The sequence below is a fragment of the Elephas maximus genome, chromosome X (assembly GCF_024166365.1).
Source record: "Elephas maximus indicus isolate mEleMax1 chromosome X, mEleMax1 primary haplotype, whole genome shotgun sequence".
Classification (NCBI taxonomy): Eukaryota; Metazoa; Chordata; class Mammalia; order Proboscidea; family Elephantidae; genus Elephas; species Elephas maximus.
Window position 1 is genome coordinate 137,710,245 of NC_064846.1, and position 288,358 is coordinate 137,998,602.

The window sequence follows — 288,358 nt, forward strand, 5'->3', positions numbered from 1 at the left end:
AAGGGAGCTTTCACATTCTTCCTCAATTCATTAGCTTAGCTGGGTCTTTATTTTTTTCAAAATGAAAGTGGGAGACACTATAGGTTGCTCAGCACAGGGCTATCTCCTCCACTCTGTTTTTGGTGGGACCCTAATTTTGTGAGAGTTCTTTTTCCCATATACTCAGAGATAGTGGCCCCTTTGCCAACCCAAAGGGATGAATGTTGTGTAGTCAAAGCAAACCATGGCAATTCCATTCTCCTTACTGGATATATGTTTAAATGTGGATATGTGACTGACTCCTGGCCAACAAGAAACTAGAGAAGCTCTGCTGGGGGTGGGTGGCTTCTAGGAAAGATTGCCCTCTGAAATAAGAGAAATTCCCAAAAAGAAATTCCCCCTTTGGATTTAGTTGGGTAAATGTGATGCTTGGAGTTCAAGTTGCCATTTTGCAATTATAAGAAGAAGCAACAGGTTGAGGATGGCAGAAAGGAAAGATGGAAATTTTCTGGGGCCTGCGGATACCCCTCGCCCCCAATCTAGAATCTCCTGTCTCCAGCTCTTGTTAGGTTGGATAACAAAGCCCTTTGTTTAAGCCACTTTTAATCAGCTGTTCTACAAATTGTAGCTGATAGCGCCCTGATATAATTTCTAATAAGGACAAGGAGGTGAATTGAAGAATGGGTAGAATTCATGTCATTATCTTGATAATTATCGTGATAATAATATACATTTATTAGTGCTTTGAAATTGTAAAAGCATTTCATCTTGATGGTATGCTTTTTTTTTTAAGGTACTTTACTTTTTGAAATAACACCTTTAAAATAAAATGTTCTCATCTCTTGGATCAAGCTGGAAATGAGGGAAGCCAAGTGATTTGTGTGTGAACCATCCTCGTTTAGAATGGAAAAGAGTATATGTACACATCAGAATATATTCCAGCAGAGAAAAAAACCTTCCAGGGTAGTAGTTCCCCAAAATTTCAACTACAAAGGACCTCTTTTAAGGTCACCCCCCTATGATGGTGGTTTAATTTTTTTTTAATATAATTTTTATTGTGCTTAAAGTGAAAGTTTACAAATCAAGTCAGTTGCTCACACAAAAACCCATATACACCTTGCTACACACTCTTAATGAGACAGCCCGCTCTCTCCCTCCACTCTCTCTTTTCATGTCCATTTCCTCAGCTTCTAACCCCCTCCGCCCTCTCATCTCCCCTCCAGGCAGGAGATGCCAACATAGTCTCAAGTGTCCACCTGATCCAAGAAGCTCACTCCTCACCAGCATCCCTCTCCAACCCATTGTCCAGTCCAATCCATGTCTGAGGAGTTGGCTTCAGGGATGGTTCCTGTCCGGGGCCAACAGGAGGTCTAGGGGCCATGACCACCGGGGTCCTTCTAGTCTCAGTCAGACCATTAAGTCTGGTCTTATGAGAATTTGGGGTCTGCAACCCACCACTCTCCTGCTCCCTCAGAGGTTCTCTGTGGTGTTCCCTGTCAGGGCAGTCATCAGTTGTAGCCAGGCACCATCTAGTTCTTCTGGTCTCAGGATGATGTAGACTCTGGTTCATGTGGCCCTGTCTGTCCCTTGGGCTCGTAATGGCCTTGTGTCCTCGGTGTTCTTCATTCTCCTTTGATCCAGGTGGGTTGAGACCTATTGATGCATCTTAGATTGCTGCTTGCTAACGTTTAAGACCCCAGATGCCACTCTTCAAAGTGGGATGCAGAATGTTTTTTTTAATAATTTTTATTGTGCTTCAAGCAAAACTTTACAAATCAAGTCAGTCTCTCACACAAAAACCCATATACACCTTGCTACACACTCCCAATTACTCTCCCCCTATAATGAGACAGCCCGCTCTCTCCCTCCACTCTTTCTTTTTGTGTCCATTTCGCCAGCTTCTAACCCCCTCGGCCCTCTCATTTCCCCTCCAGGCAGGAGATGCCAACATACTCTCAAGTGTCCACCTGATCCAAGAAGCTCACTCCTCACCAGCATCCCTCTCCAACCCATTATCCAGTCCAATCCATGTCGGAAGAGTTGGCTTCGGGAATGATTCCTGTCCTGGGGCATCAAAAGGCCTGGAGGCCATGACCACCGGGGTCCCTCCAGTCTCAGTCAGACCATTGAGTCTGGTCTTATGAGAATTTGGGGTCTGCATCCCACTGCTCTCTTGCTCCCTCAGGGGTTCTCTGTTGTGTTCCCTGTCAGGGCAGTCATAGGTTGTAGCCGGGCACCATCTAGTTCTTTTGGTCTCAGGATGATGTTCTCACTGGTTCATGTAGCCCTTTCTGTCTCTTGGGCTCGTAATCACCTTGTGTCCTCGGCATTCTTCATTCTCCTTTGATCCAGATGGGTTGAGACCAATTGATGCATCTTAGATGGCTGCTTGCTAGCAATAAGACCCCAGATGCCACTCTTCAAAGTGGGATGCAGAATGTTTTCTTAATAGATTTGATAATGCCAATTGACTTAGATGTCCCCTGAAACCATGGTCCCCAGACCCCTGCCCCTGCTATGCTGGCCTTCGAAGCATTCAGTTTATTCAGGAAACTGCTTTTGGTTTAGTCCAATTGTGCTGACCTCCCCTATATTGTGTGCTGTTTTTCCCTTCGCCTAAAGTAGTTCTTATCTACTATCTAAGTAGTGAATGTCCCTCTCCCACCTTCCCTCCCTCCCTCCCCCGTCTCGTAACCACAAAAGAATGTTTTCTTCTCAGTTTAAACTATTTTCAAGTTCTTATAATAGCGGTCTTATGCAATATTTGTCCTTTTGCAACTGACTAATTTCACTCAGCATAATGCCTTCCAGGTTCCTCCATGTTAGGAAATGTTTCACAGATTCCTCACTGTTCTTTATCGATGCATAGTATTCCATTGTGTGAATATACCATAATTTATTTATCCATTCATCCGTTGATGGGCACCTTGGTTGCTTCCATCTTTTTGCTATTGTAAACAGTGCTGCAAAAACATGGGTGTGCATATATCTGTTGGTGTAAAGGCTCTTATTTCTCTAGGATATATTCCAAAGAATGGGATTGCTGGACCGTATGGTAGTTCTATTTCTAGCTTTTTAAGGAAGCACCAAATCGATTTCCAAAGTGGTTGTACCATTCATTCCCACCAGCAGTGTATAAGTGTTCCAATCTCTCCACAGCCTCTCCAACATTTATTATTTTGTGTTTTTTGGATTAATGCCAGCCTTGTTGGAGTGAGATGAAATCTCATGGTAGTTTTGATCTGCATTTGTCTAATGGCTAATGATCGTGAACATTTCCTCATATATCTGTTAGCTGCCTGAATGTCTTCTTTAGTGAAGTGTTTATTCATATCTTTTGCCCATTTTTTAATTGGATTATTTGACTTTTTGCAGTTGAGTTTTTGCAGTATCATGTAGGTGGCTTAATTTTTAATGCTTGTTCATGGGGTGGGGGGGTGGTGATGACAAAGTTACTTTGAATACAGTCATACTTCCAGTCCAAGTACTGTTTTATCACACACAACAGCATCCCCATTGGTTTGAAAATTAATTATATGAGTGTGTGCCAAGCATTGCTAATTAGTGTGCAGACATCTCTAGTTAATGGAATGTAATACTGCTCCAATTTTTGGAGCCCTACAGTCAGACACTGTTGTTCTAGAAAATTCTGCCACTCCATGTAAGAAGGTCATTTTGCTAGAAGAAAGTGACACGAGGGAACCATTCTTTCCACTGGGGTGGCAGTGGGGATGGTCTTGCAGGAACACTCCAAAATAGAATTTCTAAATCCTGTTTTGTCCCTTGAGTGCTATGGCTCCAGAAAACCTGACTCATTAACTATAGAGTTTAGGTAATGAAGATAGGAAGCAGAGTGATAAGAAATTAAACCAGTATGCATAATGCAGATGTCTATGGAGGATGGTATTCCCAGGGCTCTAGGAAGCAGGCTAATTAGGTTTCAATCAGTAACTCAGCATTCAGAGAGATAATAATTCAGGATGGGAGGTAGGGAGGAAAGGAAAGCCTAGGGCAGACTTAAAATCTGTCAGGATAAATCTATCCTTCTTGGAAGGAGGAAAACCCTGAAACTCCCTCACACAGGGGGGATATACCACAGCAGTGTCTGGGTGGGCAGTTTTCTGGTAATCTGCTGCAGAGAGAGGCTGCTACACACTGCCTGCCGTTCACTCCCTGAAGATGCTGTGGGTTCCCAAACCTGCTTAAACCAACACTGTTACAGACCTCCTTGGCCTAGTAATGTTCAGAGAAACAACCATACAGAGGGTGACAAGGAGGAGTGCAGGCATTCCCTAGAGTGGGCCTCTGCAGCAGACATACCTTCTTAGCATGTTAGGGGCCTAGTCTGATAGGGTGTGCTGTGAACGGAGAGAGTGAGGAATTTCCAGATCTATAAAAGCTCTGCTGCTATTAAGTCCCCTCAGAAAAAAGACTCAAAATGTTATTCATTTAATTGCAATGAATTTGCTGAGTTTTCTGAGCTCTTTCCTAGTTGGAAAGATGTTCACAGAATATATAGTCTGCTGGGAGGGGGGCACCCAGATAAGTATGGTCATAGTAGAATCATATCTACTTCCTTGTCCCCTTCCTAATCTTTACAAGCTTGGTCCCAGGCACTATAAAACAGAGCCATCATGGGGACAGGGGGTAAACTATAGGCTCACATGTTGTTGTTAGGTGCTATTGATTTTTGACTCATGGTGACATCATGTGACAGAGAAGAACTGCTCCTTAGGATTTCTAGGCTATAATCTTCATGGAGCAGACCTACAGGTCTTTCTAGCATGGAGCCACTAGGTGGGTTCGAACCGCCAACCTTTTGGTTAGCAGCCAGGAGCTTAACGCTTTCACCACTGGGTCTCTTTAATAAAAAACAACAAATATTGGAAGCCTAAAATGGATATCCATGGAAAAGAACTACCTATTGTCTGTCAATAAGCATTTCAAACGTATGATTTTAAGCCGTTAGTCAGTACTGATAACATGTATGTGGTTTCTTCAAATAACTTTACAGTCTTCTGTAGTTTTCCCAGCATTCATAGAGAAGTTAGAACTTATTTTTAAATAGTGTTAAATAGAACACAGTAGATTAACATAGTTGGAGGAAGCTTTGTGAAAACAAATGTAGTGACTGGCACAATTGTTGACATGGAATATGGATTTTACATTAATAATAGTAGTGTATCAATGTTAAATTTCCTAAATTTGATCATTGTACTATTGTTATGTAAGAGAATGCCTTCATTCTTAGGAAACACACACTGAAGTATTTAGGAGTATAAAGATGTAATGTCTGCAGGTTAATCTCAAATGGTTCATAAGAGAGGGAGAAGGAGAGAATAACACAAACATGACAAAATAGTAATAACAGGTGAATCTGGGTGAAGGACATAAAGGAATTCCTTGAACTATTCTTATGGCTCTTCTATTAGTTTGAAATCATTTCAAAAGAAAGTTATAAATATCAGATGAAGTTATTTTAGATTGACCTACTAGAATACTATAAGTTGCAGACATTCAGTTTTCTCAAGGGGTCGATTTAACATCAAGAGATCTCTGTCAAAGTCTCATTATATAGCTAAGTCTTTGCAAATTGGAAGGCCACCTTCAGAAGAAAAGGATTTATTGAAACTGCCCATCACGTGCCCTGAAATAATGTCTTTAATAACTTTTTTTTTTCACCATGAACAGACTTTACATTCGATTATTTGTTTATATTAGTATCAAGTTACGCCTTTGGTGTTTCGTATTTCTGAATCGGTATAACATTTATGTTTGTGTAGAAGAGTTGTATCTCTCTTCTTTGTATCACACATGGTATTTGACAAGCATCTGGACAGAATTTCAGTACTGAGCAGTGCTTTAATGAGCGGAATAAATGCTTATTAAACAAACAAACTGGAGGAGGTTCCATGAGCTATTGGTGTCTTGCAGGGCAGAATCCTAGCACTCTCAAGATTTTTCATTCTACAGAAGGAATTTCCAGGTGAGTTTACTAAGCCATAATTAACCACAGTGAAACTATTTTCAACTTTGTTTTTAGAATTATCCCTGAGGTCAAAAAGCCATGTGAGGGCTGTATAAAAAATGAAAAGCAAGGAGAAGTTGAAAAAACAAACAATTTATCATATGAAGAAACATAAACAATATTTATTAGAGACAATGACTGCAGAGAAACAGCCAGTAAAAGCTCACATTCACAATTTACTGGCTGTGAAGAAGTGCAGGCACATATACTCATAACCATAGCACTAATATCCTAAGGTGGTTTCCAAGGAAATGCTGCATTTGACAATCAGTTGCAACTTTTATTTTCCCATTTACAAGGCTGAAAAGTTTAAAACTACATTTAATGAAAGTCTAGCAGTATTTATTAGGCATTCAAGTTGTAAAGCACAATTATCAATAGGTGCTGCTGTGTACTTTATGAAAGACAACACAAAAATGATACACTCATTTGCCATCAGAAGCCCTTTCTCAAATTTCAGTGGATATTTTTCCTTCAGGGACCAAGTGTTTGGCTACTAATTTTTGTAAATAACTGGTGGTAAGAGAATGGGCTAGCGCAGAGTTTTCTCCAAGAATAAACCCCATTTACTTCTGCCCTTCCATAAGGCCAAAGGCCCACTTATCCACTAAAGACACTCATGTGGATGACACTACTTGTTTCTTTTATAACAATAAAAAAATAATAACCTGCTTATGAATCTGAAGAACTATAATAACTCCTTAAATAAGCATGGTACTTTAAAAATATTATCAAGCACTTTCACACCAATTATTTAATTTGATCTTTCCAAAAACCTTGTGAGGTAGGTTGGACAAGTATATCATCCAAATTTGGTGGATGAGGAAACTGAGGCATAGAGCCATTTAAGTAACTTGTAGGGTTGGGCAGGGAGATGCCAATCTCTATAGTGGGCTGTCTTCTTCAGCAATGAAGAAAGTCTAAAAAACTTCATGGTTTTATTTCAATATATTTTGAGGAAATACTTCACCCCCATCCAGCCAAGTGATAGCAATTCAGGTGGCACAGCTGTCATGACAAGTTTGAGCATGTAATTAATTAGACGAAGCACTGAGATTTTTCAAAACTGGTATTGTAACTGAAATACACATTTTAACTTCCAACATGTGAGGGAATTTGCTGGTTTGTTTTAGGACAACCCAGCTCTGCTGTCTGAACTCTGAGTTTGCTATTTGAGAAGTATAGTATACTTTTAAGGAGACCTGGTGGTGCAATGGTTAAAGCGCTCGGCTGCTAACTGAAAGGTTGTTGGTTCAAATCCACCAACTGCCCTGGGAGAAAAGATCTGGCAATCTGCTCCCGTAAAGATTTATAGCCTAGGGAACCTTATGGGGCAGTTTTATTGTCCTAGCAGGGTCACTCTGAGTTGGAATTGATTCGACAGCACACAACAACAATAATATACTTTTAAAACAAAAATGCTCAGTTCACCATGGCTTTTGACAGGAAAAAAGTAGTAATTTCTTTCTTCCAAAGGGAATGAGACTACATTTCTCCAAAGCTGGAGTATCTGTATATCAATACTTAAAATTGAGAAAATGTCCAATTTAATCACCAAACCTTTCTGTCCTTATACATGTGTAAGTTGGGCTTTGGGAATCTTACAGACCATCACTGTTAGTTTGGTTTGGGGCTGCTCAAGATGATTACCTGTCTTCTACATTAAAGTAATTAAAAATGTTATTTGGGGGTTCAGATTTTGTAATGGTTCTTGAGCTAGTCTTCCAAACCAAGTCTGGGATGTACAACTGTCCTTCTGCCTGTGTAATTCTGACCACAACTCCTGCTCAAAAAAAAAAAAAAAAAAACCATTGCCATCAAGCTACCATTTTTAACCCGTCCTATGAAAGACTGGCTATGAGAGCACTGGATGGATTGGGCCAGAAAGTTCAGTGATTAGGAGTCCTTAGGCCATCAACCTTGATTGATCTGCAATATTCAACCTGGTCAGTGACCAGCTGGTAGCTGCTCCCATTCCTTACACCCGCTGCATGACCTGAGGCCACTGTAAAGCTTCAAGGATGTCTTTCTCACAAAACAGCTTGAAAATACTTGGTGTCAATGAACACAGCTAACTGGTTTGATGTAAAGAAATACTTGAGATGGCTTAGGAATGGCCTTATACTCTCTTAATCATCATCAAGCCCTTTTGCTAATTAGGAAATAACCACAAAAATATGATTCAACATCTTAGCTTTATTTTACTCACAGTCGTTACGTATTTTCAAGGGTGCTTTTATGTATTACAAGCGCATATCTATGCACATATGTGAATATACATACATACATATATATATGTCTACATTGGGAGTGTATGTTGTATGAAGTATCCTTTTGATTATGTAGGTTCACTACTTAATTTAGGCCTATTAAAATAGGGCAAGTGACAGATCATGTTCTAACAGGGAGAACATAGATGATTTGTAGTTTTATTCTTATTTGGTTAAAAAATTAAAAAAAAATTATCTGCTGCCTAGATGTCCCCATAAAATTAAACCACAAATATCAATTAAACCAAGAGAATTTCAAAAGAGAAAAAAAATAACTCATAAAAATAAAATGGAGGCTCTGCGGTTTAGGAGCTTACAGATATATTTTTATGGGATTGTATAAAAATATTACGCAATATGTATGCCCTGTTAAAGAATAGTTACTGTTTCATTGATCTCTGAATGTACTGGGAATTGATCGTCAAATTGTGTTTTGTTTTGGTTGTGTATGAAATTACTTATAAATTCAACACCAACAGGAATTTTTTAAGAATTAGCAGAAGTGAGATGGCCAGATAAATGTTTTGTACTTTAATAGAGTCAGAGAAGTGGATCCCTATTCATCCTGGTAAAAATAGAGTCCATAAGTAGGTGCTCAGATTTTCCTCTAATCCTTATCCTAAATCAGTATGATCTTAACCTGTTTCTAGGCATTTCACTGTCACCGTTTTAATGGTAGAAATGATGGCCCTACATCCAGGCATTTTTCCAAAACAATTGAGGATATCGTACAAATCCCTTTTTGTGAAACAAATAAAGTACCAGATTAAAGGAGAAATTACAGAGGATATGAGGGTGTAAGAGAATAAAATTGGAGATCTTGTCCAAATGAATTCACTGTTATGTCAAATGAAAATGCATTCAATGAAAGACAAAAATCTTCTGATCATTTCATCTCTTTTTATAATTTAAAAGTTTCTGAAGTCAATCTCTCAAATAATGAAAATCAAAATGCCCTATGTATGTGCACTAGGTGAGAGATTTCTGTGGGGTTTTCTAGAAATTTTTAAGTTAAACAAGGTAACTTTTCTAAAACATTCCTGGCAGGCAAGGAAGGGGGCAGTGAAGACTGTGAGCTTTCTTTTCTTTTCTTTTTTAAGAAGACAAATCCTAGAAAATTCTACCAGAAATTTCCCAGAATTGTAGGACAGGCTTGAACCTTGAAACCTTGAGAAGGTTTAAATCTACCTTCTAGGAGATTCATATCTTCAACCATCCTGAGATGGTAAGAACTCTTTGAGAAGTTTCCATAATTATGATGTTTTAACAACCCTCCTCGTCATGGATTGAATCATGCCCCCCCCCGCCGCCGCCCAAATATGTGTCAACTTGGTTAGGCCATGATTTCCAGTACTGTGTGGTTGTCCTCAATTCTGTGATTGTAATTTTATGTTAAAGAGGGTTAGGGTGGGATCGTAACACCACCCTTACCTGGGTCATATTCTTGATCCAATGTAAAGGGAGTTTCCCTGGGGTGTGGTCTGCACCACCTTTTAATGCTCAAGTGATAAAAAGGGAAGGGAAGCGAACAGAGAAGGGGGACCTCCTACCACCAAGAAAGCAGCACCAGGAGCAGAACGCATCCTTTGGACTCAGGGTCCTGCGCAGAGAAGCTCCTAGTCTGGGGGAAGATTGATGAGAAGGCTGACAGAGAGAGAAAGCCTTCCCCTGGAGCCGACACCCTGAATTTGGACTTTTAGCCCTTATAGGGTTGCTATGAATCGGAATGGACTTGACGGCAATGTTTTTTGTTTTTTTTTTTTTACTGCGAGGATATAAACTCTTTGTTAAAGCCATCCACTTGTGGTATTTCTGTTATAGCAGCACTAGATGACTAAGACACTCCTGATCTAGAATTTCTTCAGCATATCTAAGGAATATAACTTGCCTAAAATCCCACCACTTTCATAACCAAATTTAGAATTCAGTTTTGCATTGATGGATCCTTGGGAATAAAATCTCCAAATCTAGGCTCTTTAATCAACTGGAACTCAGAGATGGCATGCCAAGGTGGTTATAGCTGTTTATATACAAAAGGGCCTGATGAAATGAAAATGGGGCATCTGTCCATTAAAAAATAAATAAATAAAAACTTGAACAGCCCTCCTGTTAAACTCCAACAGAAATGATGTTGCTGATGGCAAAACCCCAGTAACCTTCTCTGATCAGCAGGAGAGCTCTTGGGCAAAAACTATGCTCAGGATAATAAATCATCAGGCTACGCAGGTCTGCAGTCCAGAAGACTTGAAAACAAGAAAGCGCCTCTCCTCATCCGACCTGATGGATCGAACCAGTCCAATTCAGATTTCATGGGTTAATGTTCTGCAGTGTGACAACAGTCTATGGTACCTTGTCAGTGAAAAGGCCAGTAATGCCTGGAAAAACATGGTCACTTGTGAATTGTGGTGCTTTGGCCAGCTTCCTCCAACACACAGAGGTTTTCTTGGCTTCTCTTTGTGGTTTCCACGCACCCAAGAGCTCTATAAAGGAGAGAAGCCCACAGGCCCATGAGAGTTAAGAACTAGCTTCCTGCTTTGTTATCTATGCAGAGCTCACTGCTTCTATGAAGAACAGGGATCAAGCCAGAAAACAAGACGCCTGTATCCCAGGAGACCCCAGGTCCTGTTAAACAGAGCAGAACTCGTCGGTGTTCAAGATCTGGCTGGGCACAGAACTGATTTTACTGCTAGAAGGTGTCTCATCTCTGTCTTCGGATGACCTTTGGTCTGTCTTTCCTGCTAACTGGCAGGATCTCTGATGCCTGCAGGCACAGAAGACACACTTAAACCATGCCCGAAAGCCTTCAGAAACACTGGTGGAAAAGAGCTTTTTGCAAGGGTGGAAGAACTGATAGAACACAAGCATGAAGAGAATGGCTGTACAGTACCCAATGAGCAGCTGCAGAATCAAGAGAGGTGCACACACATACATGTAGATGTCGGTCTTGTGAAGGTACCACATGAGGAGGAGGAAGGCATTCTCAATGAATCGCAACATGTAGTACACCAGCAGCCGGTACCAGTTCTGGGACTTGCTAATGAGGTCTGGGCTGTTGATTTTCAGCTGCACAGCCGACCAGCAGAACATGTTGATGCCAGCATACAGCAAGGTAAGGAAGCATAGCACGATGGTGGTGCCCACCCGACTAAGTGCTTTCTCGATGTTCTCAGGGAACGGGGAGCCACTGCACCAGAAGAGGACCCAGGGGTACAAGAAGAAGCTCAAGAAGTTGACAAATACATCGGCCACCACCCAGGTCTTCAGAACAGAGGTAAAGAGTACCAGGACCACAACTCGAGTGGCAATCTCAAAGCTCCTCCAGAGGAAGATGCAGACGTAGGCGAGAGGCTTCACTTTGACCTCGTATTCATCATACTTGATCTTGATGGCTAGGATGTTACAGCGCAAGGCTCCATACACAATGGACAACAGGGACAGAGTCATGAAGAGGCCTGGAGAGAAAAGAAAAAAGAGCACTTTCAAGTCTCGCCTCCACCAAGAATCTTATTGTGGCAGTCATGCTGTCAGCTCTCTGCCCATATTCCTTGGACCCTTTTGTTTTATGTGCACGAGCTGACTTTCAGCTGTCAGTATATGCATCACTGTGTGCCTGAGGGATTTTTCTAGAACTGTGGAAGGCTGCTTTGCCCAGGTGCCCGGTAGGCTGAAGTACTGGGGAATTAATACCCCTGGGACAGCCCTCAAATAATGACTGATGAAAGCTGTAGTATAACTACCTTAGTTCCCCCACCTCTTGGGTAGAATAACTCCAAGGTATGTGTTCTATACCACTTCCCAGTGTTTCCTCATATGATTAATTTCTATGTGATAGATTAATTTCTATGTGATAGCTGTCTTAAGGAGTCCCTGGGTGGGACAAATGGTTAAGCGTCTGACTACAAGCCAAAAGACTGGCAGTTCCAACCTACCCAGAGGCACCTTGGAAGGCAGGCCTGGTGATCTGCTTACAAAAGGTCACAACCTTAGAAACCCTATGAAGCAGTTATACTCTGCACAAGTGGGATTGTCATGAGTTGGAATCAACTTGACATCAGGTAACAACAACAAAGTTGTCTTAATAATGTAACCTTTATTAGCTGCCTTCTTTTCCCTGCTTCACTTCCCTTCTCTCACGTTGGTGTTCCCTTCACCTCCCAAAATAACTACATGTCCTCAAATTCTTGTCTCATGGTATGCTTCAGGAGCAACTTAAACTAAGACAACTTCCTGATCAGATCTCAATCTGTCTGACTATGTAGAGTCCTTCACATGGTATGCTTTGTTTCCTCAATCGGCTGATAAGCTCCTGGGGAGCCAAGACCGTGTCTGATATTTCTTCTTGATGCCCCTCAACACATACAGTAATAATAGGTACCTTAACAGATGGGACTCAGTAACAAATTGCCTAGTGAGCTCCTCTCTATCTGCAGAACTTTTGTTACTTATATGTTGACTACAGAATGTTCACTTTCCTTACTCTTCTGTTGTATTCTTAAATTCTGCACAGAGCTGATGAAATAAGAACGCTACTGTTACTGAGAGTCAATATGTCTTGGGCTGAAAGGCCTTAATGTCTCAAGAAGTCTCAATTCTAGCTGTTTATTTCTTAAAATGACTTATGGATAATGAGTTTTTCCAGTTTATAAGAAGGAGCAGTTTGCAGGGACAAGATGTGGTTCATTTAAATGAAGCATGGCACCATGTTCAAGACCACAACATTGCTAGTCTTGAATTCTAATATGTAAGAAATGTACTACCAATCCATGAGCACAGACTGTGTGATAAAAAGGAAGTATCACTTAATACAGGGTTCCAGCAACTTCAAATATTGGAGCAAGGAGGTAAGGGAGGCAAGGTTTTGAGCTGAGAACCAAGAGCCTACCTCAGGTTCTACTCTTATCTCACTAGCTTACACTGGGAAAATTACAACCTCTCTGGGCTGTTTCCTCACACATAAAATTGGGATGATAATGCCTTCCATGTCTACTTCTTAAAATGCAATGTCTGTGTAACATCATCCTTGTAACATAGTTTTCTCTACCTAAATGTATAATGTTAAATATATGGGAATAAAATGATTTTTTTCTTATTTAAGTTCTGAAACAATGGAAAAACATCTACATTTCATGGTCACAAAAACTCTGAAGCTTTGGTATTTATTTGCCTGGGAGAAGCTCAGTTTTACTCAAAGCATCAAGTTTTCGCATACCCTTTTGGTGCTGATTTAAATGACATCATTCACTACAAAGACTGGCATCTACTAATCAAATTTAAGATAAAAAAAAAAAAGCACCATCACAGGAGTAGAATGAAAAGTAATTGGACTGATTTCTTTTTTTTTTTCTGAGATGTTAATTTACCAGAACATTTTAAAGCAATACATATTAGGGATATATTTTTATATTTGTGGTCACAAATTTCTATACTGAAAGGATACAGTAGTCAATCTTTTTTAGCCCTTATGTTTTCTCCACTATAAGAAACTTTAAGTGCAGAAGATACACTAAGCATAAAGAATTAAAATACACAATTATATATTCATGCACATGCACTATTTATATTGTTATATTTATGGTATTTTAACTCCAAATTATTTATTTCTTTTCACAATACAAGGACCCAAATAATTTTTTAAACATCTAGCCATTTTTCTCTTGTTAGGTCAGTTATTTCCAAATTACATCTTTTTTCTCTATCAAGAGAATTAGTCAATTGGTGCTTAGTAGCAATCAACTGCTGAAGTCTTCAGGGAGTACAGAGAAATTATCTAGAAATCACTGACTTCAATCATCACTTCTACATTGGGTGCTCACTGCATAATGTCACAGATAGAAAGGGTGCCAGAAAGGGAGATACATTTGGAGGACAAGAAGCTTTTACAAAATTCTCGGCATGTACATTTTTCCCTCTAGGATTAAGCTGTTATATAATGAATGACTAGGCTGATGCTCATGCAGATACTCACTTATTCTGATTTATATGGAGGAAAGTTGCTTGACACAATCTCCTAACCTTATCCTCCCAAAGTCAATACGAAGGGGATCAGTTGGCAGTCCCACCCATTTAAGAGGCACTTTTTTTTTTTCATAGAAGTCTAACGTTCACTACTAACCCTATTCTCAATTCCTAGGTGTGTGTGTGGCGGGGTGCTGTTTTTATTATTTTTTTAGAAGGCAAGACATCACTTTAGGCAAAGCTTAAAGGTTTTAGCAATATTCCAAACCCTTGCCACACTCTAAAAGCCTTCTCCTGCACAAATCCAGCCAAATGAACTCTTTCCAAACAAAAAACTCTCTCCCTACTTCACAGAGAAAATAGTTACCATTAAGCATAAATTTGCTCATTTCCTGACTTGACACTATAAGCATAATCTTTATGCAAAGTCACAGAGAACATTTTATTTCCCAGGATTCCTCCTAGAAAGGGAATTCTATCTGTAAGACAAAGGGAACAATTTCTCTATTGCTTTGGAGTGGTAAGGGAGGCTGCCCTCAAGATGGAGGAGGGTAGAAGGTTGTTCTCTGTAATGCAACTACCCTCTATATACCTCAGATCTTTAGTTGCACAGTAAGAATCAACATGAATCCAACCCCCATAATGTGGAGATTGATCCGGTCCTCACATTCCCACTTCTGTATCCTTGTTGCCAGCCTCCTCCATGGCACTCTCTCTCTGACCCTAGCCACCCAGAGCTAGGTCTGAGCTCACAAGTTAAAAGAATACCATCCTTCAGACTGCCAAATAGGCAGACACCAGCCTCAAGTTTGGGAAATCTGCATGACACCCCAACCTTCTGGCCTGTGGCCACCAATCTGGAGCTGGTTTCCCACTACTCCTTCAGGATGCCAGCTGCAAGCTGAGGAGTCCGCACAGCACCCTTACTTTTTTTTTTTTTATAGGTGCCCTATATTTATTTATTTATTTTATTGAACTTTAGATGAAGGTTTACCGAAGAAACTAGTTTCTCATCAAACAGTCAGTACACACATTGTTGTATGACATTGGTGAACAACCCCACGACATGTCAACACTCTGCCTTCTCAACCCTGGGTTCCTATTACCAGCTTCCCTGTTCCCTCCTGCCCTCCAGACCCCGCCTCAGGGCTGGTGCGCCCCTCCAGTCTTGCTTTGTTCCATGGGCCTGTTCACTCTTTGGCTGGAGGGACAACACCCTTACTTTTTGACCTCCTGGCTCCCACTGCCCCTTTGGGTTCAATAATTCACTGAAAGGACTCACAGAATTCACAGAGAATATACCATATTTATGACTACAGGTTTATTATAACCAAAAAGGATACAAATGAAGAAATACATAGGGCAAGGTTTGGTAGGGTTACGAACCACAAAACTTCCATATCCCAAAGGACATGCTATGTTCCCGAGAACAGATGTTCTTGCCATCTAGGAAGCTCTCTAAGCCTTAGCATTCTGGGATTTCATAGGTCAGGCCTACATGACAAGCTAACTCATGCGTCCTGAGGCTAGCTGATGTCAGCCTCTCAGGTGAGTCTTTTCTGGTCTGGCCAGATCCTACTTGCCAGCACAAATTCTCAGGTACAGCTTGAAAGTCCCTGACCAACGTACCCCAATTATTCCAAGGGTCATTTCTACAGAGCCAAGGACAAAGGCCACCTTACTTAGGTTAAAACTAAGTCCTTTACCCAACATTACTAAAGTGACTGGACTCACAAAATGCTTGAGTGAAACAGATTTTTCATAAAAATTAGTGAATGACTTCAAGGGGGACCTGCAGCAGCCTGATATGGACTGCAGTGGCAGAGGGAAACTAGAGGAAGTAAGCCCAGTAAACTTCTGGAAACTGGAATTTTAACCAGATTTCAGAGGGACAGTGATTCTTACCTCTTTTCCTCTCAACTCAGTAAACAAAGTGTCTTTCTTACTGTCTAAAGCCTGGCTCTCCACCTGTACCACATTCCATCACTTACCTCCTTCTCAAGAACCTTGCTCCATCACCTGTCATCATCTTTGTCTTCTAAATCTTCAACTGCTCCCTCCCTGCTTTTTTTTTTTCCTGAGTGTATGAATGTGCCTAAGTCTGCTGAAAAGAAAAAGACCCTCAACGAGATGGACTGACACAGTTGCTGCAACAATGGGCTCAAGCATAACGATTGTGAGGATGGCGCAGGACCAGGCAGTGTTTTGTTCTGTGGTACATAGGGTCTCTATGAGTCAGAACTGACTCAACTGCACCTAACAACTACAAGTATGCATCCAAAAAAACCATCCTTCATTGGCAAAAAAGTACATATTCGTTGAAGCTGTGTGATGAATACATGGGGGTTCATTATAACATCCTCTCGGTCGTTTTGCATGTTGGGAACTTTTGATGATAATGAATCTAAAAGGAAGGAAAGGTGGAAGGGAGGGAGGGAGGAAGGAGCCCTTCCTTTACACTGCACTTCTTTCTGTCTACTACTGGGCCCTCTTTGACACTTTTCAGCCAGCCCTCTTGCATTGTCTCTAACCAAAACACTCAGTTCCTGATATTCAACTCCTTGCAGTCTGGATTCTGGTCTTGCCACTGTACTGAAACTGTTCTCTGGGTTACAATGGCATCCTAATGTCCAAATCCCATGAATTCCTTTAAGTTCTCTTCCCTGACCTCTTTGCAACATTTGATATTATTCACCCTCACTTTCTTGAAACTCTTGCTAGGGTAATGATCACAGCATTTTCTTGTAATCCTCTTCTCAGTTTCCTTGTGGCCCCTTCTCAGTCTCCTTCATAGGCACATATTTCTCTTCCCACTCAAGAACTATGGTTTTATTTTCTCCTTCTATGCAGTCTTCAGTATCCGAGGGCCTACCATATTTCTCTTCCTATACATCTCATAGATGCATTTAAAACAAAAACGGAGCAAAGCTTATCTTGCCTTAGAAATCTCCTCTTACGTTTCCTCTAGCAGTCAATGACACTGTCACCTCTAGACCGTCCTATCTAGAAATCTGTATGTTAGCTAGGACTCTTCACCTTCCTCTCTCATCCCATCCAATAGATCCCTAAGTCCTTGCTACTCAGTGTGACCCATAGACCAGCAGCTTCACCACTGAAGTACCCTCACCTCAGACCCACTGAGTCAGACTGTATTTTGACAAGATTCTCCAGATGACCTGTAACGCTCATTAACATTTGAGAAGCACTACTCTAAGTTACCCCCCACCAACACCACTTCTGTTTTTAACTGTCACTTGTTAACTCTCAAATGGCTTTTGCCCCAGGATCCTAACTGATTTGTTTCCCTGCCACCAGCCTTCCTATTTCTACTATTTGTCTGTCCAGCTAACCCCTATTTGTTCTTCAAGTTTCAGTTAAAGTGTCACCTCATTAATGATGGCTTCCCTGAGCCTTTATTCAATTACATTCACTCAGTTGTACTAGCTGCTTTCAATACTCTTCCAAGCTCAGTTAACTGCTACTCTATTGAGACCTCAAGCCACCTCCGTATACCTTTATCTTATCACTTGGTACCTTTGGTTTACTTGCCTGTTTCTATTTTTACCACCAGTACCATTCACAGTGCCTAGTACAAAGCAGGTAATCAAGATATGTATGCTGAATGAATGAATACATGAAAAGTGCACAAGCTATTAACTGCCCTTTTTTTCAACAATGAATGAAGAACTTAAGCTCCAAATTCTCCACAGACATAACTGTAGTGAACGATGTGAACTCTCAAAGCCCCTTATCAGAAGATGACTTCTGAAGTTACAGACTTCTTATGCAAATACATCTGCCTCCATGTGCCTTTCTCAATCAAGATATTGCACCTGTCTCCTCTACTACTAGAAAACCAAAAAACAAAAAAAAACCATTGCTGTTGAGTTGATTTCAACTCATAGCAACCCTATAGGATAGAGTAGAACCGCCCCACAGGGTTTCCAAGGAGTGGCTGGTGGATTCAAACTGCTGACATTTTTGGTTAGCAGCCACAGCTCTTAACCACTGTGCCGCCAGGGCCCCATTACTTGAAAAGTAGGATCAAACTTAGGAAAGGTCTTTGAGATTTAAGTCTACACTCTACAAATTCTCTTTTTAGAGTAAATGAGAGGCCCACAAAACAGGGAGATGTAGGACCATTCAAGTGACTAAGGAAGCTAAGTGTGGCTTCAGAATGTGGGTCCCAACCAGGAATTAACACATATCTAGATTATCTTAGAAGTGTTGTGTCTGCCTGGCTAGTTACTCAGATCAATGTTCTTGATAGATTCCATGGCCTATTCCCTGGGGTTAGCATCAGACATTTATTCTAGAATCCCTTGTTCTGCTTTTTCTATCTCAGGCCCTGAAAACTGGTCAGCAAGCTGTTGATAAAGAGGTTAAGAATGAGAGAGACCATTATTACTGTCATGAATTGAATTATGTCCCCCCAAAAATGTGTGTATCAACTTGAATATACCATGATTCCCAGTATTCTGTGGTTGTCCTGCATTTTGTGATTGTAATTTTATGTTAAAGAGGATTAGGGTAGGATTGTAACACCCTTACCAGGTCACCTCCCTGATCCAGTGTAAAGGGAGTTTCCCCGGGGTGTGGCCTGCACCACCTTTTATCTCTCAAGAGATAAAAGGAAAGGGAAGCTAGCAGAGAAGGGGAACATCATACCACCAAGAAAGCAGTGCCAGGAGAAGAGCACGTCCTTTGGACCCAGGGTCCCTGCGTGGAGAAGCTCCTAGACTGGGGGAAGATTGACAAGAAGGCCGACAAAGAGAGAAACCCTTCCCCTGGAGCTGACACCCTGAATTTGGACTTTCAGCCTACTTTACGGTGAGCAAATAAATTTCTCTTTGTGGTACTTCTATTATAGCAGCACTAGATGACTGAGACAATTATGATCAGCTCCTCTGCCCCTAGTTGCTGCCACAGATTCTGTTTTTGGTTCTCAACTATGGTTCAAACTTATAATAGATTATACATTGTCACACATGTGCCCCCAAAAGGTCTTCCATAATTCAAAGGCCTGATCTGCATAGACTAATTTAGGCATAGAAAGAGTAGCCTTGCCCACAGTCATCAACATGCATTTAAATTGAGAAAAAAATTAGTATAATTCCATCTTCTCACACTTGTTGATTCCCTAAAAAATGAGGGCACTGAAAAGCAAAATGAGGATTTCCATGCCCAGCAATGGCAGATTAGCTTGTTTTGAACCAATACTCCTGCCAAGAACAACTAGACAAACATCTGTTTGAAGGCGTCAGAGACCTACCAAAGCAGTGAGGATTTGCGGGGATAAGATCTCAGAGAGAAGAAAAGTTCCAAAAGAGGATTCAATATCTGAGGCTGCTTTCTGCTTAAGGCATTTGCCCATAAGAATTCAGGTACTGAGAGACAAAGAAACTGAACACAGCTTTTAGAAGTCTCTTAAAGCTGGTGGGGAGGGGGCAAATATTGACATTCGGGCTGTAAAATGGCTCTGGTATACACCCAATGCTTTTGAGTGTAAACTTGAAGCGCTAGACCCTAGGAGTAAGGATGGACCGAAATAGATAAGCCCATACAAAATACTTAAGTATAGTTACCGATTGACTCAAGATTTGATTGAATCGAGCTGATCTGCATCTAGTTCAACTTCCTGCCAGAAACAAAAGTAAAATCTCTCTGAAGAAATATAACTCATCCAGAACCTCAAATTATCTCAGTTTTTTGGGTTTATAAATATATGACATTGAATTACAAATAACAAATCATACCACCAACAGCAAAAAAAAAAAAAAAAAAAAAGTCAAAATCCAAGCATGAAAACATACCCATAGGAAATACGGATATTGGAATTATCTGATATGGTATTAAAAATAACTATAATTAATATGCTCAATAAATTATATGACAAGAAGGGGAATTAGAAGAGACTGAAAACTATTTAAAAACTCAAACAAAAACTTTAGAACTGAAAAATACAATATTTGCATTTAGGAAATCAACCAGTTTACCAGTTGTCAGCGAGTCGAATCTGACTCATGGCGACCCCATGTGTGTCAGAGTAGTGGGTTTTCAATGGCTGATTTTTTAGAAGTAGATCACCAGGCCTTTCTTTTGAAATGACTCTGGGTGGACTTGAACCTCTAATCTTTCAGTTAGTAGCAGAGCATGTTAACCATTTGCACCACCTAGGGACTCTGTTGTTTGTTGTTAAAAAAAAAAATTTTTTGTTGTTGTTAGTTGCTGTCAAATAGGCCCCTGACTCATGGCAACCCCGTACACAATGGAACCATGTACAACCTGGTCCTGAACTATCCCCGTGGTCAGTTGTAGATTAGATAACAGTGATCCATAGGGTGTTCACTGGCTGATTTTTGGAAATAGGTTGCCAGGCCTTTCTCCCTAGTTCAACTTAATCTGGAAGCTCCACTGAAACCGGTTCAGCATTACAGTAACATGAAAGCCTCCACTGATGGACAGGTCATGCCTGTACATGAGGTGTACTGGCTGAGACTCAAATCTGGGTCTCCTGCAAAGAAGGTGAGAATTCTACCACTAAGCCACCAATGCCCTCATAGGACATCAACAGATAGGTTTAAGAGCAGATTAGACACACTGTAAAGACACTTAGTAAACTAGAAGGAAAGTAAAAAACAAAAACAAACAAAACTTTCCAGATGGAGATGCAAAAAACATGAGAAACTTATAGAAAAGTAAAAACATTCCAAAAAGAGAGGAAATAGAATGGGTCAGAAGCAATATTTGAAGAAATAAAAGCTGAGAATTTTCCAAAACTGACAAAGCTATCAAGCCACAGATTCAAGAAATGCCACAAACCCTGAGAAAGATAAATAAAAAGAAAAACACAATTAAGCACATCATGGCAAAATTGCTGCCCACCAAAGTCAAAGAGAAAATCTTAAAAGTGGTCAGAAATGAATAAACAAAAAATGGATTAACTTCAAAGAAGCAACAATAACAATGGCAAGTGACTTCTCAACAGAAATAATGAAAACCAGAAGACAAAGGAATGACAACCTCGAAGTGGGAAGAAAATAATCACTAAAACAGACTTCTATACCCAACGATAAAGATAAAAGAAAGACATTCCATTAAAAAATGAGAGAATCTGTCACAGCAGAACTGCTCTAAAGGAAAGAGTAAACTTAGCATTTTAATTCCAAGGAAAATGATCCCACATGGAAGCATGGAGAGATAAGAAAGTATGAACAGTGACCAAAATGATAAACACAACTTAGTTTTTAAGATGGGCAAGAAGATTTGAACAGGCACTTGTACACATACACCAATATCAAAATAGACCTTAAACACATGAAAAGACACTCAACCTCATTAGTCATCAGGAAATACACATTCAAACTACAAAGAGATACTACTACACACCCACTAAATTACTAAAAGTAAAACCAAACTGTTGGCAAAGATGTGGAACAACTGGAACTGTCATGCATTCCTGGTGGGAGTATAAAATGGTATAACCACTTCGGCAGTTTCTACTAAAGCTGAACACATATGCGCATATGTGTGTGTGTGTGTGTGTGTGTATGAGCAAAAAAAAAACCCATCATAGTCTAGTCAATTTTGTTTCATAGCGACCCTACGGGACAGAGTAGACCCACCCTATAGGGTTTCCAAGGAGCAGCTAATGGATTTGAACTGCCAACCTTTTGGTTAGCAGCTGAGCTCTTAACTGCCTACACACACACACACACACTAAATAGTATGTACAAGATTGTTTACAGCACTATTATTTTAATTGTCCCAATCCGGACATAACCTAAATATCAATCAACAGTAAAATGGATCAATTAGTTGTGATACATTCATACAATGGAATACAACACAGCAACGATAAAGAACAAACTTTGGCTACAAGCCACAACATGGATAAATATAACAAAGATAGTGTTGAGCAAAAGAAGCCAGACTTCTAAAAATAAATATGGTAGATTGCATTTATATATATATTTTTAAAAAATTAAATAGGCAAAACTAACCTATGGCACGAAGTTGGCTTTGTACTTTAAAAAGGAGGGTAGCAAAAGTGACTAAGAAGGGGCATGTCTTAGTTATCTAGTGCTGCTTTAACAAATTTCACAAGTGGGTGGCTTTAAGAAACAGAAATTTATTCTCTCATAGTCTAGGAGGCTAGAAGTCCTAATTCAGGGCACCAACTCCAGGGGAAGGCTTTCTCTCTCTCTGTCAGCTCTGGGTAAAATTCCTTGTCATCAATCTTCCCCTGGGTCTAGGAGTTTCTCAGTGCAGGGACCTCAGGTCCAAAGGACGTGCTCCACTCCTGGCTCTTCTTTCGTGGTTGTAGGAGGTCTCCCTGTCTCTCTGCTTGCTTCTCTCTTACATCTCAAAAGAGATTGACTCAAGATTGTAACACTGCCCTTACTCAGGTCACCTCCCTGATCCAAGGTAAAGGGAGTTTCCCTGGGCTGTGGCCTGCACCACCTTTTATCTCTCAAGAGATAAAAGGAAAGGGAAGCAAGCAGAGGATTGGGGACTTCATGCCACCAAGAAAGCAGCACCGCAAGCAAAGCGTGTCCTTTGGACCTGGGGTCCCTGTGCCTGAGTAGCTCCTCAGCCATGGGAAGACTGAGGTCAAGGACCTTCCTCTGGAGCCAACAGAGAGAGAAAGCCTTCCCCTAGAGCTGACACCTTGAATTTGGACTTTTAGCCTACTTCGCTGTGAGGAAATAAATTTCTCTTTGTTAAAGGCATCCACTTGTGGTATTTCTGTTACGGCAGCACTAGATGACTAAGACATCAAACCAGTTTCCTGGTTTTAGTGCTGCCTTTTCTCTGTTGCTGCTTATCGCCATCTGTGCCATCTCTGATGTTACAACTCTCCTCACTTCCTTCTAAGCCCTCACCAGAATTGCCTTTCATGTCCATAATTCCACCAACAGTCTCTTCAAGGCAAGCTAGGCTTTTACTGTTAGGCACTTTAAAACTCTTCCAGCCTCTATCCATTCATAGTTTCAAAATCACTTCTACATTTTAGGTATCTGTTAGAGCAGTACCCCGCTCCTGGTACCAAATTTCTGTCTTAGTTAACTAGGGCTGCTACCACAGAAATACCACAAGTGGATGGCTTTAACAAACAAGAATTTATTCTCTCACAGTCTAGGAGGCTAGGTGTCCGAATTCAGGGTGCCAGCTCCAGGGGAAGGCTTTCTCTCTCTCTTGGCTCTGGGGGATGGTCTTTGTCATTAGTCTTCCCCTGGGCCTAGGTGTTTCTCAGCACAGGGACCCTGGGTCCCAAGGACATGCTCTGCTCCTGGCTCTTCTTTCTTGGTGGTAGGAGGTTGACTCCAGATACAGCTTAATCCTGTAGATTGTGTCCTGCTTTGTTAACATAACTGCCTCTAATCCTGCTTCATTAACACCATAGAGGTTAGGATTTACAACACATAGGTAATTACATCAGATTGCAAAATGGAGGACCACCACATAGTATTGGGAATCATGGCCTAGCCAAGTTGACATACATTTGGGGGTGGGGCACAATTCAATCCATAACATGGCACAAGCGAGGTTTCTGGGGTGCTGGTACTCTTCTGTGTCTTGACCTGGATAGACAGTACATGGGCACATTCACTTTTTGATAATTCATCAAGTTTCATACTTATGATGAATATGCTTTTCTGTATACATTTTATATTTCAGTAAAAATGTTTACTTAAAAAATCTAAATGCACTACTAGTCTACCTAATAGGCAATCAATAAATGTTTTTTTCAGATGGAATTTTTTAAGGCAGAAGACTACCCTTTCATTATTATCACAAATTTGTTTCATAGCTATTGTCCTTCTTTATCCTGGCAAAATGCCAAGTAAAAAGCAAACATAGTATATAATCCTACATAGAGCACTATAGCAAAACTAATTCTACAGGTATATCCAGCATGACCTACTAATACTGTAAAGTACACCTTAGTGACTAAGATCTTACTGTTACCAAAGTCCATCTTGAACACCTGCCAATTTATCAGATATTTAGCCAGAAATTGACGACTTTTCCTTCAATACATATTTACATCTCGTTTAGTAGTAGTGTTCAGAAGTGTCAAAACAAATATTATGGCCCATGATTCATAGCCCACATAATGTGATTATTACTATATACTTCACAATCCACAGAGATCCTGAATTCTTTTGCTATTTCTCTCCCAGACATCTTTTGATTTCTTGCCGAAGGAAACTGAGTAAGACCTCTTCCAGAACTAAAATCCCACCAGTTTCTTACGCTCAAAAGAATTACTACACTGTTACTCTGTGCCAGGGACTGTTGTAAGAAACTTTACAGGTACTAATCAATTCCAACGACAGTTCTATACAGTAAACACTGTTATCGGGGTCATTATACAGATGGCACAAAGATGTTAAATAACTGTCGAGGGATCACTCAGCTAGCAGGTAGTCTTACTCTAGAATATTTGTCTTAACTAGGAGGCTCTTCTGCCTAATAAATATAATTAAGTCTTGACGGTTAAGTGCTCAGCTGCTAACTGAAAGGTTGGCAGTTTGAACCTACCCAGCTGGTCTATGGAAGAAAGACCTGGCGATCTGCTTCTGTGAAGATTACAGCCAAGAAAACCTTATATGGCAATTTTCCTCTCTCACACAGGGTCACTGTGTGTCAGAATCCACTCGACGACACTCAACAACATTTTCCTAACAGTGGTCGCAGCTCCAATTTTTTTCTCTTTTATCAACAGGAATCAAGAAGCAGAGGTCTGCTACCCTTAAAACTGCCCAAGGCCTTAAGGAGTCTGGAGAATCTCCCCAGTGTACTTTCTGGAGTTGCTCAATTCTTCCTTGCTTCCACTGAGCCCAAATTTCATATCTACTCTTTATTATATGAGTATTTTATATGTAAAGACCTCCTGAAATCATGTTCTCCAGGCCCCTTGGAATGGGTGAGCCTTACTGTGTTAAGCTGGTTTCTGGGAATCTCCTCCCAAGTCAGAACCAATGATCAGAAAGAAGCAGGGCAGACCCCTCTATCTGCCCTGGCAACTTGTTCTCCTCCTTCCTTATCATCCTGCCTCAGGCAAAAAGAGGGGGCATCAGTGAGTTGAGTTAGAAAAAAGAAAACCCTTGCCCTTGATAGCCAGACCAAGGAAATAAGTACCTGGACCCGTGTGTGGGGCTCTCTATCAGGTTATCTAACAGATAATGGTAACAGGACCACTCAGAACCCAAAGACAGAGGTTCTCCATTCTGCTGCAGATTCTTAGCTAGGTAAGGCGTGGTAGACTCTCTTAAAATAAAATTACTGATACACAATGAACTTTGTAAATAATCCACATGGTCACTTGACCCTCCATGACTGAAATAACCTCTTGCATTTTCTGCCTTGCCTTCAACACTCAAACCACAGACACTCACAAACATTTGCACACACATGCTTGCCTCCACTAATCTGTTAACTCCCACAATAATCCTCAGTATAACTTTTTCCTCAAATCTGTCTTCCCTTCCCTCTTTTCAAATGCTTTGTTCTGCTCTCCTTATTTAATGGTCAATTTTTACATGTTTCCATAGTTACAAGCAGCATGAGAATCTTTTGAAAATAGGTAAGACGTAATTAATTAATTAAATGCATGAATGAGTGAATGGCTTGGACCTACAGAAAAGACCCCAGTTCTTCTGTGTGTGCTTCTAACTGCTCAGTGTCTCCAATTCTAAGCTGCACTATGTGGGTGAGGAATCAAAGAGGGTCCTATGCTGGATTCTTCAACCGTAGTCTCTAGAAGGAAACCTGCAAAGGTATATAAACAGCATTGCATGCTCCAATGAACTCAAGCACAGCCCTGACAACGCATTCCTGTGTGTGGAGGTGGGTGGGAAGTTTGTGTCTTCCCAGTGAGTAGCCCTAAGAAACTTCTATTGACTTGTGGCCACATGGCAAAAAAGAAAACCGGAGTCTACACCTGGCAAAAGCCAAGCCTGAATGAAAGCTCTTGGAGGTGACATGGCAAAAGCCAAGCCTGAATGAAAGCTCTTGGAGGTGACATGAAAGCATTTTTCCAGTACATTTGGAGGAGAGCTGATTTTAGGAGGAATGGATATGAACTCGTTCTGAAGTCTTATAGGCTTCACACTGTCTTACACGTTGACATACTATTGCACAATAGTGCAGACCATTATTTAGATTGCTATAAACCCACTACTGTCGAGTCAGTTCTGACCTATAGGTGACACTATAGGACACAGTAGAACTGCCCCATTGGGTTTCCAAGGCTGTGATCTTTACAGAAACAGACTGCCACATCTTTCTCCTCCAGAGCGGCTGGTGGGTTCAGACCACTGACCCTTTCAGTTAGCAGCCAAGCACTTAACCACTGCACCACCAGGGCTCCCTGGATTGCTATCAAAGATTTTATATATATATATATATACACACACACACACACACATACATATACATAAAAATACTGAGTATAGCTGAAAATGCTTGCTCTTTGGTGCCGAAAATCACTCAACGCCATCTTTCTTAGGAGTTCTAATAAAGAAAAGTACCAGATCTTCTAGTCAACTATCAGATATACACAAGTCACTTCTTTCTTGGATTTGCAATAGTCAAATAAATTCATATGGGTATAGGTTGATGAGAGCAGTATAGGATCTAAATCACAGGCATCTAACATGGAGCAGAGGTTTGAGAAACATTCACACTGGAGCAAATTCAAATACAATACACCTAAACCAACCTTAGGGTAAGAAGAAAACAAGCTACAATGACATTTTTGTAACTAAAACTTTTAAAATAACCTCAAACTTCAAATAATCCACATTTAGCCAATCTGCCAATCAACCAATGCTCTGCTTTAGATAAAAGAAACATAGATTAAATTCATATCCCTGATAGAACACAAGCTTGACAAAGACAGAGATTTCTGTTCTGTTCACTGATGCCTTGCATCAAGTATAGTGCCTGGCACATGCAAAAAAAAAAAAAAAACCCAAACCCATTGCCACTGAGTCGATTCCAACTCACAGAGACCTATAGGACAGAGCACAGCTGCCGCATAGGGTTTCCAAGGCTGTAAATCTTTATGGAAGCAGACTGCCACATCTTTCTTCCACAGAGTGGCTGGTGGGTTCAAACCTCTGACCTTTCGGTTAGCAGCTAAGCACTTAACCACTGCACCAACAGGGATCCTCTGCCTGGCACACACAAAAACCCAAACCAAATCCACTGCCGTCAAGTTGATTCCAATTCATAGCGACCCCAAAGAGGTTCCAAAAGCTGTAAATTTCTACAGAAGCAGAGCGGAGCTGCTGGTGGTTTCAAACTGCCAACCTTTTGGTTAGCAATCACTCTACCCACTGTGCCACCAGGGCACAGGTATTAAATATTTGCTGAATAAATTAATTGATAACAGAATGTACTATTTTTTTTTAAACCACTGTATCGAAATCAGTTTTACATATCTTCTTCATTTACAGAACCATATGCTACAAACATATTCCAAATGGATACTGGCTTTAAAGCTTGTTTCTAATATGTATGCGATCTTCTTCAAAGAAGGGTGGAAAGATAACAAATGCACTTAAAAAAAGATTTTCAATAGTAAGGATGAAATATACACAAGCAAAATAGTATTTCTGGCTGGCCTATGTCTAACCAGAAAATTAAATACCCAGAAATTTTCATTCCCTTTGTAGTTTCACGGCACATGTGTTCTGCTATTCACTCCTACTTTCAAATAGATGAAACCAGTTAACCAACTCTCTGCTCAATATATTATCATCCTTTTTAATAAGCATTAACTAAAATAGTTCAAACATCCTTTGAAAAATGAACAAGAAAACTTTGAAATTAAAAAAAATAGCAAGTTTTCTAGATCCTTTCTAGATATTCATCACTGTGTACACATCCTTTAATTATCCTTGATATTTGGATCCTGGTCCACGTACACAGTAAGAACACAGAAAATGTTCACAGAGTAGATACTAACAACTGAATGTCCTTAAGTCCAACTCAAAGTAGCCAGTTCTCAGAGGTTCTAATGTCATGAATTTAGTGTCTTACTTTTTCCTAAACATAATGAACAATATGTGACATCATAATAACCTTGTCATAAGATGCTTTGAATTTTATTTAATATTATTTTCCGCAGAGAAAATTCAATTTCATTCTGTACACTGAGTCCAGATTACTTCTAGGTCTCTCGAAGCACAATTAGAAACACCAGAAATAGCTTCCAATCTGAAGCAAACATTAAAAACTATACTCATCTCTAGAAATGTAAGAATTGGCTCTCTAAATCTTCTTTCTCAGTCTAGTATGTGCTGAAAAACTGAAGACTCAGCCTTAACGAGGAAAGGCCAGCAATACCAATGACTATTATCCACATTAACATAGCTATGTGAGCCAGTTTGGCCCTTTCCATGTGTTCCCCTTGCCCATCTGCAAATCTCTAGCCCTAAGCCAACCTTTCGTTCCTCTACGCTGCAGCCTGGGTTATCTGTGACTGCAGTGGATGCAGAAAGATTGAGTATGTCACCACTGAGAAATAAAAATGTTAATTCAGTTCAATTTCTTAAAAAGTCTTTAATTTGTCCACATGCCAGTCACCAGTAGTCACTAGGTACTACTAGACACATGCTTAAGGCATTAAAAAACAAAGGTGCTTGCAGTAACATATGAGGGGCACTAATTTTTTCTCCAATTCAGGTGCTTACTTTGGGAAAGTTTGAAAAGTAGACACACAAAAATTGGGTTTGGGTTTGTTGAAAAGATCAACAAAATTGATAACCCCCTAGGTTAGACTGATCAAAACGAAAGAGAATGGTCTTTACTCATGCGGAGCAAAAGAAAAAGAAGGAACCCAAAGACTCAAAGAAGAAATTAGTCGACAAGGCGAACAGTCTACACGAACCATGGCCTCATCTACCCTGAGACCAGAAGAATTAGATGGTGTCCGGCTACCACTACCGACCGTTCTTCTAATCAGGGCCACAATAGATGAGCCCTGATTAAATGGGAGGAAAATGTAGAACAGAACTTCGAATTCCTTAAAAAAAAAGAGAGAGAGAGACCTACCAGACTAGTTGAGACTGGAGAACTCCCTGAGACTACTGCCCTAAGATACTCTTCGAACTTTGAACCAAAAATAACCCCTGAGGTCACCTTGTAGTTAAATATCAAAATGACTGAAAAAATAATGAATATCACCTGTAAGAACTGTGTTCCTTTAAAAAATCGCCTATATGAGACCAAACAGTGAACAATTACTTTAAAACAAGAGAATGTAAGTGGGCAGGGAAACTAGATTAATGGAAATGAAACAACCAGAACGGAAATTCACACACTATGAAGAATGTAACCAATGTCACTAAACAACTCATGTAGAAAATTGTTGGATGGGAAGCTAAACTGCTGTGTAAACCTTTACTGAAAATGCAATAAACCATTATTTAAAAAAAAAAGAAGAGAGAGAGCATGAATTACCATTATTAGAAATTAGGGATATCCTACAGTCCTACAGGCAGTAAATACATAAGGCAATAGTCCATTAACAACTTTTTGCCAGTAAATTCAATAAACTTAGTTCTACTGGGCAAATTCTTTGAAAAATACAATTTACCAAACTTGACACAAGATTAAAGTAAAAATATTTATAGCTGTATATCTATTAAAGAAATTAAATTTATTACCAAAAATCTTTGCATAAAGAAAAAATAATGCACTGCTGTTTGTTTTACATTAAGATCAGAGAAGGAGCCAAAAACAGAATAAATTTCATCAAAATTCATTGAAGTTATCAGTGCTGTGTACACACAAAAATAATACAGGCACATGTCCCTTGCAGACTTGCTGTCTAGTCCAGTGACCCTTAAAGGGGACTCTCCATAATAAATACATGATTAATAATACAGCAAATTAACCTCTACTGAGCATCTCAGATTCAACCAATGCTCGCCAAGGGCCTACACCACATACCAATGTTTTCAGCATATCTCATTTAATTTCATAACAATCCTATAAAAGCTGTGTTGATATATGCAGTTTATAGATGAAGAAACAAATACTGTGACATCAGCTCGGTCACACAGCTATTTGGTGGCAGAGCAGGCCACCAGCTCAAGATCCTGACCCAGAGCCTTTAAACAAAGTAGCAGCTGTGTTCCAGCTAAGAAGATAACTAGAATGAGGGTGTGCCTCCTGAATGTCACATCTAGTGATGTCCCAGAGCTGTGGAGAAACCTCCAGGTAAGAATGTAACACTACACTCTTTGGGCTCAGGCCTCCCCAGTCCTCAATTACCGAACAGTATTTTCCCATGTGTCTGGACCGTCTAGATTTCTCAGTAAGTTCCCGTATTTTTTCATGAAAATTCAATTCAGAACCTACTTAGGCCAGAAAAAGGAAAGGAAAAGGGAGAGAAAGGAGGGAAAAGTGAGCTGAGATGGAAGGGAAAGAATAGAACAGCCCTTCTAACATTTTAATGGTCCATAGGTGGTACAAAAGGTTAAGAAAGACTGGTGGTTCCAACCTACCCAAGAGGCTCCTAGGAAAACAGGCCCAGGTATCTGCTTCCAAAAGGTCACAGCCTTGAAAACCCTATCGAGCAGTTCTGCTCTGCACACAAAGGTCACTATGAGTCAGAATCAACTTGCTGGCAACTAGCAACAACAACAACAACTAATCAAAAGGTTGGTTGGAACCCACCCAGCAGCACTGTGGAAGAAAAGCCTAGCAATCTGCTTGTATAAAGATAAACCAAAAAAAAAAAAAAAACAAACCCAGTGCCATCGAGTCGATTCCGACTCCTAACAACCCTATAGGATTGAGTAGAACTGCCCCATAGAGTTTTCAAGGAGCGCCTGGCAGATTTGAACTGCCGACCCTTTGGTTAGCAGCCGTAGCACTTAACCACTACGCCACCAGGGTTCCCATAAAGATTACAGCCAAGAAAATCCTATGGAGCTCAGTTTTACTCTGTAACACATGGGGTTACTGTCTTAGTTATCTAGTGCTGCTGTAACAGAAATACCATAAGCGCATGGCTTTAATAAAGAAAAATTTATTCTCTCACAGTCTAGAAGGCTAGAAGTCCAAATTCAGGGTGCCAGCTCCAGGGAAAGGAAGGCTTTCTCTGTCGCTTCTGGGGAAAGGTTCTTGATATCAATCTTCCTCTGGTTTAGGAGCTTCTCAGCACAGGGACCACAGGTCCAAAGGACATGCCCCCTCCTGCTTCTTCATTCTTGGTGGTATGAGGTCCCCCTGTCTCTCTGCTCGCTTCTCTTTTTTATATCTCAAAAGAGATTGATTCAAAATACAACCTAATCCTGTAGATTGAGTCCTGCCTCGTTAACATAACTGCCTCTAATCCCCCCTCATTAACGTCACAGGGGATTTATAACACATAAGATAAATACAGAAACCTGGTGGGTGTAGTGGTTAAGTGCTATGGCTGCTAACCAAAGGGTTGGCAGTTCAAATCCACCAGGCGCTCCTTGGAAACTCTAAGGGGCAGTTCTACTGTTTTACACCTTTGCTATGAGTCAGAATCGACTCGACGGCAATAGGTTTGGTTTTTTTTGGTTAGGATAAATACATCATATCACAAAATGGAAAACAGCCACACAATACTGGGAATCATGGCCAAGCCAAGAAGACATATTCTGGGGAGACACAATTCAAACCATAATAGTCACCATGAGTCGGAATCGACTGGATAGCAACAGGTTTGGTTGTTTTGTTTGTTTTTAACATATCAAGGCACTTTCATATCCATTATCTGCCTTACCCTCCTAAGGAGGTAAGCAAGGCAAATATTGTCACTTCTACTTCATAGAAGAAGAACCTGAGACCCAGGAAGACACATAAATAAAAAAAAAAGAATGGATAAATAGTGTTATAGTCATATAGCAGGACAGTGATAGGCAAATAATGTCCTGTTTTTGTATTGTCTTTTACATTTTTAAAGAGTTGTTAAAAAAACAAAAAAAAATTTAAAAAAAAAAAGAATATGTGACACAGACCTACATAAAAAAAAAGACCTGTAAAATCTAAAATATTTACCTTCTGGCCCTTTGCAGAAAAGGTTTCCCACTCTGCAACAGGACACTTTGCAGTTACACACACACACACACACACACACACACACACACACACACACCCCCCCCACTATATTAATCAGCATGTATCATTCTCAAAAATGCAAGTTGCAGAATATCTGCAGTATGATAAAGTTTAAAGACCTAAAAAAGCAATATATAATGTTTATGGACACACTACATATGCATCAAAATTATGAATTCTGCAGGAGAATGATAAACTCTGAATTCATGACAAGGAAGGGTTACACGCTGCCCCAACTATGCTGGTGATGTTTTATTTCTTAAAAAGAAAAAAAGACAATTCTGAAGCAAACATGTCACGTTAAGATTTGATAAAGCAGGCAAAGAGGTACACTGGTGTTTGTTATATTATCCTCCACTCCTGTCTATATGCTTTAGTATTTTACCTTTTACAATTTTAAAATACAATAGTATTTTAGTATTTTACAATAGCAACATTTTGAATTAATACACAAAGAAAAAATATTTGGGGTTTATAAGTGAGTGAGTATTACAGACATTGGTGTGTAGTTTTCAGAAAAGCTTCCAGAAAAACAAAACAAAAAACTCATAATATTCTTGTGGACAAGTCAGAGAAATCAAGGCGACATGCTAATGAGAGTATAGTTTGATGGATTTGCAAGCAGATAAGCAATTTGTACTCATATTCTTCACTACTTCATTTCAGGTTAAAGGGCATTTTTCAAGGCTTGCACAGCTTTAGGGCTATTGTACTCTCACATGCTTGTCAACAATTGGAATGAAGACAGAAATTTATAGCTGGGACAAAACTGAAAGTATAAATAAGAGAATCAGGACTCAAAATTATCCTAGGCTTGAATCTAAGAAAAGAAAATGTAACATGAAGAAAAATCAAACCCTACATTTTCATATTTTAAAAATATAATAATATACAAAAATAGTATATATATATATATATATTTTTAAACAGTTGCCATTGAATCAAACTGTGTACCATAGGGTTTTCAATGGCTGATCTTTTTTGGAAGTAGAGCACCAGGCCTTTCTTCCAAGGTGACTCTGGGTAGACTTGAACCTCTAACCTTTTAGTTAGCAGCCAAGCATGTTAACCATTTGCACCACCCAGGGACATGTAATATACAATATTACATTATGTGATGATAAATATAAATATGTAAAAATATGCACAGGTATAAGATGGGAAGTCTTGGCTCAGCCACTGTCGGCATAAAAAAAGGCCTGGAAAAATTTACTGGACTATCCTTCAATGTAAACGAACTATGTAATTCAGCTCCTCTAAAAGCTACAACCTTTCGGCACATAAGTAAAACCACAGGGTTCTAATTAAAGGAAAAAAAAATAGTCCTGCTGTTTTCTGCTTTTGTCAAGATAAGTCTGCAATATTACATTCAATTACAGATTCTATGTTTTCAGAAAAAAAAGTGACAAGCCAGATTGTATCTCAAGGACAGTGACCTTGATGGAAAAGTCGACAAAGCATGCCCTAAAAGAAATGATTGGAGGATCTGGAAAATTGCAAAGCAAAAGGAGACAGGGGAGTTGTTTGTGAACAGTTGGCGATCTGCCATGTGGTAAAAGGGAGTAGATGTGTTACTATTGGTTTAGTGGGAAAAATCAATTTTAACCATCAGGCTAAAGATTGAAGGGGGTGATTTCTGTGCAATGTAATTGAAAATGCTCTGGTTAGTATCAACTCGGTAGGATATTATCATGAAAGGGTTTCATTATTTTTCCTCAGTCTCCTCTCATCTATGGAAACCCTCTTCCCTGGGCCAACACCTAACATAAGACCCACTGCTTGCTGGCCACTGTCTGCTATAAAAAGTCCAGTCCTAACTGTACACTTAAAATCTGTGCATTTGTTGAAGGTATATTGCACCTCAAAATGAACAAAGCCCACTCTGACAGTAAGAAAACAACTTTTAGTGAACACTAAACGTGCAATAAATGGCAAAGTCAATGTTTAAGGGGAAAAATGTCCAGTCCAGTTCAGTTTAAAACCCTATTCTCTTTACCTGATTGAAATGTCATCTTCTCCCCTCCCCTCAAGCAGGCCTGGGAATACAGAGCAGGCGGGTCTCCACTTTCGCTCTTCCTTCCCCTCCCATATCTTGGAAGGGAGGCACGGAAACAGCAAGATCCATATTGGTTCTGGGACACCTCCACCCCTTCCCTTCTCTGAGTCTAACTCCTTTGAAGAGACAGAGCTCTTCTCCAGCCATATCGACGGTACTGGTGAGGCCTCTATGTCCCTCTTTTTTTTTATTTGTGGTTTTCTTGGAACCGGTGCCCAGCTTTCTGACTCCCTCCATCACTGAGGATCCCCTCAGAGATAGATGGCTATATTTCCCTTTGGCCTGCCCCCACTCTCTCTCTGGTCATTCCAATATCTTGCTAGGTCCAGTGGTCCCTTGGCAGAGCCCATGGCTTCTGCCCCGACCTCTAACCTACTAGTTCCCTCACACAGACGCATCACAACTGTTAAGGTCATCTTCCAGGAAACTAGGGTGGGTGTAACAGATGGATTAGAGAAAGAGGCTGCAAATTTTCCTCCCTTTCTCATGGACATCCTCTGCAATGTGACTTGAAAATTCCTCCCATCAAGAGGTGGAATCTATTTCCCTTCCCCTTGAATGGCACTGTGACTTGCTTTGGCAATGGAATGTGGCAGAAATGACAACGTCCCAGTTTTGAGCCTAGACCACAAAAGACATTGCATGCTTTGACTCTCTAAAACCCTGCCAGGACCAGTCTAGCCTGCTGGAGAAGCAGAGACCACATGGAAGAGAGCCATTCCAGGTGCAGCCTCTAGACCAGGTGTTCCCACCTGACCTGCAGGCTGACTATATACTTATGAGTAAGCTCAGCCAAGATCAGCCTTGCCTTGTCCAGACCAGAACTGCCCAGTTGACTCACAGACTATTGAGCAATAACAAATGTGTATTATTTAAATCACCAAGTCTTAGGAGATTTGTTACTCAGCAATAGCTAGCTGGTACAGTGGAAGCCTCTTAGCCCCTTGACATGTATATGATATCACAGTCTCTAATCACTCCAGGTTCCTCTCTCAAGTATCCCTGCTTTGATATTTTCAAATGAGAAGCCAGCCTCAGACTCTAGCTCATGAATATTCTAAAACTAAAGGGGACACACAACACGCTATCTCAGAGGGCAGCAGCAGTGGGGCAGGCCTGTGGGTTTCCAAATCAGCAAACAAGAGAGTGACGTTCTTGGCTTCCCTTGCTGCAAGCACCCTTCTTCTTGAAACCCTAAGGCTTCTGCGAGGGGAGAAAGTAACCTCTTACCATAAACAATATATTACAGAAGCTCCTATCCTTTCCTACCCTTTCCCCCAGGTGTTTCCTTATAGAGTCTAAAAGAGGGGGGTGGGTGGAGTTGGTTATGGTAGGGCTAATTTTTCACTCATGAAAAGTCCTGAAAGAAGGAATCTGGCCAATCCTTGGAGGCTTTTTTTTTCCTGAATGTAGTATACCCAACACATGGGACTGATGTCATTTCTGGTTGAAAAAGAAAAGTCTCCCTTTACTTCTCATAATACAAGGAAGAGCTTTTTAACATCAAGAGTGCTTTACCAATGGAACACTTATACACTGCTGGTGGGAAAGTAAAATGGTACCACCACTTTGGAAATCGATGTGATGCTTCCTTAAAAAGCTAGAAATAGAACTACCATACGATCTAGCAATCCCACTCCTCGGAATATATCCTAGAGAAATAAGAGCTGTCACACGAATAGATATATGCACACCCATATTCACTGCAGCACTGTTCACAATAGCAAAAAGATGGACACAACCTAGGTGTGGATAAACAAATTATGGTATATTCACACAATAGAATACTATGCAATGATAAAGAACAACGATGGATCTGCGAAACGTAGCATGGAGGAATCTGGAAGGCATTATGGTGAGTGAAATTAGTCAGTCACAAAAAGACAAATATTGTATGAGACCATTATTATAAGAACTCAAGAAAAGGTTTAAACAAAGAAGAAAACATTCTTTGATGGTTACAAGGGTGGGGAGGGAGGGAGAGGGGTATTCACCAAATAGACAGTAGATAAGAATTATCTTAGGTGAAGGGAAGGACAACACACAATACAGAGGAAGTCAGCACAACTGGAATAAACCAAAAGCTAAGAAGTTTCCTGAATACAACCAAACACTTTGAGGGACAGAGTAGCAGAGGCAGGGGTCTGGAGACCATGGTTTTTGGGGACATCTAGGTCAATTGGCATAACAAAGTTTATTAAGAAAATGTTCTGCATTCCACTTTGGTGAGTGGCATCTGGGGTCTTAAAAGCTAGTGAGTGGCCATCTAAGATGCATCAATTGGTCCCAACCCATCTGGGGCAAAGGAGAATGAAGAACACCAGAGAGTCAAGGAAAACATGAGCCTAAGAGACAGAAAGGGCCACATAAACCAAGACTCCATCAGCCTGTTACCAGAAGAACTAGATGGTGCCTGGCTACCACCAATGACCACCCTGACAGGGAACACAACAGAGACCCTGATGGAGTAGGAAAAAGTGCGATGTAGAACTCAAATTCTAGTAAGAAGACCAAACTTAATGGTCTGACTGAGACTGGAGGAACCCTGGAAGACATGGATGCCAGACACTCTGTTAACCCAGAACTAAAACCATGCCCGAAGCCAACTCTTCAAACAAAGATTAGACTGGACTGTAAGACATAAAATGATACCGGTGGGGAGTGTGCTTCTTAGTTCAAGTAGATACATGAGACTAAACGGGCAGCTCCTGCCTGGAGGCCAGATGAGAAGGCAGAAAAGGACAGGAGCTGGTTGAATGGACATGGGAAATCCGGGGTGGAAAGGAGGAGTATGCTGTCACATTATAGAGAGAGCAACTAGGGTCACATAACAATGTGTGTATAAAGTTTTGTGAAAAGAGGAAGACCCTCAACAAGGTGGATTGACACAGTGGCTGCAACAATGAGCTCAAGCATAACGACTGTGAGGATGGCGAAGGACCGAGCAGTGTTTCCTTCTGTTGTGCATAGGGTCGCTGTGAGTCGGAACCGACTCGACGGCACCTAACAACAACAACAACACCATAAAGTTTTGTATGAGAGACTAACTTGAGCTGTAAACTTTCACTTACAGCACAATTAAAAAAAAGTTTTTCACCAATGGAACAGTATCTTTTGAGTACTGAGAGCTGCATCACTGAACATAATCAAGCAGAGACTGATGGACTGCCTTTAAGGGATGACAAAAAGTGGCTATCTACAAAGAGTGCAAAGTCAGGCATGATGACCTCTTAGGTCCCTTGCACCTTTAACATTCCACAACTTCATGAGAAGCTGTGTTGGCTTAAAAAATAAAACAAAAAAACTAGCAATGGATTAAGTGTTCAAAAATCTGGGTCTTGGTCTTGGCTTTGGGCCCTTATTTTTTTTTTCCTTTCATTCACTCATTTATTCATTCAACAATATACATTGAGGGCCCATGATGGTCAAGACATCACATTAGGCCCTGGTGATGACTTTAAGTAAAAATATACAAGGTCTTTATTCTCATGAAATGTACAATCAAATGGGAGTGGCAAGGGCAGACAGTCAAATAATCATAAAGATGACTGGTTAATTAAAACCAAGACAGGGGCTTTGAAGGAAATGAAAGCAAGTCTAAGGGAGTAATCCTAAGAGGACCTCATCTGGATGATGGGCCAGAGAAGGCTTCCTGGAAGATGTAATACTTGAGGTGGGCTCTATAGGGTGAGTTCATTAGACAAAGGGTGGAGAAGGGAAAGTGTGGGTGAAGGTCCTCCTCAGCGAGGGAGGAAGAGACAGTAGAGGGATTGGAAAAAAGAGCAGTGGGATGCGGCTGGGATGGCAGATTGGGAAGAGCACATGCGGCTCCTTTTATGTCAAGAAATTAAGGAATATAAGCTTTACTGTTGGAGAAATGGTAAGTCATCGAAGGGTTTAAAGCAGAGTGATGACATGATTTGTGCTTTGAACACTCACTCTGGCTGCCAAAAAAAAGTCTGAGGTAGCACTGGTGGATTCGAGCTGCAGAGAATGGCAGTGGAGCTGGTAGAGAGAGCAGAAAGAGGGAAGAGGAGGATAGAAGACAGAAACTTAGTATGGGTAGGGGGCGGGGAGGCAATTGGCCCAAAGGAAATCAAAGTTGTATTGGGGAGGGAGGAGAGATGCTGGGGCCCTTAAACTTTCTGAGCCTCAATATTACAGAACCGTTTTAAGAATTTAAATTCATGTAATTTCTGTAAGTCTTTGACAAACTAGTTTAATATTTTGAGTTTAATGAAAACAACTATGACTTCTCTGATTTATCCATGTGAAGTATAACACAAGTACACATTTTTATGCTACTTTGTTAAGTTTTTCCTAAAGTTTTAAAAGTTTACTGATCACATAAACCAGCATTACATTTACTTAATGTTTAAGATTGTGTAAAGCATAAAGTTATGTTTAACTAAACAGCGTTCTGACCAATTTTGTTTCTCCACTAATAAGTTTTTTTTGTTTTTAGCATTTCAGCTTGAAAAGCATTTCCAAAATCTTTAGATAACTTAAAATTTTAGAGATAATTAATGAACATTCATTAGACGCCTAGATTATTTCTAAGTAAGATAAAATACTGAAGTTTTGATCACTATGCATACTTTTAGCTTATGTATTTTTTAATCTTATTTGTACATACTACAAAGAGGCTGTATCTTTGGATCTGCTAATGAACATATTCATTTTCACCATGTTATAAAATTATATAAGAGTTGTGCACAGCTGAGTAAAGCTGGGTTAAGTGTATTTATGAGATCAGCGAGTCTACTAAAGTGACAGAAATTCACAATTATCCACCTGCCTAGTTTTCTCCCTGAAATATAAGAAACTTTGCTTAAAATTATAATTAATGTATGTGAATGAGACCCTACTAGGAGCTCAACATAATGAGTTATGATTTTTTATTAAGAGCAAATAAAAGAGAGAGAGAGAATATTAATATCCTGAAATGACTTTTTCTTCCAGAATGGGAAAGAGGATGGTGAAGACAAAAGCTGATTGGATATAGAAAGCTGTAGAAAGGTCCAGAAAAGAGAATCTGGAAAGGAACACAAATTTGTGTTCAAACTGCCAAATCCAGCTCAGTATTGATGGGTGTATTCATAAGATTTTGTGGCCCTTTAGAATAAGTTACACAGAAGAGCTTGTGGCCCTGTAGAATAAGTTACATAGAAGCAAACCTAGAATTTAATTTCTTCACTGTGAAAATGGCAAAACTTCCTTGGATTATTGGTCTGCTCTTAATAAGAGGCTGTAAAAGGTTATTCTTTACCTGTATTAATTCCTATGGCTTCTGTAACAAATATCCACAAACTTGGTGGGCTAAAATCAAGCTGTCAACAGAGACATGCTCTCTCTGGAGGCTCTAGGGGAGAATCCACTTCCTTGCCTACCTTGTCTCCTGAACCCTCCTTCCATCCTCAAATCCAACAGTGCTGCATCTTGCTTCTGCCATCACATTGCTGCCTTCTACCATAGTTAAATCTCCACCTGCCTCGCTCTTATGAGGACATCTGTGATCACATTTAGGATGAATCGGATAATCCCCCGTTTCAAGATCTTTAATCACACCTGCAAAGTTCCTTTTGATTTATAAGGTAATATTCATAGGCTCCAGGGATTAGGATCTAAATATCTTTGGGGGCCATTACTCAGCCTACCACATCATCTTATATAAAAAAAACAAAAAAAATATTATCAGCTAAATAGCAGTGATTCCATATTCCACCGGAAAAAAAAAATTTTGTTCTGACCTTATAATACCTTTGATCATTCTCTTTAGAATAAAAGAAACAAAATTACACATTTCTGAATGTGTTACCAATTTCTGAATGTTTATTTAAATACTGTATAGTCACTTTAATTAACAGTAAGCTTCAACTACTAACCTACCCCCATGGGATCAGGCTCCCACAATGCTGCCTTAAGTGCTCAAATCTCCTGGTAATTTTTTATTTTTTCTGCCCAAAGTTGAATCCTCAATAAAAAAGGACATAAAATGATTGCAATATATCTTTTGTACCTAAAAATGTCTTGGAGGTTTCCCAGAGGATCCCTGGAAAGTCACAAAGATTTGTTCTTTCACCTTATAAAAAGAAAGGTTAGGAACAAAAAAATAGGTTTATTTGGTATGTTACTATCAATGAGTTGCGTGGGAAAAAACTGTCACATCAAAGAAAGTGCTCAGTCTTCCCTAGGTTAAATTTGAGCAGGGAGAATGTTATGAACATAGTTCCTTCAGAAATCCTGTGCTGCATGGGCAGTTCCTAGGGCTCTGTCAGCACCTGTGCTGTCCACGCTTGTCCTCCTGTTTGGCAGAGTCCTGGTGGTGCTTCCCTGACCATGGAGGCAACACTACCTATGGCGTTATGGATCATAATTCTAAGGATTTTTTTTTTTTAATGTGTGGTTGCAAACTGGAAACCCTGGTGGCACAGTGGTTAACAGCTACGGCTGCTAACTAAAAGGTCAGCAGTTCGAATTCACCAGGTGCTCCTTGGAAACCCTATGGGGCAGCTCTACTCTGTCCTATAGGGTCGCTGTGAGTCAGAATCGACTCGAAGGCAACGGGTTTGGTTTTTTGGGTTTGGTTGCAAACTTATTCAATTTTAATCTAGCGTCTTCTAATCCAGTGCTTTTCAACTGAGAATACTCATCAAACTTATCTATAGAGTTTTATTTAAAATACAAACGTTTAGGATCTACTCAAGCCTTCTCTGAAAATTGGCACAACCATTATGTTTATAGACATTTTGTCCAAAACTTTTTTTCATTGGCTTTATTATTTCGTTTTGCATGCCACAAACAACCAAATTTCCTTTTCACTTGCATTATTCTCATTATACATTCCCACCAGACTTTTCATTTGCAAAAGATTATTAATCATAAGTAAGCAACAGCATTTTAAGCCTCTGTCATCTCCAGATAGGTTTTGGTTTTACTCTGATAGCTCCCCAGAAAGCTCGGAAACCAGCTACGAGCCAGAGTTCTTGTCTTCATCAAACAAGGGCAATCTCAGAGCCCTGTGGAAAGGACAAGACCTCAGGAACTTCAAACAACAGGCTCTTGCACCCAGGCCTCTGAAGTCATTGCATAACCACCTTTAAGACCACGCCAGCGGAGAGTCAGCATTACCAGAAGGCCTTAGTTGAGAAGTAGATGAGTTTGTGACACAGTATCACAACATGCAGTGAAACATGACCAAGGTCAACAAACTCTAAAGACCTGTATTGGGAAATCAGTCCAGTGAATGCCCATCTATCTGGCTTTCCCCAAATACAGCAGAAGTGAGCGCTACTGAGAGGGACTTGTTAAGAGTGCTTTCCTAGGTATCCAGGAGACGGTAACACCTCCATATTGAAGAGTTCAGCTTCTTTGTCCCAGAGAACACTGAACACTTCCCACCTCGAGGCCCTTGCTCAGATTTCAGGGGAGGGAAGAGCCTTAACAGCAGCAGGGAGAGCTGGGCTCTCTTCCCCCTCACTGGCTGTGGGACCTGGGAGAGGAGTGACCATCTCTGGGCCACAGTGGTCTCGGCTATAAAGTGGGGACATAAAAGACCCCAATCACCTCAGTAGAGATCATTTCTTAAGAAAAGGTGATAGTCTAGGAATTCTATATCTGAGCAGACCTTGGAAGTAACTTCAAGGCCCTCATTTTACAGCCATGGGAACTGATGTGCCCCCAAGTTACACTGGTTCTCTTCCCTCTTTTTCACTATTTTGCCCCACTGTGTTATAAAGTCTCTTTTCATGCCTACACCAAGCCAATTTTACCCTCCAAGTGTCCCAGAGGCTCCACTCCTGGTCTCATGTCTTTTCACAGGTGATGATTTGTGCTGTATTGACCCAGATCCGACCCGACCTACCCTGACTTCTGTTGCTCACAGACCTGGCCTGGCAGCCACACCCTCCCCAGCATCCATCCATGCTCACTCGGGATTCGGCGTCCCTCTCCCAACAGGGCCCTGGCTGCCAAAGGTGTCCTCTCCATGTGGCCCACACTACAGAAAATCCTTCCTTGCTGTCTCGCCTCCCACCTTTCAGAAATGTACAAAAGAGTCTAAACTGGAGTCATTGAGCTGTCCCATGGGCAGCAATTCTCTCTGTCTCCCTTTCTGCCCTGAGTGCAGGTGTCTTGGTCATCTAATGCTGCCATGACAGAAATACCACAAGGGGATGGCTTTAACAAAGAGAAATTTATTCTCTCACAGTCTAGTAGGTTACAAGTCCAAATTCAGGGTGTCAGCTCCAGGGGAAGGCTTTCTCTCTCTGTCAGCTCTGGAGGAAGGTCCTCGACCTCAATCTTCCCCTGGTTGAGGAGCTTCTCAGGGACAGGGACTCTGGGCCCAAAGGACGCACTCTGCTCCTGGGGCTGCTTTCTTGGTGGTATGAGGTCTCCAACTCTCTGCTTGCTTTCCTTTCATCTCTTGATAAAAGGTGGTGCAGACCACACCCCAGGGAAACTCCCTTTACCTTGGATCAGGGAGGTGACCTGAGTGAGGGTGGTGTTGCAATTCCACCCTAATCCTCTCAACATAAAATTACAATCCCAAAATGGAGGACAACCATACAATACTGGGAATCATGGCCTAACCAAGCTGATACACACATTTTTTGGGGGGGACATAATTCAATCCATGACAGCAGGATTCCTGTGCACGTGTAGGAGGGGATTCTTAAGGGTGCGGAATGTAGACTGATGCCATGCTTGTCATGGGCACCACATATCCTGTGAAACCCACAAGCACAGCTAAAGCACAATTCCTAAAAGAGGTGGCAGGCAGTATGGCTCTGCCCAATTCTTCCACGCCCGTGTGAGCCTGCAGAGGGCTTGTCAACAGGGCTCCTGAACGCTCACCTTCCGAACTTCTCCTCAGAGAAGAAACAGGGTCTGACAGAGCCTAGGAAGCCTGTTCTTTACAAGAGTCATAGGGACCATTCCCTGCGAGCCACTGCATGGACTGTGAGGGCTGAAGACCTGGCCACACAGCATCGCTGCCTCCGATACAGTTCACCACCTGCTGTTGCTTCTCAGGCTATATCCTAGAGATTATGTTTTGTCTACAACCATCCACAGCCATAAGCCAACATAAACAGTTCTACAAACACTGGACAGGGATTTAGCCAATATGTCAAGGTCTTAGTATAATGATTAATTCCCTGTCATTACCCACCCTAGAGGCACTCTCTGTAGGCTGAAGGACACTGAAATATGAGAAATTGATGCTCTGGACACAAAGGTAGCTCACTTCTGGGATGGGTGTGGTAACGTTGGTGCTATTGTGTTACCAGCTGAAGGTGAGTCTCCACCTGTGGTTGTTGGGGAGAGGACCACTTGCCAACCCAAACGAACAGAAGAGTTGAGCTTGGCTAGTGCTAGGCATAATGAATGGCTCTATAATGAGTCACAAATTTGTGGGGTGAACATCAGACAATGACACTGTTTCCTCCCTTTTTAGGACATTCCCGTGAAGTAGGCAAAGGCCCAGCTGGGTCCTTCTGCACTGACAGATGGTGGAAAGAGACAGAGCCAGGTAGAGTCACCAGGCTGCGGGGGGCAGAGGAACCCAGGTTGGGGCTGTCTGGTCCATGATCTAACTCTGTCTCCTCCCTCGGCACGGCTCTCTCCTGCCTCTCCACAAGGCTCCATAGGGGTGGTTTTCCCAGACATGGGCCCAGGCATCCAGCAATCACATGAGAACCAGGCCCAGCTCACCTCGGGGAGGCATGCCTAAGCGTGCAGTGTAGACAGAAGAAATGTAGCTGCTTATTGAGGGCGTACTGTGTGCCAGGTATGGTGCTAAGCCCCAGTTTACAGGCACAAGCTGACTTAATGCTTATGAAAGCCCCAACATTCCCCATACATTGAGGAAACTGCTGCTCAGAGGGAATAAATGAATGCCCAAGATCACATGTCCAGTGAGTGGGGACTGAGATCCCTAACCCAGACCATGTGATCCCATTGTTCAAGCCAGCTGGGCAACCTCTGACCAGCCCTCCATGAAAAGGCAGGAGGCAGGAGAGGATGGCCCTCGAGCATGTGATGAACAGGTGAAAACCTCGATGCTGACACTCACAGAGGAGGGGTCAGATCGCTACAACACTTGATGTGACACTTTTTTTTTAACTTAACACAACCCACGAGAGTGTTTATAATTGTATGTGCTTTTGAGTCAATCAATTATGACAGAATTCAAATAGAACATACTTTTACCTCTCCAAACATGTATTCAGCCACTGATAACTCTGTTTCTCTATTAAATATATGATCATTAGACAGATTAGGAGTTTCATCTTGGAATGAGATTGACAACTGTATTTGCAATGAAATACATTTGTAACTAAGTTTAGGGATATTTAAGAACGGTTGTTAACTGCCTGAATTGCACACCTTAGGCCATATAGTAGCTTATATATAATATTACTATTTAATTTACCAGTGTCCTCAAGAGAGGACAGAACAGTATATTCCATGGAAAGAATTTAAGCACTCCCTAATAAGTTTTTTTTTTTTAATAAGTGTTCCCTCAAGTCTTTTAGAATGAAGCAGGGTATAAATGATATCAGCGTGACCATAATTCTTTTTATGTGTATTTCTTGTTTCCTCCATCACTTCTCAATCTTCATGTAAAAGCCCCATTAAGTTCATCGCAAATTCTATGCCACTCTCTCCACCCCTGCTGTCAGCCACTTCACCCCACCCAGGGCCACTTCCTGCACTGTCGCCTTTAGAAACTGCCCCTCTCTGAAATCACTGATTCAAACAGCCCATGCTGACTACCACCTTCTATCAATTGGTGTCTCCCCTTGGATGTCCCATGGACATCTCCAACTCAAATGACAGAAAGAGAGGAGTCAGAAGTTCATGGATGTAAACAGCTGCATGGGACACCTTCACTGTGAGTGAGTTTTGTGGTGGTTGAGGCTGTAAGGACTCTCGCCCAGCTCTGGGTTGCAGACATCATCAGGTCCTTCTAGATGGGACATCTCATCAACCTGTGAGCTGGCCACATCACCTAAGAGGCAGCTGGGGTGTGCGTCGTTGTCCGCTGTGCTCTCTACATGTTCTGGGGTGATAAACAGATCCTGTGGTTGATGTGAGCCTTGTTGCCCACCAGCTTCAGGATCTTGGTCATCAGGTGATCAAGCACAGCAACTAGGGAAACCTGTGTGGATGAGCTCAGGTGCTGGGAATAGTGGTTCTCCTACAGGAGACGGTACACGCGGCTCATAGGGAATTGCAGCTCGACTTTCACAGCACCGGAGAGAGATGGCGTTCTACATCTGTAGGAGCTCTGATAGCTTCTTCTCTCAGATATGACGTTTGCTGTATTTGGCTCCAATCACCCCAGCTTGATTGTCCCACTGGTCTGGGCCTATCAAGACACCGGGGTTCATCCTTCCCCACCGTACCCATGCGCTCCAGCCCCTCATTGGTCTAGGAGCTGCCTTCGTAACATCTGGACTTTGTGATGTCATTGCTGTCCACTGGCCCTGATCAGGCCTGGGCCTAGAAATGTCCGTGGTAGGAGCCTGGACACATGAATGACTGGACCCTCTTTTGGAGAGAACTCTTTCTACTTGTCTTTAACACTGTATTAAGAAATGTGGGTTTCAATGGAAACTTTGCCTTGTCTAGAGGACACCACTCTAGGTTACCTGATTATAGCCTTGCATTGTCGCTGGACTCTTTCACAGCCCTTTGTAAGCTGTAGGTCACTGACGGACATGCACAATGGCTTATCCAGTGGAGGTTTAATCATCTCTCTTCTCATTCTGTAATAAAACCAGTTTTGCCCCATTTACATATTTACTTCAATATCCTTGATTGATATTTCTGTATCTGTTCTTTTTATTCTTTGTTGAATTATAACATCTGCTCGTTCCCAAATGAGTTAAATAAACTCTTTAAAATGTATTCATTTAAAAATATGACTGAAACTGAAAGTAAAAACACACCCTACAAGCCTGCTCCTTCTCCAAGGTTCCCTAAATCATACAAATGGGATTATATAGCCCCAACTGCCCATGCTGAAAACCTAGGAACTATCTAGACACCACCCTAAGCCTCGCCTCCATGTCCAATCAATCTTGTACCACTTCTATATCCTTAATATGGCTCTAATAATCCACTCCTACTATGCCAGCTCCAGCCATCATCATCACTCACATTGACCACTATAGCAGCCCATTTTACTGGCCCCCTTGGCTCTCCCCTCACGCCTCTCCAACCCATTTTTTCCAGAGTAATCAGTTTCAAAAGCAAAATATGACCATATCACTATATTGTTTAAAACTTATCAATTGCTTCCCACGGTCTCTGGATAAAGTTAAAAATATTGGGGATGTTCTTTCCTGCTTTCCTTACACCTGCCTCCTCCTCCTCATCTACCAGGTCTCAGGTGAAACATACACAGCTCTGAGGGCCTTTGCCTCACCTCTCAGACTCCCTTAGATTCTCCCAGTGCATTCTCATGTGGGCTCCTTAACGTTCAGTTTACAGAATTTACTTGAAATACAACAACCATATGACTATTTGTTTCATATATGTTCCAAGAGGATATGGGCTTGTCCACCTTATCCACCATTGTATCCTCAGAGCTCAGCAGAGTCTGGAACACAGAATATACTCAATAAATATGCACTCAATCTATGCCTGGATGAATGAATGAAGTCAGACAAATTAAACCCCAAGTCCTGACTCTTCTAGTAGACTGTGAGCACAGTTTCCCTCTTTAGTATGATGGTAATAACATTATCTACTTCACTGGAACACTGTGAAAATTAAGTGCAATGATGCCCTAAAGAGTTCAGCACAGTGCACAAAGCAAGGATTTATGAATCAGTCATTATTATTTTCAATATTGCCGCCTGGAGTGGAAGAGAGAAGGGCACTGTGAGTCCAGGCAAGCTAAATGCCCAGCTGCAGGGGCTTTCATGGAACAGAGCAACCTTGGGGCTCTCACCTGGGCCTCAGCCTGACCCATCGTCCAAAGTCCAGAGACTTGACCAAGCCTTGCTGAAAGATTACTAGGCTTAGAGAGCGTCAGGATGGCCAAACTCACCCGAGACTGAGGTTCACTGATAAAGTGTCTATTACTCATTGACAATGAGAAATAAAACTCTCCCATGGTGAGTTTCATTTACAGTAAATATACACAATAGGTAAATCCATAGGGACAGAAAATAGATAAATAGATTAGCCTGGGGCTAAAAAAAAGTGGAGGGGAAAAGGCAAATGACTACTCATGGTACAGGGTTTCCTTTTAGGGTGATGAAAATGTTCCAGAATTAGACAGTGGTGATAGTTGTGCAACATTGTGAATATACTAAAAATTGTACACTTTAACATGGTGAGTTTTTTTTTTTAATATCTTGATTTAAAAAACAACTCTTTAGAGTGGAACATGTGGTCCACCTTCTCTCACTGAGGCCAAGCTCTACCAAGGCCAAAGTCATCAGTGTTTGCTAGGTGAGCCCAAGACATGATTATAGGATTGGAATGTTTAATGGGGTCAGGTTCTGACAGAATCTTTGTCCTTCCTCTGTTAAGAGGATGGACATTTCTCCTAGTCTGGGCCACACTTAGATGGTCTGTTAGATACTGTTAGCTGCCTACCCAACAGTCCTGTAGAGACACTTTACAATACAGATTTTATTTTCCTGAAAGGAATTCTGTCTGAAAAACTATAACAAAGGTCAGCAAACTTTTTCTCCAAAGAGCCAGAGAGTAAATATTTTAGTCTTTGGGGGCTGTCTTAGTTATCTAGAGCTGCTGTAACAGATATACCACAAGTGGGTGGCATTAACAAGTTTAGGAGCCTAGAAGTTGGAATTCAGGGAGCCAGCTCCAAGGGAAGGTTTTCTTTCTCTGTCGGCTCTGGAGAAGGTCCCTGTCATCAATCTTCCCCTCATCTAGGGGCCTCTGAGCACAGGTATCCCGGGCCCCAAGGATGTGCTCTGTTCCCGATTCTACTTTTATGGCAGTAGGAGGTCCCTTGCATTTGGGCAGCCCCATTTTCCTAGTCCATCTGAGCAGTGACCCTAACCCCTAGGCCCTAGTAAGCCCCATTCTTCTGCCCCTTGGGCATGGCAGCTCTGCCCCCTCAGCTTTGGGCAGCTGATCTGGCCCCATCCCACTGGCACCCTGAAAGGCAGCCTCACACTCCAGAACTGAGTTGGTGAAGGTTTGACTCTTTGAAACCTAGGAGGCCATGCCCCCACCTTTTGAAATCCCAGAGGCCAGGACTTCACCCTTTGAGACCCCAGAGGTCGTGGCCCTACCCTTCGAAACTCTGCTTCCTCTGTTCCTTGTCTCTTCTGCTTCTGCTTCTTGTTTCCTTGGCCTCTCGGCCCCTCAAGCCCTCGGCCCCTCAGGCCTCTTGGGCCCACCCAGCATCTGCCCTGCTTGGGCAAGTGTTTCAAAGCTCTTTAGCTCTATCAATAAATACCTGGAGGTACCCTACTCTACCAGTGAACCTCAGCTGGAAGGCACTCAGCTCTCTTGCTCCATGGGTCCGCTTCTGCACCATCTCACACAGGTTTTCTGGTTCTGCTGCCACCATTTCTCTGCTGCTACTTTGCCTTGTCTGTGCTCTCACTTCCTTCTGAGACCTTGCCAGAATTGTCTTTGATGTCCATAATTCCACCAACAGTCTCTTTAAGGTAATCTAGGCTTTTACTATTAGTCACCTCAAAACTCTTCCAGCTTCTACTCATTCACAGGTTTAAAATTGCTTCCACATTTTAGGTATCTGTTAGAGCAGCACCCTACTCTCAGTACCAAATTCTGTCTCAGTTATCTAGTGCTGCTATAACAGAAATACCACAAGTGGATGGCATGCAGAGGACTCACCTTGGTCAATGCTCAGTCCTGTTATGAGTCTTTTGAGAACAAGAATGGCTACGACATTTATTGAGTGCCTACTATTTGCTTGGGGCTGTGGGAGACATTTTCACATAAATGTTAATCCACCAAGGGCCAAGACCTTAGCTTAAGGTCCTAACATCATATCTTTAAGAATTATAGTCACTTCCAGGTAACCTAGATAAGAGAGAGAGCTCTGATGTGCAAGTACTCTGTAACCCACCCATAAATTAAGACCTTTTACCATCCAGACTAAAACATAGAAAGAGGATAAAATTCAGGGGAGTGAGATTAATAACAGTGATTTTTTTTTCAAAATTCCAATTTCTGTGTGTTTTTATATATATATTTTTTACAACTTAGGCTTTTACCTCATTTTTGCTTATCTATACTAAAACTTATCAGAATGTCTAGTTTTCATTTACCCATATTTTAATATTTGGTAGGGGTTATTTTCCCTTCTCACTTGAAGACTTTTCACTTATTTCCATTGCGAGTAGGGGTTTTTTTGAAAGCTGGCTTAACCAAAACCTGCCCCTAACTTGTTGATGTAAGACTAGCCCTAAGGTTAGAAAACTGTGTTCATTTAAAAGCTGATCAACCTATTGATTTCTCAAAAAGTTGAACATAAAACTACCGTGTTAGCCAGCAATTCCAATCCTACGTATATACTCAGAAGAAATGAAAGCAAGAGCACAGACAGACACTTGTACACCAAAGTTCATTACACTACTTTTCACAATAGCCAAAATGCGGAAACAATTAAAATGCCTATCAACAGATGAATGGATAAATACCATATATACATACAATGGAATTTACTTAGTCATAAGGAGAAATGAAGTCTTGACGCATGCCACTACATGAATGAACTTTGAAAACATCATGCCCAGCGAAGGAAGTCAGGTGCAAAAGGACAAATACTGTATGATCTTACTTACATGAAATAAGCCAATATATAGAAACCAGAGATTATTAGTGGTTACCAAAGATAGGAAGAAGGGGGAGAGAGGGAGTTTTTGCTTAGGGGAACACTGAATTTATGTTAACAGTGGTGGAATAATTTAGAAAAGGATAGCAAGAACAATTGCGCAACATGAAGAATGCAAGCAATGTCACTGAATTATATATGTAGAAATCGGTGAATGTCTTGTTGTGTACATTTTCACCACAAAACAAAACAAAAAACCTGATTAGAACTTCAAGAAGACAGAGAGTAGCCTTGATTCCATCATTCACCACAAAGAAGTTGTTAAAACCAACTGTCTCAGCTGGTTTAGAAATGTCACTGAAAGATAGAGGTGAAATCCAAACAGATCTGAAAGTACCTTTAGCCCACGGCAAGCTGTGTTTCCCCAAAATAGTTACAGCGGTTATTTGAATCTCACGCGATCTTCCAGAATCCTGCCATTCCTCAGCAAGAAGCAGAGTCTATTTCCCTCCCCTTGAACATGTACAGAACTTTGTCACTGCTTCGACAACTAGAATGCAGCAGAAGTGATGTTGGGTGACTTCCAAGGCTGGGTCAAAAAGGTGACATGGCTTCTGCCTGACCCTCTCTCGCTCTTGGGACACTCATCCTTGGAAGCCCAAACTAACTCACATGGAGAGACCAAATGGAGAATAACTGAGGCACCCAGCAACAACCAACATCAACCACAAGACAAGTGAGTGAATGACCCTTCAGAGGATTCTGGTTGTTCTGTGCCGTCGAGTCAATTCCGACTCATAGTGACCCTATAGGACGGACCCTATAGGACTGCCCCATAGGGTTTCCTAGGCTATAATCTTCATGGGAACAGATCTGTAGGTCTTTTCTCCTAGGGAGCCACTGGGGGTGGGGTTGGAACAGCCAATCTTTCAGTTAGCAGCCAAGAGCTTAACCATTGCACCACCAGGGCTCCTTCACAGGATTCTTCCATTAAAAACTCACTGCTGTTGAGTTGATTCTGATTCATAGCAAACCTATAGGACAGAGTAGAACTGCCCCGTTTCCAAGGAGTGGCTGGTGGATTCAAACTGCTGACCTTTTGGTTAGCAGTTGAGCTCTTAACCACTGCGCCACCAGGGCTACTGAGAAGATTCTAGCTCCCCATATTTGAGCCACCCCAACTGATGCTGAGTACAGCATAGTAAGCTATCCTTTCAGAGTCCTGCCCAAATTATAGATTCACAAGTAAAATAAAAGTTGTTATTTTAATTCACAAAGTTTTGGGCACTAAGCTGAACACAGACTCAGGATGGAATGGATTTATAAATAGGTTTCACCTGAAACAGAATGAACTGCATGCTTTGCTTCCCATTTTGATCCCCAAACCCAGGCAGAAATGAAAAACCGTACATACTTCTTCCGACAGTGACATCCTGCTGCACAACGCTTATATACAGCTGCAGAGTCAGCTGGGGGGCTGAGCCGAGGAAAGCCTGGATCACAGATGCCCGGCTAAATGCAGATCGGTGGGTGAATAGCTTGCCCTCTGCTTGGCCCACCTCCTTCTCAATCTCTTCCGAGAAGCCATTTTTGGGCATCTGCCGCTTCTTGGTGATGCTGACATAAGGCTCTTCGACGTGGCCTGACTGACAGTAGATGCAGAACACTTCAAAACACCTGGAAACAAATCAGGAAGTGATGCTATTCAGAGGCAGACAGGACTGTCTTTTCTTAGTCACCCTGCTTACAGAGCCTGATTCTCAAGGCCTTGACTTAATTACTCTGGACTTTAGCCACGCCTCTAAAATCATCCACTCCAAGAACCAGTTCTTAGCAGGGAGGCCTCTTGAGGCCTGCAGGCCAGTGGCAACTAAGTGAGAAGCAAACTGAGAAGTGACACTAAAAGCCACTGAGGCAAGGGAGCCAAATCGTGAAACGGATGTGGCTCAGGCTCTAGAGCCACAGAAAAATGTTAAATTCCCCTTCATGACACTGATTAGCTGTGCAGCCTTGGGCAAGTCACTTAACCCCTGAGTCCTTTCCCTCAATTATAAAACAGAGATAATACCTACCTTACCACGTTGTTGCAAAGGGCGGGTAGAATACATATAAATACTCCACATCCAATAGATGTCCCCAAATCACCCCAGTTAAAGCGGAAGCTATGGTTGGGGATCCTTCAGCACAGGGCAGCTTGCCATCTAGCATTCCCCTGGAAGATCACACACATTACCTATCTCTCTGTTCCCATAAGCCCTTAGGGGGCAGGGCTAGAGTCAATCACACCTGGAGGCCTGCCACTTATGTCTTATTTATGAAATTTCAAGCCTGCCCTAGGGACAAAGCCTAAGCCAATGACCTCTTCTAGACTGACAAAATACCTGCCTTTTAAAATTGGACATAACTGTCTAGGTAATGCTTTAGATGCTAAAGAACTGATGTCCATAATATTATTCAAATTGCATAATATTTATGGATGAATAGAAGAGGTATGAATAACCAAAACTAAACCCGTTGCCACTGAGTTGATTCCGACTCACAGCGACCCTATAGGACAGAGTAGAAACTGCCCATAGGATTTGCAAGGCTGTAATCTTAACAGGAGCAGACTCCCACATCTTTCTCCCGAAGAGTGGCTGATGGGTTCAATCTAGCCACCTTTTGGTTAGCAGCCCAGCACTTTAACAACTGTGCCACCAGGGTTCCTGAACAGATGTGTGAAAAGGGAATATAACAAAATGTTGTATTGTAGAACCTACTGCACAACTCTTTCAACTTCTGTATGTTTGAAATTTTTCATAATAAAATGCTGGGGGAAAAATGGGTTTTCTCTAGAAGTAAAAAGAAATGCTCATAGCCTTAGGCTTACAAATTGTTAAAGGACTTTCCTCCCCCAAATATGCATTTTTGTAACAAACTTACAATGCTGCTGGAAGATTGTATGGCTTCTTCTATTTTATTGAATGTTGTTAACTTTGTACTCTTGCCCTGAGGTGACTATGGCAACGAGAACACATTTATAATTTGAAATAATAAAATAAAGCTTGAAGTAAGAAAGAAAATGTAGGAACCTCTCTGATGAGTACAAAGTAGACATATTTTGTGACTGTTACCTTTCTTCATTTGTTCCTGGGAGAAAGGAGGCCCATAGCAGTGTGCGTGTGTGCATGCGTGTGTGTGTGTACGTGCGTGCGTGCGTGTGTGTGGTTTATATGCTACATTTTGTCCAGTTGAGTCATGGATACTTTATTACACAAAAATATGTAAAGCAGCCCAGACCAGTTTGTGCAGCTGAAAATAATGTTTATGAAGTTCAGGTTATGAGTTCAAGCCCAATTGGTTCAAGTGAATTTACTCTGAGGGAAAACTCAAATCTATGACTGAGGACTATATGAGGCCTGGCTACTTCACACTGTTGGACCACTGACCGAAACAAAGGCCAGAAGACAGAACAGGCTGATGATTGTCTTTATCTCTCAAATGTTTGCTGAATGCAGACTTATTTTGCTAAGTGCTGCGGAGAATGCAAAGACAGCTGGATATCCCTGCCTCACTTGGAGGTGTTCACAATTTAAAGGGAAAAATGAGACACATATATAATGAATATAAATAATAGAAACAATTAATATTTACATGCCACTTTTAGTTTATAAAATATTTTCTCACTTACAAACCCTACTACCCACCCACTGCTACTACAAGAAATACAAATTCTTGTATCACAGCATTATTTATAATAGCAAAATTCTGGGAATACTCTTAAGGTTTCAAAAAGAAAAGAATGATTAAATAAATCATAATATATCTGATGAAATACTATGCAGTCCTTAGAAGCGATGGTGTAAACACACATTATACATAAAAAAATACATACATATACACATATATAATGGTATCTGTCATATTTCCTAAGTGAAAGAAACAAATTAGAACAGAATATACCTAATTCCACTTTTTGTAAAATTACATATATAAATACACACAAATTACATATACTATATGAATATATATGCAAACAGTAGAGTGCTTCAGCTGGCTCATACCCACAAGAGTATACTGTTAAATAGTCTGAAATTTTGCAAGTCAATAAGTCAATTAAGTCAACTGAGTTAAACCATTGTGGCTTGAAGCTGGCTGTGATGGGAGTATTTACATCACAGAAATCAGTAAATGCTGCAAACCAAGGTGTACCAGTACAATACTGTAAAAATATTAGTAAGGCTATACAAAAAAAATTAAGAATTATTCTCTTTAGGCAATTGAATTAGAGGTTTTGTTTTCTTCTTTGTGCTTATCTGTTTTCTGTTGCGCTTTCATTTCAACAAATATATTTTACATGCATAATAAAATCAAGCTTAGAATTTTTAAAGAATAAAAGAAAACAAAGAAACACCAGCATATGCTAAGAGCTGAATCAATAAAACAAAGGTTCACAGGAACAAGCAAGTGCCCCAGGTGCTGAGGAAAGGGGCGTGTAGAAGAGGAAGCATTTGCAGAATTGTAGATGAAATGGAACTTCAGTGATCAACCAGTGGGGGCCCATTTCACCTCAGATGTGAATATGGAAGAAGGTCCCAGGATGAGTTAATGGCAGTGGTGACCCAAAGTTCCAGGTAGTCCCCCTCCCAATCCACTGTTTTTCCCAGCTAATTAATACATTTGTCCTTGAATACTTACATTCAGTAAATTCGTGAAATAAGGCCTAAGACCTCCCAATGCCACTAGTTAAGATAAGTGATAACAAACTACTATTCTTAGAATTCCGAAAGACTTATCCAATTACCCCAACTCTGTTTTTTGTTTGGGAGGTTAAAGGCCATAAATTAGATACTTTCATCAAAATAATTCAAGGTTGCTTTTCAGTATCACGTAGACCAGAGGCTGGCAATCTTTTTCTGTAAAGGGCCAGAGAATAAATGTTTTAGGCTTTGTGGGGCACGGTCTCTGTTGCAACTACTCAACTCTGTCACTGTAGCACAAAAGCAGCCATATACAATACTAAATAAATGAGTATCGCTGTGTTCCAATAAAACTTTATTTACAAATCAGGCGGTAGAATAGATTTGGCCTGTGGGGCTTAGTCTGCTGATGCTTGATGTAGATAATCAACAGGCTGATCTTTTTTTTTTCCTCACTTTATCCCATTTTTCAAGCATCACACAGCTATAGCTGAAGGAATCTATTCCTTAGCTGAAACCATGCATGTTGGTACCAGCACAAATAAGTTGTGGTACCAGAGCCCCCTAAGGTGATTAATAAAAATACTTTTTTTCAAAAGAAATACTGATTATGATTTCCTATACGCCCTGTTATCTGTACATGACAGACGCCCTCTGCAAGGCCACACAAAAACCAAACTGGTTAAACAGAAAGCACCACATGACCTTTGAAAAACCACTTGTGGAATTTCACTGAGTCTCAATTCCTCAAGTGTTAAAAAAAAAAAAAAGATAATGACCGTTTTACAGCGGATGAAATTAAATTCTGTATGTAAAACCATTTTTCAAATGAAAAAAATTCCTCATATGTAGGCTATTATTATTTAAATTCTATTGAAAGAGAGAAATGCTATGATGAATTGTTTTGCAATGTTCTATAAAGTATAACTTCTTAGCCTTTATTTTATAAACCCAGGTTTTTCACATACCATTTTCCTCATAAAAAGTAAGGAAAAATTCCTTGAACTTGTAACATATTTATTCCTTCTCCAATTAATTTATAAAAGTTAACATAATTACAGAAGAATGATGAATAGAAACATTTTTTTTAATGTTCTTTTGGTAACAGATTTTTTTGTTTGTTTTGTTTTCCAGAATACCTATTATTCACAATAGAATTTTTCTTTAAAAAAAAAAACATCAGTTCAAGGCATTATCTAATGTTCATATCATTCAAACCTAAAAATGGGATCCCAGCCTTAAGGAGGAAACAATCATACAATCTGCAACTACAATTTTAAATAGAAGACTGATATAAATAAAATAGGGTCCTCTCCCAGCACCTCCCCAAAGGGAAGGAGGAATAGGGGCCTAGTTTGTAGTATTGAGCCCAAAATCATTACAGTATATTAATATATTGCACCTTAAATGAATGAACTCAAAAAGAGTATCTCACCTAAAAAAAGTATGGGTTTTGCTAGTAGTTCCCACTCAAAGGTAAATCGAGCTAAACTTTCCAAAAAACAGTTTCGAAATACTACGACGTCCAATTGGTAAGGGGGAAAAGAAACACACCATGACTCTCCTTTGTTTGGGTAAAATAATTTTGATGTGTGTTTAATATCGATGTCTTAAGAGTTAAAAGAGAATCAAATAGTCAGCAGGAAGAACTTCCAGTAAGACTTAAGTCATGCTAATATACATCAAATTGCTTTTCTTTTTATCTGGGAGCTAAGAAGCTTAAAACCGCATTTTGTATATGTCGGCTCTATGACCATGAGCCCAATATTTCCTTGAAATAAACCAGCTGTATTAAAATGACTCTTTGTTAATGGAAGGGGGTTATTTGTTGCTTTGTTTTTTTATGATTTGTTTTGTTTTGTTTTTCCCCCCGGGACAGCCAATGAGCCATTCAGAACCTTCTGGAAATAGGTCTTTTTATAGTGTTGAAACTTTCTATATAGCTGAGAAATTGTCTCTTAAAAGCACCAATATTTTTCTTTCTTTAATAAAGTTAAAGTGAAAAATAACAGAAAAAATATGGCTAAAGAAAAATTATATACTTCCATATTTTTAGGTGAAACTTAAAATAATACGTAACCTCACCATCCAGAAATAACTGCTTATAACATCTTAGTATATTTCTTTGAGATCAGGTTTATATTTTCCATCTCATTTTTATACACAATGTTATATTGTCAGCTTTGTCTCTGGTTACTCTTAGTATTGCTATATATTTTAAATGGCAACAATGATAGGGTATTATAATTTACTTGGATGACCATTTAAACAAGACCATTTAGGTTGTGTTTATTCTATTTTATTTTCTAATTTTTCTGAGATGATCCAACTTCTTCTTAATTTAACGTGGAACTATTGATAAAATGTACTGCACTCTCCTCTGCCTTCTTACACAGAGCACAAGAAGCATAATTAACCCGACTCCATTTCTAAGAAGCTGTGTGAATGTGATCTGAGGCCTCATTTTCCTCATCTATAATATGGGGACAATTACATCTACCTCATGGTGAGGATTCAGTGAACTGGGCCATATAAGTACCTGCCAAACCACCTAGTGCAAGAAGCACTTGAGAAATGTCAGTTCCGTTTTTACTGTAACCTCACTTAAACATCATGAACATCGGTGTTTGTGTTCACAGATGAGGAAATTGAGATTAAGAAATGATAAGTGTCTTTCTGAAAGTCAGATCACAGTTATTTTACTGAGCTGGAATATAATCAGGACCAGAGGGCTTACTCAGCTAGGGAGCGTTAGCTCTTCTGGCACTAAATGGTTTTGGGTTGCATGGCTTTTTAACCTCTATACTCTCCCTTTCCTCCCTCTCCACCCCCATTACTCTTCCCTGGCTATCAAGACTCCAGTGTCAACTTCTCACTCCTGCCAATGTACTGGTTTCTCTGTCTTTCCAGGATTCTGTGGCTTCTGGAGGCTGAGAAACTTGTTCACCAAGTTTGTCATGACTATATATAAACTGGAAAGCCTGGTGGTGTAGTGGCTAAGTGCTATGGCTGCTAAACAAAAGGTCAGCAGTTCAAATCCACCAGGCGCTCCTTGGAAACTCTATGGGGCACTTCTACTCTGTCCTATAGGTTCACTATGAGTCGGAATCGACTCTATGGCAAAGGGTTTGGTTTGGTTTTGTGTGTAAACTACAAGTCTATATATTCTGAGTGCCAGCAGGGATGGCTGTCTTTAATAATTAAGTGTGAAATTTTTGTGATAGGGCTTTGTAAAATCTATCTTGCTGCTAGACTTTGCATATTTGTGTGTGTGTATGTGTGAGAGAGAGAGGGATTTCCTTGTAGTAAAAATTCCTGGCTAGCTGAATTTTCTGACAGCTGAGGTGTGTCTCTGCCCTTTCTATCTCTTCAAATTCCTCTGTCACCCATGGCTAAAGTTCAGTATTATAAAATTATTTCTGATCTAGACACATATCCTTTGTTTTGCTTTTCCCATAGAAAGATACAAAAACACATTTTAAACTCTCTTCAAGGTCCTTAGATAAACAAAAGCCCACTTCATTACCATATATTTGTACTTGCTTTCTAATGTAAATTAATTTCCAGAGATGTCAAGAGTAGTTTTTCTTTACTCAACACACAGCAGATTTTTGTCTTCATGGCACGTCGTGTAGGACCTTTAATGACCATGTTTATAAGCCAAGCAGGGCCAGACGACATTTCTACCAGCCCATGTGGTTCCCCATCCCATAATATTCATTAAAAACACCAGAAGACAAGAATGATGCGTTGATTTCTAGAGTTCTGTATGAGAACTAAATAAATTAAGGAACTAGAACAGTGCCTGGCACACGGTAAGTGCCATGTGTTTGATAAAGAAAATAATCAAATAACCTGTACACTTTGGCTGTAGCGGTGACTCAAAACACACTTCCCAAGGGTTTGTGACGACATAAACAAATCCTGCCAGAGCCCACCTGACTGCAGAGAAAGCGTGTGGCAGCACATGAAATTGCCGTTTGGGTTGGTAAAATTCAGTTGAAGATTGGCAGTTTCATATGGTGCAGTATGCCTCAGCTATCTTACCATTATCCCAGGACTCTGCCTCTTTCTCGGGCCGGCATGGCGGGGCTGGGGAGCGCGGCGGGCCGGCCATGGGCCCAGACCCTCGTCCAGCCACCTGTCCCTACCAGAGGCCGAGTTCCTCCCCCCATACACAGGCGCTCCCACCCCCCATACCCTCCCACCCCCGGGAGCGCAGGTGGAAGGCAGAGGCTGGGGTTCCGCACACACCTGAAGAGGGGCCCGAGTTGCAGCAGGTGCAGCAGCAGCACGAGCGGCCTGTCGCGGCTGAGGTCGCGGTGCACGAAGAGGAGCGTGAGCTGCACGAGCGCACAGGGCAGCAGCGAGAAAAGCAGCGTCAGCGCCTGCCACATGCGGTCCCCGGCCGAGCGGTAAGTGCTGCTCAGGTACAGTGCCACCGTCGTCTCGGCCACGAACAGGAACACAGACGCCAGTACCGAGCCCGGGAATTTCATCTCCGCTCGTCAGCGGCGCGCACCAGCGGCGGACGCAGCGGCGGCGGCGGCGGCCCGAGGGGCCCCCCGGCATGCCCGTCCCCGACCTGCGTCGCCCGCCGAGGGCACGGGGGCCCGCCGGCGGGCCTGGACGCTGCAGCTGGGCCCGGGGCGAGCGACTGGGCTGGGGTGGGGCGAGAGCGCGGCTCCGCCGGGACACGCCCACGCGCTCAGTGCACCGCCCGCGCGTTGGAGCGCCCGCAGCGTCTCTGTGGCGACAGTCCCCGGTCAGGCCGCGAACCCGCGCCCCGCGACAGCTCGCGTTTGGAGCCCAAAATTATCCAGTGGGCCCTGCTGGCTCCCCGAGCAGCCTCTGGGTCCTAGAGTCCCATGGTCCGCTCTTTGAAAAAAACGTTCACATCCCGTTGTAAACCTGCACCAAACAAGGCCCAGAATTGCGGTCTGGATGCCTTTTCAGTCCAGTCTCTATTTTCTGGGCCTGGGAAAAGCCTGATTTTTCAGAGGACCAGCGTTTCCAGTCCTTTCAAAACAACCAGACCACACAGATGCTTTTCAAAGTGCTGGTGCATTGGCAGGCACCCGCCACAAAGATGGGAAGGATTTAACTTTTTCACTGTGTCATACAAGCATGCCCTTTCATTTTCCAAATACAGTTGTCTGAATTGTTGCTTCCAGTAGTGAAAGACCATCAGAGGTAATCTCTAGGAGCCAACGCCTTCCTACTAGAAAAACTGCCTACAAAATGTGTAACTGTGAGTAACTCAGACAGGGCAAAGACCAGAGCCTTATAAGGAAGCAGTTGTCTAGCCCAAGGCATACCTCTGCTTGCTAGTGTGTGCCAACCCCAATAACACAACCCATTTTCACCCACTGAAGTGGTGACCACCTTATGGACCCACCCCTGCCCTTCAGAACTTGATCAAGACACTAAATCTCTCTAAAACTCAGGTTCTAACCTGTTCCATAAAGGAATTAGACTTCACAAGATCCCCTTCCCTGCTGAAATTGGGTGAATCCATCAATCTTTAGCCATCTCTGGCATTTTTCTATTTAGGAAAATGATGTAAACACAAGTAGATTGTGAAGATTCAGTAGGAATCAAGACAAAAAAATGTAGAGGGAAAGAACATAAAGGGTTTTTGGGGGGCGGGGTTCTTGTGTGGCATGGGAAAATCTATTTATAAGGATTTCGGGAGGATTCAGCTGACAGCTGAGAGATACCAGGCCTTTTCTCTAAAAGGATTACTAATGCCTATTTATAGAACCCAGCAGGCCACCATGTCCTGGATCAGGATACACACAGGGTCACAAATACAGAATCAGCAGCAACGCTCCACAGAACATTTTGTGTAATATTTTATTTGACTCTGCAGTAAGCTTCAAAGGGGAAATTAATTAGGATCTTAGAATTATTCATTAGAACACATTCAATATTTAGCATTAGGTTTTATTTTAAGGCAAAGGATTATCACAGGTTTTATATTAATAAGTGGACTGTCCTTAAATGTGTGTGGGGGGGGTAAGCCAATAAATAACATCGTATTAAGTACTGTAAAGTCCAGTTTATGGGGAATCATTTTCTACAGTACAAAACTAATACAGAAAGCACATTTGGAAAGATCACAGTGTTTAGAACATTGTAACAGCAGTTTTAAAAACAGTAAGGTGCATCTCCAAGCTTCTCAGTCTTGCTTCTAAATAAATTTCATTATGCCATACAGCAAACCCCCTACGTGAAGGGGAACCAACATGATTGACTCTAGTACTTCCCCCTGCAGGAACGATCAATAATAAAAGCTAAAATCTGAAGAGCATTTGCAAGTTTATCCTTCTGCACACCAGCTACATTGCCCCCAGTGAACATCCTCTACGTATTATCATTTGTCATTTTGTCCTTGAGACTACATATGTTAGAGCTTATGATTGCTAGTTTCCCTGTCAAACACCTAAATGGATTTTGACTAAAGATCAATTTAATATCCTATATTGTATTACACTTTTCTGCTAAGACTGAAATATCCATTATTTTTTAAAATATTATATATATAATAATAGACTTATAGAGAGCTTTTTTTAGTATAATAACATGTAACATACCAGAAGACTTGAGAATTTGATTTTACTATAAATATAGTACTACAACATTTTGTGATATAGTAATATATCTGACAGAATGCTGTGCTCTAGATTTAGACCTAACTGCTACAGATATGTCCTTGAAGGTGCCTCAACCAAACCTGCTGCCATGGAGTTGATTCCAACTTATAGCAACCCTAGAGGACAGAGTAGAACTGCCCCATAGGATTTCCCAGGAATGGCTGGTGGATTTGAACTGCTGACCTTTTGGTCAGCAGCCTAACACACCTAACCACTGCACCACCAGGACCCCAAAGAAAGATAATAATTAGCAAAAAGGCATAGAACCTGTTTTGGTAAATAGGCATTTTTTTAAAGCCTCTAATTTTATATACAAGTCTTTAAAATTTTTAGTTTATACAATAAATAGCTGATGCTGTATTTAATAGTAATAATGGATATTAGGATTTTAAGGTGATAATACCTAATCTCTATTATTTGCTGTATTGTTTGCTTTTTATAGTTTTATGTTTTTAAATCTGCATTTGTGCTGAGGCAAATGTATTGCAAAGAGTACAATTTTATTAATAGCACTAATTTATTGAGCAGTTCTTCAAAATTCAATAGTACTTTAAATAAGAGTACTTATTCATTCCTAGGTACGATTAGGAATAAGTAGGTATAGTATATTGACAGATTATTTGTTTTTACCCCCCAAAATAGTTAAAGTCTTGCACTAATTTGTTGCTTGTGAAGTGTATCATTAGGAAGGTGAGCTTTTTTTTCTCTAATGATACAGACATATTTATAAGTATTATGTATTGTGCAAAAACATCTTTGTGGTGAAGCAAATTCTGTTTACTTGGAAAATGCACATTTCAAAACTAACATGTGGGGCTTGACTATCCCTCAGTATATGGCTTTGCAAAGTGTTTCCCCTAAGAATAAGATTCTACAAAATCCATTTTTTTAATTGCTATTAATTTAGTGCCATTAAAATCCAGACTTTCCTTCTGAGCAGAGCTCCCCAGATGTTTCAGTGTGGGAAAGCTGTTAGTCTTCCAGAGAATGGGTTGCTCTTCCTTGTCAGACAGATTCTAAAACCAAACTCAGAGTATTCCACTTCTACTCCTGGAGAGCCTACATAAAACTACTGTTATACTTCACAGTTTTAAGAGCAAAGGGATTCTACAGCTGCTGCAGTCTTCAGAAGACATCTGTAATATTGAAATACTAAAGTCCTAAAAAACACAGAGACAAAACATCATTTAAAGCAATCTGCTTATTTGAATACATCTGCAGTGAACTTGGACCAAATTCAGCCACAGAATTGCTTTTATTGGTAATTGCCACTTATGCACAGATCTTAAAACAAAACTTATAGGGGCAGCATCACAGGCCCTACTAAAACCAAGTTGCAGAAAGATAATTTGCTAGAGGTTGACAGTAGTCAAGTATAGTCTATATCTTTTTTTAAACTGAACACTATATCATGGTTACTTTATACACACTACAAAAACAGTACATGTAAAGCACGTAAATTAACACCACACAACATCTAAAAAGAAAGCATCAGCAGGGACTGTATTACTCTAGTTAAGAAACTGTAGGTGTTCTGTGTTTACATCTGTACACATTCAGATATTTCTTCCCCATGGGTTTAGAGTGCTCATAATTTCTGAAAAAATAAGAGGAAGATGTGTATTTGGGTACTTTCTGAAGATCTACATCCAAGTGCAAGACATGAAAGCCATCTGCTGGTTTCAATTTAGTAGGTGGTTGTTCTAAAACAAAAAATGTATATCTTGACTCTTGGGTGGTTCCCAATATCAAGAATAAATAGAGACAGACTCCAAAAAGAGTGGAGAAGGAGGGTGAAACACGAAGTTTTTCTTATTACATAGAGATACTTGTGACAATTTCTAGAATTCTTGTCCCCAAAAATGCAGTAGAGAGTGATCTCAGGATCTTTGTGAGGTCAAGAAAAATTAATGGGGATTGATACTCTGGAAAAAAAGAACCATTGTTCTGGCATCTTTAATTGAAAGGGAGTGTTAAAAACTGCTCTGCAGAAAAAGCCAATATTATAAGTGTATCATAAATGTATCATGCCAGACTAACTCTGTTTTTTCTTGTGGTAGCTGGACAACAGTGACAATCAGGAGGCTAAACTTTATAGACACAAAACTCAAACAACTTCAAACAGGTGTTTTTTTTTTAATACCCAGGATAGATTTCTAAGAGACTCGAGCATGTTAATGCGCCATGTACATCTCTAAAAGGGGCTAGAAGAATGGAACTTTCCTAACCTATTTAATCACAGATCTTTTTTTCCACAGGGCAGCTCTTGGTACTTCTGTTTGGCATTTTGGGAAACACCACAGTACTCATACAACATGCAGTGTGTCAGTTTCCATTTGCTTTCATAACAAAAAAATTATATATATGTACACACACATATATGTATACTCTTACCCATTGCCATCGAGCCAATTCCAACTCATAGAACTGCCCCATAGGCTTTGGAAGGCTGTCATCTTTTAGGGAGCAGACTATTACATCTTTCTCCGGCAAAATGACCAGTGGGTTTGAACTGTTAACGTTTTGGTTAGCAGCCAAGCTGCTTTAACCACTGTGCCATCAGAGCTCCTATATGTATGTGTGCTGTAGGAAGACCTTATCAATGCTATGAAACAAGAGTGGGCTGTCCCTGTGCTGTTCAATATAGTACTAAACCTGCATGTGGCTATTGCATACTTGAAATGTGGCTAGTCCGACTTGAAATGTGCAGTAAGTGTAAAATACACACGGGGTTTTGAAGCCTCAGTACAAAAAAATGCAAACTATGTCATTAATATTTTTATATTAATTACAGATTGAAATGATAATTTTGGATATATTGCTTTCAACAAAATAAAATTTTAAAATGAATTTCATTTTTTATTTTGCCTTTTTTAATGTGGCTCCTGGAAAATTGAAAACTTACGTATGTGGCTTGCATTTGTGGCTTGCATTGTATTTCCATTGGATGTTGCTGTTCTATTTGTGCAACTCACTGCTGTTATCTTCTACAGATGGCTGCTAAAGGCTTTAATTGGGCAGAAGTTTTAATGAAAACAAATGCTTAAGATAGACAACTGGAGGTGTAACTAGGGCCCTCAATTATGTGCTAGTTTATTGGACACCAATGAGCACACAATTAAGACCCATTCATTAATCAATTCATTCTTGTATATATCCTGTCACTCAGCTATATCTCATAAAAATATATTGGATTTTATTTCATATATGATGCTGGCTCTCCCTCTTAGTTTCTCTGTCTCTGTCTCTCACATACACACATACCCACACACACCCACACACACCAGCTGTATACAGACTGTTTCTTATAGGAACTAAGAAAAACTAAAGAGGATATAAGCAGGAAGTCCTCTCAAATTGTTTATTTACAGCCCTCCACAGCTAATCCTCTCCCTGTTCTTCCTCGGTGTTGTGCACAGAGCACAAGGGAGAGAGAAGAGAGGATGATCTTCTCTTTTAATCCATACTATTCAACTCACCAACAAACCCCCCAAGAGCAAGAATATGGATGATCTGGTTTTCATTTTAAATATTGTTTTCAAATTTAGTGCAGAGGGGTAAAAAAATAGGAGCACAAAGGTAAAAGAAGTTGCAGGATATTCTGCAGAGAACAGACTTTGCCATTTGTGGAGAAGACTAGGTGGAAATGACACAGTTAAATACTTCAGGGAAATAACAACGAATAAATAATTTGTAAGAATCCTAAATGCATCCATCAGGTCTCAATTCGTTAGCACTTAAAAACACACACACACAAAAAAAAAAAAAAAACAAGGAGAGCAACCACACTCCCAGTATGAGATTAATGATAATGGAAGAGGCTCAAATATTTAATGCAGTATCAAGTTTGTTTTTTACAACAGTAAAAATGGCACCCTGGTGGTGTAGTGGTTAAGAGCTTGGATGCTAACCAAAGGGTCGGCAGTTCAAAACCCCCAGAGCTAAAATAGAATGCCCAGCTTTCTTTATGGAGGGGAAGTAGGATCAATGCCTACATTGCATTCTCATGCGCAGCTGCACTCCTTGCAGACTGTCCTGGATGTGCAATCTGACTGCAGAATAGGCCCCCCCATGGGCTGCTGCTGACCTTGGGGGCCGCCCTTCTGTCTTGAGGGGAGTCCAGCCTTATTGAGGCTGGAACTCTTAGCTAAAAACCAACTTGGATGGAAGAGGTAAGGAGAAAACCCACTCCCCCAGGTGAAAAAGAGGTCACATGATTTAGCAGACACAGGAGAAAACATATCAGAATGCACAATTTAAAGAGGAGAAAGAGGACAAGAAGTTGGTGAATTAAGGATGATTCAGCATCAGAGATCCCAGGAAGCAGTAAAACACATTGATAAGACTGGGCTGGTTCTTAGCAATAGTAAATGTACATCCACAACTCACACTGGGATGCTGAGCTTCAGCAAGCCTCCTACCCTCCTTTTCCTGCTTTCCTTGCCAAGTTGATGCTAAAATCATGTGCCCTTGATGAATATGAGGCTGAGACATTTAGCTATTAGTTTGGAGCAATGTTTAATAAATTACCCAGGTCCCCAAAAGATGGCCTTATATGCGACAGAGTATTTTCTATTATTAAATGTCATGCAGTTCCGAGGCCTGAATTAAAGTTCAGACCAAACTCAGCCAAAAATTATTTGATTTCCCAATTTATTTTTGCTCTGCAGACCTGGTCTGTTTGTCACATTTCTCACACTACTAACACTGTAATCCTTTATTTCCAGCAACCAAAATAAATAGTTGCATTAAACAGAGCTCTTAAGCTGAACCAGCCTATTCATATATAATAAGCTCTGGCCAGCCAGAACCGTCTGAGGTACAGATGCTATAGTCAGGATTGGTACAAGAATGTAAAAACTGTACACTTGGTTTTTACCCCAAACACTGCATCCACATATGAAAATTCTATTTGGCTGAAATGATTATTTGAAGTCATAACTGATCACAACTTTCTGTGCACATAGTAACCACTTAAATATAGTATTCCTTGTAAAAATAGAGGACTTGCACATTACAAAGTTCTTTTATGTCCATTTTATCACTAAACCCTCATGACAATGCTGTGAGGTGGGCAAAGTGAATAATATGAAGACAGTGGCCCAGGGAATTGGCAGAGTAAGGTTTTGAGACAGCCAACACAGGACTCTTTGCACTACTAATGGTTTTCCTTTTGATAGTGTGTTTTCCTAACATAGTTATAAATCACAAGCTTATATTTCTTGTATTAAAATTATCAAGATTAGATAAAATACATAGCAATAAACCTAACTAGGGACATAAAGGACATATACAAAGAAAGCTACAAAACACTACTGCAAGAAACCAAAAGAGAGCTTCATAAATGGAAAAACATACCATGCTCATGAATAGGAAGACTTAACATTGCGAAAATGTCAGAACTACCCAAAACAATCTACAGAGAAAATGCAATCCCAATTCAAATTCCAACAACCTTCTTTAACAAAATGGAAAAACTAATCACAAACTTTATATGGAAAGGAAAGGACCCCCAGATAAATAAAGCATTATTGAAAGAAAAAAGAACAAATTACGAGGTCTCATACTTTCCAAACTCAGAACCTACTATACAGTCACGGTAGTCAAAATAGCCTGGTACTGGGACAACAACAGACACATAGACCAATGGAACATAATTTAGAACCCAGAAGTAAATCCATCCCACTATGGACAGCTGATCTTTGACAAAGGGTCAAACTCCATTAATTGGGAAAGAGATAATCCCTTCAATAAATCGTTCTGGAAAAACTGGATATCCACTTGCAGAAAAATGAAACAGGATTCATACCTCACACCAAACACAAAAGCCAATTCAAAATGGATCAAAGACCTTAATGTAAAACATAAAACTATAAAGATCATGAAAGAAAATAGAGGGAAAACGTTAGGGACCCTAATCTGTGGCATAAAAGGATATCAAGCATAACTAAAAATGCACAAACTCCAGAATATAAGCTAGATAACTGGGACCTCCTAAAAATTAAACACTTATGCTCACTAAAAAGAGTTTGCCAAGAGAGTAATAAGAGAACCTACAGGCTGAGAAAAAAAATCTTTGCAATGACATATCTGATAAATGTTTAATCTCTAAAATATACAGAAAATATCAATAACTCAACAATAAAAAGATAAGCAACCATATCACAAAATGGGCAAAAGACATGAACAGACACTTCCCCAAAGAAGACATCCAGGCAGCCAACAAATACATGAAAAGGTCCTCTCGATCATTAGCCGTTCCAAAAAAACCAAACCAAACCCATTGCCACGAGTCAATTCCAACTCATAGCTACCCTATATGACACAGTAGAACTGCCCCATAAGGTTTCCAAGGAGTGCTGGTGGATTCCAACTGCTGAAGTTTTGGTTAGCAGCTGTAGGTCTTAACCACTGTGCCACCAGGGCCCCCATTAGCTATTAAAGAAAAAAACAGAATTTTTTTTCACCCCTACAAAAATGGCAATGATCAAAAAAAAAAAATGATAAATGCAGGCTAGGTTGTGGGGAGATTAGAATTCTCATACACTGCTGATGGGAACGCAAAACGGTATAACCACTGTGGAAAACGATATGGGGCTTCTTTAAAAAGCTGGAAATAGAAATATCATTTGATCCTGCAATCTCTCACTCCTAGGAATATATCCTAGAGAAATAAGAGCGATCACACAAATAGGCATATGAACACCCATGTTCACTGCAGCATTGTTCACAATAGCAAAAACATGGAAACAACCTAAGTGCCCATCAGCAGATGAATGGATAAACAAACTATGGTACATACACACAATGGAATACTTCACAACAATAAAGAATAATGGGAATCCATGAAATATGTAACAACATGGATGAATCTGGAGGGCATTGTGCTGAGTGAAATAAGTCAGTCACAAAAGTACAAATACTGTATGAGACCACTATTATAAAAAATCAAGAAAAGGTTTACACACAGAAAGAAACAATCTTTGATGGTTACGAGGTGGAGAGGGGATGGAGAGAAAATCACTAACTAAATAGTAGACACGCGTTAACTTTGGTGAGCAGAAAGGTAATACACAACATAGGGGAAGTCAGTACATCTTGACCAAAGCAAAGGAAGACACTGAGAGCAATGCAAAAAAAAAAAAAAAAAAAAAACAACAACAGTAAAAACAAACAATAATTCTACGAGTAGATACATAGGTAGGTAGGTATGCTGAATAGGGGTAGGAAGGAGTGTACGGATACATCCATGTACATATATTGGTTTGGCTGCGGATATTTTCACATACATATTTGTATGTGGAGCATGTATATTCATATATATATATATGCATATATATGCATGAATAAAGAAGACCGAAGAATTGATGCCTTTGAATTGTGATGTTGGAGAAGAATATTGAATATACCATGAACTAACAAAAGAACAGACAAGTCTGTCTTGGAAGAAGTACAACCTAAGTGCTCCTTAGAAGCAAGGATGGCAGGACTATGTCTCACATACCTTGGACATGGTAGCAGGAGGGACCAGTCCCTGGAGAAGGACATCATGCTTGGTAAAGTACAGGGTCAGCAAAAAAGAGGAAGACCTTCAATGAGATGGATTGACACAGTGGCTGCAACAATGGGCTCAAGCATAACGACGATTGTGAGGATGGTGAAGAACAGGGCAGTGTTTCATTCTATTGTACATAGGGTCGCTATGAGTTGGAACCGACCTGATGGTACCCAACAACATATGTTGGTGAAAAATATTGAATATACCGTGGACTGCTAGAAAAACTAATAATTCTGTCTTGGAAGAAGTACAGCCAGAGTGCTCCTTGGATGTGAGGATGGCAAGGGGGACACATTGTGAGGATCGCAATCAATGTCACAAAACAATTTGTGTATAAATTATTGAATGGGAAACTAATTTTTCTGTAAACTTTTTTTTTCACCTAAAGTACAATAAAGTGTTCAAAAAAAATTTACCAAGATTTGCTCTCTACAAAAATCGAAACAATCTGAATACCAACTTGATTAAAATCTTAGCATGCTAAAGAAAGTTAAAAAAAATAAGTTGTCAGTGGAAGAGTTCCAATTTAGCATAGGCCAAGAAACGGTTCTATTTGTTATTTGTTTCTCAAGAGAAACAAATTCTTAAGTGAATACTATTATCTTAATAGTGTAGTCAATTACCTGAAGAAACACAGAGGAAGAGATGCTGTCAAACCTCTCTTTTCTTCAGTTATCAGGTTACAAATGGAACAACTACAAAGCAAAAACTGCTGCTTGCAATCACGACTGGGCAAAATATAGGTGTGTAACTTTGGGGAGGGGAGTGTAGAAGAGAAGTATGTAATTACATTAATGAAACAAAATTGTATAGAGTTCTAATGATTTACAAAACTCCCTGCTCTCAAAATATAATGCAATCTCCCCATTATTGAGAGACTCTGAATGTAGTCTCAAACCCTTCAACTTTCCTTCAGGTTTTATAATTGATTGTGGCACATATAGTAAACAATATTAAAGTTACACTAACCCGTTGCCATGAAGGAGTCAACTCTGACTCATGGCGACCCCATGTGTGCCAGAGTAGAACTGTGCTCAATAGGATTTTCAATGGCTTATTTTTTGGAAGTAGATTGCCAGGACTTTCTTCCTAGGTGCCTCTGGGTGGACTCATAGGACCCTCCAACTTTTTGGTTAGAAGCTCCAACCTTTTGGTTAGAAGCTAAGCACATTAACCATTTGTACCTCCCAGGAAACCCAAGGTTATACTAGTGGTGGTGAAAATGCCCCCCAAGGCCTTTAAGAGGCAATAAGCTGAAGTACTATTCAAAAATGAATGTTACTACATAGAAGGGAATAAGTTGGTTAATTAAATAAGAAGTGACATGCCATGATTTTCTATAGTAAAACTTAAGGGTTTTTTTTGTCCCCCCTTCTTGGGAAAACAATACGGAAGAGGATCTTGCCCCACCTATAATCTTACTCTTTTAGGAAGATGAAAACTTTCAACATGTTTCAGAGTTAAACAAGCTTATTTTTGTTTATAATTTATTGAGGTGTCATTTCATAACAACAACACTCAAACATGGTCTTCGCTTGGATTTGACGCAAAAAAGGGCTGCATTTTCACAATATTCAGCACAACATCATGGTCACCCAACTAGAACTTAAAAGGGTGGGTGATCAGGAAGGAGATTCAGTCTTTCTGCAGTTCCTAGAAATGAAACTGTGATATGATGAGAGCTGTATTATCATTTCCTTTTGCTTTGTTGTTATTGTCGTCGTTAGGTGTCGTTAGTCAATTTCAACTCATAGCGGCTCCATGTGACAGAGTAGAACTGCTCCATAGGGTTTCTTTGGCTGTAATCTTTACAGAAGCAGATCCCCAGGTCTTTCTCCAATGGAGCAACTGAGTAGGTTCAGAAGCCAACGTTTCAGTTAGCAGCTGAGCATTTAACCATTTGTACCACTTTTTTTTTTACCACTAGGGCTCCTTCCTGGTGCTTTAGGGTGTAAATATCAAGGGTAAATGATGGAAGGATCAGGAAACAGAAACAGAAGGTATCTGGTTTCCTGGTTTATTACTGTATCATCAGATTCTAGTTTAGAATACTAAATAGATATACTTGGAAAGTGAAACACTGAGTTTAAATCTTAGTTCTGCTCCTTAATAGCTGTGAAACTTTGGACCATTTACCTAACATACCTCAAATGGTTGTTGGATGATAAAAAAAAAAAAAGCATGTGTTCCATAAAGCTCTGTATATTGTCTGGTTACTATCTTCATTTTACAGGGATCAAACGAGATGAATTTGAAACTAGATGGTGAAAAGCAGGTATCACCAGCATTTCAACAGGAGACTACTTTGTAGAAGGCATTTCACTTAAAGACTTTCTAAGAGGGCATTTGACTATTCATGAAAGAACTTCTGAAATCCAATTTTGGGAGTTATCTGAAAGCTGCTATTTATGTACTGTTGCCCCAAATGGAATATTCTCGAAAATAAATGATTGAGGCCAATTTTATATGTTTATGTCTGAGTATATGAAAACGGAAAGGGAACAATAATCTGAAAAGGTGTGTGCTTTTCAAAATCATTTTGTCCTGGTTTTTCTGATGAATGCGAACATACATTCATAAAGTATGCAAAGGTAGTTCTTACCTTCCCTGGGTCATGGAATTCTTTGAGAATTTGATGAATGCTAGAAGATCTTCTTCCCAGAAAAAATGAGTATGTGCTCATACATACCCACACCAACACACACACAAAGACATTTCCAGGCAACATAGTATTTCCCAAGTCATTCCAAAGTCCATCTATGGTTTGAGTTAGGAACCACTGAACTAAAGAATAAATGCATGGTTTTACATGGGGATACATTTATATCTATTATCTATCTCATTCTGATATATGAAATTGCCAGTGCCTGAATACTAGGAAAGGGATGAAGTTATGTTCTGAGTATCGAAGTGATGGATGCTCCTAGAGTGTTCTGCAAACCACTGTTTACTTGAAGCAGTTTTACAGCTTCCATATGTTTACAGCAGAGTTGAATTTGATGTGACAACTTGGCTCAATGGGTGTTGTAGTCAATTTCCAGTGGACCCTGTGTCTTGTAAGGTAAGGTGATCAGCCAGGGAGCTCACTTGTCTCAATCTAATAGTATAAAATTGAGCAATATTCTTTCCACAAACACCAGTCCCTTTCTCTGCCTGTCCCAGGGGTCACAGTATTCCATCAAAGACAAAAACGAGAGGCCTTTGTAGTGGTTACCCCGATCTTTGAGATGAGTGACTTTTACCAAGAGCATGTTTATAGTTCAGTAAATAGCTTCATAGGGACTTCATACATAAAGGCAATTTAAAAACGACTAACAATAGACAATGCACAGCTCATACTTCAAATTGAGAAAAACACTCAACAACATTTTCTACAGTATTTGCTACTTTATGAATTTTACTATTCTGATTGAGCTGTATGAAAGAAAAAGGAACCAGGAAAAGAGATGGTCTAAGGCCTAAGGAAACTTTCAATTGCAGGGTTTAAACCAAGTTAGAATTTCTTCAAAGTGCTCAGGATAATGATGAAAAATAGATATTCATATGCAAATATCTCCATGAATCAGTAAAAACCATGAATTTCCATAAGTAACTGTTTAGGACAACCAAGAGTTTCTTTTTACTTCCTTCAGCAACCTGACACTTCATCCCTCCTGGCAGTTTTTAGTTGGGCAATCGCTTTTTAGTTTTCAATTTACTTTTGTTTCTGAATTTAGGGGTGGAGGGCACCCATAAATGGTCATATTCTCTCTCCAACTGCAAAGGGATTGGCATTTTATTGCCACAGTCCACATTTCAGATTTGTTTTGTTTTTTTATCGTAACTGAAAAACAGATCAGTTCTTTTTCCCTTTTTCCTCTGACCTGTGGTTTCACATTCATTCCCTGAAACGTTAAATTTCTATGGTCTTCAGAAAAGTGGTGTTGTCTTTATCTTTCAGGTTCTCAGATCATGCTTTCTCAAGTCTGGTAACAAGTTGCCACCACCTGCCTGCTCCCTTCCTCCTGGCAGCAATGTTAAGGCTCATGGCTGTGATCCCATTGAATGTGGCTTATGTGGAAACTGCCTCGGGGTAGGCTCAGGAAATCTCAGGGGCCTTCTGCAGAGCCACAGTGGAAGGTGGAGCATTCTAAACAAACACACTGAAGAGTGGGAATTCAGCCTGATTAGGCTGCAGCAGATCAATCAGAAAGCACACCGTCCCGGAGAAGCCTTCATACAAGCTGTAAATACTTTCAAGGACTCTCGAACCGGCCTTGAATTCCTCGGTAAACAAGAATTCAGCAAACCTAAGAGAGCAAGAAGAAAATATGTACAGTTTTAACATGAGTGTTTTCATATGATTGGCCTTGGGTTGCTTCTTCTGCTTTTCTGCTAAGTTTCAGCATTATTTTCTTTTCAGAATTATATAACTATTTTAAGAAAGTCTTTTTCTCTATTAACAAAAGAGGATTAGTTATATAATTCTCTATGTTTCTCAACAAATTATGTTGGCAAGCAAATCCAACTAGTTTCAGAGTTTGCAAAGCAAAGCAGTTGGACATTGCTTGAATATTTTATTCCTCCTGTCCTCCAATAATTAAAAGTAAAAATGACAGATAAACAACCATACTTCTATTTATCTTGAATAGAAGCAAGCTGATATATAAAAAAGTAAATATGCTGTGTCTCTATGGGTATATTATTTCTGAAGTAGATTTCATTTATATGTGACAGAGAGCAGAGATTGAAAATAAATGGGCAAATTTTGTAGAATCTGTGGTTTGGGCCAAACAAAGGGATAGGACGAATAGGAAAAGACAAGCAACGTTTTATAATCATGACATCAAATACTAATTTAGCTATAAGATAGGACAATTCACCTCAAAATAAATCACTATAGTATTAACAAATAATAATCCACAAATAGATACATAGGTAGACAGGTACGTTAAAGAGGTGTGGGGAGGTGTGACAGATAACTAATTGGTTGTGGATATTTCTACATACATAATTGTAGGCACCATGTTTATATTGATATAGACAATAGAGCACACACAAAGGGCACAGTTGGGGAAATTTCTTAGAAATAACCAAGCTCCTCGTGGAATGACTTTCCTAGGCTCAAAGTCAAAGAACCGTAGACTCAGAGGACATCATGTCAATTGGCACAACATAGTTCATAAAGACAATGTTCTGCATCCTACTTTGGTGAGTAGCATCTGGGGTCTTAAAAGATTGTGAGCAGCAATCTAAGATACAACTATAGGTCTCTTCCCATCCAGAGAAAAGGAGAGGGAAGAAAACCAAAGACTCAGGGAAGCAGCTAGTCCAAAGGACTAATGGACCACATGAACCACCGCCTACATGACCTCGAGACCAGAAGAACTATATGGTACCCAGCTACCACTATTGATCACTCTGACTGGAATCACAACAGAGGGTCCCAGACAGAGCGGGAGAAAAATGTGGAACAAAAAATCAAATTCACAAAAAAGACTATACTTACTGGTCTGACAGAGACTGGAGGAAACCTCAAGAATATGGCCCTAAGACACCCTTCTGATCTGAAACTGAAGCTATTCCTGGAGGCCACCTTTCAGCCAAACAATAGACAGGGCCATTAAGTAAATAATAACAACCGAGAAGAACGTGACCCTTAGAACAATCAATTTTACAAGATCAAAATGACAGCATTTGCCCAAAAGCAAAGATCAGAGGGCAGGAAGGGGTAAAAAATCCAGACGAAATGGGGAATCCAGAGTGGAAATAAGGAGAGTGCTGACACATTGTGGGGAATGCAACCAATGTCATGGAACACTTTCTGTACAAACTATCAAATGGGAAACTAATTAGCTCTGTAAATTTTCACCTAAAGCACAATAAAAAAAAATTTTAAATCACTGGAAAAACGTTTTGTACTTACTCTATGTTTGCCACAACTCCTACTCAGATTATTTATAATGAGTAACATTTTATAGTAGTTTACAGTTTTTAAAGTGCTGTCACCTATGTCATCTCTTTACTGACTTGCTCCACATGTTCCCATCAACGACGAAAATAATCACCAATTCAGAGGCTAGAGCTCACAGCTTGGTAAAGCCTGGGCGCTGATCCGGCCATAAATTTAGAGTATTGCTACTACACAGGGGGTCCTATGAAGAGTAATTACTTATTTGATCTTTTTTAGAGCTCTTGGAATTACTTGAAGGCAGCTTAAAATAAATCAGCAGGAAACATACTGCAATTCTGTTTGGTAGAATTTTCAATCAACTGTTTTCCTGAATATGCTACAATTTTAAAATTTAAACAGTAGAATAATGATTCATCTTAAGAATTAATTCAAAATTTGTAATTGTAAAATGAAGGCAGCATCATGGTATAGCTTCAGGAAGTCAAACTTTTTGGTGTTATAGATCACTTAGCAGTCTGGATCCCTTCTCAGAATAAAGGTTTCCAATGCATAAAATAATATGCAAAGGATCCCAAAGGAAACTGATTATATTAAAGCACAAAAACCAGCAACAACAACAATAACCCATTGCCTTTGAGTCCTTTCAACTCATAGCAACCCTATAGGATGGATTAGAACTGCCCCATAGGGTTTTCAAGGAGTGGCTGGTGGATTCTAACTGCCGATCTTTCTGTTAGCAGACGAGTTCTTAACCACTGCACCACCAGAACTCCATATTAAGCGGTTGCCAAAAATTAAAAAAAAAAGAACTAGTAATATAGCAATATATGTAGTCTTTATTAACACATTAAATAGCAAAATCTAGTAGTGGGTTCAATAACCAGTAGCATTTCTAAGTAGTGGTGGGAGTGGAATATACTTCACAATACCTGCAACAACAGTAATGTGACATGAGAATATCTGTCACTTTTATTGGTGACAGAGTCACAGCTACTGTTAATACTATCGTGGCTTGTTATCTACATTCATAATGGAAGGAAATGCCCCATTTTAGTTTGATGTTAATGGAAAAACAATGTAATCTTTTTTTTTTTTCAAGCAAGTTCAGGTACCCTAGATTAAGAATCCCTGGTGTAGAGACTACATCAGCCTGAGACCAGAAGAACTAGATGGTGCCTGGCTACAACTGATGACTGTCTTGACAGGGAACACAACAGAGAACCCCTGAGGGAGCAGGAGAGTAGGGGGATACAGACCCCAAATTCTCGTAAAAAGACCAGACTTAATGGTCTGACTGAGACTAGAAGGACCCCGGAGGTCACGGTCCCCAGACTTTCTGTTAGCCCAAGACAGGAACCATTTCCAAAGGCAACTCTTCAGACAGGGATTGGACTGGACTATGGGATAGAAAATGATACTGGTGAAGAGTGAGCTTTTTGGATCAAGTAGACACATGAGACTATGTTGGCATCTCTCGTCTGGAAGGGAGATGAGAGGGCTGAAGGGGTCAGAAGCTGGCCGAATGGCCACGAAAATAGAGAGTGGAGGGAAGGAGTGTGCTGTCTCATTAGCGGGAAAGCAATTAGAAGTATATAGCAAGGTGTATACAGATTTTTGTATGAGAGACTGTCTTGATTTGTAAACTTTCACTTAAAGCACAATTAAAAAAAAAAAGAACCCCTGGTGTAGTAGAGGAGTTCTCATGGAGCAGTGGTTAAAAGACCAGCTGCTAATCAAAAGGTCGGCAGTTCAAATCCACCAGCTGCTCCCTGGAAACCCTATGGGGCAATCTATTCTGTCCTATAGGGTCACTACGAGCCCGAATCGACTCAACAGCAACGGGTGGTCGTGTAATGTAGTAGAAAGAAGAATGGCTTTGAATTTGAGATACTCAACTCTGGTAATTTCCTGGTATACAGCCTTTGGTGGAATCCTGGTGGGGCAGTGGTTAAGAGATCGGCTGCTAACCAAAAGGTCGGCAGTTCGATCTACCAGCCGCTTCTTGAAAACCCTATGGGAGCCATTCTACTCTGTCCTATTGGGTCGCTATGAGTCAGAATCAACTCGACAGCAATGGGTTGGATTGGGTTGGGTTATGGCCTTTGGTAATTTTTTTAATCTTACTATACCAAATCAAAACCTGTTGCCACAGAGACGATTTCAACTCAAAATGACCCTATAGGACAGAGCAGACTGCTTCATAGGGTTCCCAAGGAGCAGCTGGTGGGCAATTGCAGAATTGCATAGGACTACCTATAAAGATTAAAGGTACCATATATTAAGCTCTGAAAGAAAAAAAAAAAACCCACTGCCAACGAGTCGATTCCAACTCATAGCACCCTATAGGAGAGAGTAGAACTCCCCGATAGAGTTTCCAAGAAGCGCCTGGTGGATTAAGCTCTGAGCATATAAAAAAGCATTCGGTAAATGGTAAATATTATTTTTTCACATAAGCATATTGTAGTAGAATATTTGTGAAGCAGAGAAAACCACCAGACTTTAAAAGAAACTCACAGTTAATTTTGTTCTTTCTTCTTCTGACTTTTTGTCCCTAAACTTTGATTTATTTATTACATTGCATTTATAGTGCATGTACCATTTGGTATTCTGAATTTTTTCACCTAAAATAATATTAAAAATATTATGTGCTTTTCAAAAGAATTTCTAAATGATATGTAGCAATTTACAACAGTACTGGAAGTGGATGAGAGTAGCAGTTTTATTGCTTTCTGACCTGCACTGTGTTATTGTTTCTGAAAAATGGTGTTGATCCAAAAAGTAAAAATGATTGTTTCAAAAATCTACCCAATAGTGCAAAAACCAAACCAATAAATACACTTTTCTAAAAAATTCTCCTCAAAATGGAAATCAGAATGGCAATTACAGAAGTTTAAAAAACTAAAAGATACTGAGAACATTACATATCAAAACTTGATTGGTTATAGTCAAAACTGAACTCAGAAATTAACAGATACATAACTTTTTGTTAATAATCATACTGACGATGATGATGACTATGATAATAATAAAAGAAAAACGGAAGATATTCTAGTTAACCGTTTTTACCAACAATAGAAAATAACAAAATAAAGTAACAGTGAAAAGTAAAAATAAAGGCAGAAAATAATAAATTAGGAAGCAAAAGAGAAAAACAAAATAAAAGCAAAACATAATCAAGAGCCAATTCTTTATAGAACAATACTATTAGAGCTTTATGTCAAAAATTTGAAAATCCATATGAACTAGAGTCTTTTATAGAAATATATTCACTACCAAAATTAATGGAAGAAGTGGTAGAAAACCTGAATAACTGAGTAGTCATAGAAGAAATTTAAAAAGGTATCAAATATTTGTCTACAGCTATGAATTCCAAATGTCTGTTAAAAGAGTAATACATGATGATCAAGCAATGTTTATTCCAGGGAGGTATATATTGTTGACATTACTGTTTCAGAAGCTGCCAAAATTAGGGAAGCCTCTTCTCTTTGGGCCATGCCCTATTTTAACTTTTGAATTATAATGAAGTGGAAATTTCAGTCCCTAAGCAATTAAGTGCAATGGCCAAACAATATTCAGATATCAACTGTGCATTTTCATTCTTCTAACTGTAAGTGAAATTTCAGCTGTCTGAAAGCCTCATGCCCCAGAATCTTATAACCAAAACTTTGTAAGCTAGGATACACCTTGCAGAAAAAGGAAGGTTGTTCTGTCCCTTTTTAATAAACTTTTACAAGACATAAGTAATCCTGATGAAATTTATCCCAAAGTAAAATCCCATTACCCTAGATGAGACCCAAAATGACTTTCTTTTGCTACATACAGAAACTGAAGGGTCAGGTTCCCACCTAAATAGGTTAGGTAGCCAGCAAGTGAACAGGATTCCTAAACATAGGATACAGGTGGGTGGAACAGTGACTTCGCAGGCCTTGAAGAAGGGTGTGCCTGGCATCTTAATGGGATCCCAAGAAACCCACAGTGGTGGAAACAATCAGGAGAAAGAAGAGTAGGGGATGAGATCAGATATGTAATGGGAGGCTAGATCATGTAGAGCCTGTTGTTCATAGTCCAGACTTTGGCCTTTACTCTGAGTCATATGGGAAGCCATTCCAATGGATTTGGAACAGAGGGGTGTCATGATCTAACATGATATAGATTATCAGAAGCCAGTTTAAAAGATCATGATGAAATGTAGAAGCACTCCTAGTAAAATCAGGTAAAAGGCAAGGATATTGACTATTTCTTTTATTATTCAACATTGTTATGGGTATTCCAGTCCATGGTGAATAAAAGGAAGTATACATAGGAGAAAAAAAATAACAAAACTATAAGTATGTTCAGATAACATGTATGTGTATCTAAAAAACCCAATGGAATCTAATAAAAACTAATAGAAACCTTAAAGGAGTTCAGTAAGGTGGCCAAATATATCATTATGATACTTATCAAAACTAATATGTAAGATACAATGCTGGTTTATATGAAAAAGTGCATCTTAGAATTGATATACTGCAGTTATATATGTGTGTGTGTGTACCTGTTGCCATCGAGTCAATTCCAACTCATAGCGACTGTATAGAACAGAGTAGAACTGCCCCATAGGATTTTCAAGGAGCAGCTGCTGATTCAAACTGCCAGCCTTTTGGTTAGAAGCCAAACAATTAATCACTGTGCCACGGGGATCCTTATATTTAAAATCTTTCATAAATACCAGTGATAAAAACCTTGAAAATACAAAGGAGTAAAAGATTCCATTCACAATAAATCTGGAAACATAAAACAACTAGGAATAAAATTAACAAGAAACATATAAGACTTTCTTCATAAGATCAAAACTTTACCAAATGTCAATTTTAGACATAAATAAATGGAAAAGTGTACCATGTTCATGGACAAAAATCACAATATCTTAAATATATTATTTATCACTGAAGTAACCCATAATCAATGGAATACCAATCAAATTTCCTTAGGATTTTTTTTTATTTGACAAATTGATTCTAAAATTCAACTGGAAGAATAGATGAAAGAGAATACCTAAGAAAAATTAGAAATAAATGAATAATGATATAGAACTGGATAAATGGAACAGAAGGAAGCTCAGAAACAAAGCCACAAATTTACATAAATTGAGTTTATGATAAAGCTGGAATTTTTAATTACTAGGGACAGTGGTCAGTAAATGCCATTGTAAAATTTTGTTTTTCATTTAAAAAAAGGTAGATCCCTGCCTGGAACTATTAATGAAAGTAAATTCCGGATGAATTAAAGAGTTAAATGTTAAAATAAAATAATAAAAAGTACTGTCTTAGTTATCTAGTGCTGCTATAACAGAAATACCACAAGTGGATGGCTTTAACAAACAAATTCTTTTTCTCACAGTTTAGGAGGCTAGAAGTCTGAATTCAGTGTGCTGGCTCTAGAGGAAGTCTTTTTCTGTCTGTCAGCTCTGGAGGAAAGTCCTTGTCTCTTCTGAGTTTCTGCTCCTGAGCCATCTTCATGTGGCTTGGCATGTTTCTTCCACTGTCTCTGCTTCTCTCCCTCTCCCTCGCTTGTTTAATCACTTTTATATTTCAAAAGAGATTAACTCAAGATACATCCTAATCCTGCCTCATTAACATAATAAACATAACCTAATCCACCACGTGTCTGTCAGTTTGTCGTACTGTGGGGGATTGTGTGTTGCTATGATATTGGGAGCTTTGCCACTGGTATTTCAAATACCAGCAGGGTCACCCTCGGTGGACAGGTTTCAGCAGAGCTTCCAGACTAAGACAGATTATGAAGAAGGACCTGTCAGTCTATTTCTGAAAAAAAAAATTGGCCAATGAAAACCTTATGAATAGCAGTGGAACATTGTCTGATATAATGATGGAAGATGAGCCCCTCAGGTTGGAAGGCACTCAAAATACGACTGGGGAAGAGCTGCCACCTCAAAGTGGAGTCAACCTTAATGATATGGATGAAGTCAAGCTTTCGGGACCTACATTTGCTGATGTGGCAGAACTCAAAATGAAAAGAAACAGCTACAAACATCCATTAACAACCAGAACATGAAATGTACAAAGTATGAATTTAGGAAAATTGGAAGTCATCAAAAATGAAATGCAACACATAAACATCAATATCCTAGGCATTAGTGAGCTGAAATGGACTGGAATTGGCCATTTTGAATCAGACAATCATATGGCATAATATGCCAGGAATGACAAATTGAAGATGAATGGTGTTGCATTCATTATCAAAAGGGACATTTCAAGATCTATCCTGAAGTGCAACACTGTCAGTAATAGGATAATATCCATACACCTAAAAGGAAGACCAGTTCATACGACTATTATTCAAATTTACGCACCAACCACTAAGGTCAAAGATGAAGAAACTGAAGTTTTTACCAACTTCTGCAGTTTGAAATTGATCAAACATGCAATCAAGATGCACTGATAATTTTTGGTAACTGGAATGTGAAAGCTAGAAACAAAGAAGAAGGATTGGTAGTTGGAAAATATGGCCTTGGTAATAGAGATGACATCAGAGATCGCATGATAGAATTTTGCAAGACCAATGACTTCTTTATTGCAAATGCCTTTTTTCATGCACATGAACAGCAACCATACACGTGGGCCTTACCAGATGGAATACACAGGAATCAAACCGACTACATCTGTGGAAAGAGATGATGGAAAAGCTCAATAACATCAATCAGAACAAGGCCAGGGGCTGACAGCTAAACAGACCATCAATTATTCGCATGCAAGTTCAAACTGAAACTTGAAGAAAATTAGAACAAGTCCAGGAGAGTCAGAGTACGACCTTGAGAATATCCCACTTGAATTTAGAGACCACCTCAACAGTAGATTTGATGCATTGAACACTAATGACGGAAGACCAGATGAGCTGCGGAAGGCCATCAAGGATATCATACATGAATAAAGCAAGGGGTCATTAAAAAGACAGGAAAGAAAGACCAAAATTGATGTCAAAAGAGACTCTGAAAGTTGCTTTTGAACTTAGAGTAGCTAAAGTGAAAGAAAGAAATGATAAAGAGAGCTGAACAGAAGATTTCAAAGAGCAGCTCTAGAAGACAAAGTATTAAAATGAAACGTGCAAAGACCTGGAGATAGAAAACCGAAAGGCAAGAACATGCTTGGCATTTATGAAGCTGAAAGAACTGAAGAAAAAATTCAAATCTCAAGTTGCAATACTGAAGGATTCTACGGGGAAAACATTAAACGACACAGGAAGCATAAAAAGAAGATGGAAGAAATACACTGAGTCACTCTTCCAAAAAGAATTGGTCGACGTCCAACCATCTCAGGAAGTAACATATGATCAAGAACTGATGGCACTGAAGGAAGACTGGAAGAGACCCATATTTATACCCATTCCAGAGAAAGGTGATGCTTCAAAATGCAGAATTTTCAAAAGATATTATTAATATCACACACAAGGAAAATTTCGCCGAAGACCATTCAAAAGTGATTACAGCAGTACACTGACAGGGAATTGCCAAAAATTCAAGCCAGATTCAGAAAAGGACGTGGAACGAGTGATACCATTGCCGATATCAGATAGAGCATGGCTGAAAGCAGAGAATACCAGAAAGATGTCTTAGTCATCTAATGCTACCGTAACAGAAGTTTCACAAGTGGATGGCTTTAACCAACAGAAATTTATTCTCTCACAGTTTAGTAGGCTAGGAGTCTGAATTCAGGGTGCTAACTCCAGGGGAAGGCTCTCTCTTTCTCTGTTGGCTCTGGAGGAAGGTCCTTTGTCATCAATCTTCCCTGGTTGAGGACCTTCTCAGCCCAGGGACCCCAGGTCCAAAGGATGCGCTATTCTATTAGCTCTCATTCTTGGTGGTATAAGGTTCCCATGTCTCTCTGCTCCCTTCTCTCTTTTATATCTCAAAAGAGATCAGCTTAAGACACAACCTAATCTTGTAGATTGAGTCCTGCCTCATCAACCTATCTGCCACTAATTCCATCTCATTAACATCATAGAGACAGGATTTATAATACATAGAAAAATCACATCAGATGACAAAATGGTGGACAATCACACAATACTGGGAATCATGGCCTAGCCAAATTGATACACATATTTTGGGGGGACACAATTCAGTCCATGACAGATATTTACCTCTGTTTTATTGACTAGGCACAGAATGAATGTATTGAATATTTTAGATATTTTGGGGAAGTTTTATTTGTATTAGTGAAAAGCATACATATACCAAATGCCCATTAATTAGAGATTGGTTAAATTCATGATGGTACATTCATAGTGAATAACTCTATAGCCATTAAAAATGATCTATACAAACTAAAAAGGAAGGATGCCCTTTAAAAATTGGTCTTTTAAAATTATAACCTGCACAAAGTATATATTAAAAAAATTTTTTTTTATAGCAGGAGCCTATTAAAATACACATATAGAACACATACGTATAATATATATATGAACCTACATTTATACTTAGAAAAATGTTGTAATGATACAACTAAAATTTTTAGTAATAACAAATACTTACATTGTAGTTATTACATGCCAGGTGTTTTTCTAAGTAATCTGCATATATTTAACTCATTTAAACTACACAATACCCCTATGAGGTACGCATTATTTTTCACATTTTACAGATGAGGACATTGAGGCACAGAACAAGTTGAGTAACTTGTTCAAGGTCATACAACCAATTAGATAATTATCAGGTGTATTCCTTCAGGCAGGATAAAGATATGGCAGTCTGTTTCTGCAGAGATTTACGGCCTTTGAAACCCTATGGGGGCAGTTCTACCCTGTCCTGTAGAGTAGCTATGAGTTGGAATTTACTCGATGGCAATGAGTTTTCTTTTTCCCTTCAGTGGAACTCTTCACAACAGCTCAGTGGCTATTTTTTTTTTCTGGGGTTGGGCCCCAAGTGATTGCTCAGATGCACGGGAACAAGACCACACGGTTTGTGTGTGAGAGGGCCCCTGGCTTAGAAGGCCTAAGTGCCACGTAGAAAACCAATATCTCTTGTGACAACCTATGAACATAGCTTCCAAGTTCCCTCAAATCGAATGCCAGTCTCATGCCACTGTGCATTCAGGGAAGCTCCCAACTGTGCATCCCATGGGGTTATTAAGTTATTGAGTTATTTTTAGTTCATTTATAGTCCCTCCAGTTCAGGTTACTCAATTTACAAACCAGCGTTTATTTCCACCAAAAGCAATGTTGTCTGGTACACAGTTGATGTTCCATTTTCATCAGGTTTCCAGGGAATAAACTACAGAGGGCAATTTGGCCCTATCAATCAAAATTACAAATATATATACCCTTGGCCCAGCAATTCCATTTTTAGGAATTTATCTCTCAGAGACATGTGTACATGTGTAAAATTATATATATACACATATATGTATAATTTTATACATATATAAAGTTATTCATCATAGTATTATTTGTTATTACAAAATATTGGAAATAATCCAAACACCCCTCAATATGGGACTGGTTTAATTATGGTTTATTCATACAGTAGAATACTACGCAACAATAAAAATGACTGAAGCAGTCTTTTATGTACTGAGTTAGGGTGATCCCTAAGATAGCAAGGTGCTACCACTTGAATAAAAAGAGGGACAAGTGTATGTACACCTATTTGTATATACACAGACTGTCTCTGGAAAGCTATCCAAGAAACTGGTAAGGCTGATTACCCCCAGGTGAACTAAATGCCTACAGGGAATAGTTGATATATTCCTTTTTTGCATTTTTGAACCATGTGAATGTATTCCCAATGGAACAAAATTAATTAGATTAAAATTAGCAAAACATGTGAAAAGCAGCTGACCTTTGGGCTCGGTAGATGTACTTAGAGTTTCCTGTGAGCCGGTATAGCAGCAGGAAGACATAGGCACTGCCAGCTACACCATGGCAAATCCCTGGCCCCTTCTTTAGCAGGCCCTTCTGCCATGTGAGTTCTCCACACCGGATACACGTGTCCAGGTACTGTGGTTTTTTGGAGACCAGATAAGCTTTGGCAAACAGATAGGCAATTCCTGTGAAAATATAAGGACATTAGAGGTGACTTACAGGACTTAATACTGTAAAGTAGAACTTCTCACACTGTAAAATACTTACCAATCACCTGGAGTATTGGGAAAATGGAGATTCTGATCCAGTAGGTCTGAGCTGGGGCCTGAGATTCTGCAGTTCTAAAAAAGCACCCTTCCAGGGACCACACTTTGAACAGCAAGGGGATAGAATATTCTAAAAGGGAGTCCTATATTTTCCCTGCGAGACTCAGTTTTAGGTAGTTATTTTAATTGTATCATGGGGTTGGCCCCTGGAGAAAGAGCAATATTTAAATTGAGTACATAAATTGACAAAATCCATAATTTACAAATGGGTTAATATTTAATGAGGCATACTCTGGTAAGTAATATGCATGTCTGGCCCTTTGGAATGGCTGAATGTTTATATAGCTTGCCCATTCCCCCACAGAGTTTCAGAATTCATAATGTTTAAGTACTTGTAACTATCTACCTTTTCTTAAGAGCAAAACTGGGAGTCCTTCCAAGAACAACAAGGCTCCCAAACGACCTTGCCAAGACTCCTACTCTAGCTGTGAAGTCCTTCCCAACTTGACTATTCCAAGGAAAGAAATTTTCCATCAAAACCCGTCAACAAAGGTAATATCAATTGCAAAGCCAGGAACGGAAACAAGAGAAGCTATAGCTATTAATAGAAACAATTTTCCACAAGTTCCAGGTGCTCATATTCAGGGAAGAGGTTATTAACTTAAGATCACTTGCTCTCCTGCATAGCCTTTCTCTTGTGAGTAAAAATTGGAAAAGCCTGAAATTTCATGGGTGTCCTGACTTGCTCATCCATTTGAGTTATCTCTGCCTGTCATTGTCTTTGACTAGGCTATTTTACAATTCTGTAGGAATAGAAATTGCTTTATAGAAAACTGATTGTCATAGAAATAATTCCTGTAAATAGGAATACACATCCCATCTGGCAGAGGTTGGATTGGCTCCTTTTGTTTCTGTAGAAGCAGCCAGTTCTGCATCTATTAGGCAAATTCATTTCAGCTTTTCCTAACCAGTTGCCATGGTGGAGTTGATTCTGACTCATAGCAACCCCATGTGTTTCAGAATATAACTGCTCTATAGGGTTTTGAAGGTTGTGACCTTTCAGAAGTAGATCACCAGGCCTTTCTTCTGAGGTGCCTCAGGGTGGACTCAAACCACCAATCTTTTAGTTAGTAGCCAAGCACTTCACCATATATACCACCCAGGGACTCCTCAGCATTCCTAATGGTGTATACATAAGCATGCTCATTGGATTCACCTTTGAACTGGTTATAACACCTTTCTGGTTCCCTCATTAATTATTGAGTTAAAGAAAATAATTGACATGTGTTCATTTAAATAAATAAATATTTGAGAGTCATGATCTTATCCTTTTAAAGTCTATCCTTCACCACTCCCTATGATTAATATACACATTAACAACAGGCTCTTTCCTGAGCCAATGGATTCCAGTCAACCACTACCTTTACCTATAGCATTTCCTCCTTTAATTTTAGGAACAAAATATCTCCCACAAACTAAAGGATGAGTTAAAAAGAACTGAACTGATTTATTTACACTTTCACTCTTCCACTGCATCCATTCATTTGAAAGAGTTCATCAATTGGATGCACAGCCCTGGGCAGGGCAGGGCTCATGGGTATGTGACCTGTGCAGTTCCATAGGGCCTTGCCATCAGAAGGGCCCACACCGGGCCCTACTCGGCTGTTGCCACCTTGAATTCTTTTTTTTTTTTTAATTGTGTTTTAGGAAAGGTTTACAGCACAAATTAGTTTTTCATTCAAAAATTTATACACAAATTGTTTTGTGACATTAGTTGCAATTCCCCAAATATGTCAGCACTCTCCCCCTTCCTTTTCCCCCTGTGTTCTTTGTGTACATTCCTCCAGTTTTCCTGTCCCTTCTTGCCTTCTTTACATCCCTGGTGACACATTGGTTAAGACAGCAGCTGCTAACCAAAAGACCAGCAGTTTGAATTCACCAACCACTCCTTGGAAACCCTATGGGGCAGTTCTACTCTGTCCTATAGAGTCACTATGAGTTGGAATCAGCTTGACAGCAACAGGTATACCTGCCTTCTTGTCTTTGCTCTTGGGCTGGTGTTGTCCATTTGGTCTCCTATACCTGATTGAACTAAGAAGCATGTTCCTCATGTGTGTTATCGTCTGTTTTATAGGCCTGTCTAATCTTTGGTTGAAAGGTGGACTTCAGGAGTGGCTTCAGTTCTGAGTTAGCATGGTGCCCAGGGGCCATAGTCCTGGGGGATTCCTCCAGTCTCTGTCAGACCAATAAGCCTATCCTTTTATTTTAAATTTGAATTTCATTCTACGTTTTTCTCCTGCTCTGTCTAGGACCCTCTATTGTGGTCCATGTCAGAGCAGTCAGTGGTGGTAGCACGGCACCATTTAGTTCTTTTCGGCTCAGGCTGGTAGAGGCTGTGGTTCATGCAGTCCATTAGTCCTTTGGACTAATATTTTCCTTGTGTCTTTGGTTTTCTTCACTCTTCTTTGCTCCAAACATGATGGGACCAATAGATGTATCTTAGCTGGCTGCTCATAAGCTTTTAAGGCCCCAGACTCTACTCACCAAAGTACGATGTAGAACATTTTCTTATGAACTATGTTATGCCAATTGACCTAGATGTCCCTCAAGACCAAGCTCCCCAGCCCTCAGCCCCAGTAACTTGGTCCCTCAAGGTGTTCGGATGTGCCTAGCAAGCTTCTATGACTTTGCCTTGGTGAAGTTGTGCTGACTTCCCCTATATTGTGAGTTGCCTTTCCCTTGACCAAAGTTCACTTGTCTACTATTTAGTCAGTGATTTCCCCTCCGACCCCTCTCCTACTTCATAACCATCTTTTTTTGTTCTGTGTGTAAACCTTTTCTTGGGTTTTTATAATATAAATATAATATAAATCCTTTTGTGATTGTTTTATTTCACTCAGCATAATGCCCTCTAGATTCATCTATGTTGTGGGATGTTTTGCAGATTCATCATTGTTTTTTATCGTTGCCTAGTATTTCGTTGTGTGTATGTACCATAATTTATCCGTTCATCTATTGATGGGCACTTGGGTTGTTTCCATCTTTTTGCTGTCACGAATAATGCTGCAATGAAGATGGGTGTGCCTGTGTCTATTCGTGTGAGGGCTGTTATTTCTCTAGGATGTGTTCTTGGGATAGCTGGATCATATGGTATTTCTATTTCTAGCTTTTTAAGGAGATGCCATATAGTTTTCATTTTGGTTGCACCATTTTACATTCCCACCAGCAGTGCATAAGAGTTCCAATCTCCCCGCAACCTCTCTGACATTTTTTACTTTCTGTTTTTTTTTTATTATTAGTACCAGTAATGTCAGGGTGAGATTGTATCTCATTGTAGTTCTGATTTGCACTTCTCTAATAGCTAATGATCTTGAGCATTTCCTCATGTGTCTGTTAGACACCTGGATGTTTTCTTTGGCAAAGTGTCTTTTCATATCTTTTGTCCATTTTTTACTTGGGTTGTCTTTTTGTTGTTGAGGTGTTGAAGTATTCCACAGATTTTAGAGATTAGGTCTTTGTTGGATATGTCACTGTCAAAAAAATTTTTTCCCAGTCTGTAGGTCCTTTTTTACTCTTTTAGTGCAGTCTTTTGATGAGTATGAGTGTTTAATTTTTAGGAGCTCCTAGTTATCTAATTTATCTTCTGGTGTTTGTACATTGTTAGTTATGGTTTGTATTGTATTTATGCCCCTAGTATTGTCCCTATTTTTTCTTCCATGATCTTTATCATTTTAGTTTTTATTTTTAGGTATTTCTTTGATCCATTTTGAGTTAATTTTTGTGTATGGTGTGAGGTATGGGTTCTGCTTTATTTTTTTTTAACAGATGGACATCCAGTTTTGCCAGCACCATTTGTTAAAAAGGCTCTCTTTTCCCCATTTAATGGACTTTGGTCCTTTGTCAAAAATCAGCTGACCATAGATAGATAGATTTACATCTGGATTCTCAATTCTGTTCCATTGGTCTATATGTCTGTTGTCGTACCAGTACCAGGCTGTTTTGATGACCGTAACTGTATAGTAGGTTCTGAGACCAGGAAGTGTGAGGCCTCCTACCTTGTTCTTTTTCTTCAGTAATACTTTGCTTATCCAGGGCCTATTTCCTTTCAATATAAGGTTGGTGATTAGTTTTTCCATCTCATTAAATAATGCTGTTGACATTGGATTGGGATTGCGTTATATCTGTAGATTGCTTTGGGTAGGATTGACATTTTCACAGTGTTGAGTCTTCCTATCTATAAGCGTGGTATGTTTTTCCATTTATGTAGGTCTCTTAGTTTCTTGCAATAATATTTTATTGTTTTCTTTGTGTAGGTCTTTTACATCCCTAATTAGATTTATTCCTAAGTATTTTGTCTTTTTAGGGGCTATTATAAATGGTATTGTTTTCCTGATTTCCTTTTTGAAGATCTTTTTGTTGGTGTATAGGAATCCAACTGATTTTTGTATGTTGATCTTGTAATCCTACTACTCTGCCGAATCTATTAGTTCCAGTAGTTTTCTTGTGGAATCTTTGGGGTTCTCTATGTATAGTATTATATCACCTGTGAATAGGGATAGTTTTACTTCTTCCTTTCCAATTTGGATGCTCTTGATTTCTTTTTCCTGCCTTACTGCTCTAGCTAGGACTTCTAAGACAATGTTAAACAGGAGTGGTGATAAAGGGCATCCTTGTCTTGTTCCCATTCTCAGGAGGAGTGCTTTCAGCCTCTCTCCATTGGGAATTATGTTGACCATTGGTTTTGTACAGATGCTCTTTATTACATTGAGGAGTTTCCCTTCCATTCCTATTTTATTGAGAGTTTTTATCAAGAATGGGTGATGAACTTTATTAAATGCCTTTTCTACATCGATTGAGATGATCATGTGATTCTTTTCTTTTCTTCTATTTATGGTGTGGATTATGTTCATTGATTTTCTAATGTTGAGCATTCCTTGCATACCTGGTATGAATCCCACTTGGTTGTGATGTATTATTTTTTGGTATGATGCTGAATTTTTTGCACCTATGTTCATGAGGGATATTGGTCTATAATTTTCTTTTTTTGTGGTGTCTTTACCTGGTTTTGGTATCAGGGTTATGATGGTTTCATAGAATGAATTCAAGAGTATTCCTTCCTTTTCCATGTTCTGAAATAGTTTTAGTAGTACTGGTATGAGCTCTTCTTTGAATGTTTGGTAGAATTCTCCAGTGAAGCCATCTGGGCCAAGGCTAATTTTTTTTTTTTTTGGTAATTTTGTTTTTTATTATTACCTCTTCAATCTCTTCTCTTGTTATGTGTCTGTTCAGATTTTCTATCTCAGCTTGTGTTAGTTTAGGTAGGTAGTGTGTTTCTAGAAATTTGTCCATTTCCTCTAGGTTCTCAAATTTGTTAGAGTACAATTTTTCATAGCATTCTGTTATTATCCTTTTTATTTCAGTTGGGTCTGTTGTAATGCCCCACATCTCATTTCTTATTTGGGTTATTTGCCTCCTCTCCTGCTTTTCTTTTGTCAGTTTGGCCAATGGTTTATTGATTTTGTTGGTGTTTTCAAACAACCAAATTTTGGCCTTTTCGAATTCTTAATTTTTTAGCAAGGGACCTATATTTTAATTTTTCCCTGGGCCTCCCAAATTGTGTAGCCAGTCCTAGCCCTGGGTGACATAAAATATCACTTGCTCTTCAGGAAGGTACTGTTTAGAAAGAGAGAGAAAAATATGCACATGTGGCTGATATATAATAGGACATACAGTTCATGACACTGCTGAGGCATAAAATGAGTGGTGCTGTCAATAATACTAGATGGATCAAAAAGGAGGAAGACAGAGGAAGCCTTAGATGGAAGTGAGGCTTGTTCCAGACTTCGTAGGATGCATGGGAAACACCAGGCCCAAGATGAGGCAGGGAGGGCATTCTAGGTGCCAAGATCAGTAAGGACAAGATTTGGAGCCAAGAAGGACAAGCCAAGTGGATGCCATGGGGCAGTGTTCTAACCAACAGGCTAGTGGGTTGGAAGCATATGTTTGGTTCAGATTAGGGATGGTTTTACAAATGCAGTTCAGCAGCTTGGACTTCATTCTGGAAGCGAAAGTGTTTTGTTGTGGACTGGTTTGCTTTTATTTTTGTTTAAAGATGTGATTGCTATTATAGTCAAAATGCCCTACAGAGGGTTTGGGAGAGACCTAAAAGGGGGCAATAAAATAGCCATGAGCTGATCATATTGGCAGAAAGATAGCAAAGAGGCTAATGAAAGAGACATTTCACAGGACTTGGTGACTATTTAGATATGAACTGAGCGTTTACTATATTTTAGCACAGTAATAGTCCCTGCGTTCATGAACTTACAGCCTAACTGGGGGTATAATTAGGCTATGTGAGGGGTAATAGAGGTGTATAGAGGTGCATGAGAGCACAAAGGAGAGCCCCTAACCCACACTTGTTGGTAGAGAAGGCCTACTAGAGGGAGTGGCACCATCTAACCTGAGTGCTGAAGGATAAGGAAGAGTTAGTCAGGTGTAGTGAATGCTGTTGTATCCTGTCCAGATCCCTTTTTACCAGCAGTTGCCCCATTTTCCAGTTGTTTTCTAATAGTTAGCTGCTAACAAACATCCAGCTCACAGCTACCCCCTTCTTGGGAATCTTGCCCTCAGTCAGACAGGAGACTATGCTATGCAACCCCTAGCAGATTTCTGTCAATGACTAATTGACTCACTTCAGTAAACCAAACACTCACAGTTGCCTTTCCTTTGCCATGTGGTATCATGCCTCTGACTGCCCATGCTGGAACAACCTTCTGTCTATCTTGGCCTGGCTGACTTATCTCAAGCATCACCTCCTCCAGGAAGCCCTCCCTGAACTCATATGCAGCACCAAGAACCCCTCCTCTGGGTTCCCATCACTCTGTATACAAATCTTAGCACTCATACAGTATCTAATAAAAATTATATGTTTAAATGCTTGTCTCCTTTAGTATAGTGCAAATTACCCAAGGGTAGGGGCTGTATCTTGTTAATTTTGCTTCCTCTAGTTTGTAGCATGGTGTTTGGCACAAGGCAAGGGCTCCATAAATCTATGTTGGCCCTAAAAGTCCTCACTTCTCACGCCAGTACAGGTTGACACTGAGGTGAGGATGAGAGAGATGGAAGGAAGAAGGGATGAGATGGTATAATTGCTGTACCAGGCCATTAGCCCCAAACAGCTTAATAGGTATTGATCCTGTGATTTCAGCCAGAGAAAAAGGGCCTCTGCCTGCAGCCTGAATCACAGAATGGTACATGAAAGGAACTTTGAGAAACTTCTAATCCTGTTGGTTCCTAACCTGGCGTAATGAAATCCACACTAAGGCTGCTTAATCTAAACAAAAGAAATACTGGATTCCTTTCCTCTTTTTTATGAGTTCCTTTGCTTTTGATGTTAACTATGCTGTTGCGTCATGGGAACACTGAATATTGTACATTGATAAGAAACTTGAGTCAGCAATGATATGTGTCTTTGCCAAATGCAACTGGGGAAGGAAATTAATTATTACTTAATAAGTATGGTTTGAGAAACAAAATCTTTCAAAATACTGAATCTAGCAGAACCTGGTGGAAGCCAGACTTAATAGGTGTGGTTTCAACATACTGGAAAATCACCACGCATGTCCATTCTGGGACTGGCAATTTCACTGAGGCATGCATTGCACAGTGTGCACTACAAAGCCTGGGGACCAGTGACACCTTCACTCCACAAGCCCTTGTTGTTCTCTATTCAAAGTCCCTTACGCAAGAGCCCTTGTGAAATGATTAAACACACCCAAACACACACAGAGGCACCTGTGTTCCTTGCAGAGTAAAGGAAATGCACTGTCATTGTTACCACAGTAATGATGTAATACAATGCTGTCTAGAGTTTATTTTAGCCACAGCATTTATTTTAATGGTTTTGCAAATGACTTTAGTCCTATATTTCAGAATCACTAAGGCTATGAAGAGATATCTGCTTATTATACTTCATTGCATTTAATGAGAGAAGCTATATGCCACACTGGGTATTTATAAATGTAGGTGTTTGCAAAGCTTTTGAGGCATATCCCTCAGGAATGTCAAGGGTCTACAGCATTAAAGGGTCTCTGGTAATAGAAAGATTAAGTTCCACTATTCCATCTCAATGTGCTCATTTCACAGATGAAGAGACAAAGGCATAAAAGCAGCAAAATGATTTTCACAAGGTCACTTAGCTGGTTAGTGTTGAAGCTACAATTAGAACCCAGTGTTATTAATTTAGAGTCAAAAACTACTTCTACACTGTGTGAATGATAACTAGGGCTGTCACCTGTAGAGATGGGTTGAAGGAAAGTCAATAGGAAATAATTGTAGGGGGAGACAAAATATCATTCATGAAGTTCCACCTTGTGGATTATCTGTGGCAGGTTTTTAATCACATAATTGGTCTGCTGCCCCAAACAGTCTATGCTGTTCACAAATTTACTCTCCAAAAACATTTTTCTCAAACAAATGAAAATTATTTTTCTGGGCCATCTCCTGTTTTACATTGTTTGAAGAGTTTACTGTTGCTGACTTCAAAGAGATCCTGACGGTCTTTAACCTACCCTTATCAGACTTACTATAACCACTCTTGATGCTGTTTTTAGCATGTGGGGCTTAGCAGAAATGATGGGTCCCATTTAGTTCATTATTCACTTGTGAATTGGTTTATTTTTGGTAGTCCAGTGATTTGTGATTGAATGGTTTTGCTTTGGAACCTATGTTTAATCTCACCAAGATACTGAACATGAATGATAAAGGAGGATAAATAAAGTCCCCAAAGTGATGAAGCCTATGCCGTACTGTTATGGTACATAATTTACAAAGACAGATGGTATTTGATGTATAAAAAGGATGGAATAACTGCCCTTCAAGGCAACCATAACAATTAACTGACCCAGTCACTCATTTTAGCAGATTATCTTCCTACTCTTTTCAGGGCTTTTATTAGCACATTGAGTTCTTTTAAAATGTTCTGTATTTGGTTTGGGACATCTCCAAAATTCAAGGACCCTGAAGTACTTGGAGGATATCCAGAGACCATCATTGACAATGATTAGAGGGAATGGGAAATGGGAGTGTTGAGCGTAACATGAAGAGATATTATTTCCAGGATGGTAAATAACTGCTGTTTTTCTCCATAAAGGTCAAAACAACAAGAAATGGGCTCAAATTACAACCAGTAGCATCTAGCCTGGACATAATGCACAATGCCCTGGGACTGGTACAAGCATACATAGGTGCCTTTGAAGTCCCTTCCTTAAGTAAATGTGGTGGACAGAGGAAATATGGCCAAGGGACTAAGGCCTGTATTATCCATCAACTCAAACTGTATCAAGGAAAAATGAAATTACAGTTGGAATAAAGAACATTAATTAGGTAAGAGGGAAAAGGAGGCAATGGCAATCAGGCATCAAATTTAAGAGAAGTCAAATACGTTTTGAAGCTGTGCTCATGGGATTGAAGCATTAAAGCCTTGAAGATTAAATCCACTCAGAATCCAACAATCTTGTGTTATTTGCTATTTTAAATCTCTGCCCTGGCCAACTAACCAAGATTAATTTATTGAAATTTAACTTCTTTCAAATTGTCCCTTCTCAGAAGGTCTGATTAACAGTGTAATGGGATTTAAAAAAAGGGGGGGAGGGGAGAGAGGGAAAGATGGGGTCTGACATCTTTTCTAGGCTCAATTCCAGAGACTTCACTGGGAATGGCTTCTCTTTTCTGTAGACTTTTTTATTAGATTCTAATGGAAATCTTCACTTGAATTATAGAACAGTGGGTCTCAAGCTTTAATGTGCATACAAATTACCTGGAGCTCTTGTTAAAATGAAGATTCTGATTCAGTGGGTCTGGGATAGGGCCTGGCATTCTACATTTCTAACAAGCTCCCAGGTTGCCCCTGCTGTTAGTCTAGGGACCACATTTTGAGTTGCCAGGCTCCAGATCGGCACTGTCCAATGTGGACAAACTTTCAATGTGGCTAGTCTGAATTGAGAAGTGAGATAAGTGTAAAAGAGACACTGGATTTTAAAAATTGCATGAAAACGATAATGTGAAATATCTCAGTAATGTTTAAATTAGTTGCATGTGGAAATGATACTTTTTTGGGTATTGGGTTGTATAATATAAATTATTAAAATTAATTTCACCTGTTTCATTCTACTTTTTTTAAGAGGCTACCAGACAATTTTAAATTGCATATGTGGTTCATATTCTGTTTCTATTGGACAGTGCTGTTTTAACTTCATATACAAATAGATATAGATGATATATTTAAAGCTACACAGGATCATTTCTGGAAGTCCTTTAAAGATCAAGACATTTTTGGCTTTGGAAAACTTAACTTTTTTTTTTTTTTATCTCACATGGTAATGACATAAGATGAGAAATACCCCCCATTATCAGAAATGGAACCTCCCTTGGCTAAGCTGGATGAAAAGCAATGTTTTCAGGTAATAGAATGTGTGAGACCTGGGGCGCCATGGCACCAGTGGACCAGCTCGTTCTCTCTCTCAATGGTCTCGCCAAGCTCAGGCGGCCAGTTGCAGTTCTGTTCTTGCTCCATGAGGAAGTCCACGCTCTGCCACACCAACTCCTGATCTGAGGGCTTGAGGTGTTCATGGTAAGAAAGAAGCATCTGGAGAATGGATGACAGACCATGAGCTGCCCCTATATTAACACACAAAGCATAATTAATTCATACAATTAGAAGGAGAGCCAGTTTGATTTAGTGAAAAAACAATCATAGGATAAAAAAAAAATCAACGGTAATATTATTTGAAAGCACATATGTTGTTAAGTGCTGTCGAGTCGATTTTCAACTCACAGTGACCTGATGTGACAGAGTAGAACTGCCTCATAGGGTTTTCCAGGCTGTAATCTTTTTGGGAGTAGATTGCCAGTTCTTTCTTCTGTGGAGGCACCAACCTTTTGGTTAGCAGCTGAGCACTTTACTGTTGTGCGACCAGGCCTCCTTGAAAGCACGTATAGTGATATAGTAATTGTGTTGCTGAAAAAAGACTTCTCAGGAACATACTTTAGAGCAAGAGTCGGCAAGCTACAACCTAAAGGCCAAATCAGGCCCACCTCCTGTTTTGTAAATAAAATTTTATTGGAACACAGCCACACTCATTCATTTATGCATTATCCATGGCTGCTTTCACATTATAATATGGCAGAGTTGAGTATTTGCAACAAAGACTGTATGGTCTGCAGGGTCTAAAATATTTGCTATCTGGCCCTTTACAGGAGAAATTTGCTGACTGACCCCTGCTTTAGAGAAGAGCTAAAAGAAAGAAATTTCTGTAATTATGTTTTTATGAAAACAAGTCGAAAGTGCCAGAAAATAATTCATTGTAGGTATCCTAAATATTCATTCATTCAACTGATAAGTATTGTTTTAGGTGTTGAAAATAAAGCAGTGAACAAAACAAACTAAATCCCTTTTTCTGTAATGTTAGACAGTAGTAATTGGAGTTAATTTGCTTAGTCCTTCGTATTTAGCATGTCTTTGTTGGGCATTGTCTAAGCCCTGGGGATATACATAATGATGAATATGGCTCAGCCTATACCTTGAAGGGGACCCCGGTGGCACAGTGGTTAAGAGCTATGCTGCTAACCAAAAGGTCAGCTGTTGAAATTCACCAGCTGGTCTTTGGAAACCCTATGGGGCAGTTCTACTCTGTCTTATAGGGTCGCTATGAGTTGGAATCGACCTGAAAGCAAAGGGTTTTATATATGTATGTATATATATATGTGTGTGTGTGTGTGGGTGTGTATAGATATATAGACAGATAGATATGGAAACCCTGGTGGTGTAGTGGTTAAGTGCTACGGCTGCTAACCAAAAGGTTGGCAGTTCAGATCCACCAGGCACTGCTTGGAAACTCTTTGGGGCAGTTCTACTCTGACCTATAGGGTTGCTATGAGTCAGAATCGACTCAATGGTAATGGGTATATATATACATATATATAGAAGACCTCTCCATCCAGTCCATTGTAGAGAGCCAGACATGAGGTGATAAGTGGTCTATGAGAGATGTGTACCAGGAGCTAAAAGCAAAATGAGATTGGAAAATTTAACTTGGCCTAGGGGGGTGTGGGAGTGGAGGGGAGAGGGTCACTGAAGGTTCATCTTAGCAAAGTTTTGAAGAATTCCTAGGAGTTCTAGCAGAGGGTCCCGTCAAATACATTCCAACTCATAGTGACCCTATAGGGCAGAGTAGAATTGCCCCCATAGGGTTTCCAAGGCTGTTATCTTTACAGAAACAGACTGCCACATCTTTCTCCCGTGGAGAGGGTACTGAACTGGTAAAGGCCTGAGCCTGCCTTAGTAAAAGGAGTTAGCTTAACAACGGGAAAATCGCCCCAACTTCTGTAAGAGTCGTCACTCATTCCCAATTAGTAGAATCCTGATTAGTGGGTGGTGCTGGGGTCAATATCATCTGACTGTTTGCCCTTTAAACTCAACTCTATTGTATTTGTTAAGCTTTCTCTTTGCACTCTGGCACCTTTTACTTTGCCATACTTGGAGCTCTTGACCCCTTCAGAAACCTCATAGTTGCATCCAGTCAAAAATTCTATTCTCCTTAAAAACATTAAACTTTCTTTCACTGTGTGGAAATTGTTGGAAAAAAAGTTTGCTTTCTAGGAAAATATTTATGCATTAGATAGGAATCTGCTTGGTGCTGTCTATGTAAAGGGCTAGAATGTTAATTTCCCTAAAGAACTTGAAAAATGCAAGGCATAGCTCTACCAGGGGCAATAGCAGACACTGTCAGTGCCTAGTCTACCACTTCATTCACACTCACCATTCCTGTCCGCCTCCTACCCCAAACACCTAAGACTCTGCCTGAGGCTTTCTCTGGCCACAAGAGTGTACCCAGCCCACAGGGGGAGGGCCCAAGTGCTAGGGGATTAACACCTCTGGGAGCAGGTCTCCACCAATAAAGCAGGAAGTTGGTGGATGAATATCCCAGCTTCCTCATCCCTTAGATGGGGACCATTCTGAGGCACGTTCTATACAGTCTCCCAGAGTTCCCAGTGGGACTGAGCCTCAGTTGCCCACAGTTGCTCATTAGTACACCTTCCCTGCCCAGTTTCCTCTCTCCTCTATTAACATTCTGAAGTCATCCTTGTCTCAGAGTCTGCTTCTAGGGAAACTTAGACAGGAACTTAATGGTTCTTGGAGAAAACACTCAGGGAATTGCTAGCCTGTAAGCTCACTGCTGAAGTTATTCATTGGTCATTCATTCATTCATTTGGGCACTCCAGTATGTGCAAGCTCTATGGTAAAGATCTAGGGATTTCAAGGATAAATGAGACAAAGTCCCTAACCTAAAGGTGCACAAAGCCTACTAAGGCAGTTGGACAAGTAAGCCACTAATTACAGTGTGATGTGACAAGGACTACAATAGAAGTGTGGGCGGGACAGCATGTTGCCCAATTTTGCTTCAGGGGAAAAACTGTAAAGTATGAGTATTTCTCCAGAGAGGGCTTGACAAATCCTTTTTCCAAAAGCACAGAAAGTTTCTCTGCAGATCTGATATTTGAGCAGAGTCTTGAAGTCTAGGTATAAGTATTATAGATGGATGAAGGGGTGGGGTGCGGGACACTTAACAGAAGGAACGTGCACAAAGATAAAAAAGGTATGGGAACACAGTGCTTCTTGGACACTGGGCTGGACAGTTTCAGGAAGGAGAGAGATGAAACCTGAGTCTGGAGCAGGAGGTAGGTCTCTGATCACAAAAGGCCTTGTAAGCCTTGCTCAGGAATGATGGGGACCCACTGAAGGACTTAAAAAAGGAGTGACTAACTTACCCTCTATGTGACTCATATCTTAAAATTAGCCATCGTGATTCAGTTGTTAATCCATTAATATTGTTAATCCATTAATATTAACTATTTGAAAATTGTTAGTGGCTGAATCCTGTCTACCTATGCAGAGGCACTAGTCCCAATGAGTGTGAAAACTGCTCTCAGTTTTTCAACAAATTTAGGTCAATGAACTCACAATCCAGAAAAAGGATTTTAGCCTTTAGTGAAAGTTAGTAAGTGTTAAAAATAGCTACATTTCTGTCAGGTAGACGATGAAAACAGATATCAAATTGTGATTTGTATTATTTATCCAAAAGGTTGGCGGTTTGAACCCACCCAGTGGCTCCACAGAACAAAGGCCCAGCAATCTGCCTCTGTAAAGATTACAGCCTAGAAAACCCTGCGGGGCAGTTTTACTCCGTCACATGGGTCGCCGTGAGTTGTAATTGACTCGATGGCACGTAACAGCAACAACTACCTATCAATATTTGTTTTTAAGGTATTTCTAGTGAAATGAATAGTGATGACCTATGTCGAAACCGAAACCTCAATCTTCACTCAACATTAATATTATCCATCTTGTAGGTCTTTTCCAAAACTTTCACTCACCCAAGTATTCGGTTCCATAATAAGAGTACATCAGGGGAAATGGTTTCCTCTTTTTTATGGCATATTGCTTCCCAGAGTCCAGAATCGCCTGGCAAATTGATTTGATCTGCGTTGGGGTCAGCACCTGAGTGAGGAAATCAAGAAGCAGAAGTCAAAGCAGCATATTTTTCCCCCTCGGCTACTGGATTTTCTTGCTTCAAAAGTCAGCATATCCCCAGGATCCTTTTCCTATGTGATAATGCATTCCGTACATAAGCTTAGCTGACCATATATATTTTTTAAACACTGATCCTCCTTTTGTTGTTCCATTTATCTACCCACTTCAGAAAGTGTGCTGTTTTGATGGAAAACACACACCTTTACTGCTATAGACTGTTAAAAAATGCAAAGACAACCTTTCGGCTGGTATATCATTAATCCTTGTCACAGGACCAAGAAATTGCTCCAAAAAGAACCAATGGCGCTCCTAACTGACCATGTTTAACTAAGCTGTTACTCACGGGGTATGATGCAGGTCTGGCCTAGACAACAGGCCTTCGATTTGAGTCATTTAGGCCTGCACTTATCAAGTCACAGTTCTTATGACAAGCTGCTGCATGACAGTCTCACTCTAGCCTTTTGCATTCCTTGAATGAAATCAAAGTCCAATAATACCAAGGCAAAATAACATCTAGCGTCAAAAAGACACTGAAGAGATAATGGCTAAAATGCAATGATTTGCAGTCTTCCATGTTTTATTCAATCTAGCCACAGTCAGCCATGTCACTGTAGAGATTAAAATGGTCTCGAGCCTGTAAAGCATCATTGCTTTTATTAGGCTTCTGCTCAGGTTTGCCACGTGTTCTGCCTCCCACCCTTCCTCAGGGCAGATTACATGCTCTTTGGCAAGCTCCCCATATCACCATGCCTATTTGTCTGGTGTAACACTTACCACTGGTGTACTGTGTCTATCTATCAGTTCTTTGAGGGCAAGGACTGTGGCACCTCATCATTTTGGTATGCTTGACTAACACAGAACTTGAAAGGGCCTTTGGTAACTGATGTATGAGTAAATAAGCTCCAGATTAACTGGTATGACAAGTCCATGGTGGCACAAACAGTTAACTTGCTCGGCTGCTAACCAAAAGGTTGGAGGCTCAAGTCCACCCAGAAAGGTGCCTTAGAAAAAAGCCTGACGATCTACTTCTGAAAATTCAGCTATTGAAAACGTTATGGAGTGCAGTTCTCCTCTGACACACATGGAGTCGTCATGAGTTGAAGTCAACTCTAGGCAACTGGTTTGGTTTTAACTGGTATGAAAAGCAGAACCCCCCCCTTCCCTCTTTCTTTTATTCCCTCCCTGCCCCCCTCCTTCCTTCCTTTCACAGTTCTTTCTTTTTTTTCACAATTATTTCTTAAGTCCCTATTATATGCCAGGCAATCAGGTTCTAAGTGCTGTAGATAGTACGATGAACAACAGAGATAAGACCTCTGCTCTCAGGGAGCCAAGCTTCCAAAAAAGCAGACCTGCTCAGGAAAAGTACTGGTCAGGTTAAAAAGAGAGAGAAAGAGAAAAGGCACCTGAAGTTCAGCCTTGGTTTGGATGAATGAATCTGGGATCAGAGAAAAGTCCATTTGATTTTGGCTTCTTTCCTAAGACTCACACATCTAATCTTCCTGCCAGTTAGCTGGCATCAGACCCACCAATTCCTTTTGAAATAAGACTTTACTTTCTCCTCGTTTTCCAACTTTGTTTGCTCAGAACCAATTATGCCATGGCTTTCAACTTAAATTTGCCTTTTTTTTTTTTTTAGCTATCTATATTTGTCTCTTGAACTTATTCTTCCTTTCTGCATAAAATTCCAGAAGACCCAATCTTTCCATGTATTTCCATTGCCATTTCAGGGCTCTGCCTCAGGTCTTTTTTTAGCTTAATAGCAAGTTTCTCCTAAATGATTTCCTAGTCTGCATCTATTCAAATTGCTACCAAAAATTTCATCCATTACTGAAAACTCTGTGCTCTTTGTGCTTTTATCAGTACCAATTGATCTTAAATTTAGTCTTACGCTACTTAAAATCTTGCATCATTAGTCTCATATCAACCCTTCCATCCTAGCCCACTCACAGCAACCTGCCAAGAACCTTGAAGAGCATGCATTTACTAGGACTCCAACCTAGTTCCATCCCATATTTTTCTGGGATTGTATCTTGCTCTTTGACTGTACTTAGGTCCTGTCTGCCCAATACTCATCATGAATCCATGTAATAGAGACAGTTTTTGTGGTATGAAAAGGCCACTGAATTTTCAGGGTTATGTATTCATTTGAATTACTAAAATTCCCTATGTGGCTTTGGTGTCTGCAACTGAAAATTGGCTCATTCTTTTCTCAGTTGAACATTTATTCTTTCATTTTCTTTATGTCTGTGTATTATGTATGTTTGCATGCTTGTTTTTGACCCCCCCCAAATCAACTTATATGTGGTTCCCACCCCCTTTCTTCCCATCTCTAACCCACAGCTTAGAATAGGGAATATGCTTATAAAATATTATTTCAAAACATCCCCTGGTCATGCATCATGTCTGGGTGGTTTCCTCTTATCTCTCAGAAACACCGTGAAAAACAAAGAGAAACTGGTGCTTGTTCAACTGGATAGAGACCAGTTATGCATGCAATTCTTTATCGCTGGGAACAGACAAGACCTACCCTTGGGTTTATTGATCAGCAAATAAAAACTGAAAATAGTGTTCATTACAAGTACGCGTGGGGAGGGGGGTGAGTGAGGAGGAGTGTGCTTTCTTCCCCTGAACAAAAAATAGAGAAAGGAGAAAGGAGATGAGATATGGGAGGTTGGGGCTTGTTCTTGTTCTCTGGTTTGTCATCTCTCTCAGACATCCCTCCATTCCCCACCCCTAGCACATGGGAACATGCACATGAGGACACACACACCTTTAACGAGATGGCAGGGCAAACATATGCCTTTGAACATCTTGTTTTTTAAATACTCTGAGAGGCCTGAGAAGTGAGGAAGTGGTATTTCAGTAGGATGGCAGAGGGGAGCTCCTTGCTCATTAGGCCTTCACCAAAACATACCCAAATTCCCTATCCTGTATCTGTATCGCCTAAGGCCTATGCAAGGAGCCCTGGTGGTGCAATGGTTAAGCACTAAGCTGCTAACCAAAAGGTTGGCTGTTTGAACTCACCAACAGTTCTGCTGGAGAAAGACCTGGCAATCTGCTCCCCTAATGATTACAGTCTAGAAAACCCTATAGGGCAGTTCAACTTTGTCACATGAGGTTGCTATGAGTCGACATTTTGGATGCATTAGGTTCTTTAAAAAACTTTTTCTCCATCGAATTAAATAAATGAAGATATCTCTAAAATACAAAGGCAAGTCTGTGGTGGTTTGGTTTAAACAAAGTTTTTTTTAGTTGAATTGATTCCTTTCACTGATCTTCAACAAGGGGTGTTTGTTGTGAAATATTCCTACCGGGCTGGCTTCTCTGTATGAAGAGATTAGAAAACAGTAAAGCAAGTGCTCTGTTTCTTGGTCCTTCTTGAAGGTTGTGCTGTGTCTAAACCACTCCATACAGACGAGAGATGAACTTCATTAAGGAAATGAATGAAATGGACCAAGCCAAAGAATACTTGGCTCCCCACAGACCTCTACCCAGGGCTGTCCTGCCCACAGCCCCTCTGAAGTGGCAGTCATTGCTACCTATATTTCTTTTTCTAGGCATCACTCAAACCTGCCCCTCCCCCATTAACATTGATTGAATCCAAAAGCCATGCTTTTCCCAGTATCCTAAAGTATGCTATGCCAATCAAATTCCCCTTCTCAAGAATTTGAAATGTATGTTCAGAAAAAAGACGAGCTGTTGGTAATAATGGCTGATGCTAAAAGTTGGTTGGGAGTAGCACCCACACACAAGCTGAGTGTAAGAGGTACTGAAACTGGGAGTAAGTGGGACCTGTTAGGGAGGACAGAATAAACTACTCAATAGTGAGAGGAGGATGGAGCAGATATGCAATGAGAAGCAATGACAGAAAGTTAGAGAAAGGTAGCTGGTTCTTTGTTGTTGTTGTTAGCTGCCATGGAGTGGACTCCAACTCATGGAGACTATATACAACAGAATGAAACATTGCCTGATCCTGCATCATCCTCACAATTGCCAGCATGTTCAAGTTCATTGTTGCAGCTATTGTGCCAATCACTTCCTCTCACTGAGGATCTCTGTCTACTTCACCGAACATGTGTTCCTCTAGCAACTAATTCCTCCTGACGATGTGACCAAGGCATGCAAGTCAGACAATGTTCTGTTATGATCCATAAGTTTCCACTGGCTAATTTTCAGTAGATCACCAGGCCTTTCTCCTTAGTCTGAAACTTTGCTGAAACCTCTCCAGCATGAGTGACACTGCTGGTATTAGAAATACTAGTGACAAAACTTCCCAGCATCAAAGCAGTAAACAAGCCACCACAGTAGACAGATGGACAGATGGGTGGTAGAGCTAGTCCTTATAGCTCCCTTAGTTCTTAACAGCTTTAGGGCTACCACTTCAATTCCTGGCCTCATTTCCATACAATCACCACCATTTCCATACAATCATCACCACCATACAATACCTACCACCATTTCCCTGTTCTCATCCTATTCTTAGTCACTTAAAGTTTCAGTTTCCCATAAAAAGAGCCTAACTAGAATAGGCAACAATATAAAGTCAATCCTTTCATTTTTTTTTACCTCTCTCACCCCTCAAATAAACACATTTGCTATTTACCGTGATAGATCATAGGTTTTCCTTTCCACCAGTAACAAAGATGCCGGCACCTAAGATACGTGATAGGGACTGTCTTAGTCATCGAGTGCTGCTATAACAGAAATACCAGAAGTGGATGGCTTTAACAAAGGGAAATTTAGTTCCTCACAGTCTGGGTGTAAGCTCCAGGGGAAGGTTTTCTTTCTCTGTTGGCTCTGGAGAAAGGTCCTTGTCATCAGTCTTCCAATGGACTAGGGGCTTCTCTGAGCAGGAACCCCAGGTCCAAAGGACATGCTCTGCTCCCAGCACTGCTTTCTTGGTGGTACGAGGTACCTTCTCTCTGTTTGCTTCCCTTTCCTTTTATCTCTTGTAAGATAAAAGGTGGTGCAGGCCACATTCCAGGCCAACTCCCTTGACATTAGATCAGGGATGTGACCTTAGTAAGGATGTTAACAATCCCACCCTAAACCTCTTTAGGATAAAATTATGATCACAAAATGGAGGACAACCACACAATACTGGGAATCATGGCCTAACCAAGTTATTTACACATTTTGGGGGGGGGGTGAAATTCAATCCATGATAGTGACCCTAATCTTGAGTTTTCTGTCCTCTACCTCTATAATAAGCCCTTTTGTGACATCTGGTATTTGAGACATGGCTGCTCCTCAAAGTGTAGTCTGTGGACCAGCAGCATCAGCATCGCCTGGAGCTTGTTAGAAATGCAGATTCCCAGGCCCCACCCCAGACCTACCGAATCATGATCTACATCTTAACAAGATCACCAGCTGGCTTGCACTCATGTGAAAGTTGAGAAGCACTGGTTTAGAAAAGTCACCCATGGATTTTTAAAATTCTTCATGCATTGTCCAATATTAGGTTCAAAAATCCAAAAACCAAACCCATTGCTGTTGATTCCAACTCATAGCAACCCTATAGGACAGAGTAGAACTGCCCCCATAAGGTTTCCAAAGCTATAAATCTTTGTGGAAGCAGACTGCCGTACCTTTCTGCCACAGAGCAACTGGTGGGTTCGAGCCACCAACCTTTGGTTAGCAGTTGAGCGCTTTAACCCCTGTGCCACCAGAGCTCCAAACAACACTGATTTTCCACAGATTTGTTTTGTTTTCCAACTATGATTATATCATTCCCTTGGCTTCTATATGAAGAAAAGATCGATAGAAGAAACAGACAAGTTTTTGCAAAACTGCTATTGAAGATACCGCTCACAGTTTTCCAGTGCCTCTTCAATATAAAGGTACAATTGATAAGTTCCTTTTATAGCTCACCTAACAAATTGATAAGCTTTGTTTTATTATATAGAGAGAAGAGAGGGTTTCATCTCAGTCCTGAGGGTAAGGAAAAAACCAAAAACAAACTCATTGCTGTCGAGTTGATTCCGACTCATAGCAACGCTATAAGACAGAGTAGAACTGTCCCACAGTTTCTAAGAAGTGGCTGGTGGATTCGAATTGCTGACCTTTTGGTTAGCAGCCAAGCTCTTAACCACTACATTGCCAGGACTCCTGAGGGCCAAGAAGCAGAGTTAATTCCTGCGTTTAGTGCAAATAACTTTATTTAGCCTAGGGGTTTTGCTGTATGTAACCATTTTTCTTTCTATGCCTTAATCACTGGTTGAGTTGGTTAATAGTTTTACTATAGTCATGCATTTTAATGGTAAATCACCCCAAGTACTTTTTTGGAGGTAGGTAGAGCATAAGTAAAGATTTTTAAATTATAGGGAATAGGCATCTTGAGGTGGCAATTTAGCGAATATGAATTTTTGGTGTCAAACTACAGTTTTCAAGCTGACCTGACAGCTAATCCTTGAGGAGTCTGAAACAACTGCCAGGAGATTCCAGACTTCCCACCCCAGGTCTGGCTCAACCACCACCAGCACTATCAAGCAGTAGTCCAAAATGTCCTGAGTACGTGACTGTTCATCTGCACAGAGAACACAAATTCACTCCAATATTACTAAACACGTACATAACAGAGTAAGAATTGATACTAACTTAGATGTTTTCCCTCAGCAATTCATTTCACCTCAATCCTTTGTCCCACCATTCTGGTGGTAGCAGAAGCCTCTGCTTAGCAAAAGAAATAAGCTATTTGACTACCCAAGAATTGAAAGCCAATTGAAAATTGACTTTTGATACCCATCAACAGTATCTTTGAGGGAAAAAGAATTTGAGTTGTTAGGGCCTGGGTATTTTTGGTACTCGAGGTTGATACCAAACAAATAGATTTGGAGGATACGTGGAGTCAGAATGGAGAGAAAAGCTGGTCATGATGGGAGAAGAAACAGTTGACTTGGAAAAGAAACCAGGAAGTCTGAAAGCGGGTGTGGTGTTCCAATTCTGAAGGGAGATAGTATAATCTCCCAGAAAGATTTGGGGATCTAAGGGTAAGGATTTGTGCCCCTCATGCCTAGAACCCAAGAAGATTACACACTCAGCAATGTGTTCCTTGCCTTAGGACTTGAAATCAGTAAAAGAGAAATGGCCACATGAGCATATTCCACAAGAGAGAGCCGGAGACAATCCTGAGTTTCCTGTGGGAACAAGGATGGAGCAGAAAAGCATCCCATGCCCCAAAACAATTTTTAAAAATTGGTACCAGTCCAAATTATTTCAAATAAAAAATTTAGAGGTTTTTTTGTTTGTTTTGGTACAAAGCCAATGTTTACAGTGGGTTAGATTTTTACTTTTGATTTCTTTGGGGTCGTGGTCCAATTGGAAACCACTTTCCATCTTGAGTGAAGTGGCCAGATGGGGTCCAAAAAGAGAAGCTCACAGGGAAGAGGCAGGCCTTTCAGGAAATCTCTGAAGTAGGTGGGGATTTTCTTAAGGGCTGAGAAGAAAGTCAAAGGAGCTGCTTTGAGGCAGAACATTATGACAAGAGAAAGCAATGAGGAGGCCTGGACAATGAATAAGGAGAAGAATTGATGCCTTTGAATTATGGTATTGGCAAAGAATATTGAATATACCATGGATTGCTAGAAGAAGGAACAAATCTGTCTTGGAGGTATAGCCGGAATGCTCCTTAGAAGTGAGGATGGTGAGACTTCGTCTCACATACTTTAGACATGGTAACAGGAGGGACCAGTCCCTGGAGAAGGACATCATGCTTAGTAGAGGGTCAGTGAAAAAGAGGAAGACCCTCAACAAGATGGATTGACACAGTGGGGCTGCAACAATGGGCTTAAATGTAGCAACAATTGTGAGGATGGCACAGGACTGGGTAGTGTTTCATTCAGTTGTACACAGGTTCACTATGAGTTGGAACCAACTCAATGGCACCTAACAACAACAAGGTAGCATTAAGGGAAAATTTTCAAGTATGAAACAGATCTTGTTAAATTGAACAATTCAGTCAGTTAATGTTTCGTGAGTATTATGTGCAAAGCCTGTGCTAGGCATTTTGAGGGACATGTAATCTTACTAATGAGATTAAATAAATGTGTGAATTATCTAAATAATGAAACATTCAACATATGCTTGAATTATAAAAGTAGTGACCTAAAGCAGTTAGGTGGAGGGGGTAAATATTGGAGGCTTCACACAGGATGTAGGATATTAGCTGAGCTTTGAAGAACAAGTAGGGAGTAGATAACTTAAAGTAGGGAGAATGGGGCATTTTAAGTTGTGGAATGGTGGGGAAAGCCCTGTGTATTAGGATGGTACTTGTCAAACTGCAGTGTACACATGAATCACTTGGGGATCTTGTTAAAACGCAGATTCTGATTCTGTAGGTCTAGGGTGTATGGGGAGGGAGGGAAGAGAAGTCTACCTTTCTAACCAGCTCCCTTGTGATGCTGATGTTCCTGGTCTATGGATCACAGTTCGAATAGCAAGGGATTATGGGAACAGAGAAGCTAGTTGCAGCAGAGAATTTCTCTTGGGAAGGGTGAGAAATTAGGCTGAAGGAATTATAGGAAGCTCTCAAAGACTTTCCAGGAAGCAAGAGGAGGAACCAGGCAAGAATGTCACACCAAAAAAAAAAACAAACCCACTGCCATTGAGTTGATTCTGATGCATAGCGACCCTATAGGACAGAGTAGAACTGCCCCATAGAGTTTCCAAGGAGTGCCTAGTGGATTCGAACTGCCGACCTCTTGGTTAGCAGCCGTAGTACTTACCACTACGCCACCAGGTTTTCCAGAATGTTACACATCATGATGTAAATGATCAGATTATCCAGAAAAGAGAAGCAGCAACAATAAGAAATTCTCCTTCAGTGTACTCCATGCAGGAGAAATGTGTCCAGAGTTAGAAATTCCGGTGGGAAGCTCTCATAGCTAATGAAGCCAGGTTTGTTATTTTTTTTTTAGTTAGTCTCCAAATGTGGCACGTGTGCTGGTACAGAAAGAGCAAGTCCCTTCCATTTGGTTTTCCTGATGCTCCCTGACCATTATTGGGTCTGGCTATGGAGAATGGGAGTTAGATTACTCTAGTTGATGATTATCTTCCAGTCATTAAAGTAACTCTACAGGTAATTTCAGTTCTAAACATTTGGTCCCAGATACCATTTTACAGTTTTTCCTTTTTCTGTTTCATGTCAAGAAACACAAGCCAAGAAAACACTGAAAACCAGAAAAGACAAACAGGTTTTACCCCATTCTTCCGGACTGACTGCTGGCTTTAAAGACTTATTAAAAGTACTCTTATAAACCAGTCTGAGCCAAGCATCACTAGATGATTTCATTCTGTGTTTTCCTGTAAGACACTAAATGCCTTAGAGCCTGAGCTTCTTTATCTACAAAATAGAAATTATAATACCTGCTCAACCTATCTTCCCAGGTGATGGTGAAAGTCTAAATGAAAAACCGGTTCCCAACTTTGGGCTGCACACTGCAATCACCTGCGGAGCTTTAAATCTCAATACCCTGACCACACCCCAATCCAATTACATCATACTCCCTGGACTTGGGACCCAGGCATCAGTATTTTTTAAAGCTCCCCGGATGACTCCATAACACGTCTAAGGTGAGAACCACTGCCATGAAATATTGAATTAATGTGAACATAATTTTAAAAAGAAAGTAATAATAATATGATGATGATGAAGGAGGAGAAGGAAGAGGAGGAGGAGAAGGAGGAAGAGGAGGAGGAGGAGAAGAGAGCTAAAAGGAAGACAAGCACAGGATCTTCTAGGTGTAGAGAAATGCCTTTGGTCTGAGTCATGAGGGAGAGGAAGGGAGAAACCTGATTTGCACATGAATGGACATGCTGGGTCAGGCCAGTAGTCCATTGAACCCCATCCAGTATTTCCAACATAGGCACCAACACATATTTTGTGAGAAGGTGATGCAGAAGCCACAGAACACAGCAGACAGTGCACTGGACTAAGAATGAATATATCTGGGCTTAAGACTCAACTTCACCAGAACTCAGTTTCCTCATCTGTAAAATAAAGGGGCTGGACTAAAATCTACCCACTAAGTCAGTTCTTCAACTTTAGTGTGTCTAAAAATCACCTAGCAATCTTGTTAAAACACAGATCCCTGGGCCATGTCCTCAGAGATTCTGATTCAGTAGTTGTGGCATGAGGTCTGAGATCTTAAATTTCTAACAAGCTCTCAGGTGATGGTGATGCCACTGGTCTGGTACCACCCATTGAGTACCCCTGTACTAGATGAACTCTGAGGTCCCTCTCGGATCCAAACTCTATGGTTCGCTAAAGCATTGGATGACTCCGGCTCTTGAACACAAAAAGGAGGCATATGATGGTGATCAAAAACATGGGCTTTGGGGTCAGATGGACCTGAGTTCCAAACTTCACGACTTTCTAGCAGTGTGAGTTTTGGCAAATTACTTATCTTTTTCAAGCCTCCATCTGCTCATTTGTAAAAAGTAGCAATAGTAAGATCTGCCTCACTGGGTAGCTGTAAGGATTGCATTTAAAGTACCTACCACAGTTCCTGGTGAAAAGCACAAGCTGAATGCGTGTAAGTTATTGTTAAAAGGGGCATCTGAAGCCCAATTATGGCTCCACCCCCGCCATTCAGCACCATAGGCCTTAGAGGTCTGTGCTCAGGATGTCTCTCATAAAATAATCCTGCTGTTGCCCACCTCTTACCCCTCATCTTCATCTTCCCACCCAAGGATCAGCTCAGGTCAACCTGCATTGCAACACATGGCCCTTCCTGCCTGCCTATTTACTTTTCTTTTTTTGTTACCACGTTTGTAGTCTTCACTGTCCTACTTTCCCTCCCCAAAACCACATTCCTTTGCTCTTTCAAAATGCTTCTCAAGTTTATCTGATTTCTAGACAAGGCTCTGTCGCTAACTTGCTATGTAACTTCAGACAAATCGAGTAACCTCTCTGGACCTGTTTCCTTATCTGAAAAAGCACGAAGTTTGACCAAGATGGTCTTTAAAGTGCCTTTCAGCTACGATATTTTGTTATTTTGTGATTCAACACTTAATGACAACTATTTACAGAATATTCATATTTGGAGGAGCCCTGATGGCACAGTGGTTGTGCATTTGGCTGCTAACCGAAAGGTTGGTGGTTCGAACCCACCAACGCTCTGTGGGAGAAACACGTGGCACTCTGTTTCCATAAGGATTTATAGCCTTGGAAACTGTGTGGGGCAGCTCTACTCTATCCTATAGGGTCATAAAGAGTCGGAATTGACTCGATGGCAGTGGGTTGGGTTTTTTTTTTTTTGTTATACACATATTTAGGCTATAATTCTGGAATGCAAATGTGACGTGTGTTTCAGTGGTTTCATTTCTTATAGGGTAGGCAAAACGTCTCTTTGCAATGAAATTGTAGCACACGTTTAAATTGGCCTCTAGTCTTGACATTTTATTTTATCTGGATGCAGATTCTCTTGTGTACTTTCTTCCCGGTAGAAAGCTTAAAGAACTAGGATGTCTTTTTAGCCTCTTGGCATTGGTTACTTGAAAATCAGGAGCAGAGGCCCTGGGAGCTTCTTGAGGCGGGGCGCCAATTAGCAGTTTCTACTGGCCATAACAGTTTCCATCGACAGCTGTGAGAGATCATTCAGTGATATAACACTAATTGCCCTAGGCACTATTTTCTGTAGTTAGGCCCCTGATCAGGAATCTTAGGTCTCCTGATGCTTCAAAGTGAATTACTACATATTTTTAAGACTGGATGCATAGGTGACCATTTTACATCGAACCCTCCTCTAAGCTACTGTCGAATGAATATGTGACTGGAGTATTCTCAAACTATGATTAAACAGGCATTTTTCAAGTGCCTGCTGGGTCCCTGGCACGCGCGCTAGAGAGTATAAAAATACAGAGATGTGTACTATGTAACCCTACCCTTTAGGTACACAGTAAATGTCTTTCTTATTTGGAAAGGCCAATTCCAAAAAAAAAAAAAATTTTTTTTTATTTGTAGCTTACTCTATTAGTTACCTACTCAACATTGATTCTCCTCCTATTCCTTGCTTTTGTTGTTGTATACCGTCGAATTGATTCCAACTCATAATAACTATATAGGACAGAGTTGAACTGCCCCATAGGATTTCCGAGGTTGTAATCTTTATGAAAGCAGAAAGACAGGTCTTTCCTCCCACGGAGCTGCTTGTAGGTTGAACTGCTGACCTTTCAGTTAGCAGTCAAGCACTTAACCATTGCACCACCAGGGCTCCTTATATTCCTTGCTAACCTGTACCCGTTGTTGTGGAGTCAATTCCAACTCATATGGTGACAAGTGTGTCCGGCCCTAGGTGATAAATCGCTATTAGCCTCAGCTAATCATGATAATTTTATTGCCCCTTGCCAGATACTCAGTTCTCAGCTTTCCTTGTAGGGGTTAGCCATGTAGCCTCGTTCTGATTAATGGGGAAATCTTCTAGGGTGAGGGAAGCTTCTTGGAAAGCTTTTTGTTTCCAAGATAAAAAAGAAATAAAATGGATGAATATGACTATTACAGTCCTCTTTTTGCTGCTTTGAATGCAGATGTGAAGTCTGGGGCTGTAGAAGCCATCATGCATCCTGAGGCAATGGGCATGTGGATGAGAGGCCAACATTCAAAGAATGATGGAGTAAAAAGATAGAAAGATTCTCGTCTTCGTGGACATCGCTGAGCATCTGTACAATATAAGAAATCGCCTATCTCCAAACTTCTGTTATGAGAGAAAAATCAACCCCTATTTTTTTAAGTCACTCTTGATTCAGTTACTTACAGTCAAACTTACATGGGGGGAGGGCAGTCATAAAGTGCCAACATAATCACATTGCTAACATTCATTTCCCTGTAAAGCAATTTTGTGGCCACCTGCACTCCTATTTCCACGGCAAACTCTAGCTACAGAGCTCTTTAAAATGGGGCTGATGGCCTGAGTGGGCAAATTCAAATGCAGTTTCCAGTTCTGGCAGCAGTCACAAGGTTGCGATTGATTTTTCTTGTTAAGTGCTATCCCAGAGCCCACGGACAACACATTGTCACCTTGGCTGCCTTTGCCCTGTGTGACTTCCTTACCTCCTCCTCTTATCCTGCTCCAGGTCAAGGATAATGGACTCTCTCAAATCTGCCACCATGACAATGGATCCTTAAAGTATATTTGGAAAGAAAGAGAGGGGGTCCGTGGGTGCCTCACCAACAAGCAATGTGAAACAATTACCTTCTTTTCCAGGAATCACCATCCCCTCAACTTAAGTGATTGTATTATGTACTGTTTACCCTGTGACCTTAGAGAGCTAGTCACAAAAATGGTCCTGGAAGAACAAAATCTGAACAATTTGGACACTTCAAAGCTCTGTAACTCTTTCATATAGATGCTTTAGACAGAACAGGCTGAAAGGGTTTCTTTTGTCATGCTCTTTGACAGGGCACTGAAGGATGAAGGCTCTTCTAGAACAGGTAGTACACGTAGGAGGGAAGGCAGAAATTCTTTAAAATCCCTTATATCTTCTTTTTTCCTCAGTGCCTCAAAATATATTTTAATAAATAAATGTGTTCCTTGGGCTAGGAGAGGCAATGTGGTGTAGTGCTGGGTTGGCCATGAATGGCACCTTCTCTGTGTGTAAAACGAAACTCTAAGGCAGTGGAGCAGGGAGAAGGGGTGGTAACAATGGTTGGAAAATTCAGAACTTCTGGCTTTGTCATTATATGGCACTGGGCAAGTGATTCAACCTCTTTAGTCTACTGTCTGCATCTGTATAATGAGGTGGCTGACCCAGGTAACTTCTCAGGTTCTTTCTGGTTCATGACGTATATGATTTATTAATTGTCTATCTTTTTTTTTTTTCCTGGAAATCCTTGGGGCATAGCGGTTAAGAGTTACGGCTGCTAACCAAAAGGTTGGCAGTTCTAATCTACCAGGCGCTCCTTGGGAACCCTATGGGGCAGTTCTACCCTGTCCTATAGGGTCACTATGAGTCGGAATCGGCTCAACAGCAACAGGTATCATTTTTCCATTCCTCTCCTCTTACTCAATTTAAGCATTGAAAGGAATACTCTGTGTGATTGTGTCCAAAGCAGTTTTGTTGCATTGACATTATGTTTTCAGATATTTAAAAGGGAAAATGATTCTGATTTGTTCTTTTAACTTTTTTTCCTGGTTTCTTTTAAGAGACAGTTTTGGTCAGGGATCCTTAGGAGAGCTAGATTATAAAATACAGATAGAATCAATTTTATATAAATGACAAATTGAAAAGATTTGAGGTGATCTAAGGATTATGGCATGATGAAAAGACTGCTACCACCATTCCCTGATTGGGACCAGGCAGTCATGAGAAGCACAAGTGCTTCTGTGGCTGCTTTAATTTTTCATTGTATGCCTAGGGAAAGGAGTAGAGAACCTCAATTGCTATGGCTAAAGAGAAGAGAAGAATGAAGTACATTAACACTTTCATTCTGTTAAAGGCAAGAAGTCCCCCAAAGGCCCTTCCTCAGGTTTGAGCCTTGACAGGTTCCAAGTGGTTTTTACCAAATGAACAAGGCTGGGAAGGTTTCTGGTCCTTAGAAAGGGAAGCTGGGATGAGTTACTGGGATATATAATCACTACTAAGTGAAGCAGGATTTATTACCTCGTAAGTTATTCTGTAAATATTTACTGAGCCCTAAGATGAAAAAAAAATTTTTTTTTAAGATGAGCCCTTATGGTGCAAATGGTTAAGTGCTCAGCTGCTAATCCAAAGGGTGGTTTGAATCCACCCAGCAGCTCCATGGAAGAAGGGCCTGGTGATCTGTTTCCATAAAGATTATAGCCAAGAAAACACTATGAGACAGTTCTACTCTCATATGGTGTTGCTATGAGTTGAAAGTTGACTTGACGGCACCCGACAACAACAACTATGGGTCACTAGAAGGCAGTTCAGTGGTAGAATTCTTGCCCTCCTTGTAGGAGACCCTGGTTTGATTCTGGCCCAATGCACCTCAAGCACAGCCACCACCTGCCTGACAGTGGGGGCTTGTGTGTTGCTATGATGCTGAACAGGTTTCAGTGAAGCTTCCAGACTCAGACAGACTAGGCAGAAAGGCATGACAATTTACTTCTGAAAAATCAGCCAGTGAAAACCCTATGGATCACAATGGTTCGGGACACAACCAATAATGGGGATGGCTCATGGCCAGGCAATGTTTTGTTCCACTGTGCATGGGGTCACTATAAGTCAGGGCTACTCAACAGCAGTTAACAACAACACTATAGTCACAGGAGACCGCCAGTGAACAAAAGAGGGAAAATATCCTGCCATCGTAGAGATTACATTCTAATATCATAGTCTGAGTGGATTTGTATCATGCTCTATATTTTATTTCTCTAAATTGATTTTATTCAGCCACTTTCCATAATTTGCTATTATTTTAATGGGATTTTTTTTTTTTTGTCAGTAGTCCCATTAAAAGTTCGAATCTGCCAGGTGCTCCCTGGAAACTCTATGGGGCAGTTCTACTCTGTCCTATAGGGTCGCTATGAATCTGAATCGACTCGACAGCACTGGGTTACTGGGTTGGGTATCAGTATAAAAGAGCCCTGGTGGTGCAGTGGTTAAGAGCTTGACTGCTAACCAAAAGATAGGCAGGTTGAATCCACCAGCTGCTCCTTGAAAACCCAATGGGGAAGCTCTACTCTGTCCTATAGTGTTGCTATGAGTTGGAATCGACTCAATGGCAATGGGTACAGTTTTTGTTTTGGTCAGTATAAATGAATCAATACTAAGTGAATCCTGGGCTCACATGTTGTCTAAGGATGAAATCCACTCACAGGCTCCAGTGTTGAACTGAAAGCAATCACCAAAATTGTAAGGATAGCCATCAGAAAGAAATGGCCAGTAGCCATAGCACAGAATTAGTTTTAAAACACAGTAGCCTCGATCTAGACCAAAATTTATGGGGGGTAGGACCAGACACTCATATTAAAAAAAAAAACAACTCTATTTATGGTGCTGAGACACACCCAAGGGCAGATTATCCAATAGGCAAAGTAAGCACGGTGCCTTGCTTACCAGATCATCTGTAGTGAATAATTTTACACGGGTTTCATCACATCGTTGGTGATCAAGAATGTGGTGAAACCCATGTGAAATTGTTGACTACAGATTAGGAAGTAAGCACAAGTAAGCCCATACTTACCTTGTGCCATGGATAGAATTGTGTCCCCCTAAAATATGTGTCAACTTGGTTAGAGCATGATTCCCAGTATTGTGTGGTTGTCTTCCATTTTGTGATTTTCCTATGTGTTATAAATCATAATCTCCGCCTGTAGTTAAAGAGGATTAGGGTGGGACATAACACCTTTGCTCAGGTCACGTCCCTAATCCAATGAAAAGGGAGTTTCCCTGGGGTGTGGCCTGTACCACCTTCTATCTTACAAGAGATAAAAGGAAAGGGAAGCAAGCAGAGAGTTGGAGATCTCACACCACCAAGAAAGCAGCACCAGGAGCAGAGCACGTTCTTTGGACCTGAGGTTCCTGAGCTGAAATGCTCCAAGACCAAGGGAAGACTGATGACAAGGACCTTCCTCCAGAGCCAACAGAGACAGAAAGCCTTCCCCCGGACTCAGTGCCCTGAATTCGGACTTCTAGCCTACTGGACTGTGAGAGAACAAACTTCTCTTTGTTAAAGTCATCCACTTGTGGTATTTCTGTTATAGCAGCACTAAATGACTAAGACACCTTGCTTACTGGGTCATCCACCCCTGTCAGGGATTGTAAATTTGAAAGAGTCTTTGATTCTGTGGGAGGGTCTCATGGGGTTGGGAGAGAGACACATGCCAGCCATACCTAGAAGCAGAATCTTTGATGTGGTGAAAAAATGTAAAATTGTTCATTACAATCTGTCCCTGGCACACCACTGCTTTATATTGCTTTGCATTGCAGCAAATACAGCACTATTTAGTACTGCAAATTGCACAGGTGGTTGAACAAGGAACTCAGCTTAATGCTATATGGTCAAAGTAGCTTTGTTGTATTTATTCCTGGTAACAAACTAGGCTCTTAACCACAAGCTTAATGCCAGGTACCTTCCCTATAAATTTGCTTTATTAGTTGAAACACAAAATACTACTAACTGTTAACTACTTTTTAAATAAACAAATGCATGCATCCCCATGATACTGAGGGAGTAGTTTTGTCTTTAATGTGTAAAAGGGATATGTATATCAAATATGTAATTAATTATGAAGAGGTACTTACAAAATAAAGTCTGTCAATTACACTATGATGGAACAACTCAAGACAATTTATCTAGATGAATGCATGTGATTAATAGAATATATATTTAAAGATACATGCACACGCATATAATGCAGAAGTATAATTTTAACTTGTACTACAGTACATCAGGGTCCAAGGGAAATAAGTCCCTAGGTTCACTTGTATAAGAATGTCCATAGCAGCTTTATTCATAATAGTTAAAACTGGGAAACATCTTAAATGTCCATCAACAGGAGAATGGGTTAATAAATTGTGGTATATTCACAAAATGAAATACTACTCTGCAATAAAAAGAGAGTAAATTACTGATACATGCAACAACATGGACGGATCTTGTGTTGGTTAGGGTTGTGTGCAAACTTGGTTGGGCCATGATTCTCAGTGGTTTGGCAGTTATGATGTAGTCTGGCAGTCGTATGAAGTTGTGATCACTTCCATGACAAGATTTGATATAACGTGATCACCTCCATGATGGGATCTGGTGTGAGTAGCCAAACAGTTGAAAGGATGTTTCCTTGGGCTTATGGCCTGCATCAAATATAAATAGGCATACTGGCAAGGCTTGTGGGCTTTTACTTGCTCTGGATCCTACAGCTGGCTTCTGTTCATCTGACGTCTGGTTCTTGGGACTTGAGCTAACAGCTTACCTGTGGCCTTGCCTGCTGATCTTGGGATTCGTCCATCTTTCACAGACTGTGAGCAAGAGCCCTGCTGTCTGGCCTGCTGACCTTCAGTTCACCAGCCCCTGTGGCTATGTGCATCAGGAGAAGCCTCTATCCTGACCCATAGACTTGGCATGTTCCTGCCTCTACAACCATGTGAGCCACTTCCTTGATATAAATCTCTCTCTCTATATATATGTGTGTGTATATATATTTATATGCTTTACTGGTTTTGCTTCTCTAGAGAACCCAGACTAAGGGATTTGGTACCCAGAGCGGGGTGCTGCTCTAACAGATACCTAAAGTGTGGAAGCATTTTGAAACTGTGAATGGATATAGGCTGGAAGAGTTTTAAAGAGCCTGGTAGTAAAAGCTTAGATTGCCCTGAAGAGACTGTTGGCAGAATTATGGATGTCAGAGACAATTCTGGTGAGAACTCAGAAGGAAGTGAGGTAAGCTGTTACACTGGAGACGGCACAGACAGCAAGAAGCAGCAGCAGAGGACTGGCAGCAGCAGGACCAGGAGACCAGCTCAAGACGGCGCTGGAACAGACCCACAGAGCGAGAGACAGCCTTTGCACAGGAGGCTTCCTAGTGGAATGGGGTGCCCCCGAGCACCTATCAGCGGAGTTAAGCGTGCTGACCCATGGAGCAAGAGAGCTGAGTGCCTTCCAGCCAAAGTTCACTGATGGAGTAGGGTGCCTCTAGGCACTTATCAGTTGAGCTGAATAGCTTTGGAACACTTGCCCCAGCAGGGTCCCTGTGCTGAGAAACTCCTCAGCTGGGGAAGATTGATGGCAAGGACCTTCTCCCAGAACCAACAGAGAGAGAAAGCCTTTCCCTGGAGTTGGCACCCTGAGTTCAGATTTCTAGCCTCCTAGACAGTGAGAGAATAAATTTCTCTTTGTTAAAGCCATCCACTTGTGTTATTTCTGTTATAGCAGCACTGGATAACCAAGACAGATCTCATGAACAGGTTGAGCAAAAGGAGCCAGATACAAAAGAATACTTACTGTGTATGATTCTATTTATATGAAGTTCAAATGGCAAAACCAATCTATGATAATAAAGGTCAAAAGAGTGCTTACCACTGAGGGTCCATTTGTATGTATGTGTGTGACTGTATGTGTGTGGGGCTGGGAGTGGTCGTGGTACTGATTGGGATACAAGGCACTTTCTGGGATTATGGAAACGTCCTGTATCTTGATCTGGGTAGATACATGAGTTACACAGTTAAATCATTGATCTATACACTTAAGATTTGCACATTTTACTGTATGTAAACTAGACTTCAATAAAAAAGTAAAAAATATTAGGGTGTTGAGCAGGCAGCATATCTATCGAATAGTAGATCAAATGCTTTAGCAGTTTATTTTTTCATACATTTTGTCTGAATGTCAAGGTCCTTTTGGTTGCAAGTAACAAACCAATTTGACTAACCACACTGAAGAAAGGCCTTCCTATGCCCTTGTGTGAAATAGAAAAAGACGTCCCTTCTGGGCAAATGAATTACATAAAGGAGAGCATTACATCCGGACTGATGCAGGCAAGGCTGGGACTTGGAGACCAGAATGCAGAGTTTGGATTTCACTTTCTTCGTCCTCTTGGCCAGGAGCCCTTGTGCAGGGCACAACCTTGACAAGCACCCAGGGCTGCTCCACTCTGTGGAAAGAAGCTGGAGCAGCTCCTAGAAACTGAAGGCATCCAAGCCCAAGACGGGACTAACTAATACTTGGACCTAGAAAGCTGTCAGGCACCAGGCAATGCTCTCTCTCTTGGTGACACTGGTCTCTGCCATTCTCTTTCACTTTCTACGCAGCCTGTTTTACCCACTTCTCTGAGGCTGAATGTGACGGTGACACCTCCCTCCATCATACCTAACACACACACACAGCTTCCAGTCTTTGCATGTTCCTTAGTTTCAGCCACATTACAGCATTAACCAGAATCACTGACACCAACTTTGAATTCCTGAGCGAGAATATGATTGGCTCAGCCTCAATCAGGTGTGTTTACTCCAACTGTAACAACACCAGCTGAAGGGACATAGACAAGTAGTTCAACATATCTGCAAAGATCTGCCTAGAAGGGAAGTGGGGCAATATTTCACAGAAAAATGGGGTTGTTTTGACTTTATCAGACAACTCCAAAGGGTCTATTACATTTGTATTAGGAATGTGCTTAACTCCATTTAAGGGTAAATCTGACTTCCTAGTGGCTTAATCAAACGAAGTGTTATTTTTCTCATATGACAAGAAGTCTGGAAGTGGCCAACTGCTGGTATTATTAAGTGGCTTCCAATGTCACAGCCAGGATCTCTGTGATTCTCTTTCCCTCATGTTGGTCCACGGGCACAAAATGGCTGCCTCAACTCCAGATATCATGTTCGCATTCAAGGCAGGAAGAAATGGGGAAGCGTCGCACCAGCCATATTCATTCCCAGAAGCAAAGGTTTCCCAGAAACCTCCAGCAGATTTACATTGACATGTAATTAGCTAGTATGTGTGACAAAGCCACTCTCACAAAAAGAGAGGCTGAAAATCAAGTAATTATTTGAGAACATTGCTACACCAAACAAGATTAGGATTCTGTTAGTAAGGACAAAGTGAAAAATGGATAATTGGTGGATAACAGACAGTGTCTGCCAGTACACGGAACCACAGGCATCTATATTCTCTGAGAATTTTGCTAGTCATTCATGATCAGTGTTTGAACACAGCTGATGGAAGGCACACTTGAGTTTTTTTTTAATTCATTGCTTCTCACTCCACACTAAGCCGCTAAATTGTTAATTTTGCGCTCCACCACCTAGAATCCTTAGGCTAGGATTTGCATTCTATTTCCAAAGCTGTTGTGGAGGTGATTGGTCAAGGTAGGTTTCTCAGCTTCCAGTGTAACTTTCCAACCATTACACAAATGCTTTTCTATACCAAAAGATATAGGATTGTGGGAAGCATGCTTAAATGATGCTCAGCTTTCTCTATACATACGGCTGTTTCATAAATGATCTCAATGATAATTATTTCAGTAAATGCAAATAGATAATATTCCACTTTAAATCCATTCCATATTGTGAAACAGGTGCAGGTGATGGAAGGGGAGTGTCTAAGTAACTGCTGCAGGCAGTCCTCACCTTTAAAAGGAACGGGTTGGACTAGATGGCTTCTAAGCAACCCTCCACGCCTGATGTTATGCGCTTTAAATGGACTGCAATCACAGTCTCTGCAGATCACAAGGAACATTTCCGAGAATTGAGTCTAGATTAGCATGACTTTTTAACCAATAGTCGATGCCATCAACGGGGTAAGAAAAATGCCATGGAAAGGGACAGAATGTACCCACCCACATGATAAATGGAGAAATAAAAATCTTCTAGATGATTTCCATTATATAAATAAGATTATGTTGAAAGACAATCACCAATGCTTTTTATGTTTAAATATTTCATTTATCATATTTGGGAGGGGCATGTTAACCATGCAGGAGGAGATCTTGCTTAGATACTTGTGCATAAAATATATATTTACGTAACTGCGTATTTGTCATTTATGATCATCTTTTGTCCTTACTTCAGCTCATGGTCTAACTTAAAAGTATAAGAAAAAGAGCAAACTTTAGGGATTCGTTTATAACCAATATAAAAAAAGAGTCCTAAATGTCTGCATTTGGAAGCTGCATTCATTATTGGTGAGTCCTTGGGCAAGCCACTTTTGCTGTTTGGATCTCAGTTTTCTCATCCCTAAGAAAGAGACATAGAGTTCAAGATCATGGAAGTCTTTTTCTTGCCCTAAAGTTCCAGGTTTCTATTGTTGTGCCGTTGAGTCAATTCTCAACTCATAGTGACTCCATCTGTCAGAGTAGAGCCCCATAGGGTTTTCTAGGCTGTAATTTTTATGGAAGCATATCACCAGGTCTTTCTCTCACAGAGCCACTGGATGGGTGGGTTTGAATGGACAATCTTTCGGTTAGCAGCTGAGCGCTTAACCATTGTACCAACAGGGCTTCTTAGGTTTCTATTACTGCCTGTCAAAGTTTATCCAGACCAGAAAGAGTCGGTTGGTTCTGGTGGCATCAAGTCTTTACTTCCAGTTCTCGAAGTCCCCATGCTGCTCTGATTCTTACATGTTTTCCTTTAACTCTTCTATGAGGTTCCCCAGTACACTGTGAATAAATCCCACCTTTTAAAATTTTTTTGCAATTTTTTAATATGTATTTCCGAAGAGTTATAAGAATAGTACAAAAATTCCCATATACCCTTTACATATAGTCAGTCATCTTTTGTTAATGTGTTACCCCATTTGGTTTATCATTCTGTCTATTTGGGATGGGGGCATTTTAGAGTAAGTTGCAGACATGATGCACCTTTGCCCCAAAATACTTCAGTGTATATTTCCTATAAACAAGGACACTATCCTACCTAACTACAACACAATTATCAAAATGAGGAAATTTACATTGATACAATACTATTAAATTTTTCCAATAATCAAATAATATCCCTTAAAGCTTTTTTTTCCCTGATACAGAAGAAAATGTAGAATCATACATGGCATGTTATCGTCACATCCCTTTAGTCTTAATTAATCTAAAACAGATCCACAGCCCTTCTTTGTCTTTCATGACTTTGACATTTTTAAGAGTACAGGCAGTTTATTATACAGGATGTCCCTCTTTTGGGTTGGTCTGATGCTTCCTCATGATTAGATTCAGATTGGAGTCCCTGAGTGATACAAATGGTTAAAGCTCTCAGCTGTTAACCAAAAGGTTGATGGTTTGAGTCTACCTAGAGGCATCTCAGAAAAAAGTCCTGGTGATCTTCTTCCAAAAAATCAGCCATTGAAAACCCTAAAATCCTATGGAGCAAAGTTCTATTCTGATACACATAGGGTTGCCATGATTCAGAATCAACTAGATGGCCAACTGGTTAGATTCAGGTTATGCATTTTGGGCAGGCATATCCCAAAATATGGCACTGTGTGTGCCCTTCGCAGAACATGCTATTGAGAGTGACATAATATTTGACATAATATTGGTGCACTCTTCCCTCCTTATACAGTTAAGCTACTTCAAGTTGGATTTCTATCATCCGAGATTTACAAAAGTTCTAATTTAGGGCTTTAGTTGCTGAAGGCCCACAGGCTTTTAATAACACTGCCTCTACCACAAGGTGCGTCATCACTCAGGCCTGGCTACATCCCAACTAGGAAGGACTAGAACTTAGGAGTTTGACTGGGCCAAAGATGTCCAGCTGATAAGTTATATTTACTACTGTGGAAGTCAGCTAAGTAGGTGGAGGGGTAGGCGGGTAGTTCCAGGAAGTCAGAGTCCGGGAAGTCCAAGTCAGCAAGCACCAGTCAACAAAGCTAGTAAATAGTGATTGCAGGGCTGGGGCTGTTGACTCACTTCTCAGTGTTATAAAGCTAATAGGTGGAGTTGGCCCTGGGCCCAAGGGTGTTAGTCACAGACCTCAGTGGCATGCAGGAGTAAGGTGTTTCTAGTGATGACACCCTCATAGGTGCCAGCACCATGTCATGTACTTTAGTGTTGGTATTACTGTGAGATTTTCCTTTACTTTAAACCAGAGCTTCTCAAACTTTAATGTGTGTAGGAATCCCCTGAGGATCTTGTTGAAGAGCAGAGTCAGATTCAGTAGGTCTGGGCTGAGACTTGTGATTCTGCATTTCTAACAAGCTTCCAGGTGATGCCGGCGCTGCTGGTCCACAGTCCAGATTTTGAATTGCAAAGCTGTAGGAGAACTGCTTTTGGCTATGGCAGAAGCAGAGGTGCCAACGCCACTTCTCATGCACTGGAGTCAGCACTACTGTGAGATTCCTGTTTATACAATCACACAGAAGCTCCTTTTAATGAATCAATGCAGGCTCACTGGATGCCTCACTAAGCCATTTAAATCCAAAACCAAACCCGTTGCTGTCGAGTTGATTCCAACTCAAAGTGACCATATAGGACAGAATAGAACTGCCCCATGGGGTTTCCAAGGAGCAGCTGGTGGATTCAAATGGCTGACCTTTTGGTTAGCAGCCCAGCTCTTAACCACTGTGCCACCAGGGCTCATTACATCCAAAAAGTGACTCCAAAAAGATGGAGGGGTGGGAAAGGGGAAGGAGACTTATGTGACCTGCTGCAAAGCCAGAAATAAAGTAAATTCCGTGAACATTAAGCAATGAACAATAGCTATGTAAAAAAAGTTTACATAAAACCTTCCCATTTCGACAGCCCTGCAAAAGTGTTTGTACCAAGAAAAAGCGACTCCCCCGGCAGGGGGGGAAGCATTGGGTTTGCATTAATCCTCGGTTTTTCTAGAGAAAATTATAGTCTCCCTACATAACATAACAAACCTGGTGACTCAGGATAATTTCCTTTTAGTAAGCACCTCTAAAGAGGACCGTCGCAGGCTTCCCATAATACTCCCAGATGTTCTAAAGCTGAGAAGGTTAGAATTCAGGTAACATGGGCATTACTCACAGGATACAAGAACCTGCTTATTATTAACAATTCACATTTCTAACAAATTCTTTAAAATCAGTGCCTTTTGTAAAGGCAAAAAGTACCAATTGCTATTACAGCTCTGTGGCAGGTAAATTTAGGACACAGGAGCAGAAACACTATATGAAAAGCCAGTCTAGCAATGCAGCAAATTGGTTAGGACATTTGCTTTGGATTAAAGGGAAAGGATCTTCATGTCTTGCGAAAGAAGATGTCATTTTATTCCAGCAGAGGGAGCCTTTGAAACAGCCGAGATCAACCCTAAAATACTAGTGTTCCTATGATCTTGTCAGAGTGAATTAAGGGTCATTTACCCCTCCCCACCCCCCCAAAAACAAAAACAAAAGAAATCACAGTTTACTGAAACCTGAAAGCTTGACGATGATCTTGAAACAATGATTTCAGGTGTTCGGTCGATACTTGCTTAGTGAATAAATGGTCTGCCTCCTCCCTCAGGGAGCCGTCTTGGTGGCCTCTCATCCACTCAGCAACTTTGTGGAAAGCAATTATTAAATCATAAACCTTTCTTCTGGGACAAACTCATTGAGTAAACAATCAGAGTTGAGTGGTGGGGGTGGAGGGATAACTTTTTTTAAGGATCTCCTATGGCAGATGGTTCATATTTAATCTTCACACCAACACAGAGAAGAGGGCTCAGTGACATCTTGAAGATGAGGAAACAGGTTTTGAGAAGATAAGTGACTTGCTTATGTTCACACACCTAGGAAGTGTGAGAACGGATCATTGTCCCAAGCCTTCACTACCCTGTAATAGAAATACACATCCACACTTTTGCCATGTAACTTTACAATGCCTCCCACTTTAGGAGGAGCTTATTTCCCTGCCCCATATGTGTCTTGACCAGGTGTCTTGCTTTGACCAAAGGAATGTTAGTGATATAAGCAGAAGCTGGCATTATTTGTCTTGTCCTAAAACACATGAAGTTGAGCTGAACTCTACCAGTAACCTGAAACAGAGCCATCTCAGATGACCTGCAGACCTATTAGCAAGAAAAATAAATGTTTGTATTGTAAGCCACTGAGATTTGGGATCGTTTGTTACAAAACAAAAACCGACTAACACAACAGCTTTTTAAATTATACCTAGCCCCAAGTTGCAGATGAGAACATTGAGGTATTAAGAAGTTAAGTGGCTTGTTCAGACAGGAAAAATTTTCCCAGAGGAACCTAGCAGAATTCTCATTACGTTTCATTATGTGGCATGGCTATGTGTAGCTGCAAGGGAGGCTGGAAAAATATCTGCCATTATCAACCTCTACTATGAGAATCAGAATCCAACACCATGGAAGAAAGGGGAGATAAATGGTTTTTAAGTGGGTATTCAGCAGTGTTTGCCATCCCATTGTTGTTAGGCTCCAAAGTCAATTATCTTTACTAATGCCTTATGTTATATTCCACCATAGGTAGGCAGAAGCTACTTGGTGATCCCTTCAACCTGGCCTTGATGAGTTCAGGCTTGCCCTTTTCCGCTGCATGGTTTGGCTTGTCCTTGCACACGTCTCCACTTACTATGCGAAGAACATGTTCCAGGTAGCTGGTGGTTCAAGGAGAATGAGGATACACATGAAGCCAGCCTGAACCCACACAGAGCTGCCCCATGAGTCAAGAAAAATAGATGTTTGTTGTTGTAAACTACCATGATTAAAAGGTGTTTGTTATGCATTAAAAAATAACTGACAAATCTTTGAAGCTCACCCAGCACTACCTGGTTATCAATTACAGACTTTAAACTAATACGAGAGGTGAACCTCAATTTGCAACCACCCAGGAGTGTCTGTACCTGGTACCACATGGCCACTATCACAGTCATATAGCTCTCCAAGAGTTTTCTATGACATCTGCTTATCCCTAGAGCTCTCAGCTGGAGTGGTATACAAAGGTGTGGGTTTTTCTCTAATTTAGGCAGTTGAAAGGTGACCAAATTTCAGGAAAGTGGTGAATGCGAGCTGTTGCAATTGTTGGGGCTTCCCAAAGTCCTGGATATTTTAAGGAGGAAGCAATGGAAGCCAGGGTCAAGGGTACACCCTTGACCATCGCCATCACCTTTACCACCACTATCCAACTGCTGATGGTTAAGTAAAGTGTGGTATGACTGCCTATTCCTTACAAATTTCAGGTCAGACAATCCATTGAGAGAAAGCTGGTAAGAAAAACAAAGAAATGGCAGACATGAACTACCCATAATACTTTATCCACAGCTGGTTCTAAATAAATGTGTCAGAAACGAGGTATAGAGTGGCTAAGAAGAGACTTGGCCTATGCACTCATGAAATTCACAGTGATTTAAATATTCCTTTTATAATAATTTAGTATAATAAGATAATTTTCAGATGAATAAAATATTTAAACATTAAAAAATATAACCATAAAAGTTGTAAAAGAAAACACAGGGGGATGATTTATAATCTTGGAGAAGGAAAAGCCTTTCTAAGCAAGACACAAAATCTGGAAACTTTAAAAAAAAAAAAAAAAAGTATATATTTGACTATACTCAAAAGCAAAGTTTTCTACACAGCAAAAACAACAAAAAGATCAATGATAAGTTGGGGAAAATATATCGGCGAAACATATAGCAGATGTTATTGATATTTTAAATTTTACAAACCAATCAGAAGAAGTGCTGCAATTTAATGGAAAAATAGAAAAGGACATGAACGAGGAAGTTGCCTATCGTTGTTGGTTGCTGTAGGGTCAGTCCTGACTAATGGCGAGCCCGAATGTGCAGAGTAGAACTGCTCCACAGGGCTTTCAGGGAGGTGACCTTTTGGAAGCAGATCACTAGGCCTGTCTTCCAAGAAGCCTCTGGGTGGGTTCAAAGTGCCAACCTTTTAGTTAGTAGTTGGCTAGTCTGGTCTTGGAGCTGGTAACAGTTTGTACCACCCAAGGACTCTGAATTTGCACATAATGTGTACAAAAGACTTAAAACATATGCAAAGAGAATCAACTTCATTCATAATTGTTGTTGTTAGGTGCCCTCGAGTGGACTCCGACTCACAGTAGCCCCCTGTGACAGAGGAGAACTGCCCTATAAGGTTTTCTTGGCTGCAATCTTTACAGAAGTAGATTGCCAGTTCTTTCTCCCATGGAGCCGGAGCCGCTGGGTGGGTCAACTTTTCAGCAAGCAGCCAAATGCTTAACTGTTTCACCACCAGGGATCCTTAAGAGGCATGGAAATTAAAACAAGATGCCATTTTTAACCTAGTAGAATGGCAGAGATTGTAAACATAATTTACAGCACGGGCAACTCACGAGGAAACAGGCACTCCCATACACTGTTGAGAAAGTAAATAGGTGCTGCCTCTTTGTAAAGGAATTTGATAACATCAGTCAAAGGTTGTCTTAGTAATTCTGACAAAGATTTTTGCACAGCTGTAAAAAGATGGGTGTATAAGGATGTGCCCCGCAGAGTTATATACAACAGCAAAAGACTAGCGATGGTCAAAATGCCCATTGATAGGATACTAGGAGCCCTGGTAGTGCAGTGATTAAGAGGTTGGCTGCTAACCAAAAGGTCGGCAGTTTGAATCCACCAGCCACTCCTTGGAAACGCAATGGGGCAGTTCTACTCTGTCCTATAGGGTCGCTTTGAGTCAGAACCAACTCCATGGCAACGGGTTAGGTTAGGTTAGTTAAATGAAATACTATGCAGCCATGAAAGGAACAGAGTAGGTTTATATGTATTGATTTGAAAAGTTCTCCAAGACACATAGTCGAATTAAAAAAAAAACCAGTGTGCATAACAGTCCACGTAACGTACTCCAATCACACCTGCATGTACCTGGATATGTTTGGAATATTCCTGGGAGGATTCACAGAAAACCAGTAAAATTAGTTGCCTCTGGGGTCGAGGACTGGGATTGGAAGTCTGAGGTGACTCCCATTTTATATACTTTTTTGCACACTTTGATGTTTCTCTTTGAGCAAGTGTATCCTTCGTTTTTTTTAAAAATAAAAACCTAGTTAATAAAAAGAAATCATATAATAAACATAACTGAATAGTCCCTAAAGGTGTATGAAAAAACAAACAAAAATAAAACCTACTAATTTTTTAGTTACTCTAGAAAAATCGATGCTTTTGAAAGAATACTCTTTTTTTTTAAACAATGATCTAGTGATTAGACTGTGCAAGGTTAAATTTTCAAGGACTATTGAATTTCATTCAGTAGACAAAGAATGACCTGAAAAGGTAACTAATGACAGCTTTTCAGCTAGCAAGGGAGGTATCTGAGGAGACAGGAAAGATAAGGTCTGCATTATCTTCATGCCTCATCTATTGCAGAGAGAAGGGAGAGACAAGATCCTCAAGTTATGCCTATGGTATGACTCGTCCAGGAGAATTATAGCATTTCTCCGGTACTGAGCCATATGAAACTTCAAAGGAGTCACTTCTGTTGAATTAGGGAAAAACTAAACAAAACAAAGAAAACATTCTTTCCTTAAAATAAATGCAAATGAGTACATTGGAGGTTCACGGGGTGAGCGCAGAATAGCTGTACTCTCAGGAACAACTGAACTGTACCTGGTTAAGAAAACTATACTCAATGCAGAAAAACTGTATCAAAAGATGCTACTTCTAAAACATTACACCTGTAAGAATAAAGGCAAAAAAAAAAAAAGTGCCACTTGTATGGTCAGATGAACGTCCTTGTTATCTATCAATCAATGAATAGGTGTTTAGTAAATTTCTATTATGTCCTCAAAAGGAGCTAAGGAGAAACAGTACAGTTGGATGTGATATGGCCATACCTTGTGAGACCATACAGTTTTGTCGTGGGGGCAAAATTAGGTCTTAAACAATTCAGTCCTGAAGACAAAGAATATAGGCAGCCAGAGAAGAGAGCAGCTAGAAAAGGCTTCACGCCAGAGTTGGAACATGAGCTGTGCCTAAAAGGTAAAGACATTCAGGTTTGGAAACTGGCATGAGCAAAGGCCTAGAGGTGGACCATCAGCAAACTCAGAAAACAGACACCAGTGGAACAGCATATCATGTTGTGGAGGTGAGAGAGAGGTAACGTTCAGGTTGATCAGGGAAGCTAGGTCCAGTTTGCAGCAGGCTTACAAATCATGCAGGGTTGTGCAATTCATGTGTTACCTTTGGGTTTACAAAACTCTTTCTACCAGATGGTAACAGATAATCAGTAGGCAGGGGGAGGAAAGGAGGAACTTCTTGTGGTTAAATATTTGAGAAATGTTAGGTTAAAAAAGTTTTTTTCTTTTTTTTAAATGTAGAATTTCTCAGCGTAGTATGAATCTCTAAGAGAGGACTAGAGTTTGCAAAAACAAAATTATTTGACAGAAAGTCCTTCTTTTTGCATAACCTCCATTAACATCACCACACGTTTGGGAAATGCCAGAGGAAATAGGGATCTGATGTTGATCCCAGAAGAAAGGAGTGACCCAATGGCTTGTACAAGATCTATAAACTGTGGTTACCAGTTAAAGCAGTGACATGAAAATACTGGAAACTCTAGTTTATGAGTACACTAGCTTCTCCCCAACCTGAGCTCCTCTCCTGTACTTGTAATTTTGACACATTTTTACCTCTATAAGAAATGCCAAGTGTATGTGTGTCTGTGGGGGTGGGGGGAGGCAGTCCTGTAGGGAATTCTTAGAATAAAGAGAGTTGAGAATGAGGAGACAATAAATATGGCAAAGAGGAGCAGAGACTTCAGCAGTGTCGTCTTGGGAAAGAAAAAGGAAGATGAGGGTTTGCCTTGGCCTCAGAACTGTCAACTATCCCCAGAGATCACCTGAGAGACTTGCGTGAGAGGAGCTGACAGCAGGTACTTTGGCCTGAAGCCACGGGGCAGGTCTAAGGGGATACTGCCAGTAAAAGGAGGTGGGGACAGGGACTGTGACAGTTAATTTTATGTGTCAGTTTGGCTCAGCTATGATTCTCAGTGGTTTGGCAGACACTGACTGGTTGCTGTTCCATAACGTAATGTAATGTTGTTAGGTGCCGTTGAGTTGATTTCAACTCATAGTGACTCCATGTGACAAAGCAGTACTGCCCCATAGGGTTCTCTAGGTTGTAATCTTTATGGGAGGAAGCAGATGGAAAGGTCTTTCTCCTGCAGAGCTGCTGGATGGGTTTGAACTGACAACATTTTGGTTAGCAGCTGAGCATTTAACCATTGCACCACCAGGGCTCAGTGATGAAATATAATCTCCTTACATAATTTGATCTGATGTGATCAACCAATTAGTTTAAAGAGGAATTTCCTTGGCAGGTATGGCCTGCCTTCAGAATATAAATGGATATTCTGGCAGAGCTCTCTCTCTCTTTCTGGGCTCTGCACTCTTCTTTTCGTCTAACCTATAGATCTTGGGACATAAGCCTGCAGAAATCACTGGCCTGTGCCACCTGATATACGGATTTGGGTCTTGCCAGTCCCCAAAATTGTGTGAGCCACTTTTTTTTTATTGTGCTCTAAGTGAAAATTTACAAATCAAGTTGGTCTCTCATTAAAAATTTATATACACCTTGCTATGTACTCCTAGTTGCTCTCCCCCTAATGAGACAGCATACTCCTCTCCACCCTGTATTCCCCGTGTCCATTCAGCCAGCCTCTGTCCTCCTCTGCCTTCTCATCTCCCCTCCACATAGTCTCCTGTGACTACTTGAGCCAAGAAGCCCACTCCTCACCAGTATCATTTTCTATGTCCAATCCCTGTCCGAAGAGTTAGCTTTGGGAATGGTTCCAGTCTTGGGCTAACAGAAGGTCTGGAGACCATGACCTCTGGGGTCATTCTAGTCTCAGTCAGACCATTAAGTCAGGTCTTTTTATGAGAATTTGAGGTCTGCATCCCACTGCTCTCCTGCTCCATCAGGGATTCTAGAGCCACTTTCTTGGTAAATAGCTACAGACACAGATATACATCTCACTGCTTTTGCTTCTCTAGAGAACTCAAACTAAGACAGGGGCTGAGCAGCTTTTCCATTTCAAGCATCCGATGCTTCCACATTCCTGGGATACTGTGGATCACTTAGAGATCAAGATCAACAATTTCGAGTCAAAAAAATAGAAAAATTCTGAATATTTTATACAGAGGACCAGACACAGGCCCAAACGGTTTTATAGCAAATGCATATTTTCTTCAACAGACCAAAACAAAACATTTCATTGAAATTGCAGGGAAAAAAGACTGAGGGAAGTGAGAAAAATGGAAAACAAAAAAATAATAACCAAATATTATTAATTTAAGGTGATAAAATGTTGATGTTCTCTTTATTTAGAAGGCCATTTTTAATATTTTATTTCAGTGAATGTGAAAATATTTGTCATGGGTTGTCATTGATCCTTCAATACTTATTTTCACTATAAAGACAGATCTTCAACCAGGATTTCCTGTAATAGAGGGGTTTTCTGGAATGTAATGTCTGCAGTTAGAGAGGACTACAGAATTGAGGTCCTTTAGAATCAACCAAATATCCTGAATTTACTTGTCAAGCAATAGTATCTATGTGTTATGTAAATGCTGTGTCAAGCTCTGTCAAGAGTCTAAGACAGTAATAATAGACACAGTGCATAGCCTCAAGGTATGTATAATTGGATGAGGGGCAGGGCCACACAAATACTGTACTACCCATCAAAGCTCTAAAGATTGAGGAGCAAAATAATGGAGAGAAAAGGACAAGGGAGCTTGCTACTGAAATATCCAAATCCAGTGTGGTCCTATCTGAGAAGGATGAAGTCTCGTATCAAGATTTTATTATATAAACAGTTTATATTTAAATAAGATGGGGAGCTGTTGGCGTGAAAGAAACAAGGCTGTGATCTGTGGGGATCAGTGTTGAGAAGTTGTGAACTTAGAGTCCAAGAGCTAGAGAATAAGGGGTGATGGCACCTGCTGCTTCCCCAGATCTTCAGATCAAAGACACACCTATAAGTCAGGCATGTGGGGTTCACTTTTAAAGAATAATAAAAAAAAAAAAGATGATCGTTCTGGAGTAAGATCTCTTTTATCAGTTCTCAAGGGCCATTACCTCTGGCCTGAAGGTATTAGGGAAAATACTGAGCCTCTCAGCCCTGGCCATGGTCTCATGGTCAGTCCAACAGTACTGGACCCATTTCCAAGTTTCCAGAGGCACTGGGAAGTAATGCAGTCATAGGAATGCTGGGATTTCTGGTTCTGGAAGTGGGGCACTAGCAATTAAGAATTGTATAGGGCTGGAGTGGTGTCCCAAATCCAGGCTACATTAGACATAAAAGTCTTTGGAACTTTTCTGCAACTTGTCCCAGCTTCTATCAGACTATGTAGACTCTGGAGCTGGCGCCCATTTCCCCAGACCTGATGGAGACTGAGTAGATAAAATGCATTGACTCTATCACAAACCTGAGTATCTGCCATCTTTTCTTTTTAGGAGAGGTTTCATGCTCCAGTAGCCAAGTGGTAACCAAAGCTACACCTGTGCCCTGTTGGTTGCAGTTGTGTTCCCATGGATGAGACTCCAAGAGTCATCTTCTTTCCTGCCTTGGGCATTCTTTCTCTGGAGACTCCCACACTCTGTATTTCACCCTGGAAGTCAACTTGGTCTTAGGAGAGTAGAGTTCTAGAAATCTCCAAATTGTCAATAATGATGAGCATCTCAGATATGGCGGACTAGGAGGACTACAGAGATGGAGGAAAGGACCTGCCTTTCTTGGAGGCTTCCCCATTTTGTGCCTTCCCATCTGTGTTCCAGAGCTCTCTCCTTGGCTATGTCTTGAAGAAAAAAGGGATACAGTTTGGCGGAAAATTAAAAAGGAAAGGCATTCTAGGTAGGAGTGATGTGTGAACAATCGCTAAGTGTCATGCTTCTATAGGGAGTCCACACTGAGGTATGGCTGATATGTGAAATTAAGAGACAAAACATTAAATAATAAATAATCTTGAAGCCCACAAACCTGGATAAAACTGGGAACATAGGTCTTTAAACAGGAGCATGAGAATGCATGTGAATGTGAGCAAAATCCTGAAAACCGGTTATTCTTACTATAACAGCACTTCTCAAAGCTTAAGGTGCACACAAATCACCAAAGAGAGTCTTGTTAAAACACAAATTCTGATCCAGCAGGTTTCGGATGGTACCTGAGATTCCGCATCCCTAATAAGCTCCCGGGTGATGCTGATGCTGCTGGTCTATGAGCCATACTTGTAGTAGTGAGGTACATATGATGCCGAAGGTCCTAAGACTGATCAGAAGGCTAGTCCAGCACTTAGGAGGTATGCAGGGGACCCAGAAGAGAAATGAACAGAGCTTGTTGACAGACTGGGATAAAAGAGAAGAGTTGATGATGCAAATAATAGTCTTTGAGAACAGGGAGGGTTGAATAGAGGTTTTGTGCAGCTGTTTTCCATCTCCAGGGGAAAAAGGGATAAGAGGAAATTTCCACTGAGTAAGAGGAAAAGGTCTTCAAATCTGACAACTGAATTGAATACGAGAAATCGGAGAGACTACAGCCTGCAGAATAACTTTCTCTTTCTGCCTCCTTGATCAAGGGCAGACTTTGTCAGTAAGAACTACTATTTAGTGAACAAGTTTCCAACTTTAATAATAAAGTATGTCACGAAATTAGGACCATACGATCTAAAAATAACTTTGCTCAACCAAATTATAACCCCACCTTAGTCTGTGCCCTTAAAAAAAAAATTACAATTTTAAATTAATTATATATTTCTTCAGTGTCTCATTTACTCTCTCTCTCCATTTCCCCTTGCTTGGATTTCAGCTCAGTGTTGCAGGAACTCTCCTAAATTTAGGAAGATTCCAGTTACATTTCTAAGTAAAGGCTTTCTGCAGACAATCGTGTCAGGAAACATCTTCAGGAAAAATTTATTAAGAAGAAAAAGTAGATGTGAAAAATGGGTCTTGATCACTGGCTGAAAGGAATGTACTTCCCAGTGAGAATCTGTGTGAAAGTGCTATATAAATGGTAATTATTGGTAATAATTACAGTGATTATTATTCAGTCTTTTGATTCTGCTCTTTTTTATTCAAACTTTAGGATCCCATGCACGAGAGTGAATATAGGTATATAATTGAATTCCAGTGTTTCCTTTCACATACTGTTCTAGATGATTACCTCTTCAAAACACGACAGTGAAGATGAAATATTCCTTGAAATAACCCACTTTTCCCACTAGATCCCACTAGTGTCAGAGTTAAATGGCTGGACCATGGCCATTGGGATCAAGACTGGAATGGGGAGGCCCCAGAGAAAGGAGGTTTGGAGTCTGGGGTGGTAGGGGCAAAGCACTTCTCACCAAAGACACTCCCCTTCCTCTGGTTGTTTTCCTTTGATGCCCTCCTCAACTCCTGTTTTAGTGATTCAGTGTCAGCAGTAGGATTAAGAAGCACTGGGTCACATGTAGTATTTGCACGGGGTAACACCATAAAAACAAACAAATCTACCAAGCCTGGGTCATTATATTTTTCCATACATACATGTGAAATTCCAGTTTGGGCCATATGAGGGACCTTACCAAATGCCCATGGTCTCCTGCATGGAGAGGGCCAGGGTCAAAAGTTTTCTGGGGTACTGTTTATGCTAACCAAAGGGTTGGCAGTTCGAATCCACCAGGCACTCCTTGGAAACTCTACGGGGCAGTTCTACTCTGTCCTATAGGGTCGCTATGAGTCAGAATCGACTCGACAGCACTGGGTTTGGTTTTGGTTTATAGCAGTGGATTTGGGTTCTTCAATTTGGCCTTCAAGGAGCCCTTTCAGCTAGAGTGAATCAGGGGCTGAGCAAGCTGGCTCCAGACCTCTCAACCTAGTGGATATGATTTCTTCTTTGTGAATTGGATTTTCATATATGATTCCAACTGAACAAAGAGTTCCACAGCTTTTTTTTTTTTAAGGCTGAAAACGCCTTTATATGACCCTTATGCTTCAGTCAAGCTCATCTAGTAACCATTCTCCAAACACACATCACCCTGCAAGCTTTTGTTCATACCTTTCCCTTTCCTGAGAAAGCCCTTACCCCTGATTACCAGTACCAGTTGCCTTCTAGTCGATTCCAACTCATGGCGGCCCCATGTGTGTCAGAGTAGAACTGTTGTCCATAGGGTTGTCATGGCTGACTTTTTGGAGATAGATTGCCAGGTCTTTCTTCAGACGCCCCTCTGGGTGGACTTGAACCTCCAAACTTTCAGTTAGCAGTGAGCATGTTAAATGTTTGCACCACCCAGGGACTCCTTATCCCTGATTCTACTACTGATACCCTCCTGTAGCATACAGTGTTTGAGGCCTACCCAAAAGCTTTGTCTTTTAAAGTATTTGTTCCCGGCTAACAGAAGCCCAATTCTACTTGGATATTGGATCAAGATTCCTAGAACTCATGGAAGATAGACCAGCCCCTGATCTACAGTTGGTCATATACCCCAGTTCCAATCAATGAGGCATAGGGCAGATTTCCTGGGAGGCCTCTAGGAAAGATTTGTCTCCTTGATAAGAAAGCAGGAGAAGTCTTTGGGCCATGCCCCATGACACTCTGTTCCTTGCAGTTGAATATGGTTGGATGAGGATGTGATTCTCACAGCAGCATCTTGTGATTATACAAAGGAGGCTTCAGAGGTACTGACCCAGAACCCTGATATCCTCGAATACCTGAATTAGTGCTAGAGACTGCCTACCTGCAGACTACTTCTTGTGTGAGAATGAGCAACCTCTCTTTTTTAAGCCACTCGCAAATATGTTCCTAAATGATACATCTCCCCAACCTTCAAGGCCCCCTCCAGGAAACATTAATAGATCTTTTCACCTATACCCAGGCAAAATTTCTCTTTTTTTCCCTCCCTCTTCTTTGTTCCTACAGTCACATCTGTTAATGTTCCCCACCATATATTCAAATTTCATTTTTCTTTTGAATTATAAGTTCTTGAGGACAAGACCTTAATGTGTTCATCCTTTGAGAGAAGAAACCTTTTAAAACAGTGCCTCTAAAACTTTAATGTGCATACAAATCACCTTAGGATCTTGTTAAAATGCAGATTCCTGGGCCCCATCCCCAAAGCTTCTAGTTCACTGTATCTGGGGTGGAGCCCAAGAACCTGCATTTCAAACAAGCTCCCAGATGATGATGGTGCACTGGTCCAGGGACCACTCTTTGAGAAACACCGCTCTAAGACACTGTGTATCATTTTTGTCATTCTTGTCACACATCATTTCTTACTGATAACCTCTTTCCTATTTGTAACGTATCCCCAATATTTTTGTGAACTCCTTGAGGGCAGGGACCATATATGATGCTCCATGGTACCTCTCCCAAGTACCTAGCACGGTGACACTCAATAACCTTTACTGAGTAACTGAATGAATTAATAAATGAAAGAGTAGAGTGAATGCAGCTGCTAATCTTCAGGTCTGGTTTCTTATTTCCAGCAGTGATAAATAGGAGACAAGCCCAGTATCTCACTGACATTTCTGGGGAGAAACTAGTCAATAAAATCTAACCAAAAATCCTTTTCTAAACATTAGACCCCATGTCAATGTAGAAACGCTAAGATTTTACCCCTGATTTCTGTTGCACAGTCACATATTTTTATGAGTCATGTATTTTACATTACACACTTTGTTTCCTCTGGTTCTCTGAGCCAAGAAATGCCTCTTAAAATAATCTAATAAGTAAATAAATTTTCTGCCAGGCCAAGCCTCTTTGTCACATATATGCATTATCTGGTTGGAAAACATTATCCAGAGTGGTGGGGGTGGGTAGAGCCCTTCCTGGAATCTGTAATAGTTGCACTGTGGCAGGGAATATGAAATGTGATGCTTGTCTTGCTCTCTGATGGGCCTTGTTCTCAGGAGGCCCCTCACAGAGATTTACAGAGTGGGGATGGGAGCCTGAATCTCGGCGAACAAATTTCTGCATTGCATGTGGCTCAAGAATACTGATGGAAATATTTCCTGTCATTCAATGAGAAAAATTAATCTCTTTGTTGATGACAAAACCTTAAACAATGCATTATTTTTAAATGTATGTTGTCTCTATACCTACCGGTGTTGCTGTTCAGACAGTTTAACAAAAAATGTTCGTATCAGCAGGACACCAGGTTTGTGCCACTTTTTCAAAAGCAGAGGCAATGGCAAACAGACACACAGAAAGATATCCCCAACAAAAACTTGCCGAGCTGCTTCCTTTTTGTTCCCTGCTAACAGCAAGGGTTTGGGTAACAGCAAGGGTGGAGCAACCTGATTAGGCTGTAAGAAGAAAACGAGGTAAAGATAAAGGCTGATGTTAGATTCATTTTTAAGATGTAAAAAGTACAGATGAAAGATACACACACACATTTACTCGAATCCTAAGGTGTCCCTGGGTGGTGCAAATGGTTAAGCACTCAGTTACTAACTGAAAGGCTGACGGTTTGAATTCACCCAGGAGCACATCGGAAAAAAGGCCTGGTGATCTGCTTTTGAAGGGTCACAGCCTTGAAAACCCCATGAAGCACAGTTCTACTCTGCAACACACGGGGTCGCCATGACTGGGAATCTACTTGATGGCAGCTGGTAAACTGGGTTCTATTCATTACATTCCAGCTTTTGACTATACCCAGCACCTAAATGTCAGTTTACTTATTCATTCAATAGCCATTCAGTAAGCCATTCCCCCAAAGTGATTAAGCACTCATCTTTGAGACCTCCCATTGTGTGACTTCTAATTTCAGTTTCACTGTGTTGAGAAGCTGGCCAAATCACTATCCTCTCAGCTGTAGCGTTCCAAACCCAAAACCAAACCCAGAATGAGTCAATTCTGACTCATAGCAACCCTAGAGGACAAAGTAGAACTCCCCCATAGGGTTTCCAAGGAGTGGCTGGTGGATTCAAACTGCCAGCTTTTTGGTTAGCAGCCAAGCTCTTAACTACTACGCCAGAGCCTCAGAGCACTCACCTGAAAATGGAGATAATAATAAAAACAATCTTATAGGGTACATTCTTGCTACTCCGAAGGTGGTCCATGAACTTGCAGCATCAATATGACCTGGGAGCTTGCTAGAAATGCAGAATCTCAGGGCCCATCCTAAACCCATAGAATCATAATCTGCATTTGAACAAGATCCCCAGGGGATTCATAAGTTTGAGGAGCACAGGGTAGATGACAAGGAGACAGGCTCCGAGGCCAAACTGCTTGAATCCTAGCTCAACCGGTTAGTTACTATCTGTGAGTCTTGTCATAGTACTTTACCAATTTGTGCCTCAGTTTCTTAACCCATAAAAATAAGAAAAATAGTAAAAACTCAACTCATAGGCTTATGAGAGGATTTAATGAATGAATACATGTAAAGAGTTTAGAATAGGGCATAGGCTACCATTGTTAATAGTAAGGATTTGTTGAGTTGTAAATGCTAATTAAAAGCGCTTAAGGGTTGCACCAGCAGGGCTCCTTGTGGATGGGGGAGAAGGCCATTTTTTTTGTTCTTGTTGTGGATGTCTGACAAATAGAAAGTATTCAGGAAGTGTTAACTGCAGGGGACAAAACACTGTTGCGTGTTATGTGGAAACTGATGATTAAAAAATGGGCCTCAACCTCGTAATGCTTGTAACATAGTGGGGCTATTTCTGCTTATATGCGGTATCCATAAAAAAAATAAAGAAGAAGAAGAAGAATCTTAAGTGACAATCTTTCAGAAGGACCCATTCCATGGTAGTCAAAGGATCCCTGCCACACAGCCTGAAGCTTAAATAATGATAGATCTAAATTGTAATTCATGAGCCAGACGTGAACTAATACTGCTCTAGACTCCATAGAGTGACTAATATGGTGGAAGAAAAAGCCACATTCCTTGACTTCCTGATTTTCAAGCAGTTCTCATATAAATTGCTTCATGAAATTTATAAAGCTGATGGTATTCAAAACAGCCCCATCAGATTAAGTTATATGGAAACAAATGGATTCTGCCTGATGGGAAAAAGGGGATTTAGCTGATTCTACTCATCTGCACTATTTCCTAGGACAAGCTGCATCCTTCAATAACCCTCAAACTTCGCTTCTCATTAGAATCACTTGGGGAGTTTTTCAAAAATACTAATACCCAGGCCCTACCCCCAGAGACTCTGATTTAATTGCTTTGGAGTGAGGCCCAGGCATGGGTATTTTTTTTTAAGTTCCCCAAGTGATTAAAATGTGCAGCCATGGTTGAAAACCACTGCTATAAAACATGCTAGGACCAAAGGTGCCCCCAGTCTGTAGAGGGAATTAGCAGAACGTGAACAAGGACAAAAGAGGAAGAGACAGAAAGGATATCAGAAGGGATAGATAATCAGAATTCTGCTTCTATGTCTTCAGATGAACCAGCAGGAATGGTTTTATCCCATCAGGCCAACCAGGAGTTTTGCAAATTTGATTTTGTTCCAGACAGACATCACAGGTCCAAGCATAAGTCAGACCCCTGAAGTAGAAGGAAGAGGGTGTACAGTTCCAGAAATATAGGATTAAGAAAATGGAGTAATGAAGTAAAACATCCAAAATACGAAAAGAACAAATCAGTTGTTGTCGAGCCGATTCCAACTAATGGTGACCCCACGTGTATCAGAGTAAAACTGTGCTCCATGGGGTTTAAAATGGCTGCTTTTTTTGGAAGTAGGTGGCCAAGCCTTTCTTCCAAGTCACCTCTGGGTGGACTCAAACCTCCAACCTTTCAGTTAGCAGCCAAGCATATTGACAGTTTGCACCACCCAGGGAATCTAAACATCCAAAATAGTTGCCATAAAATCCATTCCGTTTACTCACAGAGACTTGCAGGACCTTCCTTAAAACTCATTGCTATAACAGCCAGAACCTGGAAACAACCAACATGTGAGTAGAATGTGTTAATATGCTACAGTGTATTCAATGAATACTACAAGCAATGATGAAGCGTAAACTGCTGCTACCTACACCAAAATGGATGAATCCCAACAGACATGATGTTAAGCAAAACAAGTGTTAGGGAATGGTCTGCCTCTATGCCTCCCATTCAGGCTGCCCAAGTAAAGGCCTTGGGCCCAGATCGTTCTCTGTTAAGGAGGCTGGGAATTGGGTCACCTTCTCTCTCCCAGTTTCTTCTCCTTATCAGAGAACCCATCCCCCTGTTCTGAGCACACAGTAACTTTCTCTGTCTCTTGCATTTATGTGGGCATCATACAGCACCTGGCCAAGCCCGCTTCTATATCTGTTCCCAGCAGGGAGAGAATGGGGTCTCTTGTACTATGGCACAAGAGGGCGGACGTGCTCTCAAGGGGTGGGCTGAAGGGGAAACAGGGTTTGCGAGGCCAAATATAAGCATCCTCATGTGGTCTGCTGGTTCACTACAGTTTGCTAAGTCATCCTTATATAAATCCCCAGCACGTAGCCATTATTGTCCGATACCCCTATAAAACCTCTGCCCTTCCACTGTGGGGTGTGGAGATCTGCTTTTGGTCCTGCTGTCGTCCAGGACTTGGCCTCACATGTAAGTCTCCTTAATAAATTCCTTTGCAACCACACTGGAGTTGCCCACCTCTTTCTTCAGTTTCTCAGCACCCTCCATTTTTGGAGGCAAATTTCACATTACTGGTCCATGTCCAGACACATAAAAGCACATACTACATGATTCCGTTTATATAAAATTCAAGAGTAGGCTAAACTAATCGATGGTCATAGAAGTCAGAAGAGCAGTTACCTTTTGGAGGAGGTATTGACTGAGAGGGGGCCCACAGGAGCCTTTTGGGTGGGTGCTTTAAATGTTCTACAGTGAAACCTGTGAGAGCCAGAACTCAATGAGACTGCCTGGGTCTCGAAAGTTTTCCACCTTTGACAGGGTGCAGTCTTACCACTGTTCTAGCACTTGTTTTAGTGGAAAATATTTGTGTTTTCCTTCTCTGACAAGTTTCCACTTTACACAGGTTCTGGTTTTCACTGGTTTTACTGTACATCTTGGTCTGGTTGCACATATGTAAACTATAGACTGACGTGAACACTTGAGATGGGTGCACTTTACTGTACACAGTTATACCTCAAAAAATAAACAGAAGCCTATTTCCTATTATTATCACTCATTTGATAAATGTTTCTTAAAAGCCTACTCTGAGCCAGATCCTGTTCTAGGTGCTGGATACTGAGGTGAACTAAACTGACAGAGCCCTTGCCCTCCTGGCAATGAAGGAGGAAGACCATAAAACATGAACAAATGTATATGACATATAATTTTAAGTAGTGCTGAGTACAATAAAGAAAAATTAATCAGGGTAAGGGGCTGGTGAACGTATATGTGGATGGGGGGGTTGTTGTTGTTGTGTGCCATTGATTCAATTCCAACTCATAACGACACTATAGGACAGAGTAGAACTGCCCCGTAGGGTTTCTTAGGCTGTAATCTTTATGGGAGCAGATAGCCGTGGAGCCGCTTGGTGGCTTTGAATTGCTGACCTTTCAGTTAGCAGATGAGCGCTTAACCATTGCACCACGAGAGCTCCTTTTGGATGGGGGGAGGGTGGTATTTTAGATAGCAAGGTCAGAGAAGGTCTTTCTGAGAAGACAACATTCCAGCAAGTTCCGGTATCTAGTTTCCAGCCCGCAGTAGATTAGAAAAAAAAAAAGCTGTGCATTATTAGATGGGGATGGGAATTTTATTTGGAGGCAAATTGACAGAGGCAAGGAGTGTCAAATGACAGCAAGGGAGGGACACAGGCTTTATAAACTAGCGGGCCCAATCACTCAGAGGGTCCAGTATGAGGGCCACATCCCTTCCCACTTTTGATAAAGCTCAAAGCAGCCTTCTGTTCTCTTGCTTCTCTCACTGCTTGATCACCATCTCCTGTCCTCTCTACCACTAGACAGTGAGCCTCTTGGAGGCAGGGATTTGGCCCTCTTCTTTTTTGTATTCCCAACACCTACCACCATGAGGGGACATAGCAAGGCAGAAGATAAATATTTACCATCTGGCTGGCTGTCTGATGATGCTGAGTCACCCCGAAAATATTGCTACAACACTACTATTTCCAGAATTCTCCATGTAAGCATGTACTGCCATTTAGCATTAAGAATGAATAAATCCATAAAGTTGTAACTTTTAAGATTAAGTGTTTAAAACAAGAAGAAAGTCTCAGCCATCTGGAGAACTCACAGGAACCCCTCATTTTCCAAAGTTGCTGGGGGAAATCAGGTGTTACTGTGCTAATCAATCTTGTTTTGACATCATCTGATCTCTCTCTCCTGGCTTCTCAGCCTAGAGCAGTGGTGTTCAAACTTCAAGGCATATAAGAATCACAAGAGGGGCTAGTTATAAATGCAGATTTCCAGGCCTCATCCTCGGAAATTGTTATTCACTACATCTAGGATGTGGACTAGGAATAATAATAATTAACATTACTGAACACTTACTACGTGCTGGGCATCATTTTAAATCCATTTCATGTTCTATCTCATCTAGTCCACAAAGTTATCCTACGATGGAAGTATCTTTTACAGATGAGGAAAATGAGGCACAGAAGGCCCAGGTAACTTGCACAACTAGTAAGTAACACCGGAATTCAGACTCAGGCACTGTGGCTCTAAAGCCTGTGCTCCGAAGCCCCTCAGTCTGTTGCTTCCTGGTAGGTATTTGCATCAGGTAATCTAGTTATGCTGGTGATCTGGGAGATTCACTTCAAAAACATTGGCCTGTATCAGTCCTTTCCTTTGTGTCCTACATCCCCTATCTGTAACTACTGCTACCTTGGCTCTGGGCATTCAGGGAACCTCTAGACTTCCCACATCAGAAGGGAACCAGAGGCCCTATGTCCATGGGAGGGGTGGAATATGTAACAAATTATGGTAAGATAGGTAAGCAAAGGTAGTTCAAACCATAGTTTGGGATGGGAGCCAAGAAAAGAAATCACCAGTTATGGTGCAGAGGAGATGGACAAGGAATGGGGCTGCCTATGGGAGAAGAGAAGAGAAAACCAACCTGCATTCTGCTTTTCTGTCTTGGGCTGAAACAGCAGGAATGTGGTTTATCATTTGGGAGATAATGTAAAAGATTGGGTCCCTCTGCCTGAAGCCTTTCTATGGTTGTATGAGCATGGCATGGGGCAGGCTGGATGTGTCAGAGTTAACGCCTCCAACCAACGAAGGACAGGAATTGGAAGATAAATACCTCGCTTTCCTCACTCCTCCAGGGGACAACTCTGAGGTGTATTCTATACCATCTATCAGAGGTTCCCACCAGAACTGAGCCCCAGTTGCTCATAGCAGGATCCTGCTCAGTAACACACCCTTTATTGGCTTTCCTCCATTCCCTATCTCACTTTCTACTTCCTCACTGTGCTTCTTAGAATCACTTCCCAAATAAACTACCTGCTCCCAAATCCTTGTCTAGGGTGTACTTTGGGGGATTTCATACCAAGACTAAGGAATATATATAATAAATAGAGTGGTTACTACAGGTGAAGCTCTAAAATTGGTGAGTTTCTTGGTGTGTCAGGAAAGGCCTCTCTGCTGGTTGGAAAGGGCACTGATTAACACTTGCAACTTCTACCTTTTGTTTAATTTTTCTTGACTCTTCCCTTTAAAGCTCTGTACTCTGAAATGTTTAAAAATGGCCAAAACTGGCCTCTAACACAAAGATGCAGGTTGGACTATGGCTGCGTGTGGGATTGGATTTTTAGTAAGAGGACAGTTGTTCTGTCTACAAGGATAAAAGGAGTGAGGTGAGAAACACTGAGACATCTGTCTGACTATTGCAAACACTAGTTTAAAACCTGACTCACGGCTCGGGTTCCCCTGTGTGGAAGATTGTATTTTCTTTGCCACTCCCCTTCCCTTTGAACCTTGAAGGCCACTGTGAGTACTTTGACCACCAGAGTACAGCAGAAGTAACAGTATATGATATCTGAGGCTAGGCCATGACATGTCATGCACTTTTGCCTTATTGTCTTAGAATGCTCACTTCATCCAGCCACTATGCTGTGAGAAAGTCCAAGCAGTTGCTCAGGAGAAGGCCAACGTGGAGAGGAACCAAGGTCCCCCGCACCACCTCGGGTCCAAGTACCCACCCAGCACCAACTTGCCAACTACATGAGTGAGCCATCTTGAAGGGTTAGTTTCTTTAGCCCTAAGCTAAGTCTCCCCAGCTAACACCAGAAGGGGCAGAGACAAACTATCCTTGCTAAATCCTGCCCAAATTGCAGATATTTGAGCAAAAAAATGACTGCTTTTATTTAAAGCAACTAAATTTTGGAGTGGTTTTTTTGTTGTTGTTGTTATTCAGCAATAGATAACTGATACACACAGTTTTCTAAGAATGGAAACTTGACTCAGATTTTACCAAAATCTTTTTTATATAATTTTTATTGTGCTTTAAGTGAAAATTTACAAATCAAGTCAGTCTCTCACAAAAAACCCATATACACCTTGCTACACACTGCCAATTGCTCTCCCCCTAATGAGACAGCCCGCTCTCTCCCTCCACTCTCTCTTTTCTTGTCCATTTTGCCAGCTTCTAACGCCCTCCACCCTCTCATCCCCCCTCGAGGAAGGAGATGCCAACATAGTCTCAAGTGTCCACCTGATCCAAGAAGCTCACTCGTTATCAGCATCCCTCTCCAACCCAGTGTCCAGTCCAGTCCATGTCTGAAGAGTTGGCTTCGGGAATGGTTCTTGTCCTGGGCCAACAGAAGGTCTGGGGGCCATGACCACTGGGGTCCTTCCAGTCTCAGTCAGACCATTAAGTCTGGTCTTATAAGAATTTGGGGTCTGCATCCCACTGCTCTCCTGCTCCCTCAGGGGTTCTCTGTTGTGTTCTCCGTGAGGACAGCCATCGACCATAGCCAGGAACCATCCAGTTCCCCTGGCCTCAGGATGATGTAGTCTCTGGTTCATGTGGCCCTTTCTGTCTCTTGGGCTCGTAATCGCCTTGCGTCCTTGGTGTTCATCATTCTCCTTTGATCCAGGTGAGTTGAGACCAATCGATGAATCTTACATGTCTGCTTGCTAGTGTTTAAGACCCCAGACGCCACTCTTCAAAGTGGGATGCAGAATGTTTTCTTAATACATTTGATTATGCCAATTGACTTAGATGTCCCCTGAAACTATGATCCCCAGACCCCTGCCCCTGCTACGCTAGCCTTCGAAGCATTCGGTTTATTCAGGAAACTTCTTTGCTTTTGGTTTAGTCCACTTGTGTTGTGTGCTGTCTTTCCCTTCACCTAAAGTAGTTCTTATCTACTACGTAATTAGTGAATTCCCCTCTCCCACCCTCCCTCCCTCCCCCGTCTCATAACCACAAAAGAATGTTTTCTTCTGAGCTTACACTATTTCTCAAGTTCTTACGATAGTTGTCTTATACAATATTTGTCCTTTTGCAACTGACTCATTTCACTCAGCATAATGCGTTCCAGGTTCCTCCATGTTAGGAAATGTTTCACAGATTCCTCACTGTTCTTTATGGATGCGTAGAATTCCATTGTGTGAATATACTATAATTTATTTATACATTCATCCATTGATGGGCACCTTGGTTGCTTCCATCTTTTTGCTATTGTAAACAGTGCTGCAATAAACATGGGTGTGCATATATCTGTTCGTGTAAAGGCTCTTATTTCTCTAGGATATATTCCAAGGAGTGGGATTGCTGGATCGTATGGTAGTTCTATTTCTAGCTTTTAAGGAAGTGCCAAATCGATTTCCAAAGTGTTTATACCATTTGACATTCCCACCAGCAGTGTATAAGTGTTCCAATCTCTCCATAGCCTCTCCAACATTTATTATTTTGTGTTTTTTGGATTAATGCCAGCCTTGTTGGAGTGAGATGAAATCTCATGGTAGTTTTGATCTGCATTTGTCTAATGGCTAATGATCGTGAACATTTCCTCATGTATCTGTTAGCTACCTGAATGTCTTTTTTAGTGAAGTGTCTATTCATATCTTTTGCCCATTTTTTAATTGGGTTATTTGTCTTTTTGTACTTGAGTTTTTGCAGTAACATGTAGATTTTAGAGATCAGGCACTGATCAGAAATCTCATAGCTAAAAACTTTTTCGCAGTCTGTAGGTAATCTTGTTACTCTTTTGGTGAAGTCTTTGGATGAGAATAGGTGTTCGATTTTTAGGAGCTCCCAGTTATCTGTTTTTTCTTCTGCATCCTTAATAATGTTTTGTATACTGTTTATGCCATGTATTAGGGCTCCTAACGTTGTCCCTATTTTTTCTTCCATGATCTTTATCGTTTTAGATTTTATATTTAGGTCTTTGATCCATTTTGAGTTAGTTTTTGTGCATGGAGTGAGGTAGGGGTCTTCTTTCATTTTTTTTTGCAGATGGATACCAGTTATGCCAGCACCATTTGTTAAAAAGACTGTCTTTTCCCCATTTAACTGTTTTGGGGCCCTTGTCAAATATCAACTGCTCATATGTGGATGGATTTATGTCTGGATTCTCATTTCTATTCCACTGGTCCATGTATCTGTTGTTGTACCAGTACCAGGCTGTTTTGACTACTGTGGCGGTATAATAGGTTCTAAAATCAGGTAAAGTAAGGCCTCCCACTTTGTTCTTTTTTAGTAATACGTTATTTATCCGGGGCCTCTGTCCCTTCCATATGAAGTTGGTGATTTGTTTCTCCATCTCATTAAAGAATGTCCTTGGGATTTGGATCAGAATTGCATTAAATGTATAGATCGCTTTTGGTAGAATAGACATTGTTATAATGTTAAGTCTTCCTATCCATGAGCAAGGTATGTTTTTCCACTTATGTAAGTCTCTTTTGTTTTTTTGCAGAAGCGTATTGTAGTTTTCTTTGTATAAGTCTTTTACATCTCTGGTAAGACTTATTCCTAAGTATTTTATCTTCTTGGGGGCTACTGTGAAAACCCTGGTGCGTAGTAGTTAAGTACTAAGGCTGCTAACTAAGAGGTCGGCAGTTCGAATCTGTCAGGCGCTCCTTGGAAACTCTATCTGGCAGTTCTACTCTGTCCTATAGGGTCGCTATGAGTCGGAATCGACTCGACGGCAGTGGGTTTGGTTTTTTGGTTCCAGGGCTACTGTAGATGGCATTGATTTGGTGATTTCCTCTTCGATGTTCTTTTCTTTGGTGTAGAGGAATCCAACTGGTTTTTGTTTGTTTATCTTGTATCCCAATACTCTGCTGAACTCTTCTATTAGTTTCAGTAGTTTTCTTGAGGATTCCTTAGGGTTTTCTGTGTATAAGATCATGTCATCTGCAAACAGAGATACTTTTACTTCTTCCTTGCAAATCTGGATGCCCTTTATTTCTTCATCTAGCCTAACTGCTCTGGCTAGGACCTCCAACACAATGTTGAATAAGAGTGGTGATAAAGGGCATCCTTGTCTTGTTCCCGATCTCACTGGGAATGCTTTCAGGCTCTCTCCATTTAGGGTGATGTTGGCTGTTGGCTTTGTATAAATGCCCTTTATTATGTTGAGGAATTTTCCTTCTATTCCTATTTTGCTGAGGGTTTTTATCATGAATGAGTGTTGAACTTTGTGAAATGCCTTTTCTGCATCAATTGATAAAATCATGTGATTCTTGTCTTTTGTTTTATTTATGTGGTGGGTTACATTAATTGTTTTTCTAATGTTGAAGCATCCCTGCATACCAGGCATGAATCCCACTTGGTCATGGTGAATTTTTTTTTTTGATGTGTTGTTGAATTCTATTGGCTAGAATTTTGTGGAGGATTTTTGCATCTATGTTCATAAGGGATATTAAAAAAATGGTCTATAATATTCTTTTCTTGTGGTGTCTTTACCTGGTTTTGGTATCAGGGATATGGTGGCTTCATAGAATGAGTTTGGTAGTATTCCGTCATTTTCTATGCTCTGAAATACCTTTAGTAGTAGTGGTGTTAACTCTTCTCTGAAAGTTTGGTAGAACTCTGCAGTGAAGCTGTCCGGACCAGGACTTTTTTTTATTGGGAGTTTTTTTTATTACCTTTTCAATCTCTTCTTTTGTTATGGGTCTATTTAGTTGTTCTACCTCTGTTTGTGTTAGTTTAGGTAGGTAGTGTGTTTCTAGGAATTCATCCATTTCTTCTAGGTTTTCAAATTTGTTTGAGTATAGTTTTTCATAGTAATCTGATACGATTCTTTTAATTTCATTTGGGTCTGTTGTAATATCGCCCGTCTCATTTCTTATTCAGGCTATTTGCTTCCTCTCCTGTTTTTCTTTTGTCAGTTTGGCCAGTGGTTTATCAATTTTGTTGATTTTTTCAAAAAAAACAGCTCTTGGTCTTGGTAATTCTTTCAATTGTTTTTCTGTTTTCTATTTCATTTAGTTCAGCTCTAATTTTTATTACTTTCTTCTGGTACCTGTGGGTTTCTTTTGTTGCTCTCTTTCCATTTGCTCAAGTTTTAGGCATAATTCTTTGATTTTGGCCCTTTCTTCTTTTTGGATGTGTGCATTTATTGATATAAATTGGCCTCTGAGCACCGCTTTTGCTGTGTCCCAAAGGTTCTGATAGGAAGTATTTTCATTCTCATTGGATTCTATGAATTTCTTTATTCCATCCTTCGTGTCTTCTATAATCCAGTCTTTTTTGAGCAGGGTATTGTTCGGTTTCCAAGTGTTTGATTTCTTTTCCCTGCTTTTCCTGTTATTGATTTCCACTTTTATGGCCTTATGGTCAGAGAAGATGCTTTGTAATATTTCAATGTTTTGGATTCTGCTAAGGCTTGCTTTATGACCTAATATGTGGTCTATTCTAGAGAATGTTCCATGTGCAGTAGAAAAGAAAGTATATTTGGTTGCTGTTGGGTGGAGTGTTCTGTATATGTCTGGGAGGTCAAGTTGGTTGATTGTGGCATTTAGATCTTCTGTGTCTTTATTGAGCTTCTTTCTGGATGTCCTGTCCTTCACCGAAAGTGGTGTGTTGACGTCTCCTACTATTATTGTGGAGCTGTCTATCTCACTTTTCAATGCTGACAGAGTTTGCTTTATGTATCTTGCAGCCCTGTCATTGGGTGCATAAATATTTAATATGGGTATATCTTCTTGGTGTATTGTCCCTTTAATCATTATACAGTGTCCTTCCTTATCCTTTATGATGGATTTAACATTAAAGTCTATTCTGTCAGAAATTAATATTGCCACTCCTGCTCTTTTTTTTTTTACAATTTTTATTGTGCTTTAAGTGAAAGTTTACAAATCAAGTCAGTCTCTCACACAAAAACCCATATACACCTTGCTACACACTCCCAATTACTCTCCCCCTAATTAGACAGTCCACTCTCTCCCTCCATTCTTTCTTTTCATGTGCATTTTGCCAGCTTCAACTCCCTCCACCCTCTCATTTCCCCTCCAGGCAGGAGATGCCAACATAGTCTCAAGTGTGCACCTGATCCAAGAAGCTCACTCCTCACCAGCATCCCTCTCCAACCCAGTGTCCAGTCCATGTCTGAAGAGCTGGCTTTGGGAATGGTTCCTGTCCTGGGCCAACAGAAGGTCTGGGGGCCATGACCACCGGGGTCCTTCCAGTCTCAGTCAGACCATTAAGTCTGGTCTTATGAGAATTTGGGGTGTGCATCCCACTGCTCTCCTGCTCCCTCAGGGGTTCCCTGTTGTGTTCCCTGTCAGGGCAGTCATCGGTCATAGCTGGGCACCATCCAGTTTCCCCTGGTCTCAGGATGATGTAGTCTCTAGTTCACGTGGCCCTTTCTGTCTCTTGGGCTCGTGATCACCTTGTGTCCTTGGTATTCTTCATTCTACCTTGATCCAGGTGGGCTGAGACCAACTAATGCATCCCAGATGGCTGCTTGCTAGCATTTCAGACCCCAGACACCACTCTTCAAAGCGGGATGCAGAATGTTTTCTTAATACATTTGATTATGCCAGTTGACTTAGATGTCCCCTGAAACCGTGGTCCCCAGACCGCTGCCCCTGCTACGCTGGCCTTCGAAGCATTCAGTTTATTCAGGGAACTTCTTTGCTTTTGGTTTAGTCCACTTGTGCTGACCTCCTCTGTATTGTGTGCTTTTTCCCTTCACCTAAAGTAGCTCTTATCTACTACCTAATTAGTGAATTCCCCTCTCCCACCCTCCCTCCCTCCCCCATCTGGTAACCACAAAAGAATGTTTTCTTCTGAGGTTAAACTGTCTCTCACATTCTTATAGTAGTGTTCTTACACAATATTCGTCCTTTTGCAACTGACTCATTTCACTCAGCATAATGTCCTGCTCTTTTTTGATTGTTGTTTGCTTGATATACTTTTTTCCATCCTTTGAGTTTTAGTTTGTTTGTGTCTGTAAGTCTAAGGTGTGTCTCTTGTAGGCAGCATAGAGACAGATCTTGTTTTTTAATCCATTCTGCCACTCTCTGTCTCTTTATTGGTGTATTTAGTCCATTGACATTCAGGGTAATTATGGATATGTATAAGTTTAGTGCTATCATTTTGATGTCTTTTTTTTTGTGTGTTGTGGACAGTTTCTTTTTCCCACTTAATTTTATGTGCTGAGTAGATTTTCTTTATATATTGTCCTTTCCTCATATTTGTTGTTGTTGATTTTGTTTCTGCTGAGTCTGTATTTTTCCCCTGTATTTTAGTTTGATGAGTAGCATAGTTTGTCTCCTTTGTGGTTACCTTATTATTTACCCCTATTTTTCTAAATTTAAAACTAACTTTTATTTCTTTGTATCACTGTATCTTGTTCTCCGTATGGAAGGTGTATGATTACATTTCTCAGTCCCTCTTTATTATTTTAACGTTGCCTTCTTTTATGTAATAACATCGCTGTTACCCTGTTTTGAGCTTTTTTTTTTTTAATAATCTTGCTTTGTTTTTTTTGGATTTCCCTATCTGGGTTGATTTCTGGTTGCTCTGCTCAGTGTTCTAGTCTTGGGTTGATACCTGATATTATTGATTTTCTAAGTGAAGAACTCCCTTTAGTATTTCTTGTAGTTTTGGCTTGGTGTTTACAAATTCCCTCATCTTGTGTTTGTTTGGAAATGTCTTAATTTCTTTCACCTTCATATTTAAGAGAGAGTTTTGCTGGATATATGATTTTTGCCTGGCAATTTTTTTCCTTCAATTTTTTAAAATATGTCATCCTATTGCCTTCTTCCCTGCATGGTTTCTGCCGAGTAGTCTGAGCTTATTCTTATTGGCTCTCCTTTGTAGGTGACTTTTCGTTTCCCCCTCGCTGCTCTTAAAATTCTCTCTTTATCTTTGGTTTTGGCAATTTTGGTTGTAATATGTCTCGGTGACTTTCTTTTCAGATCTACATTACGTGGAGTTCGATGAGCATCTTGGATAGGTATCTTCTCATCTTTCAAAATATCAGGGAAGTTTTCTGCCAACAAATCCTCAACAGTTTTCTCTGTATTTTCTGTTATCCCTCCCTGTTCTGGTACTCCAATCACTCATAGGTTATTTCTCTTGATAGACTCCCACATGATTCTTAAGGTTTCTTCATTTTTTTAAATTCTTTTATCAGATTTTTCTTCAAATATATTAGTGCCAAGTGATTTATCTTCGAGTTCAGGAATTCTAGCTTCTACTTGCTCAATTCTGCTCCTCTGACTTTCTATTGAGTTGTCTAATTCTGTAATTTTATTGTTAATCTTCTGAATTTCTGATTGCTGTCTGTCTATGGAGTTTTCCAGCTTATTAAACTTTTCATTATGTTCCTGAATAATCTTTCTAATTTCTTCAGTTGCTTTATCTGTGTGTTCCTTGGCTTGATCTGCGTATTGCCTCATTTCCTTCCTGATGTCTTGAAGGGTTCTGTATGTTAAACTTTTGTATTCTGCATCTGGTAATTCCAGAAATGTACTTTCATCTAGAAGATCCCTGGATTCTTTGTTCTGAGAGCCTGTTGAGGTGATCATGGTCTGTTTCTTTATGTGACTTGATATTGACTGTTGTCTCTGAGCCATCTATACGTTATTGTATTAGTTTATGCTTGCTTACTGTGTCGTAGCTGCTTGCTTTGTTTTGTTTTGTTATACCCCTATAGGTTGCTTGAGTAAGCTAGCTTGATTATTTTCGCCTTTAAAGCTCTGGTGTCCTGTCCCCAGCTGGCTAAAGCTGTTATCAGGCATATCAGTCTAGGAGTCCATTCAGTTTTCTTGTATGAATTCAGCTCAGGTTTCCAGGTAGCTGATCATCAAGTGTGTGGTACAGGCTCTGTCCTACAGTCTTAGAGGGGCAGGGGTGATTGGCGTATATACCAGTAGCTGATTGCAGCAGGGGGTCACGTTCTGAACAAGGCAGGGGGCTGAGAACTGACCCCTGAGTGTCTCTGAGGAAAACGTGTCTCTGTTCCCTAGAGCGTGCTGGGGGGTGGGTTCTGCAGACAGACCATGGGCACCCAAAGTTTTTGATTGTAAGGACTGGGAGGTACCAGTTATCTTTGGACCCCTGTCATGGGTGGCTAGGTGACCCGAGCAGAGCTATCAGTCCTTAGGTCCCTGACGTGGGTAGGTGAGGACCTTGTGTAATAGGCAGAGCAATGTCAAATGTCAAACACTCACCTCTCCACCGCACAGCTGAAATGGTTGGAGTTTGCCAGCAAGGGCCTATCCTCCTGAAATAGGCCCACACAGGTCCATGCAGAAGGGAAAGGTACTCAAGGTCCATGGACGGTTTATGCCTGGACAGGAGCCGCTTCTGTCCTGAGCTCCCCCGGTTAATGGAGCTAGCAAATTACCTTTTTCCCCTAGTTTCAAATTTTTTCCTTCCCCAAGGCCGGGAGGATGGCTCTAGGTGGTCACCAGGGTCTATCTCAGGCCCAGGGATTCAGCTGCTGAAGCCGGTTTGCAGGTGCGGGGGAGGGGGCACGGTAAAATATACACAAGTCCTTAGCTTTTGCCGAGAGCACCGTTCTGCTCAGGTTCCGGAGGTGTGAGTAGGCTGTGTGGCTGGCTGCTTCTCCCTGAGGAAACTGCGGCCGAACGCTAGTAGTAGCCCACCGCCGCTGCTGCCACTGCCGTCACAGCTCCAGGAATGGTGCCTGAGGGCTCCCCACAATTCAGGTCCAGTAACTCCTCTCCACTTCTGAACGGTCTCTTCCTCCCCCTGCCCCTCAGTTCGTTGTCTAAGCTTGCCTTTGATGCTCAGGGCTCCCAGTTTGTCACAAGTATAGTCGTTTCATTTGTTTTCTCAGGTCTTTGTTGTAAAGCGGGCTCCCCAGAAGCGTCTGTCTATTCTGCCATCTTGGCCCTGCCCCTCCAAAATATTTTTTTTTTTAAGCCACAGTTTACTTTCCCCTTTGTGAAGCCAATCTTGGAACAGTGTCTTCAACAACAGCTACAGATAATAAAAAAACAGTTCCTTTATTTACTCAAGTCTCTTAAAGTATAATAATATAAATCTGTTCATACCCCACAATAATACTTCCTCATACTCCTTCTTATTCTCCAATTCTTTTGTCCCTCACAGCCACTCCAGAACTTTTTACATACCAACACTTTCTCAAGCTTCAGAATCCATCTGGGCTCTTTTTTTCTCTCCCCTTCTCCCAAAAACTTTGATTTTGCCCCTAAATCAGCAAGGAATACTTTTTCTCTCTCTAGGAAGATGAAACATACAAGAAAGAGGGATTCTGAGCAGACAAATATGCATTTCTTTTTGGTAATTGGAGGTTGCTGAAAGGCATGTGAAGGAAGGTTGCTACCAACAATTTACCTACAGATTTTGTCTCAATACATTGTAAAGCATGAATTTAAATGTAAGTAGTTAATGGACACCAGCAGAAAGATATAACTAGAAATAAGTGAAAGTAAACTTAATGAAAACATATGCTTAGAATCTATCTGTGAGAATTGGTTTTTAGATGTTATCTTAATAACAAGAAACCTTCCCATTTTGTATATCAAAGGAAAACTTAAAGCAAATTTCTGGCAACGAATTTGTTAATGGGCCCAGGCAAACAAAATTTGGGAGGATTAATTTCCTGTTTTAAGTTCAGGTCTCTTTGTCAACTCAATTAACTGAATTTTTTTTTTTTGGCTTTGGTCATCATTTCTGGCCCTCTTTTTTCCTATGTTAATATAAATATTTAAGATGGCTAAAGGCAAGTTGATTATTTCTTTGTGAGGATTTGGATTCGGAAGAGGTATTTACAATTAACCATTATTCTATATCTTAAAATATCTCTTAGTCAGGGATTTGCTTTTCCTTTGCATTAGTTTACTGTGCCCATTCTCCAGGCCCCCAGTAAGTCATACTTCTGAGTCAGGTAGGAAATTTGCAAGGCATTTGTGCTGAACCCCAAATAATTTAACAGAAATCTTATCGAGGAGATGGCTCAAGATGGCAGCTTAGTCAGACATATCATGCCATTCCCCTACAGCAAAGACCTGAGAAACCTAGTAAAACAGATACAGATGACAATCTTGGAACACTAAGCAGCAAACGGAAGGATGAAGAATTAGATCGAACACCGAACGGAAAGAGAAACTGAATGAAAACAGTGAACAAGGAGATTTATAGATCACAGGTGTGCTGCCAGCTGGCTCAGTGCAGCATGACCATCTTGAGACAAAGTGATCAACATTCCAGGTGAGGAGCACAGGAAGGCAAATTCACAGAATTCTCAATAGGGGACAGAGACACTGTGTAGACAAGCCCAGAGTGAAGCAAGTTGAGCAGATAATGAACCAAATCTAAGGGGGGAATGTGCACGAAGGTGGGCGAGAGCTCCAGGGATCCAGGCAACCACAAAGCTGGGAGGGGGAGCCAGAAATAGGGACATAACTACTCACCCATCCTTTGGGTGGGTGGTACCCACGGAGATGAGTGTCTGTGGAGAAGTGGCTAGAAATCTCCTACCTGACAGGAATGCGGACAGCACCCTGCCCTCACATTTGGTTGGGGCCAGTCCTTATAACTGGCTGCACTCTGCATAGAGAGTGCCCCGGCGCCCATGCAGGTGACTGGAGGAACATGATCCCCCTTCTCTCCCCTCATTCTCCCAGTGACCAGCAGTGTGCTCCCCACCCCCACCCATCCAGTGACTGGTGGCACAAGCTCCCCTTTCCCCTCCACCCAGCTAGCAACTGACAGCACCCCCCTAGGAACCCCCTCCCCAGCGATCTGCAGCACACTGTCCTGCACCACCAGACCAGCAACTGGCAGCACACACCCCCCACTGCCCCAAAAGCTTGACGATCCCCAGTGCACCCTCCTGCACTGCTGGACTGGCAACCAGTGACCTGTGCACCCTGACCTGACCAGCTAGCAACTGGCAGTGTCCACGCGTGGAGCCCATAACCCAGTGACTGGCGAGAATGCTCCGTGCACCTATGTCCAGTGACTGTCTGGAGAAGCACATCACCTCATCAGCAATGCCCATCACATCCCAACAACCACCATCTGCACTTCTGCCAAATGGCGAGCAGGAGATCCTAGTGTCCTCATCCAATATCCGTGCAGCTGCAACATCACACATCCCACACCCAGACTGTTCCAGCAGGCCAACTGAACATGTACTGAAATGCCTTGATCCCCCACCACCTATTGTGGTGCCAATTCGTGCACATGCAGAGGGTCTATCTCATCCATTTGGGTAACACTCCCTCACAGCAACTATGGAGACATCCTGCCCTGACTCAGTAAACACAAAAACAATAACAACTTAGACTAGGAAAAGAAAACCCATATACAAAAAGAAAGCACAGAAAATTAAGCAGAACAAGGAAATGGTTAACACCACAAATAAAAAACATAACAAAAGGGCAGCAGTGAATTCATACCTATCAATAATCACACTGAATGTAAATGGATTAAATGCACCAGTTAAGAGACAGAGAGTGGCAGAAAGGATAAAAGAAAACATGACCCATCAACATGTTGCCTACAAGAGACACACCTTAGACACAAAGACATAAATAGGTTAAAAATCAAAGGATGGAAAAAATATATCAAGCAAACAGTAACCAAAAGAGAGCAGGAGTGGCAACAATAATCTCTGGTTAAATAGATTTTCAGCCAAAATTCACTATTAAAAACAAAGAGGGCATTATATAATGATTAAAGGGTCAGTTCAACTAGAAGACATAATGTTAATAAATATTTATGCACCCAATGACAGAGCTCAAAAAAAAAATCCTAACAGAATTGGAAAGAGAAATAGACAGTTCTACAATAATAGTAGGAGGCTTTAACATACAACTTTTGATGATGGACAGAACAATTAGAAAGAAACTCATCAAAGATACAGAAGATCTAAATAACACAATCAACCAACTCAACCTCATAGACATATACAGAACACAACACCCAATGGCAGCACAGTACACATTCTTCGCCAATGCACATGGATCATCCTCCAGAATAGACCACATTTTAGGCCACAAAGAAAGCCTCAATAAATTCAAAACCATTAAAATAATACAAAGTATCTTTTCTGATCATAGCAGTATAAAACTAGAAATCAATAATAGAACAAGAAAAAAATTAAATACATGGTGTTGTGGATTGAACTGAGTTACCAAAAATATTTGTCAGCTTGGCTAGGCCATGATTCCCAATATTGTGTGATTGTCCATCTTGTCATCTGATATGATTTTCCTATGTGTTGTGAATCTTACCTCTATGATGTTACTGAGGCAGAACTCAATCTACAAGATTAGATGGTGTCTTAAGTCAATGTCTTTTGAGATACAAAAGAGAGAAGTGAGCAGAGACACAGGAGGACCTCATTACCACCAAGCAAATAAGAGCCAGGAGTGCATGTACTTTGGACTCAGGGTCCTTGCACTGAGAAGCTCTGAGACCAGGAAAAGATTGATAACAAGGAGATTCCCCCAGAGTTGATAGAGAGTGAAAGACTTCCCCTGGAGCTGGCACCCTGAATTCGGACTTCTAGCCCCCTAGACTATAAGAATAAATCTCTGTTTATTAAAACCATCCACTTGTGGTATTCCCATTATAGCAGCACTTTTTTTTAGATAACTAACATACATGGAAACTGAACAACACCTTCCTTAAAAACTATTGGGTAATAAAAGAAGTTGAAAGTGAAATTTAAAAAGTTCTTAGATTGAAATAAGCGTAAAAACACAACATACCAAAACCTTTGAGATATAACAAAAGTAGTGCTCAGATGAAAATTTATAGTAATAAATACACACATCAAAAAAGAAGAAAGGTCCAAAAGCAATAACTTAACCTGAGAACTCGAACAAATAGAAAAGGAACGGCAAAAGAAGACCACAGTTACCAGAAGAAAGGAAGTAATAAAGATTAGAGCAGAAACAAATGAAATAGAAAAACATTAGAGAGAGTCGCCAAGACTAGAAATTGGTTCTTCAAGAGGATCAATAAAATTGACAAACCACTGGCCAAATTGACAAAGGAAAAAAAAATGAGAAGATGCAATAACCAAAATAAGAAATGAAATGGTGACATTACAACAGAACCAACAGAGATAAAGAGGACCATAACAGAATATTATGAAAAATTATACTCCTACAAATTCAAAAACCTAGAAGACATGGACAAATTTCTACCTACCTAAACTAACATAAATAGAGGTAGAAAATCTGAACAGACTCCAGACTCATAACAAATTAAGGAATTGAAAATGTCATTTAAAAACTCCCACCAAAAAAGAAAAAAGCCCTGGTCCAGACAGTTTCGCTGGAAAAATCTACCAATCATTCAGAGAAGAGTTGATGCCAATTCTACTCAAACTCTTCCAGAATGTAGAAAAGGAAGGAATGCTCCCTAATTCATTCTATGAATCTAGCATAATCCTGATATCAAAGCCAGGGAAAGACACCACACACGCGCACAAAAAAATCACAGACAAATGTCCCTCATGAATATAGACACGAAAATTATCAACAAAATTTTAACCAACAGAAATCAACCGTATGTCAAAAAATAACACATCATGTTTAAGTGGGATTCATACCAAGGGTGCAAGGATGGTTTAACGTTAGAAAATCAAAGTAATTCAACACATAAATAAAACAAAGGAAAAGAGTCACATGATTATCTCAATTGATACAGAAAAGACATTTGATAAAATCCAACACTCTTTCCTGATTAAAACTCTCAGCAAAATAGGAATAGAAGGGAAATTCCTCAACATAATTAAGGGCATATATATGCAAAGCCAACAGCCAACATCATTCTCAACACAGAAAGATTGAGAGTGGGAACAAGACAAGGATGCTCTTTACAAAAAAAGAAAATAAAGGGTATCCAAATTGGAAAAGAAGAAGTTAAATTATCCTTATTCACAGCTGACATGATCCCATACACAGAAAATCCCAGCGACTCCAAAAGAGAGTTACTGGAACTAATGAAAGGATTCAGCAAAGTGGCGGGGTACAAGACCAACATGCAAATATCAGTTGGGTTCCTCCACACTAACAAGGAGAATTCTGAAAAGGAAATCAAGAAATCAGTACCACTTACAATAGCTCCAGAATGATTAAAAAAAAAAATACATAGGAATATACCTAAGCAGGGATGTAAAAGACTTATACAAGGAAAACTATAAAACACTACTGCAAGAAACCAAAAGAGGCCTACATAAATGGAAAAACATTCCATGCTCATGGATTGGAAAACTTAACATTGTGAAAATGTCAATACTACCCAAAGTGATCTACAGGTATAACGCAATTCCGATCCAAACCCTAACAACATTCTTTAATGAAATGGAAAAACTAATCTCCAACTTTATATGGAAAGGAAAGTGGCCCCAAATAGCTAAAGCAATATTGAAGAAGAACAAAGCAGTAGGCCTCACACTTCCCATTCTCAAAACTTAATACAACAGTCACAGTAATCAAAGCAGTATGGTACTAGGTCAATGACAGACACACAGACCAATGGAATAGAATTGAGAACCCAGAAGTAAATTTATCCATATACAGGCAGCTGATCTTCGACAAAGGCTTAAAGTCCATTCAGTGGGGAAGAAACAGTCTCTTTAACAAATGGTGCTGGCAAAACTGATTATCCATTTGTAGAAAAATTAAACAGGATACACACTTCATAGCATGCGCAAAAACTAACTCAAAATGGATCGAAGACCTAGACATTAAAGCTAAGACTATAAAGTTCCTGGAAGATAATATAGGGGCAAAACTATGGGACCCAGTTTTCAGAATAAATAGCCTATCAAACACAACTAAAAACGCACAAACAGCGGAAGATATATTGGATAACTGGGATCACCTAAAAATTAAATGTGGTCATCAAAAGACTTTACCAAAAGAATAAAAATGGAACCTACAGACAGGGTAAAAACCTTTGTCAATAACATATCTGACAAGGGTCTAATGTCTAAAATATATAGAAAACTTCAACAACAAAAAGACAAACAATCCAAGGATTATTAGACATTAAAAAAAACATTAGAGAGATGCAAATCAAAACTACTATGAGATACCATCTCACCACTGCATCTTGCCTAAATGGCAATGATCAAAAAAACAGAAAACAACAAATGCTAGTGAGGTTGTGGGGAGATTGGAACTGTCATACACTACTGGTAGGAATGTAAAATGGTATAACCACTATGGAAAACAGTATGGCATTTCCTCAAAAAGCTGGAAATAGAAATACGGTATGATTCAGGAACCCCACTTTTAGATATATATCCTAGAGATATAAGAACAGTGACACAAATAGACATATGCACACCCGTGTTCATTGAGGCATTATTCACAATAGCAAAAAGATGAAAACGATCTAAGTGTCCATCAATGGGAGAATGAATAAATAAATTGTGGTACATACATACAATAGAATACTATGCAGCTATAAAGAGTAATGAGGAGCCTTTGAAACATCTTATAACATGGATGAATCTGGAGAACATTATGCTGAGTGAAATGAGTCAATCACAAAAGGAAAAGTATTGCATGGTCCCACTATTAGAAAAAGTCAGTAATAGACATACACACAGAAAGCAACGTTCTTTGATGGTTGCCAGGGATGGGAAGGGGAGGGGGGGAGTCACTTTCTAGATAGTAGGCACTTGTTATTTTTTGTGATGGGAAAGGCAATACCAAATATGGGTAAAGTCTGCACAACTTGACCAAGGTAAATGAAGACAGTAAGAAGTACACAAGAAAAGGGGACAATTTTGATAAATGCTATAATATATATACAATTTTGCAACAACAGTAATAACAACCAAAAATATGTGTGTGGTTACATAGGTAGATATGTATCCATATATGTATATAGGAAGGCATATGCAAGTACATGCATATTCATCTGGTGTATCTGTAGGCATATGTATGTACATGTTTGTATGTGCTGCACATATATCCATATGTATAATAAAGCACATAGGCGGCACAGTTACAGACACTTCTGAGACATATCCAAACAACCCTCAGGATTGGTTTACTGGGTTAAGAGGCTTAGGACCATAGTCTCATGGGACAACTTAGTCAGTTGGCATAACATAGTTCAGAAAGATAATGTTCCATACCCCAGTTTGCTGAGTAGAGTCTGGGGTCTTAAAAGCTTGCAAGCACCCATCGAAGATACAACTATTGGTCTCTACTTGTCAGGAGCAAAAGGGGATGAAGGATACCAAAGACTCAAAGAAGAAACTAGTCCACAGTAGTAATAGCCCACACAAACCATGGCCTCTTTTAATTTGAAACCAGAATTAGATGGTGCCTGGCTACCACTACCTTTCGATCTGACCAGGGACACAATATAAGGTCCCAGATAGAATGGGAGAAAAATGTAGAACAGAATCCAAATTCCGAAAAAAGGCCAAATCTACTGGACCAACAGAGACTAGAAGAACCCCTGAGACTATCACCCTAAGATACTCTTTGAACTTGGCACTGATGCAACTCCTGGAGGTCACCTTTCATCTGAATAATAAAATAATATCACCCGTGAGTAATGTGCTCCCTTAAATAATCAACTATATCAGATTAAACGGTCAACATTTACCCAAAAGCAAAGATGAGAAGGCAAGGAGGAGAAGGGAAGCTAGATCAACGGAAACAGACCAAACAGAATGGAAATAATGAGAATGCTGACACTCTGTGAAAATTGTAACCAGTGTCAAGGTACTATTTATATAAAAGCTGTTAAATAGGAACCCAGTTTACTGTGTAAACTTTCACCAAAAACACAGTAAAATATTTTAAAAGAAGAAAGAAATCTTATCAAGCAATAACTAACAAACGCGTTGTCCATTCCCCGGGTACACATATACGCAGGACCAGCTCCAATCAATTAATCTCCACCCGCGCCCTTGAGGTTCCACATTTATTCGTAGTTTCCTGACTATCTCCTCCACCCCTTACATCAGTGGTTCTCATAGTGTGGTCCCTGGACAACCAGTACCATCAGCATCACCTGGGAACTTGCCAGAAATGAAAATTATTTGCCCTATCCAAGACCTATGGAATCAGAAACACTGGGATAGAGCCCAGCAATCTGTGTCCTAACAAATCCTCCAGGTGATTCTGACTGCAATGTAAGAACCACTGCCTTTGAACATAAAATTGGATCCAAATGGTACTCAAGAACCCAGTGCCGTCGAGTCGATTTCGACTCAATGGTACAGTGACCTGAAAGTCAAAAGTCCTGAGTTCTGTTCTGTGCTCTGCTATTAGTTTACTGTGTGACCTTCATCAAATCACCACACCTATCTGGACCTCAGCTGCTCATCTATAAAATTCTTTAAGGTTCTTACCAGCTGTAGAAAGTAACAGTCACTGTCCTCAAGAGCACTAGTCAGGTTCTGTAATATCATGGCATATGATTCCATTTTTTTTCCATGTCAAATTCTTTAAAGTCTCAGGAAAGGCTAACCCAGTCTTGTCAAAATGACTAAATACCTAAACAGCTAGGAGCTGTATTTAAAACATTTTTGACAAGATCGAGTAATTTGTTAAAGTTGCTGGTAAATATTCCCTGACAGTTTATCTCCCTCAGAATTTATCATTTCTCAGATAGAAATATTAATTCATCCAATCAGTCCAGGAATCTGACGTGCAATTATTTTTTATTTGCCCTAAGAATGGATTCATTATTCTTCTTCCATTCAGAAAAAATGCTTTCCCTGTACAAAAGTGACTCTGCATTAGTTAGAATTGTTACTAAGATGCCAATTTACCACATTCTATTGGTAGTGAAGATATTTCAATACATTCTTGCAATGACATTAAAACTTCATTTTGATAATAAATCTTGTATATAAGATTTATATTCTCAGATGGTACTTTAACATTCATTTTGAAAACCTTTCATTTTTTCCTGCTGATAAATTCAATTCAATATTTTTGAACTGGTACCAATCTTAATTTTATTTTTTTTCAGAAGTAGATAGCTAAGTCCTTCTTCCTAGTCTGTCTTAGTCTGGAAGTGCCAATGAAACCTATCCACCATGGGATTTCAAATACCGGTGGCATAGCTTCCAACATCACAGCAACACACAAGTCACCACAGTATGACAAACTGACAGACATGTGGTGATCATGTTATCAGACAGGACCAGTTCCTGGAGAAGGACATCATGCTTGGTAAAGGAGAGGGTCAACGAAAAAGAGGAAGACCCTCAACAAGACAGATTGTCTCAGTGGCTTAAACAATGGGCTCAAACATAGCAACAATTTTGAGGATGGCGCAGGACCAGGAAGTGTTTTGTTCTGTCGTACACAGGGGTTGCTATGAGTTGGAACCCACTCGATGGCACCTAGCAACAAAAAACGAATCTTAAGCAGAGACACAGAACATGGGCCAGGTGCTTTTTGTTGAACAGCAGATGATTTCATTCATTTTTCAAACTTCAGAATGTGACAACCAGACCCTTGAAGAAACAGACATTCCAGATGGGATGAAATCCTTACACAAGTAGTTTTGAAATTAGCTTAATCATTCTATTACTGAGGGAGCAGGGAATGAAAAATGAGGTTTTTACTTAAAGAGTAACTTGATAATAGGCAAATTGAAGAGCTTACGTAGTCACAAAGAAAAATGGTTCAGGATCTGCAAAGAGAGAAAATTAGGAAATGCACATGGCTGCCAGAAAAAAAAAATTCCTTCAGTATGGCACATTTCCCTTTTAAAATAAACATTCAAAGAAACTAAGACATTGCTGGCATTACTGTCACAACCAGCCATGCTGGTAAAGACAAACCATCTATCCAGATCAGTTTTTAGTCCAAACCAGCTAATGCATGTTTAAAGTCAATATAATATATATTTTTTTTTTTTTAGCACTGTGCTCAACACTATGGCATGGCAAAAACCAAATGCGATGAAGAGGAAAACCAGGATTAAGAGACTAGATCCTCACCAGGGAATTAACTACGTTACTCTGGACACGTTACTCCTGGGCAAATGGCCTCTTAAGGCAGAAGGTTCTTCCCAGCTCCTATGCTAAATGATTCCACAGTAGGAATTTGACACTTCATTCAGGAGACAGGCTGAGATGTGAAATGATCACAGAATCAGATGAGGGTATGGTGGCTGGACCTGTTTCAGGGCCCCTGGACAGGGAGACACCAGGGTAGAAGTATATGGGCCTGTTGGTTCAAGTGAAGACCCATGAGGGTAAATCGGGAGATTGCTCTTCTTTTGCATGGTATTTCTGCTACAGAAACAGTCCCCTCAAGGGCCCAGGTTCCACCTATTCAAACAAACAAATATTTATTGAGCACCTTCTATATGACAGACACTGTTCTACATTCAGGCAATGTGTCATGGAACAAAACAAAGATGCCTATCCTCAAGGCTCAAGGATCTTATATTCTGGCAGGGTGTGCAGAGAAGTTAACATAGCAGCCCTGAGACTGCTATCCTTAGAAAGCAGCTTGCAAGGTTGACACTTGGCTAAAGTCTGGAAACTTTAATTTTGGGAGCGTTGCTCCCACTGAAGAAAGACCTGGCAATCTATTTCTCAAAGATCATAAGTGAGCTGTATACTTGTACTGCTCTGAGGGGGAAACCTCAGGTGTTGAGTCATGGTATTTCAATCTTAGGGAAGGAAGTATATAAAAAGCAACAATATAATAGCTTTGTAATGGGGTTGAATAATTGCTCTCCATTTTCTGCTTTTTAAATTAACAATAAATAGCAAAAGCACATTACTGAACATCAGCGCACCCATTCTGGCATCACTCTGTAGTTGTACACATTTAATACCTAGCTTTGACCTTATGGAGGGGCAGAGCTAAATAGTCCGTGATACCTGTGAGGTAAAGAAAAGAGTTTGGGATTATGTATGACAGCCCTGGTGAGAGATGTTGGAGGCAAAGGTGATGTTAGAGTGTGGAAAACTCCACAGTATCTGCCTCACCCCTTCTTCAGCACACACATCTTCCCACACTTCCCTGAAGTCTGGAAACTGAGAACACACATCTACACATCCATGCCCAACACACAACTTTACATGCTGTGACAGACTGCAAAACCTGCCACAAAGTGTTTCCCTCTCTCCATCCATGCCCTTGCAATTTTACTTTGTATCTCCTTTCATCAAGAGTTGGAGTCTAGTTCTCTACCCTTTGAAACTGGGCTGGCCATGTGACTTTCTTTGGTCAACAGAATGCAGTGGAGGTGATGATGTGCTATTTCAAAACCTAAGTCTCAAGAGGCCTTGCATGCTTCCATTCCTGCAGTTTGAATCCAGTCACCCCCATGACCCCAGTCGGCCAACTGTAAGACATATGAGTGAGGCCATCCCAGTCTAGCCAGTTTCAGCAGATACATGAGCAAGCCCAGCCAAGATCAGTGAAGCCTGGCCCAGATCGGTAGAACTACCAGATGACCTGTAGACTTGTCAACAATAATAATACACAAAGACAACTGACATATGTGCCCAAGCTTGGGTGTCTCTGAGAAAGTTATCCAGATGACTCATAACAGGAGATTCAGAGCTGGAATCATTGTGGAATCTCTCACAGCATTGCTCAGGACAAAAGCAGAACTACCACTTCAAAATCAAAAGGACTTGGAGGGAGGCCCACTCCCTTCAGAGATGGAATGCTTAACTTCAGAACAGCCCTTACATCTTGGCTTGAGAGTTCCACAGTTGCCACGCTGCTTCTCTCTCTGTCTCCGGCTCACCAGGAGAAGAGCAATTGAAACGCTGGAAACATTGTCTGCTCAAGTACAACAAAGGGCAGATTCTCATATGGCTCTGGGAGGCTGAGCCATTGGCAAAGTGGGGAACAGCAGGAAGGGCACAGACGCCAGAGCAGCTGAGGAAGAACTCAGTGCCTGGGTGAAATGTCGGCAGGCTGCCCAGCTGGGAAGCTGGCATCATTTCAATATTACAGTCTCATTTTGTAGAGCTGAGAGAATATTTTCATTTCTCAAGAAGAGCAGAGCTGCCCATTTTATTGTCTTTCTTAAGTAGCAACGTGTGACGTTCATTTAAAACCTGAGTATGCCCATGTCTGTCAATCCCAAAATATTTTTCTTTCTCTCAATCCCGTACTTTTTTTTTTTCGCTTTACTGCTGCACAAGGTATTCATTTAATCATTGTGCTCTGAAAAGAAAAGGTCATGATATTTCAAGTACCTTTCAAAGTCACACCAAGAACTATCTCAACACAAATAAGTATAGAAAAGCAAGTATAAGTTTCCAGTGAGAATCTTCAATTTAGAGGAATGTGGATCTTAAAATGAGATACAAACTCAAATGTAAGAATCTCAGTGGGGTTATTCATTTGTTCATGAATGTATTGGGCACCAAGTGTGGCGGTGAACAAGATAGAAAACACGCTTTGCCCCTGGAGTTCGAGGTCTCAGGTTTGCCCTCAAAGAGCTCGAAGCCCCTGAAAGAGCTCAGGACCCAGTGTGCCAAGTCTTGCTGTAGAAGCAGGTTCCAAGTTCTGTGCAAACACAAAGAAGGAAGGGTCACTTACAACACGTTGGTTAAGACAGGGGAAACAACGTGAAGTTAGAGCACAGCACTCCACTTCAGTGTTCACACCTCCCAGGCTCTATGAGTGCAGGTCTGTCACTCTGAGGTATATACAAAATCCCCAGAAATTCCAGTTTGTGATCTCAGTGTCACACAATCCCACCAGAACCCTGTGTTACCCATCCTTTAAAGCCCTGACACAAGCTATTTGATGCTTTCTTTTAGAAGCAGGAAAGGGAATTCTCTAGTAGGAACTGATCACCTGATTCAAGAAAAATCAAAAGAAGCCTGCCTGTATCTTTTCACAATCGCCACCTCCTGCCAGATTTTCTAAGGGAATCTGCGAAACACTTCTATTTCCTTCAGATGAAGGGGAAAAAAATTAAAATTTGTCTTTTATCTCACTTTTCTCCTACAAGTTCTAAAATCTGCCAAACACGGAAATTATCATTCCCTTTTATTTGGTGACTAGGCTACTGATAAAAATGTATGAGCTAATTCAGAGCCAGAAAGCACAGAGGAAGAGGATTAAATGAGGCAATCACCTTCAAAATGTTACAAAGCCAAGCTGAAAAGCCTGATTTTCGACCGTACACACTATTATTTTTTTTAATCAAGAAAGAAAAACGTGCTGTCTTATTAGGGGGAGAGCAGCTAGGGTTACATAGCAAGGTATGTATAAGTTTTTGTATGAGAGACTGACGATTTGTAAACTTTCACTTAAAGCACGATAACAAAAAGAAAGACAAACATGTCACCTCCCCCACCCCCAAATTGTATTTTTCTTCAGTTTCAAAAGGAATTAACTCCTGGTAGCTAAATTGTTTTAATGGGTCTAAATGAAGAACAAAAAGGGGGAAAATAGATACGAAGGCTCAACAGTTTATAAATTCTAAAGTCTAACAGGTCTAATTAACTCTAGCGGATGCAGAAGCTTGCCTAAAAACTTAAAGCAAATCTATAGTCACATCAGTAGAAAGATATTTATTATTTAAATAATCAATGCTCAAAAGACATTTTTTAAACAAATATATGCCCAGTTTTTTCAGGTTTCATGCTGCTTCATTCATTATCAAAAGACTTTATTGACTCTTCCTTATCAAGAACTGAATCCTGAAGTGGCCCGAGAGGCATTCTAATTATAATTAATAGTACAAGGTTTTCTTTCAAGATCATTAGGGATTCATTAAGCTGACAACACAAGCTGGTTAGTACTTGAACTTTCTAATAAACCTGCAGCATAAGGGATTCCATATTTACAACATTGGAAATTGTGCTGCTGAATTTCCAGACAGTTTTGTGTGGACAATGTGATGTACGATTACCTTTCCTTTCGGCTTTAGGTGTCATTTGTGCCATTTGGAGATTTGTATCTTTCAAACCCAGCGTGTAGATGTAGCTCACTCAGAGGGAATACAGCTTTGATGTTTAAAGGCTATTACCTTTTCTTATTCTTACTACCAAACCCCACTGCCTCTCACCACCCCCCCTCCCCGCACCCTCTGACACACACACACACACCCTATTTCCTAGTAAGGAAGACTGGATTCTTCTAAGGAAAGAAAAGTTTAATCACAGCAGGCAGGCAAATTTTACTTCTAGTTACTTTTGATCTGGCAAACATTTAGTTGTCCACCTAATATCCCTTTCTTTCTTCCTAACAGAACCATAATATTTTTCAAGTTGGCTCAGATAAATGCAACCTTTCCCAGACTCCCTTGTGTGGCCATGTGACAGGTCTGGTCAATAGATATAAGGAGCATTTTGCTCGAGATTTCTTGGACACCTTTTGCTTCCCTGATAAGCTCAGACATGCCTGGTTCAGTCTTTCCTGTTTCCTGCCTTGAACATAGACATGGTATGTGGAGCTTCCACAGCTATTCTACAACCATAACGTGACAAACAGGTAGGAAAGCCCAAGAAGTGCAAAGACATTGGCCCTGACATTGTCAAGTCATTGAACAAATGCTAGCAGCCACCTAATTTCAGACTTCTCTGTATGTTAGAATAATGACCCCTCTTATTTAAGCTACTGTTAAGTCAGGGTTTCACTTGTAGCTAAAACCATTGCTAACTGACATACCCAGCCAGGAGAGGAATCCAGCCTTCACCCTCAGACCCAAGTGATTCCTTTGTCTATAAGAATTCCTGTTGTTTGCTGTAATGGGTCTGCTCCTTAAAAATAGAAGCATACTATGACCTCACAGTCAGCAATGACCACACATATGCTCTAATATGATCTCTCATCACTCCTGTTTCACCTGAAACCAGAGCAGTCAATTAAATTATCGTGTGTCAAAACAGCAATCATCTCATGCACATTGATCAATGTTTAGAATTTGAAGTATAAAAGTGGAGACTATGGCCTTCTGAGGGCATCATTAAGTGGCATATCACAGTCAGCATCCTTTGTCTCTCCTTGGGATTTGGAGGCTTTTCTCTGATATTATGTTACGTAATTACCTTCAATATGACATTCATGACAATCCTCCCTGCCAACAGTGTTTTCTGATGGAAATAAATTTGACATTTTTAATGACCAAGGTAAAAAGATCTTAAGGGCACAGACATAAAAGGAGTGGTTTTCAATGTAAATACTGATCACAGAGAAAGCAGAATGTTTTCTCTAAGTGAACCAGAAGGATGTAAGCAATGACCACTTTGGGTCCCCAGGCTCAGCTCCTGGGTAAAGGGTTACACCAGTGTACCACTTGCTGGTTTGCAAGAGGGGGTACCCTACGAAATCAGGTGGTTCAAAAGTGTTTAGCATCTTGTAACTCAAAGTGTGGCTCTCAGACTAGGAAAACTGGTATCGCCTTGTAGCTTATTAGAAAGGCAGAATCTCAAGCCCCACACCAAATCTTAACAAGATCTCCAGGTAATTCAGGTGCATTAAAGTTTGAGAAGTTCTGCTTTAGAATTCTAGGAATGTTCTCAGCGGGTCACAACGCCTGGGCTCGTTGACGTTGATAGGTGCCATCGAAACTGTTCCGACTCATAGCGACCCTACGTACAACCTAACAAAGCACTGCCCAGTCCTGCATCACCCTCACAATTTTTGCTTATGTTCAAGCCCATTATTGCACCCACTGTGTCATCCCATCTCTTTGAGGGTCTTCCTCTTTTTGCTGGCCCTCTAATTTACAAAGCACGATGTCCTTCTCCAGGGACTGGTTCCTCCTGGTAACGTGTCCAAAATACATGAGAAGTCTCCCCATCCTCACTTTTAAGAAGCATTCCAGCTGTACTTCTTCCAAGACAGATCTGTTTGTTCTTCTGGCAATATATTCAGTATTCTTCGCCAGCACTATAATTCAAAGGCATCAATTGTTCTTTGGTCTTTTTTTTTATTTATTGTCCAGCTTTCACTTGCACATATGAGCCAACTGAAAATACCACCATGGCTTGGGTCAGGCATACCTTAATCCTCAAAGTGACATCATTGCTTTTTAGCACTTTAAAGAGGTATTTTGCAGCAGATTTGCCCAATGCAAAACGTCCTTTGGTTTCCTTTTTTTTTTAATTTTTATTGTGCTTTAAGTGAAAGTTTACAAATCAAGTCAGTCTCTCACACAAAAACTTATACACACTTTGCTACATACTCCCAATTGCTCTCCCCCTAATGAGACAGCCTGCTCCCTCCATCCACTCTCTCTTTTCATGTCCATTTCGCCAGCTTCTAACCGCCTCTACCCTCTCATCTCCCCTCCAGGGAGGAGATGCCAACATAGTCTCAAGTGTCCACCTGATCCAAGAAGCTCACTCCTCACCAGCATCCCTCTCCAATCCATTGTCCAGTCCAATCCCTGTCTGAAGAGTTGGCTTTGGGAATGGTTCCTGTCCTGGGTCAACAGAAGGTCTGGGGGCCATGACCACTGGGGTCCTTCTAGTCTCAGTGAGATCATTAAGTCTGGTCTTTTGACAAGAATTTGGGGTCTGCATCCCACTGCTTTCCTGCTCCCTCAGAGGTCCTCTGTTGTGTTCCCTGTCAGGGTAGTCATTGGTTGTAGCCGGGTACCATGTAGCTGTTCTGGTCTCAGGCTGATGTAGTCTGATTTATGCGGCCCTTTCTATCTCTTGGGCTCTTAATTACCTTGTGTCCTTGGTGTTCTTCATTCTCCTTTGATCCAGGTGGGTTGAGACCAATTGATGCATCTTAGATGTCTGCTTGCTAGGGTTTAAGACCCCAGACGCCTCTCTCTGAGGAGGGATGCAGAATGTTTTCTTAATAGATTTTATTATGCCAATTGACTAGATGTCCCCTGAAACCATGGTCCCCAAGTCCCCACCCCTGCTACGCTGGCCTTCAAAGCATTCAGTTTATTGTGGAAACTTCTTTGCTTTTGGTTTAGTCCAGTTGTGCTGACCTCCCCTGTATTGTGTGTTGTCTTTCCCGTCACCTAAAGTATGTCCTTTGGTTTCTTGACTACTGCTTCCATGGCGATGATTGTTGATCCAAGTAAAAGGAAATCCTTAACAACTTCAATGTTTTTTCCATCTATCATGATGTTGCTTATTGGTCCACATGTGAGGATTTTTGTTTTCTTTAGGTTGAGGTGTGATCCATACTGAAGGGTGTAGTTTTGGATCTTCATTAGTAAGTGCTTCGAATCCTCTTCACTTTCAGCAAGCAAGGTTGTGTCATCTGCATATTGCAGGTTGTTAAAAATTCTTCCTCCAATTCTGATGTCACATTCTTCCTCATATAGTCCATCTTCTCAGAATGCAGATTGAATAAGTATGGTGGAAGGATACAACCCTGATGCACACCTCTCCTGATTTTAAATCAGGCAGTATCCCCTTGTTCTATGTACAGGTCCCACAAGAGCTCAATTAAGTGTTCTGGAATTCCCATCCTTTGCAATGTTATTCATAATTTGTTATGATCTACAGAGTCAAATGCCTTTGTATAGTCGATAAAAAAAACAGGTAAACATCTTTCCGGAGCCCTGGTGGTGCAGCGGTTAAGAGCTACGACTGCTAACCTAAAGGTTGGGGGTTCAAATCCACCATCCACTCTTTGGAAACCCTATGGGACGGTTCTACTCTGTCATATAGGGTGTCAGAATTGACTTGAAGGCAGCAGGTTTGATTTCGTTTAAACATCTTTCTGATACTCTCTGCTTTCAGCCAAGATCCATCTGACATCAAAAATGATATCCCTCATTCCACCTCCTCTTCTGTACCTGGCTTGAATTTCTGGCAGTTCCCTGACAATGTACTGCTGCAATTGTTTTTGGATTATCTTCAGTGAAATTTTTACTTGGGTGTGATATTAACATTGTTTGATAATTTTCGCATTCTGTTGGACCACCTTTCTTTGGACTGTGCACAAATATGGATCACTTCCAGTCAGTTGGCCAGGTAGCTGTCCTCCAAGTTCCTTGGCATAGATGAGTGAGTGCTTCCAGCGCTGCATTCATTTGTTGAAACATCTCAATTGGTATTCCATCAATTCCTGGAGCCTCGTTTTTTGACAATGCCTTCAGTGCAGCTTGGACTTCTTCCTCCAGTACCATCGGTTCTTGATCATATGCAATGTCCTGAAATGGCTGAACATCAACCAATTCTTTTTGGTTCACTGGCTCTATATGTTCCTTCCATCTTCTTTTGATGCTTTCTGAGTCGTTTAATATTTTCCCCATAGAATCCTTTCAGCTTGAGAAATGCTGAACATGTTCTTCCCTTTGGTTTTCTAACTCCAGGCCTTTGCACATGTCATTATTATACTTTGTCTTCTCAAGATGCCCTTTGAAATCTTCTGTTCAGTTCTTTTACTTCATCATTTCTTCCATTCACTTTAGCTACTCTATGTTCAAGAGCAAGTGTCAGAGGCTCTTGTAATGTCCATTCTGGTCTTTTCTTTCCTGTCTTTTAACGACCCTTTGGTTTCTTCATGCATGACACTTTGATGTCATTCCACAACTCATCTGGTCTTTGGTCATTAGTGTTCAATGTCTCAAATCTATTCTTGAGATGGTTTCTAAATTCAGTGAGATATACTCAGGGTTGTACTTTGGCTCTCATAGACTTGTTTTAATTTTCTTCAGCTTCAACTTGAACTTGCATATGAGCAATTGATGATCTGTTCGGCAGGCAGCCCCTGGCCTTGTTCTGACTGATGATATTGAGCTTCTCTATCTTCTCTTTCCACAGATGTAGCCAATTTGATTTCTGCATATTCCATCTGTTGAGGATGGAGATGTTAATTATTCTCACCCCAGTGAAAGGCAGGCACTGTCTAATATTTAGAGGGTTGTAGATGATGCCTGTGAACACTGCAAAGATTTGTACCATTTGCCATTGTGGCAAGAACGAAGGCTATACTCCCTGTGGCGCCAATAATTAATATATTTAACTTCTTCAAATATATTAATTTTTTCCTTAAGGTTATTTGTCAAGGTTTCTGAGGTCAATATATATTCTTTGAGACAATAGTGACAACAACGATGTTGCTGGGAAGCATGCTGTGGCTATGCAATGCAGATTTTTCCTAAAGAAGCTTCCTCTTGTCACCTCAAAGAGGCAGTACAGATATCTCAGAAGTTTGGTATGCTGTCTTGTTTTTATCACTGGAAATGGTTATATTGGGCATTTGTGCTACGTGAAAAATCAGATTCTAGGAAGACTGTCAACAGATTGTCTGCGGCATTCTCAGAAGAACTAGGAGCTTATTTACACCCAATCATGGCACCAATTCACTTGAAAAGTAGAATGCACATTTTAGTTTTCTAAGAAGAGTGTGAACATCTAATCAAACACAATTCCATGGAGACTACACTGAAAGTCAGTGGCGTTCTGAACAGTAGGCCACGGAAAAGAGATTAAACAAACTGAGGTTTAAAGGAGTTATTCTAAGTTCATGAAAAATAACAGTGATCACTGGAAGCAGGAACTTCCCAAGAGAACTTCTTGTCCTGCAAAACAAACTGAATTCTTGGCAATGTTTCCAGCAGCATGGCGCTCCAGGGCAGTGGTTCTTAAAGTGTGGCCCCCGGACCAGCAACATCAGCATCACCGGGAACTTGTTAGAAATGCAAATTCTCATGCCCCACACCAAACCTACCGAATGCCCAGCAACCTGTGTTTTAATAAGCCTTCCAGGTAATTTTGATAGATGCTAAAATTTGAGAACCACTGGGATCAATGCTACTCAAGCTGTCATTGGTGAAGAGCCAGTTTTTATTTTTTCTTTTTTCAATCCGTCATGGACTGATACTTTTCTGAAATAACATACAGACAAATTACCAGAAAATGAAATAAAAATGACATACAAAATACAAGTACCACTTTTTAATTTTTAGATTCAACTGACATAAAATCGTTGTTAGTTGCTGTTGAGTTTATTCTGACTAATGGCAATCCCACGTGTGTCAGAGTAGATATGTGTGCTCCATAGGATTTTCAAGGCTGTGACTTTTCAGAAGCAGATCGCCAGACCTGTCTTCTGAAGTGCCTCGCCATTTGTGCCACCCACGAACTCCTGACTGCTAAATGTTTCTAAATACTTATTTCAATTTTTGTACTTTTATCCTTGTAGATCAGTAACAAATTTGCAGAATGACACTAGTCTGCAAGCCACACTTTGAGTAACACTGGTGTAGATACTCAGAAGGGACTTTTCCTATAAGAAAACAGTTACAAATTTTATGAATTCCAAGATGCACATTTCCATTTCTAAAATTGGAATGTATCTCAAAATTACTACCTGCCAGGAGGCAGAAGGACATAGCTCTCATGACCTGTGCATGCACATCAAAATCTCCAAAATAGGTGTCAGTGCTTGGGAAAAAAATTCCAAAGTAGAACACTCTTTTAAGAAACGCCGAATCACCAGCACTCTTGATGGCTCAGAGAATGAGACTGTGAAAAACACAGATATCAGTGACGCCTGGGGGAAGTGATCCAGGACTGTAGGAGCCTGAATATGAGAAAGTTTTACAAATATCTTAGCCAATTTGTTATGCTTACATTTTTCTTTTAGGTATACACATGAGGGACATATAATAAAATCAATGTCTAAATAAATCTAAAAGAGCTGTTTCACTAACCGTGAATTTTTAAGTGATAAGGAAGTATCACGTCAGTTTAATTGACAGTGTTTTTCTTTTTCTTACTGGTACATAAAGTAATGCATCTTACAATTGACAGAATCTTATAATGTATGAAATACTGCATATCCTTTATCAAAGTTATTTACTAACATATACTTAGGTTCAAAGAAAGAAAGGGAAACTCAAGGGCTCCTAATACAAAACAAAACAAATAGCTAGAGCTGAAGTATACGTGATAAGTAAGGAAGGTTGCCCTGAGGGCAAATTTTGATATCCCCTGTATCAAGTGGGTTTAAAGTGGCCCCAGACTGATAATATCTTTGGATCTCAAAAGGCACAAACACAAATCTTCTCTATAAGGAAGTACCAGCAATTTAAATCAACAAAATATGTGATCACAGTAAGAGTTCAGAGACTCAAGTAAACAAGCCACCATGAGTAACAGTCCATAGAAACAACAAACAAGAAAATTAGACGACCAAGGACTTCCAATATTAAAATTACCAGATATGGAATAGAAAAAACATATTATCTAGTGTTTCAAGAACTAAAATCACATAACTTAGCAAGCAATGTGAACTTATAAAAAAGGATCACCTGGAACAGAAAAGAAAAATAAAGTCAATAAGTATAAAACTTAATGGGTGGGTTAAACAGAAGATTAAGCATTGCTCAGAAGGGAAATGGCAAACTGGAATATAGATCTGAAGAACTTACCTAGAATGCAGCACAGAGAAATAATTAAATGGAAAATGTGAGAGGGTAAGCAATATGAAATGATATAAAGGTATAAGATATCCATTCATGATCATATTTATTTTTTGTTATATTAGTGCCTCTTTATCTTGGTTGCACATTGGAATCACCTGCAGAATTTTTAAAATATTATTACCTGGGTACCACCCCCAAGAGATTCTGACTTACTGGTCTGGAACATAGCTTGGACTTCAGAAAATTTAAAAGCCCTCCCCTGCCAGGTGATTCTAATGTGCAGCCAAAGTAGAGAAGCACTGATATAAAAAATGAATATGATCATGGACTTAGGTTAGGCAAAGTCTTCTTAGATAGGACAACAAAAGCAAAAGCAAAAAAAAAAGAAAGAAAGAAAGAAAAGAAAAAGTAGATAAATGCATCAAAATTAATTTTCTGTCTGTGTGTTTCAAAGGACACCATAAAGAAAAATTAAAAGATAACCAACAGAATGGGCAAAAATATTTGTAAGTTATATATCTGATAAGGGAATTATATTCAAGATATATAAAAAACACTTACAACTCAATAGTAAAAAGACAAATAACCCAAATCAAAAATGGACAAAGGATTTGGATAGACACTTCTCTAAAGAAGGTATACAAATGGTTAATAAGCACATGAAAAGATACTCGACATCAATAAACGTTAGCAAAATGCAGATTGAAACTAGGATGGCTAGTATCAAAAAGTCAAATTACAGCAAGTGTTGTTGAGGATGTGAAGAAACTGGAACCCTCATACATTGTTGGTGGGAATACAAAATAGTGCAACCACTTTGGAAAAGAGTCGGCATTTCCTCAAAATGTTAAACATACTGTTATCAAATGACCCAGCAGTTCCACTCCTAGGTATATACCCCAAAGAAATGAAAGCATACGTTCACCCAAAAACCTGTAAATGAATATTCGCAGCAGCGTTATTTATAATAGCCAAATAGTGGGAACAATCCAAACGGCTATCAGCTGTTGAATGGATAAATACAACGTGATATACAATAATTATATATATATACGGAATCGACTCAACGGCACTGGTTTTTTTTTTTTTATACAATAGACTATTATTTGGCAGTAAAAAGCAATGACGTACTGATACATGCTACAACATGGTGGACCTTGAAAACATTTTGCTGAGTAAAGAAGCCAGTCATAAAAGATCACATTTTGTACTATTCCATTTGCATTAAATGTCTAGAACAGGCAAATCCATAGACACAAAAAATAGATCAGTGGTTGTCTAGGGCAGCAGAGGGTTCCGGGGGCGGGGGGGTGGAAGGTGACTGCTCATGGCTTCCAGATTTCTTTTGGGAATGACGGAAATGTTCTAAAATTGCTTGAGATGATGATTGCACAACCATGTGAATATATTAAAAATCATTGAATTGTACACTTCAAATAGGTGTATAATTTACATGTGGCATGTTAATTTATTTCAATAAAGCTGTCTAAAAAATGGAGGAGAAGCAATATTTGAAGGGATAATGGCTGAGAATTTTCCAGAACTAACGAAAGATGCGAATCCACAAATACAAGAAGCATAACCTACACCAAGCAGGATAATTAAAATGAAATCCACAGTGGACACACTGCAGTGAAACTGCAGATTGCCAAAGACAAAGAAATCTCTGGCAATCGAAATTCAAAGGGCATTCGCCAACACATGGAAATAGTCAAGGCATCTCACTGCCAGAGAACGGAACTACTCAGAAGGTACCACCTTTGATTTGATTCTCTAAAACAAACACTAGACAGTAGCAGAAATCAAAGCAGTGTTGTTCGGCCTTTGATTCATTTGGTCCATCAGGAGAGCAACATGGCTTGCCTGATGGAAAACATAAAATGTCTCAAGCTTGAAAGTTAAATGTTAAAAGGCATTTGACACACCACAGTGAAAATCTCTAAGAAGTCATCTGCACCAAGGGGGAGAATTGGAGACTTTTCTCTAACTGCTAGAGTTCCTGACCGGAAGTTGCCTGTTGCTCAATACTGACAGCATAAATCAGAAACAGCTGTGCCATACAGAGTACCATTTTGCTAATTAAAACTTCATGCTATCTAAGATGAAGAGACATATTACATTAAGTCATAGCGTGCTGTGGAAAAGCTCTGATGGTCCATTTCCCCCTCTAATTTCTTATTTAATTTTCTCTTGAAGACAAACAAACAAACCAGTTGCAGTTAAATCAAGTCCAACTCATGGCGACCCCATGTGTGTCAGAGTAGAATGTGTACTCTAAATTTCAATGGCTGATTTTTTCAGAAGTAGATTGCCGGCCCTATCTTCCCAGGTGCCTCTGGGTGGGCTCAAACCTCCAGTCTCTGGGTGGTGCAAACAGTTAGCACACTCAGCTGTTAACCAAAAGTTAGAGGTTCAAATCTACCCAGAGGCACCTCAGAAGAAATGCCTAGCAGTCTACTGAAAAATCAGATATTGAAAACCAAATAGAGCTTAGTTCTACTCTGACATACATGGGATCATCATGAGTCAGAATTGACTTTACAGCAACTGGTTTTTAGTTATTCACCACGGGAAGGAAAACAGGATTAGCTATTTGTTTCTTAGCTATAGTAAAATTATCCTCACTGGAAACCAGCTTTGACTTTTCTACTCCTGTACATATGTGATTCATAAATATTTAATGTAACAACTGTTTGGGGAATAACATTTTAATATGGAATTACAGGGACAGTTTTCTGCATTAAGTTCTCCTTTCTTATTTACAGGAAAAACAGGAAAGAACTGGTCATAAGTACGTCAAGACAAACAAAAAATTCTACTAACTGATTGTCTAGGCCTATTAATGTTCAGTGTATCAAGAGTGAATGCAAGCTTTAAACAGAAGGAACTAAAGGTCAGGAAACATACACAAGATTTTCTCACCCACATGAATAGAAAAGCAATGGGGATCATTAAAAAACAAGACAAAACAAAAAACATTTTTAGATGTCAGATATTGTACAAGTTCAAAATTAGAGTTTCCAAAAAGGTATCTTTGATGTTAACAGTCAAGAGAGTTCTATTTATTGCACAGAAAGGCATAAGTGGATCATTTTGGCCTGTCACAAACTGGACACATTTTCCATTTTATAACGTAAAAGTGGTAGAATTTTACCACCCTTTGGCTGTCAAAAGGCTGATTATGAGTGAAAATATGACAATATTCATGACCAACCAAGCATCCTGTCCATCAAATACCCAATCCTAAGTGGCTCTGCTGTCAGACCCGTAACAGGCAAAACACATTTAGGTAGGAGCTTGTAAAGAGCTCGTTTTAAAAGGCGGGTTGTCCTTTGTTTAGGGTCTATACTTGAGGCTCAAATAAAGGGAGTTCTTTGGTTTCATGACATTAAAAACAGTTCCTCTACGTTCATTCCTTCATTCAATAAATATGCATTGAGCATCTTCTGTTTTCCAGGAGGGCACCTGTTATCCCACTCCGTAGTAGTAAAAAAGGAGTGGAGATTAAGAGCTCTGTGTTACCCCAGGTATTCTGGAGGAAAGGCTTCCTCAGAAACATGTAGAACGAAAACAAACATGACACGTACACACAAAAAGGCAGACAGGAATGTCAGGAAAAGGGATCAAGAATAAAAAAAAGGCTTATGAGAAAAACAATATAAGTAACTCAGGGAATAAATGTGATATTAGAAACTTTCTGCTTAGCAACTTATCTTACAATTTGCCATCAATTTCTCAATCCACACATTTAACTACCCATGCTCTTGTCCAATATCTCACTACTAGTTCTCTTTCCATGTACTATTTAGGAACTACTTATACCTGTGTCTTAGTTAGCCAGTGCTGCTGTAACAGAAATACCACAAGTGGATGGCTTTAACAAACAGAAATGTGTTCTCTCATAGTCTAGAAAGCTAGAAGTCCAAATTCAGTGTGCCAGCTCCAAGGAAAGCCTTTCTCTGTGTGTTGGGTGTGGCAGAAGGTCATCAATCTTTCCCTGAGTCTAGGAATTTCTTAACACAGAGACTCTGGGTCCAAAGGATGCACTCTACTCCTGGCTCTTCTTTTTTGGTGGTAGGAGATCTCTCTCTCTCTCTGCTTGATTTTCTCTCCTTTTATCTCTTGTAAGATAAAAGATAATGCAGGCCACATCCCAGGGGATCTCCCCTTATATCAGATCAGGGATGTGACCTGAGTAAGGGAGTTGCATCCCACCCTAGTCCTCTTTACATAGCCTAATCTTGCATTGTTAACCACAGGTACAGATTTAGGATTTACAACATATAGGACAATTACATCAGATCACAAAATGGAGGACAACCACACAATACTGGGAATTATGGCCTAGCCAAGTTGACACGTATTTTGGGAGGACACAATTCAATCCATGACGACCTGAATGCCTTCCTGATATCCCCCCTTCAGTTTTCAAGCTATTGTGGGAGAATCTGGGATGAGAACAAGCAATTAATTCAGTCCTGAATCCTCAGGGCTGTTTAGAAGCTTGGCTCACTCCCTCAAGGCATCTTTCAACTAACAGAAAGAATTATTTGCCATTCAGTTAACATTTATTGGTATATTTACGGAATGGAGATTTTTTTTTTTAACACTGATTATACTACCGGTCCAAGGTAGCAGAAAGAGCATGGCTTTGGAGAAGGATTTGGGCTTCCAGGCTAACCTCACTCCCTTATAAATTGGGGGCCATAAGTCTTGATTTGTATCTGTTGTCTTAGATTTCCAACTGGCTGGTGCCTATCCAAATTATCCTGGTTTGGTTCCCCTTAAGATCAGGAAAAAGACAAGGATGCCCACTTTCAGCTATTCAATATTGTACTGGAAGTCCTACCCAGGGCAATTAGGCAAGAAAAAGATTAAAGTACAGTGTAGCCCCCCACACCCCTTATCCTCAGTTTCGCTTTCTGAGGTTTCTGTTACCCGCGGTCAACCAAGGTCCAAAAATACTAAGTGAATAGCTAGATGAAATCTCCCACCTTCCCGCTCTGCCCCCCCCCCCAGGGGCCACATTCAATAACTTTTATTACAGTATATCATTATAACAGTTCTATTTTATTGCTAACTAATGTTGTTAATCTCTTACTGTGCCTAATTTATAAATTCAACTGTATCATAGGTATGCACGTATAGGTCAAAACACAGTGTGTATATATATATATAGGATTCGGTATTATATGAGATTCCACTGGGGTCTTGGAACGTATCCCCGGCAGATAAGCAGGGACTACTGTATACATGGAAACCCTGGTGAGGTAGTGATTAAAAGTTACGCCTGCTAACCAAAAGGTCGGCAGTTCGAATCCATCAGGTGCTCCTTGGAAACCCTATGGGACAGTTCTACTATGTCCTATAGGGTCTCTATGAGTCAGAATCGACTCGACAGCAATGAGCTTGGGTTTTTACTGTATACATATTGGAAAGGAAGAACTAAAACTATCCTTAATCACAGATGACATTTTGACAACCGGTTTCTTGGATATGACACCAAAAGCACGAGCAACAAAAGACAAAATAGACAAGTGAAACTTCATTGAAATTAAAAACTTTGTGCATCGAAGGAATTTATGAACAAAGTGAAGAGATAACCTAAAGATTGGGAGAAAATATTTAGGAACCATATATCTAATAAGGGTTTAATATCCAGAATATATAAATTCCTACAACTCACGAACAAAAAAATAAACAACCCAATCAAAAACTGGGCAAAGTATTTTAACAGGCATTGTTACCAACTAGGAAATAAAAGTGGCTCAACAACCACATGAAAAGATGCTCAACATCATTATCCATTGGGGAGGTGCAAATCAAAATCACAATGAGATACTACTTCACACCAAGTAGGATGGTTATTATCAGAAAAGCAGAAAATGACAAGTATTGGCAAGGATGTGGAGAAACTGGAACCCTCATCCACTGCTGGTGGGATTGTAAAATGGTGCAGCCACTGTGGAAAACAGTTTGGCAGTTCCTCAAAAAGTTAAACACATAATTACTCTATAATCCAGCAATTCTACTCCTAGGTATATACCCAAAAGACTTGAAAGCATGGACTCAAACAGAGACTTATACACCAGTGTTCATTGCAGCACTATTCACAATAGCCAAAAGGTGGAAACAAACTTAGCGTCCATCAACAGATTAATGGATAAGTAAAATGTGGTATACACATGCAATGAAATATTATTCAGCCATAAAGAGAATTAAAAGTTCTAATGGATGCTATGACATGAATGAACCTTGAAATCATTATACTGAGTGAAATAAGTCAGACACAAAAGGACAAATATTGTATGATCCAACTTATAAAATATCTAGAATATGCAAATGCGTACAGACCAAAGTTTATCTGTGTTTACCAGGGGCAGGCAGGAGGGGGGTTGGTGGGGTATTGCTTAAGGAATGCAGAGGTTTTGTTTGGGGTGATGAAAAAAAAATTGGAAATAAATAGTGGTGATGGTTGCACAACATGGTGAATATAATTAGTGTCACTGAATTGTACATTTAAAAATGGTTGAAATGTTTTTGTTACATGTATTCCAAACCAAACCAAACCAAACCCATTGCTGTCGAGTTGATTCTGATTCATGGCGACCCTATAGGACAGAGTAGAACTGCTTATAGGGTTTCCAAGGCTGAAATTTTTATGGAAGTAGACAGCCACATCTTTCTCCCTCAGAGTGGCTGGTGGGTTGGAACTGCTGACCTTTCACTTAGCAGCCAAGCACTTAGCCACTGTACCACCAAGGCTCCTTGTTGCATATATTACACCACAATAATTTTTATTAAGTATACTGGTTTGGCAATATCATTATCTTACTTATCAACCATATAACCTTGGAAAGCTATTTAACCTCTCTACAATGTTTATTATTTTCTATTCTGGAAAATGAAAACAGTAATATCCACTTGTGATGTGATGCGGAATGACATCAAGGACATCATACATGAAGAAAGCAAGAAGTCATTAAAAAGACAGGAAAGAAAGAAAAGATGACCAAAATGGATGTCATAAGAGACTCTGAAACTTGCTCTTGAACGTCGAGTAGCTAAAGCAAAAGGAAAAAGTGATGAAGTGAAAGGGCTGAACAGAAGATTTCAAAGGGCGGCTCGAGAAGACAAAGTAAAGTATTATAACGGCATGTGCAAAGACCTGGAGATAGAAAACCAAAAAGAAAGAACACGCTTGGCATTTCTCACCCTGAAAGAAATGAAGAAAAAATTCAAGCCTCGAGTTGCAATATTAAAGGATTCTACGGGGAAAAATATTAAATGACACAGGAAGCATCAAAAGAAGATGGAAGGAATACACAGAGTCACTATACCAAAAATAATTGGTTGACATTCAACCATTTCAGGAGGTACCAAATGATCAGGAACCGATGGTACTGAAGGACGAGGTTCAAGCTGCACTGAAGGCACTGGCAAAAACTAAGTCTCCAGGAATTGATGGAATATCAATTGAGATGTTTCAACAAACAGATGCAGCGCTAGAAGTGCTCACTCGTCTATGCCAAGAAATTTGGAAGACAGCTACCTGGCCAACAGGCGAGAAGAGATCCATATTTATGCCCATTCCGAAGATAAGTGATCCAACCGAATGGGGAAATTATAGAACAATATCATTAATACCACATGCAAATAAAGTTTTGCTGAAGATCATTCATAAGTGGCTGCAGCAGTACATTGACAGGGAACTGCCAGAAATACAAGTCAGATTCAGAAGAGAACGTGGAACCAGGGATATCTCTGCTGATGTCAGATGGATCCTAGCTGAAAGCAGAGAATACCAGAAAGATGTTTACCTGTGTCTTATTGACTATGCAAAGGCATTCAACTGTGGATCATAACAAATTATGGATAACACTTTGAAGGATGGGAATTCCAGAACACTGAATTGTGCTCATGAGGAACCTGTACAGACGAAGGGGCAGTTGTTCGGACAGAACAAGGGGATACTGATTGGTTTCAAGTCAGGAAAGTGTGTCAGGGTCGTATCCTTTCACCATACCTATTCAATCTGTATGCTGAGAAATAATCCGAGAAGCTGGACTATATGAAGAAGAACAGGGCATCAGGATTGGAGGAAGACTCATTAACCACCTGCTTTATGGAGATGACACAACCTTGCTAGCTGAAAGTGAAGAGGACTTGAAGCACTTGTTGATGAAGATCAAAGAACACAGCCTTCAGTATGAATTACGCCTCAACATAAAGCAAACAAAATCCACACAACTGGACCAATAAGCCACATCATGATAAACAGAGAAAATATTGAAGTTGTCAAGGATTTCATTTTACCTGGATCCACAATCAACACCCATGGAAGCGGCAGTCAAGAAATCAAGATGCATTCCATTGGACAAATCTACTGCAAAAGACTTCTTAAAGTGTTAAAAAGCAAAGATGTCACCTGAAAGACTAAGGTGTGCCTGACCCAAGCCATGCTGTTTTCAATCACCTCGTATGCATGCGAGAGCTGGGTGATGATGCATAAGGAAGACTGAAGAAGAATTGATACCTTCAAATTGTGGTGTTGGCAAAGAATATTGAATATACCATGGACTACCAAAAGAACAAACAAATCTGTCTTGGAAGAAGTACAAACAGAATGCGCTCCTTAGAAGCAAGGACGGCAAGACTACATCTCACATACTTTGAGCGTGTTATCAGGAGGGATCAGTCCCTGGAGAAGGACATCATGCTTGGTAAAGTACAGGTCAGCGGAAAAGAGGAAGATCCTCAATGAGATGGATTGACACAGTGGCTGCAACAATGGGCTCAAGCGTAATGATTGTGAGGATGGTACAGGGCCAGGCAGTGTTTCATTCTGTTGTACATAGGGTCGCTATGAGTTGAAACGGGATCGATGGCACCTAACAACAACAACAACAAAATATTTAACTTGGAGACATTGTGAGGATTAAATGCGAGCAGCTAATGTAAAAAGTACTTAGCAGCCTTAATCTTTTTTTTAATAATTATTAGTTATTATTGGTTGCAATGACTTAGAAGCACTTTAGGATCTTGAAGCATCTCAGAAACACTGCCATGAAAACCTTTTATTCTTGTTCTGCTTTTCATAAATGGTTCAACCAGTGTTTAGGGTATTCTGTAATCGTCCATCTTTTCACTTTTAATTATTTTAACTGGGCCCTCCTCCTTCTCCCTGGGTTGAAGCTTAAAAATTGTAGTTCTGATTCTCATTATGCTACTCGATACTTTACTAAGGAAGACACAGCTATTTAAATTAAACTGTATGAAGATTTGAATTGACACAGAGCTACTTGGCCATTCAAACTAATAAAACATCGTAATTAAATCTTTATTATGACATAAGGATATAAGGAATATATCAAGCCATATTTTTATGAAAAAAATATTTGATGACAAAATTTATTAGCTGCTATCCCACAAATGTTCACAGGGAACCTTTTTTACTCTTCGGGTAGGAATACGGTAAACATAAAGAATCCAACAGAATATGGAGAAATCACAGCCAAAAAGCACAGAAAGGCTAGTTAAGGAAAACAGTCCATATTTATTTTCTTAATGTTTCTATTTCTCAAAGAAATACACGTGCATTGTCAAGAGTTCCTCAAAATAATAGAAGGCTCCTGCCCGCCCTTCCTACCCACATTCCGACTCCTCTGAGGCTGAAACTTAGAACAGGATTATATGTATTTTTCCTAGCTACTAACTTTCATTTCTAAATGACATCATAGTTATATAGTTATTCATTGATTTTTTCCATTTTAGACATTATCTGGTAATCTCCTGACATAGAAGATGAGAATTTAGCTCTCTTACATCCTCTCCATACACATTCTATTTTATCACTCACCCATTGCTGTCGAGTTGATTCCAACTCATAGTGAGTTGGAATTCCAACTGGTGGATTCGAACTGCCAACCTTTTGGTTAGCAGCCGTAGCTCTTAAACACCTCACCACCAGTGACAGTATTTATTTGGGTAAGTCAATATTCATTGAGCAATACCGTGTGCAATGATTACCACCTCCTTTGACTGTGTTCTTAACCCCTACCACCACCTCAGAGTTAACAATTGCCTTTTCTTTTTTTTTGCTGCTTGGTTTTATGTGTGTCTATAACAAATTCTTTGTATGTGCCAAACTCTTTGACAGACCTGTAAAACTCCTCTACTTAGAGCCAAACACATCAAGTGATTTTTCAGTTTCCATGTTTTCCCTTTGGCAACACTGGTAACATCCCAACTGTAGCTCTGTTCCAGTAGTAACTGTCTTCAAGGCCTGATGCCCAGTTGTCACCATGAGCTTTTCTTTCCCACCACTCTGCAAGTTTCCTGTGACTCCAACTGTATTGGAGCCCCAGGTTATTTGATTCCATATTTTCCTATTTCTTGGTTAATTCCCTCTTTAAATATACCAAAAGAAGTTTTAATATCTAAAGATAATTGATATTAAATTATCTTGCATATCTCAAGATAATTTCTATGCTCTCTAACTTGATTGATAATTTTGGCTGCCATCAAATTCCAGTTGAGAAATAATTTTCTCTGTAAATTTTGAAGGGCTTGATCCATTGTTTTGTAGCATCCTAAGTTGCTATGAAAAGTTCAGTGTTAACCTGTGTGGGACATGTTGTATATCCTCCCACCCCCTTCCCTGAATCTTTTAAAATCTCTTCTTTATTCTTTTTCCATCCAGTTTGATGGTTTAAAAAAAAAAAAAAAACAGTTGCCATCGAGTTGTTTCTGACTCATGGCAACCCCACATGTTTCAGAGTAGAAATGTGTTTTATAGGGTTTTCAATACCTATCATCTTTTGGATCAAACCACCAACCTTTCACTTAGTAGCCAAATGCTTAACTGTTTGCACCATGCAGGGATTCCTAAACATGATGGTAGGACCCTTAAATCTGGTAATTCGTCTTTCACTTGTGAAAAATATTCTTCATAATTTTCCCGTTTATTTACTTTGTTCTCTTTTATTGGGACTCTGAGTACTAGACAGAAGTTGGGCTTCCTTTAATTATTTTAGTCTTTTCTCTTTTTATCAATCTCATTTTCTTTTGGTTGAACTTTCAGGGACGTATCCTCAATTTAATATTCTAATTCTTTTATTAATTTTTTTCTATTTCTGCTGTTGTATTTTTAATTTCTACAAGCTCTTTTCTGTTTTCCGAAGGTTCCTTTAAACTATACTCTGCTTTTATTTCATACACTTAATTGTTTTCCTCTCTGACAAGATTAATTGTAGATTTGGGCATTTGGGAATACTGATTCCAGTATTATCTTTTTCTTCGAAGTTCCATTTCCCTATTTGTTTATTTTGTTCTGATCACTGCCTGTCACATCAAATGCTTTCCTTAAATGTCTTTTGATGACAATTCTTATTTAAGAGTCACCCTAAAAAGCTTACTGGAAACTGAGTGTGAGAGGAGGCTTGCCAGTTGGTGGGATTTGCTGTAGGGTCACAAGGCAGTATAACTGCTTTTTCATTGCAGAGGGTACCCCTCCAAATGTCACTATCTCTGTTTTTGTTTTTTCCTCCCTCTTGAGTCTAATGACAACCAATGATCCTCCTTCAATCTCCTGCTTTGTAAGTGAGTATGGCTGCCAGTGTTTTGGAGTGAGTTGAGGAAAATGCCGGGGGTGCGGTGCGGGGTGGGTTTCACCATTCAGCATGTAAGCTTCCCGGTAGTAATCCTGCTATTTTTGGTGAGGTACCTCATCTCTGCCCACCAAATCCCCTTAAAAAAATCCCCTTAGATGCTCCTTATTGGTTCCAGGAATCCATCCCCCTACATGCTATGCTTCTAACAACTCTCAACCTGAAGCCCTCTTCAGAGGCCTACTTTTGGGGTACTAGAGCCACTTAGGCAGCATGCCAAGAGAGCTAGAAGTACCAACAGAGCTGGAAGTAACTACAATTTACAACTTATCCCAGCTGTAGCTAATTACCGGTGCAAGAGTATGTCTCTGGTCAGAACAAACTCTGAGATGTAATTTACACTCCAGACCTCCCACACAGGATGAGACAGAGGTGGGGCTTTGCCTAAAATTGCACCCTTGCTTGGCTTCTTCTCCTTTGCTGCTTCCCCCACTCCCTTATTGGTTTCTCCCGGAAGCAGTTCCTTAAAAAAATCACACATGAATTCCCATCTCAGGGTCAGCTTTTGAAGAACCTGGACTAAGGCCACCATCAGAATGACTGGATTTGGGGAAAAAATACGGGAGTCTAAGCACTCTTTATCAAACTTGCAATTTCTATTCTCAGTCCTGATCCACACTCTCTGCCACCAGGGGTATTTGGAACTTCCAAATACTAACCCTTTTTAGTGTTCCAGGAAGTTGAGACTCACAGGCTTCTTAAAGTTTGGGACAAATATGGACTACTTCCCTTTCCTGTCATTTTCATTCAAGTTTAAGTAAGATTTCACAAACATCTTGAGCTTGATAAGGTTGAATTCAGGCTATTACAAACACCTTGAGAATACAAGCTCACTCTCCTCTTGGCAGTATGTACTTTAGCATAAAACATGTAGAGTACTCGATTTAAATCTATAGAAGTTACATTAAAAAACTCTGTAGTCAGACAAATGTGGGTTCAACTCCTTTACCATCTATGTAATAGCAGGCAAGTTACTGAACCTCTCTAAGTCACACTTCTCTCACCTGCAAAATGGAGGTAGCATGCTTATTACATGCCTGACACATAGTAAGTCCTATCCTTTGGATTATTTCCTGGTAGAGATGATAATTTTGTCATACTACCTCCACATGCCCTCACCTCATTCCCACATTTCAGAGATGCTTGGCCAAGGTAAGGGTATAGCCTAAGGCAGCAATTCTTAAACCCCTTATAGTCCCTAGACCCTCATCATCATCATCACTACCTGGGAACTTGTTAGATATGAACATTCTCAGGCCCCACCCTAGACTTCCTGACTCACAAGCTGTGGAGGTGAGGCCCGAAACCTGTGTTTTAACAAGGCTTCCAGGGGATTCTGATGTGTTCAAGTTTGAGAGCAACTGGCCTAAGGCCACAGATCAGAGAAAAATACAAATAACAGACTCACACAGAGACTAAAGCCAAGACCTAGACCCAGTTAGTGTGGTATCGAGGTTCTTATGCAGAACTAACGAATATACAGGACACCACACTGATTAGGAATAGGGGAAGTCATAATTATAATTGTAGTTTGTTATTAGAGTAGTGTAGTTGTAAATATTAAGAGCATTATGTTATAAATGAATATAAATAGGAGCTAAAGAGTAAAATGTAGATTTAAATTTGTAAAATCGACAGTGAGTGTTTATCACATAGTATTGAAATACAAATGGGAAAGTGTTTTAACATTAAAAAAAAATTCCCAGACCCAGAAGCTGAAGAAACACTTGAAGGGCTCCTTAATTGTATTAATCCTTCTCCGAAACAAGCTACCAAATGTACAACTTCTGGAACATTTACTGAGGAAAACTCATTTGAAGTTGTCACTTTGCCAGAGTCACAACTATTGAAAGTTTTCTCAAAATCTGAATGAGTGTAAATCAAGCAAATGATCTTTAAAAACCAAAAACACAAACACTTGGGTTTGGATAGGAGCAGAGAAATTAAGAGCAAGATAGAGCTCCTTGGATTCACCACTTGGAACGCGAGTATGTGGGGGGAGGGGCAGAGAAAGAAACAACCCTTCCAACAACATCTGCATAGCAATTCAGTCATTTAAAGTCAATCAGGTGATTTACTTCAAGGAGTACAAAGCAGAGACACAGAGAAGCCAATTTCTGGGTTAATTAAGTTCACAAGTAGCCAACAATTTGAAAAAGAGAAAAGCCCTTTCCCTGAAGGAAGTAAAGTGCAGAGGGTAACACACAGGCTTGTGTTACATGGGTAATGCCCAGCCACTCAATTTACTTTGACACATATCTTTCTGGACAGCTCAGCTTAATCTCCTGCATGGCAGAGTCATGGCTATTTCCCTTGTGCCCTTTATGGCCTCTGTGTGAAAATCTGAAAGCATTGCTGCTGTGATCAGGGACACAACAGCTCTGAATACAACCATGGGGACTGCTGACAGACTGGCTGACCGTCGAAAAGCACACTTATATTATTTAGCCAGCAAGTCTCACTTTACATTAATGATACTAATACTCAATAGTAAAACACACCAACTCAATACCATTTACAATAGCCCCCAAGAAGATAAAATACGTAGGAATAAATCTAACCAGAGATGTAAAAGACCTATACAAAGAAAAATACAAGACACTACTGCAAGAAACCAAAAGAGACCTACATAAGTGGAAAAACATACCTTGCTTATGGATAGGAAGACTCAACATTGTGAAAATGTCTATTCTACTCAAAGCGATCTATAGATACAATGCAATCCTGATTCAAATTCCAATGGAATATTTTCTATGACATGGAGAAACAAATCACCAACTTCAAATGGAAAAGGAAGAGGCCCCGGAAAAGTAAAGCATTACTAAAGAAGAACAAAGTCGAAGGCCTCACACTACCTGATTTTAGAACCTATTATACCGCCACAGTAGTCAAAACAGCCTGGTACTGGTACAACAGATACATAGGCCAATGGAACAGAATTGAGAATCCAGATGTAAATTCATCCATTTATGAGCAGCTGATATTTGACAAAGGCCCAAAGTCCGTTAATTGGGGAAATGACAGTCTCTTTAACAAACGGTGCTGAGATAACCGGTTATCCATCTGCAGAAAAATGAAACAAGACCCATACCTCACACCATGCACAAAAACTAACTCAAAATGGATCAAAAACCTAAAATGATAAAGATCGTGGAAGAAAAAGTAGGGAAAACACTAGGAGCCGTAATACATGGCATGAATGGCATACAAAACATTACTAACAAAGCACAAACACCAGAAGAGAAACTAGATAACTGGGAGCTCCTAAAAATCAAACAATTATGCTCGTCACAAGACTTCACCAAAAGAGTAAAAAGGGAATCTACAAACTGGGAAAAAATTTTGGCTACCACAAATCCGATCAGCGTCTAATCTCTAAAATCTATAAGATACTGTAAAACCTCATCAACAAAAAGAGAAATAACCCAATTAAAAAGTGGGCAAAGGATGTGAACACGCACTTCACCAAAGAAGACATTCAGGCAGCTAACAGATACATGAGGAAATGCTCACAATCATTAGCCATTAAAAAAAGCCATTAGAGAAACGCAAATCAAAACTACAATAAGATATCATCTCACCCCAACGAGCCTAGCGTTAATCCAAAAAAAAACACAAAGTAATAAATGTTGGAGAGGTTGTGGAGAGACTGGAACACTTATACACTGCTGGTGGGAATGTAAAATGGTAAAACTACTTTGGAAATCCATTTGGCACTTCCTTAAAAAGCTAGAAATAGAAGTATCATACGGTCCAGCAATCCCACACCTTGGAGCACATCCTAGAGAAATAAGAGCCCTCACACGAATAGATATATGCACACCCATGTTCACTGCAGCACTATTTACAATAGCAAAAAGATGGAAACAACCTAGATGCCCATCAACAGATGAATGGATAATGAATGGATAAACAAATTATCATATACTCACACAACGGAGTACTACAGAATGATAAAGAACATCGATGAATCCGTGAAACATCTCATAACATGGATGAATCTGGAAGGCATTATACTGAGGGACATTAAAAAAAGAAACACAAAAGGACAAATATTGAATGAGACCGCTATTATAAGAACTCAAGAATAGGTTTAAACACAGAAGAAAACGTTCTTTGATGGTTATGAGGATGGGGAAGGAGGGAGAGGGGTATTCACTAACTAGATATTCCCAAAAACCAAAACCAAACTCCCCGCCGTGGAGTCGATTGGGACTCATTGCAACCCTATAGGACAGAGTAGAACTGCCCCATAGAGGTTCCAAAGAGCACCTGGTGGATTCGTACTGCCGACCTTTTGGTTAGCAGCCATAGTTCTTAATCACTATGCCACCCAGGGTTTTCAACTAGATAGGAGACAAGAATTATCTTAGGTGAAGGGAAGGACAACACACAATACAGGGGAAGTCAGCACAACTGGACTAAACCAAAAGCTAAGAAGTTTCCTGAACACAACCAAACACTTTGAGGGACAGAGTAGCAGGGGCAGGGGTCTGGGAACCATGGTTTCAGGGGACAACTAGGTCAATTAGCATAACAAAGTTTGTCAAGAAAATATTCTGCATCCCACTTTGGTAAGTGGCATCTGGGGTCTTAAAAGCTGGCAAGTGGCCATCTAAGATGCATCAGTTGGTCCCAACTCACCTGGCGCAAAGGAGAATTAAGAACACCAAGGACACAAGGTAATTACAAGCCCAGGAGACAGAAACGGCCACATAAACCAGTGACTACATTAGCCTGAGACCAGAAGAACTAGATGGTGCCTGGCTACAACCAATGACTGCCCTGACAGGCAACACAACAGAGAACCCCTGAGGGAGCAGGAGAGCAGTGGGATGCAGACCCCAAATTCTCGTAAAAAGACCTGACTTAATGATCTGACTGAGACTAGAAGGACCCCAGTGGTCATGGTCCCCAAACCTTCTGTTAGCCCAAGACAGGAACCATCCCCAAGGCCAACTCTTCAGACAGGGATTGGACAGGACAATAGAATAGAAAATGATGCTGGTGAGGAGTGAGCTTCTTGGTTCAAGTAGACACTTGAGACTATGTGGGCAGCTCCTGTCTGGAGGTGAGATGAGCAGGCAGAGGGAGACAGGAGCTGGTTGAATGGACACAGGAAATACAGGGTAGAGAGGAGGAGTGTGCTGTCACATTGTAGAGAGAGAAACGAGTCACATAACAATGTGTGTCTAAGTTTTTGTATGAGAAACTGACATGAATTGTAAACTTTCACGTAAAGCACAATAAAAAAAAAGAAAAATGTAAAACTATGGCTGAGTTATACAGAGTCATTACTCTGCACCTAGGTGACCCTCTTCTAAGCACATTATAAGCACAGTCTCAGTGGATCTTCATAGCAACATAATAACCCTAAGAGGTGGGTGCAGCTTGTACTGCATTTTGTAGATGAGGAAATTAAGGCTCAGAGATGCTAAATTACTTGCCCAGAGTCACCCAGCTACTGTGATGAAGCTAAGATACAATCCCAGGGATACCTGACTCTCAAAGCTCCGCTCTTAACCATCAGGTTTTAATATCTTCGTTGAGAATCCAACCTATTTCAACAGTTTCAATTTGTAATACATGAGCAATTCTTTTTTGCTTCTCAAGGAAAGGGGAAAGCATTTAAAATAGTAAGATGATTATTTACTGAAATGGGCATGTGGACAATACTTCCATTTCTGGCTGGTCACTGAATCCTCTTCAGCCTAAAAAAAAAAAAAAAAAAAACTGTTGCGGACCAGCCGATTCTGACTCACAGCGACCCAGCAGGACAGAGTAGAACTGCCCCATAGGGTTTCCAAGGAGCGCCTGGTGGATTTTGGTTAGCAACTGAGCTCTTAACCACTGAGCTCCTCTTTAGCCTTAGATAGCTATAACATATGTTAGGGAGGTGGGTCCCTCTGAAAATCATTGTATGGGTAAAATTCAACTCATCCCCACAGTGCCTGCTTTGAGACTGGTGAAGCTTTGGTTGCCATGGACACCAGATTTCAACACACCACTGAGCACTGGGAATCCATTCCATACAAAGCAACGGAGTCAGCAGATGGCCACAGCAACAGCTAACTGCACGTAATGCTATGACCAACATTTGTTTTAACACCTCTCATTTAGATGATGTTCTCACCCATGAAGTCTGTAAGACTTTCCTTATCTGGGGAAACAGCTTCTTTACGGCCCAGGTAGCAACACTCACACTTCAACATGCCAATGTCATTTATTTGTCTGGGTTGTTGAATGGTTAAAGCTCTACAGAAAGGGAAATCTGATCTTACCCATAAAACACTTCTTTGTTCAGCTTGAAACAATGGGTCAAATGACTTTTTTTTGAAAATTCAGTTTGTCCAAGTAACTAGCACCCCAAGAATAATGGGCCTGTTAACTTGGTAGGCTTCCCTAGTAACTAAATCCATAAAGAAAATAATTAGGAAAAGATAAGCGGTACATATATATATATCAGTAATTCATAAGAACAGCACACTTTTATCAGACAAACCAAACATCCAAAGTGTTGTAGTTAATTAATGAATGTAGGTCAGAGACCAAGTTTGTAAAATTGAATCATGAAGAGAAACACTTACTTTGACACATCTTGGGCTGTTGGCCCATTTACCAAGAGACCATTACCACACGGGGAATATTAAGGCACCTCCCTGCCACGTGGAGGAAACACATCATGTATTGTGTAGGAGCCAGTCACATTATACACATCATTCATTAAATTAAATAACAGAAGGGAAATTAGCCAAGCTAGTAAGAAACTAATACAATCTATCATTTCCACACTCACAGGTCAATAAACATAGTAAAATGCCAGTAAAACAGCCTTCTTCTAAGAACACTGGGATTTTCCATTAAAGGCAAAATAAATAATTCAATACATTTAAAAGAATCTTTACTGTCCACACTTTTTTCCAGTTTATTTATTCAGTAACAAGAAAATCATGAACCATACTTTCTTCAAATGATTACAGTACAAATAAGAAGTTTGGTTTTTAGTAGAATGTATATTGTTGTTGTTGTCTGCTGTCAAGTCAATTCCGAATCATAGAAATTCTACAGGACAGTGAAACTGGCCTATAGGGTTTTCAAGGCTGTAATCTTTATGACAGCAGATCGCCAGGTCTTTTCTCCCGAGGAGCCACTGGTGGGTTTGATCTCTTGGTTAGCAGCCAAGCACTTAACCATTGTGCCACCAGGGCTCCTGGGAATGTATATTAAGAGAATATTAATAGAATAGATGAAAAGGTATAAAATAAATTATATCTAAGAATATCTGAATTACTTTGAGTAGATCTGTTAAACCATTGTGCCAGAAAAAACAAAAAGGAAAATATCTGAGCATTTCCAATGTAAATTAATTTAGAGTTGGAGGAACAGCACAACTTTATGTCACACAGGTAAAATTAATTGAATGAATTCTAAAATGGGAGTGGTACCATGCACATCAAGCTCATGTTTTCTATCTGATATGGGAATTTTTTTTTATGGGAATGGTGTCGTAAGATGTCCTTCTTGTATGACGGTGAAATAATTTAAAAACTGCTAGAATATAGTCTATTTGGGCCTTTAAGGAAATTCTAGAAACCTTAATTATACAGTGGAAAGTTACATTTATTAGGAAAAAGAAATCCATACATTCGTTCATTTATTTAACAGATGTTAAACCTTCAAGACAATGTGTTATCGGGGAATCTTTCCTTCAGCATAAAACTATGAACTGGAAAGTTGAAATTCTGGCATCTTTGGAAAAAGTCATTTTCAGTCAAAGGATGAAAGATGAAAATCATAACGTTTGGGGGATCAGTAAATTTGTTGACAAACAATTCCATAAAACTAAATAGCAGTTTTTTCAACTGTACTGAAGTCTAATCAATGGACCAGCAGCATTTGATTCACCTGGCAGCTTGTTAGAAATGCAGAATCTTGGGCCCCACTTCAGGACCACTGAACCAAAACCTGCTTTTTAACAAGATCTCAAGGGGATTCATACACATTGAAAAGTATGAGGAGCCCTAGTTGAAAGCACAGACTTGACCATCAGTCAGTAGATGGAACCCCATCTCTGTCACTGACTAGCTGTATGACCTTGAACAAGCTCCTCAAACTCTCTGTGCCTCAGTTTTCTCATTGGCTATGATACGGTAATTGCTCCTATACCATAAGGTTGCTGTTAGTATTAAGTGATGCAGTACATACATAGTGCTAACCACAGTTAATGACAAGTGATCAGTCAGAGTTAGCTCTTGTTGTTGTTAGGTGCCATCGAGTTGGTTTCCACTCATAGCAATCCTATATACAACAGAATGAAACACTGCCCAGTCCTGTGACATTCTCACAATCACTGCTATGTTTGAACCCACTGTTGCAGCCACTGTGTCAATCCATCTCATTGAGGGTCTTCCTCTTTTTCAATGATCATCTATTTTACCAAGCATGATGTCCTTCTCCAGGGACTGGTCCTTCCTGATAACATGTCCAAAGTACGGTAAGATGAAGTCTCATCATCTTCACTTCTAAGGAGCATTCTGCTGTACTTTTTCCAGGCCAGATTTGTTCATTCTCCTAGCAGTTCGTGGCATTGCTTCCATGGGCATTGATTATGGGTCCAAGTAAAATGAAATCCTTGATAACTTCAGTATTTTCTCCATTTATCATGATGTTACTTATTGGTCCAGTTGTGAGGATTTTTTTAAGGGTACAGTTGAAATTTATTATTTTTAATGATAATGATATTACCATTTATTGAGTGTCCCTTATGGGCAAAATATTTTACATAAATCATTAACTCTCTTGACCCTTGGCAAGGTCATTAACCTATCTATGCTTCAGTTTTTTTTTTTTTAATTTAAATTTTATTGTGCTTTAGGTGAAAGTTTCCAGCGAAAATTAGTTTCTCGTTCAAAAATTTATTTGTGACATTGGTTGCAATCCCAGCAATCTGTCAGCACTTTTCTCATTTCCCTTTCCACCCTGGGTTCCCCGTGTCCATTTGCCCAGTTTTCCCATCCCTTCCTGCCTTCTTCTCTTTCCTTTTGTACAGGTTTTCCCCATTTGGTCTCATATACTTGATTGAACTAAGAAGCACATTCCTCATGTGTGTTATTGCTTGTTTTATAGACCTGTCAAATCTTTGGTTGAAAGGTGAACTTCTGGAGTGGCTTCAGTTCGGAGTTAGCAGGGTATCCGGGGCCATTGTCACAAGGGTTCCTCTATTCTCTGTCAGGCCAGTAAGCCCAGTCTTTATTTATTTATGTTGGTGAATTTGAATTTTATTCTACATTTTTCTCCTACTCTGCCTGGGACCCTCTGTTGTGACCCCTATCAGGGTGGTCCGTGGTGATAGCTGGGCACCATCTAATTCTTCTAGGCTGGTGGAGGCTGTGGTTCTTGAGGTCCATTAGTATTTTGAACTAATATTTTCCTTGTATCCTTGGTTTTCTTCATTCTCCTTCGCTCTGGACAGGATGGGACCAATAGGTGTATCTTAGATGGCTGCTTGTAAGCTTTTAAGATCCCAGATTCTACTCGTCAAAGTAGTATGTAGAACATTTTCTTTATGAACTATGTTATTCCAACTGACCTAGATATCCCTCAAGACCATGGTCCCCAGCCCTCAGCCCCAGTAACTCGGACCCTCAGTGTCTGGATGTGTCTAGCGAGCTTCTATGACTTTGCCCTGGTCAAGGTGTGCTGGCTTCCCCTATACCGTATGTTGTAGTTCCCTTCACCAAAGATAACTTATCTACTATCTAGTTAGTGATTTCCTCTCTCCACCCTCCCCTACCTCATAACCATCAAAGATTTTTTTTCCTGTGTGTAAAGCTTTTCTTGGGTTTTTATAATAGCAGTCTCATACAATATTTGTCTTTTTGTGATTGACTTATTTCACTCAGCATAATGCTCCCAGATTCATTCATGTTGTGAGATGTTTCACGGATTCAGCATTGTTATAATTGCATAGTATTCTGTCGTATGCATGTACCATAATTTGTTTATCCATTCATCTGTTGATGAGCACTTAGGTTGTTTCCATCTTTTTTGCTTTTGTGAATAATGCTTCAATGAACATGGGTGTGCATATCTTTATTTGTGTGATGGCTCTTATTTCTCTAGGATATATAGTGGGGTGTTTTTTTTGGTTTTTTATATTCCTAGGAGTGGGATTGCTGGATCATATGGTATTTCTATTTCTAGCCTTTTAAGGAGATTGCATATGCTTTCCATAGTGGTTGTACCATTTTACACTCCCACTAGCAGTGCATAAGAGTTCCAATCTCCCTGCAACCTCACCAACATTTATTATTTTCTGCTTTTTTTTTTTTGAGTAGTGCCAATAATGTCAGGGTGAGATGGTATTTCATTGTAGTTTTGATTTGCATTTCTCTAATGGCTAATGACTGCAAGCATTTCTTCATGTGTCTGTTAGTCAACTGAATGTCTTCTTTGGTGAAGTGTTTGTTCATATCCTTTGCCCACTTTTTAACTGCATTATTTGTCTTTTTGTTGTTGAGGTGTTGAAGTATTCTATAGATTTTAGAGAGTAGACCCTTGTCAGACATGTCGTAGCCAAAAACTTTTTCTCAGTCCGTAGGTTCTCTTTTTACTCTTTTGGTGAAGTCTTTCAATGAGCATAAGTATTTAATTTTTAGGAGCTCTCAGTTATCTAGTTTATCTTTTAGTGTTTGTGTGCTGTTATGGTTTGTATTATATTTATGCCATGTATTAGGGCCCCTAGCATTGTCCCTATTTTTTATTCCATGATCTTTATCATTTTAGGTTTTATACTTAGGTCTTTGATTCATTTTGGGTTAGTTTTTGTGTCCAATGTGAGGTATGGATCCTGTTTCTTTTTTCTACAGATGGACATTCAGTTCTGCTAGCACCATTTGTTAAAAAGACTGTCTTTTCCCCATTTAATGGACTTTGGTCCTTTGTTAAAGATCATCTGACCATAGGTGGATGGATTTACATCTGGGTTCTCAATTCTGTTCTCTTTGTCTATGAATCTTTCATTGTACCAGAACCAGGCTGTTTTGCCTACCAGGGCTGTATAGTAGGCTCTGAGATCAGTTAGTGTGAGGCCTCCTATTTTGTCTTTTTTCAACAATGCCTTGCTTATTTGGGACCTCTTTCTTTTCAATATAAAGTTGGTGATTAGTTTTTTCATCTTGTTAAAGAATGCTGCAGGTATTTGAATCGGGATTACAGTGTATCTGTAGATTGTTTTGGGTAGTATTGACATTTTCACAATGCTGAGTCTTCCTATCCATAAGCATGGTATGTTTTTCCATTTATGTATATCTCTTTAGGTTTCTTACAATAGTGTTTTGTAGTTTTGTTTGTATAGGTCTTTTACGTCCCTGTTTAGATTTGTTCCTAACTATTGTATCTTTTTAGGGGCTATTATAAATGGTATTGTTTGCCTAATTTCCTTTTTTAAAGTTCTCTTTGTGTATAGGAATCCAAGTGATTTTTGTATTTTGATCTTATATCCTACTACTCTGCTAAATCTTTCCAAGTTGAGAGGATTTTTGTTTTCTTTATGTTGAAGTATAATCCATACTGAAGGGTGTACTCTTTGATCTTCATCAGTAAGTACTTCAAGTCCTCTTCTCCAGCAAGCAAGGTTGTTTCATCTGCAAATCACAGGTTGTAAACGAGTCTTCCTCCAGTCTTGTTGTCACTTCTTCTTTGTATAGTCTGGCTTCCCAGATTATTTGTTCAGCATACAGTTTGAAAAAGTATGGTGAAAGGACACAACCCTGACACACCCCTTTCCTGACTTGAAACCACACAGTATCTCCTGGTTCTGTTTGAATGACTGCCTCTTGGTGTATGTACAGGTTCCGTGTGAGCACAATTAAGTGTTCTGGAATTCCCATTCTTCACAATGTTATCCATAATTATCCACAGTTACCTCTTACCACATCCTTTTAGCAATCACAGGGTCCTGGGTCATGAGTAACAAAGGATGCAACCTGTAGCCCACAGAAGTGCCCTGCTCCCTAGCAGGTCTATAATCAGGCAATTAGGAACTGAACCAGGCTGACAAAAACCAAGCTTCCCAAGCCCTGCTGTCATTTCAAGCCAAACTTCAGAGTTTACGTAGGCAGTGGACGATACATACCTGCTAATATCAGGGATGGCACAAATCCAAGACTGAGTGAAATCTGTATGTGCATTTTATTCAGTGAGTACTGAACAGAAAGATAAAGGGCAACCACCCATCCTCATTTTCTACCCATCAGCTTGGTATATATTAAAGTCTTATGAAACCCAGTGTTGATAAGTATTGAAGAACACAGGCACACTCAAACTCTAGTGGAAGGAATGGAAATTGAGGTAACCTTGGGAAGCAATTTGATAATCTCTATCAAGGGGGAAAAAAAAAAACCCTGTAAACTTCGACCCCAAAATTGTATTTTTTAAAATTTTATCCTATGTATAGTATATATATATACATATATATGTATGTATTTGCAAAAGTAGGCAAAGATACAAATAGAAAGACATATGTATGTGTGTATGTATGTATGTGCATACATAGTGTTGCTAGTGACCAACTGATTGGTAACTAGTTACCAGTGGATTCCGACTCATGGGGCTCATATGTGCAGAGTAGAACTGCTCCATAGGGTTTTCAAGGCCGTAAACTTTTGGAAGCAGATCTCTAGGCTTTTCTTCCAAGGTGTCTCTGGGTGGCTTCAAACTGCCAACCTTTCAGCTAGTAGTTGAGCACTTAACTGTTTATGCCACCCACGGACTCCACATACATATTACATGTCCCAGCCCAGTGCCGTCGAGTCGATTCTGACTCATAGCGACCCTATAGGACAGAGAACTGCCCCACAGAGTTTCCAAGGAGCACCTGTATACATATGTATATGTATATAAATGTATTATATGTATATGTATGTGTATTCTTTATAGCACTGCTTGTGATAGAAAAACAAAAAGCTTGAATCAACCCAAATGTCCATCAATGAGGCTTAAAGTAGAGTATATCCATTAAATGGAAATGGAAATAGTGTAGAAAATGAGACAGCTCTTTATGCAGTGATGTGGAAAGATGCCCGGAGGTACATTAAACAAGAGAGAAAGCTGCAGCACAGTATGTACAATATAATCATTTGTGTAAATGGATAAAAACATAGATACTTCATTTAATGAAATAGAACATTTCTAAAAGGAAAAAGAAAAGGTTAATAACAAACACATTTGAAGAAGAGGACTCATTTTGTTTTATATCTTTCTGCATCCTTTGTTTGATTTTACCTTGTTATTATGATGACAGTAGTAATTTTTTAAAGAAAAACTAGGAAAAGATGCAAACAGTTGCTGCCATAAAATACTCTCAAAATTTTTACTAGTTTATACGTTAATTACCAGTTAATTTCTTAGCTTGTATTTAATTGACAGCTGACAGCAAAAACAAAACAGCTTACAGGTACCATGGAGAACCCGTCGTTGTTCAGTTGATTTACAGGGCAGAGCAGAGCTGCCCCATAGAGTTTCCAAGGCTATAAATCTTTATGGAATCAGACTGCCACATCTTTCCTCCGCAGAGTGGCTGGTGAGTTTGAACCACAGACCTTTCAGTTAGCAGCCAAGTGCTTAAATATTGCACCATCAAAGCTCCTTATGGGTCATAGCAGTGACTTCAAAAAGAGGAGAGAAACACTGAGAGGAGGAAAAAGGAACAGATAAAAGAGGTGGAAGGTCATGGAACAGACCTTGCCAAGGGATGCCAAAGGGCACATATTTTGGTAACCATTCAACCTCTCCCTTCTTTCTTGTCAGAAGTTGGGTCCAATGATAGAGGTTAGAAATAAAAAACACTAGCCTTCCCAGCCTCCCCTGAAAATAGCAGTTGCCAGTGACTAAGTGCTGGGGCAACGAATGCATCAGAAGGAAAAGTATTCTAGGATAGAATGTACTACATGATAAAAAGAGACACAGGAAAAAGCCTTAGACCCTCCCTTTCTACTAGGGCTATACGAGAACATGATGCTTGAAATGGCAGCAGCCATCTTGCAACCTTAAAGGGTGATGTGATTCATACACCGAGAAGGGCGGAGAAAAAGACTGGAAAAGGCTCGGGCTCTTGATGACTCTCCTGAGTTGTTGAACAGATCCTGGACTGACCTAGCTCTAGAATCCTTGTTAAGTGAGGTAATAAATGATCCCGCTATTTAGATCAGTTTTTCTCAGACATTCTGTTATTTGCAGTTCAAAAGCATCCTCACTGATAGCTGCCAATCACCTGCCTTAGGAATGTGCTCAGGATCCAATTAACAACCTTGGGTAGCACAAACGGTTAAGAGCTCAGCTGCTAACTGAAAGGTTGGCCATTCGAGTTCACCAAGAGGTGCCTCGGAAGAAAGGCCTGACCATCGACTTCTGAAAAATCAGCCATTAAAAACCCTATGGAGCACAGTTCTACTCTGACACATATGTGGTCACCATGAGTTGGAACTGACTTGATGGCAACTGGTAATAGTTTTTAAATCATGGCAAGAAGATAAACCAAACCAAACCCAGTGCCGTTGAGTTGATTCCGACTCACAGCGACTCTATAGGACAGAGTAGAAATGCCCCATAGAGTTTCCAAGGAGCACCTGGCAGATTCGAACTGCTGACCCTTTGGTTAGCAGCCATAGCACTTAACCACTACGCCACCAGGGTTTATACCTTATACTGGGTACCATTTTCTATCTGATATTCAGAATCACCTTTGGTTTTCTGTTACTAGAAGCAAAAAAGACTAACATTGATTTCATTCAGCAGCTACTGCATGCCAAGCTCTATGACAGGGACTTTATCTTGGGTTAGTTGTCATAGCAACTTCCAAACCAGTCCCATCCTACCCACCCCCACCCCCCCGCAAGTCTTTCTCATTTTAGTAAAAAGCATCACTGTCCATCCAGGAGATGAAGTTACAAACCTTGGAGCTATTGTTGATTCTTCACTTTCCCTCAGCCCCACATTCAATCCATCACCAAGCCCAGTTCTACCTCCAAAATAGAACTTGACTCTGTCCCCTTGTCTTTGTCTCCACTATGACCACCAAAGTCCAAGCTACCATCATTGCTTGCTTGGAGTTTTACAAACCTCCTAATCCAGGGGTTCTCAATCTGAGGTCCCTTGAGAGGGGTCTGTGGATAGAATTCAGAGGGTCTGTGATCTTGGCTGGAAAAATAAAATCACATCTATATTTCATGAACCTTATTTAAATAATTTAGCACAATAGGTCAAAAACAAGTTCTTACAGTGTGATTTCTTGAGATTTTAGTGCCCCATTGTTCAAGGATATCTGCCTAACAAATCCTTGAAGCTGCTTTTTTTTTTTGGCTATATCCAGGAGGATCAAGTTAAATGAAAATATTCCCTAGATAGAGTGGTTAATTTTGTCTTTGTCTCTCTACATACATGCACATATTTTTTTTTTTCATACACGAACACACACTGGCTGGATAGAGTGATTCTGTCTCTCCCTGCGTGCACACACATATTTTTTCATACATACATACATACACACACACACACACACACACACACACTACATGGACACAGTCTTTCTTTGTGCTTCCATTTGTCTCTCTCTACATACACATAAACTTTTTTTTCATACACACACACAGTACCTGAACACAGTGATTCTCTCTGTCTCTGTTTGTCACTCTCTACATACGCAGAATATTTTTTTCACCCCTGAATCTTACAAACATAAATACAATCACTAAAATCAATCGGAAGGAAGAAAATCCAGAAAAGGGATAAACTAAGCCATAAGTTAGCCCTATAAACTTCCTAGTAGCCAAAGCAGAGTGGGAAACACAGTAATGTGACACATTCGGAAGATTTTTTTAATCACTCACCAGGAAGAACACAAGTATTCTTGCCCTAAGTCTTGAGAGAAATTGTTCTTGTGTGCCCTTATAACGAAAGCATGGCTGGATACAATAACCATCATTCTAAACTACAGCCTTATAAATAAATATATCAATCTTCATAGTATGGTGACTTAGAGCATATCTTAATAGACATGGGGTTGTATTGCCTTGCTACTCAAAGCATCTTCCATTGACCAGCAGCAGCATCACCTGGGAGCTTGTTAGAAATGCAGGATCTCAGGTTTTACCCCAGATCTGCTGAATCAGAATCTGCATTTTAACGACAAAATCCCCAGGTGATTTCTACGCACGTTAAAGTTTAAGATGTACTTACTTGTCTAGTGGTTCAGCTTAATCAGGAAAAATTTGTAAGAAACTAGAATTCACTCATGTGTCCAACAAATATTTACTGAGACCTTGGCAGTGGAAAAGGATTTTGTAAACATGATGCAAACACCACCACCATAAAACAAAAGACTGATAAATTGGGTACCATTAAAAATGCGGGATGAAACAAGCCATTGAATAGACAATATTGGCAACAATGTCCTGTCCTCCCCCCCAGAAAACCTGAGTACCTAAACATGGGCCAGGCAATACCTTGACACCGGGGATAGAGTAATGAAAAAAAAAATTACTGTTATGGAACTTACATTATAATTGGGGGAGACAGACATAAACAAAATAAATAAGTAAAACAAAACTGGAAAGGAGAAAAATCCTGGGGGCAGAGTTGCAATTTTAAATAGGGTGGGCAGGAAAGGCCTCACTGAGAAGATGACAACCTGACCAAGGTGAGGGCACTTGGTATGAAGAAAACATCTAGGGGAAGAGCATCCCAAGCAGAGGAAACAGCAAGCACAAACACCCTGAGATAGGAGAATGCCTAAATAGCAAGATGGCCAGTGTGGCTGAAGTGGAGCGAGCAAGAAGTGTAGTAGGCTAACTGAGGATCTGATCATGTGGGACCCTGTCAGCCATTTTAAAGACCTTAGCTTTAATTCTGAGATGGGAAGCCCTTGAAGGGAAGGTAATAGGGAGCCACTGCAGGATGTTGAGCACAGAAATGGCACAATGAAGTGTTTTTTAAAAAAGATTGGCTTCTTAGAGGTAGATGGGATGGCTTGAGTGGGAAAATTCAGCTCAGAGTGCACGGATCCCAGTATATGGTGTTTTATTCATTCAGCTATTTATTAAGTGCCAAAAATGTGCCAAATAGTGTAGGAAGGATCTAGACGAGGGTGTAACTGCCAGAGGAAGGTGAATATAAATGACATTGGAGGGAAAGAAACCCAGGGCATAATGACAAATTATTTATAGAGAAAGAACACAAGTTTGTGATTCAATTAAATCAAGGTTTATGGATGATCTACTGAGGGCAAAGCTATAAACTGGCTAGGGCTTGGGAGTGGGGACGGTGCATAAGACTTGTCACTCTGCAGGGGCTTCCAGCCTCTGCCCTGCACTTGTCAAGCATGAACTTCTTGGACTGCCACGGCTGTGGCTGGCACTGGGACTGGCTGAACTCCTCAAGTTAACAGCTGATTTTTACCCTCTGAGCTTGCTGCCTCTCCTGGGAGCAGGGGCCAAAGCACCTCGGCTTGATTAGGACGAACAGATCTCGTTTGGCAGGAGGGCAGAAAGGAGGTCTTAATAAATGTCTTTGGAGATCAGCCTTGCAGACAGGCCCTGGGCCACCAGCTTTGGGGCAAGGCGTCCTTCTGGGCTGTGTCCATCTGTGTGACCTGGTGGGTCTTCCTCTCTTTGTCATTCCATTCTGGAGAAAAGGCCCAAAGGCATGAAAAGGGAAAGAACCAAGCTTAAGGGAAACAACAAGGGTGGGGGGTGGGGAGACAAATTTGAAAATTGCCTATTGCCAGACTGCAAGGTCTGGAGAGCAGATGCAAATACAATGCAAATGATATGTAAATCACTCTGTGGCCTAACCAGTTTTCTACAACTGGAAGGACCCTTGGGAAACTGCTAGCAGATAACAGTGACTCAGAGGCAGAGTGAACTATTTCAAGACAACTTTGTCACACAGACCTTTGCTGCTCTGCTGGCACAGTGCACATTCTTTAGTATTCTTTTTTTTTCTCACTTGAATCAATGTCACCTCTTGAAAATCAAGAAAATAACAAGTCTGCCTCTATAGAGGTTATCTAAGTTAATCACACTTTTAAAATACTCTGTGTACCTTAGATTTTTCTTCAAACGCCTCTCTCACCCAAATAAAGCCAAGTTAAATGTGTCACTTCCTCCCTAGAACAATGTTTGGCTCCAGTAGGTTCTGAATGAAAGTGCCTCTTACTACGATCCTTTTGAGGATCCTTCCCCCATTCCATAGGAACTGGCACATTCTCACCTGGTATCCAAAAGCTGCATTAAAAGTGAATGCAGGAAAAAGGAAAAAATACATATGTATTGTTGGGGAATCCAGTTCACTTCAAGAAGCCACTGGTAAGCCATTCATCAAGAGAAGCTGCCCTGCCAAGAAAGCTGTGGTCTTCATAATCATAACTAAACATGCTAAAATAAAAAGTGTACATTCTACCAATAAATCCGTTAAAAAAACAAAAACAAACAAACAAAAAAACCCATTGCAGGAGAGTCAATTCCAACTCATAGAGACCCTACAGGACAGAGTAGTACTGCCCCCATAGGGTTTCCAAGGAGCAGCTGGTGGATTCAAACTACCGACCTTTTGGTAAGCAGCCGATCTCTTAATCACTGCGTCACCAGGGCTCCATTCTACCACAATGGGGTACAATTCTTTATGCCTGTCTTTCTTAAGTCTACATTTATATACTAAAAAGGGGAACATCCCCGTCAGACGTGCATTTAATAAGAGCCATGAGATGAACTCGGTAGTAAGCACATCAGACCTACAGCTGGGCAATTATTCTAGAGGGTTGCAGAAGCAACTTACCACCACATCAGGGCATGGAAACAAGGGTAGCATAACCAGTTCCCAAAAGTTTCATTACTTTTTTAATACTCTAACATGTGAGGGGAGCCCTGGTGGAGCAGTGGTTAGGCGCTTGACTACTAAATGAAGGATCGGCTGTTCGAACCCACCAGCCACTCCAAGGGAGAGAGATGTATGTGGCAGTCTGCTTCCGTAAAGGTTACAGCCTTGGAAACCTCATGGGGCAGTTCTACTCTGCCCTATAGGGTCGCTATGAGTCGGAATCGACTTGACTGCAATGAGTTGAGTTTGGTTTGGTTGGTTTGGTTGAACATGCAAGGCTACTTCGGCTTTTGACAGCGTCAAAGGAAGGGAAATTCCTTCGTTTTCTGAGGTTTTTACCTCACGTGAAAGGGCCAGGCTGTTAGCCTCCAGAAAGCTATTGGGCAAAGAGGCATCTGGGGAGAAGCCACGTTCAGCGTACAACAGGAACAAAGCGTAAAGACTCAGAATCCCAATAAATAAGACACTGAAAAGAGGGGAAAAAACGGACAAAAGCAGGAGATAGACCTCAAGAGATCGAAGAAATGACAGCGCCAGACAAAGATTAACAAAGAGAGATGGAGAGGAACAGCAAGGGGTGGCGCTCCCGGGAGCCAGGGAGTCCCAGGAGGGGCAGACGGGCAGGGCCTGGCAGGCAGCCAGCGCACTCCCGAGGCCTGAACTGACTCTTACCTCCTGGGCGAGTTTCTGCTTGAGCACTAGCGCGGCGCACAGGTAGCCAGCGCGGCCCACGAACAGCTCGTCGGAGCCACACTCCAGGAAGGAGACTGGCGCGCAGACGGCACACAGAGCCCGGAATTTGCCGAGTGGCTGCACGTAGTCAGACCGACCCAGGGCGTGGTACACGAGCGTTGCCACAGCATACACACCCGCGCCCCCGAGCAGAAAGGCGGCGCGGGTATCGGCGTCCGGCTCACCCCACTCCTCCGCTCGGAAGCACGCGTCGATGAGGCGCTTGGCTGTGCGCAGGTAGCGCTCCCGGGCAGCGGCGAAGAGCGGACTCTGCGAGACGTGGTAGAGCATGTAGGCTACCCCAGCCACGCCGCCGTACAGTCCCCCCTGGCAGCCGCTGGCCCCAGTTGCCGCCCCCCGGGCCTCAGCGGCACCCCCGAGCGGGGGCAGCTCCTGGAGAATGCGTTCGATGGTGGCGGTGACCAAGGGCGCCACCGCTTCCTCACACTGGCCGGCCAGCAGGCTGCCCTGGTAGTCATCGAAGCGGTTGGCAAAGCAGCGCTTGGTGTCCATGCTGCCGCCCGTGCCCCTCAACGCCGAGTCGGGGACCGCGCGGGCTTGAGGGCGCGCCCTGCAGCCCGGCGCACCACCTCCCGCTCTCTGAGGCGCTCGGCTGGTGGTGGATGCGGCGAGGATGAAGCGAGGAGGGTGAGACGCGAGGTGACAAGAGGAGGCGGGCGCGAGGAGGACGCACGGAGCAGATAGACAAGTGGGGCACCGGTTGTCGCGAGGCTCCCGAATGGCCCGGGTGAGCGTGGGTGATGCGCGTCGTGTGCCCCCCTCCCGGAGGCCGCGCCCTCACCGAACCTGCTCCCTCCCGCTCCGCCGCAGCTTGGCCGCCTCTCCAAGGGGCCGAGGTGATCTCTGGCAGGACCCACGCGGAGCCCGCGCCACTCCTCCCGCTCCGCCCCCAGCTCCTCCCCTCACGGCTGAAGGCCGGGGACGCGGTGGACACAGAGCTGAAAGGTTGAAGCTGGGCACACACACACCTGGAAGTGGAGGTGACCACCTCGAGTCCCTTGTATACTCAAAGTGTGGTCCTCCGTTGGCAGCATCAACATCACCTCCACTTGCTGTTCCTCTTCATTTCCTTTGGCTTATCTTTGTCTGAGGTTGTCATTTCTTCAGTCTCTTGAGGTCTATCTCCAGCTTTTGCCTGTCTTTCACCCTCTCCTTTCAGTGCCCCATTTACTGCAATTCTGAGTCTTTGCGCGTCGTTTGTTAAAATGCTTCACCCCAGACCTACTGAATCAAAATTTGTATATTTAACAAGATTTCCATGTGATTATACACATTAAAGTTTGAGAAACCCCTGAACTAGGCTAGAGTAGCAGAAGAAAACTGGGTGCCCTCCCCCGAAGTTTATTACCTTTGGTCACTTTGGAGTTCTTATTCTGAATGTTTCAATCCCCAAGGCTGAGGGGTTTGAATACATACCGCTTCATGCATTAATTAAAACAGTGAAGTGCCCTATATGGAAACATTTTCTTGGCTTTGGTTGTGGCATTGATTTTCTTGGAGCATACAGAATTTAAAACACAAAGTACCACAAGGGAGTGGAGGGTCCTCTTTCTCCTACTCTACAACTCCACCCCCTACATATGCATAGTAACTCTGTTGCCTTTGAGTTGATTCTGACTCATAGCAACGCTATAGGACAGAGTAGAACTGCCCCATAGAGTTTCCAAGGAGCGCCTGGTGGATTTGAACTGCCGACCTTTAGGTTAGCAGCCATAGCACTTAACCACTAAGCCACCAGGGTTTCCTATGCATAGTTAAAAAAAAAATACATTGCCGTCAAGTCGATTCCGACTCATAGCCACCCTATAGGATAAGAGCCCAATAAATATCTTGAGGTCATTGACTAGTTACCGTCAGGGTAAACTCTGTATGAGAATTTAATCAAGCTTTTCGAACACTTCCTGCATCCTAAACTTCCTCTTTTCCTCCCTCCCTCCATCCATCCCTTCCTTCCCAGATTTATTGCCTCCTGCTTTTCTTCCCTGGTCATTATTGAGGGTGTCCTATATGTGCTGGACCCTGGCAATTGATGGATGAACAAAATAGACATAGTTCTAGATCTCTCGGAGCTTACAGTCCAGTGGAAGAGACAGAAAATGAACAATTACAAAAACCAGTTGCCTTTCCTGTGCTCAGCTGTTTTAAAATAATTCTTTTCCAAAGTGTTGACCAGTGAAGGCTGAAGAGGTATTTGCATTTTGGTAGGGACTGTACAAGACACAAAAGAATAAGTCATTCATGGAAGAGTTTCTGACACTGGGGGGGAGGGTGGAGGGCAGGGGACAGCAACTACTCCACTTATTTTGTTTGGAGGTATTTTATTTTCTGAAAAGTGTTCATTTTTACAGATTAGGAAGCAGGGATTAATTAGTCTGACCCTCTGTCCTTGCTTGACACATTCTGGGAAAGGAACTCAGTTTGCCAAGATGATTGCCAGGACTGACACATCCACATAAGTTCAAGGATGGTACGGCCACCTTCCTTCTATAACACTGCCAAATCAAGTTTATTGTTAATTTAATAAAAAGCTAAGTCCACTTTTAGGCAAGGGGCTTGATGGATTAATGGAAGGAAGGGCATCAAGTGAGCAGCTGGCGTATTTCTTTTTCCCTTAAGGCTTCTCTCCTCATCCCTCAATCAAAGTAGGCATTTGGAGTAATTTCTGTCCTCTTAGACAGTAAACCTGTTGCCACTGAGTCAATTTTGACTCATAGTGACCTTATGGTACAGAGTAGAACTGCCCCATAGAATTTCCAAGGATGCCTGGTAGATTTGAACTGCCTACCTTTTGGTTAGCAGCTGTAGCACTTAACCACTCTGCCACCAGGGTTTCTCTTAGACAATAAGGAGTCATAAAATTAAGCCTTCCCAAGAAGAAATGAAGCCCGAGTCCACTTCATTCCTCCGGACCTCAAGTCTCTGTCATGAATCTAGAGGCCCCTTTGTTACTTCTGCTTCTGATTATCCTTCCAAACAATCCAGCCCAGAAGTAGCACCGGCAGCAATGACAGAGACCTGGACTGTAAGCAAGTCTCTGAGAGAAGGAGCTCTGCCTTTTTTTCCCCAGTTGTGTCGCTTCTTTGTCACCCAAGGATAAAATGCTGCATAACAAGCAACCACAAAATCTTAGTGGCATGTAGCAGTAAACTTATTGCTCATCTATCTGGGATCTTGGCTAGTTTTGCTCCTGTGCCTGGGAGTGGGCTGGCTGTTGAATGGGGAGACTGGGGTGACTGAGCTCTGGTCCACATGTATTTCATCCTCCAGCAGAGCAGCCCCAGCATGCTTGCATGGCAGTGGCAGAGGTGCCAGGCAAGCGAAAGCATGCAAAACCTCTGAAAGTCCAGGCTTGGATCTGGCACAGTCATTTATGCCTTATTCTCTTGGCAAATCACATGAGGAAATATAAACTGTCTTTATGGGATTCTAAAGTTACATGACAAAGGCTGTGGGTGTGGTGTGGGGGTGAAGTATTGGGGTTCCTAGAGTTTTATTTTGGACAGTGATGCCAACAAGTAAACAAGTGTCACAAAATGAACGTGAAACGACATGATTTACGATGGGAGAACCAAGAGATTATCGCTTGAATTCACAGGACAGATTAACTCTTTTACGGATGAAATTCCTTTTTGAAGACCTCATCGTTTTGCCTGTGGCACAATCTCCTGGCAAAACTCTGGGCCAGAACTTCCTCCAGAGTGGAGCTGGCTAGTTAGACCACCTGAGACACTGCCTCTAATTATCATTTACTTAATTTGCAAGCAGTGTCATTTATTTTAATATCATTACTTCATTAGAATACACTCTCCATGAGGGTAGGACTTTTGTTGCATTTATTTACTGACACACACCAAAGCCTATATTCTAAGAGTTCCTTATAGGCACTTACTAAAAGTGTGTGAAATGAATGAATGAATCACAATAGGAGGTGAGGTGCCATTGCTAAGGCAACCTGGAGTGAAGAATGCTGAATGAAGTCTTTTATTGAAATTTTAACCTGACTTGGTTAAACTCCAACTGTATTCTTGAACCTTTTGCTTCTGTGGGTACAAAAATGTAAACATTCTGCAATTTCTGCCTCTTTGCTTTGTCTGTTTCTCCACAAGTTCTGGTAACATCTGTCTATACCTTCCCTTGAAGTCAATGACTTCACACATTTTATTTTTACAAACTAACCCTGTGTGGCAAATTATAGTTTCTAAAGATGGCCCCAACAATATCTCCCGTCCCATGTGCTCATCTACAATGTGACATCGACATTTCTCTCATCAGGATGTTGGGGCCATATCTCCTCCTTTTGAATTCATTTGGGCTTCTGACACACTTATAATCAATAGGATGTGATGAAAACGATGCTGCAGGACCTCCAACTCTAGGTGAGTGAGTCACCTTGGATGTCCAGTCCAGCCAAGCTTTCAGATGACTGCAGCTCCCTGAGAGATCCCTAGTGAGAACCAACCACTTGAGTCCTTCCAGAATCCCTGAATCACAAGATTGTAAGCAAAATAAAATGGTTGTTTGTAATACCTGAGTTTTAGAGTAATCTGTTATGCAGCAATAGTAGCTGGGATATTCTGCTAACTTCTCATCATCCAATGCCATAAAAGTAAATGGGGCAGCACGCATTTGAGGGGAAGTGCATTACTGAGAAATCTGGAAGACAGAGAAGGATTCAGGCACTCAGAAAGCTGAGTTCCAATAATTCTAATTGGATTAGAAGTAGCAATGACCCCCCCCTGCCCCACACACACACAAAAAGCAGCCTCCACAAAATCTTGCTCAATACCATTTATTTCACCCTTATCTGCAAGATTTTTCCTGGTATTTACAGAATTTCTAGCAGCATTTGCTGACAGGCAGCTCCCAACACATGGTTTCTGTGATCTTGCTGAATTGCCCAGTTCCTAGTTCTTCCTTAGTATTTCCTTATTATGCAGATTAAGTAAAACTATGGATGGAAAATAGTTTTAGTGGATTCATCAAGGAAATCACATAAAAATTACACAGAACAATCCAGGAAAACAATATTTAAATCAAAGGATTGTTATTGATGTAAATCACTGCTATCTAAGGGTGAATATGAAAAAAAAAGTCAGTAATTGCATAACTGTCAAACCTCAACACTTTAGTTTTAGCACATTTTATAGGATAAACTTTTAAAATCTTTAAAAAATACTTTCAGAAAGTTTCCAAAGTTTTGCCCAAAGGCAGCATCCTGGAAATGGTTGAGATAAATGAATCAGTTTACCTCCAGTCCTTATAGCATATTCTCTGTGAAGATGCATTCCTGATTTATTAGATTAGCAATTTAACTGAAGACTTCTCCCTATATCTGATTTACACCAGCTATAGGCTCTTATAGGCTCTTCTCAAAACAGCAGACAGAATGAGCCTGTTAAAATATGTCAGTTCCTGTGTTCTGACTTAATATCAATGTTTCCCTTGTCTCTCGTGGTAAAACCCAGAGTCCTTAAGATGGCCTACAAGGTCCACGGCAATATGGCCCCAATTACTTCTATGACCTTTCTCCTGTTCCTCGTCCCCTTGGTCCATCAGCTCCAGCCACACTGACCATCTTGATATTCCTCAAACATATTGGTCTTAACTTGAAGAGTTTCCTTGCAGTTTACTCTGCTTGAAATATTTCCAAAGATATGTTCATGGTTTTCACCTTTACCTCTCTCTCAATGAAGTTTTCCTGGCTTATTATTTTAAATTGCAAATTACCCATCTCAACCATTAGTATCTAAAAATTATAGATTTTATTTATTTTGTTTCTTATCCATCTCCCTACACCAGGATGTAAGCTCTTCAAGAACAGGACATTTTTTTATACAATTTTTATTGTGGTGAGTATATAGGTAACAAAATATTTTCCATTTCAACATTTTCACATGTATAGTTAAGTGACATTAAATATGTTCATCATGTTATTCAACCATCACCATTAACCATTCACAAATTTTAAGCAATTTTTGTCTGTGTTGTTTGTGCTGTATCCTTAAAAAGCACCTAGAAAAATGCTAAACACATAATACGTCCTCAATAGATATTTTTTAAGGATTAGTACTTTTGTACTAATTAGAACAAGTCTATGAGACCCAAAATATGGCCTTGAGTATACCCCACCTGAATATAGACACCATCTCAAAAACAGATTTGACGCAAAGAACACCAATGACCGAAGACCAGACGAGTTGTGGGATGACATCAAGGACATCGTACATGAAAAAAGCAAGAGGTCATTAAAAAAACAGGAAATAAACAAAAGACCAAAATGGATGTCAGAAGAGAATCTGAAACCTGCTGTTGAACGTAGAGCAGCTAAATCTAAAGGAAGAAATGATGAGGTAAAAGAGCTGAACAAAAGATTTCCAAAAGGTAGCTAGAAGACAAAATAAAGTATTATAATGACATGTGCGAAGAGCTGGAGACAGAAAACCAAAAGGGAAGAATACACTTGGCAGTTCTCAAACTGAAGGAAATGAAGAAAATTTCAAGTCTCAAGTTGCAATATTGCATAATTCTAGGTGGAAAATATCGAATGATGCAGGAAGCATCAAAAGAAGATAGAAGGAATACACAGAGTCTCTATACCAAAAAGAATTGGTCGACATTTGACCATTTCAGGATGTAGCATATGATCAAGAACCAATGGTACTGAAGAAAGAGGTCCAAGCTGCACTGAAGATACTGGCTAAAAACAAGACTCCAGGAATTGACAGAATACCGATTGAGATAGTTCAACAAATGGATGCAGCGCTGGAAGCACTCACTCATCTATGCCAAGAAATTTGGAAGACAGCTACCTGGCCAACCAACTGGAAGAGATCCATATTTGTGCCCTTTCCAAAGAAAGATGATCCAACAAAATGGTTGAACAATATTATTAATATCACAAACAATAAAAATTTTGCTAAAGATCATTCAAAAGTGGTTGCAGCAGTATGTTGACTAGGAACTGCCATAAATTCAAGCTGGATTCAAAAGAGGACATGGAACAAGAGATACCATTCCTGATGTCAGATGGATCCTGACTGAAAGCAGAGAATATCAGAAAGATATTTACCTATGTTTTATTGACTATTCAAAGGTATTCGACTGTGTGGATCATAACAAATTACGGATAACATTTTGAAGAATGGAAATTCCAGAACACTTAATTGTGCCCGTGAAGAACCTATACATAGACCAAGGGGCAGTCATCTGAACAAAACAAGGGAATATTGCGTGGCTTAAATAATTTTTTTTTAAAGTCAAGAAAGTTGTGCATTAGGGTTGTACCCTCTCACCATATTTTTTCAATCTGTATGCTGAGCAAATAACCTGAGAAACTGGACTATATAAAGAAGAACATGGCACCAGGATTGGAGGAACACTCATTAACAACCTACCATGTGCAGATGACACAACCTTGCTTGCTGAAAGGGAAGAGGACTTGAAGCACTTACTGCTGAAGATCAAAGACCACAGTCTTCAGTATGGATTACACGTCAACATAAAGAAAACAAAAATCCTCACAACTGGAACAATAAGCAACATCATGATAAATGGATAAAATATTGAAGTTGTCAAGGATTTCATTTTACTTGGGTACACAATCAACACCCATGGAAGCAGCAGTCAAGAAATCAAACAATGCATTGCATTGGGCAAATCTGCTGCAAGACACCTCTTTAAAGTGTTCAAAAGCAAAGATGTCACTTTAAGGACTAAGGTGTACATGACCCAAGCCATGGTGTTTTCAATCACGCATATGCATGTGAAAGCTGGGCAATGAATAGGAAGACCAAAGAAGAATTGATACATTTGAATTATAGTGTTGGCGAAGAATATCGAATATACCGTGGACCACCAGGGAACGAAAAAATTTGTCTTGGAAGAAGTACAGACAGAATGCTCCTCAGAATCAAGGATGGTGAGACTACGTCTCACATATTTTGGACGCTTTATCAGGAGGGACCAGTCCCTGGTGAAGGACATCATGCTCGGTAAAGTAGAGCGTCAGAGAAAAAGAGGAAGACCGTCAACAAGATGGATTAACATAGTGGCTGCAGTGATGGGCTCAAACATAGCAACAATTGTGAGGATGGTGCAAGACCAGGCAGCGTTCCGCTCTGTTGTACATAGGGTTGCTATGAGTCGGAACTGACTTGATGGCACCTAATAATAATAGTAGTACTTTTGTCAAGTCCCTTGAATTTATAATATGCTTTTGACCTTTTTTTTTTTTTTTGACCAGTTGCAGTTCCTATAACTACTGCAGAGATGTCTGTGATACCCTTCATAATGCTGAAAACTTCTACCAACTCCTAATTGAGAGCTGAGCTTTGCTGTCTGCTCTCTTGAACAGTTTCTTAATAGTGCTCCTCTGCCTCAAGCAGCCATAACGATGTGAATTTTAACATAAGATTTGATTCTCTTTCTTGTCTCTTTTTTTTGTATCTTGAGTACTCTCAATTGCAAGCATTTATTAGCCATTATAGGCCAAACATAATAACCAGTACACAATGTAACAACAGAATTAGAAACTAGGTACAATAAGAAAGGAAACTGGCACACACCACTCCACCTGAAGAAGGGATAGCCCAGCTTGACTGGTCACATTGGCTGAGAGTGAGGAATAGTCTTCACCTGCTCACCCTAGCTAAGCAGATATGAGAAAAATATACTTCAGTTATACCTTTGGGTACTAAAATATGTGTGTGTCTGTATGTGTGTGTGTGTGATTTGAACACATAATGATAAATCATTACTGTTTGGGCAGTATTAAACCAGGTATACCTCCACTTTAAGCTTAGAAATCTATAAAATTACATTAAATTGGCAAGTGGGCATGAGGGTGTTCCTTTGTTTAGAGTAAATTATTTAACTTGAAAATCATAATAGCTTCTTATATGTAGTCATTTCAAAGGTTTTTTTTTTACCCCCCAACATTCGGAGCGTTTGGAGGAAAGAACTGATTAAGAATGTCTATGGTGGTATAATTCAGCAGCTGTTAAAGAATAACCTAATAATGATAATACATTAAAATGTCTGCTTAAACCTATATTTTCACTTCCCAGTGTTGTTAGAAGTTCCAGGGCCAGAAATATAGAGTTCATTCTCTGATGCAGTCAATTTCCAGAGACACTTGATTGAATGCAAGAGGTGGTAGATAAAAGAGCAGATATGTCCCAAATAATTGATATTGATCATGACTCTAGATTGCTGTAGGAGGCCCATGTTCACACATGTCCAGCTCCTCTCAATATGAGCCAACCATTCAAGACAGTTGGGCCCAATAAGGGATGATAGCCAGAAAGAACCTGGGTATCAGTCCATAATCCAAAAGACAGAAAATCCATTCTCAAATGTCCAAAGAGAGCTAAGTGCTTTAGGTTGGCAAGCATTAACAGAATCATGAATCTGGAAAGCGCTAAAAGATGATCAGTTTAAGCCTTTCCTTTAACAATGAGGAAACTGAGACCCATAGCAGTCATACAGCAGGAAGCCACCGAAAGGCTGTAAAGAGGAGAGTGATAGGATCATATCAGTGCTTCAGAAAGGTAAGTTTTGTTGAAAATTGGAGGGCATATTTGAAGTGAGGAAGATGGATCTGGATGTTAAGTAGAATGAGCAAGAAATGAAGCCTGAATTAAAAAGTAGCAAAAAGGATGGAAAGACATGGAAGGAGTCAAGAGATACTAAGCAAGTAGGATAGACAGCGTTTGATAACCAACTGGATGTGGCAGTAAGGGAGGAGAAGAGTCAAAGGTCATAACTGATTTCCGCTCTGGACAATTGGGTGAATGGAGATGATGAACACTGTTATGGATTGAATTGTGTCCCCCAGAAATATGTGTGGTAAATTCTAACCTCTATGTTGTTGTTAGGTGCTGTCGAGTGGGTTCCCACTCATAGAGACCCTATGTACAACAGAACAAAACACTGCCCCGTCCTGAATCATCTTCATAATTGTTGCTATGTTTGAGTCCATCGAGCTAGTGTCAATCCATCCCACTGAAGATCTTCCTCTTTTTTGCCGACTCTCCACTTTACCAAGCATATCTTTCACGAAGGACTGGTCCCTCCTGATAACATGCCCAAAGTACATGAGATGAAGTCTGGCCATTCTCTCTTCTTAGGTGCATTCTGGCTGTACTTCTTCCAAGATAGATTTGTTCATTCTTTTGGCAGTCCATGGTACATTCACTATTCTATGCCAATACCATAATTCAAAGGTATCCATTCTTCTTCAGTCTTCCTTATTCATTGTCCAGCTCTTGCATGTATATGAGGCAACTAGAAAATACCATGGCTTGGGTCAGGCACACCTTAGTCCTCAAGGTGACGCCTTTGTATTTTAACATTTTGTTGTTGTTGTTAGGTGCCGTCGAGTCAGTTCCGACTCATAGCAACCCTATGCACAACAGAACAAAACACTGCCCGGTCCTGCACCATCCTTACAATCGTTTTTATGCTTGAGCTCATTGTTCCAGCCACTGCGTCAATCCACCTCGTTGAGGGTCTTCCTCTTTTCCGCTGACCCTGTACTCTGCCAAGCATGATGTCCTTCTCCAGGGACTGATCCCTCCTGACAACATGTCCAAAGTATGTAAGACGCAGTCTCGCCATCCTTGCTTCTAAGGAGCATTCTGGTTGTACTTCTTCTAAGGCAGATTTGTTCGTTCTTTTGGCAGTCCACAGTATATTCAATATTCTTCGCCAACACCACAATTCAAAGGTGTCAACTCTTCTTCAGTCTTCCTTAGTCATTGTCCAGCTTTCACATGCATATGAGGCAATTGAAAATACCATGGCTTGGGTCAGGCGCACCTTAGTCTTCAAGGTGACATCTTTGCTCTTCAACGCTTTGAAGAGGTCCTTTGTAGCAGATTTGCCCAATGCAATGCGTCTTTTGATTTCCTGACTGCTGCTTCCATGGCTGTTGATTGTGGATCCAAGTAAAATGAAATCCTTAACAACTTCCACCTTTTCTCCATTTATCATGATGTTGCTCATTGGTCCACTTGTGAGGATTTTTGTTTTCTTTATGTTGAGGTGTAATCCATACTGAAGGCTGTGGTTTTTGATCTTCATTAGTAAGTGCTTCAAGTCCTCTTCACTTTCAGCAAGCAAGGTTGTGTCATCTGCATAACGCATGTTGTTAATGACTCTTCTTCCAATCCTGATACCCCGTTCTTCTTCATATAGTCCAGCTTCCCGTATTATTTGTTCAGCATACAGATTAAATAGGTATGGTGAAAGAATACAACCCTGCTGCACACCTTTCCTGACTTTAAACCGATCAGTATCCCCTTGTTCTGTCCGAACAACTGCCTCTTGATCTATGTACGACAAACTGACAGACACGTGGGGGTTTTAATACTTTAAAAAGGTCTTTTACAGCAGATTTGCCCAATGCGATACTTTGTTTTCTTGATTGCTGCTTCCATGGGTATTGGTTGTGAATCCAGGTAAAACGACCAAGAGGCAGTTGTTCAAACAAAACAAGAGGATTTTGCATGGTTTAAATTCAGGAGAGGTGTGAATCAGGGTTATATCCTTTCACCATATTTATTCAATCTGTATCCTGAGCAAATAATCCGAGAACCCAGACTGTGTGAAGAAGAACAGGGCATCAGGATTGGAGGAAGACTCATTAACAACCTGGGATATGCAGATGATACAACCTTGCTTGTTGAAAGTGAAGAGAACCTAAAGCACTTACTGATGAAGATCAAAGACTACAGCCTTCAGCATGGATTATACCTTAACATAAAGAAAACAAAAATCCTCACAACTGGACCAATAAGCAACATCATGATAAACAAAGAAAATACTGACATTATCAAGGATTTCATTTCGTTTGGATCCTAACCTCTATACCTGTGTTCATAATCCCATTTGGGAATGAGTTTTGTTATATTAAGAGGTCATATCAGTGTAGGGTATGTTTTAAGCCAATCAACTTTGAGATATAAGAAGAGCAGATTAGGACACAGGAGCAAGAAAAGATAAGGGAAAATAGATGCCACAACACATAAAGATCACCAGGGAACCAAGGAATGAGGACCTTCCTCCCGAGCCAACACAGAGAGAAAGCTTTCCCCTAGAGCCAGCACCCTGAACTGAGACTTCTAACCTCCTAAACTGTGAACAAATAAATTTCTGTTTGTTAAAGCCACCCACTTATGATATTTCTGTAATAGCAGCACTAGATAACTAAGACATCCACCAAGCCAAAGAATATAGATAGTGGAATAAATGTAAGGTGCAAGGGGTAAATCAGTTTGGAAACTGTTGAGTGTGAATTTACAATCTTATTGCTGAAATAAATATATAAATTGCACAGACACATACGTTTAAAAAACAAAACCAGTTGCCATCAAGTCATTTCCAACTCGTGGTGACTTTTGAGAGGCAGATTGCCAGGTTTTCCTTCCAAGTTACCTCCAGGTGGGTTCAAACCATCAGTCTTTTGGCTAGTAGTCGGGCACTTGACTATTTGTGATATAAAAAATATATATATATGTATATATATATTTTTTGGTGCCATTGTGTTTGTTCTGACTCATAGCGACCTATGTACAACAGAACAAAACACTGCCCGATTCTGCACCATCCTCACAATCACTGCTATGTTTGAGCCCATTGTTGCATTCACTGGGTCAATCTATATCCTTGAGAAGCTTCCTCTTTTTTGCTGACTCCTACTTTACCAAACATGATGTTCTTCTCCAGGGACTGGTCCCTCTTGATAACATGTCCAAAGCAGATGAGACAAAGTCTCACCATCCTCGCTTCTAAGGAGCGTTCTGGCTATACGTCTATATATATATGAAACCCTGGTGGTGTAGTGGTTAAGAGCTACAGGTTTGGTTTTTTTGTTAAATATATATATGTGTATATATATGTAAATTTCAGCATGTAAGTCCCAAAGACTCATCAAAATTCAGTAAGACTGATTAAAGGAGGCTTGTGAAGGTAAGCTTTGGAAATAGATTAATAAAGGGATGTTGTTGTAGTTGTTGTTGTTGTTGTTGTCAGGTGCTGTCCAGTCGGTTCCAACTCATAGCAACCCTATAGGACAGAGAAGAACTGCCCCATAGGGTTTCTAAGGAGCAGCTGGTAGATTTGAAGTGCCAATCTTTAGGTTAGCAGCTGAGCTCTTAACCACTGCGCCACCAGGGCTCCAACTATAAGGGTAGTATGGGAAAAAGTCATGCAGCTAGACTTCAGAATGACATCTGTTATGCTTGCCTGCCCAGCTTCCATTCCTTTATCCTATCAATAATATCTTGATTTTCTTTAGAGAAACCACTCCCATTCCCAGAACATGTGGTTTGAGAGGAGCTAACCCACTCGTATGTCTCCAAGCAAGAGCATGTATCTCAGGCCTGCCCAAGGAGCAGCAACTCTGAGTTTCTTTGCCTGGAATTGTTGGGAAAGCTAGGCTTAGTAAAGTAGAAGGATGAAACCTGCAGGTGCTGGTGGCAATCTTCTGACTGCAAGCAGAAAGCCTGCTTGAAGTAAAGCCAAACAGAGGAAAGATGAACTGAGTAATAGACAAAAAAATAAGACCTAATGACACAATTGGAATGCCTGTACCTGGTCTTACCTGAAGACCTGTTCAGTTATGGGACTCAATACATTCCCACTTTTGCTTAAGTGGGTGTCTGACACTTGCGAAAGAAAGAGGGCTGGACTAATTCAAAGTCTTGGCCATTTAAAGTAGTTTGCTGTGATTAATTTAGAGAAGGTGGGTAGGAATGGAGGGAAGCAAAAAAAAATGTATTGAAAAGTTTTAGAGGTCACATTTGAAGGAAGATTGAGAACAGAAAGCTTCTATAAACTCTTAAGCAATGGAGGAAGTGGAGTGTTGAAATGGGACCTAAGTTCAAATCCCTGCTCCACCAAATCTAGCTGTGTAACCTTGGAAAAGTTATTTAACTTCCTAAGCCTCAGTTCTCTCGTTTCAAAATTGGTAATAATAGTACAATCTGTCTCACAGAATGGTTAGGACAATGCCTATAAAGGATTTAACTCAGTGCCTAGCTCTAAATAAATGTTAACTTTTGCCCCAAAATCATTACTATTCTGCATGTAGTTACTTCAAGAAGTGGATTCCCACTGCCTGGCTTACCTCTTAACCTCTTATATTTTCCTCTTTTCTGATTTGGTTCTCCTTAAAAAAGAATGTGTGTGTGATTATTCTTTCTCAACCATTCCTAAATCAAATGTGTTTTATTTACAAGCTTAAAGATTTTTTTTCAGTGTGACAAATTCAACTTCTAAGGTGGAAAAAGAAATCATGCTGTTTTTCAGCTTTTATGTGGTCGCTGGTAATAAAGATCCAAGTTGACAAATTTTGTTGCTGATGCATGAGACAGAATAAAATTAATCTTTTTCAAGGCTATCTGGTTCTGCAGTGGTAAAAGTCGTCAGGAAAGTAAAAACGTGTGACTAAAAGCCATGTGGGTGAGAAGATCTGCAAAGAGAGGATAAGCTGGCACTGCATGAGGGGGGATCACGACTCAGTGGTTTTCAATGTTTTAAGTACTGTGGAAGCTTTCCACAGTTACTCCTTACTTTGCCAAACTCTCACAAGCTTGGGGAAAAAAAATAAATGTACAATGTTTTTTGCTTTTTTTTTTTTTTTTTTGGTTACCTGAGCCGCTTCTGGAAAGACTGAGAGAGAAATTTGGTTTATTATTGTCTAGAAGTTGCACAAGTCAGACTTAGTTAAAAAAAAAAACTCACTATCTTGAATCTCTAATTATATTTTCTCTTTCCATTAAGATGTTTCAGGAAGTCATTAATATATCTTCCTATTTGACATGCAGGTGGGTGGCTCATGCATATTTACCTGTAACTCACAATTAGAACCTCCATATAGCTGAATCTCCAGGCCACCACTACTCAGTAAAACACATTATTATTCATATGGTAGAGGAGCCCTGGTGTCACAATAGTTAAGCGCTGGCCTGTTAACCGTAAGGTTGGCAGTTTGAATCCCCCAGCTGCTCTGCAGCAGAAAGATGTGGCAGTCTGCTTCAGGAGAGACTACAGCCTTGGAAACCCTATGGGGCAGTTCTACTGTGTCCTCCTTACAGGGTCGCTATGAATCAGAATTGACTTGAAGGCAACGAGTTATTTCTTGTTTTGTTTTAATTCAGATGGTAACATTCAGTTTTGTTTTGTTTTGTCAAGAACATTTGAGTTTTGCATCAGGCATACGAAATTGGAATTTGGAAGTATAGTACTGGCAGACTCAGAAGAGAAATATATATAAGTGACGAGTGTAAAACCACCCGAAAGATTGGGCCTTCTGTAAAAGGAAGCCTGGGGAGAAGTCAATGGAATAGAACATCATGACAGTCTAATAGGCTTCTGCTGCTAGATAAATGTCAGAGAAAAGCAGAGATATTTATCTCGTCTCAATATTTATTTTCAAATCTGAGTTCTATTATCTCTCCTAATGGCTTTATTTCATTTACCAAATGATTAAATGTAAATAAAATAAGACCATTGATTTGGTACAAGCTGACTCTGGTTTCTGATGCAGACTAAGTATTCACATCAAAGCAAGCTGTGGAGGTTGAGGCTTCATGAGGGTTTAACACCTGGATGTATGCTCTGTTCTCTCTAATTAACCATAACAGCATGGGAGCCATTGCCTTTCTATGATTAATAACAAATATAAGCCAAAGAAGAGGATCGGCTTTCCTGACAACAGCATATTTCTGCATTCTCATTTTTTAAAAACTTCCTACTTTCCATAAAATATTTGAAAATAGGAAGATACTTTGAATCTCAGAATTCTAGGTGATGTAGTGGTTAAGAGCTACGGCTACTAACCAAAAGATCGGCAGTTCGAATCCACCAGGTGCTCCTTGGAAACTCTAAGGGGCAGTTCTACTCTGTCCTATAGAGTCGCTATGAGTTGGTATCGACTCAGTGGCAAAGGGTTTTTTGCTTTGTTAGAAGGTCAAAGACTACAGCCTTCAGTATGGATTGCATCTTAACATAAAAAAAAACAAAATTCCTCACAACTGGAACAATAAGCAACATAATGATAAACAGAGAAAAGATTGAAGTTGTCAAGGATTTCATTTTACTTGGATCCACAATCAACGCCCATGGAAGCAGCAGTCAAGAAATCAAACAATGATTGCATTGGGCAAATCTGCTGCAAAAGACCTCTTTAAAGTGTTCAAAAGCAAAGATGTCACTTTAAGGACTAAGGCATGCCTGATCCAAGTCATGGTGTTTTCAGTCGCCTCATATGCATGCGAAAGCTGGACAACGAATGAAGAAGACCAAAGAAGAATTGATGCCTTTGAATTACAGTGTTGGAGAAGAATATTGAGTATACCATGAACTGCCAGAAAAATGAACAAATTTGTCTTGGAAGAAGTATAGCCAGAATGCTCCTTAGAAGCAAGGATAGCAAGACTTTGTCTCACATACTTTGGACATGTTATCAGGAGGGACAAGTCTCTGCAGAAGGACATCATGCCTGGTAAAGTACAAAAAAAAAAAAAAAGTAAAGTAGAGGATCAGTGAAAAAGAGGAAGACCCTCAAGGAGATGGATTGACACAGTGGCTGCAACAATGGGCTTCAGCATAACAATTGTGAGGATGGAGGAGGACCAGGTTGTGTTTCATTCTGTTGTATACAGGGCCGCTATGAGTCGGAACCCACTCCATGGCACCTATCAACAACAACAGATTTGTAAAGTCGTAATACTTCATGTAATATCTACTACCCAAAGCAGACATATCTCTTTATCTATTGGGATTAGGTTTGGCTACATATAAAAGAGAAATACAAAAAATAATTTTAATTCTAAGGATAATAAATGTTTATTTCTCTCTCCTATTAAAAGAGCCCAAGCTATGGAGGCAGGACTAATATGATGGCACCCACCCGGGATCCTTCTGTCTTTCTGCTCTGTTATCATTAGTACATGGCTTCCATTTTTTTAGTCATCTTATGTTTGAACTCCAGCTACAAAGGCTATGTTCTTTGTAGCAGCAAGGGAACAATTAGGGCAGGACAAAAGGTCAGCCCTTTTAGGCTGCCTTCCTTGAAGTTCCTCAAAATATTTCTGCTTCCATGTAATTGGTCAGAACCCAGTTATATGGCTATATCTAACTCAAGGTAGCTGAAATTGTGTCTTTTAACTGGGTGTATTGCCTCTCTAAGGTCTCTGGGTGGTGCAAATTGTTTGCACTTGACTACTAACCTAAAGGTTGGCAGTTTGAACCCAACCAACAACACCACAGAAGAAAGGCCTGGTGATCTGCTTTCATAAAGATTACAGCCAAGAAAACCCTCTGGAGCTGTTAAACTCTAGCACAATGGGTCTCCATGAGTAGAAATAGACTTAACAGTAACAGGTCATTGCCAGGGTTCTATTACTAAGGAGTAAAGGAAGAAAAGACGGTATTTTAGCCCCCATAAGCAGTCTTTGCCATGAGTATGATCCTCTAGCCTTTTTTAAAATGGATTTCCTGGGAAGGGGAGTTCAGTGTGAATCTAGAGATAGCCCAGTGCATGACATTTAGTTTAATTTTTTTTAATTTTAAAATTTCTAGTTGTTAAATAAGAAAATAAATCCATGTAATACACCACATTAAAAGAATATAGGAAAAGAACCACATGATCATCTCAACTGATGCAGAAAAGGCATTTGACAAAACCTAACACACTTTCATGATAAACACACTTAGCAATCTAGAAATAGAAAGGAAATTCCTCTGTACAATAAAGGGCATTTATGGAAAACCCACAGCTAATATTCAATAAGGAGAGACTGAAAGCTTTCCCCTTAAGATTAGTAGCACAAGACAACATTGTATTGGATGTTCTAGCCAGAGCAATAAGGCAAACAATTAAATAAATAGAAGGCATCCAAATTGGAAAGAAATAAATAAAAATATCTCTATTTGCAGATGACATTATTCTATATATTGAAAAGCCCAAAGAATCCACAAGAAAGATATTACAGCTAATAAATGAATTCAGCAAATTGGCAAGATACAAGGTCAACACACAAAAATCAGTCAGCTTTCTGTATATCAACAATGAGCATTCTGAAATGGAAATTATGGAAACAATTCCATTTATAATAACATCTAAAAGAACAAAATACCTAGAAATAAGTCTAGCCAGAGAAGTGAAAGACCTGTACACTGAAAATTATAAAATATTACTGGAAGAAACTAAAAAAGACCTAAACAAATTGAAAGACATCTCATGTTCATGGATTAAAAGACTTTATATTGTTAAGATGTCAGTACCACCTAAAGCAACCTATAGATTCAACAGAATCCCGACTTCCAACAGCCTTTTTTCTTTTTTCAGAAAAAGAAAAACCAATCGTCAAGTTCATATTGAATTGCAGTGGGGCCCCAAATAACCAAAACAATCTTGAAAAAGAAGAACAAAGTAGGAGGACTCACACTAACCATACTATAAAGCTACAATAATCAAAACAATGTGGTACTGCTATAAGGATAGACATATGGACTGGTGGAGTAGAATAAAGAATACAGAAGTAAAACCATAGATCTATGGACAACTGAATTTTAACAAGGATGCTTAGTCCATTCAATGGGGAATGGGTAGCCAGCATTTGATGCTGGGACAACTAGATTGCTACATGCAAAAGAATGAAGTTGGACCCATACTTCACATCACATTTGAAAAGTAACTCAAAATGGATCAATGGCCTAAATATAAGAACTAAAATCATAAAACTCTTTGAAGAAGACATAGAGGTAAAACTTCAGAAACTAGTTTTTTTTTTTACAATAGCTTCTTAGATATGACACCAAAAGCCCAAGCAACAGAGAAAAATAGATAAATCTCACTTCATGAAAATTAAAAAACTTTTTTGCATCAAAGAACTTTATCGACAAAGTGAGTCATATATCTGATAAATATTATGCTCAGTGAATTAAGTCAGACAAAAAAGAACAAATATTGTATGATCCCACTTACATGAAATAGAAGGCAAATGCGTAGAGACCAAAGTTTATTGGTGGTTACCAAGGACAGGTGGGAGGGGAAAAGTAGGAGTTATTGCTTAAGGGACACTGGTCTTCAGTTAAGGGTAATGGAAAGATCTTTGGAAACAGAGAGTGGTGATGGTTGCACAACGCGGTGAACATAATTAATGTCACTGAATTGTACACGTAAAAATGGTTGAAAAGGCAAATGTTTTTCTTATATGTACTTTACCACAATAAAAAAAAAAGTGAAAAGACAACCTAAAAAAAAATTTGGCAACATATATCTGATAAAACAAACAAACAAAAAAAAAACCTGTTGCCATCCTGTCGATTGCGACTCGTAGCAACCCTAGAGGGCAGAGTAGAACTGCCCCCATAGAGTTTCCAAGGAGCACCTGGTGGACTTGAACTGCCAACCTGTTGATTAGCAGCCATTGCACTTAACCACTACACCACTAGCGTTCCCCCACTATGTATCTGCTAAGAGTCTAATATTAAGACTATGTAAAGAACTCCTACAACTCAACAACAAAAGACAAACAACACAATTAAAAAATGGGCAAAGAACTTAAATAGACATCTCTCCAAAGAAGGTATACAAATGGCCAATAAGCATATGGAAAGACGCTCAAATATCATTGGTCATTAGGGAAATGTGAATCAAAACAATAAAGAGATACCACTTCATATGCACTAGTATGGCTATTATCAGGGAAAATAAAAAAAAGCCAGAAAATAACAAGTGTCGGAGAGGATATAGAGAGATTGGAACTCTCGTCCGTTGCTGATAGGAGTGTAAAATGGTATGGCCACTTTGGAAAACAGCTTGGTGCTTCCTCAAATAGTTAAATGTAGAATTTCCATATAACCCAGAAATCTCAATCCTAGTTATATGCCCAAAAGAATTGAGAGCAGGGATTCAAACAGATATTATACATCAATGTTTGTTGCAACATCATTCACAGTAGCCAAAAGGTAGAAACAATCCAAGTGTCTACCTACAGATGAACGGGATAAACAAAATGTGATGTGTATGTGTGTATGTATATATATAAAACCCACTGCCGTCGAGTCGATTCCAACTCATAGCGACCCCATAGGACAGAGTAGAACTGCCCCATAGAGTTTCCAAGGAGCGCCTAGTGAACTTGAACTGCCCATCTTTTGGTTAGCAGCTGTAGTACTTAACCAGCACTGGTGCTGCTGAGTGGATTTGAACCACCAACCTTTCGGTTAGTAGCTGAAAGCACACTGTTTGCTCCACCCAGGGAAAATTCCACATTCAGATTTTCCCAACAGCCCTTGTACCCAGGGTGTGAATACGTGACTGCAGTCTGTCAGATGCACTTGTCAGTGCAATCTGACTTTGAATTAAAGCCAACCATGCACAAAATCTGTGGCTGTGGAGATTCGTCTAAGGTGGAGCGTATAGTGGTATCGAGACAGAGTTCCTAGAGCAGCAGTGACAGGAACCATCTGTCAGCAAGCAATGCCCACTACAGTGGATGTTGTAGCACAAACTGCATCATCAACCTCACAGTGGTGGTGGCAGCTGGGTCCTCAATCAATAGGCTGGTATGTGGAGTGATTTAAGTCAATGTTCTTGGACCTTTGCCTCTGAGCCCAGCTCTCCAGCCCTCACAGAGTTTCTAAGAGCTACCCAATTTCCTTTTAATAAATCCCTTTTCTGTTCAAATCAGCCAAGGTTGTTTTCAGACTGACACAATCTCCAATCTCCATTAAGTGTTCAGGGCTTCTATTTTCTCCTAATCTTTGTTGTTCTAGCCTTTCCAATTTGAAAATAATTTTCCTCAATGGAAAAAATAGAAACATAATAGAAGTGGAATAATTTTGCTTTTCTTCTATCACCTGTTATGTCCCAACTAATATTCCTATAATTTGCTGTTTTTTTTTTTCTTGCTCAGAAAATAACAAAAAAGAGATTTACTTAATGGGTCTGAACTCTTCTCTGCCTTCCTGATGCCATTCTTAGGGCTTCATGCTACCCCTTCTATTCATATTTAGTTGGTTGCTTCTGTCTTGTCTTTGTCTTTTAACAATCTTTGTTACTCAGCAAATTCCCTGGGTAACTACATTGGATTCTTTAAGCCTCTGTATTAGGCAGGAACCCAAGTCATCCTAGGTTTCTCCAGAAGAGAACTTATGGGCTCACAACCAAATAAATGAAATGATACAGGCTTGGCTCTAACCAAGTACTCAAATAATGATGTTAGGAATTCTCCCTTGCTTTCTTTCTCTCTCTCTCTCACAGACACAGACACAGACACAGACACACACACACACACACACACAAACACTCACTCTTGCTCTCCCATTCTTTTGCTCTCTCTTCTCAGGTTGACTTCGTTCTCAGGCAGGCTCTTCCTTGTGATGGCAAAATGGCCACCAGGACAGTGGAACTAGGCTTAAGTTCTATAGCTTGACAACCTTAATAAAAAGAATGCTTCTGTCAAGATTCTGATTTTCATTGGCCTGGTTTGGGTCACACGCCTATCCCAAAACCAATTCAAATGGCCAGCGTTTGGTCACATGTTACTGCCTGTGACCAAACAACATGTTCTGGAAGTGGGAGAGGAGTGGTTCCCCAAAGAAAATTAAGGTGTTGATGCCAAAACAAAGAGCATGGGATGCTGAGCAAGCAAAACAGCACAAACTTTTCTGAGAGTCTCTCATCCCCATTTCTATAGTGTTCCTGACAAAGAGTTTATTCCTGCCTTTTCTGTGAGGTGTTTTGAAATCTCTGGCTCCCAAATACATACACAGACATATCCAGGGTCCAAGTCTTATTACGTCCAGCATTTTTTTTCTTTACTATTACAATTTCTAAAACAAGTTACTATTCTTCAGATTCTCAACACTTCTACAATACCACCCAGTTCTCCCTTGGAGCTAAAATTAAGTCAAAAGCTGTGTTATGTAGAAGCAGTGCTCTACTTCAAATTCGCATGGAAGCCAGAGTTACTGGACCCATTGAGACCAGGTGAACCCCCGAATCTATTCCCTGGAAACAATTTCTAAGCGTTGAACCAGAACTATCCCATGAAGTCATCTTTAAACAACAGTTTAGCTCAATTAATAAAAAATGTTTGCCTTGAGCATTGTGCTCCTTTAAAGAATTATCTATATGAGATCGAATTGACAATAGTAACCCTAAAGCACAGATGAGAACTTTATGGAGCAGAGAGTCTAAGTTAACGGTGGTAAAAAAAAATACAGACAGATAGTGAGAACAGCAACACAATGTGATACATGTGACCTTTGTCTTTGAACTGCACAGGTATAAAATGTTGAATGGCTGTATGTTTTGTTGCACAGTGGTTAAGTGTTCAGCTGCTAAACAGAAAGGTTGGCGATTTGATCCCACCAGCAGCTCCTGGGGAGAAAAGACCAGGCGATCTGCTCTCGTAAAGATTATAGCCTTGGAAACCCTATGAGGCTGTTCTACTCTGTCATATAGGATCACTATGAGTTGAAATGGACTTGACAACACACAACAACAACAACATGTAACCAGCGCTATTCAAGGTGCGGGAGATAGATCAAAGAGCAAAGCAAAGTACCTGCTCCTCATGGAGCTTCCAGTGCAGGAGTAGCAAATGTAATATTCTAAGGAAGAACTTTGATTGGTTCTGTTTGAGCCATGGACTCATTCCTGGGTCAATCGGTGATGGTCACGTGGGTGGTATCTGTAATAACATGGTAGCTCCCATCAGAACCTACAGGTGAAAGTGGCTCTGGTGTGTATACAGGCACATATAGTATTGAAGGGTCCTCTAAGGAAAGCCCACATTTTTTTCTGCCACCAAGATGCATTGGACATCTAATACAGTGGGTTTCAAACTTCAGTGTGCACACAAATCATTTGGGGAGCTTGATAAAAGGTAGGGCCCTATCTCTAGAAATTTGGATTCAATAGGTCTGTGGTGGATCTAGGAAATTTACATTTTTAAAAAAGGCCATCTCACGTAAATCTGATTTAGATGGCTCTTGAAAGAAAGACTTTGAGAAACACTTCTCTGGCACAGAGGCACTATCTGTTTTTAGCATTGGCTTAAAAAAAGTCTTATCTCTATCCAATTACTCCAATGCTAGGGTATACTTTCTCCTCTAGGGATACTTTCTGGTACTTGGGCAATAGGGGCCCACCAAGACAATGAAGGAGGAACTATAGAATTAAAACAGCAACAGCCACATTGGAACAATTGTGCACTTTTGTAGGGAGCTGGTATAAGGCAGCAAATTTGAGGCATTGGAAAGCCTGTGGAAAAAATGTCCTTTCTTTGCCACATGACAAGTGATGAAAAATATTTTGGGTCTTTGGTATTTTTGTAACAGTTTGGTTTTTTATTTGTTTGTTTTTCAGTCTACATGTTTAGCCAAGTCTAATTTACATGGAAATTGGTCAAAGGTGGACGTCAATTTTATCTCTGATGGATGACATACAAGTGCCTGATGTGGAGAACATTCCGAGGCATTGCAGGTAACTGAATTAAAGCAAACAGACTTAGAAGGGGCCCCTCCCTTGTTCTGGGGGCTGTCAATGCTGGGGAGATGAAGAGAAGGGGCATTTTGCAGGGCAGCAGAGTTGCCAAGCTCACTGGCCTACTCTGAGAGTTTTGCATGTCAGTGTCCCCAGTGGGGCTGAGCTGAAGGAATGTTAGAGAAACAGAATTCATGAAAAAGAAATTGGGTAGCACCAGGCTGGAAAGAAAAGGATAGAGGCTTGATGAAACCTTTTATCTCTTCTTTCATTTCTAATTATGGCTTTTTGAAAAATCTGTGTCAGATTATATTTGACTAATTTTAGTAGGCATTAATCATAAAACAGCCCTGAAGACAGATTCTGTAGTGGTGTAATTATTTTCACAATTTCTTACTTTAAAATCCTTTTGATGATGAATTCTTCTCAAAAAAAAAATTCACTTGGTTATTTTTTAAGTCATAAGACTTTTAAATATATGTTTTGCCCACCCAGAAAAATAATCCTTTAATAATATATGGTTGAAATTTTTCAAATATCACATTTGACAGTTCTTAATTAAGAAGTTTTACCAAAATTCATGTTCTGTGTCCATAAAATGTATGTATAGAATATCTGGTCTGGATAACTACTAACAACATGATTGAGCACTTGCTCTGCATGGGTCGTCTGTGAGATGTTGTGGGAGGGGCGAGGGAGGAGAACAAGGGGCACAAAGGGAATAAAGCAGTGACTGTTCTTACTGTCTTTACCTAATGGGAAGTACAGATTATAAATAATATAGATGACTAATTGAGAAAGGTAGACTACAATAAGGAGTGAGAGCACTGGTTGTAAACAATTCTCTGTGCGTGTTTATATATTGTATTTACATAGAAATACAGCATAAACAAGAGCCTTAGATTATTATTATTTTTTTTTTTTAGATTATGGTACCCAGAAGCAGACTCAGAGAAGAAGATTTGTGTGCAAAGGACTTGGTCTTAGAGAAGACAGGTAAAGAGAGTGGGAGACAGAGAAGGGGAAGAGGAAAAGCCAAGTAAGGGTGTTATCTTAGGCCAAGTCTCAGAGAGAGTAGCTTCAACCTGATTCCACAAGGGAGCTCTAGAGTATAAATTACCCCTCAGAGTTGTCCCAACCTAAGGCAAGGGAGTTGAGCTTTTGTACTTCCATATGCACAATCATTGCAAAGCAGTTCCAGGAGCCTAGGGGGAATCCTCTTCCCAAAGGAGAGCTTCAGATGCTGATCTGGCTGTTAAAAACACACCAAAATTGGGGAAAGCGTACACAAAGAATAATTAACAGAGGTCTTTGTGTACCTTCTACAGCAAGTGTGGTGTATTTTTCATAAGTGCAAAATATGTATTATCTCTCCTATTGTAAGCATTATGATACAAAGGTGCTATCTCCCCCTTAATCCTGTTAAGAGGTGATAGCTTCATATTGTCATTCCTACTGTTGTTGTTGGGTGCCCTTGAGTTGGTTCTGACTTATGATGACCCCATGTGACAGATTAGCACTGCCTCATAGGGTTTTCTTGGTTGTAATCTTTATGGGAGCAGATCGCCAGGTCTCCCTCAGAGCTGCTGGGTAGGTCCAAACCTTTCGGTTAGCAGTGGAGCACTTAACCATTGCACCACCAAGACTTAAAACATATCATGCCTTAAAGTATTTATTTAAAATAACTTAATTTTTTTTTAATGTTCAGTGAGTGAGTGAATGAACGAATAAACATACAGAGAACTGATAAAAGTCCAATTCTCATAATATGAAGTTTTCCTTAGAGGTCATATAGTAGAATAAGAGGATGTACAATTCAGGGTGTTACAGAATGTATTATTAAAAAATTTCCCTTTAAAAAGCAATGCCTCATAAAAAATGATAACTTTATTGTTTTTAAAACTAGAGGCTTTCTGGTGGTTTTCTGTCTACCTCAGTAGAACCTCTGCCATGTACCTGGCAAATCTCCATGAAGGGAAATGTGGGTTTCATCCAATCGTTGATCCATTATAGGCATATTTGTGGAGGGTTTAGGATTCCCAGGAGTTCAAGGTTACCTGGTCTCTCTCCCGGAGTAGTTCACAGAGGAGGAGAGGCTGCAGACCTCACAGCAGATGAATTCCAATCAGCCAGCTGCACGCAGGATGGACTGCTCACCTGAGCTAGATCCTTAAGATGAGGTTACACAGATTAGTTATAATTCTCGAATACTATTTTTTTCATTGTTAGTGGGTTGAGCTTTATTTTCCTTTGGACAAATGGGACTTAGCTTAAAAGCATACACAGTGATTCCATATCCTCCTTGGTTATTCATACATCTAGTTGCTAATTTGGATGTGGGAACTGCTGCCAAAGAGATATATAGAAATTGCTGAAGACCTGACAGATACTTAAAATAGCTCAAGCCAAGAGATGGAAATAGCCTTTGGTAGAGAAGGTGCAATCAGCTTTGCTCCAAGTTGCCTGAAAAAAAGGAGTCTTCATCTTTCTTATCGTTAGCAATAACTGAACAGTGACTCGTATTATTTAGTTTCATAGGATGCTAAAAAAAAAAAAACTTTTTTAAATTTACTTAGGCTAGCAGTTGGTGCCTTTATCACATCAGGAAAACTCCCTGATTATTTCACATACACAGAGTAATCAGTGATGGCATTTTGAAAAAATGGTATTCTAACCATTCTCTTACTATTATTTTTAGTTCGATGATTTACCCAATATTATGTTTCTTCCCTCTCCAGAGGTTACTGAAATCCTGAATTTTATGTTTATTGTTCCCGTTCATGTCCTTATAGTTTATGTATGCCATATATATTTCTTAAATTTTATTATATGTGTTTATTTTGCATGTTGGTAAGTTGTATATAAACATTATACTGTACATGCTCTCTTTAACTGGATTTTTGGATCAGTGTAGGTTTTTGAGATCTCTCCTTCTTGAGACATATAGCTCTAGTTCATTTGTTTTCATTATTGTATAGTATTTTTCATTGTATGCTCATACAATTTGTTGTTGATTCGGTTCCAACTCATGGTGATCCTGTGTACAACAGAACAAAACATTGCCTGGTCCTGTGCCATCCTCGCAGGAATGGTCCCTCTTATAACACGTCCAAAGTAAGTGAGACAAAGTCTCGCCATCCTTGCTTCTAAGGAGTATTCTGGCTGTACTTTTTCCAAGACAGATTTGTTCATTCTTCTGGCAGTCGATGGTCGAAGAATAATAATATTCTTCACCAACACCGTCATTCAAAGACATCAATTCTTCTTCAGTCTTCCTTAATCATTGTCCAGCTTTCGCTTGCATGTGACCATATTATACTACAATATAATGATCCATTTTTCAATGATGAATATTAGAAATGTTTTAGTTTTTTCCTGTAAAAATAATTCTGGAAATGTCTTCTAATTCCCCTGTATGAAAGAGTTTCTTTAATGACTACACCTAGCATTGGAATTACTCATCATACATTTTACTAGACATAGTGGCTGTAACAGTGGGCTCAAATATAGCAACGGTTGTGAGGATGGTGCAGAACCAGGTGGTGTTTTGTTCTGTTGTGCAGAGGGTTGCTATGGGTCAGAACCGGCTCGACCACACCTAACAGCAACAACAAATGAAATTATAATCCAAAATGGTTGAGGAAATCCTATTGGCAATAAAGTCGAGTTTTCGTTGCTTTACATCCTCTTCCACAGCTGGTATTATCAAACTTTTTAGTTTTAATCAATCTGATGGATGTCAGGTAGGATTTCATGGTTGCTTTAATATGCATTTCCCTGATTATTGCCTCATTATTCTGTTCATTGGCCAATGATTTTTTGTCTATGAATTGCTTGTTCATATCTTGTGTCCATCTTTTTTGCTGGGTTGCTTGCGTTTTTTATATTGACTTATAGGAGCTTATAATATATTCTGATGACTAATACTGTCAGTTACATGTGTTATAAAAGTCTTCTCACAGTCTATATCTTATGGCAAATGTCTTGTGGCGTCTTGTAATACACAACGACAAATGTGCACAAAAGTAAAATTTTTTCTATTATGGTTTATGTTTGTAATGCCTTGTTTAAAAACTCCTTCTCTACCTGGAGTCATAAAGCAACTATCTTCTAGTTTTCTTCTAAAAGTTTTAAAGTTTTGTTTTTTCACATTTAAATTTCACAGTCTACTGAAATTATTTTTTATGTATGTTATGAGGTATAGCTTCAGCTTTTTTATATATTGCTAACCAATTGCCCACATCATTTATTTAATTGTTCATCCTTTCCATACTGAATTGAAATACCGTCTCTATCACTTATTAAGGCTTCATGTACACGTGGGTCTGTTTCTGAATTTTCTACTCAACTTCATTTGTCTATTTATCTCTGAACCAATACCGTTGTTTATTAAATACTAAAGCTTTCTAACAAATATTGATATCTGGTGAAGCAAGGCCTCCCATCTAGTTCTTTTTCATCAAAATAATCCTGGCTATTCTTGGTCCTTTTTTCTTCCATATTAATATTTTAATCAGCTTATAAATTCCCATGAAAATGCCATTGAAATTGAGATCTTGATTAGAATTTCCTGGAACTTATTGATTAATATGTGGAGTGGATGTCTTTAAAATATTGAGTGTTCCTATCCATGGATATGATTTGTCTCTCCATTTACTTAGACCTTCTATAATGTCTTTCAATACAGTTTTGTGATTTTCTACATGAAAGTTTTGCATATATTTTGTTAGATTTATCCCTTCCAAGATAGTTCATGTTTTTATTTGTAATATAGATAGTTCTTTCTGGAAATTACCTTTCTTAACTATTTCTGGCATACAAGAATGCAATTTTTTTTATGCATTCTAGTAATTCATCAGACCAGTAACATTTTTAAATAACGAATCAGTTTTAATGTTTTTTTCCCTGAATACAAAAATAATATATGGTCATTCTAAATAATAATAATTTTAAAAATCTGAAAATATCCAGAGAAAATTCTTGTAAACAATTTGCTTTATTTCATTTTGTTGTCTTCTTATCTTTCTTTCTCCCTTACTTTTAAAAAAGTATTATTGTGGAAAACTTCCAACATATACAAAGGCATAAAGAAAAGTATAATGATTCCTACAGGGTTTAATCTCCTTCTCAACAATTACCAACTCATGGTTAATCTTTTTAATGTATTACTCCCTCCTCACTCTTCTCTATTCCTTCCCAGATTATTTTGAAACAAACCCCAAGCATCATAAATAAACCCGTTGCTGTTTAGTCAATTCTGACTCATAGTGACCCTATAGGACAGAGTAGAACTGCTCCATTGGATTTCCAAGGCTGTAATCTTTAGGGAAGCAGACTGCCATATCTTTCCCCCATGGAATGGCTGGTGGGTTTGTACTGCCAATGTATCTCTAAAACAGCAGTTCTCAATTCGTGGTCCTCTGAGCAGCAGTTTCAGCACCACCTGGGAACTTGTTAGAAATGCAAGTTCTTAAGCTCTGCCAGAGACCTACCAAATCAGAAACTCTTGGAGTGGGTCCTGCACTGTTTTTTAATCAGCCTCCAGTTGATTATGAGGTACATTCAAGTTTGAGAACCTGGTGGTGCAGTGGTAAAGAGCTACAGTTGCTAACGAAAAGGTCAGCTGGGGCAGTTGCGGTGCCATAGATCGTTTTTGTATGACCTTTCTAGCCATGGTCTTGTAACTTCCACCCAAGAAATTGGGCGGGACTGTGTAATAGGGTAATTATGGCCCATCAAGGGGATTGGTTAGTCTTGCCATCCCACTAGGCTTGAAATGAGTGACCCCAGAGGTGGGAAAGAGAAGTTCCCACCACCACCAAGGAAGAACAGCCAGGAGCCAGCATGTCCTTTGGACCCGGAATCTCTCCATTAAGAAGCTCCTGGACCCAGGCAACAGAGAGAGAGCTGTAACCCTGAAGGTGGCAGGAGAGACCAGCAGGAAAGACTGGGCATTGGGCTTCCCGGCCCACAGAGGGAGAGAGATGAATCCCTTTGGACAAAGGTAGAGGGCCGGGGAAAGGTGTGCCTTCGAGAATGGCTGGGATGAGGCTGTCCTGATGGAAGAACTGTATCCTGAGTGTTCCCGAGCCTGAATTGTAACCTGTTACTTCCCTAATAAACCCTATAATCGTGAGTATGGTCTGTGAGGTAATGTGTGGCCTTTGCAATGAATTATTGAATCCAGTAGAGACTGCTGTGGGAGGGAAGGCTGGTATCAGAATTGGTAAAAATGGTGGATAGAGAAGGCATGTCTGATCTCTGGCCTCAAGAGAATCAACCTTGCACTGTTGACCTTGATTATTCTTCCCCTTTGAGAAGTTAGAAGTTAGACGGTGCCCCCACACCTATAGGGTCACTATGAGTCAGAGCTGACTCGAAGGCAACAGGTTTGGTTTTGGGTTTTGGTTCTAAAATATAAGGGCATTTAGAAAAATAATCACAATATCATTAACATGCTTAAAATTTAATGATAATTTGTCAATATTATCAAATATCCAGTCAGTGTTCAAAGTTCTTTAGAGATTTGATTTGCTTAATTTTTTTATTTCTTGGCATGAGTACTTTACAGTTGGGTTGTGTACTTACATCTTGAAGCTCATGATGTTTGGTTGTCTTGCTTTTTGTGAAGTTAGCAGACACTTGCTGATCATCGCCTACATCCATCATATCGTTAAAACCAGTTTCCGCCAAGTCAATTCTGACTCATGGTGGCTCCATGTGTGCAGAATAGAACAGCACTCCATAGGATTTTCAAGGCGGTGATCTTTCAGAAGCAGATTTCCAGGCCTGTCTTTCGAGTCATCTCTAGGTGGGTTTGAACTGCCAACCTTTGTAGTTGAGCACTTAACAGTTTGGACCACCAGATATGTCTCATTATATCATTAAAACCAAACCAAACCCGTTGCTATCGAGTCAATTCCAACTCATAATAACCCTTTTAAGGGGTTACAAAATGGTAATATTCTAACTCTATTGTTTCTTCTGAGTCCTGATCTTTTCAGTATCAACGGTTTTTTCTTCTCTCTGAAAACAAATAGGATCATCTCTTTGTCCCTAGGGTTTTGAAATTTAGTGACGATACGCCTTGGCGTGGGTCTATTTTTATACATTTTGCTGGGTATTCTACAGACTTTTTAATTTCAAGATTCATGTCCTTCATTTATGGGAAATTTTCTCACTAGTTCTTTAATAAACTCTTTCTTTCCATTTTCTTTGTTCTCTTCCTGAAATTCTTAATAATTGGATGTTGGACTGTCTAGATTGGCCCTTTAAATTTTTTTAATCTTTTTTTTTTCCATCTCTTTGTCTTCTTGCTGTACCTTCTGGAAGATTTTCTCAACTTTATATTCAAACTTTTTTTTTTTCCCTCTATCTTAATTTTAATCTTCAAAAGACTTAATTTTTTTTTTTTTTTGATCTTTGGATGTTCTTTTGCTAGCATCCTCTTCTTGTTTCATGGATGCACTATTTTCTTTTTTCTCTGAGGATACTAATAAAATCCTGTTTTTTAATGATTTCTTCTTACACAGTCAGTTTCTCCTTTTTTGCTTGTTTGTTTTGTTTTTGGCCACTGTCTTTCAGGTTAGAGGCATTCCTCAAAAGATTGCTGTCTTTAATTGTCTGTTCATACTTAAGAATCAAGTAATAAAAAGCTGACTGGGAGCTCTGTGGGAGTGGGTGGGTTTTGTTGACTGTGGTGAATAGTAACGTGGTAAGGTGGCTAGGCTATTCCCTTGGGAAACCTATGTCCACAGGGAAGGATTATACAGTATCCTGCCTGTTGTGCATAAGTCTGGTTGCCTCTGGTCTGGGAGCTAAATGGAAAACGAGGGTTAGGAGAAGCACTGTCTAAAATTCAGTATATAAATGTACACTTAATCCCCTATTTTCATACAGTACTCCTGACCTCAACTGTATCTGGTGTCTCCCTGTCCAGAAGTCCCTATTTTATCCTCTCCAAAGACCAATCTCTACTTGCTGCCAGAGTGTGAGCAGGGCAGTCAAATGCTGCACATACTGAGGTAGGGAATCTGGGCTCTAAATGCTTCATAAGCAGAATTCCACCCAATCCCCCTGCTTTCAGACCAATTTTTACCCCAATTTATAGGATTAGCTGTGACTACCAATTCCTAAGCCTTTCAGGGTGCTGCTGGGTAAATGAAACTGGCTCTCAACCAACAGTGTTACTACAGGGTAAGGACTGCACTGAGTGACACTATCAGAGGATGTGACACCAAAATGATTATCTATAAAATTTTTGTGCACTGCAAACTGTGGGTGCTGGTGCACCAGATGCTGGTGGGCCCAGGCACGGAAGTGGGCATGGGTGCCGTGGCACAGCTGGGTCAGGTGCTGGAGTAGGAGGATGTGGCCAGCAGGTGCCTGGGGCTAAGGTGGCCCACAGGCTGTGCACCTGCTGGACTGAGGCTGTGGAGTGTGCAGCATGGGAACACCTACAGGCAGTGGCACCAGGAGTCCTCAGGGGCCTGGCCGGATTCTGTATGGTCTGGCATGGGAGGAGGCCCATGCGGTGGGGAGAGTGACACCATGAGTTACCGCGCTAGGTGACACCAACCCTAGTGACGCCACTGTTCTCAACTTTCCCTGCTGCCAGGTTAAGATGCAGATTTCTCAGGTTTTCTAGGTCATTTACTGCTTCTCAGACTCCAAATCTTTGTTGCTGTTATCTCTTCGTTGGCCTTGTCCTTTTGGATTTCTATCTTTAAAAAATTCTCTTTGCTGTCATTTCAGTGGGGCTTTGGGAAGGAGCAAAGGGAAGGTCACACTGATTCACAAGTCCTTCTGAAGTAGGAACTCCTTGTTCTCCTAAGAAGATCAGAAATAAAATCATATCCCATTTTATAGATAGATCATTTTAGGGACAAAGAAACCAAGTCATTTTTTCCAAGATGACAGACTTCGGAACAGCAGCTCATTGCATGTATGTTGAAGATAAAACCAATACTGTGACACTATACAGTTGTCATATTCCTGACACAAGCTGCTCTATCCTGCCTGCCCATTGTTTTGCAGTTGACCTCTTCCAATGTCACAGCCAAGTAATAAGAGCTGGAGTTAGTTGCTGAATACAAAATGACCTGACTAAACATTCACATATTACTTTCTTCTTCAAAAAATGGAACAAATCTGACCTAAAGGGTAGTATTTTTCATGATAATGACTGTAATTAACTAACCAAGCTGAACGAGCCTTAGAATTCAACTGAGAAAAGACTACCAATGCCAGCATTGGTTTTATCCAAACTGGAGGCTTGACAAATTTGTGAGTTGGGTCTTTCAGAGATGAGAAAAAAGCTGAGGCCACCCAAATTTTAATATAGTCCCTGAAAGTAGGTCTCCAAATGAAAACGATGCTTTACCCTTTAGAAGCAGAGTTTTTTGGATCCTCATGCCTCCTGAAGCGATTTACTGCATAAGTTTCTCTTAGGTCAGCAGGATAGTTACTCTGGGTTTAAGCCAAGAACATTTCACAATCAATTCTTGCTCAGATTTATTACTCTTGCAGCTAGCCGTTGGCCTTTATTGCATCACTAGGAGTTAGACTAATATTGCCAGTAGATAATGTCATAATCTGTTGATGAAACTATTCATTACTATTTTGGGTCATTTCTTTATTTATTTGGGATATAAACTATATCACCCCTATTAAAATGTGTCAGATGTGCTGGTGTTCTATACACCTCAGTTGTATTCTCTTGACTCTATGGATGAAATGAGCCTACACCAAAAACCTGGGGTTACTCTATAAGAATATTTTTAAATTAATTATACTTCCTGTTAGGACAATTCTATTGGTATCCAAAATGCATTTCCAGACATTTCTGTTGAAACCAATCCTTGTTGCCGGTTTGTGGCTTTGTCTCAGGAAGAAGGATGCTATATTTGAATTAATCGATAAAGAATAAATGCACTCAAAAAAAAAGTTTATGGCTTGGTGTTCTTAGAATGAAGATGTGCAAAGAAAAGTTCTGCCAAGTGTGAGAGCTAGAAGTCATCCTACAGATTACCTAGTCCAGCTCTTCTATTTTATAGGAAACTGAGTCTCAGAGTGAGTTAGCGAATTTTCCCTGTATCACTCAGCTTTTTAGTGGTGGGGCTAGGAGTACTCAGTTCTTGGGTCCCATTCTCTTTCCACTGTACTATGGCAGCAGAGTATTTTCTTTAAACTTTACATTATTTACTTTCAGTAACAATAATAATATTTTTTATTTAGAAATAATTCCAAACTTATAGAATTGCATGCATAATACAAATAACTCCCTTACCTTTATCTTTTATCCAGATATATCAATTGTCAATATTTTTCTACATTTGTGTTATATGTGTATGTACACACACAGGCTGAAGTATTTAGGGGTGAAGAGGCAGAAGGTGGCAGCTAACTTAAGCATGCGTATTTCCTAAGAACAAGGAAATTCTCTTACAAGTATTAAATTCAGGAAATTTAACATTGATACAATGCTATTTATTGTGTAATATAGAGTCCATATTCAATTTTTACCACTTCTCTCAACAACGTCTTTTCTGGTAATTTTTTTTGGCCTAGATCCACTCCAGGTTTACATTGCCATACCTCTCTAGCCTCCTTTAACCTGGAATAAGTCTTAACCTTTCTTTGTCTTTCATACATAAACATTCCTGAGGACTACAGGCCAGCTATTTTGTGGAAAGTCTCTCAGTTCAGTTTGTCTGATGTTTCCTCATGATTAGATTTGGTTTATGCACTCTTCTGGCAAAATACTACATACATGACTTTGTGTCCTTCTCATAGCAGCACATTAGGAGGCACACGATGTTGGCTTGTCTGTTATTGGTGGTAACAGCTTTGACATTTGGTTAAGTAGGGTCTGCCAGATTTCTCAGCAAGATGCTGTCAACATAGTGTCAAGACAAAAAAAGTCTGCATGGCAGAAGGTATCTAAAATCCCTCTATGACCTGTGCTAGATAAAATCCTGGCACAAGCTAGGGTTACATATAGTTCCTTGCAATGCCAGTCAGCATGATACAGCCCTGCCAGTGGAGGGTCTTCAGCTAGGACCCTACCTTGTGTAGGTTCTTCAGACCTCCTTCTCCTGCCAAGAGCTACAGTCTGCAATGCTCACATGATAGTCCTCAGTGGGGCCTGCTGAATCCCTTTCCTAAGAAGCCAACTATTGTCTAGATATCCCTTCCTCTATAGGAACTCACAGAGCACTATCTCAAAAGCTGAAAGTGTATGAGCTGGATTAAACTGTGGTCTGCATACCCTGAGCCCTTTTTTGATTGGTTGCAGAAATATTTAACTAACAAGCCTGGCTTTTTCTAATTGGGCTTACTTGTGTAATAAAACACCAAAAAAAAGACAAAAAAAACCAAGCCCATTGCCATCAAGTGGATTCTGACTCAGAGTGACCTTATAGGACAGAATACGACCGCCCCATAGGGTTTCCAAGGAGCAGTTGGTGCATTTGAACTGCTGACCTTTGGGTTAGCAGCCGGGCTCTTAACCACTGTGCCACCAGTGCTCCACTTACATAACAATAATAAAAAAAAAACAATGATAAAGACCCCACAAAACGTTTTTCGCAAGACTCTGACTGTAGTAGCAGAGACTCAGGTCTGGAGATATTGTCTTTGCTTCCCCAATTCCTGTTTTCTTCTGTGCTGAGGTAATGAGCTGAATAGAAGGGATCTTAATAAATAGAGCTGAAGGTCTGTGGGTGGGACACCTGCAGTGACTGCTACAGGTAAGCACCTGAGAAAAAGTGGGCCTGGTATCTGAAAGGGAAGGTAGGGATGCCATGGCACAAACTTAGCAAAGACAGTATGCAAGGCAGTTCCCAAGGACAGGAACTATTGGAGGACTGGTACCCTAAAGCCTGCCTGCTACAATCCCTTTCTGAACAACATAGGTAGATAGGTAGGTAGATGGAGAGATAGAGGGATAGCTGCCGTCAAGTCAACTCTAACTCATGGCAAACCCATGTACAACAGAACGACACGTTGCCTGGTCTGCATCATCCTCAGAATTGCTGGCATGTTTGAGTCCATCGTTTTGGCTAGTGGACCAGTGCATCTCATCAAGGGTCTCCCTTGCCTTCACTGGTGTTCTACTTCTCCCAACACGATATCCTCCTCCAGAAACTGATCCCTTCTGATGACGTGTCCAAAACAAGTGAGTCAGACAATGTTCTATTATGATCCATGAGATTTTCACTGACTAATATTCAGAAGTAGATTGCTAGGCCTTTCTTCCTAGTCTGTCTTACTCTAGAAGCACCACTGAAACCTGTCCACCATGGGTAATCCTGCTGGTATTTAAAATAACGGTGGCATAGCTTCCAGCACCACAGCAATAGACAAACAAAATAAATTGACAGGTGGGTGGACTATATAGGACTAACCAATTCCCCCGCTGAGTACGTGTGCACGCGCGCACACACACACACACACAAGCATTTTAAGAAAGTCTCATGTTTATGATCAAGATATTTTATCTTCATATCTGCAAATCTTCAAGGAAGTAATAGATCTACCTCAGGAAGTGAATATTGCAATGATTTTTTATTAATCAAATTCTGTCTGTTACTCTGCTAAATATTCATTACCTTTTATGATCAAGCCCTTCATAAATTAAAAAAAAAATGAATTCATTACAAAACAGCTGGAAAAAAAGCCCTATGTCACCTCTGGAAAATCATTCAAGTGTTCCAAATTACATGTAAGAAATTATTTTTTCTATTCATTCTGGGGTTTAGGGGATAAATAAATCAGCTCTTTTTATTTCCCTCCTGAGTCACAAACCGACTGAGATATAAGACACAGGAATCAAGCAGAGAGAGATAAAAAATATCAGCTTTGTCACTCTAAGACTGAATTGTAGAATGAAACTGAATGTATGGTTGTAATGGGCCTCCCTAAAATCTCCCTCCCTAACAATTCACTCAAGGGTGCAGTCTCCCACTTATTTGCAGGGGAAAATAACTCCCTGGGAAGCTCAACATATGGAGCTTGTGAGAGTGTGTGAATCCTTTAGACAAATTACTTGAGAGAGAGAGAAAGAAGAAAGGTGATGCATGAAAAGTTTATGAAAGGGGACAATAAAGCCTGTGCAAGATAAAAAGGGAGGAAGACAAATTGGGCAGGGAGAGTCTTCAGACCAGGATGCAAATCTGACACCTCTGAAAGGAAAGGGGAGAAGAAGCAGAATTGGGCAAAGAGTGCCTGGGATCTCAATGCAGCTCTGATAAGTCTCAGCCAACCCCCATTAGGGAATTCCATGGCAGTATTGCCTATCAGCAGAGTCCCATGTTGGGCAGAATGTCCAGGCCCTAGCACTCCTGCAGTGCTCAGGCATTGGTTGGGGCTGCCCAAAATGAATGTGGCCATGAAAAGCTGGAGGCTTTCAGCTAACTGCACTCTCTGCAGGCGTATGAAAAGTTTTTTTCTTGATGGGATATCTGAGCACTGTACCTTCATGGCTGCCATATACGCCTACTCTGTTTTTTTTTTTTTTTTTTTTTTTGCTGTGTTCTGATCAGAAAAGTTGCTCCTTCTCCCCTGGGGAGGAGTGGCCAAGACAGCAGAGCGAACCTGGAAGTATTATTCCCATGTGTTTCTCCCTCAGGAAATGAGATAGAAACACAAAAAACAAAATGCATATTAAAGAAAAGTCTTTTATGGAACCATAATGCATGAAAAGTGATTCCCCTCACTCCCTGAAACCACTTGTCTTCTAAGAAGGCTGAGTCCTGTTAACTGGAGAGTGCTTATATGTTGTTGAGCTGGAGTGAACTCAACTACATAGCAAGACGGAAGGGAATATAACTCTGGATGAAGATGAGAATGGAGCCGATGGCACTAATCATCAGATACAGGACGGACAGAAAGAATGCCCTAGTATTAGGAAGGCCAAGAGAGGACTTGGAAGAATATAAATGAAAAATAGAAAATTTAAAGATGATTGTTTTGGGGATTGTGATCGCTAAGGTTGTGCGTCAACTTGGCTGGGCCATGACTCTCAGTGGTTTGGCAGTTACTATGTAATCTGGCAGTCGTGTCTGCCAGTTTGTCATACTGTGGGGGCTTGCGTGTTGCTGTGATGCTGGAAGCTATGCCACCAGTATTCAGGTACCGGCAGGGTCACCCATGGAGGACAAGTTTCAGGTGAGCTTCCACACTGAGACAGACTAGGAAGAAGGACCTGGCAGTCTACTTCTGAAAAGCAGTAGCCAGTGAAAACCTTATGAATACCAACGGAACATTGTCTGATATAGTGCTGGAGGATGAGCCCCCCAGGTTAGAAGGCACTCAAAAGAGGACTGGGGAAGAGCTGCCTCCTCAAAGTAGAGTCGATCTTAATGACGTGGATGGAGTAAAGCTTTCAGGACCTTCATTTGCTGATGTGGCACGACTCAAAATGAGAAGAAACAGCTGCAAACATCCATTAATAATCAGAACCTGGAATGTACAGAGTCTGAATCTAGGAAAATTGGAAATCGTCGAAAATGAAATGGAACACATAAACATCCATACCCTAAGCATTAGTGAGCTGAAATGGACGGGTATTGGCCATTTTGAGTCAGACAATCATATAGTCTACTATGCTGGGAATGACAGCTTGCAGAGGAATGGCGTTACATTCATTGTCAAAAAGAACGTTTCAAGATCTATCCCGAAGTACAACGCTGTCAGTGATAGGATAATATCCATACGCCTACAAGGAAGACCAGTTAATACAACTATTATTCAAATTTACACACCAAGCACTTGGGCCAAAGATGAAGAAATAGATTTTTATCAGCTGTTACAGTCTGAAATCGACAGAACAAGCAATCAAGATGCATTGATAATTACTGGCGATTGGAATGCAAAAGTTGGAAACAAAGAAGAAGGATCAGTAGTTGGAAAATACGGCCTTGGTGATAGAAACAGTGCTGGAGATTGAATGATAGGCTTTTGCAAGACCAAAGACTTCTTTGTTGCAAATACCTTCTTTCACCAACATAAACGGCGACTATACACATGGACCTCACCAGATGGAACACACAGAAATCAAATTGACTACATCTGTGGAAAGAGACAATGGAAAAGCTCAATATCATCAGTCAGAACAAGGCCAGGGGCCGACTGTGGAACAGACCATCAATTGCTCATATGCAAGTTCAAGCTGAAACTGAAGAAAATCAGAGCAAGTCCACGAGAGCCAAAATATGACCTTGAGTATATCCCCCCTGAATTTAGAGACCATCTCAAGAACAGATTTGAGGCATTCAACACTAGTGCCCAAAGACCAGACAAGTTGTGGAATGACATCAAGGACATCATTCATAAAGAAAGCAAGAGGTCACTGAAGAGACAGGAAAGAAAGAAAAGACCAAGATGGATGTCAGAGGAGACTCTGAAACTTGCTCTTGAGCGTCGAACAGCTAAAGCAAAAGGAAGAATTAATGAAGTAAAAGAACTGAACAGAAGATTTCAAAGGGCCTCTCGAGAAGATAAAGTATTATAGTGACATGTGCAAAGAGCTGGAGATGGAAAAGCAAAAGGGGAGAACACGCTCGGTGTTTCTCAAGCTGAAAGAACTGAAGAAAAAATTCAAGCCTCGAGTTGCAATAGTGAAGGATTCTATGGGGAAAATATTAAAAGACGCAGGAAGCATCAAAAGAAGATGGAAGAAATACACAGTCATTATACGAAAAAGAATTAGTCGATATTCAACCATTTCAAGAGGTGGCATTTGATCAGGAACCGATGGTACTGAAGCAAGGAGCCCAAGCTGCTCTGAAGGCATTGGCAAAAAACAGGGCTCCAGGAATTGATGGAATATCAATTGAGATGTTTCAACAAACAGATGCAGCGCTGGAGATGCTCACTCGTCTGTGCCAAGAAATATGGAAGACAGCTTCCTGGCCAACTGATTGGAAGAGATTCGTATTTATGCCTATTCCCAAGAAAGGTGATCCAGCTGAATGTCAAAATTATAGATCAATATCATTAATATTACACACAAGCAAAATTCTGCTGAAGATCATTCAAAAACGGCTGCAGCAGTATATCGACAGGGAACTGCCAGAAATTCAGGCTGGTTTCGGAAGAGGACGTGGAACCAGGGATATCATTGCTGATGTCAGATGGATCCTGGCTGAAAGCAGAGAATACCAGAAGGATGTTTACCTGTGTTTTATTGACTATGCAAAGGCATTCCACTGTGTGGATCATAATAAACTATGGATAACATTGCGAACAATGGGAATTCCAGAACACTTAATTGTGCTCATGAGGAACCTTTACATACATCAAGAGGCAGTTGTTCGGGCAGAACAAGGGGTTACTGATTGGTTTAAAGTCAGGAAAGGTGTGTGTCAGGGTTGTGTTCTTTCACCATACCTATTTAATCTGTATGCTGAACAAATAATACGGGAAGCTGGACTATATGAAGAAGAACGGGCATCAGGATTGAAGGAAAACTCATTAACAACATGCGTTATGCAGATGACACAACCTTGCTTGCTGAAAGTGAAGAGGACTTGAAGCACTTACTAATGAAGATCAAAGACCACAGCCTTCAGTATGGACTGTACCTCAACATAAAGAAAACAAAAATCCTCACAAGTGGACCAATGAGCAACATCATGATAAATGGAGAAAAGATTGAAGTTGTCAAGGATTTCATTTTACTTGGATCCAAAAATCAACAGCCATGGAAGCAGCAGTCAGGAAATCAAAAGATGCATTGCACTGTGTAAATCTGCTGCAAAGGACCTCTTCAAAGTGTTGAAGAGCAAAGATGTCACCCTGAAGACTAAGGTGCACCTGACCCAAGCCATGGTATTTTCAATCATATCATATGCATGTGAAAGCTGGACAATGAATAAGGAAGGCCAAAGAAGAGTTGACGCCTTTGAATTGTGGTGTTGGCGAAAAATATTGAATATGCCATGGACTGCCAAAAGAATGAAGAGATCTGCCTTAGAAGAAGTACAACCAGAATGCTCCTTAGAGGCAAGGATGGTGAGACTGCATCTTACATACTTTGGACATGTTGTCAGGAGGGATCAGTCCCTGGAGAAGGACATCATGGTTGGCAGAATACAGGGTCAGTGGAAAAGAGGAAGACCCTTAACAAGGTGGGTTGACACAGTGGCTGGAACAATGAGCTCAAGCATAACAACGATTGTAAGGATGGCGCAGGACCGGACAGTGTTTCATTCTGTCGTGCATAGGGTTGCTATGAGTCGGAACCGACTCGACGGCACGTAACAACAACAACAATGATGATGTGATCACTTCTGTGATGTGATTTGATATAATGTGATCACCTCCATGAAGTGACCTACTGTGAGTTGTCAATCAGTTGAAAGGGAGCTTCCTCGTGGGTGTGGCCCACATTGAATATAAGCGGACTTTCTAACAAGGCCGCAGGCTTTTGCTCACTCTGGATCCTGCAGCTGGCTGTTGTTCATCCGACCTCCAGTTCTTGGGACTTGAGCTAGCAGTTTACCTGCGGTCTTGCCTGCTGATCTTGGGATTCCTCGACCTTTGTAGCCTGTGAGCAAGAGCCCTGCTGTCTGACCTGCCGATCTTGGGTTCACCAGCCCCTGCAGCTGCGTGAATAAGGAGAGGTCTCTATCCTGAACCATGGACTTGGGACATTCCAGTCTCTACAATCGTGTGAGCCATTTCCTTTATATAAATCTGAACTATATATATACTTGTAGGCTTTACTAGTTTTGCTGCTCTAGAGAACCCAGCCTAAGACAAGGAGCATGATGTAAACTTCTTAGTCTTCACTGTGAAACTTTAAGAAAGCCAACATTGTTCTCAAATGCTTTTGTGAGACAATTCTTCATAGGAAACTCAATGAGGTATTGACATTTACGTCTGGATGAATACATCATGCAATAGAGCTAAGTGGCTGAGACAGTGTTCTATCTCAGGTCTGCATGACACCAAAGCCCACGCTCTCAACTTCTATCCTTATACCACTGTTGGTTGGCTTCAAGTTGGATGGCAGTGACTCACAAAGTCAATGGAACAGACTAAGAATCTTGTCCTGATCATGCCAGTGCTGTGGAGTTCCTTTGTTGCAAAGCCGGGGTGTGGAACCAGAGTGCATACCATACCCAGTCTCATTTTTCATAGTTGCTTCCAGAGTAATTCTGCCTGGTTAGTCTACCCCAAGGGTCCACATAACCTGACAATGGAGGCAGTCGCAATCCTCCCTGTCTTTGTATTTGGTTGTAATCATGCAATTTACCCCAGGTCCTCTTGGAATAGGTTACACTTGACCAGGAGCACTTAATCCCTCTGGGTGGAAGAGTAAGCTCAACCATCCAAACCAGAAGAAAGAAAATGCAGCCTCTGGCGAAAAACAATAGAGACAAGCCAAAGGCTTGAACCCTGGATACACAGAGTAAATGTCCCTTAATATTCCATTACCACCACTATTATTATTATTAACAGTAACTAGAAAAACTTTTGATTTTAGGAGTAGGAAAAGGACTGCTTCTAACTCTCTCGTTTTCCATAGGCTGCAATGATTACTGCTCATCTTTCTTCCTTTCAATCCCCACTACTTCCACTTCTGAATAGTCCTTCCCTTGCCTCACTGTCCACCTTTCTCCTTTCATTGTTAATCCCCTTTGTTTTCACAGACCAGTCTTGGTCTCCTCCTACCATAAACATAGCAACACACCACACAGTGTACTGAACCACCATAGGCTAAGGCCAAGAAAGAGTGGGAAAAACATTGTTCCATTTCATTTAACAAAGATGAAATAATTGTACCTAACAGGTCTGTTTTGTGCCCATTCCAAAGAAAGGTGATCCAACAGGATATAGAAATTATCGAATTATATCATTAATATCACACACAAGTAAAATTTTATTGAACATCATTCAAAAGTGATTGCACCAGTACATCAACAGGGAACTACCAGAAATTCAAGCAGGATTCAGAAGACAACGTGGAACGAGGGATATCACTGCTGATGTCAGGTGGATTTTGGCTGAAAGCAGCCAATATCAGAAAGATGTTTACCTGTGTTTTATTGATTATGCAAAGGCATTCAACTGTGTGGATATATGGATAACATTGTGAAGAATGAGAATTCCAGAGCACTTAATTGTGCTCATGAGGAACCTGTACATAGACCAAGAGGCAGTTATCTGAACAGAACAAGGGGATACTGCCTGGTTTAAAATCAGGAAAGGTGTGTGTCAGGGTTATATCCTTTCACCATACCTACTCAATCTGAGAAGCTGGACTATATGAAAAAGAACTTGGCATCAAGATTGGAGGACGATTCATTAACAACCTATGATATGCAGATGACACGTCTTTCCTTCCTGAAAGTGAAGAGGACTTGAAGCACCTTACTGATAACAATCAAAGACTGATGCCTTCAGTATGGATTGCAACTCAACATAAAGAAAACAAAAATCCTCACAACTGAACTAATAACCAACATCATGATAAACAGAAAATATTGAAGTTGTCAAGGATTTCATTTTACTTGGATCCAAAATCAACACGCATAGAAGCAGCAGTCAAGAAATCAAATGATGCATTGCATTGGGCAAATTTCTCGCAAAAGACCTCTTTAAAGTATTCAAAAGCAAAGATGTCACTTTGAGGACTAAGGTGCACCTGCCCCAAGCTATTGTGTTTTCAATTACCTCTTATGTGTGTGAACATTGGACAATGAATAAGGAAGACAAAAGAAGAACTGATGCATTTGAATTATGGTGTTAGAAAAGAATATTGAATATACCACGGACTGCCAGAAGAACAAACAAATCTCTTGGAAGAAGTACAGCCAGAATGCTCCTTAGAAGCAAGGATGGTGAGACTTCTTCTCACATACTTTGGACATGTTATCAGGAGGGACCAGTCCCAGTAGAACGACATGATGCTTGGTAAAGTAGAGGGTCAGTGAAAAAGAGGAAGACCCTCAATGAGATGGATTGACACAGTGGCTACAACAATGGGCTCAAGCATAACAACGATTGTAAGGATGGCACAGGACCAGGAAGTTTTTTTTTTTTTTTTTGTAGTGCATACGGTCGCTATGAGACAGAATCGACTTGATGGCACCTAACAACAAACAGGTCTCTTGGATGATAAGTAATATACCCAACCAAACCAAACACATTACCATCGAGTTGATTCCAACTCATAGTGACCCTGTAAGGACAGAGTAGAACGGCCTCATAGGGTTTACAAAGCTGTAAATCCTTATGGAAGCAGACTGCCACATCTTTCTCCCCAGAGAAGCTAGTGGGTTCAAACCACCAGCCTTTCAGTTAGCAGATGAGCACTTTAACCACTGTACCACCAGGGATCCATGATAAGGAATAGAGATTTCAAAAATACTAAAACAGAGTGTGAAATGCTTAGCTCTGGTCACGCAACCCTTATTTTCAGATATTCAAGTGGAATGAATTGCCAGGTCACAAAATTTTAAACCTGAACCTGTCCTGAATAGACAATACTGAAATTAGCAAAGAAAGAAATAATATATATGACCAACTTGTGAAGTTAAGCAGATTGTATGAACTTTATGTCTTATAAAAAATCCTTTTAGGGTAAAACCAAAAAACAAACCCAGCTTGTTGCTGGCGAGTCAATTCCGACTCATAGCCTTTTGGGATAGAGACTAATTACTAAAAACTTGTTTTTGTTCTACACCCACAATCTAGTATAAGGATGTCATGGATTGAATGGTGTCCCCCCAAAAATATGTGTCAACTTGGTTAGGCCTTGATTCCCAGTATTGTGTGGTTGTCCTCCACTTTGTGATTTTAATTTTATGTTAAAGAGGGTTAGTTGGGATTGTGCCATTAACAAGGAAAGCAACAGGGGTTGTGGGAACACAAAGGGGAGGGTGATCAGTCTGTTTGAGGATGAGTCAGGCCTGGAAACAGAGCCTGAGGCAGAGCTTTATTGAAGGAAGGTTCTCAGGAGAATCTTGTACAGTCATAAGGGAAGCAGAACGGGGAAGAGAAGGAGCCAAGCAAGGATGTGGTCTCAGGCAAAGCCTACCTCGATGTGATACAAGACAGACTTTGGAGCATAAAATTTCACTGCAAAGACAGGGCAAATTGGCCAGGCATTTGTATCCCTGTATCACTCACACATTGGCTCCCTCAGATAGCCAAAAGCAATCCTTCTGAGAAGGTCACAGGCATAAGCCATCAGCTGCAGCACTCACAGCAGCTGGGAGTTTGGGTGTTGTCATGGATTGAATTATGTCCCCCCAAAAATGTGTGTATCAACTTGGTTAGGCCCTGATTCCCAGTATTGTGTGGCTGTCCAGCATTTTGTGATGGTAATTTTATGTTAAGAGGATTAGGGTGGGATTGTAACACCACCCTTACTCAGGTCACCTCCCTGATCCAATGTAAAGGGAGTTCCCCTGGGGTGTGGCTTGCACCACCTTTTATCACTTAGATAAAAGTAAAGAGAAGAAAGCAGAGAGTTGGGGACCTCATACCACCAAGAAAGCAGCACCAGGAGCCGAGCATGTCCTCTGGACACGGGGTCTCTGAGCCTGAGAAACTCCTTGACCTAGGGCAGATTGAGGACGAGGACCTTCCTCCAGAGCCAACAAAGAGAGAAAGCCTTCCCCTGGGGCCGCATTTGGACTTGCAACATGCTAGACTGTGAGAAAATAAATTTCTCTTTGTTAAAGCAACCTAGCTGTGGTATTTCTGTTATGGCAGGGCTAGATAACCAAGACAGGTGTCCTGCCTGGTCAAGTAGACCTGGACGGGGCCCTAACAGCTTCTAATAAAAGAGGGTTAGAAAAACTAGATTGTATGTTTATCACTTTGGGAAGCCTAACATGTGAGCACCCTTCCTGTTTGGGGTAAATTCAAGACAGATGGGAGACAAGGCTCTATTTCCTGTGAGGCTCGCCATTTTCAAAGCCAAGTTCTCCCGCCTTCCCACTATGGTATTGGTTATCCTTCTAATAAATTCCTGTCTACTTTGATTACCCAGAGTCAAATTTTGTGGTTTTCCATGAGAAGCCCTCACAGGGACAGAGCATGGAAATTGTTAGGTCAGAAATTATTAGAGCCCAAAAAAGATGAGAGACCACTGGGCAGAAGAGGAGCACACAGAGAGAAGGAATATTAAGTATATTTAGTATGAGTAAGAGCCAGAAGTCTAGGGTGACTCTGAAGTTTATTACTCGTGGGGCCTGGGGAAAGGACAATGAGTTCAGCTTAAAAGAGACCAGTGTTGATGTCAATTACATGATGTTAATGATGACCTTTGAGATGACAGTTTTTGTAGAGTTCCCTAAAAGAAAAAGTTATCTTTCCTCCTGTGTAAAGTAAACCCAGCACCTCTCCCCTCTTCTGGGATCATCTTCCATCAACCATACACTCCTGTATTTTTACACTCCCCTTGTCTACTGGCTCCTTCTAACAAATATTTACAGCTAAAATACCCTTTCCTCTCTCCTCCACTCGTAGAACTCTAATTCATTCTTTGACTCAATGTCACTTCCAAGGTAAATGCTTCCTAATTCCTCAGGTACGAATCAGATTCCCTTTTTCTTCCAGACTCATATAGTAGTCTGTGTTTACTTCTCTTTTAGGACTTACTAGAATGGATTGGAGGTATTGATTTTTGTGTCTGGTTTGTTTTGTTTTGTCTTTACTAGACTGTGAGCAACCCCTACAGTGAGAACTATGTTCTAAAGCCAAAATCAAACTCGTTGTCGAGGCGATTCCAACTCATACCAAAACCGATTGCCATCAAGTTGATTCCGACTAATAGGGGCCCTACAGGACAGAGTAGAACTGCCCCATAGAGTTTCCAAGAAGCACCTGGTGGATTCGAACTGGCTACCTTTTGGTTAGTGTCTGTAGCTCTTAACCACCAGGATTTCCTTACAACTCATAAAGCAACCCTATATTCCTAGTGCCAAAAAAAAATAGTGCCAAGCATAGTGCAAAACACATCACAAAACCTGACATATTTTTGTTGAAGGACTGAGTATTTGGTTGAAAGATATTCAAAAGCTGCAAGAATGCTACATTCCCAGGATGTTTTAATTTAGGTTCATTTTTTGATTTATAGTTCTAAACATTTTTTTTTTATACTTGAGCTTTTTAGTTCTCAATACATTAACTTCATCAACCTTTGGCAGAAAAAAAAATGATGCTTACAGAATTATCTCACAGGTAAAAAAAGAGAGCAAACCTCTTTGTTGCACACAGCACAGCTAATATAATATTCAATAAATTATAAGCCAAAAGTAACATTACACAAAATAAACTTTGAAATATAGCTAAAATGGAAGGAGTCTCTTCCTCCTCATGCAAGGCAGTAGCTTTGCATGTTAATGAAATTTAAATGCCTCACAGCAAGAAAAATGATTGGAATAGATTGCAATAATTTAAAAATGAATACACTTTAAACAGCCTCTGTGATGAATATATGATTATGAAGAATCAGTCAAAAAAGCCAGTCAGACATTGTTCCACCCTGGTGCTCTCAGAAGCAGGATAACTGATGGCCCTCAATTAACAGAGGTACATTGAGGGACAAGCTAAACTGAAGACACAAAGAAAGTGGCTCCGCTGACTTGCTGAAATACACAATGTTAGTCCCGGAGGTAACAATTGCAGTTCTGGTGGGTATGACTGTTAGGGATGTGCATGAAATATTACAAATAGTGAATCATTCTAGAATCACTCTTGAGAGTGAGAGAAAATAAAAGGAAAAAAAAAAGAAAAGACAAATGGACACAAAAAGACAAGTGAAAAGTTAAAAATATTTGGTGGAACAACCAGAATGGAAATAATGACAATGTTCACACATTGTGAAGAATGTAACATATGTTGCTAAACAACTTGTGTAGAAGTTATTAAAAGGGAACCTAAACTGCTGTGTAAAACTTCACCAAAAACACAAGAGAATATTATTAAAAAAAAAATATTTGGTGTGTTTAAGGGAATTCAGGGCCTCTGGAGAATTACTATAAAACAGGGGTTGGTAAACATTTTAGGTAAAGTACTCTTGTTGTCAGGTGCCTTTGAGTCAGTTCCCACTCACAGCAACCCTATATACAACAGAAGGAAGCACTGCCCCATCCTGTGGCACTGCTACATCCTCACAATCGTTGCTATGTTTGAGCCCATTGTTCCAGCCACTATGTCAATCCATCTCCTCAAGGGTCTTCCTCTTTTTCACTGACCCTCTACTTTACGAAGAATGATGTCCTTCTCCAGGGACTGGTCCTTCCTGATAACAGGTCCAAAGTACGTGAGATGAAGTCTCCCAATCCTTGCTTCCAAGGAGCATTCTGGTTGTACTTCTTCAGCGACAGATTTGTTCATTCTTCTGGTAACCCATGATCTATTCAAAATTCTTCACCAACACCATAATTCAAATGCATCAATTCTTCTTCAGTCTTCCTTATTTTATGTACAGCTTTCACATCACATGAGGTGATTGAAAATACCATGGCTTAGGTCAGTTACATCTTAGTCCTCAAAGTGACATCTTTGCTATTTAACATTTTAAAGAGATCATTTGCAGCAGATTTGCCCAATGCAATGTGTCATTTGATTTCTTGACTGCTGCTTCCATGGGTATTGACTGTGGATCCAAGTAAAATGAAATCCTTGACAACTTCAATCTTTTCTCCATTTATTATGATGTTGCTTATTGGTCCAGTTGTGAGGATTTTTTGTTTTTATGCTGGGGTGTAATCCATATTGAAGGCTGTGGTCTTCGATCTTCATTAGTAAGTGCTTCAAGTTGTCTTCACTTTCAGCAAACAAGATTGTATCCTCTGCATATAAAAATATGGCAGGTTGTTAATGATTTTCCTCCAATCGTGAGTCCAAGTTCTTCTCCATATAGTCCGGCTTCTCAGATTATTTGCTGAGAATACAGTCTGAATAAATATAGTAAAAGAATACAACCCTGATGCACACCTTTCCTGATTTTAAACCAGGCAGTACCCCCTTGTTCTGTTTGGATGACTGCCTCTTGGTCTATGTGCAGGTTCCTCACAAGCACAGTTAAGTGTTCTGGAGTTCCCATTCTTCGCAATGTTATTCAAAATTTGTTATGGTCCACAAAAAGTCCAATGCCTTTGCACAGTCAATAAAACACAGGTAAACTTCTTTCTGGTATTCTCTGCTTTCAACCACAATTCATCTGACATCAGCAATGCTATCCCTCATTCCATATCCTCTTCTGAATCCAGCTTGAATTTCTGGCAGTTCCCTGTCAATGTATTGCTGCAACCGTTTTTGGATTATCTTCCTTAAAATTTTACTTGCGTGTGATATTAACGACATTGTTCAATAATTTCTGCATCCTGTTGGATCACCTTTCTTTGGAATGGGCAAAAATGTAGATCTCTTCTTGTCAGTTGGCCAGATAGCCATCCTCCAAATTTCTCGGCATAGAGGAGTGAGTGCTTCCAGTGTTGCATCCATTTGATGAAACATTTCAGTTGGTATTCCATCAATTCCTGGAGACTTATTTTTTGCCAATGCCTTCAGTGCAGCTTGGACTTCTTTCAGTACCATTGACTCTTGATCATATGCTACCTCCTAAGATGCTTGAATGTCAACCAATTCTTTTTGGTACAGTGACTGTGTATTCCTTCCATCTTGTATTTATACTTCCTGTGTCATTCAATATTTTGCCCGTAGAAACCTTCAATATTGCAGCTCGAGGCTTAAATTTTTCTTCAGTTCTTTCAGCTTAAGAAATACCAAGAGTGTTCCTCCCTTTTGGTTTTCTATCTTCCGGTCTTTGCACATGTGCTTATAATACTTTGTCTTTTCAAGCAACCCTTTTAAATACTCTGTTCAATTCTTTTACTTCATTTCTTCCATTCACTTTAGCTACTCTAAGATCAAGAGTATGTTTCAGAGTCTTTTCTGATGTCTATTTTAGTCTTTTCTTTTTTTCTGTCCTTTTAATGATATTTTGATTTCTTCATGTATGATGTCCTCGAAGTCATTCCACAACTCGTTTGATCTGCAATCATTATTGTTCAATGCATCAAATCTGTTCTTGAGATGGTCTCTAAATTTAGGTGGGATATACTCAAGGTCATTCTTTGGCTCTCATGAACTAGTTTTAATTTTCTTCAACTTTAACTTGCATATAAACAACTGATGGTCTGTTCCACAGTCAGTCCTAGGCCTTGTTCTGACTGATGATACTGAGCTTCTCCATTGTCTCTTTCCACAGCTGTAGTCAATTTGATTCCTGTGTATTGTATCTAGCAAGGCCCTTGCATATAGTTATCGTTTATGTTGTTGAAAAAAGGTATTTCCAATAAATAGATCGTTGGTCTAGCAGAATTCTGTCATGCAATCTTCAGTATCATTTCTGTCACCGAGGCCGTATTTCCCAACTACTGGTCCTTCTTCTTTGTTTCCAACTTTTGCATTCCAATCACCAGTAATTATCAATGCATCTTGATTGCACGTTTGATAGATTTCAGACTGCAGCAGTTGGTAAAAATCTTCAATTTCTCTATCTTTGGCATTAGTGGTTGGTGGATAAATTTGATTAATAGTTGTATTAACTGGTCTTCCTTGTAGGTATATGGATATTATCCTATCACTGATAGTGTTGTACTTCAGGATAGATTTTGAAACGGTCTTTTTGACAATGAATGTGATGCCATTTGTGGTGCAATAGATCGCTTTTGTATGGCCTTTCTCACCATGGTCTTGTAACCACCACCCATGTTACTAGGCAGGACTATGCAAATAAGATAATTTTTGCCCACAAGGGGATTGGTCACTTTTGCCATCCTCCTATGCTTAAAAAGAGAGCCATTTTCAGAGCAGAAGAAGGAACTCACCACCACTAAGTAAGAAGATCCAAAAGTGAAGTGTATCCTTTGGACCCAGGATCCATGCACTGAGAAGCTCCTGGAACCAGGAAACTGAGAGACATAGAGAGAGAGAGCTGTAACAATGAAGATAGTGAGAAGCAGTGGCAGAAAAATGTGACAGGAGAGACCAGCAGGAGATGGTGCAGTGGGCTTTCTGGCCCATGGGGCAAGAAAGCTGAGTGTCTTTGGGCAGGAGGCCTGCTGGCAGAGTAGGGTGTCCCTGGGCACTTTCTGGAGCTAGGTTTGCTGACCCACGGGGCTAGAGCTGAGTACCTTCCAGCTGAGGCCTACTGGCAGAGTGGGATGCCTTAGGGCACTTATCAACGCAGAGCTAAAAGTGCTTTGTAACACTTGCTGGAACAGGGCAGAGGCTGAGGGGCCAGAGAGGCATGCCTGTGGGGGCAGCTGAGAAGAGGCTGTCCTGATCGAAGAACTGTGTCCTGAGCATTCCTAAACCTGAACCGTAACCTGCTAATTCCCTAATAAACCCCATAATCACGAGTATTGTCTGTGAGTTCTGTGTGACCATTGCAATGAGTTATCAAAGTCAGCAGAGAAGTATGTTGATAGTGCCATGGAGGGACAGTTGGTGTCAGAATTGATAAAGATGGAAGAGAGAGGAGGCATGCCTGACCTCCACCCCATAGGAATCAGCCTTCGACTGATGATATTGATTCTTCTTCCCCCTCATGAAGTTAGAGGAGATCAGATGCCACCCCTGTGCGCTTTTTACAGTTGGCGTCAGAAGCAGGATTTGTTGCAACGGCTCCAGACTCAAGGAATTATGGGACTTGGTAAGAGAAAAGAACAAAGGAGTGTGAGAAGTAAACTTCTGATCCTTAGATGATTACTTTGGTTGTTGTTACCTGTAATGGCTGAAAGGAAAGTTATGCTGCAGCTGAAGGGAGAAAAGTTGTACCTAGAGTGGCTTTCAGCAAGGGCCAGGCCAGTTAAATGGGATAATTGATAGGGGACCAGCATCTTCTGGTTCCACTCAGCCAGAGGCCCAAGACCATATGCATATGAATGGGAACACAGTCAAGGGATAGAGAAGATGCAACTGGAATGTTTTAAAAAGGGATATGTGTTTAGGATTATGTGTTTATTTGAATGTGCTATGGAGATAGAATGTTTCTCCTTCCTAGTATTGTAAAACAGACCTAAAGTTATGATAGAAACTAATTTTGGGTATCATAGACTGCAGAGAGCATACAACTCTGCCTTCAGCCAATACTTGATTTAGAAAACCCCAAAACGAAACCCATTGCCATTGAGTCAATTCTGGCTCATAGGGACCATATAGGACAGAGTAGAACTGCCCCATAGGGTTTCCAAGGAGTGGCTGGTGGATTCAAACTGCTGACCTTTTTGGTTAGCAGCCGAGCTGTTAACCACTGCACCACCAAGGCTCCAGTACTTGATTGGATATGCTAAAAAGGGTACTAATATTTGCCTGAAAGAAACACAGGCTGTTGGTTTGAATGTGACAGCCCTGTGTTGGGAGCTTAGGTCGAAAACTTGAGCCCCATCCAGAATTTGCATTTGAAAAGACTTGCAGAACCACCCAGAACTGCTGAAGGAACAGGAGATTTGCATTTGAAGGAAGGACCTACAAGAAAAAAAAAGGACTGTTTTGCTTTTTGAATTTTAAGCAAGCAATTTGCCTTTTGGTGCATCAAAGCAGAAAAAGTCAGTGCCCATCAGAACCCCCTTCCAGGACTAGAAGTTAAAGGGAGCTGGCAAGTAGAAAACTTGGTACGCTTACTCGTGGTGACAACCTGGGTCTACTCATGAGTGGAAATGGGGGAAGTGCAGCAATGAAGAGACAGGCTGAGTTCGAACATGTTCAATTGACACCCTTGACCTAGCTCACAGGGGCTAGGGATGAGAGAGTGAAAGGAAGGGCTGGCTGGTCAGAAATGCAGGGGGTTATGTGGACTCCTGAGTTTATGGGTGGAGTCTGTTGACCTAACCCAAGGGGGCTAGGGATGAGAGAGAGAGAAGGGGCTATCCATCATGACCTAGCTTGGATGGTTAGAGATAAGCTGACCAGAACCCAACCTAATGAAGAGAAATATGTTTGACACGTGCTGGTGTAGATTGCTCCAATTTGATAGCTTGCTCTGGACTGGACTTTGCTTGTGGATGCAGATGCTCAAAAGTTCCAACTAGAACAAAAGATTCTTCAAGACCAGGGAACATGCTTGTCTCCTCAGAGTACTGTTTTCATAGAGATGGGCAATTTAAACATTGGCTTTCTAAAATGGGGGAGATAAAGGCATGAAGTGGCTGGCTTAAATGCTTTCATGGGTGTGATTACGGTCAAAATTAGGGGATAAGGGAGGATCCCCACTGAATAGATTCCTCCTTTTCTGATGGGTCTGGGGAAGAGAAGGTGGGCAGATAGGGTTATATGATTCAGCTGTGAGTAATGATTATTAACAGGGTTAATTCTGGTTGTAAAAACTGTAACTGTAGAAGCTGTAAGTGTGAAGGAGTGGACTAACAGGGAGGCACTGCCTGACTGGAGTTCAATGGCTGAACCTAAAGTCCCTTAAAGGTTTTGCTATGCTGATTCCTTGTAAGGCCCAGAGCAAGGGAATAATCTTCTCTCAGTTAAATTTTATCAGAGGCCATAAAGGCTGAAGCTGAGATGACTTTTGAAGAACCTTGACCAGATCAGGTAGACACCTACAGCAGACCTGAGGGGCTGGTACCTGAATAACCTTGCCCTGAGGACTCTTTGTCCTACTGAAGGACTAATTGTTAACGACTACTTTGGATTGGTAAAATGATTTGGAGGTGGCCTGTGGTGTGATAGATGACTTTAGTGTGGCTTTTCTCACCGTGGTCTTGTAACTTCCACCCGAATTATTGGGTGGGACTGTGCAAATAAGGTAATTATGGTCCACCAAGGGGATTGGTCAGTTTTGCCACTTGCTAGACTGAAAAAGAGCCAATTCCAGAGGAGAAGTAGGATCTCACCACCACCAAGGAAAAAGAGCCAAGAGTAGAGAGTGTCCTTTGGACCCAAGATCCATGCATTAAGAAGCTCCTGGAACCAGAAAACTTAAAGAGAGAGAGAGAGAGCTGTAACACTGAAGAAGGCAAGAAGCAATGGCAAAGAAACGCAGCAAGAGAGACTGGCAGGAGACAGCACGTTGGTCTTCCTGGCCCACAGAGCCAGAAAGCTGATTGCCTTTGGGCAGGAGCTTTGCTGGAAGAGTGTCTCCAGATACTTAGTGGAACCAGATTTGCTGACCCATGGAGCTAGAGCTGAGCATCTTCGGGCTGAGGCTTACTGGTGAAGTAGGGTGCCTTGGGACACTTATCTGCCGAGCTAAAAGAACTTTGTAACACTTGCCCAATCAGGGCAGGGGCCGAGGGCCAGTGAGGGGCTTGCCTATGGGCACAACTGTCCTGATTGAAGAACTGGATACTGAGCAACCTGAACCTGAATTGTAACCTGTTACTTCCCTAATAAACCTTAAAATCATGAGTATTGTCTGTGAGTTCTGTGTGGCCATTGCAATGAATTGTCAAACTCAGCACAGAAGTAGAGAGTACTGTAGGAGGGATGGTTGGTGTCAGAATTGGTAATGGTGTCAGAGACAGAAGGCATGTTTGACCTCCGCCTCATAGGAGTCAGCCTTGAGCTGTTGATACTGATTCTCCGTCCCCCTTGTGAAGTTACAGGAGATCAGACGCTGCTGTCATGCCATTTTTACACTGTTTCTCTTCAATACGTCATTCCCGGTATAGTAGACCATATGATTGTCCAATTCAAAATGGCCAATACCAGTCTAGTTCAGCTCACTAATGCCTAGGATATCTATCTTCAAGCATTCCATTTCATTTTTGACAACTTCCAATTTTCCTAGATTTATACTTTGCACACTCCACATTCCAATTATTAAAGGATGTGTGCAGCTGTTCCTTCTCATTTTGAGTCATGCCACATCAGCAAATGAAGGTCCTGAAAGCTTGACTCCATCCACGTCATTAAGGTCGACTCTACTTTGAGAAGGAAGCTCTTCCCCAGTTGTATTTTGAGTGTCTTCCAACCTGAGGGGCTTGTCTCACAGCACTGTAAATATTTACTCTCTAGTACTTTTTTTTTTTAGTACTTTACATCATACAGTGCAGGAAGTTGAGGTAAAGACCTAGATAGTAAATATTTTAGGCTTTTCATGCCATATGCTTTCTGTTCCAACTAGTAGCCCTGCCATTATAGTGTGAGAGTAGCCACAGACAATATGTAATCAAATGGGCATGGCTGTGTTCCAACAAAACTTTATTTATAAAGACAGATGGTGGGCTACATTTGTCTTGTGTGTCATACTTTCCCAACCTGTTCTATAAAACAAACCAGTTTGTGATAAAACAAAATGAGTAAAATTGTGTGTGTGTGTGTCTGTGTGTGTATGAGAGAGAGAGACAGAGACACGAAGACACAGAGACAGAGAGGTTTCTAAGTTCATTTGGATATGTGCCTATTCAAAAGTTGTTATCGAAGTTACAGAAAGTTTCTAATGTGTTTCGTTGAGTACTTGCATGAGAATATGACTGGATGAGTTGTTTAAACCCAGTTACCTATATTATTTTCCAGCTCCCCAAGTGATGCCAAGATGCAGGCATATTTGAGAATGAAGGCGCAAAAGCAATGCTTCTCAAATATCCCTGTGCATATTGATCTTGTTAAAATGCAGATTCTGATTCAGTAGGTCTGGGGTAGGGCTTGAGAATTTGCATTTCTACCAAGCTGTCAGGTGAGGTTGATGGTGCTGGTCCACACAGGCCCTTAGTAGCAAGGTAGCTAGCACTGCATTTTAATTCCTGGGATGCTTCCATCTTGCCCCCAGAGAATATGTGTAATTAGTGTAGGATGTGGCCTGGACATGAGGATTTTCAAAAGGTCCGAAGGAAATTCTAATGTGCAGGAAAACTCGAGAACCTTTGTGCTAAAGTGCATGATATTCTATCAATTTTAGTTATTATATTATCAGTAACCCCAATGTGGTCCTTTTTGCCAAATCTCCCCCTCACCCATTCCTTTCCTTTTGGGGTCCAGATATCCAGATGATGGTGGGGATCAGGGTTAGTCCTTTATCCTTTTACTCTTTTTTATCTCTGAGGAGTGACAGGTAGTTCAGAATGGAAAGAGGAGCCTCAGGGAACCTGGATATGTGAAGAATAATCAAAAAAGTCTTCCGGGGGCGATTTCCAAATTGAGGTTGGTTGACACAGAATGGAAGACATTACCATGGAAAGCTGTCACAGTAAAACTCACCTCTGGTTTTGGGCCTGATCTTAGGGCAGCAGAAACAAGAGTCTACCTTCCTGAGTCCTGGCAGCATCTGACAACCAAAGCAGCCAACAGTCTTTGCCTTCTCATTATGCAGGGTGACGCGGTTGGCCGAAATGCAAGAGAGACCCCCAGTGGCTAAGTATCGAAATGGAATTTTTTTCCCAAGCACAAACGACACAAAGGAACTTAGCAGTTAATGAATGATGATGGTGGCAACTGAGGGTTAACACATAAAGCACTATTTAGGACTGCTGTAAGTGATTTACCTATATTAACTCATTTAACCTTCTCACCAACCCAGTGGGCTTGATGCATTTATTATTCCTGTTTTACATGTGGGGAATCTGAAGCACAGAGAATTTATAGAACTTTTTGGTGTTCACCCACGATAGCAAGTGGCTAAACTCAATTTTGAACCTAGGCAATTTTAACCACTACACAAAACTGCTTCTCCAAATTAACGAAATTAAGAAGGATCCCAGTGAATTTAGAGTTTTAAATACTCACATATAGATGTTCTCCCCATGCTTTCTCATATCTGGAGAAAAGTAAATTTGTTTATATATATATATATATATATATATATATATATATATATATATATATATATATATATATATATAAAGCAGAGAATACCAGAAGGGTGTTTACCTGTGTTTTATTGACTATGCAAAGGCATTTGACTGTGTGGATCATAACAAATTATGGACGACATTGCAGAGAATGGGAATTCCAGAACACTTAATTGTGCTTGTGAGGGACCTGTACATAGATCAAGAGAGCAGAACAGAACAAGGGGATGCTGTGGGGTTTAAAGTCAGAAAAGGTGTGTGTCAGGGTTGTACCCTTTCACCATACCTATTCAATCTGTATGCTTAGCAAATAATCTGAGAAGCTGGACTACATGAAGAAGAATGGGGCATCAGGATTGGAGGAAGGCTAATTAACAACCTGCGTTATGCAGATGACACAGCCTTGCTTGATGAAAGTGAAGAGGACTTGAAGTGCTTAGTTATGAAGGAAAAAGACCACAGCCTTCAGTATGGATTGCACCTCAACATAAAGAAAACAAAAATCCTCACAACTGGACCAACAAGCAACATCGTGATAAATGGAGAAAAGATTGAAGTTGTCAAGAATTTCATTTTACTTGGATCCACAATAAACAGCTATGGAAGCAGCAGTCAAGAAGTCAAAAGACGCATTGCACTGGGCAAATCTGCTGTGAAAGACCTCTTTAAAGTGTTTAAAAACAAAGATGTAACCTTGAAGACTAAGGTGCACCTGACCCAAGCCATGATATTTTCAATCATATCATATGCATGTGAAAGCTGGAAGATGAATAAGGAAGACCGAAGAAGAATTGACGCCTCTGAACTGTGGTGTTGGTGAAGAACATTGAATATACCATGGACTGCCAAAAGAACGAATAAGCCTGTTTGGGAGAAGTACAACCAGAATGTTCCTTAGAAGCAAGGACAGCGAGACTGTATCTTACATACTTTGGGCATGTTGTCAGGAAGGATCAGTCCCTGGAGAAGGACATCATGCTTGGTAAAGTACACGGTCAACGGAAAAGAGGAAGACCCTCAATGAAGTGGATTGACACAGTGGCTGCAACAATGGGCTCAAGCATAACAACTATTGTGAGGATGGTGCAGGACCTGGTAGTGTTTTGTTCTGTGGTACATAGGGTCGCTATGAGTCGGAACCAATTCGATGGCACCTAACAACAACAAATATATATATATATATATATACACACACACACACACACATATATATATACACACACACACATATATAAAACCAAAAATCATACCCGTTGCCGTCGAGTTAATTCCGACTGATAGCGACCCTATAGGACAGAGTAGAACAGCCCCATAGAGTTTCCAAGGAGTGCCTCACAGATTTGAACTGCCGACCTTTAGGTTAGCGGCCGTAGCACTTAACCACTACGCCACCAGGGTTTCCACACACACATATACGTGTGTGTGTATATATATATACGTGTATATATATATGTGTATATATATATATATATATATATATATATATATATATATATAAAACCCCCAAAAAAAAAAAACCAGTGCCGTCGAGTCTATTCCGACTTATACAACCCTATAGGACAGGGTAGAACTGCCCCACAGAGTTTCCAAGGAGCACCTGGAGGATTCGAACTGCCTACCCTTTGGTTATATGTATATATGGTTATATATATGTATATGGAAACCCTGGTGGTGTAGTGGTTAAGTGCTATGGGCTGCTAACCAAAGGGTCGGCAGTTCGAATCCTCCAGGTGCTCCTTGGAAACTCTGTGGGGCAGTTCTACCCTGTCCTATAGGGTTGTATGAGTCAGAATCGACTCGACGGCACTGGGTTTTTTGGGTTATATGTATATATGTGTATATATATATATACATATATATATATGACCTGAGACAAAGTCTCAGGTAAGAGTCATGGTCCTCAAAAACAGGCAGAGAAAAAAATATAGTGAAGAGACCACGTTTCATTAAAAAGAATAAAGGGACAACAGCATTTTCTGGAACCTGAACTAAATGGTTCTAATCCTCATTTTTAGGAAAGTGTTAAAGTGTAGTCTTGGGGAAACGTGGAAGATAATTACTACTTAGCTAAACTTGTTTGTATTTTACCAGATGATAGAAAGTAATCTGCTACTTTAAGGAGACTGAAGCTACCTCTGTATGTTTCAGTATAGCGTACAAAAATCTGTAAATTTTTAACTTTTGTCTTTCTAACCCACACATGGTGCAGAAGAAACAAAATGTTTGGAGTATTATTTCCCAGACATGGACAACTTTAGGGTTTACATGGGTGCACATTTCATCTGATAAAATAGAGGGTGGACTGAGAAAGAAAATGGACTTTTGAAAGGGGAATGGTAAAAATAAAACCAAAGCTACAAAAAACAGAAAAGCATGTCTATTATTTCCTTTAGGTAATCTGCTTACTGGGAAATAATTTCTTTCTAACCATTGCCACGGAGACAGGATAAATAGCTAAAACTTCTGCATATCCTGAAAGGAGAAACCAGAGGCCCCGGTGAGGTCAGGAACAGGCTGATTTGGGGATATACTTGGAATGGACACTGCAGGCCAGTCAGACTGAAATGAGGTTATGGTCATTGTGGGGCCAGCGGCTCTCTGGGTGTTCAAAAGCCTCAATCCAGCCTCTCCATGTTAGCTGCCCTGGGCTTCGGGCTGATGTGCCATACTCTCTACACTCTCTGGAGGAGTTTATTCAGTCACATGACCTCAACACCATAAATATCTCAACACTGTGTCTCCCATATGTGTATTTCCAACCCAGACCTCCTCCTTAGCTCCAGATTCATTTCCTGCTACCTGCAAGAGATCACACTTGATCTCTAGCAGGCATCTCAAATTTTACAGGACATACTTTCCCACAATCCACCCCAAGTGCCCCTGCAAACATTGTCCTCAGATTAATAAATAGCACCACCATCAGCCCAGATGCTCAAGGCCACACCCCAGAAACGATTATTTTCCCCATCCCCCACTCTTCACCTCCAGTGCATGAGCACATCATGTCGATGTGTCCAAAATCTATCAGGAATTTGTCTACTTCTCTACATTTCCTGTAGTTCCAGCCACCATCCTCTCTCACCTGAATCTGTGCAATGCTTCCTAACTGGTCCCCAGCTTCCTCTGGTCCCCCTCACTTTCTTTCTCTATATATATTTTTAAATTTTATTTATTTTGTTGTTGTTGAGAAGTTGAGAATATACACAGCAAAACATATACCAATTCAAAATACAATTCAGTGACATGAACTACATTCTTCGAGTTGTGCGACCATTCTCACTCTCCTTTTCTGAGTTGTTCCTCCCCAATTAACATACACTCACTTCTCCCTAAGGTTGCTAATATTTTGAGTTGCTGTCATCAATTTGACCCCATATAGATAGTTCTTAAAAAAGTATATTGCTCAAGGCAGACATTTTTTACTAGTTGAGCTAAACCATTATTTGGTTTTAAGAAGATTTCAGGGCATATTTTTGGTTTAAGGTTTAAAAAGGATTAGCTCAGGGCAGGAGTTTCAGGAGTTCATTCAGCCTGCATGGCCCCAGAATGTCTGAAGTCTGTGAGAATTTGAAATTCTGTTCTATATTTTCTCCATTTTGATCAGGATTTTACTATAGAATCTTTGATGAAAGTGTTCCATAATGGTAGCAGGGCACCATCTTCTGGTTCTTCAGGTCTCATGGCAAAGGAGGCAGTTTTCATGGAGGCAATTAGCCACATATTCCATTTCCTCCTCCTATTCCTGACTTTCCTTCCTCTGTTGCTCTAGGTAAATAGAGACCAATTGTTGTGTACTTATGCAATGTCCTTCCTCTGTTGCTCTAGGTAAATAGAGACCAATTGTTGTGCACTTATGCAATAAGCTAGAAGGTGGAACGGAAGCACTAAATACATTATTAGGCCAATTAACTAGGATGTCCCATGAAACCATGACCCTAAACCTCCAAACCAGGAAACCAAATCCCATGAGGTGTTTGATTGTACATAAGCAGCCCAGCAGCTGTTGTTTTTTGTTGCTGTAAATGTGTTTATCACACAATTTTTGCCAATTCAACTTTTACAGGTGTACAACTTCTTGACAATACTTGTAATAATTGTCTGTGCAATCTTACCCTTAATCAATGTGATTTTTTCATCACTGTAAACTGAAACTCAGTATTCCATAAGCAATACCCACCCCGCTTTCCACCTCCCTCTGGCCGCTGGTATCCACTAATAAACTAGTGTCTATATGTTTGCCTTTCTTGTCTTTTTATATAAGCGAGGTCATACAATATTTGTCCTTTGCGATTCACTTATTTCACTCAGCATTATGTATTCAAGCTCCATCCATAGTGTAGCATGTATCAAGATTTCATTTCTCCTACTGACTGAGTAGTATTCCATTGTATGTATGTACTACATTTTGTTTATCCATTTAGGGGCATTTAGGTTGTTTCCACTTTTTCTGTATTGTGAATAGTGCTGCAATGAACATTGGTGTACAAGTCTCTGAGTCTCTGTTTCAAGACTTTTGAGTGTATACCTAGGAGTGGAATTGCTGGATCATATGGTAGTTCTATTTTTAGTTTTTTGAGTAGCCACCTCAAAACCACTGTTTCCCACAACAGCTGTACCGTTTCGCATTCCCACCAGCAATGGATAAGGGTTCCAATTTCTCCACAGCCTCAACAACATTTGTTAATTTCTGTTCTGTTTTTTTTTTTATTCCAGCCATCCTAGTGGGCCCTGCCCTCGATAGTCTTCAAAGTAGCCAGTCACTGGCTTTGTACTCAGGGAGATTTATCTTACTTTATATTCAAATCTACACATCTGACCTTCAACCATGACCTTATATTTTTCAGCCATTTTATTATTATTATTATTATTATTTGGTAGTAAATTACTTTCTTGGCAGAAATGGTAAAAACGAAAGAAAATATAAGTGGACTTTTTGTAACCACAGCAAGTAAGCCCGTCACCGGTGACCATGATAAAAGATTACAAGTAAAGTGGAAGATCCCTTTATTTTGATGCCTACCCTATCTGATTTCCTTCATTTCTTCCCAGAGGCAAACACTATCATGAATTCCAGGCCATGTTTTTATCCTTTTATCATGCACATCCGTGTATGGCCACCCAGCCACCAACCCACGCACCCCACTGAAACCCACTCCTCTCTCCCCACCCACCCTCATTCCCCCCACCCCACCTCACTCCGCCAACCCCACCTCACCCCCCTCCCCACCTTGGTTATAAAGGGAAGATTAATTTTATCTTTTCCAGGCTCACCTGAAATACCTTTTCCCTCCCTCCACCCGTGGAGATCCTGAGCTGCAAGAGGTTGGGGCATGGGTGGGTGGGGAGACTCCTGGACCAGTGCTTGGGGATTTGCCCTGTTTTTCAAAGTTGGGAGTGTTGTGCACGCAAGAAATCACCAAGAGACCTTTATTTATTTAACTCTGGAACCAAGTCACTTTATTGGAAGAAATGGTAAACTTGGAAGAGAAAAGAAAGAAAACTGAACGTGTTGTAACCGCAGCATCCTTGCACGGCACAAGGGACCACGGGAGTCCCCCGGTGGTAAGGCTCAGTTCTCCTTGTCGCCCAGGGTGAACTTGTCGAAGAAGTACTCGGCCAGGCCGGCGCCCGGGGCCCCCAGCTTGCGCAGGGTGGTCACGTTGTCGCCCAGCTCCTTGATGGCCTTCACCTGCTCTTGCAGAAAGTGACTCTCCAGGAAGTCACACAGCTGCGCGTCGCCCTTGTCGGTGGCCAGCCGGTGCAGATCCAGGAGGCTCTGGTTGACGCTCTGCTCCAGGTCGAAGGCGCACTGCATGGCGTTGAGGCCGCTGCCCCAGTCGTCCAGGTCGGGCTTCCTGATGTCGCGGAGCTGGATGCGGCCCCCGCGCTGGTTCTGCAGCCTCAGCAGCCTCTCCGCGTGCTCGCGCTCCTCGTGCGACTGGCGCAGGAAGTAGGCGGCGAAGTTCTTCAGGGCCACGTCGTCGCGGTCGAAGTGGAAGGCCATGGAGAGGTAGACGTAGGACGCGTAGAGCTCCAGGTTGATCTGCCGGTTGACGGCGGCCTCGCACTCCTGGTGGTAGTTCTGACGCACTTGCGAGGACGGCGCGGTCGCCATGGCGGGTAGCTCGGGCCAGATGACGACGACGTGGGCGCAGGTGCAGCGCGGCGGGCGGTGGGCGACGGGGTCAGCAGGGAATACGAGGACCGAGGACGTCTGCTGGTGACTAGCAGGGCTGGGATCTGGATCCGGATGGCAGGACTCAGACCAGGATGACAGAGCGGGGATCTGGTGGGCGGGGTCCTTTATAAAGGGGGCTCTGGGACCCGGATGATGGGCCGTTATAAGGAGGAATTGGGACCCGGATGACAGGTCCGTTATGGGGGGCGGGGAGGGTCTAGAACGCGGGCCTGGAACGGCAGGAGGGGCGCCAGCGCCAAGTTCCATGGAGCAGGAACCGTGGCCTCTGTGCACTGTCAGCCTCAATTGAGTTTTTAATTTGGGCAATAATGCTCCTAGTTTCTGAGAACTTTCTCTTATCCTCTCATTGCTCCCTTCTATAGAAGCCTATTCTTATTTTATTAACTCAATATCTTATTAAGACTGAGAATTTGAATTTGAAGTTTTGGGTGAAGTTCTCTATATGGTTGTCCCAGTAGCATTTGTTGAAGAGTATTTTTAATAGTCTTTGCATCCTTCTCAAAAATCAGTTGATCATAGCTGTATGGGTTTATTTATGCACTTTCAATTCTATTCCATTTATATATATTTCTCTCTAATACTTATAAAAAAATACTTATAGTCTTGGTTAATGTAGATTTGTGTAAGTTTTGGTATCAGGAAGTGTGAGTCCTCCAATTTTGCCCTTTTTCAAGATTGTTTTAGCTATCCTAGGTCCCTTGCAACTCCATGTGAATTTTAGGATCACCTTGTCAAGTTCTGCAAGAAAAAAGCTGGGATTTTGATACGGACATGTTGAATGTGTAGATCAACATGGTTAGTATTGCACTCTTAACAGTATTAAAACAATTCCAATCCATGAACATGGGATATCATAACATTTTTTTGTTCTTTATTTCAACAGTGTTTGATAGTTTTCCATTTACAAGTCTTGCATTTCTTTTGTTAAATGTATTCCCTAAGTATTTCATTCTTTTTGATGCAATTATGAATGAAATTCTTTTCTTAATTTAATTTTTGGAATTTTTATTGCTATTGTATAGAAATACAATTGCTTTTTGTATGTTGATCTCATATTCTGCAACTTTGCTGAACTTGTTTATTGGTTCCTATAATTATAAAATAGAAAAAAATCTTTTTATTTTATTTTATAATTTGAATCCTTAGGGTTTTTGATAAATAAGATCAGGCCATCTGCAAATAGAAAGAATTTTACTTCTTCCTTCCCTCTATAGATGCTTTTTATTTCTTATTCTTGTCTTATTTCCCTGGATAGATCAGGACAATGATGAACAGAGGCAGTAAGAGTGGACATCCTTGTCTTGTTCCTAACCTTGGAGGAAAGTTTTTAGTCTTCCACCTTCAAGTATGACTCTAGTTGTATGTAGGCTTTTCATATACGCCTTGTATAAGGTTGAGGAAGTTCTCTTTTAATCCTCATTTGTTGACTGTTTTTATCACAAAAAGATGGTGGAATTTTTCAAATTCGTTTTCTACTGCCACTGAGATGATCATGTTGATTTCATTCTTTATTAATATGGTGTATTATACTGGTTTTTGTATGTTAAACCAACCTTTCAATCCTGGGATAATTCCCACTTTGTCATGGTGTATAATCTTTTCTATAGATTGCTGGATTCTGTTTGTTAGTATTTTATTGAGGATTTTTGTGTCAGTATTTATTCATAAGCAATGTTGACCTATAGTTTTCTTTTCTGGTAATGTCTTTGTCTGGTTTTGACACTGCGTCATTTTAAATCTCCCACTTTACCTAGTTTGTTATGTTGCTAAACAAATATGATTTTTCATCTTCTCCAATATCACTCCACTTTCTGGATCTGTAAGTACCAAAGGTGAAGAATGAAGGAAAGAGAGAGTGAGACTGAAAGAAAGAAAGACTAACATACTCTCTTATTTATCTAGTGCTACTACAACAGAAATGCCACAAGTGGGTGACTTTAACAAACAGAAATTTATTTTCTTACAGTTTAGGAGGCTAGAAGTCTGAATCCAGAGTATTGGCTCAAGGGGAAGGCTTTCTCTCTCTGCTGACTCTAGAGGAAGGTCTTTGTCTCTTCAGCTTCTGCTTCCTGGTTCCTTGGAGATCTCCATGTGTCTTGGCATCTATCTTATTCCTTCTCTCTGCTGGCTTGTTTGATCTCTTTTATATCTCAAAAGAGGTTGACTCAAGATACACCCTACACTAAAGCTGCCTAATTATCATAACAAAGAGAACCTGTTCCCAAATGGGATTATAACCACAGGCATAGAGGTTAGGATTTACAATACATATTTTTGGGTGACACAACTCAATCCATAACACATATAGTCCCAGCTATGCTGGACATATATGGCAGATCTATAAGTAATTTTGACTTAATAACTTAAATTATGTGGCCTTATGGGTATCAACAAGTCGTGTAACAGTTTTAACAGTTGACTTAAACTCTCTAGAGCTCTTGATACTCTATTTCATCAAAAAAAGAAGAGGGTAGCTGTAGCCTACACACAGATACATGCACAAACCCACCACTATGACCATCACCACCACACCTCTCAAATTCACAATCTTTTTATAGCTTGGCTAAGAAGAAACCAATATTTCTGTAGAAAGCAGTTGTTATTGTTCTTGTTCTGTTAGCTGCTATTGAGTTGGCCCTTGACTATGGTGACCCTATGCACAATAGGATCAGACCATTGTAATCTACAGTTTTCATTGGCTGATTTTTTGAAATTAGATTGCCAGGCCTTTCTTCCTTGTCTGCCTTAGTCTGGAAGCAGTACGACTTGTCTATTCTTTTTCCTTTTTGTGGTATAAATATGTAGACCCTCTCTAGTGAGAGGCAGAGGCTAGGAAAATCATGCTGATAGTACTCCTGTCACATGAACATTTTGACACAGATCAAATCAAATTAAAAGGAACATCAAGGCACAGCTAGAACAGAGAAATTTTCTTATTCAAGGGCAATCTTAGCCTGAAGGATGGATTTCCTTCTTTCCTCTTAGGCCCAGGTAGTTGAGAAGATAACTGACAAGAGGAACATGTTTGAATTTGGCTCTCATTATCCAGCTTCCTGATTCTAGCCACGCAGGGACAGATCTCTCAAAGAGCCTAGAATCGGACAATTGCTTCAATTCAGTTTGGCCTAGAGCCTACCAGGAACCCTCACTCTCCTCCATGTCTTTGATCTGGTTGCCTCTAGCATAAAGGAGTAGGGGAGATTTCCCACCTAGATCTCTATTGCAAATGACCAGCCTATCCACAGACCTTAAAGCTAACGCATTGACCTTTTCAGAGGATCAATACCCAGTAAGAGTAGACTTCCTACACCCTTGCTTTATACAAGGTCATCAACTTCTTAGCTTTACCACAGGTCATAAAACACTTCCTGAGTTGCTACAGACCTCAGAAGCTTCTGATATTTTGCTGTTTCTCCTGCTTTGTTAGTACCCACCTAATTTGTCTTCTTCACCCAATTCCAAGGTGTCCCCTGGGCCATACTTGCCTCTAACTAGACTCTTACCAATAATATGTATACTAGGCACATGTGGCAATTGAGCCCTTGAAAAGTGGCTAGTCCAAAGTACACTGTGCTGTAAGTGTAAATATATATATTGGATTACTTCCAATGCCAGAAAAATGCCCTGCTTATTTTGGTAAGTGGGAGGGCCCCTGTCCTGCCTGCTAGCTGCATGCCATGTATCCCAAAAGGAAGAAGAAGGGAGCTGACTGGGGACATGGACACCACAACTACAGAATAAAACCATGCTAATTACCTATATTAATCAAACAAGTCCTTTATTGTCCATTTATATGAATGGACAAAAGTTTGCCAGGTATTCAAGGGAAATGAAAGAGAGGACAATGATGAACAAATGGAACTGAATTCTGGAAGAAAAAAATAAAAACAGACTAAGCATTGGTTTCTTAGATATGACACAGAAAGTACAAGGGAAAAAAATAGATAAATTGGACTTAATCAAAATTAAACAGTTTTGTGCTTCAAAGGACATCATCAAGAAAGAACTACAACAACCTATGGAATGAGAGAAAATACAGTACTCCCAAATCATGCAACTGATAATGGACTTTATCTAGAATATAAAAAGAACTATTACAACTCAACAATAAAAAGACAACCCACTTGTTAAAAGGGCAAAGTGTTTGAAAAGGCATTTTGCCAAAAAAAAAAAAAAAATGTGCAAATGGGCAATAAAACAAGACTCGTTGCCGTCGAGTGAATTCCAACTCATAGCAACCCCATAGGACAGAGTAGAACTACTCCAGAGGGTTTCCAAGGAGCAGCTGGTGGATTTAAACTGCTGACTTTTTGGCATGGTGCCACCAGGGCTCCAAATGGACAATAAGTACATGAAAAGATGCTCAACATCATTAGTCATCAGAATAGTGCAAATCAAAACCATAATGAGATACCACTTCACATACACTGATATGCTAAATATCAAAAAGACAATCTAATAGCAAGTGTTGGTGAGGATTTGGAGAGATTGGAACCCTCATACCTGGCTGGTGGGATTGCAAAATAGTGCATATACTTTTGAAAAGAGTTTAGCAGTTCCTCAAAACGTTAAGCATAGAGTTACCCTGTGACTCAGCAATTCTATTCCTAGCTATATACCCCAAGAGAATTGAAAACGTATGTCCACACAAATATTTGTGTACAAATGTTCATAGCAGCATTATTCATAATAGCCAAAAAATGGAATCAATCCAAATGTTCATCAACTGATGAATGGATAAACAAAATGTGGTATATCTGTACATTGGAATATTATTTGGCCATGAAAAGGAACAAAGTACTGGTACATGCTACAGCATGGATGAACCTTGAAAACATTATGCTCAAATGAAAGCAACTTGTCACAAAAGGCCACATATTATATGATTCCATAGATTTGAAATATTTGAAATAGACAATTCCATAGAGATAGAAAGTAGATTAATGGTTGCCAGAGGCTGGAGGGAGGGAGGCATGAGGAGTGACTGGTAATGGATATGAATGGTTATGTAGTTTCTTTCTGGGATGATGAAGTTGTTCTGAAATTTGATAGTGATGATGGTTGCATAACTGTGAATATACAAAAACCACTAAATTATACACTTTAAAAGAGTGAATTTTATGGTTTGTGAATTGTATTTTAATAAGGCATATATATATATACACATATAAATACATCCTAGCCAAATAAGCAGGTTGTGCCATGGACATAAAATTCAGAATAGTGAGTATGCAACTCATATACTGTGAAAAGTTGAGTTATTACTTTTGTGATTGAGCAATATTGAAGGAAGCTCATTTGCATGTTGATGAGGTCATCCTATCTGCCACCCAGGAGTGTAATCAGATGAAGAAATCATTTACATAAATAAGTATTAAGCTTAGGGGAAAAGGAAACTGGTTAAGTCCATCAACAAATACTCATAACTTTCTATGTGTGAAGCATATAGAAAGTAGTATTCTAGCTATACTACAGAGAGCAGGAACCCTTAGACAATGAATTCCTGGTCTACAAACCATTTATGTGTAGTGTATATACTATACTTAAAAAAAAACATGTATATACTCTGTTCTTCAAATTGGTGGAGTTTGACCATCAGGCCATGGCAGTTCTAGATGTGCATGTTTTCTTGCTTTAATATGTTTTACTCATTATCCATTTTGTACAGTGGCTCCTGGTTGCCACTAAATTGAAGCCTAACATTTACGTTTCCAAATGCTTCTTTGAAAGTCACTTAATTCATTCAAACTAGATTTTGTGGCATGAACAAAAGCTGAAATTAGATTTTAATGTTTGAATTGTCATCTTTATTTATTACATAATTACCCAGTGTGAGTAATTTCATGATATTGCTGTCAGTCGTTGCAATCATTCCAGCCATAAGTCTGTCTGAGTCTAGCACCTGTTTAGAGACCCAAGCTGGAGTGATACTGGGCTCTTACCATTCACCTTTCCCTGCAATTCCAGAAACTCTATTATACTCTTTGAACCTTTATGGTAGGTTGAATTATTTTCTCACAATTCCTTCTTCCCTCCATGTTCTAGCCATGGCTTATTTTAAGGTGGTAAGTACTTCCTGTGTTAAAAGTAAAATTTTTACAATATTAAATTTGTATATGAAATCATAAGCTTTACTTTTTAATTCATTAACTGGGGAATGTCTGTTCTGAAAGTCAGACAAGAGTTCCAAAATGCGGTACAAAGCAAAAGGGTTTTATATCAAAGAAGCTATACTGGGAAAATCATTAATATATTAATATCACACACAAGTAAAATTTTGCTGAAGATCATTCAAAAGTGGTTGCAGCAGTGCATCCATAGGGAACTGTTGGAAATTCAAGCCAGATTCAGAAGAGTATGTGTGACAAGGGATATCATTCCTGATGTCAGATGGATCTTAGCTGAAAGCAGAGAATACCAGAAAGACGTTTACCTGTGTTTTATTGACTATGCAAAGGCTGTGTGAATCGTGACAAATTATGGATAACATTGCGAAGATTGGGAATTCTGGAACACTTAATTGTACTCAAGAGGAATCTGTACATAGACCAAGAGGAAGTCATTTGACTAGAACAAGGGGATACTGTATGGTTTAATGTTAAGAAAGGTGTGTTTCAAAGGTTGTATCCTTTCACCATACTTATTCAATCTGTATGCTCAGCAAATAATCTGAAAGGCTGGACTATATGAAGAATAACGTGGCATCAGGTTTGAAGGAAGACTCATCAACAACCTGCAATGTACAGATGACACAGCCTTGCTTGCTGAAAGTGAAGTGGAGCTGAAGCATTAACTGATGAAGATCAAAGACCACAGCCTTCACCATGGTTTACACCTCAACATAAAGAAAACAAAAATCCTCACAACTGGACCAATAAGCAACATCATGATAGAGAAAAGATTGAAGTTGTAAAGGATTTCATTTTACTTGGATCCACAATCAACACCCACGGAAGCAGCAGTCAAGAAATCAAAGAACGCATTGCATTGGGCAAATCTGCTGCAAAAGACCCCTTTAAAGTGTTAAAAAGCAAAAATGTCACCTTGAAGACTAAGGTGCACCTGACCCAAGCCATGGTGTTTTCAGTCACCTCATAGGCATGCAAAAGCTGCACAATGAATTAGGAAGACCGAAGAAGAATTGCCGTGTTGGTGCAGAATATTGAATATACGATGGGTTGCCAGAAGAATGAACAAATCTGGCTTGGAAGAAGTACAGCCAGAATGCTCTTAGAAGCAAGGATGGTGAGAGTTTGTTTCACGTACTTTGGACATGTTATCAGAAGGGACCAGACTAGTCCCAGTAGAAGGACATGATGCTTGCTAAAGCAGAGGCCAGTGAAAAAGAGGAAAACCCTCAAAGAGATGGATTGACACAATGGCTACAACAATGGGCTCAAGCATAACAATGATTGTGAGGATGGCGCAGGACCAGGCAGTGTTTCATTCTGTTGTACATAGGACCACTATGAGTCAGAACCAACTTGATGCCACTTAACAACTCCATTAGCAAATTTGTGCCTAGCAAAATCAGTTTCCATATTCCAGTTTGATAAATGCTCAATAAAGCTTTGTCAAAGAGGAAATTTTTACCCTTTAAGTGGATTCCAAGAGTCAATTACAATGAAAACCAGCAAGGAACAACATGACCCTGTATTTTACAAGGAAAAATACCTCCTAAATAAAAATTATTTGGCTTTAGTTCTTTACAGAGTGCATTAGTTTCCCAGGGCTGCCAAAAAAAAAAAAAAAAAAAAAGGTACCACAAAATGGGTGGCTTTGAAGAACAGAAATTTATTATCTTACAGGCTAGGAGTTCAAAATCACGGTTTTAGCAGGGCCATTCACTCTCTCCGTGCTCTAGGGGAAGATCCTTCCTTGTGTATAAGAGCCCCAGAATTGAGGTGCTTGACTCATATCAGAATGACTGGCAAGCGTCTGAAACCCAACTCCATCTTAGCTTTTGCTTATTTCCACTACAACCATGAATCTTTAGGCAGACTTAAGTACTTAACAAAGGAAATGTTTTTCTCTGTGGTTTAAACAAAAGATATGGAAAGAATATGCGTAAGGGAGGGTCTTGACACAATACTCTTATCAAAAATCCCCTCAGGAAATGTTTTACCTCAAACAAACTGGCAGCCCTCGGGAAATGTTTTACCCAAAACAAGCTAGCAGCCTTCAGGACCCAAAACAAGCTATTTTACTACCCTCCAAAACCTCCACCCCAAAGCCACTACTTCTGTAATTTAGGAAAGTAACCAATCCAAATAGCCCACATATGTGTTTCCAACCAATTGCTGTAAGGACCCACTTTGAGTTGTCCTGTCTTTAACCTCCTGTCATGGATTGAATTGTGTCCTCCAAAAATGTGTGTCAACTTGGCTAGTCCATGATACCCAGTATTGTGTGATTGTCCACCATTTTGTCATCTGATATGATTTTATTGTTTTTATGATTTTCCTATGTGTTGTGAATCGACTCGACGGCACTGGGTTTATGTGTTGTAAATCCTACCTCTTTGCTGTTATGGAGGAAGGAGTAGAGGCAGTTATGTTAATGCAGCAGGACTCAATCTACAAGATTAGGTTGTGTTTCAGATCAATTTCTTTTGAGATATAAAAGAGAGAAGCAAGTAGAGAGACGGGAAACTCTTACCACCAAGAAAATAGAGCCAGGAGCAGAGTGCATCCCTTGGACCCAGGGTCCCAGCGCTTAGAAACTCCTAGACCAGGGGAAGACTGATGAAAAGGACCTTCCCCCAGAACTAACAGACAGAGAAAGCTTTCCCCTAGAGGTGGCACCCTGAATTTGGACTTCTAGCCACCTAAACTGTGAGAGGATAAATTTATCTTTATTAAAGCCATCTACTTGTGGTATTTCTGTTATAGTAGCACTAGATAACTAAGACACTTCCCTAATCTTTTAAGTTTCAATCATAAAATTGTACTGTAAGTTCCTGATTTTACGTTGTAAATATGCCTCTGTAACTCTGCCACTTTGGAGTATTTGGTTTCATTTTGTGAGATCAGTGATGTCCCTGGTTCAAACTGTTTTGAACCTTCAATAATTCTCTTTGATTTTATTTTAACAGGGGACATTTTCTTACTCTTGGGCATTTTCTTGGAGTCAGATACATGGGATTCAAAGGCACATTATCTTCAGCAACTCCCAGGACATCAAGGACCCAGAGCTTTTGGTGTCAGTACAGGCCCTTTGAACCCTTCCACCTCCCCCAGATTCCCAGGAGTCATCCCGGGTGAGCCCTTTTTAATTGAACTGCATTCCCTGTATGTAGAGTTTGTCGAGGTTTATAGTTGAGTTTCTTCTACTTTCATTTTCAGTTCACTCTTTGAATGTTTTGAAAAATTCGTTGCCAAATTAGGTGTGGTAAAGGTGACATGTACTGGCAAATCCCTGATAAGACTCCATTCTGATCTCAGGAAAACCAGAGGTTTCAGCCCATTAATTTTGAACTCATCCTTTTTTCAGCGCACAATCAGGTTTCAGCACACATTTAGGTCTTGGTGCACATTTAGGGTTTAGTGCACATTCAGGTTTTCTACATGCACAATTCACTGTTTTAGTAAGATGGGAATGCCACTTCCAAGGATTTGGTGGGACCACCTTCAGGCACACCAACTACTTATATGAACAAATAATTTGGCCCACATACTTGTCTGTTTGGGGGACGTTGGCATGACTTTACTAATGACAGTTTACAGACCCAGTGAAAAATTTGTGGATCTTTTGATCTGGACAGATTAATTTTTCTGCACAGTAAATTAGAACAGAAGACTTCCAGGCAAATACAATGGGACCTTATTTTGAGTGGTATGTAAAAGCTTCCAAAAGGCATCAGGAAAGCAGACTTGCTTCCATGCAAGGTACAATTTTTAAATTGACCAAAAGACAAAAGGAATTAGAATCTCAGATGCCTGCTCCCATTCCGTCTGCTCCCCCACCAGCTGTATCTTCTCTGTATCTATCCCTTCCTTCTTACCCCTCTACCAACACCCTTTCAGAACACCTTTTCTTTCCTAAAGAATCTACTAAAGAGGAAAAACCTATTCTTTTATTTTAAATTATTTTTTATTGTGCTTTACATGAAAGTTTACAAATCAGGTCAGCCTCTCATACAAAAATTTACACACACCTTGCTATACACTTCTAATTGCTCTCCCTCTAATGAGACAGCACAAATCTTCCCTCCACTCTCTCTCCTCATGTCCATTCGGGTAGCTTCTGGCTCTTTCTGCCCTCGCATTTCCCCTCCAGACAGGAGATGCCAACATAGTCTCATGTGTCTACTTAATCCAAGAAGCTCATTCTTCACCAGTATCATTTTCCATCGCATATTCCAGTCCAATCCCTGTCTGAAGAGTTGGCTTTGGAAATGGTTCCTGTCTTGGGCTAACAGAAGGTCTGGAAAGCATGGACTCCGGAGTCCTTCTAGTCCCAGTCTGACCATTAAGTCTGGTCTTTTTATGAGAATTTGGAGTCTGCATCCCACTGCTCTCTTGCTCCCTCAGGGGCTCTCTGTTGTGTTCCATGTCAGGGCAGTCATCAGTTGTGGCCGGGCATTGTCTAGTTCTTCTGGTCTCAGACTGAGGTAGTCTCTGGTTTACGTGGACATTTCTGTCTCTTGGGCTCATAATACCTTGTGTCTTTGGTGTTCTTCATTCTTCCTTGCTCCAGGTGGGTTGAGACCAATTGATGCATCTTAGATGGCTGCTTGGTAGCGTTTAAGACCCCAGATGTCACTCTCCAAAGTGGGGTGCAGAATGTTTTCTTAGTAGATTTTATTATGCCAATTGACTTAGGTGTCCCCTGAAACCATGGAAAAACCTATTCTTGAAAAGCCTTTTAAAATCTGACCTTCAGGACCTGGAGTCGGCACTAGAGAAACTCATAAAGTGCCTGATGTGTTCTTTGTCCCTTGAACTGGACTGAATTACACAGTATTGTTAAACATTTTCCACATGTGCAAAAGGAACCTTATAAATTTGCTAAAAAATTTAAACATCATATTGATGCCTACCAGCCCAGCTTACCAGATTTATTGGTTCATATGTTAGCCAGTCCTGGTTACAGTTACAGTTAAAGCATGCTGGTTGGAGAGATCCTCAGGGTAGCCTTACTTTAGATATCAGCAAAACAGCTGAAGATCTGCTCTGGGAGGCCTGAAACAAGTGAAAAGAATTGTTTGATGCCCTTGATAAGGCATTTTCCCAGTAGTAAATAGGACAAAGATCTATTCATGCATACAAAATAAAGATGAGAGTGTATGTGATTATCAAAATTGGTTATTTCAGAAATTTACCGAACATTTGAGTTTAGAAGGATCTAAACCAGAAGTTTTAACTCCAGGTGCTTCAGGAGTTTTTAATGCAGCATTTATTTCTGGCCTTAATCCTGAGCTTTCATCCTTAGTGAAAAGGCATAGACTGAACTGGAAAATAGCTCCTGTTGCTGAACTAACTGGGTTAGTTCATGAACTTGCTCAAATTATGGAAACCAAACAAACTGCTAAGGCAAATAAATTAATGGCTTTGCAATTACAATTGCAGTCTCCTAATCAAAAGAGATTCAAGTCTTTTGGAGGCACTAAACCTGGTATTTACCATTGCTGTAAAAAACCAGGGCACTTTAGGAAGGATTGCATTTACAAATAAAATTGACAATTTGCTGGTGAACCAAACTCAAAGTAAGTCAGAATGAAGGGGCTCCAGGAACACAACCAGGGCTTTTCCAATGATAGCTTTATAAATTCTCAAGGACAAATAATTATTCAAGTTAATGGGGAACCTTGCAAATTTTTAACTGACGCCACCAACCACACATATTTACAAATGCCTCTGCCCCAGAGTACTAAGGTTGTTGGGGGGGGTCACTAATAAAGAACAGACTCTGATCCACTCTAAACCCGTTCCCATATCCCTTGATCATTTAGAGGATTTACATCCCTTTTTACTCAGCAATGATACTCCAGTTAATTTAATAGGAAGAGACTTGTTATCTAAATATAATTGTCATATACAATTCAACAAACAAGGATAAATATTACTAGAATTCCCAGACAGCCACCACCAGGCCGAAGGGACTTCATCAGAAGAAGCTTTTTGATATTTACTGGAACTTAGCTTGCCTTCACAAGAGTTTAGTTCCTCCCTTTCTTCTGTTTCTTTAGATGATCTTTCTTTTGTATTTGATGCTCTTTGGGCTACTACTTCCATAGATGTCAGCCAAGTGTTATCCACCAATCCAATTAAAATCGGATAGACACTTCCAAATATTTAGCTAAGATTTCCCAATACCCTTTGAATTGAGAAGCCAAGGAAGGGCTCACAGCAGTTATTCAGGACTTTGTCACTAAAAAAATTTTTAAAAATCTAAGTAACCAAGAGGACGAAGGTTTGTGCAGGACTTGCAGGCCGACAATCACATTGTTATTCCTACATTAGCAGTAGTACCGAATACTCATTTACTCCTTTCTAATGTTCCTCCTGAGGCCACTCATTTTACTGTAGTAGACTTTTGCAGCAGCTTTTTCAGCATTCCCATACACTCTGACATTCAATATTTGTTTGCTTTTACTTGAGAAGATCAACAATTCACTTGGAGTCTAATGTCTCAATACTTTACCAAGTCCCCTACTTATTTTTCTCAGATTTTGCATGCAGGTTTACAACCTTTATAGTTCACTCAAGGTTCTACTTTATTAAAATACATGGATGATTTACTAGTTTTTTCAAGTTCCCAGCCAGCCTGTATAAGAGACAGCCTCCTTTTACTAAACCACTTAGCTGCTGGGGGACACAAATCCTCTGAAGAAAAACTACAACTAACTCAACCCTGAAATTCCTGGGGCATAGTAGTGGTTAAGTGCTATAGCTGCTAACCAAAGGGTCGGCAGTTTGAATCCACCAGGCGCTCCTTGGAAGCTCTACGGGGCAGTTCTACTCTGTCCTATAGGGTCCCTATGAGTCGGAATCGACTCGACGGCTCTGGATTTTTTCTGGGTGGATATCAGTCAAAGGGATCTCTATTGATCCTAAAAGGAAGGAGGCCATTCTAGCCCTTCCCTTCCCCGCCACGAAGAAACAGTTAAGAGGATTTTTAGGGCTTTGTGGCTATTGTAGAACCTGGATACAAAATTTTTCCTTATTAGCCCAACCATTATGCCAATATTTAAAAACCACTGAGCTTGATCCTTTCCAGTTACTACAGGATGGCCAGAAAGCTATAAGCATACTAAAAGAGTGACTAGTCAACACTCCCACATTGAGATTTCCTAATTATAATGTGAACTTCTCACTTTTTGTACATGAAAAATAAGGGAGTGTATTGGGAGTCCTTGCTCAGAAACACAGACGACAACAGAGACCTGTTGGGTATTGTAGCTTACAATTAGACTCAGTCATTAGAGGATATCCTCCTTGCCGTTGGGCAGTTCCTGCCACAGCTAAACTAGTAGAAACCACTTCAGACATAGTTTTAGGGCATTTTATAGGTGTTTTTACCTCATGCAGTTTCTGCATCTTCAATTCAGCATTAACCCAACATCTTTCCACTAGCAGATTCACCTCATATGAAGTACTCCCTCTGGCTGCTTCTAATATCCAATTGCACACTGTAGTCTCATTAAACCCAGGCACTCTTTTACCCACTCCAGATTATAGCAACCACTCCCCGTACAATTGGTTAGACTTAAATGAATAACTTTTGTCTCCTACAAAGGATTTAAAGGAAACTTCTCTTTTAACCCTGATTTGATTCTGTTTGTGGAGGGGTCATATTTGAGACCTGACCCCAACAGCTGTCATTACTGGGGAGGCTACACTGTTGTCTCTGAGCCATCAATAAGTTATTTATTATATTATTGTATTTATTTGTTTTATGTTTGCTTACTGTGTCCTATCTTCTTGTTTTGTTTTGATATGCCCAAACGGGCTTCTCCTGTGAGCTAGTTTGATTATTGGTGCCTTTGAAGTTCTAACATTCTGTCACCAGGTATTTAGATCTGTTACTAGGTATGTGAGCCCAGGAGTCCATTTCTTGAATGGATTCAGCTCAGGTGTCTAGGTAGTCAGTCACCAAGTGTGGTGCAGGCTCTCACTTACAGCCCTAGATGAGCAGGGGTGATTGGTGTAGGAACAGGTACCTGGCTGCAGTAGGGGGTCATGCGCTGAGCAAGACAGGGAGCTGACAGCTGCCCCTGAGTTTCTGGGAGGAAAGAATGTTCCTCTTCCCTAGAGCACATAGGTGGGTGGGTTTTGCAGCCAGACTATGGGCTCCCAGATCAGTTGGCTATAAGGACTGGGAGGCACCACTTATTTTTGGACCTCTGTCATAGGTGGCTAGGTGTCATGGGTGGAGACACCAGTCCTCAGGCCCCTGATGTAGGTAAGACCCTGTAGGTAGGTGAGGCAGAGTGGTGTCAAATGTCTCAACCTGCCCCTCTACCATATAGCTGATACAGTTGAAGTTAGGTTTCAGGTATGTACCCTGTTGTACTGTGCTAATGAGGGCCTGTGCTGTTGAAATGGACCCACACAGGTCTATGCAAGGGTGAAAGGCATTCAAATCTGTGGACCCCTTATGCCTGTGCCTAGGCCAAGGAGCTGTGCCTGCCCTGAGTTCCTGGCTTAGGGGAGCTGGTAGATAATTTTTTCCTGTGTGTTAATTTATTCCTTCTCCAAGGCCAGGAGAGTGGCTCAGGGGGCATGACTGGTCCCACTTCCAGCCCAGGGGATGAGGCAATCTCTGAAGCTGGCCTGGGACCCAGTGCAGAGCAGGGAGAGGGCAGGAAAATGGGAGAGAGGGTTTTCCCAAAGGAGTGTTTTTTGATCCGCTTGGTAGGTTAGATGCATGTACTTATCTTTCGCCAATTCAGTGCTGCTTTTCACTGGTTCTGGAGGCTTGAGTAGACTCTCTGCCTCTCCTTCTCTCCCAGTGTGGTAAATGCGTCCCAAGCACCACTGTTTGCCTCACTGCTCTTGCCAGCTGATCTGGCCTGCAGGGTGCCGGTTCCTGCCGGGTCAGGTCTGGCAACTCCTCACTGCTTCTGAACCGTCTGTCCTGCACCCTGCCACTCAGTCCAATTCCTTAACTTTGCCTTTGATGTTCAGGGCTCCTAGATTGTCAAATATAATCAATTCACTTGTTTCAGGGGAGGTCTTTGTTGTAAGAGGAACCACAGGAAGCATCTGACTACTTTGCCATCTTGGCCCCACCTCTCTATTCCTATTTTGCTGAGAGTTTTTATCAGGAATGGGTGTTGGACTTTGTTAAATGCCTTTTCTGCATCAATTGATAAGATCATCTGGTGCTTATCTTTTGCTTTATTTATGTGATGGATTACATTGATTGATTTTCTAATGTTGAACCATACCTGCATACCTGGTATGAATCTCACTTGGTCGTAGTGAATTATCTTTTTGATATGCTGTTGAATTTTATTTGCTAGAATTTTGTTGAGGATTTTTGCGACTATGTTCATGAGGGATATTGGTCTGTAATTTTCTTTGTTTATAGTGACCTTACCCAGTTTTGGTCTCAGGGTTATGCCGGCTTCATAGAATGGGTTTGGGAATGTTCTTTCCTTTTCTATGCTCTAAAATACCTTTAGTAGTACTGGTGTTAACTCTTCTCTGAAAGTTTGGTAGAATTCTCCAGTGAAACCATCAGGGCCAGGGCTTTTTTTTGGTTTTGAGTTTTTTATTACCTACCTCTTCAATCTCTCTTTTTTTTTTTTTGATGGGTTTATTTAGTTTTTCTACCTAAGTTTGTGTTAGTTTAGTTAGGTAGTGCATTTCTAGAAATTTGTCCATTTCCTCTACACTTTCAAATTTGGTGGAGTACACTTTTTCATAGTATTCTTCTTATGATCCTTTTTATTTCACTTGGGTCTGTTGTGGTATCGCCCATCTCATGTCTTACTTGGGTTATTTACTTCCTCTCCTGTTTTTATTTTGTCAGCTTGGCCAATGGTTTATCAATTTTGTTAATTTTTTCAAAGAACCAGCTTTTGGGCTTGTTAACTCTTTCAATTGTTTTTCTATTCTCTATTTCATTTATTTCTGCTATAATTTCTATTATTTGCTTTCTTCTGGTGCCTGCGGGCTTCTTTTGCTGTTCTCTTTCTATTTGTTTGAGTTATAGGGTAAATATTTTGATTTTGGCCCTTCTTTTTGGATGTGTGCATTTCTTGCTATAAGTTAACCTCTGAGCACTACTTTTGCTCTGTCCCAAAGGTTCTGGTAGGATGTGTTTTCATTCTCATTTGGTTCTATGAATTTGTTCATTCCATCTTTGATTTCTTCTATAACCCAGTAGTTTTTGAGCAAGGTATTCTTCAGTTTCTATGTATTTCTTCCCCCCCCTTGCTGTTTCTGTTTTTGATTTCTACTTTTATGGATTTATGATCAGAAAAGATGCTTCATAATATTTTGATGTTTTGGATTCTGTTAAGGCTTGCTTTGTGGCCTAAAATGTGGTTTATCCTAGAGAATGTTTCATATACATTGGAAAAGAAGTATAGTTGGCTACAATTGGGTGGAGTGTTCTGTATATGTCTATGAGGTCGATTGATTGTGGCATTTAGATCTCTTATGTCTTTATTGAGCTTCTTTCTAGATGTTCTCTCCTTCACCGAAAGTGGTGTGTTGAACTTTCCTATTATTGTTGTGGAGCTGTCTATTTCTCTTTTTAATGCCTTTAGAGTTTTTTTTTTAATGTATTGTGGAGCCCTGCCATTGGGTGCATATATATTTATTATAGTTATGTCCTCCTGGTGTGTTGACCCTTTAATCATTGTATAGTGTCCTTCCTTATCCTTTGTGGTGAATTTTGCTTTAAAGTCTATTTTTCCAGAGATTAACACTGCTAATTCTGCTTTTTATGGTTGTTGTTTGCTTGATATATATTTTTCCATCCGTTGAGCTTTAGTTTGTTTGTGTCTTTGAGTCTAAGGTGTGTCTCTTGTAGGCAGCATATGGACGGACTGTGTTTTTTATCCATTTTGCCACTCTCTGTCTCTTTTTTGGTGCACTTAGTCCATTTACATTCAATGTAATTATTGATAGGTATGAGTTTACTGCTATCATTTTGATTCTTTTTATGGTGTTGACAATTTCCTCGTTCCACTTAATTTTCTGTGCTGAGTCGTTTTTCTTTATGTATTTTTTTCCATCATTGTTGATTTTTTGTTTGCTTAGACTTTATGTTTTTCTTCTTTTTTATTTTGATGGGTAGATTTGTTAGCTTTGTTTGTAGTTACCTTAAAATTTACCTTCATTTTTTGAAGTTTAAATTCATGTTTTATTTCTTGATATCACTTTAACATCCTCTCCATATGGAAGTTCTAGGACTACACTATTTATTCCGTCTTTTGTGTTTTGACGTTGTTATCATCTACATCTTGATGTCTCTGGTTCCCTATTTTCAGTCTCTTAGCTGTGAATTGTTTTTGCAGGTTCCCTATCTGGGTTATCTGGCTGTTCTGTCCTGTGTTCTAGTCTTAGGTTGTTCTCTGATGTTGTTGGTTTTCTCACTGGAGGACTCCTTTTAATATTTCTTGTAATTTTGGTTTGGTTTTTACAAATTCCCTTAACTTCTGTTTATCTGGAAATGCCCCAAATTTGACAACAAATTTGAGAGACAGTTTTGCTGGATATATAATCCTTGGGTGGCAATTTTTTTTCCTTCAAGGCTTTATATATGTCATCCCATTGCCTTCTTGCCTGCATTGTTTCTGCTGAGTAGTCCAAGCTTATTCTTTTTATTTTAAATAATTTTTATTGTGCTTTAAGTGAAGGTTTACAAATCAAGTCAGTCTCTCACATATAAACTTATATACACCTTACTACATACTGCCATTTATTCTCCCCCTAATGAGTCAGCCTGCTCCCTCCTTCCAGTCTCTCCTGTCGTGGCTGCTTTGCCAGTTTCTAACCCCCTCTACCCTCCCATCTCCCCTCCAGACAGGAGATGCCAACACAGTCTCAGGTGTCCAACTGATACAAGTAGTTCACTCCTCATCAGCATCTCTCTCCAACCCATTGTCCAGTCCAATCCTTGTCTGATGAGCTGTCTTCGGGAATGGTTCCTGTCCTGGGCCGACACAAGGTTTGGGGACCATGACCACTGGGATTCTTCTAGTCTCAGTCAGACCATTAAGTCTGGTCTTTTTATGAGAATTTGGGGTCTGCATCCCACTGTTCTCCTGTTCCCTCAGGGGTTCTATATGTGCTCCTTGTCAGGGCAGTTATCAGTTGTGGCCAGGCACCATCTAGTTCTTCTGATCTCAAGATGATGTAAGTCTCTAGTTCATGTGACCCTTTCTGTCTCTTGGGCACATAATTACCTTTTGACCTTGGTGTTCTTCATTCTCCTTTGATCCAAGTGGGTTGAGACCAATTAATGCATCTTAGATGGCCGCTTGTTAGCATTTAAGACCCCAGACGCCACACTTCAAAGTGGGATGCAGAATGTTTTCTTAATAGAATTTATTTTGCCAATTGACTTAGATGTCCCCTGAAGCCATAGTCCCCAAACCCCCGCCCTTGCTCCGCTGACCTTCAAAGCATTCAGTTTATTCAGGAAACTTCTTTGCTTTTGGTCCAGTCCAGTTGAGCTGACCTTCCCTGTATTGAGTGTTGTCCTTCCCTTCACCTAAAGTAGTTCTTATCTACTAACTAATCAGTAAATAACCCTCTCCCGCTCTCCCTCCCTGCCCCCTCTCATAACCACAAAACAATGTGTTCTCAGTTTAAACTATTTCTCAAGATCTTATAACAGTGGTCTTATACAATATTTGTCCTTTTGCATCTGACTAATTTCACTCAGCATAATGTCTTCCAGGTTCCTCCATGTTATGAAATGTTTCACAGATTCCTCACTGTTCTTTATCGATGCGTAGTGTTCCATTGTGTGAATATACCATAATTTACTTATCCATTCATCCATTGATGGGCACCTTGGTTGCTTCCAGCTTTTTGCTGTTGTAAACAGTGCTGCAGTAAACATGGGTGTACATATAGCTGTTCGTGTAAAGGCTCTTATTTCTCTAGGATATATTCCGAGGAGTGGGATTGCTGGGTTGTATGGTAGTTCTATTTCTAACATTTTAAGGAAATGCCAGATAGATTTCCAAAGTGATTGTACCATTTTACATTCCCACCAGCAGTGTATAAGAGTTCAAATCTCTCCATAGCCTCTCCAACATTTATTATTTTGTGTTTTTTAGATTAATGCCAGCCTTGTTGGAGTGAGATGGAATCTCATCATAGTTTTAATTTGCATTTCTCTAATGGCTAATGATCGAGAGCATTTTCTCATGTATCTGTTAGCCGCCTGAACATCTTCTTTAGTGAAGTGCCTGTTCATATCCTTTGCCCAATTTTTAATTGGGTTGTTTGTCTTTTTGTGGTTCAGTTTTAACAGAATCATATAGATTTTAGAGATCAGGCGCTAGTCGGAGATGTCATAGCTGAAAATTTTTTCCCACTCTGTAGATGGTCTTTTTACTCTTTTGGTGAAGTCTTTAGATGAACATGGGTGTTTGATTTTTAGGAGCTCCCAGTTATCGGGTTTCTCTTCATCATTTTTGGTAATGTTTTCTATTCTGTTTATGCCTTGTATTAGGGCTTCTAACATTGTCCCTATTTTTTCTTCCATGATCTTTATCGTTTTAGTCTTTATGTTTAGGTCTTTGGTCCACTTGGAGTTAGTTTTTGTGCATGGTGTGAGGTATGGGTCCTGTTTCATTTTTTTGCACATGGATATCCAATTATGCCAGCACCATTTGTTAAACAGGCTGTCTTTTCCCCAATTAACTGACACTGGGCCTTTGTCAAATATCAGCTGCTCATATGTGGATGGATTTATATCTGGGTTCTCAATTCTGTTCCACTGGTCTATGTGCCTGTTGTACCAGCACCAGGCTGTTTTGACTACTGTG

General features: G+C 40.4%; 3 protein-coding genes across 3 annotated transcripts; all 3 read right to left on the minus strand.

The window, feature by feature from the left end:
• Positions 1 to 7,097: 7,097 nt before the first annotated feature.
• XK (X-linked Kx blood group antigen, Kell and VPS13A binding protein) lies at positions 7,098 to 59,700 on the minus strand. Its single transcript, XM_049872537.1, has 3 exons — positions 59,132 to 59,700; positions 51,613 to 51,875; positions 7,098 to 11,729 (listed from the first exon to the last, which is right to left on the minus strand). The coding sequence occupies exons 1-3, from the start codon at positions 59,374 to 59,376 to the stop codon at positions 10,903 to 10,905; spliced, it is 1,335 nt and encodes a 444-aa protein (XP_049728494.1). The 5' UTR covers positions 59,377 to 59,700; the 3' UTR covers positions 7,098 to 10,902.
• A 9,193-nt stretch (positions 59,701 to 68,893) lies between these two features.
• On the minus strand, positions 68,894 to 206,757 carry LANCL3 (LanC like family member 3). Its single transcript, XM_049871332.1, has 5 exons — positions 205,836 to 206,757; positions 99,542 to 99,665; positions 95,588 to 95,785; positions 84,820 to 85,027; positions 68,894 to 73,380 (listed from the first exon to the last, which is right to left on the minus strand). The coding sequence occupies exons 1-5, from the start codon at positions 206,406 to 206,408 to the stop codon at positions 73,221 to 73,223; spliced, it is 1,263 nt and encodes a 420-aa protein (XP_049727289.1). The 5' UTR covers positions 206,409 to 206,757; the 3' UTR covers positions 68,894 to 73,220.
• A 61,008-nt stretch (positions 206,758 to 267,765) lies between these two features.
• On the minus strand, positions 267,766 to 268,311 carry LOC126068616 (ferritin heavy chain-like). Its single transcript, XM_049871339.1, has one exon. It carries the CDS (start codon positions 268,309 to 268,311, stop codon positions 267,766 to 267,768), a length of 546 nt encoding a protein of 181 aa, XP_049727296.1.
• Between the last annotated feature and the right edge of the window lie 20,047 nt (positions 268,312 to 288,358).

What these genes read in the sequence shown, in the direction of transcription:
- XK (XM_049872537.1), bottom strand. Translation starts at nt 59,376, where the DNA reads ATGAAATTCCCGGGCTCGGTACTGGCGTCTGTGTTCCTGTTCGTGGCC. An exon ending in CAACTCGGGCCCCTCTTCAG is followed by an intron (nt 51,876 to 59,131) that starts GTGTGTGCGGAA and finishes ATTTGTTTCCAG; the next exon opens with GTGTTTTGAAGTGTTCTGCA. An exon ending in GGATGTCACTGTCGGAAGAA is followed by an intron (nt 11,730 to 51,612) that starts GTATGTACGGTT and finishes TTTTCTCTCCAG; the next exon opens with GCCTCTTCATGACTCTGTCC.
- LANCL3 (XM_049871332.1), bottom strand. Translation starts at nt 206,408, where the DNA reads ATGGACACCAAGCGCTGCTTTGCCAACCGCTTCGATGACTACCAGGGC. An exon ending in TTATGGAACCGAATACTTGG is followed by an intron (nt 95,786 to 99,541) that starts GTGAGTGAAAGT and finishes GTGTTAATATAG; the next exon opens with GGGCAGCTCATGGTCTGTCA. An exon ending in TACATCTACCGAGCCCAAAG is followed by an intron (nt 73,381 to 84,819) that starts GTCAGCTGCTTT and finishes TTGCTCTCTTAG; the next exon opens with GTTTGCTGAATTCTTGTTTA.
- LOC126068616 (XM_049871339.1), bottom strand. Translation starts at nt 268,311, where the DNA reads ATGGCGACCGCGCCGTCCTCGCAAGTGCGTCAGAACTACCACCAGGAG.